Here is a 251,188-nt window from a genome sequence, read left to right as displayed (position 1 = left end):
GAGTTTAAGAGCAGCCACTGAAAACGCTCTGTCCCCCTTGGTCACAAGTCAAGTCCTTGGAACCACTAAGAGCACCTGGTCTACAGATCCCAGAGCTCTACGAGGACAATGACTTTGCAGGAGCTCAGAAAGATATATGATATGATCACGCCGTCTGTTCCCCGTTAGTAGTCGGGCAGCTGAATTCTGGACCAGCTGAAGACGGCGGAGGAGAGACTGGTCGATCCCAGTAAAGGGAGTTACAATAGTCCAGTCTGGAAAAGATGAATGCATGAACAACCCTTTACAGGGTGTCATGGGGGAGATATGGCTTCACTTTACTGATTAGTCTAAGATGATAAAAGCTGGACTGGACCACTGCACTAAGTTGTTTGTCAAATGTAAAACTACAATCTAAAGTAACCCCAAGATTCCTAATAAAAGACCGGTTAGAGTCTAATGACCCAATGGCACTGCTGCACCGTGTCAGGAGGTCCGTTTTCCCAAACAGAAGGACCTCCGATTTACTTTCATTTAAGCAGAGGAAGTTTAGGTTCATCCAGGCTTTAACCTCCTCTAAACACCTTTGTAGGTTCTCTACACACTGGACTCCCCCAGATTTTAGAGGCAGATAAATCTGTATATCATCTGCATAACAGTGATAAGACATGATGTTTTTCAAAGATTGAGCCCAGTGGAAGCAGGTATAAAGAAAATAAAATAGGGCCTAAAATTGAGCCTTGAGGTACCCCATGTTCTAAATGGGACCTTTGGGGATGAGAATGGTCCCAGTTGGACAGAAAAACTCCTATTGGATAAGTATGACTTAAACCACTGAAGCGCTGTGCCTTTCATACCAACGGAGTGCTTTAATCGTGAGAGTAAAATGTCATGATTCACTGTATCAAACGCAGCGGTAAGGTCAAGAAGGATTAAAACAGCAGGAGCTCCAGAGTCGATAGTTGAAAACAAATCATTGCATACCCTGAGTAGAGACGTTTCCGTACTGTGACGTGCTCTAAAACCAGACTGGAATTTGACCAGTTGCGCTTGGTCAGCTGATGCCCCTGGCCAAACGAGAAGGATCCAGCGCAAAAACTTGCAGTCACGTCCACGCCGTCGGATATTTCCTTTAGACGTCCTCCGGAGAGCCTTGATCTTCACCAGAAAACCACTTCCTTTTCCTCGTCTTCTTGACCATTGCCTTCGTGGAAGATTGAACGAAGTGCGACGCAGGAACACCGGTATGTCCAATAGTGGTGATTCCGACGTCTTGTCCTTGTAATTCCATTTTGAAATAGACTCATAATATTGTCCAATGTTTAAGAGTGCTGTGCGATTGTAGACCAGAAGAGTAGATACATTATGGTAACTAATTAAAAATAGTAAAAACGCAAAAAACAAACTAAACCACAGGCGAGCCGTACACACTGAAAAAGTTTTTATCCTTTGACTGAAACAGCATTAAATGATGATAAAGGCTGCTCCTATGGGCAGAAGTTTGTGTGATGGTGGCTTAGATGGTGTTTTTGTTTTTTTTTCATGTTAAAAGTTTGGATAACTGATTTTTTAGTGAGTGACTATTTAGTTTACAGCCTTTTAATATCAATTTGGCCAAACAACATTTTGGATTTTAGCTGAACATTTGGAGATGTTTAACAACAATAAAGAAATCTCTTTCTATTCTATTACACCACTAAGTGATATCCAACACAAATATAATTTAAAATTTAAGATGTTTCTATTTTTACATATAGTTTAGTCTCTGTATTCTTTGAAAATCTTTCTAACACGAAGTTTGTATCAAACAGCTGAGAGGATAGAGAGAAAGACTAGAAAAGAGAGAAAGAATCAGGACAGAAGGAGGAAAGAAACAGGCTGGTCTGATGGTGGACGTTCCGGGCAAAGCAAGTTAATACCAAGGCAGTCATTTTTTAATAGTATTCTGAAGTTTAAAAAAAAAGTGCATTAGCAAGATGTTTGATTTATTCAAGACATGAAATAATCCTTGTTTGGTCATATGATTTAGTGGGCAAAAGTTGAAGGACACAGACATGAGGTTGGTGATGCATCTGATAGAAAAGAGAGCAGAGATGACTTCAGGTAGAAACGGTCAAACAATTAAATCCACAATAAGATGCTCATTCTGGTTTAAACTTCTGCTGACCACCTGTTCACTTATGTTGGGAAAGCAAGTGCAGACATACATGACAAGTCAGTCCCAACAGAGAAGAATGAGGAGAGAGGTTTTAGATGATGATGATGATGATAGAGAGAAAGAGAGACAATCAGTTGATGATGAAGAGGGAGAAGAACAGAGAGGTACAGAGGAGAGGGCTGGGGCAAGGAATTACTCAGAAGATTCTTCTGAATGGTCTTCACCACACAAATTTGGGGAATCATTGAGGCAAAACATGATTGAAAATAGCTCACAAAATGTTCTGCTGGGTCATATCCATAATCAGATAAGAAGTAATGAGATGAATACAATTAAACAATAAAGGTGTTGGGTGGGTGTTTAGATAGCTCTAGGAGGGGTGGATGGGACGTCTGTTTTTTTATGTGCATTTATGTCTGCGTGTGTGTGTGTGTGTGTGTGTGTGGCGGGGGGGGGGGGGGGGGTACGTGGCCGCATGCCCCCATGAAATAAGGTAGTTGCGCCCCTGTGTCCATCAACTCAAGAAACTCCGCTGTGACGGCCTCTTTAACACCTCTAATAAATATGCACAGCTGTATATATCTGTGATGTCGGTGCTTTCATCAATAGCGACTGAAAATAGAATAAATGACAGGATTTCTTCATTTGGCGCCCAAGTCTCCTCAGAGATGTTTCTGCATTCGTAATCCTTGACAGACTTATGTTGGCAAAGGTTGACAGCTTTTTGGGGAACAAGACTTCTGCAGCCTTCAGCATTTTTCAATAAGTTCACCATCCAAAAATGGTTTGGATGTTTGCTCCAACCTGTTTGTAATAAGGTGTCTTGGTAAATCTTCTCTTTTCTTATCTCCAAATGGTGAAACTTTTCTTTATGGTGAGTCTCATGGTGGTGCTGAATGTTATAACCTTTGAGCACTGTGAGCTGTTGACATTCCAAGCATGCAGGTTTTGTATTCAGCTCAGTGAATAAATAAAACTGTCCATTTTTCCTGGAAAGCTCAGCACTTCACTTCAACATTTTTTTCTTTTTGACAACATTTTGGTCAAATGTTCTTATAGCAATGTAACAGTGGCGAGGCTCGTGGGGAACCAAACTGCATCTTACCCAGATGCAGAGCTGTTAGGTTTCGTTTTTGGCACATGCAGAGATATGCTGTTTCACCTGTTTTGCTTTTCCTTTGCTCCCCCTAGTGGCGGAATTGCACATTTCGGTTATTTCTTTAAAAAATCATAACCTGCCAAAGGAATGGACTAGAAATGTGCCTGTTTTTTTAAACATCCTTATAATTTTTACTCTTCATGACTGGGCCTGATTGAACCATCTGGCAGGCTGGATACGGCCCACGGACCGTATGTTTGGCACCCCTGGTCTAGATTCCAGACCGACTCTGTGTTAAATGATGCTGTAAAACAAAACAAAATAAATATCGTAATTACACCAAAACTTCTTTATTTTTTTTTTCTAACTTGTCCTGTCCAACAGCTGGGCAGACAGATGAGAACTGAAGGCCTCTTGTGTTGGACATATTTTACTTTAACAAAAGGGGTTATTAATCTTCAGACAAACCAGAGGAATGGCCCCTAAAGGGACAAAAGCAGGTTTATTTGGAAAAAATAAACTTTTCAAGATAGAATTATACAAGTTAGAGGAAGCAATGGTTATTCTTCAACAATGTTTATAGAAAATAGAACCCATCAAGAAAGTAAAATTAGTCAGTTTTAATAATCATTGATGATTTATTTGGTGAAGTAGTGGGTTAGTTAAATAGATACTGGCACACATTGGAATCACAGAGAATGAGTTAGCAGAAGAAAACACAATACTAGCAGCTATAATATACTGATACATATCAATGTTAGCAAACAAAAAGGTGAAGTTTTGTGAAAGGACGAATGTTAAATTGATGGCAAAGACAGTGGGAAGAGGGCAATAAAGTATTACAGGATACGAAGAGTTGTTGGGAAAATTGGGTACATGAGTCACAATGGATTAGAGAGCAAGACTTAGATTTGATCACACACAAATTAATTAAAATCTTTTTTTAAATCAGAAAACATTAATGGTAAATGTGATTTTTGTAATGAGGATAAAACAACTGAGCCTGTGTTGATGAAATGCCAGATGTTTTCTGTTCAGAGACAGCTGTTGATGGAACTTCTTGAAAAGAAAGAAACAAAATGGGACGTTAATGACATTTTTAAAAAGAGCAGTTATAATCTTATTGTTTCTTTCTTGAGGAAGGCAAAAATGCTCACGAAAGTTTAAAGGTAAAGGTTCAAATTCATTTTTTGATACATATTTGATAAACAATTAGATTGATAAATCCATGTACACTTCAAAATTACTGTGTTCATCTGCAAGTCCATTTTAAAAATAAGGAAACTTTAAGATGCCCTTTCCAGCGGTGTCTTTTTAAGTGAAATGTATATAATTCCACATGTGAATCACATAGAAGTAGATATCATAGTGGTTGCGTGTTTAAGGATTTAAGACCAGAGTTAATTCATGATCTACCAGCAACACCAAGTGAGACATGTGATGTTACACACCAGATGTTTTAGTAGAAGAGGAATTTGAAGAGTTTAATGGAGAGTCATATGTAGAGTCATACATTTTTTTTAATTAAACCTTTATTTTACCAGGAAGTCCCATTGAGATCAAAAACCTCTTTTCCAAGGGAGTCCTGGCCACGTGGCAGCACATTTCAATACAAAAAATACATATAAACAAACATCATTAAAACCACATACATCATCTCTCAGTCTCTGATGCTTTGAGCTTGTTCTTAAAAACATTTAAAGATTGCAATTCAGTTAATTTCCAGTCTCTCTGCAGCATATTCCAAGCAAAAGGAGCAGAGTGGACAAAGGCTTTTTTCATCAGCTCAGTGCGGGCAAATGGAACAGAAAGCAGCAACTGGTCTTTAGATCTTAAGGAGTAAGATTCCACACTTTTCCCTGTGATTAAGGGACAAATGTAGGGAGGCAGTAATCCAAGCAAGGCCTTGTGGATAAAAGTGTACCAATGTCCCTGCCTCCTGGTGGCCAGAGAAGGCCATTGTGCTCTTAAATACAGGTCATAATTAAGGATGGGTACCAAGCCCCGGTATTGAACGAGCCCCGGAGAAGCATTCTTCAAGACCGCAGTATCGTTAAGATCTGACCTCAACGGTTCTGCTATCGGTACTGGAGAGGTCGCATATTTTTTGTGTTCCACAAGATATAAACTAGAGCTGTGAAGGTGTGGGATTTTTGATCACTGCGCTGATGAAGCAGCAGGAGCCGGGGTCTTGATCTTTTAGGTTTGGGAAACGTACTGATGAGTAGAAGTTACTTAAAGTAATTTGCCAGCTGTAATAAAAAATGTAGGGCAGCCAAGTTATTATTTTTTTTAAGTTGTAATTTTTTACAGTGTAGGTAACAGACATGTGCTTATATCAGGTAGTAACAGACCAGTGTGAACACCATTTAAAAAGAAGAGAATAGAACACAGTCAACAAAACAGAATTCATAAGGCAGAATTAAAATAAAAGTAAAACATAAATTCTGAACTTCAAAATAAAAACACTTTGAAGCGGCCAATCGTGGCCGGTGTGAACATAGCATGAGGGAGCCCCTCACACTTTCCTGGCATAGCTCCAAAACTTGATCACTGGGAGGAGGTCGAATGTTTTGCTCTAGTGTGTTGTATACCTCAAAGAGGACAAAGAAGTCGTTCAGCTGATATAACAGAGAAGTGGAGCCTTCACTGGTCTGCAGAGGAGGCTTGTAATAGACTGAATCTCCCGCCACAAGTTCCTGGAGTGTCTGCTGTCCCTGAAGAGGTCTGTCTTTAGGGGGTATCCTTTAGGGGTCACCATAGTGAATCCTTGCTGTTTGTGATTTGGCTTTCGTTTACACCAAATGCCTCCCTGTAAACACCCTCTGAATTTATCCGGACTTGGGACTGGCACGTGACAGCACTGAATAGTGCAACCTTGTGCTTGTGGTTTGGAGGAAAACCCACAAGTTTACAGGGAGAATATGTAGAAATTCAGAAGAAACTAGATCCTGGCGACTTTACTTTTTCTTGATATTCTTTTTTTTAGTAGAGGTATGTGTTCAGACTGGGCCCAATCATCTGATCTTGACTGGTTTCTATGATAGTCCTTGTGTTTTGGCTGGAGCTTGTTCATGGACTGGTCCCAATCTTCTAACCGTGACCAATGTCTTTTGTTGCTCCTTTTTTGGGGCTGAATTTAGTTTCTTGACTGGAGCCAATCTCCATTTCTTTCGTGGTTCTTGTGTTTAGGCTGGAGCTGCTTTTTGGACTGGGGCCAATCTCCTAATCATGACTGGTTTCTTTGGTTGATCTTGTTTTTGTGTGGGAGCTTGAATTTTGACTGGAGAACATGTTTTGAGTAGGGCTTTCTTTGGGGTTATCACTGGTGCATTGGCCAAGGAGTGTGTTTCTTCCAGTTTGTGTTTGTGTTGGGGCCTTTGTATGGACTAGGGTGTGTGTTTTAGCAGGTCCCCCTTTTTGAGTGGTACTGCAGGACTGGCCAACATCCAGTTCTGTGGCACGGTCTGCTTCAGTGCACAATGTAGAAACACTCTTCAGAAACAGCACGTGCCACGTCATTTTTGTTTGAGCTTTCTACGGTAAATACATTTAAAGGAATTGACATTTGTGAACTGTTTCAGGTGTTTTGTTTTTTGGAAAGACGCACAAAAAATGTTCCACACAAATTCCTTCTTTAATTCAGTCTGACCTGTTTTTGGCACATTTGCAAGATTTTTTTTAATTAATTAATTAATTTTTTTAACTTGTCCTGTCCAACAGCTGGGCAGACAGATGAGAGCTGAAGGCCTCTTGTGTTGGGCATATTTTACTTTAACAACAGGGGTTATGAATCATCTGACAAACCAGAGGTATGTCTGAATAAACCCCTTTTGTAACTTTATACATTTTAATCATATTTGAAAATCTTTTGTGTTGGACCGGACGGAAAAAGAAAGGAGGGAAGAAGAGAGAGGGATGTTAGAGAGGGAGGGAGGGTAGGAAGGTGATTATAGGGGGGGTTAACCATGAAGCAGCACAAGAAAACACGTTTCTGGATGTTTATCATTACAGTGAAGTTCAGATGTAATACAAATCTAGAAGGGGCGGGGCAAGTCCACTCACACACTCAAATGAATGTTATAAACATACCTTTTGGCTGCAAAAATGTCCACGTCAACATGCACACCATACAGATAGTGTTCACACACGCATACTTATGCCTTCAAACCAACTAATGTGAGATATTTCATTCAATCACATAAACTATTTGTGCAAAAGTGAGCTAACACCTGTGCTTAAAGGCCCGTACACACCGGGACGAATATTCGCCAGAGTTTTTCGCCACGTTTTTTGTGTTCACACCCAGGCGATTTTCGCTGACGATGAGCCGAGCGAACATGCAATTTCATTCCCTGACATTAGATGGCGCTTAATGTAAACAGAAATACTCCTGTACACAAGGTGTCGCTGCGCAACTTTACGATTCTTAAAGTCGCTTTTCACTCAGAAGAAGAGAGCAAGTATTTACGCGCTTGTCAGAATAATACAAAGAAAACCTGAATATTTCAAGCATCAGTAGCTCCAACTGGTGCTTGGTTCGGGGATATTTTAGAATGTCCGTCATTATTTCTTTGCGGCAGTGTAGACGCTACTTGGCGTCTATCTTCTTCGCTGGTACGTGTGCTCAGCAAGGCAGTTTTGTATTTGAGCGCCCCCAAGTTGTGTTTTACTGTAACTTCAGAAGCTCCAGACACGTGTGCAAAAGCGCCATTCTCATTGGTCGAATAGATTTCGACGCGATGCGTCGAAAAAAAAAAAACGAACCCGAGGCGTTTTTTTTTTTTTTCGACGCTTTGGCGCGTGCCGTTTTTTCGCGTCGGTGTGCACACTCACATTGGTGCCCTTTGTTTAGTCACGAGGCGTTAAACGTCGGCGAAAATCGCCGGCGAAATTCGTCCCGGTGTGAACAGGCCTTAAGTGAGTGTTTATGTTCTTCTAAAATGGATGATGGAATGTGAAAAGAAGGCGGGAGAGTGCCCAGCCATCCCCAAACCATGACCCCCACCGCAGCAGCCGCGGCAGCCAGAACCCCCCAAGGCCACATGGCAGCAGGCAGAGAACAACCGCCCCCCGGGCGATCACATTTGCCACCCAGGCCTGGGCCAGCAGGACCGCCACGAGAGCCCCCAGAGCCAGATAGCAGGGAGGCATGAAGGGACAAAGAGTGCAGCCCCCCCGCGGCGCCGGGAGGGCCCAACGCAGGGCCCCACCCGAGAAGAGTGCCCACAGCCCCAGACGAGCACCTCATCACCACCCAGAAGTTTTGGGCATCCCCCCACACCAACCCCAGGTAGGAGCCAGGACCCCCCAAGGGAGAGCCGCTCCGCGCTCCAGGCAGCCACCCGCCCGGCCCACGGTTGGTCCAGGAAGGAGCAAGGCAGGAGCCTTGCCCTCGCCCACCCAGGGCGAGGGCACCCAGGAGAAAAGGGGGGCCCACAAGGGGTGTTGTAAACATTTGCAAGATGTTTAAAGAAATGTAAACTTTGAAGTGTACTGTTTACTTATAGGAGAAAGCAAGTTATTTACTCTGGTGACACACACACACATATGTGTATATATATATATATATACAGTAATCCCTTGTTTTTCGCGGGGGTTACGTTCCAGATTAGATTAGATTAGATTAAACGGGAGAAAATTTAAAAAACAATTATGAAAAAAACACAAAGTACAATTGGACAAATAGTGACTCAGCTGTATTTACTGCTCTACAGACTGAGCCGCTGCATCCTGACTCCGCTCTGCAGTGTTTTCTTCTTTTGAAGCCCGCGGTGCAGCTGTGTTTGTTCAGTACAAGAACATAGTGATTGACAGTTGTTGTCGCTCTTTTTTCTAGGGATTTTAGAGAAACTCCAAGTTGCAAGATGATTTGCACGTACGTAATGTACATATTAAACTGCAACGTTATTGACGCACAGGAAGAAGCGGAGTGACTTTTCAGCCAATCAAAATGCAGAACACAATGCACGATGCAAATCCGTGAAGTAGCGAAACCGTGAAAAGTAAACCGCGTTATAGCGAGGGATCACTGTATGTATATATATATATATATATATATATATATATATATATATATTTGCTTTTACACGCACATACACACACACATACAAACATATATATATATATATATTGATTTCAAGCATTGCAGTCAAAACAATAAAGAATTCATAGAGATTTATCAACTCATTACAGAAATTTGAAATTTGATTTGAAATGGTTTATTTCAAGCAATCAAACAAGAATAATACACAAAAACATTACAATCATCGGTTATCCATTCATACAATGACCTATCAAACTGAGGATAATTTTGTGAAATGATTAAATAACTAAAATATACTTTGTATTTCATCAGTCAATATGCTTTATATGTTCATTTTAGCTTATATTGTGATTTTTCTTGTAGTTTCAAACCCTGAAGAAGTCCTGCACCGTTACCAAACTCTGCTGTAGGATTTCAACTGACCAAAAGCACGACCCCACATGTCGTCAGTGTAATATAGACGAAAATACTGTAGATTTGACTGCAATCATTGCAGAAATGACTTTGGCCAGAAAAGGTGAGGATCTGGGGCCATTTCCTGTTTTCACGGTGGGTGACAACTCATGAGCTGTGCAAAGAAGTGTGAATCATTCCTGGAACAACACAAAACTATATGAAAAATAATGTGTTCTTTGGAATGCTCCTTTTTACTGTTTTGTTGAGGACTTAAAACAAATTTATGACACTTTGTATGCTGCAGAACTGTATCATATTAAAGATTGTTGTTATCACTGCTGTCTTGTTTCTCTTGTTTCTCTAAATTTGCCACATGTTACAAGATGTAAGCAGGTCAGAATATGTTTTTACAATGCAGTTACTTCACCTTTACCAACAAGTTAGCATTATCTCATTTGGTAAGGTCAGAAGACCAAGTGTGTACTTACACTGTACGGGAAGGTAATACGTGAAAATACACAGCATTTGGTACTGAAAGTACCAAGTAATATAGTGGAAATAGGGCTGACTTTCTTTTACAGTCCAGTTTCATTGTACTTAAGGGGTAGTTTCTGTGGTAAATTCATGTTAAATACCGTGAGACATTTGAGTGCAGACCTAAAGGTCAAGGTACTTTATTTGTACTTACCTTGTTCTTACATGTGGTAAGTACCACAAAAGACACCTTTGCACAACATGTAAATACCCGATAAGTATATTACCGAGACATGTAAGTACCGAGAAGACACAAAAGTACCCAGTAAGTCCCATTAAAAAGTACCATGTAAACACCCTGCAAGTACCCAATAAATTCCATAAAAAGTACCATGCAAATACCCTGTAAGTACCCAGTAGTTACACTATAAGTACCATGTACAGTATATACCACTTAAGTACACTGTAAGTACTGTACTGTAAAAGAAAGCGTTACCAACCCATCGTCCTTCATGACCTGCCAACAGCTTTTGCCTACCTGCTTGGGCTGATCTATGCTTTAAACCTTCAGTACCCAAAAGTTCTGAGGTACACGTTTGAAACTGTTCAGAAGATTTTTATGGGACTTGGAACAGATCTCTCTGCAAGGGTAAGATCTCTCAAAAACAGAGTTTTTGAGTGACCCCAACAACGCACAGCTGTTGTGTGTTCATACACACTGTGCGTTTTTTTTTCTGCTGTAGTTTAAGCATGTTTCTCAGTTTTAGACCAGTTTTCAAAAAAAATATTTACAATCTTATTACTTTCCTAAAGAAAAAAATGTTTTTTTTTAATTAAAATATGTAACCGTAAACCTTTAAAAAAAAAGTTATATTCTTGTAATCTTAAGTTTAAAAATGTTCCTATGATGATAGTATTTTGGCTGGTGCTTTTCAGCTCACTTTTCAAAATGAACCAAAATTTAGTATGAATCATATCAGCAACCACATATAATGATATGAATCAAATTGTTGTTACAATGAATTGTTACACCACTAAGTCCATCAATGCAGACACTAATATTTCTTAATGTTTGAATTCTATTGCAAAGAAATTACAGCAAAGTAGTCCAGCGAGTTTTAGATTCCACCATTTATTTAAAATAATTTTCATTACAAATGTTTTACAGACCATTAACAAAATGTATTTTAAGCAAAACAATGTGTTCCTATTAAATATACTGGAAAACATTTATATACAACTCAATCCACAGCATGAATTAATTAGAAGCAGCACACAGTGGCATTATTTTAAATCCCTATAAAATAAAGCTTCAATTAAACAGGCAAACACAAACTTGACACAAAAAGTAAAACAAAAGACTGTTTAAAGCCATAATGGGATGGCTTTTTTGATTTCGAATAAGAATTACATCATTTAAATGGTCCACACTCACTCATTTATAATGTCTCTAGGTTGTAGGTTTCACTCTAAATACATCAATGGTTCATTAAAATCACATCCTGATAAGCATAAAAAATTTAGGAGTTCAGAATCTCTCTGTGTGATCCTTTGTCACATGGCAAGGCTGGGAATGGAACCAAATGTTTCAAACTTTGAGCCATGGTCAATTAAGTCCATGCTGAGTCAAAAAAAAAAAAAAAAAAGGATTGTTTTTCAGTTCTCAGTGTAGCACCTTGTAGGTATTCTGTTGGGAACTAGTTGTAACATCAAACTTTCCCTCCAGTTTGTAAAACACTGCCGTTCACAGCGGATTTCTTCACTTCCATCCTCATAGAATGACTTTCAGGCCGAGGCTCCGGTTTCACTCCACCAGAAACCCCCGAGGATCCCAGAGTAGTTTTTCCTGTCTTTAGGTTCTTGGACATTGGGATGCGGGTCAGCCCCGCTCGAGGTGGCTGGGCATCATGCCCAATCTGTTTGACAAAGAGGGAAAGAGTAGATCTTCTCAGGGAAGACAATAGAAACAAAGGAGCAACATACAAAAAAAAGCAAGCATGCCCATATTACAGGAGAAAAAAACAACTCTCAGCAACAAAACTCAACTTGCAGCATTACTAAATGTTTTAAATTGAAATGTTATGATCTGAATCCCAAATCCAGCAAAAGTCTGTGCTCGCTGCTACTGCTGCAAAGCTGTTTTGTTTTGGCCAAACCCTGTCTGTTCCCGTCTGTGAATGTAAACAGTGCAACATCTATAGATTCCAGCATGACCGTTGACAGGATGGCACAATGCCACATCATTAGCTTGGATATTCAGAGGCCTTTTAGGGGTCTGTGTCTGTCACGCCATTCATCTTATAAAGAACATTTTATGTAAGCAGCTGAAATGCCCAAAACGTTGTTACTTTTGCAGCTTTATGATCTTATTATGAATGAATGAACATTAAATGTAAATTTTGAAGGCCAGGGTCCAGGGTTTCCACATAAATTATTTCAATCTCGATTCAAGTCAATAAAACTTTTCATTTTCATAATTTGAGTTTAGAGATTTCAAACTTACCACATTTTGAGAAGGCTTAGTGGTGGGAGACGTGACAGGAGATATTGTAATACTGCTCATTACTTTACTCTGTGTGCTCCTGGTGGAAGTCGTGGTGATTTGCCGAGGAGATCGCAAAACAGTCCCAGTTGACAGCATGAGTTCTCTGCTGTCCGATCCCATAGCCATTGATCTGACCACCATCTTTGAGGTGACGCTGCTGCCTACATGTATGTGGATCTTATTATCGTCTGTTGTGGTGTTGGTGCCCACATTGTTTGGGCTCTTCCGCACAGGCACCGGAACCATCTGCTTCTCAGGGGTGACCTTGATTATTGCCCGGCCCATTGTCATTTCTTGGGGCTCAGAGGGGGCAGGCATTTTAGTGACTGCAGCAGCGTTCACTGTCATCAGAGAAACTGGCAAAAAGGGTTTCCCTAAAGCGGTGGAAGAGGACCGCCCACTTTCAGGAGACTTGGCTCTTGAAATAGCTGTGATAGTGACTGGCGATTTGGCCCTTTCTGGGGTCACATGTCCAACTGGAGACTTCCGTCGATGAGTTGGAGCAGCATAAGTGGGAATGATTGTGATTCTGGACTTAGGTTGAGAATGGTTGGGGCTAAGGGGAGCTGGGCTAGAGATAACCTCCTCTGTAGACGTACGGTCGATTTCAAGGGTGGCTGTGTTTTTTTGGTTGTCCGGTGTCACCCGGATATGTAGAGGCTGCCCTGGTTTCTGGAGCATTGGTTCAGCCGGCAAAAGTTCTCCATTCATGTGCAGATGCTTTTCCAGATTGGTCTCATGAGAAACATGGTCCTTTTTTCTCATCCATGGAATCCAAGATTTCTTGATTCCCAAGTCGCTGTTAGATGAAGGATGGCGTTCAATGGCACAAGCTTTTTCGCTGGGCTTCTTCAGGCATTTCTGTCTAATGTTATTCATAAAGTGGTTCTCTTCTTGAACGGACTTTCTAATGAACACAGCTGGGGTCTCCTCATCTGCTAACCCTGATCCCTCCGTCTGTACTGAGGTGGATGTCACCGCTGCATCCACTATCCTCCTTCCGTTTAAGCTCGGTCGCAAAGCTCTGCTTTGACGCTTTACCATCTCAAGTTCTTTGGTGAGATGAAAGACTTCTGTTCTCATGTTCTTGGCCTTCTCTTCTTCTTCCAGGAATCTCTGCTGCAGAAGGGAATAGTCCACTTGGAGCTGAGAAAGCTGGTCTTCCTTATGCATTAATTCGTGGACTTTCTCTTTAAGAGCAACCACATCAGCTTGTAGTTCTCTTGTTTTGGTCTCCTCCCTTTTGCATCGTAGTCTGAGGTCTTCCTCTTTGCTCTCCTCTTCTCCCTTTTCAATTGCTTTCTTTCGCAGTATCTGATTCTTCATTTCCTCCACCTGCTGGGAGAGAATTTTGGCCTTGTCCTGTTCAGTTGTGAACCTTTTCTCCAACATATCGTACTGATCCTCTGTCTTAATCAAATCTCCCTCCACCACCTCCAGCTGTTTAAGGCGTTCTTTCAGGTGCTCAATTTCGAAAGTCATCTCTTTAATTCTGTTGTCATCTCTCCGAATGGATTCACACAGTTTTGCCGGATCGCATAAAACAGAATTCCTCAAGGAAAACTTCTCTGCTTGCTCCAACCCGTCTAGCTTCTTTTTCATTTCAGTGACTTTAGAATTAAGATCCTTGGTTTTATCATTTTCATCAGCGAGCTTTGTGCTGAGCTTGTCCTTCTCAGCATTTAAAGAGTCTACCGTGGCTTCCATTTCGGATTTTAATTTAAGGAACTTTTTGCTTTCCTCTATCAGCCTCTCAGTTACTTCCATAACCTTACCCTGCTCGAGTTTAACTAGCTTATTTAAATCGTCCTTTTTCTTTTCATCAGACTTCACTCTTTCCATCAGGGTTTTTCTTTCATCCATTAAAGCTACTGTCACTGATTTAAGCTTAGTCAGATCATCCTTGAGGCTCAACTCAGACTTTTCCAGCTTGAGTTCACTAGACTCTAGCTCTTTCATACGAATCTTGAGAGCTACAACTTCCTCTGAAAGCTCTTTGGTCAATCCCTTCTCCTTTTCAAGAGCATCACGCAACTGTGCACACTCAGATTTGCTAACACAGAATGCATCCTCAAGTTTCTCCATCTCAATGATTCTTTTCTGGAGTTTTTCTACTTCCAGTCTAAGGTTTATTGCTTTACAGTCCTCTTCTTCCAGCCGTTTCCTCAACTCCTTACATTGACTTTCTGTCTTTGTTATCTCCTCATCATTCCCCTCCATCTCCAGCACCCGTTTCCGCAAGTTCTCCAACTCAACTATCAAGCTGGAATTTCCACAGTCGCCTTTGATGATTTTTACTCTCAGCTCCTGCAACTCATCCTCAGACTTCTTCAAAACTCTGCAATTTTCCTGCAGTTCATCTACTTTGTGTGTAAGCTCCAGTAGTTTAGAATTCATTTGTCGGTTCTCAAGTTCCTTTGTAGAGATTATGACACTCATCTCTTCGTGTTGTTGGTTGAGCTTTAAAGATTTCTCCTTAAACTCTGCCTCCAAGCTCTGAACCCTGTGGCTGTCCTCCAGAGCGCGTTCCTTCGCTTCATTCAGTGTCTGCTCTCGCTGTTGAAGCTGCTGGCTGAGCTCCTGGATGCGCTGGTTCTGTTGGTCCATTTGTTCCAGGTGTTGCTGGCGCTCATTGACCAACATCAAGGCGAAGGACTTCAACTTGACCAGTTCTTCCCGCACTTTGGCCAGACGTTTGGAGTGCTCTTTCTCCTTCCTTATCTGGTAGGCTTTCTCATTTTCAAGCAGCTTCTTCAGCCTAAAGATGTAAAGTGAAAAAACATGTCATCTTAAATTTTCAATAACTTCTAACATCAACTACAGGGGTGCAGCGATTCTTACGATCCAGCAAGTTGTCAATCAAATCAACTTAGACCATTATAAAATCATTTGAAAATGAAATAAATCAATTATAATCGAGTTATAGAAAACACAATTTGAATTAAGGCACGGCAGCTTTGTTTTACTGTTACGTAAAAACTCCCAAGTGCATCACAGCAGACAATACACATGTGATGGCAGCAAACAATGATCCAGCCATCATTAAGTCCAATGTGTGGAAACACTTTGAATTTTGCAAAGACATGTCAGTATGGTAGAATGCTCTAATAATGCTTCAGTTGGATTAATTTAATGTGGAAAAACAAAAGTGGGCTGAACTTTATAGAACTAAAATTTGAATGGATTTGCCATTAATTATTGTTTACTTGTTTGTCTGTACACATATTTATTTACGCTTGATTGTCTTGCAAAAAATCTAAGGAATCTGGAAAACTTCACCTGCACTGTTTTGTACCCGTGCAGGTATGTTTCAGTCACACTGGTTGATTTTTTTTTGGCTAAAAATATCCCGGATCGATTGTCTGGTCTGTGAATTGGATCATCTATAATGAACCAATATTAATTATGAATTGCATCAGCAACCACAAATTATGGTATAAACCGAACCATTGTTAAAACGAATTGTTACACCCCTAAAAACACCCAAGAGTCAGAGATTATATACCTCTAAAACCAATTGTTTAACCCTTGAACTAAAGTAAAAGTATTTAGAAAAACAACCAGTACATCCATTGAATATTAGGAGGAGTGCAAAAATAGAAATTGTTAAAAAGAATAATTCGAAAAGGTATTTTACAGGCCTGTTACAGCAGCAGTTTGCTGATGGGATGCAGAACAAAACACAAACTGCAGGTGAAAGTTTTATTCAGTCCTCCTTTCCAAGCGGTGGTCTTTTCATTTAGCTTCTTTCTATGCTACTCATGCCCACTCTCATCTCAGGCTCCAACAAAGTGCACGCAAATCAGATCCCACACAGCTGCTTCAGTCTCCTTACACTCCCCATGTCATTTTAATAAAATATTTAAAATATAAAGTTTTGCATTGCAAAGTGAACCAAATTACACAAGCTTAAATAAATAAATAGATATCAACTACTAGTCAAACTAATACCAAGGAAAAGTTATTAAAACTCACCAACAAAAGTTATTTTCTTTACAATCAGAGCATCCTTATTGCACAGAGAATGGCTTTTTATATCCTGTTATGCAGAAAATGTTTTAATTTCACCAGGCTACCTCAAAAAAAGAGAAAATAAACGAATGGCTAATGTCATCTCATCCACACATGGTGAGTTACCATGCATGGTGTGTGTGTTGTTTTTTAAACAGAGGACAGGGGGGTGGATCTTTGGTGCAGAGGGGAGTGTTCTGGCAACCCTCCCATCATTTTGCATGCTTGCTTCAAAAGACGAACAAACAACAGGTCGGGTTTAAAAGGTTTCCAACTTTCATAAAGATTGAACAAAGGTGCTGCTCCCAGAAACTGTAAAACATGCTGGTGCAGAAAAGAGAGGTTGAACGCTGTGATTCCCTTGAAGGAAATTTTTAAATGAGGATTCCTGCAGTCTATGATGAGGAAAGCAGATCTGGATGTCTCCCATGAGATAAACAAGATCCAGGAGGATAAACCCATAATTTAAAGAAGTGGCGTCTCTAGATTGCAAGAAGGGACTAAAGAGTTAATCATCCAAGTCTAGCAACTGCGAATGAAAGCAGATGAAAGCTGCAAGCGTTTCATGATGTCAAAAAAGTCCTTCATTCATTTGTATCACTTTATTTTCACTTTATTTTTCAAAAAAGTTACCAATCATGGCAACTTAGAAAAAAAAGGCAACCCAGGTTTGCACTGTTCTACTTCTGAAATCCATATTTACTTGTAAGATGACAGTTACACCAAGAAACTGACACTCTATCAAGATCATCATGAAAAGGTCAAAATGATGATGTCAGTGGTATCAGGTACAGATGGTGACACTATTAACTGTTGCTGTGGAAGAAATAGTAACATGCAGTTTTCATATAACCTTATTTTAGTTAAGAATAAAAAGTTTTTTTTTAGGAATGTAAATGTTGTTGGCAACTGTGCAAAGAAAACAGTTCCCAAGAAGATCCAGAAGGGAATGTTTCTTGTTTTTTTTGTGTTTTATCTGTTGACAACATTTTATCCAGTTTTTTCTGAGGAATTTTTCAAGATGCATTGAAACTCCATCCATGTCAGAGCTGTCAAAGACATGCTGCTGAACACTTAACAACCTGTTGTTAACAGGAAAAAAGCATTATTTGTTAGGTAAGCGAGTTCGCTGTGCAGACAGGTTTGGTGGTAAAAGATGGAAGCAGGAAGCCAAGTTGGCACTAGTTGGAAGTGTCTCATACATCACAAAGAAATATAGTTGGCTAATTTTGCATTGCGCAGTTGACAGCACGTCTGTATTTTCATTCTGTTTGCGTAACTTAAACTCCCTTTAGGATTAAAAGCTTCTTCCTCCAGCAATCCACACACATTCCAGTCTGCCCCCAAAAATCCTAACTTCCTTTGTTCTCTGGGTGTTAATAGCTGATCACTACCAGTCAGAACCAGCTGTACCCATCCTCTGCATTCCTCCTGATTTTAGACGCTTTGGTTTCCTCTCTTCTCTCAGACAGATGGCTATCACCATCCTGAGTATGAGACGATGACATGTGCAAACTGTCAAAACAGATAGGAAAAGCAACTTCCACTGTTGTCAATCACATCCATGCCGTGCCTGCTCCTACTATTTCAGTGTATTTTTCTACAGCATGTTGACAGCAAAAGCCCGAGGCTGTCAATTGAAATTCACACCTGAAAAAATAAAGAGGAATTTCAGCAATAGCTCTCATCTTCAAGTCCAAGATAAGCAGCCATAACCCTTGTGCTATCTTAGATGACCCCACCCTTACATTGACGTGGTATTCCTACCATGACAAAGGTGGATAAAGGTGAAAAGACTTCATGTAATCCATGGACACCAGTGAAGATCAAAAATCATTGAAGAAAAAAGGTTCAGCGCACTGTCTAGTGGGTCTAGATGACCCAACTCCCAATGTTAAAATGCCTAGGATAGCACAAGGGTTAAGCTCTGAGCAAAGAGGACACTTACCTAATGAACTAAACTTTTACTCTCGTCCCATCTACTGTAAAGATGTTGAAAAGAAAGAGATGGATCAGACTAAGAAGAACAGAAAGTCCATCTGGTAGTGATTCATCAGTCCTACTAAATCCCTGCTGTAAAGTTTCATACCCCTCTTATCTGTGTTAAGTATCAGTCGATGCTTGCAAGTGATGAAAGGCATGAGGTCTTTTATAAAAGGAATTCAGCCGTTTTACAGCTGGAGAAAACAAAAGTTGCACATTTGTTGCAAGGCATTCATACAACAATTCAGTTTCAAGATGTGGTAGGTCTTTGATAAATAAAGCAATAAACATCTGTAAATCAACAAAATTCATTTTTTAATTGTAATCTCTTTTCAATCTCTTTTCAATTACTTAGTGTTGAGTTTAAAACAGGTGGATTTCATATTTTATAATAATGTGCTTTTCCAGACGCTCAAAGTCCTTGCAATGTGTCCATTATTCATTCACTCTTCATTCATACTTGGTAATGGTAAAGGCGTGGCTGCCAGTTCATGCCCAATAGCGTCAAAGGTCTTGCCCAAGGGCCCTCACTTGGTGGTGTTAACTGCTCACCAATTCAATTGTTTGCTTTTTCATTCTCCCCCGGGAATGAAACCCTGGTTTCCTGCATGTCAGTCCTTCACCTTACCAACCGAGCTACCCAGCCACTATTTATCAAACTGAAAGTGAACCAGAACTCTTTGGAAGACATATTACATTTATTAACCACTGGTATTTATTGATTTGAGTGGATAGTATTCTAGAAATGTGTTTTTTCTCATCCCATAAACTGATTACTTATGGGATAGCATTGGGACCGATATAAATGTTGTATTCTGATTTTTATGCTGAAACTGTTGGATCCGTTTGTTCTTCCATGAAGTAAAGTGTTTTTGTTTGGTAAGTTTTCAAGGTTGTTCCAAATGGGGGTGAGTTTGCATGTGTCACAAGAACAGGCAGACAGCTGGATCCAAATTCAGCAGGTTTAGTGGCTCAGCTAAAAGTCCACAAAGCTAAATCAGGGCCAGGCAGGCAGGGGTCGATAACAGGCATGAGATCATCAGACGAGATATGGGGTGGTCAAGATCCAGGGGAGAGTCAGGGCAAGCAGCAGGCAAAGGTCAGAAACAGGGTCAGGACACAGAAGCAGGGGCGTAAAAAGTGAGTATGCATTAGGGGTGTGCCAAAATATCAATATGGTGATATATCACGACATTTAGTCCCGTGATTGATGTATCTTCACCAAGTATTGACCTTTTATTTACGTTTGAAGACCCTGTAAAACGTTATATTAATAATCCTTTGGTAAGACGATTCTTTGGAGGGTAGATAGGGTGCACTCGTTGCGAGATTGCGGGTGGACGAAAATAATACACATTCAAAACCAAAATGGCGGAGGGGAAAGACAAGGAAAATAGCGAGAGCACCAAGTTAAAAGACGCACAGGCAGCTTTGAAGCTGCATCACCCGGAATTGTGTGAGAAAGCCGTGGCTGATGCTAGCCTGAAACCGACACAGCCTGGCGCGGATACTTTTTTCCAGGCAAAGCTACCACCGTCTTCTGTGAGAGCAGAGTCAACAACAAACGGGATTGCTGTTTAAATGTACAAGGGCTCCGTGCTTGCAGCTAGGTGGAGAACGAGGGATTTCGTTTTTTATTGAATGCACTAGAGCCATGCTTTGACATTCCCTTTCAGAAATACTGAAAAAAATTATCCCTACATTGTACGCCCAGACCAGCACTATGGTTGAGATGGAAACAGCAGAAAGAGTGGCATCCCTGCCCTTAGAGCCCCCTTTTCCTTAATCTTTAATCTGTCCGCATACCCCTGTGAAATTTGGCAGTTGCGCCCCTGCACAGAAGATCAGGTCCAAATAGAACACTCATTAACACAGGCAGAGGAGCACAAACAATACTTTGCACTGAGCTTTATCAGGGCAGACCTAAAGTATGCTGTGGTTGATGAATGACTACGAGTCAGATGTGTGGCATTCAGGAACTGTGCGCTGGGGGTTGCTGGGGGTTGTAGTATGGCTAGAACTCTCCCGCAGGTGACCAGAGGGGGAGACAGAGTTCTGACTTCTGAAAGCAAGGAAATATTGTGAAGTTAATTTTATTTTATTTATTTATTTTAATTTTTTAGAAAATCCCACCAGACTGTCAGAGATGTGTTGATGTTTAAACTTCTCAAGCACTTTTTTGGAACTGAAAAAAGGTTAATAGAAATATCTAGGTCGTCTATATATGAGATTCATCTAACAGACTAAGTTTAGGCCATTTTACGACATAAAGTAATCTGTTTGCAGAGTAGTAATCCTGGAAGTTAGGTAGAGGTTTTTGTCAGGTTTTTGTCTGTGAGTCCATCCCTTTGTTGGGTATTTTTGGTCCTCTTGGGGTCTGATGGTGCCCTCCCTCTATGACTGCCTTGAAACAGCCTGAACAGTGACTGAAAGCAGCTCGAAAAGCTAATATTTTGAATTAGTAGGGCCTCCTCTGATGTCTTCACTGTCCATGCCAACTTTAGCAGTTCAACTTGTTTGAAACCCTCAACAAACCAATAATTAAAAAAAACCATAGTCATTCTCATTCTGCTATTGTATTTTTCTCTTTTCCTTTCCATCAACTTCTTCTATCCTTTGTTTTTCAGAGTCTTTAGAGCGGGGTCAATGATCTCTCTTGTCATCTTTCGTTCTCACCTCTCTCTCTCCTGCTCCAGGAGGTTGGTGAAGTCGTCACTTTTGTTCATGTAGTCCGCGTGTTTGCGTTTCTCCGTGTCCAGCTCGTGGACTGTGCGGCGATGGCACTTCTCTGCGAGCAGCAGCTGACCCAGCATTCGCCGGTACGTCTCCTTATGCTTCTCCTGCAGACGTTCCAGCTGGGAAAGGACACAAATACTCAAAAATGAACATTGTGATGCATTTATGGGATGTCTTCCCGAACCTCCTGAGACAAAAAAATATAGTTGTCAGTTCAAATGGGACTGTAAGTCATAGTTGCTCTCTGACCTCTACTGCTGGTTTCTGGTAGACGCTGCTTTCGTGTGGTTTGCTGCCTGTGATAAAGCCATCCCTCTGAAGTGCATTCAGGGCTGAGCCAGAGACTATACAGCCATACTGGGACTCCAGTACCTCTGGTGAAGACTGTTGGGACTTCAGCATGAAGATTACATCTTCCCTGGCCTACAAACACACAGATATTCACAAAAAATGACATATGTCATGAAGAAGATCTGTGGCATGAAAATATGGGATGATTTGGTCTAAATAATACAGCAATTCAGATTTTTTTATACAAAATTTTCTTAAAACTGTACAACCTGCTTGGTGTTTACATTCTGTAGTGCATTCACACGCTTTCACTAGTGTGTTCAACTCCCAGTGTCAACCACAAGATAGAGCTATTGTGCTGAAATTGCAGTGTGAGAATTCAAAATGACTCTTTTATGCGCAGTGCTTCTTGAAAAAAATCATTTTCTCTCACAATCATTGCCAAGGCTTCACACATGACTGCTGGGAGAAGCAAACAAGGTGTAGCAGCAGCCGGGTTACCTGAACTTCTCCTTCCATGATCCCAAGCAGTTTCAGCAGGTCCTCTCTGGACAGATCCACGATGCTTCCTGTTTTTTCTCCACTCTCACAGGAATCCAAGAGCAGTTTAGCTTTCCCCTCCTTCTGCTGGCTTTTGGCTTTCAGATTCTTCACAGACAGACCAACTTCTTGTTCTTGACCAATGTCGTTGTCGTTCTGTGGAACCCCGAGCACCCCATCCTCTGGGTTCTCCACGCCGCTGCTTTTGGACCTCATGTTCCTGGATCAATCAGGGAAAAACAAACCTGTTTTTCTTGTTTTACTGGACAGAACTAATTTGTTTGTTGTTCTCCGTCAGCAAATAAATAACTAACCAGAGGTAGTTCCCATTGTGTTATTCACACTGTCAAACTTTCCAGTGAATTTTATGACTTTGGCTCGACTCTTGATTCACTGACCTTTATTTTTAACAGTGACAGTCAGTCAAACATTCTCTATGCATGAGTTAATATTATAGTCTCGTGCTAACATTCCTAATCCAGAATAAACATTCATAGCGTGTTTTTACTTAGTCTGAGGGTGTTTAGGACATTCCAGTTCACATCTGACTTTGTATCTTTGACATTATTGGTCTGAACATCCATTTGTCCTCTTTTTAGTCACTAAGAACTCAGGTCCTCAAAATACATCAGTTAATGACATAATTTCACATTCTAAATTTGGGTAGAACTGGTGCCTCATAGCTGGGAAATCCAGCCTTATCTACTTTTTTTTGCAATCCAAAACCTAAACCCGAAAAAATAAGTAATTTTTGGGTAATTTGGATTTTTTTTATAGCATGAATTATATTCAAGTATTTATTATACCTTGGAGGAAGTAACTTTTGACACAACTGCACACTTTTTATGAATAAAGTGTTATTTCCATAACATGTAGTGGCACAATTTCAACAAAAAATTGTTTTCATACTGTTACTTAAACAGTATTGTTACTATTTTAGAACACAACTTCAGAAAAGTCCAAATTGGCCTGGGTAAAAAATATAACATGTCATAATTAGTGTGTTGTTTGCCTAATGTAAGGCTAACAGAAGAGATAGATTCATCTTTCCCAGTTTGTAATACTACGTACTTATTAAATGATTTTATGCCTCACAACACATGTAAATAGAAATAGCAGTAGGATTACCTTTACTCTGACAGTTTGATACGAAGAGGAAGCCCTTTTTCTGAAAGAGGAAACAAAAAAACCCGCAGGAGGTCACACTCACACCAGACAATCCATGTAGCAAGTAAAGCTAGTTCTTTAATGGATCTATTCTGGTGGAGGATTTACTGTGATGAGGCTGACTTGAAGAGGTGAATCAGAACACACCTCAGTGGACTCTGACACATTTGGATCTAAGTTGACTGCTGAACGTGCCTGAGCGTGATCCTACAAAGCTATGATGTCTGTTAGGTAACAGATGATGTCAGGGGTTCAAGCCGGCTTTCTGTATGTCCACAACAAAAACCAAAGTGCAAACAATGCTGTGCTCAAAGACAAATTATAGCAGAATGACAGGGCTTTGAATCCAATACGGGCGGCCATAAGAAAAGGGAAATGAGCAGCAGTGTTACAAGTGTCAAACAAAAGTCAAATGCCTTGCTCCATTTCAGTTTATCCTCACAAGCTTGATGCTGGAACCCAGCATTGAAGAAATTGCAAGAAATGACAAAAGCCTGCAAAGACATTAGGCAAATGCTTCTACTACAAATGCTTAGGCATCTACTACCTCGTGAGGTAGTAGAAGCGTGTTGCCCCTGTGCATGTAACCTGCAACTTGATTTCACTCAGAAATCAGAGTTCTCTTAGAAACCAGATTGCTTGAGTAAACTTGTAAACACACTATGGTGATCAGAAGTTACCCAAATTTTAGGGACAAATGCTGGTCTTGAGCCTTAAGCATCAGCCCACCTTATCTGTTGGAAAGCAGCACTTCTGGATCAAGTGAATGTAAGTAACACAAATCTGACATTGATTATATTATAACTAATTATTAAATGTACATTTTACAGGGTGTTTTGTTCAAATCATGTTTTTAGCTATCATTATGGGTACAGCGCAGCTAAAGAAGAAAAAACATTGTTTGGTGTCAACACCAATGTGCTTCACCAAGAACATTGCAAATTTTAAGGTGTCCACATTGTATATATTTTGAATAATAATTAAGGCATAATAAAGAGAATAGAAGACAGCAATAGTAAAAAAAACTGTGTTGTTGGGTTTGCAGAGTTAATTTACCATCTGGATAGAGACAGAATTTAATTCACTTTTAGATAGGAAAAGTTCAAGTTCATTTCATGCATTTTTGATATTTTTTTTTCATCTTTGATTTTTTGTTTTGTGCTTCAATATTTTTATATCAATTTGTTTGTAGATTTAATTGTTTTTATTTCTATTTGTTCCGTCTTCATTGTATTCACATTTTTATTCCTAATAATACTTTATGTCTTATTCTTGTTTTTATTCTTAGATTTGTTTTTATTCACATTTTTATTTTATTCTTATATATGTTCTATTACTTTATTCTCTAGACTAATGAAGCTACTAGGATTACTGGAGAAACTTTTAAGGAAAAGACATTTAGCCCAGATGCCATGACTACATGATTGCGTGTTTTCGTTTGTGTTCTTGTTTAATTTTTTCATTTTTGTTCCTATTCTTGTTATTTTTCTTACCAACATTCTAATTCCTATGGTGTTCTTGGTCTATTCCTTGTTCTTGTTTTTATTGTTATTCTTGCTGCTGTTGTTCTAGTTTAGGAGAGCTGCAGGCGGCTTCTGAAACCAGATGAGAATGAAACACACACCTAGCTGTGCAAATGTTAAAAAACAACAACATTCTTGCTTCTCAACACTATGACGCCTGAGTTTATTTCTAGCTCTAAAAAAATAAACTTCGCGTATGTTTTTGCTTTTAAGTTAATGCAAAATTAAGGTAATTTAGGAGGTTTAATGCATATTTACATCAATATGTGTCATGCGGCTGCTATGAATAAAGATATATTATTTTCATTTTAACGGCTTTGAAAGAAAAAGCATTTTTTCAAACAAAAAAGTTTTGTTCTTACTACAACAAACAGAACCTCAAACTCATGTGTTACTGTGGTGATGTGAAATTTCCTGAACTCCTAGGAACTCCCTCTAAAACTTTAGTTTCTCTACAGAAGGAGCATTAAGAATCATTGCTCTTGCTCAATACTTTAAGTTAGACGAAGAGGAAGAATCTTTCAGAAACCTTTGAAGAGTTGAAAAAAATGACAACATTTTTCAAATTTCTGGTTTCCGTCAAGAAACGTTATCTTCAGTGGTAGCAGTGGTCAGGGCAGTGAAGTGAAATGATGCTTAAAACCAACCTCTTTGATCCCCTTTCTTTCCAGTAAAATATGTATGTGCAGGTCTGGAAAGACTACATCTGTCAGTTCAAACGGAAAAGAAAAACTGTTTTGCTCAACCCACACGCTTTATCTGAGGTCTTGGGGTTCAGTGGGTCCACACATGAATGAAAGGAAATGCACTTCATCGCAGGGGATAAATTGCAGCATCTTCATTCCTGCCTGTATTAGTTACGGCTGTTGGCTCATTGTCACAGCATCTAATGTTGTAGTACATCAATTTACACATATCCATGACACCATTCGATCAATGCCAAACTGAATGATGCCCTTAAGTGGAGAGCATGAAGATGAGCATTGCTGAGGGATGATGATGTTGAAACGCAAAACATCAGCCATCTCTTGCTGTGAAGGATATGGGCAGAGTCCCTACATCCGTGCAGTAGTTTTTAAGTTAAATACTTTGCAGTTTATTTTTACTTTTTGAACTGATGCCATTAAGAATTCTGAGGAGCTACTGTAACAGAGCATCTCACTTTGCAGGGTCACTTTCGTTCAACAAAGATGATGGGGAGTGAGTGAGTGCGTGGAGGTCTGATCTAATATATTTTTTTTCTACATTTTATAAAAACAGACGTGATTAGTTAACTTTGTCTAAAGCGGTAACAGCTACATTTTGCTCTATCCATTAAAGACTCACTACAATGAAAATGTGTTTCTGTTTTTTTTAATCATGTTTTTATGGCATTTTTCTCATGATGGAGAGCACATCTTCCTGCTCCGCTCCATTCTAATGCCTCCACTTGCAGACAAATAGATCAATGTGCATCTTTCTTTTCGTCATCTGAGCTGGCATCTGATTCTAAACTATTTGGGTGCATAGTTCCAATATTGTTTGCCATTTTTGTTAGCTTGGAGGTGTGAGGGGCTGTAAGCTAGTAGGAGAGAGTGTAAACAAAGGGATGATAAGAAAGGAGAGCTGGCTTAATCTGTGCCAATAGCCACAACTCTGAGGCAAATTTCTGATGAACTCCTGCCGCTCTGCAGAAACTATGTCCTAGAAAACAACACAGTTTTTTGTTGTTTTTTTCCTAAAAAAAAACTGCATAATCATGACTGAAAGACCACTGGTATTTCTTTTAAAATACTTTAAAAGATCATTGGAGTGGGACATTAATGACTACCAAAAGAGTACAATTTGCCATAATTTCATTGACTGAAAGTCAAAGTTAATCTTATTGAAGTCAATGATCAACGTAATGTGAGCCGTCTGATCTACCTTAACCTTTCACTGCAGTCTTGGTTGCTGATATTTCTTTGTCATAACTGGTATTTCAGTACGCCATGCAGCACTGCCAGCTGTCACTATGGAATACAAAGAAGTCTGATGTCGGCTCCTATTTAAGGAATCTGAAGAGCATCACAACTGGTTTTCTGGAAGCAAGTGCCGGTCTACTTTGAAATGAAGGCCTAAACACCAGCAAGATCCCACGTTAAAGAGCCGAGTCTAAATTTAAAGTGGAACCCCAAAGCCATTGCAAGGTTTCTCCCACGTCCAGTTGTCACATGTACGAGTATTTTAAACCCCTACTGTGCATGTGTCTCCATTCCTGAGTCAAAACAGTCAAAAGGTCATAATGCTATATTCACACGTATTTTATTGTTTGATCTTACATTGCATGTCTTCTAAGAATAGTAAACATTTTGTCAGTGGAGTATGATATTTGGGAACTGTCAAAGTTTTGAAAAAGTTTTTTTTCTAATGTACATAACAAAAATAACTAATTTGTGTTTCAATAAATTATATAAAATATTTTTTGTATATACATGTACAGATGTCTTTATTTTTTTTAAATATTGCAAACATACAACAGGAAAGATTTTATGACTGCTTTAAAAACAAGCTTCAATAAAATTTTACTTTTGGTTAAAAACGTTAAAATTAAAAGCCCACTGGGAACACTTTTACAATCGGTCAAATGATGATTGCTGCTTGCCTTTAAATCACTGGTTCTGATTAGTCTTGAATTAAAAGTGTGTCCATCATCAAGAAAGACATTTTAAGCGGTTTAGGGGTACTTGAACATTGTCAGTACAGTAGAAAAGATTGATAATTTCTAAGTTTGCTGGTTTAGAATTCAGCTAAATGAGAGGAGAAGCTCAAAGTAATGGGACTGAAGACAAAATATGTTTAGTTTCGAACAAATCAAAGTATTTTTTCTGTAAACACACCAGTACCAAACAAGGAGATGGAACTTCCCCCTGTATAGAGAAGTGTGTTTAATTTGTTCTCCAGGAATACTCTTGAGAATTCGAACCATCTGAAACGATATTTGAAGGATAAAATTAGCTTTCAATTAGAAAAATACTATGAGAAAAATCTTTACATTATTTTCTTTGCTTAAGTGGAATTGAACTGTCAAGGAGATTTTTGTGGACAAAACCCAAGCATTTACAGCTTGTCTTGCTGTAATGATAGCTTCTATTAATATACCGTAGTGATAATAACTCAAACTAATGCTGACACTCTTACAGGGGTAAAATGTCTGCATGGGTGGAAGGTGTCATCTTGATGTAATTTACTGACATCACACCAACTTGATCCTCTCGTGGTTATAGTTTCACAGATGACCAAAATTGCAGCTAATATTATAAACTATTGTAAACTTTCATGACACAACCTGATTACTGTGTACAAGCTGGTGCACCTTCAGCTGTCCCAATAATATTGGGGGTTTAATGAATGATGTGAAGTCATCCATCACAGAAGAGAGCTGAATGCTGTAAGTTGGACCCACTTTTCAGCCGCTCTTCCCATGGCAACAGCATTAACATGAGCATCTGTTACCTAACACCAAGTAGTGCTGGATTTTTCTACACTAGAGGAATGGATGGTATCATCTTTAACAGTATGAAGATCAAGTGCAAGATCAAGTTCTGGGTGTGCTATGAATAGAAACAGCCAAGCGACATATGGATGAAGCAAGCAAATGTGGCACGACATCACTGACTTGGGAAAAAAAGTACGCTAATGTGATCATAGAGTGCAAATATTGATGAAATAAATGGATGGAATTTTGTCTTTTGAAAGATGGTAAAAACTGAAAACAGCTGATATGTTGTTTGTTTTTTTAATATGAGATTTTTGCAGTTTGACAGTGTTTTTAATGGCTACATGACATAAAAAGTATGTTAAATCCTAAAATCTTTAAAGCAGGCTGAACCCCCCCCTCCCCTCCTGCGAGTTTTGGGCTTCTGGATTTAAAACTCTCACGTTCACGTGTAACCACGCAAGTTTTTGGGCTTATGCATTTAAAACTCTCACATTCACGTGTAACTACACAAGTTCTTGGGCTTTACATACAAAATGTGCAGCCGTTGAACGCGTGTTAAAAGTCAAACCAATTGAACTTTGACCAATCAGGGATTCGGATTTGGTAGTGATGTATGGGTTTCATCCTTTTCAAAACATGAAAGTACCAGCTGTTTGAAAATTTATCATGGAGGAAAAATTATGGTGTGTGCCCAGCCATAATTCTATGACACCAAGTCCTTCCTATCAAAATAGAGCTGTGAAAGAAAAAGCCTTGAGTACGCCTGCACAAAAAATTTATCGTTATTGCAAAAGTTGGCGGAAATTGTGATACATGGTTACCTTAAATGTGCTAAAACAATCTTATGGGAGCTTGAAGCATTTAAGCTGCCATGGGGGAGGCTGACCTCTGACCTCTGCCAATATCAAAGTGTCCTTAGGCAAGACACTGAACCCCACCTTGCTTCTGGTGAAGCCATCAGTGTATGAATGTTTGTGAATGGTAATGTAATTTTAGAGCGCTTTGGGCCTTCGGGGAAGGTTTAAAAGCGCTATACAGGTGCATGACATTTACCATTTAACAAATCAAATAAATCCATTTGTGCATTTGACCAATCGGAAGGACCTCTTCACGTTGTTGACTAATCGGATGGAGCCCTTTTATGATAGATGCTCGCCTCCTATGTAGATGAGGGTCATTTGGAGTGTAATTTAAGTTATGTTGACTCTTATTTAAGATCAACTGCTGAAGTCAAATGGAAATGATGTTTTTAGTTGTTTTGCTATTTATTCGTGTATTTTAAGTTATATTGTTATTGCAATATTGATCACTAATATTGCAAATTGCAAGTTTTTCTCATATCTCGCAGCCCTAGCCTGGAGCAAGATTCACAAGATTTGCACCACTCTAACATTTCACACCAAGCCTCTTCCAACTGTAGGTACATGCACTAGTATTGGGTAGCAATGGTCCAGTGTGAACAGCATACTGTATGCTAAAAGCGTGTACAGGATTGCCAGTTTAGTGCATTATTGAATGCACATCACATTCATTGGTGTGTATATAGCAAGAAGCTACAAGACATTCACACCTGGCATTTGTGGCAGGTTTAAGAACGCATTGTATGCGGTTTCATGAACGGGCATTAAGCTGGTGGTGTTCACACACTGGACAAGCAGGAAGTGGCAGGGAGGGTCTACTTATTATTCTGTTTTTATTACTGTTTAGTAGCCCTTGTCTGACATCTACAATTGGTATAGGCTTTGAATGAAATGTTAGCAAATACTGCAAATCTTGCGTCAGGATTTTTCTTTCACAGCTCTATTTCGAGATATATGAAATACTTGGTGTCATTATTAATTTCTCCTTCATAATCATGTTTTTCAAAAGGACGCTACGCACACATCCCGACTAAATCCTAATCCCTAAATGGTCAAAGTTTTGCGATTTCGCAACTTAGCAGTCAATAGTTCAATTGATTTAACTTCCAGCACGCGACCAATGAACGCCCCGTTTGTACATAGAGCCCACAGCCAGACTTAAAATTAGCTTAGGGACATGTGAACGCGGGAGTTGGTTTGTATAGACTTTTCCTTGGAAGTGGCCTCTTAATTGCAACTCGACGTCGACAGTACGGATGTACCTTCGGGCTTTAAAATGGAATCAGAGGTTATGACATTTCCAGTCTACCTTGCAAACGTTTTGGTAGAATATTGCGGATTTCTAGATAAATAATAGAATTTATAGTTCTGAATTGATGAATGTAGATTTATAGTGTTTACTGTCTTGAGTTGATGAACACTTCAGGAGAAGCGACAGGACTGTCAATGACAAAAAGAACTCCAAATGGTTTATTCTCTGTAACACGACTGCTATATTTACTGACTTTTCTTCATCAAGCCCTAAAGATTCTTTTTTAATTTGGGCTTTTTGTGTTTTAAAGAGTTATCCAACCTGAATTGTTGGAAATCATTGTGCCACTACAACCAGTTAAAGTTTGTTTGTTGAACATTTCTATTGTTTTCTGTTGTTCTATTGTTTATTGTTTTCACAGAGAAGGTCTGAATGAATACCTGTGAAAATACTATAGAAAGGAAAAAGAATCCATTCCCGCCAAAAGACCTGAATTTAGTCTAGAATGATAGTGGACTCAGACCCACAGAAACCAGTCATTCTTTTCTTTTTGTGAGCAATTCCATTGGCCAGATGACTGTCGTAATCACAAGCTTCACTGAGGGAGTCATGGCTGAGTCAGTTCCTCTCTACTAGTAAACACACTGGTGGAGTGAGCAGAGATGATGGAAAATGGAAGCAATTTTCTGCTTTCTCACAATTTGTTAATGTCTTCAACACCAAAGGCAACTAAATCCACAACATGTTGGGAGGGAAAGAGCTGAGGGGAAATTCCGAAATTCAAGGTCCACTAGGAACACCATCTCTGATGATCAAGCAACATGTCTGAATTTATTAACTCTACATCTAACATTAAATACCATTATAGCACATTTGCTTTGTAATTTATGACTACACATTTTACATGACTTTGTGTTTTTGTTCCACTAATGTGGCTGCAACCATTTAAAGAACGCCAACTGACCATAACTGCATAAAATAATAAATAGGCAATTATTAAAAGCCCTTCTTATCGCATTTTAAATTAAATGCCAGAAATAACATGGGTGTTTGGTTGAAAGGCCAATATCTTGCAAAATCTTTTTTTTAGCTTTTAAATGTTTTATAATGTTAAGTCCTCACGAAAAACAATCCAAAAGTGGTAATTTGATCTGTTCATGCATTTCTGAAGATTCCTCTAAAAACCTGGACTCTGAGCACCAGCCCCTCCCAACCCACTGAAACGAACGGGTTCTTATATTGTGAGGTAGATAAGTTAGGAACAGCCCCTTCCAGGAAGAGTCTGCGCTGCCAGCAGCGCCCCCGGGCTAACACCCACCTTCCCCGCAGAGCCACTGACTGGCAAAAGCGATTCCACTTTATATGGACAATCTGCACATCTATCTTTGCAAAAGTTTAGATGTTGTTTGTTTTCATAGGGTAAACGCAGACAGGTAAACTTGTAGGTTTACATCATGAAATTGGCGGCACCCACAAGTGGTGCCTCAGCGATACAGTCCTATAAATAGTCCGATAGAGAGCTACTTCCGGGTAGTCTGGACACACCTTGCCATTCATTTAAATGAGAAGGTGTGTCCAAACTTTTGGTTTGTACTGTATATGGATCTGAAAGGCTTGAGAAAAGCATGATATAGGCCCTTTAATGAAATCCCAAAAAACATCCATGTGTTGATTTCAATGAGGTAATTGATGAAAGGTATGCTTAAATCCTCTTCAGCAGCTTTATCTGATTGCTTTAATCCTTAATATTGGCTCTGATCTCTTCACGAAGACAGATACACCATAAAAACTAATTTGTGCTGCTTATATTTAATGGTGTTTATGTAAATATAGCCAAATATTTGACCAATCTTTGCCCAATTTTATGTTTTTTGTTTCTTTTTTTGGTTAGGAGAATTAGTGAAACAAATAAGTCAATGCATGTGAAAAAAATACTTTAAGGTTGATTTAAATTTAAAGGGTTATTTCCATCACTCAAACTATACATAGAAACAAAAAAAGTGCTGATGTATTAAAAATACAGCAAAACAAGTGAGGCTGAAAATTCTTCTAAAGTAAATAAAGTTTTTATTTAGTTATTTGGGTTTAGAGTCATATTTTTAGACTAGCTGTTATTTGAGTTATAGTTCTGCGAAACATCTAAATCCAACTAAACAGTATATTTGGAATTTGAGTCTTGAAGCCCTTATGTCAGTTGAGGGGTGCCTGTGTCGGTGACAGCTGCTGCTGCTGAGGCGCCCCAGAACGATGAGGAAGAACTCCACTCCTGACAGCTACAAGCTCCACCTCCTGTGCTGTGTTTCTTCTCATTTACAGTGACATGTTGTAAGGGAATTGCAACAACCAACCCCAGCACATAAGAACAAAACCAAGGACACATGAGCTACTGCAGCATGAGCTCTGCTATAAAGACATCCCTGTCTCCTCAGCCAACCTCGCAGTTAATCTGTAGCTAACAACTCGGGTGGCATCAGGCTGCTGGGATATGATGAGGTCAAACTCTGACACATTAGATCAGATCAATAGAGGCAAATGCTCAGCTCAGCCAATTTGGTTTCCCTTTGAGCAGTTGTGTGATTACTAATTTACAGTTAGATAGGCTAGCACTGACAAGCCAGTGCTTCCTGCACTCATTCAACTAGTTGAACTTCATACATGGTGTGAGGTTAAGTACGGCTGGAACAAGTACAAAAATGTTAACAAGGAATGCCTCTGCAGTGATACCACTGAGTGCTTTAGCGTATAAGCTGAAAGCTGCTGGGTGATGCACTCTTATCCCAGCTCAGCACAAGGTTTCCCAATTGTCTTTCAGTACAGTCGGACAAGGTGATGTCCGCTTTGACGAACAGCGACTCCCAGGAGCTGGGTGTCTCCTCTGAGACGCCAATGACCTCATGCGGATGAAATGGAATTCATGCTGGCGTCCCGACAGCCCCGAAAATATTCAAGATGAAAGATGTCCTCCTCCTGCAACTCATCAAGGATCAAGCTAAAGCAGTGTGTGCGTTAGACCGTTCTCAGCAGGGCAACAGGGGGCTGCAGAGGTGTTGGAGTTGGCGACTGTGGGGGAAGTTGAGGGCAAAGGTTTGCATGTTGGAATAAGTTGCTTATCATTTTCAAGCTACGGCCTCAATAAATAGGCATCTGAGTCGCATATATTTTGCGAACCACAATCCCCTATGCTGTGGTGAAGCTGGGCTTCTCCTCGCACATGTAAAGCCTGAAATTCTTCCCCTAAATGGTCTCATTCATACATTCACATGCACTCTTTGGTTCATTCCTCCCTGCATGACACAATACCAAAGAGCTTGTTTGTTAGGAGGGAATATCCTTGCAAATACTGTGCTGAAATCCATATTTTTGAATACATAACTGTATAATCCGAATAATAGTGTCTGGAAGACTTGTACCAAAGTTTTGAAGCATTTTATAGGCCAAATACTAATGTCAGCTAAGGAGCACCACCTGCACTTCAGCACCATGTGCTTCAGATTGAAGGAAAGTTTACTTAAGCACATAGCCATAGAGAAAAATAAAAGAACTTTCCTTACCTGATGTTGAAATATCCTCAGTTTTTTCAAACAATTATAACCAAAGCAAGTAATCCGTGAAGAAACACACTCGGAGGAAAAGTGTCTTTTTATGTTCTCTTGATCTGTGATCCCACTTTTAGTGTCTGCTACTGAGTGCTGCCAAGAGCCATCTCAAGCTCTGCGCTCCGTTTCTTTTTCTTGTTGCAGGTCTTCGGGTCAAGAAGGGAACGGCAGAGAGCAATAACAGAACCCTGTAACTTCCCTCCTGCCCTCCGTCCTCCTGTCACTCCCACAGCCGCCTCAGTCCCGCTTCACACACACCAGCACCCACCTCTCTTTTTCTTCCCTCCCCATTCCCTCAGCAAGTTAATGAGTGTGTGAATGTATAAAAAGGGAACGGGTGAGGAAGGCAGCTCTCAGAAACTGAAGAGTGGCCGTTATCCAGCCAGGAGGAAGGCAAAGGTGCCATGTGATGTCCTTTGTCACGGGGCCAGCTCTTTTAACTCCTTCAACATCCCTCTCTTGACTTTGTGAGCCCCAGAGTATAGATCTATATTTAACTTTCTCTTTTTGCCAGGATAGTTGCTGTTAGCAGCTGAGGTTAGCTAAATGCTGGATGTTTTGGCTGGCCAGCCTGAGAGCTTACTCCCCTCGATGACCCATGGTGACAGCTGGACCTTGAAATGACATTTTGTCGTGATGGGAAAGTCCAGCAGCAGCAGCTAGCAGAGCCCCGAACGTGGTCCAAGGAACCGCCAATTGCTAATTTGGAAGAGCAGAGTGTGGCCAAACTCTGCAGGACTTAACCAGCTGGACTGCAGACAGCTATTTAGGTTTGGGCAGCCAAGCTGAGGCGCAATTATTATGCTCTGCCAGGCCACTTTTGACTCAACAAACCAATTACTTACCTTTTTTATTATTGTCTTAACCCACTTTTTTAAACGTAACTTTATTTTATGCCTAGCACAACCAGGTAATACAAGTTATGGCGTCTCACTCCTCCAAAGAAAAGGTGAAATGATTGAAATTAGATTAGATTAGAAAAACTGTAGGCATGAGCTTCAACAACTTTTACAAAACTGTTTGATTTTAAGTTCAGGATAAATACTGGTCATTGACCTAGGAGTTGTAGTTTAAACCACAGCTTGAACTAGCTTTTTTCATAGAAATATCTTAACTTTTTAAAAGAAGTTATTATTATAAAGTTTCACAATAATTGCACTTTTTTCTATGTCAAACTGCAAATTCCAAAAAAAAATCATTTCAATTTGTCTTAGATTTGTTTAATTTATTTTAGCTAACTTTAAGTATTTCCTGTAAAGTGTTGCAGTTCCTCATATCCCCACTAGATTGTAATTAAAAAAACTGAAGCTATTTCCCATTAACTGCCAACCAAAAAGCCAGGATTAATTAAAAAGCTAACTTATCAAAATCTATTTAATCACTACGGCTTTATTCTTTTAGTCAAAACAACTGTGAGCAAGCTGGGGGTGATTTTTGCAGCATTATAGGCATGTGTTTTCTTTGTTGACAGGATTGGATTGAACAAAATGTACTATTTTCAGAACATTGTTGAGATTAAAGACCCACTCCGATCATCTTTTGATCTCTTGTGAAATAGTGAAATAGTGGTCCTTTAACTATGATTATGCCTTTTTTAGCCAGAAAACATACCGTTTTCTGCAGGAGTTCATTAGAAATTCACCTCTGATTGTGGGCGGAACTGTTGGCCAGAAGAAATCCCGGCCTTCATTTCCCGACATCCATCTGTTTACACGCTCTCCCTCAAGCTTACACCCCCCGCCATAACCCCAACCCAACATTGTCGATGCAACAACAGCCATACAGCTTTGAGCCAGATTCCAACTCAGACGAGGAACATTTAGACGTACATGGATGCGAATGGAGCTGAGCAGTGAGTTTGTGACTTGCCGTAGCAGCTTCTACGGCGCACCTACAAGCTTTCTCCCATGATATTCTCACGTCTGATCCTTATATACTACGATTTGAATAAAGACATACTCAGAAATGCAATTTTAAGCTTAATTTGATTTTCTTGTAATGAGACAAATTCCACAAGAACTTGTTCAAAACACAATTTATATCAGAGTGGTTCTTTAACGTAAACTATGATTGACGTGCCCATCCCATTTCAGGCTCCATTTTCAGGCTTCAGACTTGACACAGAATACTATAGATATGTCAGAGATCGGTCCATGGTAGAAATGTCCATGAAAAAAATCATTACCGGTACTTAAACAACCTTTTGGTTAAAAAAATCTACTGTAGGTGTCTGAAAAGAACTTTCCAAGTGAGGACAACAGGAATTTCCTTGATGGTGTGTTCACTGTCCCCCCTGCATATTTTAGATGACAGCAAAGTGTAAACTGTTTATTAGCCTACTTTTGAAAATGGATATTCAAATGTCACAAGTGTGCACATACAGATGAGAAAAACAACCTCTCACAACACGAGCTAAAATGTGTATGATGGGATGCGACGGTTACATAAACTGTAGAGACTGTCAGCGTTGCGCCACATTTTTAATGTTCTGGCAAAGACTTTTAAAAAGATAAATATTGTGCTTGAAGTTGGGAAGATTCTGCTCTGGGCTGCATCCCTCTGGGACATACTGTGGCCTCAACCATGATGAAAGTTTCAACCAGTAAAGCTTTTTTTAAATTCTACTAACTCTTATGTACGTCGGCTTTTGTGCACATGGTGGGGTAATGTCATTTTTCTGGCAACAAGATGTGATGAAATGTGCAGCGCCATGGGTTTAAACATGAAAATGTTCACCTTTTAATGACTTAATTTGAAAAAACTACAATCACAACACTGCAAGACTTTCAGAAAAAAGTGTGCAATATCTGTGGATGCATGCAAGTAATTACCGGTAGCTTTTTTCTTGATTTGTTGCAAAATTACTTAAAACTCAATTTTGTAGCCACAGCTAGCTGTCATCGAAGCTACAGTTTTGCCAGAAATGTATCCACATTTCCACACCACTTTGTTTTCGTGTTAATGGTTCGACATTTGCGGCTCACTGATGCTGGTACTTTGGAGCTCGCAGTTTTTGTTGTTGTTGAAATTGCACTATATGGAGCTGAAAAGTAAAGGGAGTGCACCACAGCCTGTTTTTTCTCTACAAAAGTAAAAAGTCAGGCATGATGACCACAGGGAAATACTTGGTTGACAGAATTACACTTTTATCTTGAAATGGAAGCCAAGGCAAACAAGAGACAGAGCGCGCTGCAGACAGACTCCCTGAATGGTTACGTCAGAAGGATGTGGACACATAAAAACACTGTTTGTCAGTATTTTGTGGCACAACTCAGACCTGAATGTACACGATCTGTTTGTGTGTTTGTGATCTTGATGTAATTTTTCTTCACCTTAAAAAAATTAAAAACCTAAAAAAAAAGAAATCTTTTTTCAACCCAAGATTTTTTTATGTATGTCAGACTAAATTAATTCCCAAAGATGCAAAAAAAACAAAGTGCGTCTAGTGTTGTAGTGAATCAGAGCTATAGCTCAAGAGAATAAAATAAAATAAAATAAAAACTTGTATTTGAAAAGCGTCTTCCTCCCCAACATGTGGTATCAACGAGGATGATCTTTCCAAGCTGAGGTCACGATAAGGATATTTTGATTGAAGGCCATGATCTCCACACCCAAATGAAGTCATGTGGTGAAATTCAATGAGAAAGACATTCGCTCTTCACATGCAATGCCCTCTGAGAGGTGGTTCTGTTTGGGTCCACTGAGTCAGCAGTTGTTATGAAACAGCCCATTTGTATGATGCAAGAAGAATAAACGGCGCTGACATCTGATTAATACAAGATGGGGAATAAAATGTTGCCGTGAGCTGTCAGCAGCTTTAGTATTGCTTTGTCTTAGGATTTATTCTGTCGGGTTTACTGGTTCTGCTCAACCATTGACCAATTTTCCACTTGTTCTTTATTTCCAAAAGAACAGCATAGAACAAAAAGCGAAATGTTTCTCTTTAAAAATCAAGCTGTATAGGGAACGGTGAGAAAGTTTTCATTTTTTAATTAACAAGGCGTTGTATAATGTTAATAGCCCATGTTATGGGGCAGTAAGCCGGAATGAAAATAATTCCGGACCACAAACAAGCTGAATGTTTTGGTGACCTTTTGTGCGTGAGCTATTTTGTCATTAACCACAGTCACTTGGCATTTCAGAAAATTTTAGAAAAGGGGGGTTTGTGCAACTACAGCAAAAAGCAAAGTAGTTTCTTTTTTCTTTTCTGATGTTGTTAAGATAGGGATATCTTTATACCTTAACATGCAACGATTAACGAGGATCAGCTGACTGTGTAATAGCACTTGGTATAAAAAAAAAGCTACCGTAGTTTTTGACCGTACATTTTCAAATAATCCACAAGAATTGGTTTGTCAAACCAAATATTTTAAATGATTTTTTAATGTTTTGTTAACATAATAATTTCAGATAGTTCTTCAGTTTTTTTTTAAGTGTCCTATCTGGTCGAGCATTATACTTAAACTTTGCAATCCCTTGCACAACACGCCATGATCTCATTTGTATTTCACAATAAATAAAATGATTTTTTTTGTTTGTTTTGTAATCTTCTTGGATGCTGAAATTGTGTCCCAAGTTTTAATTTTTTTTTTTTTTTTTTAACTTGTCCTGTCCAACAGCTAGGCAAACAGATGAGAGCTGAGGGCCTCTTGTGTTGGACATATTTTATTTTAACAAGAGGGGTTATTCATCTTCAGACAAACCAAAGGTATGTCTGAATAAACCCCTTTTGTAATTGAGGCCAAACTTTATTAATTTCAATCATGTTTGAAAATCTTTGGTGTTGGACCGGACGGAAAAGGAAAGAGGGGAAGAAGAGAGAGGGACGTTAGAGAGAGGGGGGGGTAGGAGGGTGTTAATAGGAGGGGAAGGGGGGTAAGACCATGAAGCAGCATAGAGCAGCCAGGTTTACTGGTTGTTTTAATAAGGTGCCAAAAAGTTACAAGAATGTTACTTACTGTTGGACTGCTGTTAAATACATAGAAGCACAGGCCTCCTGACACTGACGCTGGGATCAAGCACTAATCCTGCATTATTTTTTTAGTGGGAGACTTCAGGAGAGCTGCAGAAGCTAAAAGTCAAGAGGAAGATGTTTTTTTTTTTTTGTAGGTTCAAAAATGGACAAATATAAATTAAAGTTATAAGTATGCAGAAAATGTTCCACTCCTGTGGTACTTTTCTAGATTTTTACTCTTTAAGCTCATGGGAAATATGTACTATTTAAACTGATGGTAAATTTAGATACCCTTATGTATATGCCTAAAGCTTGTTTTTTTATTAGAGCTACTGATGTTTTTTTTTTCTTTGCTTGGATCAACATTTTCCTGACTAGACTTTAAAAATATTTTAGAAGAAAAACTTCCCAAAATCTGCATAACTGTCACAATAAGTAAAAAAAAAGGTTTAGAAAACTTTTGAGCTAATGTTTAGTAGTTTGTTTGATGTTCATTATTACTAATAGCTATTGTAAAAATTGGACTTTCAGTGAGATTTATGATTCCTACTTATTCAGTATCTGTAAAACATCAATGCCTTCATCAGGACACACTCAAACATTACACTTAAAGTAATTCCATCTTGTTAAGATACAAAGTGATGCTTATCTTTAAACTAGTATTCTAAAACCAATCTGAAAATAGACAAGTGGGAAATTACCTTTTCTCCTAAATACATTCAGCATACATCAACAATCTCAGCCAGACATGCCCTTCCAGAGAACGACTCAACGTCTTATGGTAAATTATCCTTAAAATGAGGGCCAACAAATTTCAGACTACCACAAAAATACCACAAAACATGTATCACCAGGTCTCAATCATTACCACAGGAATTTCCTTGCTGGAATACCAAAGCTCCTCTTATGTGGTTCTGTACCAAAGGTTTTTGTGAAAGAATGATAAACAAATGTGTCCAACTTTTCACGTCCTGACACAGACACAAATGTATAATATAAATTTAGTCAAGATAGGATTGTTTATGGGCCTTTATTAAACAGCAATCCATCAAAATTTTCTCAAAACGTGACACTATAAGGGTATTTTATGCACCATAAGTGGAGAGACTTCAATCAGTGGAAATAATGACTAAATTCTATGACATGTTCTAGATGTAATTTGAATAGAAATGTATTGTATGTGGGATTTACAGATTTGGAGAAAGTTTCATTTACTTTTTTGTGCATCCAATTAAAGGCTAACTATCCTAAAGGTATGAGCATTAAATCATTTGGCCTTTGCAGGGTTTACCACGTCTTATTAGGTATTTTTCTTCTTTCAAACACACCCCATATGAATTGCAGTAACTAACAATGTTGTTCTGTCTTCCCAGTTTATGGACGGACTTTCTTCCAAGGCCAGCCACAGTGCTACACAGAAGTGCCAGTCATCTGCTAAACACTGGAGGCTCTGGGTATTTCCAAGTCAAGCTCGTCATAACTCGCCTGTGACGCAGCGTGGGTTGTGAGAAACCAAAGGAGGTATTATATGCATCAACAATGGACGCTGGTATTCAGTTAAAACCTCAATAAGTTATTGTTTTTGAGCTTAACAAAGAAAAACATAACTAAAATTATAGTTAAGTTGTTACGGCAGTTTCTACAGTTTTATAAGATGTAAACATGAAATGATATGGTGTTAAAAACAGACATTGAGCTACAGCTAAAATTGCACACTCCTTTGTGCTATTTTATTTTCTTATGTCAAAGTTGACCCAATGTACTGTAAAAAAAAATATTGCTCTCTGCAGGCAATCACCCGGTATTACATCAACAGTAAAACAGCTGTCTACTACGCCTACCTAAAATCCTATTGGTTAAAACCATTCTCTTCGTCACCCTATTGGATAAGCGTGCGTCAACGCGATGACGAAGGAGGAAATTCATTGACTCGACTGGAATGCACTTTGGAAACGTGGGTGAATCGACTGTTTCTTTTCTCTCCTTCGTTTTTCTTCATTGTGCTCATTTTGTCAATAAGTGCCACATTAAATGATTCCTTGAAACAGCGCGAGGTTTTTCTTGCGTCAGTAGCATTGAAGCGGGGTTTTTAACATAGCATTAGCATAAAGAAGCTAGCTCTGTCAGTTGTTGCAATCAATGTCAACGTGAGCTTGAGGCTCAAGGTTGGCGTTTGTTGGTTATTACGTCTTGGCTGTTTATTTTACGTTAACATAATTTTAGGCCATTTTTAAATGTTACATTATTGCACATTTTAAACTCAAGCGCCGTTGTAATTTTTTAAATCTGTGTAAATGATGATGAAAATATGTCAACATAAACTTTTATGAACTTCACTTAGCTGAAGAAGTATACTCTCTAAGTTTATTTTACTAACTAAGCATACTTGAGTTTATAGCAAGTTTAATATCGGAAATATAATTAAAGATTTCTTCAAAATTAATTTGAACATTTCAACTTAAGTTTACAATATATAGATAGTATTTAAAAAAAGTAAATGTCAAGTATACTGCCTCACTTTCAGTACAGACTAAGTTTGTAGTACACTAAAAATACTACTTTTTGCTTGGGAATAATTTAAAACAATGCAATCAGAAGGGTTAAACATGGTTTTCTATTTAAATGCTGCTACATTACCACTGGGTGGTGCCCAACATCTTTATTTTCAATTGTACAACAGTTTAAGAAGCTTCTAATTTCATGTCACGTGGGAATATTAGAAAGGCTCATATCAAACATTAAGATCTGCAGATTGCACAAAAATCTGTGAACTTTCTTGTCAGTATTTAATTGAAAAACGGAAATTACTTTCATTTATAGTTGACACAGAAAAATTTCAGAATGCTTTTTGGTACATTCGCTAATTTGTGTTTTTTTTTTCTTCCTCAGAATTAACATGGCAGTGGCAAAGAAAGTGGCATCTTTCCGCTTGCCTCCGCTGCCCACAGTGGGTGAACTGATAAAGCTGTACAACCTTCGGGCTGAGAAGCAGCTGTCCCAGAACTTCCTGCTGGACCTGAGGCTTACCGGTTAGTCATCCGGCTGCACTTTTTGCCTTTATGTTCCCTGCGGCCACTTTTTACAGTTCTGGTTTAGACACTGCTGTAGGATCAGTACTCCTTCTTCAAAGCCTGTATCTGCTTGTTTGCAAAGATCAACACTGACAGGCTGTTTTGTATGGGTAAGCTGAAGTAGATCTGCTAATATAAATTGACCTACTCCACTGTTTGCAACCCTGGAGAGCCAAAAGTGTAATATAATTATCGGTGATGCAGTGGAGGCCTGATCTGCTCCGTTGTCCTTCAGCAAGGTGACTTTTTAATTGATGTGTCTCAGCTCATCACAAGGACCCCTACAAGTAATAAAACAATGAATGACATCAATCTCAGTTTAAACAGAAAAATCAGCACAATATAATCATAAGTATCAGATGTTCTTTTTTTATTTTTTTATTTTTTTTTCTCAGATAAGATTGTTCGGCAGGCGGGCTGTTTAAATAACGCCCACGTATGTGAGGTGGGTCCGGGTCCAGGGGGAATCACTCGCTCTATCCTCAATGCTGGAGCTGCAGATCTGCTTGTTGTGGAGAAAGATTCACGCTTCATCCCTGGGCTGAAGGTACACAGCCATACTGAGACTGCTACACGGTTGCAGCAGTCTCAGTCTTTTTGAATTCAGCCTCATTAGCTGCTTGCAGAGTGACTAATGTCTATGCTGATGTAGGCGCCTTTTTAGATTGTTTCAGTTTAATGTCATTCCCACAGCTGTTGTCTGAGGCAGCACCAGGCAAGCTGAGGATCGTCCACGGTGACATCCTCACATACAGAATGGATCGCGGATTCCCAACGGACATCTCAAAGCCATGGGATCAAGGTGAGAGGAGGGAATAAGGTTTACAAAGCAGCCTAAATGAGTGTGACTGAAATGTATGTACACACAAATGTGTGGGCCTTCACAGAGCCACCAAACCTTCACATCATCGGGAATCTGCCGTTCAGCGTCTCCACCCCCCTCATCATCAAGTGGCTGGAAAACGTTGCAAACAGGACAGGACCCTTCGCCTTCGGACGCACTCGGCTCACGCTCACTTTCCAGAAAGAGGTGGCAGAGGTCAGTAAGTGCAGGCATTGAGTGATGTCTGCCAAAATATGGAAAAACCCTGATTTCACATATAAGAAGCACAGGCTAGAAAATAAGGAAAAATGGAGTCAGATTTTAGGTTATACTGGCGTTCTTTCTCCTAGGTACATGAAGAGCTAAAATATGGTTGTCTGAAATTGAAAGTTTTAGCTTGAAATTTTAAAATTTAAGTTTATTAAAACATATCTTCAAAATTTTAAAACTTAAAGTGCAAAACATTTAAAATTTTGATGACTATTTTCATTCAGCCTTTTTATACTTGAGAAACACTATCTCAGTCTAAACTGCTAGTTATGTGATTAGCGTTTTTAGAACCAAACAAAATTGTTTTTGGAATGAAAACGTAAAAAATGAACTGACATTTAATCGAATCATACCTTAAAATGAAAATACATTCAATGTTTACGTGTCTTACATTTTGTCACGATTCAAAGAATCACAATTAAGAATGGGATTGTGTTGATCGGTCATCATAAGAGGTCACCAGTACCGCTGCTTTAAGAGAAGGCTTCAATCCCAGTCCCTGAGGTGCAGCATCCAGCTTCTTTTCCATCTCTTCCGTTGCCCTTGCTGCCTCTCTTTGTTGCATGTGTATATCTTTTTAAACGTTCATTAAACATCAGGATGTCTTTTATTATTTTATTTTGAAAAATGTATACACTGTATGCTCTTTATGCTCACGCTCTACTTTTTTAACAAAATGTAACATTCACATGCCATTTGTCAGTTTATACTGCCACCTATTGGGTGTTTTATGAACTTCTATCTGCAGTAATTGTTTGATGTGGCAGCGTTATAAGGAGTACATTCCAAAATAACACTGGCCAATTTTTTTTTTTATCAGTGTTTAATGTAATCAAACATTTATCAACATTGAACATTGGATTAATATAGGTACATAGGATTCAGTGCTTGTGTTGTGCAGATCAAAGTTTGTACTTTCACTTGACTGCCAAAAAAACCACCTTTTTTTTATACAATAAGTTTAAGGTTTTTACATTTCTGTAGATCTTCACTGGAGTAGGTTTTAAGAACAGCAGGGATAAAATGTTTGAAACTATTTCAAAAGATTCAAAATGTCAATTAATATTCCCTTTATTTTTTTTATTTTAAAAGTACACAAAATGGTACAAATCCAGATGCTCAAACCACATTCAATTAGCATATGTGGGTAACTTTGGACAATCATTAACAATTAACATAGAAATGAAAAAGGAAAGAGCAATGTTTAATATTTATTATAACTTGATTTACAATAAGAACATTTCTGCTTCGTTTTTCAGTTTTTAATCTCTTTACAATAAAACTACAGCACATAGACACAGTAAAGATAGGTTTTTGTTTTGACAATGTTTTTCATGTCATATTTCTTGCTCATTTCCTGCTTTCATATGCTTTGGTGCCCATGAGCTTGTTGGTCAGAGGAGTTGTGGTGTCCTTGCAGAGGTTGACGGCCAGCACGGGCAGCAGGCAGAGGAGCCGTCTCTCCATCATGGCTCAGTATCTCTGTACTGTGCACAACTGCTTCACCATACCTGGCCGGGCCTTTGTCCCCAAACCAGAGGTAGGACTGCGGGGCGCTTCATTTGGTCTTTAAGTAAATTCATCAAACCTTGAGCGAATTCAAATTTATTTATTTTTTGGGTTTTTTTGTGAAGTACTCGTGAAAGCTAACCGGAGAATTTAGATGAATAAAATCCTTAAGTGGGATGATTGTTGATTTCAATTTCAATGCTGGTTATGTGAGAGCACACATCTCTCCTCCTTATAACCCCACCTTCAGAGGCCTCCTGTCTGTCACTGCTCCTCTTCTCCCACTTTAAGGCTTCATTAAAACAGGATCAGATCAGTGTTCTCTCTTCCATCTCTGCAATCTTTCCTTCTCCGTAGTAATTCCTGATGAAAAGATCGTCTCTCCGACTGCTTCTTCTAATGAGACCCTTCTCTTAATTCGGCCCAGTTTCTCGTCTATCAGAGAGAAGCTCAGTCTTATGCAACACTTGGTTTGAAGGTTTCATTTTAGATCCAGGGGGACATGCTCCAAAGTTTTAAATGTCTGTGTTGGCTGATGCAGAGATCCACTAAATTCTACTTTGAATTAGATACATACAAGCTATATTGAAGGCTCACGGGCGCTCCTGCATCTTTGAACAGAATAAAATAGTTTTTTCTTTTCTGAAATAACAGATTATGTGATAAGGGGGTGTTCACTGGGCTCTTATTGTTGGTATATATTTCATTTATTGCACAGACTAAAATGCTGTTGATTGAATAGGACCGGTCCTGATTATTCATTCTCCAGTATTTTCTCTTCATCCAAGCTGCTGTTTTTCTCTGCATTTCTTTTTCTCTTTATTTTTTGTGGGGGGGATTTGGTGCCTGTTTTTGCTCAAAGTCGTCTAATTTTAGTAATTGATTTCAAAAAATGTAAAATGTTTGTAATACGTATTTGTTCATTAAGAGCAATGGGCATCGTCGTGCTCAGAGGCACTTTGACAAATGTGTATGTGGGTTCAGATCAACTACAAACTACAAAACTAAGCCCACTTCAGCTCTTTTACTTGGCTTTCCTAAATTATAGAAGCATCAGAGTCTGCAGATCTAGTTCTATAATTCAGGGATGAGGACTCTGCATCTCTTCTAACTGAAATGAAAGTCTTTCCTTTACTGTTGGTTTTTTAAGATAAGATGTTCTTTATTGATCCCGCGTTGGGGAACTTCAATTGTTACAGCAGATCAGTACAAAAAGAATGAAAGGGTATTTAAAATGTGGAAAAATAGAAAAAGTAATAACATTAAACAAAAAGAAGAATCTACACCTATATACACTATTACGACTTAACATATGTTATACGTAATAATAAAATAAAATAAGGTAAAAGCCAGTATATTCAGATGGGCTATGGATGCATGATAACCGGTTTTGTACATGCATATTTAAACTGTGGCATTGTACAATTTAACAGCTGTTGGAATGAATGACCTGCGGAACCGTTCCTTCCTACATGGAGGGTGTAACAGTCTGCAACTGAAGGAGCTGCTCAGTGCCTCCACTACCTGATGTAGTAAGTGAGAGGTGTTCACCATGATGGATGTAAGCTTGGCCAACATCCTCCTTTCACCCACTTCCTCCACAAAGTCCAGTGCACAGCCCAGGACAGAACTGGCCCTCCTGACCAGCTTGTTGAGGCTCTTTCTGTCCCGGCCTGTGCTGCCTGCTCCCCGACAGGCCACGGCGTAGTGGATAGCAGAGGCTACCACAGAGTCATAAAAAGTCCTGCACACTGCAAAGGACCTCAGTCTCCTCAGAAGGTGGAGGCGAGTTTGGCCCTTCTTATACAGGGCATCAGTATTGTGAGTCCAGTCCAGTTTCTTGTTGAGGTGAACACCCAGGTACTTAAAACTGTCCACTACCTCAATGTCCGAGCCCTGGATGCTCACCGGTGTGCATTGTTATGTTCTCCTCCAGAAGTCAATCACCATCTCCTTTGTCTTACTGGTGTTCATGCACAAGTGATTATGCTCACACCAGTCCACAAAGTCCATGATGATGACCTGTACTCCAGCTCGTCCCCCCCCAACACACAGCCAACAATGGCCGAGTCGTCAGAGAACTTCCGGAGGTGACAACTGCCGGTGTCGTATGTAAAGTCAAAAGTCTAGAGGACGAAGAGGAACGGTGAGAGCACCCTGCCCTTAGGAGTCCGGTGCTGGAAACCACCACCTACAGTTGTGTAGCCTCGCATACTGTGGCCTGTTGGTGAGGTAGCCGGTCGTCCATGCAGTCGGTCGTCCATGCAGCCAGTCGTCCGTCCACTCCAGCCCCTTCCAGCTTCTCTCTCAGCAGAGCTGGCCAAACGGTGTTGAAGGTGCTGGAGAAGTCAAAGAACATGACCCTCACAGCGTTTCCGGCGTCCTCCAGGTGAGTTGGCGCTCGGTGCAGCAGGTAGATGACAGCCTGTAGGCAAACTGCAGCGGATCCATTGCGGTGCTGACCACTGAGCGAAGGTGGCTGAGGATGAGCCTCTCCATGGTCTTCATCAAGTGGGAGGTCAGGGCTACTGGTCTGTAGTGGTTTGGCTCTTTAGCGTGCGCCATCTTAGGAACTGGAAACACACAGGAGGTCTGCCACAGGACCGGGACCGTCTCCAGTCTCAGGCCCAGATTGAAGATGTAAGTGACCACCTCACAGAGCTGGTCAGCACAGTCCCTGAGCAGTCCGGGTCCGATGCCTTCTGGCCCTGCAGCTTTCCTGGTCTTAAGTCGCCTCAGTTCTCTCCTCACCTGATCAGAAGTGAGGCAAAGGGGGGTGGAGGTGGGGGGCAGAGATGGTATGGCAGTGGATGGGGGTGGTGTGCATTGATGAGAGTGCGTGGGTGTAGCTGCTGGACAGGAGATGTGTGAAGCGGAGGGGGGGAGGGCTGGAGTCAAACCTGTTGAAGAACAGATTTAACTCGTTGGCCAAGCCCTGGTCTTCATCAGATGCCACCGTGTCTGCTCTCTGTCCGTGACCAGTGATGGTCTTTAAACTTCTCCACACACCTCGAACGTTGTTGTTCTCCAGCCGCTCCTCCAGCTTCCTGCTGTAGCTGTTCTTGGCCTGTCTGATTTTGTATTTGAGTTCATGCTGAACTCTCTTCTGCTCCTCTCTTTCCCCTGAAACATAAGCCCTCCTCCTCTCCTTCAGTAGGGCTCTCAGCTCAGGGGTCACCCAGGGCTTGCTGTTGGAGAAACACCAGACCCTCCGAGTTGGTACAGTGTTCTCTACACAGAAGCTGATGTAGTCTGTGATGCAGTGGGTCAGGCTTTTGACACTTAAAGTCACTCTCTCACCATCTTTTGATCCATTTTAAGTGTTCCCAATGACCTTTTAATTCAACGTTTGAATGTCTCAAAACAAGACTTCAGAAAAGCTGTGAGTCCTATAGATGCCTGTATGGACACATCAAATGTTTAAAAACGCAGAATAAGAGGCCTTATAGCTTATTTACAAGCTTAATCACTAAAGTCTCATTGGAGGTTTTTCAGGCAACACGTGTAATTATTTTTTACACCTCGTGTAGAATCCTTGAAGCGCTAACGGTGTGTATTTTATTTCCCCATTTCCATAAAAAATCCCACCTAGGTAATTATGTAATTGGGAACAGTCCCTGAGCTCAATGGTGCGTTCAGAACTTCCACACCAGTGAGGAAAAATGGGAACGGAATACCTACTGGGAACTGGAATGTTGTTCAAAATACCACATCGTTCAATAAAATATTGATTCATATGATATATTTCAGCTCAGAAAACAAATTTGTTGGCTTTAAAAACCCGTTTTCAAATAAATAACTGATATTAATGGAAGAGGTGGTGTTTTTATGAATACATTTATGAATTCTTGAACAAAAGACCAATGAGAAAGCAAGCAGATTTGGCCTGGGGAAAAGAAGTACATGAAATTGCTGTACAGAAAAAACCATCTTGCATGTGAGGAGCTCGTCTTTTACAAAGTAAATATTGATTTGAATATTGATTTTCAAACCTAGTTTCAGTTGGAACCGCTTGTGTTGTGTTGCAACATATCATTTTCAGACTGTTTTTTTTTTTTGTTTTTTTGTTTTAAACCTTCTAGTCTACAGCACTAGGATATTTGGGGGGGTCCAGGTCCACAAAGCCAAGATGTACAGATGTATGTAAAATGAGTGCAACTAAACAAATTATTTAACAGTGTTGTATGAGTTGAATTTTGCGCCGAACATGTAAGAAATCTAAGGCAGGAAGGGCCTTTCGCTGCAGTGAGTCTCACTCTGCACCTGCATGCACTGCAGATGAGTCAGTGCCCCTCACAGCCCAGGGCCTCTCCCCTCAGTTAATGTTTTAATGGGCACTTGGCCGGATTGATATCATTAAGACGGATGATGACTGTTTGATGAGCAGGCCTCTGTGCTGCAATATTTTTATGCCACCACCTCCCTCTCTGCAGCGGTCTGTCTGCTTTTGTGTCATGCAGCAACAAAAAAATGTTGTTTACGGATTCACACCGAAGTTTTCCTGCAGACTTGCAAAAACGTTCCAGCTGTTGTAGCATGAAAGCCTGTGAGCAAAGGGTGGATTTAGATTGTGACATTTAAGAATATAGATTTTTTTGGCAAAGATATGTTTGTCTGCAAAACTGATCTATTGAACAAATTAAAAAAAATCCAAGCTGCATGTTTTTTTAGAGCCAAAACAGGTTTGTTTTTCTTTTGGTCTGGGAAAAAGGGAAGGTTTTAAAGCAGTCAAAACAAGGCTAGCATTAGTTGTAGTCACTCTTTCTTTGTCATTTATCAAAAAAACAAATTATGATTCTGGAGCTTGCATCTTTGTTGGACATCGCCAAATGTTTGTTAACCCTGAATGTGATGCTAAATGTGTTCTCTCTGGCAGACACAGCTGCTTAATGACTGCATTTAAGTAAAACATCAACAGGAGTGCTGAGCCAGTAGAAAATAGCAAACAGGCCAGTAGAAAAAACAAATAGAAAATAGCATTGCTTCCTTCTGAATGCACTCCAGCACATTCACGTGTAGTGCAGCCTTCTGGAAATGTTAAACTCTCAGCAAGTTGATCTTCTCAAAGCGGTACAGTTTAATGTTTAAAGTCCCTCCAGTCATCTTCTGATTTATTCTAAAAGTGTTCTAAGTGGTCTATTAATTATGATTATGCTGTTTTTAGGCAACATCCAAAAAAAGTGTAGTTTTTTTTAAGACATAGTTTCTGCAGAGCAGCAGTAGTTCATTTAAAATTCACCTCTGAATTGTGGGCGGGACTGTTTGCACAGAGCAGCCCCCCCCCCCCCCCCCCCCTTCCCCTCTCCATTCCTGGGTGTAGCAGGAAGATTGTGGCCCACCCAGCATAATTTATACATCACTACTACACCCTTTTTTTTTTTTTAAATGTCTTTTTTTTCCGTCTGCTCCTGATTCGGAATTATTTGAAGAAAGATCTACTCAGAAATGCAATTTTAAGGTTAATCATCAGAAAAATGGCAAAAAATCACAACTTTCATTGGAGTGGGTGTTTAATGTAATACAATTATGTTCCCTTTTCTGCTCAGAGAAGCTTTGTGTGCTGACTAGGTCAGGTTGTTTTAACGCTGCAGCAGACTGCCGTTGCTTCCTCCTCTGATGTGTCTACTGTACACTGACCCTGTTTAGGATTTTGGGGAAAAAAAGCAACAGTAGCTTCTAAAAATAGCAGTCAAATCTCAATTTGTGATTTAAAGCCTTATGTTGTTGTTTTGTTGTGCAGTCGTTCCAGTGGCTCAGCGTTTTCAGGGACCATGCATGTGTGCACACCTATAGCCAATAAATCAGCTCAGCAGTCTAATTGGGGTATTATCTTGCTACGGCTGCAGCTCAAGGATCACCGATTGTGTTAATGAAGAGAGATTTGTTCGCTGTGAAGCACAACCAGGCCTTTGTCTTTTTTTTGTTTTTGTTTTTTTGTCATTGCAGTGACTTAATCCAAACAGCATTGTGTTTTTGTGTCCGCTTAGTCCCACACACATTAGCATTGGTGTGACACGAGGGGTAATATCTGGAATGAGAGGGACTGTCTAATCCGAATCACAAGGAGCCATTAAAATAATTTTTAAAAGGCTGTAAATTTACACACACAAAAAACCGACTAAAAGAGAACAGCGTTAGCTGGAGGAGTGTGTTGGTTGATTGGGACCTGGAGCTGACCAGTGTGGGAGGAAATGTTGAATCTATTCTAAATCAGCAGCTGGTGCCCCCGTATTGGCATGAGGTGTGCAGATAGGCTCTTATCCCTGCTGTTTAATTTATCCCTGTCCGCTGCACTTCTCTTTTGTCACAGTGACTGACTGAGATTGCCCTTGAAGCTGTCTGGGAGCTGCAATTGGCTGCTTCCACAGTGCGCCCCCCCCCACGCCGCCTCAGGCTCAAAGTGCTTGGGGTCTGCCTTGCATCACATCACACCCACCTCCTGCTCCTTATTAGACACTTTCCTTCTGTTAATTCTCACGTCAGTAGACAGTGAGCGATCCCTGAACTATTCACACCTTTGCTTTTATCTGATCTCGCCAATGGCTGCCTAAACTACGCAGAGGACTGGATTCTCTCTGGTTGCTTCAGTCATGTGTGCTTAATGCAACTTTCACACTGGGCACGTGGCGCTCACATTCAGCGCGTTCTTGAATGCACTTAGAGCATACAGTGTTCACACAGGACAGTCACTACTCCATACTAGCGCATGTGCCTACAGTTGGAAGAGGATGGGTTCGAAATGTCAAAGCGGGGCAAATCTTGTGAATGTCGCTCCAGGCTTTTTCTTTCACAGCTCTGTTCTGATATATGAAAGACTTTGTGTCCTATAATTCCGTCTGGGCACAAATTGCAATTATTAATTTCTCCTCCATGATCAATTTTCAAACTGTTGGCACTTCCGTGAATTAAAAAGGAGGCTACTATATGTCGCTACCAAATCAGAGTCCCTGATTGGTCAGATTTCAACTAAGTTTAGCTTGCAACACGTGTTCAATAGTCACGTGTTTTATTTGTAGAGAAAACCAAAAACTGACAAAGAATTTTGCGTAGCAGTGCCTAAAAAGCGAGAGTTTTAAACGCGGAAGCCAGAAGCACATTAACTGGGGTTTACACAGACTTCATTGGAAGCTTGAACAGCGTGTTGTTGAGAGCGGGGTAAACGTAGCTTTAGACTATAAGTCAGCTTTCATCATCGCTTTGTTTGTAGCTTCAACATTTAGACACGGAGTTCAGATGTTTGTCTGGATTTTCATCTTCTTTGTAACAAACCCGAAAGGACTTTTGCCAATAATTTATTACATTATTATTATTTGCTTTCCCTTTATCATCAAGACCTTCATTTCCACCCTTAACGCCATCTTTCACTGCATCCATAAACCACTGTCAGGTCACGTCTGGTATCTCCATCCAAAGCGTTTTGGTCCTAAAATACTCCACGTGCTTTCTTTGCACAAGACTAAACCATCTGTCTCGACTTTCTGTCTTTGTCGTCAAACTGTCTTACCAGTGCTGTTCCTCTAATGCGCTCATTCCTGATACTGTCCATTCTTGTCATTCTCCATGAAAATCTGAGCATCTTCAACACTGCCCTCTCCAGCTCTTTTTTTTTTTTTTGTCAGAGCAACCATCTTCTATCCATCCAAGATAATGGTTCTGTGTTGGTGTAAGCCTTCAACCACAAATCACTTCCGATCCACTTCTATTTAAAAGTCTACTTTCTTGACCTGCCGAATGCCTTTAGGATTCACAGGGTTGCTGGAGCCTGTCCCAGCTATAGTTGGGCATATCAGGGGTACACCCTGGACAGGTTGCCAGTCCATCCCAGAGCCAAATAAGCACACTTACATTCACACCTAAGGGCAATTTAGTCACCAGTTAACCTATAAAGCATGTTTTTCTACTGTGGGAGGAAGACGGAGTGCCTGGAGAAAACCCACACATGCACCGGGAGAAAATTCCACACAGAGAGGATCCAGCCAGAATTTGAACCAGGGCCTCATCACTGTGACGGGATTGTAAATAAATACTTTATAGCTTTATTTGTCTTTAAAATGTATTTTTCAAGTGTGAAGTTCAGATCTGCTTCATGACTGTAATCTGAGACTACCAGCTGCTTAAAGCCACTGTTTGACATTCAGTAAACGTTTCATACTGGAAAGGGATTAGTAGATGACAAAATTATAATTTCTAAGTGCTGCAGCTCACCCACCTCATCTTCTGCTCCATCTTTGGTCTCCTTGCTGTCGCCGGGGCACTGCAGGTCTCCAGTCCAGAGCTCTTCACGGAGCTGTCAGCACCTAGAGGTCAGTGTTGATGGCCACATAAGCCTAAACAGGAGCCAATTAACAACACACTCCCGCTCCATCTGGATGGAGGTTTAATATGTGGGGTTATTAACAGTGTTGTTGCCAATTACATACTCGGATGGTGCATCACCCCCGTGTTCTAATCAGTCAAAATGATGGATGAATGTCAGACTTTTCTGTCATCAGGATAAAAGGATAGAAACCATAGTCCTAAGAAATCCACTGAATCAGAGGAGTGGAAAAGCCAAACATTTTACTCAAGAATGGGATTACTTTAAAATAATATAAAGAAAAAAGGGATAGTGAGTCACTTTGCCTACATAGTTAAGCTGTGTTCACACAGAGGCGACCAGTTTCCATGGATAGTCAATGGTACGTCCTGGCTACTGTTGGGCAAAGGCGGCATACATAATGGAAGGTCGCCAGCCTGTCACACGGAGAGAGCCGCTACGAGAGGGGAAGGCAGCCTGCTCAGGCTTGCTAAACGTTGTGATATCTTTTCTTATTTTCATAGAGACGGTAATAAAAACGGTCCCCTAATTTTATTTTTGTTTTCATTTTCCCCTCTCGGGTTACTGCGGGACAGTGAGCCTTCAAACTGGGTCACAGAGAGACAGAAACGCCTCGGAGGCGGCTGTCTTACAGACACAGGTCTCAGAGAATCTTTGAATGATCACTTGAACCCAGACGTGGAGACGTGATTACAGATGTTTTTGTAGCGCTCCTCATAACAATTAAATCTCTCATCCGTGTCTACCATGCATTGTAAACGGCATAAACACAGACACTGTAGCGATCAGGCTATAATCATTAGCTAGAAGCTCCTCCCACACGCGGCCATGGCGTCAAGGTCAGGAACACGTTTTTGGAAAGGCGGCAAAAGAGAAGCGGATTACGCAAATAAGCTGCGCAACTCGCGTTCAGTGTGAACGCAGCTTAAGACCGCAGCTGCAAAACTCTCCTAAAGTTTTGATTTTAAATCTCATTTATTCTTCAGTTCATTTTTAGTGCTCCAGTTCACAACTGTGGGTTTTTCAAGACACAACAATGCTAAAAAAAAATTAAATCAAGGTGGAGAAAAATCACTAAAGTCATCATTAGTAAAATAAAATTAAACATGAAAAAATTGGTATGGTCCAAGTTGGTCTATATTAGTATTTCTTAACCTTTTTCAGTTTTCTTTTTTTGTCGTTTTGTGCCCAAAAGCCAAGTATTCTTTAACAAGTGCTTTTTTTTTTTTTTTTTTCAAATGCACAGCCATGGCTTACAAGATGAGACTATATTTTTCAAGTATTTATTTAAAAAAAATATTTATCAGTCTGCTTGAAAAATACCTTGAGCTTTTTTGTGAAACTTGTTTATTAGCATTCTATGAAAATTACAAAAGTTGTGTGTTTTTGAACAACAGTATCACAGAGTGCACCATCAAGTAGGGATACACAAATTCCTTACCAAACGACCACTGATCTGGATCATTCCAGTAAAAAAAAACACAAAGACAAAGTGTGAGTGTTGTGAACAAACATGTTATATATTATTATATTTAAACATTATCTATACTGCATCAAACATGTTAGTGCAAACATGTTGAAACCCTCCTGTTTATTATGTTGTTGGCCACAACATTGTTTCTCTGGTATTTAGTTACTCGCCTAAAACTAATGCATTAAAATTAGTATAAGGATTAGGTAATGTAACTGTTTAAAATTAAAATATATTACTGCACTGATTTAGACTTATATATATTCATATATTATATCCATTACATTGTAAAATGTAGAAAACTGGATCAAGACAAATATTAAAACTTTACTTTACTATTAAGGAAGATGGAATGTCAAAAAGAAAAGTTGCATGATGAGCAAAAATGCTATTAAGTGGCTGAAGAGGCTGAGAGGGAAGAACACTGACAATAAAGTAACTTGGAGTTGATGGATGCACTGAAACAGCGCCTGAAGGGGAGTGGCTTCCCCGCACCGCTACGGAGTACGTGAAGACGTATCTGTGACAGAGATGAATCTGAGGAGCGAGTGAGGCGTTCCTCCAGCAGACGCTTGTCTCCGCCCGCTCTGAGTAATGGCTGCATCAGCCACCATCCGCCATCTAACGAGAGAAGAGCCCTACAGATGTTCGTCTTGTTCTCGGTCATTTGGCAGGAGCAGAGGCCAGATGAGCGGAGCTCTCAAGCTACATTTCTTAATGCTGCACCGAGCATCCACAGACTCTGGCAGCTGTTAGAAATGCACTTTAACGTTTACATTTGCTCAAGATTGAGGTTCGATTTTTGTTCTTTCTTCAGATACGCTGTCTTGTGGGTTTAAAATATGTTTCTTTTAAACTAGAGCATATGGTTTCGTGTTTCCCACCTGGGTTCACTGAAGCACTTGATGTATGTCTTCTCTGTGACCTCAAGTGACCCAAGTCTTGCATCAACAGTAGCAGGGAGCCGACCGCAAAGGCCGCACTGTAATTTCTTTTGTCCCGCCACACATTACATTCATACACACACACAACTCATCTGGAGCTATTCATATCTTTTAAACGGGGTCAAATGCCGTATCGAGGAAAGTTATTTCAATGACTCGTGCCGGCCGGGAAACCGCCAGAAGGCACGGTCTCAATACTTCACAGAGCCAAGGTAAAGCAGGGCTAAAAATACTCTTCTTTTTAAAATGCAGAGGCGGGCAGAGTTAGCGCTAGAGCTTATCTCCACTTCTGCTTACAAGGATTTGTGCCAACTTAAACCGGACAAAGTGCTTTGTTAAATTCAAACTAAATCCAGCTTTGTTCATGTAGCAGCCACACTCCAGGAGGTTCAGGTTTTATTTCTTTTTTCTATTATCTTAAAATTTAAAGACAAAAAAAGCTGTTAATCTGCTAAACAGAAATGAAACATCACATTGATGTTAAAGTAAAAACAAAAACAAAACCCTTTGATTGAAAGAAAATCCAGAAAGGTAAAAAATTAGATTTGTGAACTTAATTTAATTTGAGTGATTTAGGGAAGCTTTACACAAAATCTCTGAACAATTTGGTTGGAAAAAAAAGAAGAATTCTGCACTAAATAATTGTTTTGCTTTTGGAATAATATTTTTCAAAATCGTGGCACTAAAAATTGATCTTTTAAAGCATAAAACCTGGTGCTTTAAATATATTTTTACCCTCACAACTTCATGACACATACGTCATGAAAACTTGACTTAATGAGTCAAAGAAGATATAAATATTTTAGTTTCATCTTTCATTTTTGTATTTATTTCATTTTTTCGGATACATTTAGGTGTTTGTATTTAGTTTTTATGAAAGTCAAAACATATGTGAGGAAAAGAAAGAAAATCATCAAAGAAGATAAATCTACAATAGATTTATTGTAAATATTTACTGTAGATTTATTTTATAGTATTTTCTATCATTAATAAGCTATCATAATTTTGCTTAATGATGTTATTTTTGGTATTTTGGAGCAAATACTGCAAATTGTATATCATTATATACCATAGTGCAGTTACTTAATCTACACAGTGAGTGCTTTTCTGACTTAATGAGCTGTTTGCGCTCTGTTCTCTCATTAATCTTTTTCACTATAACTCTGCATAATTTCCAGTGTATTTTCTCCCATCAAAGGTAATGTCAGTTACAAAACAGAGACGCACCAGCACCTTTCATGCGTTTAGCCTTCTTCACCTTCATCTTGCAGAATCTGGCAGAGCGGCGGCTGCATGCACCGTGCACAAAGCTGAAATATTAAAAGGCCTCCTTTGAACTGTCGGCCTGCATTGTTTTCCTACAAGCTCTCCTTTTGTCATCTGCGTAGCTTTTACTACCTTTGTCAGCAGTTTACTGCGCAGCCAAGGTCGTTTCTGCTATTCCCTCAGCCTCACGCGAGCAGCGGAGCCTCTCCAACAAAGAGAGGTCATTCCTCCCTCCGTGCAGATGACTGCATTAAATGTCTTGTATGAACATTCATAAAGAGGCATTACGATGGGATTCTATTTCATTCTTTGTGTCAGACACAAAGCTGGGCGCCGTTGTTGCTTCTTTAATTCTTTCCATTATTTTTGTTTTGCCATGTTTGTAACTGAATCGTAATACAAACCAAATGGTAGTCCCGCACAATAAATCAAACATTTATCATTATCGCGATATCAAGCTGTGCAATACACATATCGCAAAAGACGGCGAAAATTAGAAATGGTAAATGGCGATAAATGGTTACTTTAAATGTGCTAAAACAATCTTATGGCAGCTTGAAGTATTTAGCGAATCCTATGTAGACGAGGGTCATTTTGAGAATAATTTACCGGTAAGTATGTTAACTCTTATTTAAATTGAACCGTTGCAGTGAAATGGAAATGATGTTTTTGGTTGATTTGTTCATGTATCCCAAGTTATATCGTCGTCACAATATTGATCATTAATCCAGCAAATCGCAAGTTTTCCTCATATTGTACACCCCTACCAAATAACATTTGACTTCGTAGAGGAAAATATATTATAGAAATGTTACCGTCTCCTGGAAGTGTCAAGCTCTCACTTCACTTCATCTGCAGATTCCATACTGCAGCAGCTCTAAGGTGTAAGCCTTTCATGGGAAAAAGGAAAAAAAAAAAGGCTAAACACACAGAAGAGCGATCTTATTGGCGTCTCCCTATGTGGGGAGTAGTTATTTGATGTTCACCCGTGTTGCAGAAGCAAGAAGAGTGGGTGAACTAGCACCTTTAATAATCCATGGTATTTTCAGGAAGGCGTTTCTTCTCTCACTGGATATCGAGGAGGTTCCCACACGCTGTAATGAGAGCCCGAGTTCTAACTAATTTAATAAGCACTCCATGTGAAGCGCATACACTATAGGACATGGATATTAAATAAAATACTGCGCTGGAATCTGATTTGAAAGGAGCTCTGCTTGCGGCTAAAGACTTTCATTCTTACGCTTTAAAAACTTTGATCATTTGCGGCAGAAATTGGAGATTGTGTCTGCAGTTTTTATATCTGTCTCTACACACGGTAGCTTTTTGTAGATTTATCTCAGCAAAATGAGTTTTCATGTTAAAAACAAGTCGTTTTGTTTTGGGAAAATGTCCAATCTTCAACAATATTTAACCCCTTCATGCATAAGTTTATTTCCAGCTATATATATAAATATAAATATAATACATTTCAGTTTCATTTTTGCTTTTAATTGAGATAGTTTTGGAGCCAAAGTGGTTTGTTGAATATTTGTATTCATAGACATCAAGGGATTAATGCCAGGATAAGCTTTTTATGAAGTACTTTTGTACTTTGAATTTTCAGTTCAATTACTCAAAAGGCACAGAAGAACTACATGTAAATGGTATTTTGTAGCTAAAATAAGTTATTTAAATTCTAAATTTGTCACAGGTTGTCTGATAACGCTGCTTTTGTTCACACAATTTATTACATTTGAAAAACTTTTTTTCTTGTTAGAATACATCCATTTAAAACAGTTTCTTACTTCTTAAACATTCTGAATGATGTACCATCAATAAGTCATACATTTTGTCAGATAAATCAGCCAGCTCTGATAAAAACAATGCCTTCAAACTCCCAGGGGAGTTGTTGCTGTTGATGCTTCCAAGTGCTAGCTTTTGCAATCATCTCATCAAACACGGTGTGAAGAGCTTTTTAAAAAAAAAAAGAATTTGCACACAGAGATGTTTTATGGATGTCTGTCTCGGACTGATCCTGCTCTATCCGAATGCCTGAGCAGACCTTCGGGAACAGCCTGTACCAGTGAAAAACTGGCAGCAAAAGGAATACCATCTTCATCCCCATCAACTCCAGCCAGCATGTTGCGTTCACAAAATAGTTTTATTGGTAAAAAATAGAACTACTTGCACAAGCAAATTGAGACAACTTGATCAGAACTTGTGGAACGGTCCATCATCACAAAGATGCACTGGCAAAGTAAGAAGTGCTATAGCATTCACAAAAATAAGCTGCAGTTATCAAAATGATAAACCAACATCTCAGTACAGTATATGCTGGACAGTTACAACTTTTGGCGACTTTTAGGACCTAGTCACATTACTGTCTGGCCATTTAGAAGCAAATGAAATTGCGTGCCGATGATCAAGCTGCACAGTCACAAAAAGAAGTTCATTTAGCCCTGCTAAATCCTACCAGACAGAAATGGCACCATTATTTATTCATTTATTTATTTCGTCCTACGTGCAGTCTGTGTTACACATTTGTTCTGGTCCAAAAAAGCTTAAGGTGCTCAGCTATTCAAACCAGACTGATGGCAAACAATAACACACAATAAAAGTGCACTGAATAGTCTTCTTATAAAGAAGATATGGCATGAATATGGCGTTGTGTCTAATACGGAAATACCTGAAGGACTTCTCAACCTTGAAAAAAAAAAAAACTAGACGGTTGTGTACAGTCAGTACAGCAAATCCCAATTCCTAACACAAATTATTGAAGACCCCTTGATGCCTAGTTATTTCCAAATATGAAAAAAAAAAAGATGAATGTTTTTGCTTTCAAATTGATGCCAAATTAAGGCAAGTTTGGAGCCGATTTGCATGGATGCGTGTTTGCATCAACAGGTGTCAAGAGGTTAATAATATTATGAACATGTGTTAGGTTTTTCTTTCTTCTTAATTTTGGTTCAGGGTTGGGGGTGTCTGCTGTAACCCTCGGTCAAGATGTTACCATATTTTTCTCTTTTGCGTCTTCCTGTGCTTTTGAATTGAGACACAGAGGATTTAAAAGAAGCCTCAAAGGCCTAAAAGCTGCACTGGACTGTACACAGACATCCAGCTGACTGAAGACTTTCTGGCAGAACAAACCTTAGATCCATAAAACATTTCAGATGCAGAACCCTCATACAACCCAATAAAAAAATAAAACAAACACAACTCCAGTAATTGTTCAAACGAGTCATCATGAGACATAATTTGGCACATTCACCAAACACATAACGTGTCAGTAGTCGATGACATGGCACATTCTTTACTCTGTTTATTGCATTGCTTATGGGCGCCTGGGCAGTGAGTTATTGTCAGGGGCCAGTTCTATCTGCAAAAAAAACGCAAAGATGGCTGAATCGGGTTGGGGTACAAACTGGAGCCCCACGGAGCTGCCGGTGCCGGCGGGGGTGCCCACAGAGATGCCTGTGGTGTGCTGGCATCAGCCTGCAGGTGGCGAGCTGAGCTTAGCCATCTGCTGTCCCCCAGGAAGCTGCATGTTTGTGAGCTAGAATGTGCAGATCTGTACATCACAGCCTGTCCAGAGCACAAACAAAATATTCCTCTGAGTATAAGAGTGACACATACTAGAATATAAGCAAGAAAGCATATCCCTGCCAGTGGAATATGAGTAGGTATGGGGGGGGTCGGTTACGTGTGCGTCAGGAGGACATGCTTCCAACATGCAACAGCACTCTTCCATCAGGGATCATATCCCTGTGACACAGAAATGGCAGGAGGGAATGAGTGGTTAAAAGTGAGAGACTAGGGTTTTAAGATGCTAAAACCTTCGGGCGGCGGTTGCATAGGCTGCTGACGCACTTGAAAAACAAGTCACATATGGAGAATGACTCAAACCTTTTTTAGCATCCTGCCACACGGCTACTTGATCAGCTCAAGAAGCTTCACCTTTCCTTGGCTTTGCCCCGGCTCGGATTTTAACCCCGTGCGAAGCCCCCCTCCGTTACAGAAACAAGTTTTAAAGGGAAGAATTTTCTAAAAAAAAAAAAATGTTACCTTAATGTTAAAAAGTGCAGCACAGAGGTGGAATGATGGAGGGAAAAAAAACCTGCTCCCTCCCTTCCAAACAACTTCTTAGATTAACACGCACATAACCCCAAACTAAAAGGATTTTTAAAAAAATGAATGCCGTTTCCATGGCAGTGCAGACGTGGATGACAGAAGTGAAAAGCTCATGCAAAAAGCTTTTGAATGTTTATCGCATGCGTGAAGGCACACACAAGCATGTGTGAGCATGGAGGGGGATGGATTGTGATGGGTAGCCGCTGCTGGAAAAGGGAATCAGACGGTGCATCTCATACTGTCAAGTCCTCTCCACCCCCCACCCCCCGCCCATCTTTCCACCTGCAGAGTCGCAGACATATGCCTGTCTGCATTTTCTCCAATCCGGAGTGGGAGCCCACGTCTCGTCCTCCTGACAGTCGTCTTTGAACGTTGCAGCAGGGTCATGTTTCTACAGCATTTCAGGCACAGGCTTTGTGTGGCTCAGTCTTTTTACCAGGCATTCTGCTGTATTAATACACAGACAGGCTCCACACTTCATGCTTTAGAGGCAAAATATCCTCATTCTACAAGCTAACAAAAATATGACCATTGATTTCAATCATTCCAGGTTGCATTCTAGTGGATAAGTGTACAAAAACTACAATGGCTCGCTATGAAAGGGCTTTTACTTACTGCTCTCTGGTTATTGCCTAGTCTTTCCAGTGGTGGGAACCGATACAAACGATTGTAAATAGCAGCTAAATAATTGCTTCCTTTTTTATATATATATTTTTTTTATAAAATCTAAATTCAAACCTTTGGTGGGAGTGAGGGGTGGGGCTTCCTTATTTGCTTAATCCATTCCCCCAGGGAGCTCTTTCTGTGATTTACTGGTGAAGGACGTTGACATTTGGTTATCGGGTTCCTTCGACTCTGCAGCACCTTACACATTCCCGCTGTTTGTTCCGATGTGCCGCGCAGGGGGAGGGGAGGGGGGGATTCCTTCACTGCTTTGTGCTTGCAAAACGAAAAAACAGGAAACAAACAAGGAGGAAGGGGAAAATAGATTGAAAGTTCTTGCCCTCCTCTTTTTCTCCTCAGCTTGGAGTAAAGCCCGACGTGCAGCATCGGCTGTGACGGTTTTCCCCTCAGGTTTTGCTCCCTTTAACAGAAGTGCACACGCTGCTGCTTTATTATACATAATCCTGAAGGCTGTAGCCTGTCTTATTGTCTAATGGGGAGAGTGAGCAGTACTGGTGCTGGAGCTCCTGCTGCTGCTGGAGTAGCTGTTGCTGCTGCTGCTGGAGCAGCAGTTTGTCAGGCGGAGGGAGCAGAATCAGGTCCTGAGGGCCATGCCTCTTCCCCGAGCAAGACATGCAGAAGATGGACCCCCCCACAAAAAGGAATCCCGCTGAAACAAAGGCCACGTACACGGCACCTCCGGGCTCAAACTTATTGCTCTCGGGCACGCTGGAGTCCAGGAAGCTGGTGATGACCTCCTTGGTGAACCACGAAGCGGGCACCAGGCACAGAAAGCCTGCAGCAACAAAGCAGCCTCCACTAGCGATAGCAGCGTGCCGCTTGGAGCGCCGTCCTCCTCCCCAGCGTGTGCATTTTAGACCCAGGGATGCCAGGCAGAGGCCCATGGCGGCGAGCACGCAGCACAGCACCATGGTGGTGCGAGCAGTCTGCAGATACGCAGGGAGCGACAGCACCGAGTACTTCAGTGTGCAGCTGAACATCCCGGTGCTGTACCACGTGCAGTCCATCCACAGGCCCTGCATTTGGGAGATCGCAGTGATGATGTTGGAGCCCACATCCGCACTGACCTTCCAGTTGGGCAGCAGGGTGGCCAGAGTGGCACCCATGATGCCCAGCAGCGCCAGGACAAATCCAAAAATCTGCATTCCTGTGGATGCCATGCTCCGCTTCAGGTCAGTGTTGCTGACGCCTCTGCCGTCGTCCTCTCCAGGCTGCATTCACCCAGCGCCAGCCAGGCTCTTCAACCCCGCCGCCTAGCTGCCTCTCTCCAGCGTTTTAGTGGTGCAACCAGCTGCCAGTGAAATCCCCCGTTCCTCAGCTGTGGCTCCACTGGACTGGAAGATGGAGAAGAAAATGAGAAATTGAATTGAGACGGGTCCCCTTGAACTCCCTCCTTCATTATCATCTCAGTCAGCGCACACAGACTTTTTGCTGTCTGGAAACAAAAGGCGGCTGGAGAAACAAACAGCAAGATCTGCTTCTGGCTGACAATAGGTAAGCAAAACACAAGGGGACTGTGTGCATTTTCTATTTGCTGTCGTTGCTTGAACATCGAGCTGAGAGGGAGAAATGAGTTTGTGGTCATTCTTAAAGGTATGTCGACTTAAAGCTGCAGAGCTCATACACGACACTTTGATTTAACTTGAATATTCCAATCCTGGCTTTTAAACACCCAAACAACAGAGTTTAAAGATAAAACGCTCCTAATAATGTTTGCTCCAACACAAATAAACTTTTTCAACACACAGATTTCTAACCCTGTATCTGTCTTACTTTTTAGCAGATATTTAGGTGGGGATTCTTATTCGACTGATTCATCTTGCAGCTTCAATTAAACCGAGTTCATTTGTTTGCGATCTGATAAGGAGGAAACAGATGATAAAATAGCCTCTTACCGGGGCTGGTGCAGAGCTGGAGCTGACGCGTCACGTTGTTCGCAGCGATCCCAAAAAACTGTAAAATCGCAGGCTGGTGAGGGGGCGAGGAGGAGGACGAGTCGGCCCGATCCGCCGATCCATTCAAGCCACCCATTTCCTTAGCAACAGCGCATGAGAGACCACACATGCTCGACTGGAGCCTGCCAGGAGTAACTGTAGAGCTGCTGCCGCCGCTGCTGCGGTCTCCCTCTTTCTCTCCTCCTCCCGCTCCGCTCTTTCTCCCCCTCTTCACCAGGCTGTGTGTGTGTGTGTGGGGGGGGGGGGGGGGTATGTGTGAGCGCACTCAGCCTCACTACTTAAATAGGGGTTACACAGCAATGTTCATATCAGGAATGCTGTTGTACTTACATTCCCTCATGACAACAAAGAGCTAGTCTGTTTCTTTCTGCCTTTAGACAAGTCTCCAACTCTTCGTTCATATTTACAAAGCGGCGTTTTACCAAAACCTTTTCAAATCTCTTTTCATCATCACAGTCTCCTTAACCCGCCTCTAAAGGAAACCAACAGAATTACATTTTAGTCTGAGAAAATAAATCGGCATTTCTTAGTAAACAGAAACCTTTTATTATTAAATATTGTTTTTATTTTTAGTCAAACTTTTAACAAAAGTCCGTTACTGATGTTTTTGCACTTAATGTTTCTTTTTTTTTTTAACCTGTTCTGTCCAACAGCTGAGCAAACAGATTAGAGCTGAAGGCCTTTTGTTTTGGACAGGTTTTACTATCACAAAAGGAGGTTATATAGCTTCGAGAAACCAGAGTGTAGATTTGTATAAACCCCTTTTTGTTGTATTATTTTTTATTTATTTGTTACATTTAGTGTGTGTGGGGAGGGAGAGGGGAAGAATGGGGGGGGGGGGGGGGGAGTAAAAGGAAGAGAGGTGAGAAGGTGGGGGATACAAGTACTGATTTGAATAAGTTATTATTTTAAGTTGTAACAATTATACCAGATCTGCTGGAAAGACATATATCACATCAAAGGTGAAAATCTGACACGAAGATGAGCGGAACATATCTGTCCATCAATACACTGTGGGTTAGGAGGAGGGATGAAGCAGACAGGGAGCAGTGTGGCAGTGTGCACGTGGGGGTGGAGATACATGCACGCTGCCGAAGTGAACTGTGTGTTCTGCAATGAAAACCGTGTGTTGCACTTAATGTTTCTAATAAAAATAATTTCAAAAAAGTCCCAGGTTGACTTTTATGTTAATTATACTTATTTTTCTTGTTTCTACAGTCAATCGACAAAAACAAAGTTTCTTAGGTAAATTGTTCTGTTGTAAATCTACTTTAAATATCACAGTAAAGTTAAGATAAAAAAACATCTTCCAAAGTTGGATATAACTTTAACAGTAAAGTACGATTTTTAGCCTGAAACAAACAAAAATTGAAAGAATAATTTAAAAACCCACTTCAATCATCTTTTGATATCTTTTAAAGCATTCCAGTTGTCTTTGAATTATGATGATGCCATTTTTAGCCAAAATTTTAATAAGCTGTGTCGTTTTCTAGGTCATAGTTTCTGCAGAGCGGCTTGAGTTCAATAGAAACTCCTGCTGAAACTGTGAGCAACTCCAGTTTGCTCACAGCCCCTTTACAACCCTAACCCAACGTTACCGGTGCAAGGGTTAGGGGTGAAAACAAAGACACGCATGGATCTATTAGTCTACAATAGGATGCATCAGAATGGAGTGGAGCAGGGAGCTTGTGGGCCGCCCAGCATATTTTTTTACGTCACAAATACAAGCTTTTTCAAGTGTCATTTTTCCGTCTGCTCCTGCTCCACAATGATTTGAATAAAGAATACTCAGATATACAATTTTAAGTTTAATTTTCCTAATAAGTGAGAATTCATGAGAAAATGCCACCAGAACACGTTAAAAACACCATCTTCATCCGAATGTTAGTTGTGTACATTTTGGCCACACTTTTGTTTGTGTCAAGGTAGATTTGCTTCTGTTCAAATTTACTAGCTCCAATACTAAGAAATGTGAATAAAAAGGTACATTTCAATTTTTTTTTCAGACTGCAGCATGAATCTGCTTATGCTCATTTCTGCTGGAAGATATCTATATGCCGGTATGTCACGGCTTCTCAAGAATCATGATGCAGTACTAGTTTACTCTGAAGACGAGTAGCAGTCAAGATCCAAAGTTCTGATAATATTTCAAATCGCAGCCTTAGGATTTAACTGAGTAGAGTGATCTAAATTGAAAGAAGTGGTTACTATCATTATCATCTGATTATCTTGTCAGTCTTTGTACTCCAGGAGGCTTTCTTTGTTTATGTCATGGTCCAAAGGCCACAGAAGCGTTTGTACCTCACCGTACCAAAATTGATCCTCCCCAGAGCGGCATCTTCATCAGTCAGCAGGAGGTTAAAACTCCCAGCTGCTGCTCCATCTCTGACTGCTGCTGCTTTCCTTCCCGCAGAGGACATATAGGAAGGGAGGGAGTGGCTAAGATGGCCCTGATTCATGAATGACAAAGAGGACAAAATGATGGAGAGAGGAAAATCCACGACTACCAGTCTTGAAATCTTTGTAAATGCAAATGGGTGCTGTTAAGCATCTTGCTGCTTGGGGACATTAATGGAAAAGGCCTGATGAGGCGACCACTCTATGATTATCTCCCATTTGTTGGGGGTGATGTGTAGACGGGCTGGTAGCGACTGATTAGTTTCACTATTGATCTGTTTGTTTAATTTGACTGAGCTCTGTGTCCAGCTGCCATTGTTTCTCCTGTAAATTACCCCTGAGAGTCACTTTTCTTCAAATGAGATTCTGGCCCACATGCAAGATGGTGCACACCACATTACCTCCCCTGTAATGCCGCCGCTGACCTTCAGCAGCCTCTCGGTTTTCCAAACTCCTTGCGGGATAGCACTGATGCAGGAGAAGATGTTTCCCACTTTTCCTGCACACACTACACTATTTGCACGTGTGATCTGTCTGCTTGTGAAAAATGAGATCTGAAGTGCTGATGTTAGTGTTGCTCTGCTGGGAGTAGGGTGGATTAATAAATAAACAGATCATAGGAGGGAAACGGGCGAGACGAGGAATGAAGAAGATGGAAGGAAAGCAGAGGGAAACGCGGTTCACATACAGCGGATCAGTGCAGGCGTGTGCAAGTGTGGTGGTCTTTGTTTTATCACCTCGCTGCAGAGCTCTCCAAGCCAATCTGCAGCGCCGATGGCACAGTCGGACGAGCTGCAGCCTTTGCCCACACCAGAAGCGTTTATCGATCAATTTGCATTTTCCCTCCTTTATGTCCTCCTTTCTGTAATTGGTTTTCATGCTCAGTGTCTTGAAAGGCTGGTTTGTTCACAGTTTGGAAGCAAGGTGTTGCCTGATAGCGCAGATGCTGCTGTCAACGCATTTTGTTTGACAAGCTGCCTGGGTTCAGATCCCCCAACACAAATCTGTTTTAGTCCAAATTCTGACTGGATGTTTGTTTATATATTATCTTTACTTAGTTGTAGTACTATTCTAGATTTCTGGAGTAGAATTTAGACATTTAGAAGTTTTTGAACATCTAATTTGACATCAATTGAGAAACCTGTACTTGTCCTGTTCCATGCAATGAGTTTCTGGTGGGAAGCAGTGACTGCTCAGGAAGCCAAACCTCTTCCTTCCCCACAAGCCCCTCAAGCAATGTCATCCCGGTAGATTCTTTGCCACCGATTGTTGTCCTCTCCTTTCCGAGAGGCTGCATAACTCCACTGATGTTATGGAGGTTGTCTTCTTAAGGTATTGTCATGATTAATGCAACCCTACCTCCCACCCCCAACTCAACTCACTGGTCGCACATTCTCTGTACGCTTCCCTTTCTTGCACTCCGTGCCTGTTTATAGCTTTCTTCCACCCCCCTGCTCTTCCTCGGAGCTTGCCATTATGCAAGCCCAAGTGCTGGTGGTTCAGGTGGCGCCCCAGGGCGACTGCTATCTCATCTTGGATACGCTTAGAGGGACATGACAAATTACTGCTCATACCCCATTGAGCAGCAACCTAGTAAGGAAGACACATCTGAGGTGGAAACGGGGGGAATGGGGCTGGAGGAACCACGGGGCAAAACTGGGGAAATGGTGCTCAAGCTGAGCTTTAGGACGTTTGGCCATGAAATCCAGTAACACACAAGTTGTTCTCGACAGCAGGTCTGAGCTGTGGACAAAGGCAGCCGTGTGACTTTAAAGCTACGTACACAATGGGCATTTGGCATGTGATCAAGAATTCTCTAAATGCACGTTTAGCCCATGGTATTCACACCGGACAGACAGGGAGGGGCTTTTTCTTTTTCTACTGTTTACTAGCGCATGTCCACCCCCTACAGATGCAAAAGGCTTGGTGCGAAATGTCGAGACTGTGCAAGTCTCATGAATCATGATCCAGGGTTTTTCTGTAACAGCTCTATTCCGAAATACAAAAGACTTGGGGTCATATAATTCCAATTGGGCACAAATCGCAAATATTAATTTCTCCTCCATTTTCAAAAAATTGGCACTTCCCTAAATTAAAAAGGAGGATACAATCAAGAGTTTATGGTTTAACTTTCAAGGCGTAATCAGTGGACACACATTTTGTATGTAGAACCTACAAATAGATGTAAAAATGTGTATCTATGCGTGAACGCTTTTTGAATGCAGAAGCCGGAAACACGCATTAACGTGTGTTTTCATTGACGGCTCATTGAACATGGATGCTTGAACGCGTGTTCCCAAGGGCGGTGTCATTTTTTGATACCCTGCCAGGTCAATACCTTTCTTTTCTTTTTCACTTTTCTTTGAAAGTCAGTTTTTAGGTTATTTAGATTAAACTTGTTACAGAAGAAGAGTCCAGTGGACTCCAAAGATTGCCTGGAAATTTGCTCCTTTGTGGTCATATTTTCTAAACAACTGGTAAAAACGAATCTTTTCTAGACTTCTGATTGTGTTTGGTTTTGATCCACTCCTTTGGTTGTCTTTAGCCGCTTCTCCAAAAGCTAAACTTTGTAACGCACGGTGGGACTGCTGTGCTGATTTGTCCTGACGTTGTGTTGTGCACCGTGCTTTGATAGACCGACTGAGGCATGGACACTTAGCATTCTTAAAAAATAGTTTAAACTGCACAAGAAATGTGTTTTCTTTTGGTGGTTGGTTTTGTAAAGTTAAATATTTGATTAAAGTGATTAATGTCTAGAAAACCAACATGTATTCTGTTAATTTTGTGTTTTGATGTGCTTCAATCAGGAAGTCAGTTTTGTCATTTGTCCATGTAATGTAATACAAGATAGAGGTAGATTGTGTCACAACAGTGAAATTAGAGAGACAAGCATGACTTTTCTGTGTTTAAATTAGAAAATTACAGGAATATATTTCCAGCCTCACTTCTCCCTGCTGCTGCTGCTGCAGCTGCTATAATTATCGTCATTAAATTTGCCTTTAAAGTTCAAGATCTCCCAAAAAAAGACATTTGATGTTTGGTGGCAAGGATTAATGTGGGGTAAAAACCAGCTGAAGGCACCTCCAGCAGAGGGGCCAAGTGACAGACTGCTATTTAGGATGGAGTTTCCTTGCATGTTGAGGTTATCACAGGAAGGATTAATGACAAGCAGTGGGATATATTACAGTGGTGCTACCCGGTGGAGCCATGTAGCAAGGCCATCCATAAATCATAGCAGCAAAGTGACTTGGACAAGCTGATGGCTGAAATGCTGCTGCCTGTAAAGTCCCAATATCGACTTTTCCCCTTGATTCTCTCTCAAATCATGAACTGTGGAATATAAATGGCCTAATTATTCCAGCAGAGTGAAATTAAAGGCTTTGCTATTTTATTGCTTCTGCCTAACAGATGGCTGTCTGATCTTGCATCACCGAGCCACTGATGAAAATCCAGAATTAGACGTTCTCTGCTTGGAGATGGGGCAGGTGGAGGAAATTATTGTTCTAATCCAAATGAAAAACCAAACACAAGCTTACCTATAACCATAAAATTCAACAGCAACATACATAGCCCACATTTGAAAGCATTTGATGCGCCATTAATGTTTTTTTCGGACTATAAGTCGCTGCTGAGTGTAAGTCGCAGCAGCCAGAAAAGGCATAATAAAGAAGAAAAAAATCATATACAAGTCGCTCCAGAGTATAAGTGGCACTTTTGGGAAAGAAGTGCAGCACATCTGAACAAAACCACGAAGTTTATCCAATTCACGCTTAAAATTTGCATCCGCTGCCTCTTTGTCAAATCTCATCAAATGGGATGCTCAATGCTTGTCTGAAACTGTGTCTATAAACTAGACACTCCTGACACTTGTGGGAGAAGCTACTGTTAAAAGTTTTTAGTCTCATCGCTACATCGACTGTTTATCTCAGAGAGATCAGGTTTATTTATTTTGAAGAGCTCCACAAAAGCATTGGTGAACACGTCACCACGTTTGTGTTCATGAGATCAGTCTTATTGGTAATGTATTATTTTTTTTTTACCTACCACTGCAGGAGGAAGTCTGAATGAGGGTGCTTTCAGCGGTACTTCTGTGTCTCTGTAACCCAGTAACCAGTCTGTCCCGCCTTATGAGGACAGAAAAATAATAACAATAATAATAATCATGTCTCGATGGAGATAAAAAATATTATAAAGTTCAGGAGGAGATGTTTGTTTTGGATGGCGATCTTCTTCTGCGTTGTCAGTATCAAATATTGATACACACATCTACATCTACAGTGCCCTCTAGTGGTTCTTTGTGGGAAACAACCGCTAAAGGACAACCGGGTGTTATTGGAAAAATATATTAGGCCATTTATGTTTTAAAGAAATCACATATAACTCGCTCCTGAGTTTAAGTCACACCCCTGGCCAACTACAAAACAAGAAACATATAGTCTAAAAAACACCATATATTGTCTGAGGCGGTTGAGACAAACAGTCCCCACCACCGCTGTTCCATTAAACGCCACCGCAGCAGGAGGCATCTCGACATATCCGAACAACAAGAGGATCCATAGATCTAATTGAAGGTAACACTCAGCTTGACCTGACTGATTCAAAACAAGGGGACATCTGAGGCTCTCACTAGAAATACTTTGCGCGCCCTTGGACCACTGTTGCTTTCCTTCTCTAATTCTGGACACCAGCCTCGAGCCCCAGTAAAATGCAGCTGTGAAGGAGTGAGTCACACCACCCAGAAATACGAGCTGCAAGGATGCTCATGAAGCTCCACGGGGCTTTTGCAGCTGAAAAGGATGTTGTTCTGTTTTATGTCTGAGAAGTGGGGTCCGTGTCCTTGAGACGTCTGTTATTTGCTTATTTGTTTTCCTTTAAATTATGCTGTTGGGTGGTAGATAAGCACCTTTTTTTTTTATTCCCCTTGTATGTATTTTATTATCAAACCATTCTCTACTTTTTTTCTAGACACTGAATCCTGTTCTTATGCTACATAAAATGATTTGAAGATCTTGGGTAGAAATAAAAGCACAAAAAAAAATTGATGAAAAGAGTTATTCTGACTATCACCACAGATGTGTGTCATTGTTAGTTTGTTCAGACACCCGTTGTACAGTTCAGTTCCCCCTCACTAGGATAATGTGGCTGTTACATACTGTGAAAAGACAGACGGCCAACTGCCGGCGAGTCTGTTTGTGCCAAACCCACAGATTCAGCGGAAAATCATCCAAGAAAAGAGCTTGGTGCCATCAAACCATATATACTTATTGCTGTAAAAGCATGGATTATTAAAATGGTAGCCTTTTTCAGTCTATAAATGTATTTATTTTCCAAATATCAAAAAAGTCTCACATGAAAAAGATTTCTTTCTCTTCATTGTCCTCTGTCGTTTATTAGGATGATTCAAAGATTGGAAAAAGAAGAAAAAAATCTGCTTTTTCTACCTTCTCTTTTTTATCATTGTCCGTTGTATAAATGTGTTAGCTAACAAATGTTTAAAAATAAAAGTCTCACGTGTTTGAAAGTGTAAAAGATATTGATAAAATAAAAAAATAAATACGCATTTTAATAATAGAACATTAAATAATTTAAAGAATGCTTGTTTTGTTAAAAGTGTGATAAATAGAACTGATGGATTGGATAAATAATAAACATAATTATTTCCACATTATGTTTCCACATATTTGCATCATTTAGTTTTTTTTTTTAAATAAGGAAGTTTCTATGCAAATAAAGCTATAATGGTATATTATTATACAAAAATTACATAAAACTACAAAATTCTTCTCAAAATACCAACTCAGTTTGAATTTAGTCAACAGACAAGTTTCATTTGTGATTTAAAAAGCATGTCTTAAGTGTAACAATTGAAATTAGAATTTATCCATAAACATTTGTATTATTTTTTCCAAATTTGTCCATCAGCAGCTGTTTATATTAAAAATGAAACATCTTTAATTTGATTTGGATTAAATTAGTGTTTATATCCTTTAATGATGGAGGCAGAAGTCCTAATTAGCTGCTACTGCTACTACCGTGTATCATCTGCAAACATGATGGATTGTAGTTCACAAAAAATAGTCGCTTATATTTACCAAAAAAGTTACCAGTTTTGATAACATCGAGGCATTTATAAAAATAAATGTGTTGCTTTTTTTTGTTGCTAAATTAGCAAAAGGTCATGACAGAGTTAAGTTGGCAGAGGAGAAAATTATGAAGACATTGTTTTTACCTCAAGAGTTATTAATCAAATTATTGAGACTTTTTTTCAGATTTCCTTTTAGTGCAAAAAATTCTGCAGACTTTCTAATGCTAACAAGATCATCGGATATATGTCACAAAAAGGGCTGCTTCTTTTTTTAATTTTTCGTTTTGATGGTAGTTTTTTATTATTTTAAATCAGTGGATTTAGAACAGTTATGAGGATGTTTTGTCATTTTTCTCTCCGGAGCAGACCTAAGATTTACATCCACAGTATATATTATTCAGAGATATTCTTCACTAAGCTGAGCCCCGCCAAGACAAGGTTTTTAACAGCCGTCAGAAGCACTTCTCCACCACCGTGTCTGTATGTGGTCATTCCGCTTTGATCTGGTTCTCTCATTTTGATCCAGACACTGTGAGGGAAAAGATTTGCCATGCCGTCGCGCTTTAAGGTATTAAGAAAGCCGCTGCTGATGCAGGGGACAGAGAGAGTCTGTTTCTATGGTCCATCACACAGGTGTTACTGTGGCAACAGGAATTGGCTCGCCAGCCAGTCATGCTGCGTCATCTTATTTACAGCCTCCTCCTTTGGTTTTTTGTAAACACGTCCATCTCTTTTTGTCTTTGCGTCTCTCGTAGAGTTTCTCAGTCTTCTGTCTCCTCTTTTTTTCTTTTTCTTAGTTTGGGTAGCCTTTGCTAACCAGCCCGCTGTTTGGATTTCCTCTCTTGTTCTGTGTGTGCAGGTGGATGTGGGAGTCGTGCACTTCACCCCCCTGCTTCAGCCCCGAATACAACAGCCCTTCAAGCTGGTGGAGAAAGTCGTCAGGAACGTTTTCCAGTTCCGCAGGAAGCACTGCCATAAAGGACTACAGTAAGCACAGTGATGAGGCCTTCATCCCCCCAACTTCCCTGTTTTTTTTTTCTTTGCTTTTGAGTCGTCCTCATCTGTCATTCCCTCTGCGTTCTGCTCCCTGACAGAATCCCCGTTTCATCCCCCATTACAGTGGCTTCCAGATTTGCCTTTTTTCCTCTCACAAATCCCACAGCGATTGATGCTTCCTGCACTGTGGAGCAACTTCAGAGCTCTGTTCACAACCACCAGCGACAAAGCCCACACCGCCACATGCATGTGCTCGCTGCCCGCCGCCCCCGCGCTCGTTGGGAAGGCGCATGTAGGCTCGGATAATAAAGGAACGCTGGCTGTGTGAAAGAGAGCAGCAATTATGAGTCATTGGGGTGTCACAGGAAAGACGAGGCAGAAGATTTTTATGTAACGGCCGAACTGAGGAGGCAGCATGAGAGCTCGGAGCGCCTTCAAAAGCGTCTGTGCTGAAGAGGGCGTGGAAAAACGCCCAAGACAACAGCGTTGACAGGGAAGTGTTTGTAGAAACAGGAGCGTTTGTCTCTTGTTTGACTTCTCTGAGTGAAAGTCAGCTAAACAAATGAGAGTCGGGGATTCAAATCACAGCGGTTTCTGTGCAGGAACTTTGTGTCTGCGAGCTTCCCGACATTCCCTGACGACACAACGCGGCTGCCAAGCAAATGAACTATTCATGAGCCGTTCTTTGTGTGATTTCAATTAACTTCCCAGATTTGAGATCATTGCTGAGGGATGGTTTCTTTCCGTTTGAACTTAAAAACCCGATTAAACTTACATGATCGGTGGGATATCAAAGCAGAAACGTGATCCGTCGTGTTTTTCTCGTCCCAGGAAGTTGTTTCCCGAAGCGCGGCGTGCAGAGCTGACACAGGAGATGATGCAAGAGGCGGACGTGGACCCCCTCCTGCGTCCCACAGAACTCAGCATACCGCACATCCAGGCTTTGGCCGATGCTTACGCTGGCCTGTGCAGGCGGGAGCCCGGGCTCCTCAGCTACGAGTTCAGGGAGGAGCTGAGGCTGAGGCGCCTCGGCACAGGTAACAGCCCGGCGGCGGACGCACGGCCATGAGCCGGCCGCAGCCGTGCTGACAGTAAGGCGAGAAGGAGACTAATGGCATCTGTTAGCGCGGGGACAAACAACTGGCTGCTCTTAGCTGTGACGTGCTCCCAGGGAGCTAACGTGGAGTGTGTGGGTCGTGTAAACGCACGGGTTTCCACGTGCTCACAGCAACTCCAAGCTTCCATTTTGTGTTTTCCGGAAACCGCTCTTAATGTTCCGTTTCGTTGTTCACTTTCATTTAACACCTCCGCTGTGGGAGATGAGAGAACTTTAGAGAACCAGATCATGGCAGCAGCACATTTTCTTTTCTTTTTTTTTTTTTTTTTTTTTGCTTTTTGGCGCCTGGTCACATGAGACGCAGAGCTTAGAGGAAAAAGGAATTGCTGTGAATTTGGAACTAAAAGAGAAAAAAAAAGGTCTCTGTGGCACCAGGGAACTTGGACCGACATTAAAAGATTTAAAAGGATGTCCTTGAATGTTTCAACTCACTGTCTGCGTATAAAAAACCAACTGTTTACATATTTGCCTAAATAATGAGGCAGAAGGACAGATTTTTGTTTATTAGCTCAGAAACACCCATAACAATGTAAATTAAGGTATTATTAATGAATTCTAGAAAAGCAACACAAAATCTGAATCCTCCTCTTCAAACAGCTCAGCAGATTGTTAGCGGCAGAACACGGCTGCTCCCTGCCAGCGTGGCAGATGGCGTGTTTGGACCAACTTGCTACAGGGAGGTTTCACTCCGCTCTGATAAGAGGTGGGTGATAATCTCCAGCAACAATCAAGAACCTTCATGCCAGGGAAGCAGGAGTGATGCGCCACTGTGTCTTTTTTTAACCCAATCTGTGACCCAAAAGAAATGTAGGGTGGTATTGAGCTTTTATTTTGATAGGTGGTGGCATGTGGGTGATTTTAATGGTGAGAAATTATGTCTTGTGGAGGAGCAGCAGGGTAGTTACCAGCTAATGAGGTGTGCGTGTGCAGCAGTGGCTCTGTGAAGTTACTTCAGGCTGGAATAGAAAGTTCCTGGACCTCCTGCTTTAACTTTTACTCCATCAACTATGTGGGTTTCTTTTTTTTAATGGTTCAGATGATTCACTTCTCTGTAGGATTCTCATTAATAATCAAAGTATTGGTCCAAATAGAGGGTAGATTTTGAGTAAATGATGTTAACTCAGATCCAGATCAGTTAGTGGCTGTCCGTTTTTTTAATAAAAAAAAAAATCCAGCATTCATCCAAGACCAAAACATTTAGGAAAAAAAAGCTTTTTTTTAATCATATCTTGTTTGGAATGTTTTATAATTCTTCAATAAAAGGAGAAAAACAACCAAACCTAAAAAGTTCAGAGAACAACTCAATGTATTTATCATTTTTGCTTTGATGCTTAAGGTGTCAAAGTCTCTCATCACTCATTGGATTTCCCACTAAAGTTCTGACCTATTCCCTTTTTTTGGCTAGAAAATTGAAATCCATGACCATTTTTTGTCGATTCAGTTCACTTTCATGTATGAAGCACTAATTTCACCACCACAGGTAAATCAGATGTACACAAATGCTTGAAGATCCATTCCAATCATGTTTTGATCTGTTATTGTAAGATTGTCCTGGGGTCTTTTAGTTATCAATATGAACAAATTTGGCCAAAATCCCAAAACCTTTTTTTTTTTTCTAAAACCTAGTTTCTGCAGAGCGGCAGTAGTTCATTAGAAATTGAGAGCTCATGTGGGAGCAGGAAGCTTGGGGTCTGCAAACAAATCTTTTTAGATGCTGATTCACAAAGATTTGAATAAATATTGTAATTTTAAGCTTCATTTTTCACAGTTTTCATTGAAGTGGGTTTTCATAAACAAAATCAGATACTTTTCATTTAATTTGGTCCAAATTATTTCAGGAAATCCAGCTAATGTGTTGCTGTTAGAGTTGGACTTGTAAATAAAGGTTGGTTAGTGTTTTTATGCAAAAAAAAAAAAAACGACTTTTTTTTAAATCAAACATGGCTTCTATTCTCTGTAAATAAAGTGATGCAGTGTTCAAAAACATTCAATTTCTTCTTCTTTGTGTCACCATCATACATGCCCTGGATTTTTCTACTATTATTTGGTCGAAACCGGCTTAATTAGTCTGTTTTCCAAAATCATTTTTTAAAAGAATTCAAGATATTGTGAGTGAAGCATTATTTTTTGTTGTCAGCTTTAGGTTACGGCTTTAGGCTGGGAGTTTTTTCTCAACACTCCAGCTCCCATTCTTTGGTCTTTTAGCGATCTGTTCTTCAGCCAAAGGCAGCGTTTGCTGCTCTTGGGCATAAAATTGTTAGAAAATTGTCATGGCGCCGTATAAAGAGTTCCTCTGACAGCTCATGTCTCGCAGCATTTAAAAGGCGTGTCAAAGTCGACATGCGGCCTCAGGCTGCTTTGACACAGCAGTGAGACAGTTCGCCGTAGCAAACCCACCTCCCACTCCCTCCTGCATCCGACTCCACTGCTGCCTGCAAACTCCCTCCACGCAACATCAACAAGACTTTGTCTCTGCAAATAGAATGCAATGTTTCTCAAAGCTAAGCTTCCAGAAGATTTGGCATTTTATGTGTTGGGACTTATTTATAGGTGATTTGGGACTTCCTTCAAATGGATCTAAACGTAAAATTACATTTTTACCTTCAGTTTTGTCATAGTTTTTTGTCCTGTAAGTGACAAATTATCACCAAAAATGTCCAAACTTTCCATTTTTTTTAAGCAAAAATAACCAATTGAGCAAAAATAAAATGAATGTAGTTTATTATAGACTGACCTAATGGGAAACGGGACGTTTACCTTCTGTATATTAGTTTGGCACAAGAGAAAAGAGTTCAGATTGGTTACTTAAGTATTAAATTGACATTTGTGTTTGAATGTACTTATTTTCTTGAAAACCTTTAGATTAAGTAGAGGTTGATACTTTAACAAGGAACTCACTCAATATAATGGTCTAGATTTCAAAACAAAATGATTCCTTCCTATTTTTTTGCCTGAATCTACCTCATGAATCGTGGCTTTCATCTCCCCATCCTTCATCATTACTGTCATGGAGTGTGTCGCTGCAGTCAGTGATTTGTCACAGACTGTAAAATGAAGTTGTAAAAGAGCTTGTGTACACAGATTTAAATGTTTGGCTGTCTGCCTCGGAGCTGTTTAGAATGCGAGGAGGAAAACCTGGATGAAGGAGAAAACGGTAAATATGAGCCGAGACGAGCCTCCTAAAACAGTGGAAGGCTGTGCAAATTGACCGACTCTAAAAACACTGACATGTCAGCTGGAAACGTTTTATTCTATCATAAGTCTTACAAATAACATATTAAATGAGTCTTTGAAAATGTATTAATATTAGGGGTCATAACTGCCCCTTACATGGAAGTAAGTGAACTCAGGCATTCTAAGTAAAAAAAAGAAAAGAAGAAAATCTCATTTAGTCCATGCACTTCTGGTCATTTTCTTGGGTACACCTGTCCAACTTTAATCATCCAATCAAATGGCAGCAGATCAATGCATTTGGGCATGTAGACATGGTCAAGATGATCTGCTGCAGCATCAGAATTAGGAAGAAAGGTGATTGAAGTGACTTTGAACGTTGCACTGTTGTTGGTGCCAGACGAGTATTTCAGAAACTGCTGACCTACTGGGATTTGCACCCTCAACCATCTCTAGGGTTTACAGAGAATCATCTGAAATAGAGAAAACATCCGGGCAGCGGCAGTTCTGTGGGTGAAAAAGGCCTTGTCAGTGCCAGAGTTCAGAGGAGAATGACCAAACGAGTTCTAGCTGATGGAAAAGCAACAGGAACTCAAAAAACCACTGGTTACAACCGAGGTCTGCAGAGGAGCATCTGTGAAGTCAAAAATAAACTTCTGCACAAACTCACCCTTGTAATGACTTTTATTTTACCTGGGAGTCATAGTTTTTGCTAAACCTTTGGTGTAGCTTCATTCTGAGCAAAAAAAAAAAAATCAGGTTTGACGCGTACCAAATGTTGCAGTTCCTCAAATGACCACTGGAGGTTTTGAAAAGTGACACTATCATTGTAACCCTTGTGCTATCCTAGGCACTTTAACATTGGGAGTTGGGTCATCTAGACCCACTAGACAGTGCTCTGAACCTTTTTTCTTCAATGATTTGTGATCCTCACTGGTGTCCATGGATTACATGAAATCTTTCCATCTTTATCATGGTAGGGAGAACACGTCATTGTAAGGGGGGGGGGGGGGGGGGGGGGTCATCTAACCGTTAGATAGCACGAGGGTTAACCCTTGTGCTATCTTAGATGACCCCACCCTTGCATTGACGTGTTCTCCCTACCATGACAAAGGTGGATAAAGGTGGAAAGATTTCATGTAATCCATGGACACCAGTGAAGATCACAAATCATTGAAGAAAAAAGGTTCAGAGCACTGTCCAGTGGGTCTAGATGACCCAACTCCCAATGTTAAAGTGCCTAGGATAGCACAATGGTTATTAAATGAGAAACCCAATCACCTCTGCAGATGTCTAATATGGAATTACAGATTGCCAATGTTGAGTTCATTTTGATTATCACTTCATCAAACCCATTTTTTTGTCCAAATCTTGCAACAATTCTGTGTTTTATTTAGGATTTTACCGTTTGCTTCCAAAGCAGAGTCCTGCATCCTCGTCAATAACCTTCCCTGACCGTCTTACCGGTCAGTAAATACACAACGGAAGGTGCAGATAAGTCATTGTGATGTTGTCCACAAGTAACATTTTTATTTTATTTTGTAATCCATGAGAATAGAGCATTCACATTCATTGGTATACTAGCATTAAAGGCATTGCAAAGAGATATTTAGTGGTTTGCCTCTTGTTGACAGTACCTCAGAATCTATTAACCATCTTTAGAGAAAAAAATATCAGCTCCTTTTATTGTAAATTCTTATTTCTTAACTGTACAGGATCAAGTATGTATAAAAGGTACACAAAATTAAAAAAAAGGGGAAATGTATTTTTATATAAAAGATCCAAACATGAGAAACGGTTTGAATCTCCAGGATGCAAAAAAAAAAACAGCCAAATAGCAAATCCAGCTCTGTAAAAAAAATAAAAATCAAATAAACAGGCAACAAAGCATCGGATTTTTTTCTTTTTTAATATAAGAGAAATTCTTTAACTAAGAGTTAACCACTAAAAAGGTTCTCAGAAATAAATAAAAACAGTAGTATAGCATGATCTGTACATAGAAAAATAATTCAAATTTTCAGGCAAACAGTGTACTTTAGTGCACCAAAACCAGCAAAAAGGCTTCCAGGGTGTGAAGTCCGTCCCCCTCCTCATTTTCTCTGTCAGCTGCGTTTTATTTCGTGGAACCAAACACCCGTGTGGAAGCCGGCTGTCTGTCCAACAGAGCCAAATGGTTGCTGTGCCTGCCAGAGGAGCCCGCTTCATCTCCTGTGGCTATATATGCACTCTGGACTTGCATTGGGAAGTGACAGGCTTAGATATTCTCACCATTTCTTCACAGAAAAAAGGTCAAAAGTCGGGTAGGAAACGCCAATCAGGCTGAGCTGCAAAGGGGGGGGGAGCTCGACTGTCACTCAGACAGCCTGCAGAGTCCAGAGAAATCCCCTTCGTTGCTTCTCTGTGAAGACGCGTGTCTCACTGCTCACCTCTGAGCTGGCAGGCAGGCAGGCGTCACCCTGACCGACCGTGGAGCTTCAGAGCGGCTCTGCTGGACTCCACAACAATGCAGGGGGCTCTTTCAACAGACACCCCTGCCCCCAAACTGCATGGATGGGATAAAGTGTGTTTACTGAGGGGGACTATGGACATGGGTTCTTCCTGGAGTCAGATGTGCAGCTCTCTGCTGCGTCATAGAAACATTCTTCATTGACCACAGAGGTCAGGCTCTGGACGCTGAACTCCCTCTCCAGCAGCGAGTTCAGGTCCACTCCTGTTGAAAATGTTGGGTCCGTCTGGCTGTCCAGTGACCTGTGCTGATCCTTCATGTGCAACAGCACCTGCGGACTCCTCCTGACGCCGCTGCCTTTCCTCTTGACCGCGCTAAAGTGTCCGCGCACCAGTTTGGGCTCCACCTCCGGGGTGTCCCCGACTCTCTCTGGCTGTACGCACGGCGCCGGCGAGCGCTTGGAAGAGGCCTTCTCCGACAGTTTGAGCTCCAGGAACTGGGCCTCGATGGCGCTGGTTGGGGAGCTGCTTTCGCCGCTGCTCCTCCTCGCTCCCCCCTCGATGAAGCCGTCGTCGTCCTCGTCGCTCAAAATGTCGGACTCTTTGACGGAGGTGGAGCGGGCCTTCGAGGAGGACCTGCAGTGCTGAGAGTCGGAGGAGGCGCAGGCTGGAGGAGCCCCGGAGATGCTGTAGGTCCCACTGCTTAAGCTTCCATCATCCGAGTCCAGCCCCAGCTTCAGGGTCGCTCCTTGGCCGGGTGCTTCTTCAGTACGCTGCTTACACATCCAAGACGCTCTGGAGGATCCTGTCCAAACCAAACATTTGCCAAGTTACTCTCATTTGACCTAAAACATTAGACATTATACTGTGTTAGTTTCACTTCATTTGCTCCCAGTTGATTCTAGAATCAAGTTCAAACTCCTCCTGCTAACCTATAAGGCCTTACATGGTATGACCCCGTCCTATATTAAGGACCTCATAGTGCTTTACCAACCAAACAGAGCAAAATGAGGACTGCTTGTGCTTCCTAGAATTAGTAAGAGTAATGTTGGAGGTAGAGCGTTTAGCCACCAAGCCCCTGTCTTATGGAATAAACTCCCAGCTCATATAAGAGAGGCCGACTCAGTTTCTACATTCAAAGCTAGACTGAAAACATTCCTCTTTGGACAGGCTTATTGTCAGACTAATTAGTATTCAGAGATTATTTAACTTAATGTTAATGTGTTTAAATTAAAATTAACAATAACAATAAAGTTGTTCTTAGGCTGCTAGAAGTTGAAGCTGGGGTAGCTATGGTGCACTGGGGTTCTGTCCTCTTTTTTCCTCTATTCTTGATCATTATTCATCATTCAGTTCTCCATGCCTCTGTTTGGTGCAGTGCGATCCATGTACTGTCCCTCGTTCCCTCTCCCCTCCTGGGTTCACTTAACAATTACTGGTACGAAGCCCATCGAGACAACTGTTGTTGTGAATTTGAGCTATACAAATAAAATTGAATTGAATTGAATTAAAACATTAACACTAGAAAGACCAACTGCAAAGAAAACTGTGTTTTTGGTGTTTTTAACACGTTCTTGTGACATTTTTCTAATGATAGAGACACATATAAAGAAAATTTGGCTTAAAAAAAGTATTTCTCTTTTCAAATCATTGTGAATCAGGAGCAGAAGACAAAATGCTGTTTGAAAAAGAATGTATTTGTTATGTAGAAAATGCAATGGGCGGAGTCACGAGCTCCCTGAGGGGTCGGGGTTGGTACATGTCAAGCGGTCCCGCCCACCACCCAGAGGCAAATTTCTAATGAATTACTGCCTCTCTACAGCAACTATGTCCTAGAAAATGAAAAAGATTGTTGGATTTTGGCTAAAAACCGCATAGCTAAAAGATCACTGCGAAATTTAAAATTAGTTCCAAAGATGATCGGAGTGGAACTTTAAGCAGTTTAGACCACAAAAAGAATGACTTCCATGTTCTAAATCCATGTTTTTAAATTCTTGCGGTGAGAAAATCCTCCGTAGGAATTCCAGATCGTACCCAGCTTGGCAGAGGAGGGCAGGGTGGTGTGCAGAGGGGTCAGGCGCTCCTTGCATCGCCCCTCCAGCGGCCCCTCACTCTTCATGTTCCTCCTCACGTTCTCCCTGAGGATGGAGCGGATCACCTTCACGATCCCAGCCTTGCTCTCCGGCGAGCTGAGGAGAATAAAAGCATGAACACACGCTGTTTTTACAATTTACTTTCAGAGATGAGTTTAAAAAAAAGGCTGAGGATCCGTCCGAGCGCTCTGCTGAGTGTCGAAAGAAAATAATGGATTTGATTTATTAGACGAGATCCCAATTTCACAGCGTCTAATGAGAATGAGCAGTTTAGTCACGGACGGTTTGAATGACTGAAGGCTAGCGCCACGCTAGACCTCACTGCTAGCCTAATGGAACATAGTTGGGGTCCATGAGAGCAGATTTAAACACAAACTAAAAAACAAGGTCATATTAGTCTCTTATTTTTTTGGAAGGCCTTTTTTATTGTGAAAGGAATATGAGTTTTTTGAGAGATATGTCAAAGAAAGGAAAAGAACAGTAAACTTGTGGTGGAAGTGTCATGATCTGGGCTCCAATCAGTTTTTGCAGCCGAATTTTTTCTCAAAATTCAGAATAACTCCAATAGAAAATTATTAAATCTGTTATTTCTGTTATTTAGCATATTCATACAATTGTTAGTAACATGTCTTTCATGTCACAATAAAAAAGATGTGATTAGATTGTAAAATAACTGAAACAAAAAAAGAGAAATGTAATTCAAAAGAATAAAAAATACATGTTAATATAAAGAATTTAAATCATTTCCTGAAAGAGAAGAAAACTCCTGTTGGCTGGTAGAGGTACTATTTCCTGAAATGTCATTACATCTTCAATCATTTTATTGATACACAGTCCAGACAAGTTTCAAAACAGACTAACTCGTTTCCTTTGTTTTTTTTTTAAAGATTTCTGAAAGTGTACAGACCTTCAGGAAAGTATCGAAACCGTGCAAATATAAAGCTTAAAAAAGGGTCTAAAAAATTCTTTCAAATATAGACAATAAGAAGTGAGATCAGTCTGTTTAGACGCGACATGTGCCAGCCTGGCTCAGAAACTACAACACAAATCTCATAATTCTAACAACTTGAACAGAATTTCTTTTATTTTGAAAAAATACAACAGTAAATTTTTGCATTGTGTGACAAAATAAACGATGTACAAATCGTCTAAACGACTCTTTATTATATTAAAGATGTTTTTTGTTTAGACAAAAAGAAAAAAAACGGCTGAAACTTCAAGGCTCCAAAATGTATGTTGGTTTAAATTAATCTAAAATCATTTAAAATGTGTTTTATTTAAACAATTATTTATTAAATTATTTTTTTAATTAAGAAAAAAGAAATATAATACAGTCATTAGAATTAAACTAAGTGACAGGAATATCGGTCAAACGTTAAAAATGTTACTACGTTAATGAGAACAGATTCTCTTTTAACTGTTAAATGTTCCTGTCATGGAAATCAAAGTCAATTGTGCGTAACTAAATGATCATGAAGCCCGGACGTGCTTTCATCTCTGACCTGCTGCAGAGCTGGAAGAGCGTCTCCGGCCTGCCCTCCACCTCAGACCGGGAGTGGACCAGCTCCCAGATGCAGCTGCTCTCTGCTCCTGTTCCTGGGAGACCAAGAAAATGAAGTGGGCGCTTTTAATCGCACGGTCCAAACACGCTTTATGGTTCCAGAACGAGATATGAAGCCTGGGAGCTGAGCTGAAATGCCAGAAGGATGGCTTATGGGGAAGAAGGGGGGGGGGGGGGGGGGGTGTAGAGGGGGAGTGGGTGTGCGGTAGCCTCACCTGCAGCGTTTCCCAGTCGGACCTGCAGGGCAGAAAGCGGGATGAGCCAGCAGAACTTAAACGGGTCCGGCTCGCCGTGACAAAGTGCTGAACGGGGGTTGGTCTGGTGGGCGACAGACGTGGGAATAAAAGCGATTAAAAACCATGTTTCACACCAAACAAAGCGTCTGCAGGAGAAATATGAGGCGCGAGTCTCACCATCTTCTTCTTCAGCTTGTTGGTTTCCCTGTAGACCAATATCACCGCTTTCTTAAAAACTGGTGAGCAAGAACAAAAAAAAAAAAGAAAAACACATAAAGCGTCTTGTTTTTGACAGTGAATGCCTCTTGGGGAACACTGAGTGAAGGAGTGCGTAGCACACAAGCACTTTAGATGCCAGCGTGAAGCCTTTAAGCATATATCAACATTACAGCGATGTAAATTTAAATTCACAGGCCGGGTGCCGCTACCGTTTGGCTGCTCGAAAAAATCCCCGTGTTCGGCACAGATGAAAGACCCACTCCAAGGAAAATGGTGTTTTTGGTGTTTAAAACATGTTTTTGCTGGATCGGTAATGTTCATTTGGGGCCGTAAGCTAGCAGGAGAGCATGTAAACAGATGGGTGATGAGAAGTGGGGCCGGGCTTATTCCGCGCCAACAGTCCTGCCCCCAACTCTGAGGCAAATTTCGAAAGCAGAAATTATGTCCTAGAAAATGACAGTTTTTTATTTTTATTTTAATCCTAATCCTAATTCAAAACTGGGAATGCCTTTAAAATAGATCAGAAGGTGATCCGAGTGGGACTTCACACGGCAAACCGGCGACCCAAGACTCACCAAACACGGTGATTTCCGGCTCTTTTCTCATGCGGCCGAGTGAAGGGTGAGGGTTGAGCCAGACCACCGAGGAATGAACCAGAAACTCCCCCATAGAAATCTCTGTGATCTGAAGAGAGACAAAGCAGCAGTTTTAGAACACAAATAGGAGCTTTTTATGAGAAAAATAGGAGTAGATCCTGGCAGATATGCTCATTTAAAGAGAAAAATCTTTCCTTAGTCTTTACATATCGTTTTAAAAACAAGAAACATTTTTAACCATTACCCAGAATTCCCCTTTTTATTTTTTTCCATACATATTTCATATTTTCACTAATATATTCATTCCCTGGAGGAAAGGCAATGGGCTAAACAGCTCCACTCAGATCTATTTACAGTGGGCTGAATTCAAGCGCAATAAAAGAACTAATAAATATTTTGATTCTTTTTTTATTTATGAATCCGCCTCAAGCACGTCTAAGAGCTTTCCAGCTCATTCCAGAATCAATGTCCAATTATGGCAGATGATGGTTTAGAAACGGAATTTTTCTGATCCCACCTCTTTATCGTGGCTGGTCTGCTCTGCCACTAGCTGATCAAACACAGAGCCGTAATCCTCGTAGATCTTCTGCATCTCATTGATGTGGCTCGCCACCTTCTCCATTGCTTTCAGAGCCTCTGCAAAGAAAAAAGAAAAAAGTATTTACATGTAAACAGCAGAAATGGGGTTTTTCTCCTGCATGTGAACGTGTGATCTTGCGTGCGGCGTACCGGTGAGGTGATGGTGCTCCTCGCTGTCTGCATCAGTGAGAGATACCAGCTCTCTCAGCAGGAGGGGGTACTTGAGCACCCTCTGCACGGGTTTGATCAGATACGACTCCAGGGTGGAGGAGTGCTGCTTGGTGTGGTTCCTTGCATCCAGGAACTCTTTGAAGGCCTGGTCTGTCTTTGCTTTAAGAAAGAGGGAATGAGTGTGCATCAGATGTTAAAGTTGTTCATCAGTGGACAAATGCAAAGGAGGTCCCCCCTCCTCCAGCACCGGGTGCTGCAGGCATCTCCCCTGGCAACAAATGCCCCGTTTTCCTCAGAGGGGGATCTCAGTGCCGCACTTTGCAAGAAACTCCAGAAGAAATGTTCAGTAAATGATACAGAATTATAAATCCATCCAGAAGGAGGGGGGGTCATTAGAGTATTAATTATAACACTTCCAGCCACAGACAGGCAGCAGCTTTAGCACCTCTTAGAGTAATCGGCAGGCAATTAACAAGTTGACAAATAAACAAAGTTAATGCCGAAAAAAAGAAGAGAAATGAGGATTGGCTGAGCCGTTTTCTACCAGTCCGAGCAGATTTACCTATATCAACATGTATGTTAACTGTAAAACGTAAGGATAGAAATATGTAAAAATTAATTAAGAGCCATTTTGGCAACGGTTTCTGATTTCCCTAAAAGGGCTGACTGCAGTAGAGCCTCCTGACGGCATCATATTTCTTTAAGATCATTTCTATCATCAAAACACTTTAAGTGATTAAAGTTCTTTGTATAGCAGGTTGTTTGACGACCACGTTTCTTGTCCTTCAGGTAGCTCTGCCCCATCGGGAGACTTCTGAAGGCTAATCCTCTTAAACATCAATCTTGCTGCGAACTTCCAGAGTAAACCCGAACACTTCTGGTAATGGCGCACATTAAAGCATTTAGCCCGCCACTCTCCGAGCACATCTCTCTGCGTTGGGCAGCGTTCCCAAATGATGCCAGAGAGGCCCGGAATGAATCCATGTTGGATTCTCCTGCATCTGTCACATTCCCTCAAGAAAGAGTAGGACTTATTGGGGTTTGTGCGAGCTCTGTCCGTCCACACGCATGCGGTCATTTCAAAGCTACATGTTGTGAAGGTAGGCGAGAAACGGAAATGTGGGGCATGCTCCTCCCAGAAATTCTAATGTGGCGGAGCAGGGCTGGGGGTAAATTGGAGAGGCATCGCTCGCCCCTCTTTCATCTACATACCTCACTCTGGGACGTTTACTTTCATGCATAATTAATTTCCTTCCCGAAGGAAACGGCAAACATCTAGAAACGAGTGCATCAGTGATGCAACGTAGGCGCAAGAATGCAGCTGGGAAGCAAGATGGTGGCACCGTTTTTTTTGCCGCATTACCTTTCTTCAGAACCTGCTGGACCTTGATGTGGTTCGCACAGAAGCCGCTGTAGAGCTTGAAGTGGTCGGCGTAGTAAAGAAACGATCCGCCGAGTGAAAACAGCAGCTTCTGCAGTGTATGAACATAAAGAAGGGAGTGAGTGGAGTCGTAGCCACACAACCGAGGCCTCGGATCAATAATGAACACCATCGTCTCACTTTAAACTGCGACAGGGTCTCCAGGGTGCTGAAGTCGGGCGAGGAGGCGATCCTCTCCTCCAGCGTTTGCAGGAAGACCCTCTGGAAGTCCAGCATCTCAGGCAGGCTGCCAAACAGACTCTCCATCTGAACGAGTGGAACGGCGGATGAGGTGGAGGGTTGATTGATGGGACGGATGAGAGAAGAATGGACACAGGAGCGAGAGGAGGAGAAGAAAGAGAATAAGTGAATGGAGCCTCATATTTCATAAGAGTCAGCGAGCCCCCCTGGAGTGTGATAAAACCCCAACAGTGACAGCTCCGTCTCTGAAAGAGGCACTTAGGAGCGGGCCATGCTGGAAATGTAGCGTGTGTAAATGTAAAAACACACTCTTGGGGTCACCGAGGCTTCCATTAAAAGCCAATTGGCAGCTTGCAGGTTCTCGTCTATTTTACGTGTGGACAGGTCCTGAGATAACCTTTCGATTTAGCCCAGCCGCCCGTTTGAGGTCTCCCAGTTCATTATTGAAGGAGTTCAAAATAAGAGAAAAGAAAAAAAAAAGATCACACGTTCTTAATAAAGCGCAGCAGTCAGGAGGCGCAGGTGAGCACTTCTAGAGTGGGTTTAGTCTTAAGACAGCCTTCATTAGTGCGTCCCTGTTGGAGGCTGGAAGGTCAGTGTAGGGGGAATGCTAATTTGTCCTCCCGAGAGCTGAATGGGTAATGAAAGTCAGCCCAGTAGAGTCCATCTATGGGCAATAAACAGTCAATGAATCTGACACCTCATGTGGAATCAGCAACTCTTAGGACGGCTTCAGTGCTCTGCACATCACCCACCTCATCGTGAGTGAGGAAGGTTTCCCTCTCCAGGGGTTTCAGGTAGATCTCAAACAAACAGTCCAGGTCCTGCAACAGAAAAGCAACAGGAAAGGTCAGTCATCTCCCTGCCTGCTCCTTCTTTAACGTCCGTTTTCATCGCGTGACGTCTTCCTTTGTAACCTCCAACCATCTTCCACCTTCCCAGACTACGATCACCTCATTACCCTGAATCTATCCCCCCACCTGCTCCCCTAATGTGGCTGTAGCTTGTCTTGGTCTCAGTGGGGATATTCTCATTAGGTTGATTTATGAGCTCGCTCCTCCTCCAACCCTCCCCCCATCGCCACCCCGCCTCGGTGGCGCGCGGATACAGATGAAAAGGCCTGCATCAAGCGACTTTGGCGAGACAATTTCCTCAATTACACCTCAATGGCAGGTGAAGAAGAAGAGGAGGAGGAGGGCTAGATGAAGGAAATGAGGAATAAAGTGGGGAAAGGCCGGCTGTGACGAGTGTTGCAGGCTGGAGAATATGATGATGGCGGCATTTACAGAGCGAAGGTGGAAATGATGGGGTGGGGGTGGGGGTGGGTGTGGGGGGGGGGGGGGGGTAAATAGGCTTGGACAGTAAAAAAAGAGGAGGGCAGGCTCTACATGCTCCCAAGACTGTCTCATCTTTCCAGCACCTTTCATTAAAAGTGATTTTTCTTTTCAAACGTCAGCTCCCTAAATGAAAAGGTAGTCCCTTTGATCAAACATTTATGCCAGCTTCTCAGTTTAACTTCTAACATTAACAGATGTAAAGGCTTCCCAGTCTCACCTTAACGTAGGACTTCTCTGTGTCCACCAGCTCCTGGATGACTTTGCGCAGCCTTTCGGTGGCGCTCATGTGCTTGGGGTAAGGTCTGAGCAGAGCGGCCTCTCTGGTTTGACCAGAGCCTACATCCAGTCCCTGCCTCGCAGACGGATCTTTTCTTTCATCCATTGCAGCCCCGTCGCGAGAATTTGAGCCCTCTTGGAAGGACTGATAGAGAGTGCAGACAGTATCCACGCTCTGTAGGGGGCGACAGAGAGGAGGGGTTTAGGGAGATTAGCTCAATTCAGTTACAGATCATGCTGCTCTATAGGCACACATTTGACTTCCAACAGGCTGTTTATTCCTGATGCCAATAAAAAAACACCCTTAAAAATCAAGTATCACTTCCTCTAAAAGGCTTCATGCAGTAACTTTTTATTTCTGGTCCATTCTTCCATGCAGATCTTCTCAAGAGCAGTGATGTTTTGGGGCTGCTGCTAGGAGACATGGACCTTTAACAGCCTCTTTAGATTTTCTGGTGGACTGAAGTTCATGGATCGGCTTGAACACTCCAGGACCTTGACATGCTTGGAGCAGAGCCACTCCTTTGTTGCCCGGGCGATGGAAATCATTGTCCTGCTGGAAAATCCAGCCCTATTTCATCATCAATGTGCTCACTGATGGATGGTTTTTGTCCAAAATCCCCTCATACATGGCCCCGTTCATCCTGTCCTCAGTCGTCCTGTCCTCTTATCAGAAAAGCCGCCCCTAAAACATGACGTTTCCACCCCCATGCTTCACAGTGGGTATGGTGGTCTTGGGATGCAACTCGTCATTCTTCCCCCTCCAAACACAGTAAGTGGCGTGTATACCAAAGATTTCCGTTTTGGTCTTATCTGAACACACGATGTTCTCCCAATCCTCCTCTCGATCATCCAGATGGTTTTTGAGAAACGTTATACAGCCTGGACATGTGCTGGTTTAAGCAGGATGACTTTTGGAGCTCTGCAGGATATGAATCCACAATGACATAGTTTGTTACTGACTAGGTCCACAGACTAGTTCTGAGGTGTTCCCTCACTGTTCTCAAGAGCGCTTGTATACCCCCAGGTGAGGTCCTGCATGGAGCTCCAGGTGGGGGGGAATAGTCAGTGATCTTGTATTTCTTCCCATTTCTAATATTTGCTCCAACAATGCATTACTTCTCACCAAGCTGTTTATTTATTGTAGATTGGTTCATCCCATTCTGGTTCAGGGGAACAATCTTGTCCCTGGTGTCTTTAGACAGCTCTTTGGTCCTTGTCTTGGTGCAGAGGTTGCAGACCAACCGTTTAAGGATTTGGACATGTGTCTTGCAGAATATGAATAAAATAAGTTTTGCCCCACTCTGTTCTTTGTACAATAACTCATGTGGCTTTTTGAATGCCATCAGAGTTAGATATGCTCTCTAATTGGCTTTGTATCAAAGACACTGAAACCCAAATAATGGCGTCAACTCAATACCATGAGCATTCCTATCCCATACTGGTCTGAATTTTCATAAAAAAAGAAAGAAAAGGGTTTTTGATTGAGTTTTTTTTTTTAAATAAAAATCTTTTTGAACAGGTAAAAGCTCATGCAGAGTTATGAACTCATTTGGCTTGGACTTTACCTAAGTAGAAATGTTATCCTGTATGATCTTGCTTGCGACAGGTAACTTTAAAATGTTTGCATTTCATCAGAAAAAAGGGATTACAAACCTCTGAGTTTGTTTTTTGCAAAGCGAAGCCAAGAGAACAACAGCAACAACATAGCTACCAGGTTTGCTTTTAATGCTGTTTAAAGCAGCTAAAAATGCGCGTCCACTTCACCGAAACTCAACATAATTTCTGCTCTCCCAGGTGAGGCAAAAAAAACACTTCAACAGCAGCAAGCCTGGATATACTAGTGTGCAAGCCAGCCCTTTGTGATTTAAGTGCTAAAAATACCTTTCTAATAGCCAGGCCTTTTTTATGCCGAGTGAATGACATGATGGAGCATCATACGTTACGTCCAGTTCCTTATATCAGCAGAGGCCCTGCCAGTAATAGCAGGTTCCACTCTGCTGCACAGCAACACAGCGTGGTGGGACAGCCACAGCGTCAAGCAAAACAGCTGCTCAGCACTCTGCTTCCCCGTGTGTTGCTATTCAAAATACTGCATGAACAAGCACTTAAGTGCAGCTCCCCGCCGGACAGTGTACAGAGGCAGACTCGGATCGATACGCCTGCCTTTCAGACACTGCAGGCACCGACACGGATGCATGCGCAGAACCCAAGAAGAGTGGGAAAGCTTGTTGGAGTCGTTTTGGTCTGGTACTAGTGTGGCCTTCCACCCGTAACAGACTGCGTAGTGAAGGGAAAGTACATTTAAACCAACACGGCAGTAAAGCGGCTCATTTCAGCAAAGATAAAATCCCCCGTGTGTGAGGGGAGAATAATCTTCCATATTAACAGGCTAAGATTGTTGATTTTGCTACACATAAATGCATTAAAAAGGTATTTTCCAATTAGCGCTACTGCTAGCATACTTGCTACAGGAAGAGTGCTGCAAGAGGCAGAAAGCATAAAACTTTGTGACAAAATGGAAACTTTGAGAGGCCAAAAAATGAAATTCAACACTTAAAGGTACAGGGTAATTTTAGAGCAAACATAAACTAATGATTAACACATTTAAGTCCTAGGCTTCTTTGCAATAGCACGAAAAAATATTGATGTACTAAGAATAGTGACCTCTAGTGTCCAAACAAAGTTACTACAACGTCGAGTACTGAATGTTAGCAACTAAAATTCAAGGAGGGCCGTTTGGACACAATCTGCTCAAGTGTCATTTTTATGCTAATATAATCACATTATTGTTATTTATCTTTTAGAAACTTTGTACTTCTTGTTAAAAAAGAAAAATAAATACAATTGTTTGGAAAAAAAAACTCAAGCCAACTTTAAAAAACTGTTGAAGGTGAAACAAAAATATGAATGTACAGCGTCCCGTCGTTTATCACAGGAGTTACAGTCTAAAAATAACCTGCAATAGGTAAAAACTACAAAGTAAGATAACAGATGTTTGAAGGCAATAACAGTGAGGCTGTAAATGTTAAAACGGAATATAATGAGGGATCACTGTACATTCCAATGCAAAAGGGGCAACATTTTCATACAAGTTTATTTAGAAGGATGAACAAATAGTCTACACTAAAAGTATTCTGTGATGTAGCCTTACCAGTGATGCTGTGCAAATACGTGTAAGAAAAATAAAAACCCAACCTAAAGAGAAGTATACTGCCCTAATTTCACTGAAATTAGGTCGGACATCTAAGGTTGTTTATAGTTGTAATCTAAAAGTCAGCCATTGATGATGATGGTGCTGCATGGAGCGGCAGTCAGTCTTCATTCACCGATACACGCTGTGGGAAAACTCCCATCAGGCCCACAGACAGACAGACAGAGGGAGTGATTGCCTGGAGGAAAACACTGCAGCTGAAAGGCGGAGGAGTGACAAATTCATCAAATAGTCCGGTGGCAGTTTCAGACAGAAGAGAGCAAGCTTGTGGAGACTGATAACAGCCATAGCTGGCCCCCCCATTTCTGCTTGTTGGGGTCTGGTTGAAGATGCATTCCACCACTCAAATACCGACTTAACTCCTGTCGCACGCAGGAGCGATATGTTCACATAGGAGTGAGACCGCAGCTTGGAGGGAAAACGTCATTTTGCTGGTTTTGATGCTGGGAGACATCGAGTCCACGTTCAATATTTTATTTATTTTTTATCAGCTCTAAGTGGCAGATATCTGCATTGAAGCATGACAAGAGGTGTGCATGCAGAAAAGACAAGATGGTGGGTGGGAGGGGTCTGGACAGCCGTGACTCAGGAGTTGTAACTGCCTCACGACAATTCAGCCACCGCAGCCTGACAGCGAGCCCAAATAACCAATTAAGGGATGAGGACGTGAGCCAGCAGAGGCGGGGAGTAAAGCCTGGGAGCGCCGTGATAAACAAGTGGATCCGACAGCATGGCTGTGAACTCCAACCGGGGCTGTCCTGCTGACAGCCGTCAAGCTCCTCGTCACGTTCCTGTCTGCTCCAGTCATTTCGTCATTTTTCTCTCAGCCCATGCTGATCACACAAAAAAAAGGCAATAACCAATGGCTATTCTGTGTCCTGTTTATATTCTGGCGGCGTTTGGCAGCAGTTTTTCTCCCCTCATTTCCACACAGTGGTGGCACATTCACGTCACGTAAATTGACCGGATATTCTTCAGGAAAAGAGTTTCACCACAAATCTTGCACATTCAAACATGGAGTACAAACAGCTCTTGGTAAATGTGCTCGAAAATAAAAGATCTTTTTCAGCGGCACATCAAAAAGCTATTACTGCATCCACTTCATTTCTAGAGAACTGAAACTCTGCTCATTTAAACTAGAGACCCAAGAGGGGGGGGGCTACCTTTGCCAATCTCCTGGTGACGGTGAGGAGCAGTCTGTAGAGCAGCCTCCATGCGGCGGTGGCCTGCCGCTGGGTCCTCCGAGCCAGAGAGCAGCCCTTTCTACGCAGCCTGGAATCTCCAGATGTTGGCATTGCAGCTCCACACAATTACCACACAACGTTGGGGGGGAAAAACAACAATACTGATGGACCTTCAGCAGTACTTTCATTGGATGATCAGTATATCTCCTCTTCAGCCTCTGCCTCCGTCCTCTCCGGCTCTAGGTTTCTGCTTGCGTCTCCATCAGGCCTGGGTCAGGAGCATCCGTCTTGAACAGCTTTCTTTGACGGGCACTGAGCCATTGATTCTTGTATCCTTGGATTTTGTGAACGTAGGCAGAGGAAAAGCGCTTGCTATCACCTTGTTTAGCATATCAATCAAGACGGTAAAGTCTTCCTCTTCCAGCTTTTACCATCCGACCGAGTGCATCAGCACTGCCCTGCCCGTGTCTCTACCGCCGCCCCCGTCCAGGGATCTCACATCCTGCCTTCCAGCTCCGGGTGCCCAGCGTGGGGTCGGTCGGTGCGACTGACAGCTGAATGGAGAGGTCAGGAGCTACATCAGTGCGTTCTCTCTGAACAGCTGCAGTACAATGTAGAGGATTCTGGCTTGTTACCCACACACACAGAAGAATGGCTGACTCAAAAACAGGCGGCCCTGAGCTGGAGGAGGCGACAGGGCAGGAATGCCAACTATGGCCTCGCACAAAATAATCATGACACCTTTTTAATGAGGTTTAAATGAAAAGATGAAGGATGTTTCCATTTAAAAGCAGAAATGATCAGAAATTGTGTGATAATGACAGACCTCATCATGACGGACCCCATCAAGGTCATTGAATTGTCTTTTTAGCACACGCTCCAGCTTTTAAGGGTAATTTAGAGTTTCTGACTCTGTTCTGGTTATATTTTCGTGGCTGATTCGTGTACACAATAGTATGGAGTTCATTAAGTCAGTAAAACATGCCAGCCACTTGGTTCATATTTCAATACTTTTTTTTTTTGCAAAGCTGCGGGCAAAAACACTCGCAGAAAAGAAAACAGCTCAGTGGTGTCAGACGAGGAGGAGTCAAGATAAACACTAAACTCCATCTCCCTTTCAGTTGCTACGACTAATTATGTGTCAAGCTCCGTCTGCTTTGCAGATGAAACGCCGAGCAAATCAAAGCGGCGGCGGCTTTGCCGCTTTAACCGAGGAGGATTCCTAACCAAACAATAAACAAACAAGAGAAGGGACAGGGTTAGAGGGGACGAGATGAAATATGGCCGTGCTTTTACCGATACCTCACAGGGAACAGCCTTGTCGCGGCGCTGCAAGGCCGAGGGAGAATGTACGGCGGCCCCGTGGCCAATAGGCGGGCCGGTGATTCATTGGCTATGTTGGTGTGCCGTGGTGCCACAATGCCATCTTCTTTTCAAAGCCCAATAAAAGAAGACATCGACTCATAAATCAAGCAAAGCAGAGGGGAGGAGAGAGGCAGAGGAGAGGAAGGCTGGTCCCGACGCGCTTCGCTCAAGCCCATTTACGCCATTTATTATTCATCTTCAACAAATATTATTCCGCTAAGTCTCAAAGGACTTTGGGAGGAGAGTGTGTTTTAATAATGAATCCAGCTTCAGATTAAAGCGCCCTATTCTACGGAGTCCCGCAGGCTATTCAGATCCGCTCGGCTGCGTGTCTGCTGGTACAGAGGCAAAAGAATGCAGGACTTTCATGCTATTCTTACCCCAAGTCGCCAAGAAATAATGGATATTTAAATGGAAACGGGATGATAAACAAGTGTGCGACCGTCACCACTGTCTGGATGCCAAGCAGAGTTGTAGAATCACAAGGACTGGATGAAAACTCATCGCTTCTTCTCTACGAGTGCCAACATTTCTAGACACAGCTGACGAGTAACTGCTGGTTAGAATGGTACCAAAAGAAATGGACGGAATCATTTTGTTTTAGTAAAAAACTTTTTGACTTCTGAAATGAAGCTCATTAGAAAGCTGGAACCGCTTGCTGATGATTACCTGAGCCAGGTGTGTTTAGTCAATGAGTATGTGGAAAGCATGGACAGTACATGAGAAATTGGACTGAGGTACCCCTCCCCCTCTTGCATTCCAAACTGGAAGTACCCGCTGGCTCCAAGAAGCCAAAATCCCATTGACTTCTATTGAGAAATAAACAGCTGTTACTCAGTCATTATATTCGTCAGAATAACGATTCCTGTTCAGCTACCTTTTTATTTTTATTTTAAACATGTTGTTGCTAATCCTAATTTTTTGACACTCACTCTGTCCAGTTTTCATATACAGTTATGAATACACAGTATACAGTTAAATACAATATACAGTTATGACCTGACTCAGGCGAAAACACCTGAGTCAGTTAATCAGCAGCAAGCAGGGCAGGGAGAGCTGGAAACGAGCAGAGTGGTGGACCTCAAGGCCTAGATTTGGCAACCCTGAGGTTTTTTTTTTTTTAAAACCCTTGTGCTATCCTAGGCACTTTGACATTGGGAGTTGGGTCATCTAGACCCCACTAGACAGTGCTCTGAACCTTTTTTCTTCATTGATTTGTGATCTTCACTGGTGTCCATGGATTACATGAAATCTTTCCACCTTTATCCACCTTTGTCATGGTAGGGAGAACACGTCTATGGTCTTCTTGACCTCATAGGACAGCACAAGGGTTACGTCAGCTCAACAGAATTATAAAGTCTAAATTTAAAAATCTTTTGTTCCCTTTGTGGCCAATTTGAATATCCACGACACCTATATGTGGGGTCAAATTTGGAGTAGAGCATCATTTTTAGGGCGGCAGTGACTCAGGACGTTGACCATGTTGTCCAATGATGGTCTGCGGTTCGATCCCCGCTTCCCCCAGTCAACTGTCGTTGTGTCCCGGGGCAAGACACTTTACCCTCCCTGCCTCCAGTGTGGCTCCACTGGTGTGTGAAGGTGTGTGAATGTGCCGGTGATGGTCAGAGGGTCCGGACCGTAGGCGCGAACTGGCCTCACCGAGTATGAATGAGGAGTGAATGAATAATGGACACATTGTAAGGAGCGCTTTAAGCGTCTGGAAAATTGCAGATAAATCTAATCCATTATTATGATTATTAGTATGCTTTTATCCGACCTCAACAATTCATAAAAACAGTCAAGGTCTTTTGATTTTGATTATTATCTGATCCTCAGCCTCAAAACAAAATTTCTGTGCAAGTTTCAAGAACTATCAGACCTATTTGCCCGTTTTTGGTGACCAAGGATGGTGACCTTCAAGCTTAAACAAAAACTGGGGCCACTAAAAACCAGTGGGTCACATGACTACATCTGAGGTCTTCTGATTTCAAAGCAGAGAGCCAAACAGCCTTTAAACTAACTCCACTTCGACAGAATAAGACTTCTGCATCAAGCACACAGCTCCAAAAGTAACCCAAGGAAGAAAAAAAACAAAAGACCTTTGATTTCTAAGAAACTGAAACAAATCCACGTGTGTTTACTTCATTTGCACTCCCATTTCTGTGAAGGCTTCTGCTTAAATATGAACCTGAATAGTATCAACACTTCTCGCAGCTAAAGCCACCCACAGACACGTAGCATTACCAGCCGTTTGTCCTCTTTGGCGTCTTGGTGGCACGACAGACAGTCCACCATGTCCTCTGCCAGGCAGGCCAGCTTGTGCCTGAGGAGCCGCCCCAAGCTCAGCAGAGCAGATCCCAGAAACAGATCCTTCTCCTCGCCTTGGCTTCCCGGTGGCCAGTACCAACACATGGCTAAGAGGGAGAGCAAGGCGCGGGCCGGTGACTGGTCCTGAGTGAAGAGCCCAATCAGGGTTGTGACGTAGAGACACGGCTGGGGATCTTCATAACCTCTAGATGGGGCTTGAGTTGGGACTGCAATGGCAGCCCCCGGTGTGTTCATTCCAGCCAGAATGGCGTCATGGCGAGTTTGGGTCACCGTTGGACCCAATGGTTCTCCAGGAAGATTTATCTCCGTGTAAGAGCTCGCAGTAACTGGGCTGCCAGCTATAAGCCCAGATTATTAGCCTGCTCAAGGCCAGATGGAGACTGATGGGCTTAGTCATAACACACAGACACACACACGCACACATCCTCCAAATTAAACCCACACTGCTCCCACCCAACAGACGAACGCACACAAGCTCGGCTCCAGCGTTTAGGGAGGGGATGCGAGTAGCTGGAAGGAATCAAGATCATGTTTGAAGACGATTCATGCTAATATCTGTAGGCATATCTTTTTGAAGTCTAGGTTGCCTCGATAAGAGAACAGACTCAGGAAGAACCCGACTTTAAATGCACACATTTTGAAACACCTCAGATCCCTGTCATCCTGTGAGAAGTTAAAAAAAAAAAACTGAGACGGAGCAGGAAAATAGAAGATGAGAGGAGGCAAACAGCATAAATATATCAGAATGCACGCAGGCCTTCTTTGCACTTCTTTTCACACTCGGTGCTTATTAGCATCAGAGCTCAGATCGAGTAAATCGAGGCAAATCTCTCCCCACTGACAGCCAGACAGCACAGCTCCACTCATCATGAGGCCATTCAAAGGCTCTTACTCCAATGTCTGGACAAATGCAAAGAGGCTTAATAAGTCTGTCTGCGCTTTTCTTTGAAACAGCATCATGTCTAGTCTTCACCGGGTTTTTGCACAACTCTAGTAGCTACATTAGGCACATTTATATATAGCTGATTACTGAGTTTATTAAAGAAAAATCCTGTTTTATGTATTTCTCTAAGCTAAATAGTTATCAAACTAATTTTTTTAAAGTAATTATACACATTGGAAACTTTTAATGACACAAATATTGTTGGGGTTTAAAAGCATATTGCTTCTGGTGGTTAGAGGTTGGTCCCGGTGTTGAGCAGCAGTGTGTGAATGGGTGAATAGAGCCTGTTGCTCAATGATCTGGTCTGTCATCAAGTCTACCTATTTAAACCCTGACCAAGTTTCTGCCCTTCCTTCTCTTTGGTTTCTTGGATTCATAGACTGGAATTTGCCTTAGATGGATCCTTGTTATAACCTCTGCCATGGTTATTGGACCTGGATTTGGGCATTGATTCTGCCCTCCTGCTCGGGCCGAAGGTCCACCTCTGCATGACATTAGTGTCTTGCTCGAACATGAACCTCATGCTCCCTGGGTTCTCCCCTGTCCAGTATCCCTTCAATTGTTCCCACTAGTGAGACCCATTCCCAGCTGGCCCTAAGAAGTTTCCCCTAGTCCTAAATATAATCATTGTTTTTCCACTTGGCATGTCTTTTCTTGACATTCCAGCACCAGGACCAAACACTTCAGGCAGATCAGGAGCTACATTTCTTCAGGACTTTATTTAACTCCTGTAATGCAAGCACTTGAAATGGTTTCTTTTTTTTTTTAAGGTCTGTTTTTCAGCCTCCAAGCACTAATCTATAAATGATTTAGAAATACATTTTCAGCGTCCTCAAGGGAAAAACAAGAGATGTATCCACGCATGAATGAAAAAAAAACTCTGAAGATGGTGAGAGACAGCCTTGAAAATGAAAATAAAATAAGAGTCCATATGCAAAGGAACATTTTTTTAAAAAGTGGGACAGCTTTATGAAGACTACAAACGAGTCCGCCACTTTGGAACCAAATGAAACAGGAAAATGAGAAACCACAGGTAGCACTTTTTTGTATTTTCCGACAATTATAATTGGAGAAACTAAAAAATTGTTTTTATTATCAAAAAAATATTTTTATCAATGTTCATTTGGGCAATCTTAGAACTGGAAGAGGCCACTGAGAGCACACAGTTCTATTCATTTCTCCGGAGCCATCCTTCCATCCTGCATTCATATTAAATTGATTTGGCTGGAGGTGCCTCGTGGGAGCTCTCCGGGACCACTCCAGCTGACATCTGCAATCGATTTGTTAAGCTCATAATAGAGGCACAACATCGTGTTAAACCACTTTCTACGGCATTTTACAGCCAAATGTTTCATTAAGTATGAGGCGCAGGGATCGAGTGTCATGACAAAAAAACAATTTGAACAATCACAACTTAACACTCCGAGATGTGCAGAAAGGAAGTATCTACGGTAAAACGATGCAGCTGAAAACCAAGCTCCAGTTTGACCTTTACTTTTATCCATCTCCTCTGAGTTTTAGAGAACGGTGTGCACGAGCGTGTGCACCTATATGCTGATGCAGTGACGATTTTCTCCTCCGTGACTCGTTTCTCTCTGTGCGCCCCGAAGATCAAGCTGATGGCTATGTGCTGTGATTAAATCCAGCTCCGCATGGCAGCAGAATGTGATTTACCAGAACTGGTATCTCACCCATCTTATCTTTTTTTTAAATTCCCTTCACAGTGGTTGACTCTTTCTGGTGGAGGAGACGAGTTTCTGTCTTTTTTTCTGTATGTGTGTGTGTGTGTGTGTGTGACACGTGCGCACAGAAAAGACACAAGCGATGCAGACACGTATCCGCAGACCTCCTCGTCTCTAAATTCTCTTCATTCCCCTGTAAAAACACAAACGGCGGGGAGCTGAGCAGCAGCAGCACTAGCAGCAGTGCTGCAGTGCAGATCCCAGCGCAGTGGGACTGACTCATGTCACCGGGCAAACAAAAAGGAACCACCAAGGTGCTACCAAGATCCGATGAGTTGTTTCTCCTCCTCAAACTCCTGTCTGCCCTCATGTTCAGCATTTCCTGACAACAAACGCCCTAAGAAAAACTGAGATTTGTGAACATTGTTCCTAGATTGATCCCTCAAACTCTCCCCAATCAAAATGAGCAGCACCTCTTTTGCATCCTCTTCTCATCCATCAGGGTTACACAGAACGCAAATTAGCCAAACATGTCCTCACAACTCCAATAACGACAACATTACACTGCTTTGGAGGACATGAAATATGAGCAGAGCAGGTAAATATGCGTGAACACACTCTCACACGCTTTCAGGCTTGCTGCCATGTCGACATCATTTACACGTGGCGTTTTGCGGTGACCACACACGCTCATTAGTGCTCTCAATAAACACACACGTTTGCCGCGAAACATCAGCGCTCGCACTATTCCCAAAGGAACAGGCTGAGCCATAATGACTTCAATGAATTCGGCTTACTTTTCAAAAACAGCTGACAGCGCGTTTGACATCTAACGGGACAAAAATAGACTTTTATTCTGAGTAAAATCATTACAATGGCCTTTAAAGGGGATTTATTCCTGGTAAATAAAAAGATTTGTACTTTTCTGTCAATCTGATGGCAGGAAAACCCACCATTCTTTTAGCTGCTGCTTCCTGTATGTATATTAGTTTGGGACGGAGAATGCCACAAAGCCCCATTGTGGCAGTGATGGAGTATCCTAATGATGGTGATTTTCCAGCCTGATGGCAGCCTGGTTTCCGATGGGCGCACAGCTGCTGTGCGAGTGGGCACAAACTCGCCACTCACTCCACATCACGCAAACCTGGAAGAAAAGAGAGCGGCTGCACGCCCTTCCTACCTTGCTGTGCTGAACAGGCCTGAGTGCGCAGTGGGAGTGACCATTCTCCAGTCCTACGTACTGAAGCTCTCCACACTCAGCGGCAGCACAAACATCTGTGGAGGGAGCCAAAGAAAAAGGTGTCACAGCCCATTAGAGAGCTGAGGATCACTGCAGAGCTCAGGACTCCATTTACTGTCGAGTATCAGGTCATTCTTTACATTTAAAGAAAAAAACAGCTTTGTTTTGTGGACAGCTGGTACTTTCAACAAAAGAAAAGAATCCTTTTTAAAGATAAAATTGAGATTTCTGCCATCAATAAGCAACTAAAGAGCTTTAAAAAAAAAAAAAACACACAAAAACCCCCTAAGAAATTATTTTAAATAACATGTAATGTGTGGGTTTATAAACTAATTTTGTATTTTTTAGATCAGGGGTTTGCAACTTGTGGGTCCGGAGCCACTTGCAGCTCTTTTGTTTCCTCCATTGTGGCTCTTTGACTTTAAAGAAAAATGCTGAGGTTAGTTGTTTAACACAGGATGCATTTTATTTTTGAAAGGAACTTGTTTATAGGGCTGTCTAAAGTAAAAGAAATAAAAAACGGTTATATAGAACATAGAATATTATAATACAATAATACAATATGCCAAATATTAAAAAAGCCTTATTGTATAACAAAAACATTATAAAAAAATTGTATTTTTTCAAAGAATGAAGACTTTGCAGCTCTTGTTGGGTTTGGTCAGTAAGAAACTGGCCCAAATGGCGTTTTTAGCATTAAAGTCCCACTGTGGTCATCTTTTGATCTATTTTCAAAGTGTTCCCAGTGGTCTTTTGATTATTATTATGTCGTTTTTAGCCAAAATCCAAAAAACGCTGTTGTTTTTTAGGACATAGTTTCTGCAGAGCGGCACTAGGTCGTTAGAACGGCACAGAGTAACCCCGTTTCCACCAATCACCCATTTGTCTACACGCTTACAGCCCTTCAAAACCCCAACATTACAATTACCAGTGCAACAAAAATGGCGGGCAATATGTCGCTATCCAGCCGTAGAGTTTTGAAGCAGATACCAGCTCAAACGAGGAAAATAAAGATGTTCGTGGATCTATTTGTCTGAAGTGGATGCGTCAGGATGGATTGTTTTATCTGTTCCTGATTCACAACAATTTGAAAAAGATATACCCAGAGCTGAATTTTCTTTATATGTGTCCTCCAGAATAATAAAAAAAAGGCCACAAGAATATGTAAAAAAAAACACCCAAAACACAATTCTCTCCAGGGTCGGTCTTTAAAGGATGCAGGCCCATGTTTTAGGTGAAATTTGACTTTTTTTCCTTCCCTTTTCTTTCTCTTTTCTTAAAACTCATCTCATCCAACCACACAACACAAACAAGCCCGACTAGTCACAGTCTAAAACCAGCACAGATGCCTGCACAGAAACTAAATATAACTCCAGGCTGGAAACAGCAGCCAGAGTCAGTCATCCTGTGAAAAGAAGAAAAAAAAAAGGCATATTTTGGCAGTCCTAATTAAAGATGGTGATCTCTTTATTATTCTATGTGGGGAAGACAAACAACATAATCATTTCTTTTCTTTTATTTTTATGTTTCAAGGACAAACTTTATAGGGGCTGACTTAAAAAGATGCCACTCCTGATTGTAGCAGCAAGACTGCGAGAAAACAACAGACAAACCTCCCGCGCAGAAGATCCTCTTCCAACAGATCTGCAGTCTGATTTGTCATCCATAACGACGAATGAAAGAAAGCCTTTTAATATGGCTCATCTTTTTAGGAAAAATGTCTCCTGCAGTTAAACGAGTGGAAATTCCTCCCCCTGCCTGAGATCATGCGCCCTCTAGGGACCGAGAATAAAACTACAACCACTTTGATCAACTGCAATAATGAGGCCTTCAAGTCATTAATCCCTTTGTGTTCAATTACGTCTATACTGGAGCAAAGACTAATGAATTGCTATAATTGAGATGACACTTGGACGTCTCACTGAAACCAATTCTTTTGTTTCTGTGCACGAACACGGGGAAAGAATGTCACGCAGGTTTTTTGGAGGAGAGCATCAGCAACAGAAACATCAAGGATGAGAAGAGTTTGGAAAAGTTTCTATAATGAATCATATCGTGACGTAATCAAAGCAACAACTCTTAAAAATGTTTTTTATCTGTCATTATTTAAAGAAACCTGATGCTTTTGCAGGTTATAAATCTTGATCTTTCTTACCTTCATTGCTCAGCTTTAAAAAAACAAAAACAAGCAGCTCCTCAACCAGCTGGTCTCTGATCTGTGTGTGTTCCCTTTTGACACATCACATCCACACTGATATTAAACTAAGCTGACACGACACTATGCATTAATAGAGATAATGAGCCCTCCGCAGTCCTCCCAGCCTTCTCCTCAGCAACAGGATATTAAACGTCCTCAAATTTCTTTTGTGCTGCTGCTTCTTTAAGGCATTTCTGCAGACTGAACATCCTCTGAGGAAGTGATGGTGCCAAACCCAACAGATGTGTGCTGGCTGTTTTGAGGTTGAGGTGCAGTGCGGTCTGTGGAGTTCCTGTTTGTGTGAGTCACTTTTACTCTAATGGAGGTGAAGCTGTCTGACCATGCATGACTTGAGGACTCACATGAGCCTGATTGCATCACAAAAAGACATGAGAAATACCAAACGTGACCAAGCAGAATAGGAAAAGGGGGTTGTGGCTTCTGCATTGTTGCAACGCATGCTGGCTGTTGCTCCCAGGGGAAAAACAAACCAACTTGACTTCACTTCCGTTTGGTAAAAATCGTTGGCCTCTAATGACTGTTTTGTACTGGTGTGCGCCTCAAAGGATTGTGACTTCACACACCTGATGAGGACTTGGCTCTGTGGTGTTTGCTCTGAACCTCCTGGTCGTGACCGCCGGAAGCGGCGGCGTTTTTAGTGGCCGCGCCTGGCTGCGTGGATCCATCTCGCCTCACCCTGAGGTGCAGGGTTTGCTCTGCAAACAGAGTCTGGATCAAGGAGAGTTCCAGACTTGACACGCAGCGGCCGTTCAGCACCAAGATCTCATCGCCGGGAAGCAGACCTGAGAGCACATGGAGTACTTTAGGGGGAAAAAAGAACACACGTGTGGATCTTGTGCTTTTTTGGGGTTTTGCATGTCAGGGTTCACCTCCGCTGAAGGCTAGTCCATTGGGCAACACTTCACTGACCAAAATCCTGCTGTTTTTGTTGCCGTCTATGTGCCCCGTCACAGCAAAACCTGCAAAAAGCGGTCAGACAACAGCAACGTCACAAAAGGCAGCGAAAAACCAAAGACGTGTGAGATTGACTCACCGAAGTCGGCCGTGGTGTCCTGCCTTCTCAAGTTCAGAGTAAACACATTAGTTGGGACCACTTCCAGCTGATCACCGACCTGCAGACCCCCACAAATCAATGCACAATAAAGAGAAAACAACAACGACTTCTGCTCATCCAGGTGTAAGTTTGGCGTCCTCACCAAATCTCCCAGAAGCTCTGCAGGATCCAAGCATCCAGGATGTGTGTCCTGTCCTGACCGTCTGCGCAGCTGGGGGCCGTAGGAGCCTTCATCCAGCTGTCTCACCTGTTTACCAAAATAAAAGCTTCTTAATGGTCACGCTCAGAGGAATAAAATAGATTTTATGCAGCAGCTTTTATTCTGTTGTGCGGCTTAGATGTGAATTATTCACAAGCTTTGCACTGCACTCTTACATTCTTCTAAACAGTGGTCCCTCGTTTATTGTGGGGGTTATTCTAAAAATAACCCACGGTAGGTCAAATCCACATGATTACAGATGTTTAATGCAGTAAAGCCCGTCACTACACACTTTACATGCTTTCCTCAGAATGACAACATTTTTACTCTTTTCTACCTTGTTTAAATTCTCAAAGTTCGAACCTTCATTGAAAAATAAATCCAGTATTATAGAATGTAAACAGTTCCGCCTGCGATTAAAGATTTATGTAAATGTGGCTTATTGAACTCATTCTGTACAGGAGACACAGCAGGGAGGAGATAGATTGACAAAGTCAATCGGGACGCACAACACAGCAAACACAACACTGCAGAAGGTGAGTCAGTATTCAGCGATAGAACGCTGTACAGCATTTCATTGTGTTCTGCAACTGCGCTCGCTTTCCTTAAAATAAAAGTCTTCTCTGCGCTGAAATGTTGTCAGTTGTTCTCGTTACACGACTCAATCTGAGCTGCTTCACTGCGTCCGTTTTGCTTTGTGGTAATTCTGCCTCAAAGGCAGTGGAGACGTGTCTTTTCCTCCAGAGCCAAACCTTGCAGGCTGCGTGAAGAAGGTCGGTCACCGTCTGCGGCGCCTTGACAGGAACTTGGAGTGTCAGGCCAGCTGGCATATGGACGCGCGTCACCGTGTCTGCTGCGCCGCTCGCGCCGTTCCAAACACCTCCCTCGGGGGGCGACATAGAGTAGATCCTGCTCAGCACATCCAGCCTCTGCAAGTGGAGAACACAGGAGGGACGATGGAGGGAGGCAGAGACAGCAGACCAATCAATACAGTTTCATTAGTCTAAATGCTTGGCAGTGGATCAAGCAGCAGAGCAACGATGTCATACAATACGCCTTTCAGAAATTCATTTGACAACACAGACGGGGGCCACTCCACATTATAGACATCATAATGACGGTGTACACCGCAGGACTGGCAGGGGCCAATGGCAGGTCTGGACATCTAAATGACATCTACGGCAGTCATATATTTGCTTTACCCCGACCCAAAGAGAAGATAAGTGACATACAGGAACCTTCTATTTTAAAATAATGCCATCATTCCAGGGGTAATTATGTGTTGCCTTATTTGTGGCAGTACCAGCAAGGTTTTAGCAGGGTATTAAGTTGCCATTGCCAAGCTGCCATTTGGGGCTTTTGGTTGCGACTCTGTGTCTCTGGAGGGTAATCAGTGTGCTGCACTATGGAGCCCCGGGAGGCGAAAACCACAATTATCAATTACCGGGGAATTCTCCATCACCCTGAATGTACTGACCACATGGACTTCAAAGAGAATAAGTTTCTAATGCATTAAAAGATCATAAAACGGAGAGCTGTGTGAGAGAAAATGTGTGTCTGAGGTTACAGAGACTGGACTTTGTTGATGGATCGCTTGAAGACCGACAGCAACATTTTAGAAACCACATAAATCATGTGAAGGAACCCAAGTAGAGGGGTGATTCTGAGCATCTGACATCTCTAGAAACAGAAATATGCTTCTTTTTGCCTCCGGCTTCTTCAATATTCCATAAACTTGGCTTCTGGAGGAGTCTGGGCAAAAATCAAACCCGTCTTTCTCAAATGTTCCCTTCACCTGCCAGAAAGCGGGAACACAAGGTGCCGCTTCAACACCCACTCTCGCATGCACCTTGAGGGATGTGAGGTCATGCTTATGAGACCAAACAGGGCGCTGTGGCAACCAGAGAAAAAGTAGGAAGTTTCCTAGACTGAGTGACTAACACTACACTCATTCACGGGCTCAAAAGCAAACCAACGGTTCCTTGTCTCCGAGTTCTATGACCTTACAGCTCGTGAATATTTCCATTTACACCATGGTCCAGGTGAATACTTGATTCCGAGTGGCTGCGGGGCGTGGATTAAAAAGTTAAAATCCACAGCCAGAGTGCACACCTTAAAAAACGTTCCTGGTCACAAAGCCCCAATGCTTTATATTGTTGTGTTGGCTTAAACGTCAGTTGGAAATCAGAAATACAAAAAAATCAGAACATAAATGGACATACCATGTTCGACTGTTCATTACAACAGCAAGAAAATCTTTTTGTCGTTTTACTTAACCTTTATGGTGAATGTAATCATTGTAACCCTTGTGCTATCCTAGGCACTTTAACGTTGGGAGTTGGTTCATTTAGACCCACTAGACAGTGCGCTGAACCTTTTTTCTTCAATGATTTGTGATCTTCACTGGTGTCCATGGATTACATGAAATCTTTCCACCTTTATCCACCTTTCTCATGGTAGGGATAACACGTCAATGTAAGGGTGGGGTCATCTAAGATAGCACAAGGGTTAAAGAATAAAATGCAGCAGAAGGGAACATAAGGAGGCGATGAGATACAAGGAGGTGGTAGCGGAGGAATTGAACAATCTAAACTTTGGACTTTGTCTCTTTGAAAGAAACTTTTGCTTCATCATCGGGGCAAAAACGAGCATTAAGAGATGAACTTTCCCTCTGAAATGATGTTTCACTTAGGACATATGCCACTTTCCTCCGCTGCTGCAGCAGAGCGAGGTCAGCACGGGTTCTGTAGCCATTACCATGACAACGCTTCACTCCATGTATCAAATGGTCCACTTTCTGTGAAAAACGATATAATTTTAAAAATAACAAGAATAAAGTACAGATATTTGAATTAACATTTATTTCTTTCATAATATAAGCAGGATGATGCCCTTCTATGTGCGCGTCATCAGAAAAGAACGGACTTCGCCGCTTTGCGTCGAACCGTCCAGGTCTCCGCATCGACCATCATTTCTGTTATCCCTTTATTTAGAATTTTAAGACAAAGCATAAAGAGAGACGATGCCACAAAAAAATACCCATGTTATTTCTCTGAAAGGGGAATGACATTTATCCTCCCAACGCCAGTCAAGTTTGTTTCCAACCCCATCACCTTTCCATGCTGTCACACACACTCACACACACTCACACACACGACAGCGGACAAAAAAAACCCTCTAGGTTTGCTTGTGAGTTGCAGCTAAAAAAAAAAAAGTAGGTGGAAACACTGAAAAAAAAGGTGCGTCACGAATGCTGCTGGTCCAATACAAAGCAGCATTTTATAACCCAAAATTATAAATAAAAAAATTACAAAAAATGTAAGTATCAATTGCTGTCTTGCAGTTCAAACTCATGGTCATATTTATTACAGTAGGAGGAATGTGTGGACTCAGGATTTGAGTAGAAAAACTTACTTTGATGTAGTTTTAAACATATGTATGACCAGTTAATACAAACTGGTCAATTTTGACGTACCAACAGAATTCTGAACATCCGCATAAAGCCTAGAGTGGGAGGGGCACCATGACCGGAGTTAGCTCCGCCCAATCCAACAACACGCCAAAAAAAGGTTGATTTTGCGGCACAAAATATTGAATTTTGTGAATTCCACTTATAGTCACACCAGACTGTCAATTCCAAGTTTAGGCTCCAATAAATTTTTATAAACTGAAAACACAAAAAAAAAGATTCAACCCAATACGTTTTTAAATCAGGTAAACAGGAATCAGCAGAAAACTGTCATCCATGAAAGAAAAGATGACTTCCTCTCTGGAACATTGATGCGCCACAGAGCCACGTAGCATAACAGGAACAAAGTCCCGGGGACGGTGTTAAAAAAAGGAAAAGCAGTGCGTGCAGAGAAAAATCAATGCTGTTTTCTTCCACTGACAGATCTTAATCATCTCTAAATCGTGATGGATCCCCTCGATGAGCTCTCTCCCATTTTCACATTCATGGTGACACGTTGAGGATTAAGATTTCTTGGCGTAAGAAGCAAAAAGGAGGCCAGATGTGAATAAGAACAGGCCAGATGAAAAGCATTATTGCTTCTTCAAACCACTTCCTGCTCCAGATCCTAAAACAGACCGGTTTGACCACAGACTCCCATCATGAATCACAGCATCTGGATAAATTATGATCCTTAAATCACTAATCCATTCTTTTAACGGCACATTTTACTCAACTATCAGAGTTCTAATTCATTCAGAATTGACCCCGTCTCCCTTTCTGAGGTCAACTGAATCCCATCAAAAATTAACATTTTTTATTTTAAAAGCAACTGCAAGTACATCAGCATACACTGCTACCAAATCACTTTGGGTTCCAGACATTCCACGTTCATTTGGTAATATTGATCCTCTATGTGCTCCAATAAATTAAAAGCTGTTTAGTGAAAATTCATTTTACTCCACAAAAGCTTCTAAAAGCAGCTCAATTGATGCATCTTTTGAAGACAAATCACAACATTTTGAATTAAAATGCTAAAAAAACGACGACAACCATGTCAAATGTTCTTCATATAGACAATGTTAAAGACAAACCTCCACTATGACGTAGCGCCACTACATCTGAGATTCTGAGAAATGCTAGTTTAGAATTATCTACACATTAAGTAGAGGTGGTTGTGCTGCATAAAAAACAGAAACTAAACTACTAAAAGCCATGCAAACTGGCAAAAAGTACATTTTAACATCATTTCTTTGCATAATAGGACCTTTGTTTTGTTTTTTTCTTTTAGATGATTCCTGGTGTTTTTCCATATTGTTTGTGTCCACACAACATTTTACTGTCCTTAAAGATGAGATGTTTCTAATTACAGGCAAAAAAATAACAAGCTAAGAAAAACAGCTTTTCCATAGTACTAGAATCTGGAAAATACATTTATAAATCAAGGATTGCTTTAGATCAATAAACGAACAAAGGTGTCTAATTTTCTTATCAAGAGGGTCAGAGCTTTCAGCTGGGGTTTTCTCTTCCATAACTGTGTTTTAAAGATTTAAGGGGAAAATAGAAATGTTTTTTGAAAAAGAAAAATCTCAGATAATCTACATATGAAAGCACCCTTGAAATGTCTCATCGGTAGCCTTGGCTTCCTTCTTAATTATCATCACCAGCATGAATAATCTTTGCATAATGCCCATCTAATGGCTCATTTGCAGGGCCTCGTACTGAGGACAAGCAGCAACAGTGGTAATTTGGTGACCAATCAGGTAAAAGCTGGACTTTTAGGTAAAGAAACGGGGGGGGGGGGGGGGGGGGGATGCTTAAATGTCAGGGTAGGACAGGTTTGCCATCCTAAACTTTCCTAAATAAAATCCCAAACCTTAAAATTAAATAATCTGATTTACTGAATGATTTGAGGCGTAAACTTTTATTTTCCTTGTTCATCTTGCAGATGTTTAACCAATCAATGCTGTAGATGTTTGGCTGCTGAAAGGATTCTGGTAAATCATTAAGTAGGTCTGCAATAGACTTTAAATATCCTCCATAAAATGGTTTGTGGCACGTCTGGATTCCTGTTTGCCAGGATGGAGAAATGCTGCTTATCTTTTAGGCACCTGCAGATCAACATGAAGAGAAGCCTTGCTTTGATCCTGAACAAGAACTCCGGCAGACGCACAAATGCTCCTTAATCCCCCCCACAGACGCACACTGTACCATGTGTAAAAATATCCTTACGCAGCACATTGCCAAAGCCCTGAGAGTCGGCAGAGGTCAGAGGAACGGGAGCCCGTTTCCGCCGTTTCATGCTTTCACTGCGCTGCTGAACGGCTGAAGAGACATCAAAGATCCACAAACCATGACCAGTTCTCTGACTCACCTCGGAGCTTCGGGGGGGCAGGCCGTACGTCTGACCGCCGGCGTCGCTCTCAAAGATCTGAAATCGAACGGCAGACAGTGAGGAGCGGAGACGTGGTGGGGGAGCGGACAACAGTGACTGACTCACAACGTTGCTGCAGCAACACAACATTAAACAGCACAGAGAGGGCTACTAGCGGCGAGGTAGTTAATTAAAAACTACTTGTGGCGCGAGCAGCTTCCAAACGTGAGCCTTTGAAGATGGAAATGTGCCGCCTGTGTGTTGCAGAGGGGGAGCAAAAAGTGTTACAGAGATGAAAGAGGGAGACGGTCCCCACTGTAGACCACTGGAGAGGATGAATCCGTCCCTCTCCTCCACGCTTAAAACTACACTTTGGTGCTGAAGTATTTCACCGTTTGGTCATTTTACAGGACACTCAGCCTGATGGGAACGGTATTTTTACAGAGCACCATCACAGGCTATTCCTACTCCGCCATTAGCAAGCTGGTTTCCATTATTTACATTTGGTATAATGACGAAACCGCTCATAAAAACAATCCCCAAAAGCAACCAAAAAGGCTCTCTATCTCCTGTTATGGTAGTAAGACGGCTGGTGTGACCTCCTCAGCTAGAGGCCATTTATAAAGTGGCTGTAAACAGTGCTGCGTTGCTGTAAATTGTCTAATTTTAGAAAGCTTTACCGACTCCCCCGCAAATCTCCAGACTCTGGCCTACTTCCCACAGCCGACTGACAGCTCCCTACTGTAGCTCTGTTGAGATGGAAGAGAGGAGAAGTGTGTAGGGGGGGGCATGACTCTGGGGTAAGGCTCTGGAGCATGGCTCCGCAGTGGTAAACGGGATTTAGGCTTAGTCAACATAGATGAGTCAGGATGGAAACTGTGGGAGAAGGACCGCCGGGTAACGCTCTGATGTTTCATGCTCCGACACACTGGGACTGAGGGAGAAAACCCCTGAATGGAGTTGGGGGGGGGGGGGGGGGGGGGGTTTAAAAGGGAATGAGAGGAGCAGTGCGAGCGGGATGAAATGCGAGGCTTAGGAGATTACGCGGGGGGGGGGGGGGGGGGGGGGGGGAGCTAAAACGTGGAGTGTTTGAGTTGGGGCAGTTGGGGGTTAAAGCTGAAGCGAGGAAGCAGTTTGGAATAAGTTGAAAACATGGCAGTTTAAGTGCACCGGAGTTCTAGGATGTGACTCTTGTCAATACTGCACGAAGACAGAAGATCATTTAGAAAACCTCCAAGCACTTAGAAGCCCTAAACAGCCTTATTAGCCCCAAAGTAAAGTCAAAGACACAGAAAACAGCAAAAGAAAAGCTACTAAGAGAAGAGAATTCTATAAAAAAAACTAAAACTAAAGGGAGGCTGTTTATTATTTAGCATCTTTACACCAACCATCTGCTGGTGGCTGTGGAGAGAGTGGAGAATGCCATCTACCACACACGACTTTTAATAATTCATGCGTGTGCTGCAGGGCCACCTTGGCCTTCTGCGCAGCAAATTGTTATGGCGCCTCATTAGGCTGACGTTCCTGAGAAATAACAGCACACGTTCTTCTCATATCTAAATTGAGATGAGCATGATCCCAAAAAAAATAAATATATGGATGACGGCTGGAAAGGGTGGGACAGGCAGCACTTTGGAATCAGCTCTGTTTTTGGGTGGCTATTTTGGATTTGTGCAGATCAAAACTGCGAAAAGCTCTCTTTAAGGTGCCTGAGTTGATAATCAATGGTCCAAGAAATGAGTGTTTGCCTTGTTTTCTCTAAAGACCATGAAGCTGGGATTCAGAGCAGCGTGCCCAGCCATCTTCTCGCCTACAACCCGTGTCTGCACCTGCATGGAGAGAGGCTCCTGTGAATTTATGCTGATGACAGGTTGGAGCTCCGACTTACAGGAAAACAGATGGAATGCGAGCTTCCCATGCCGGTTAAAAAATAAGTGCCAAAAGCGCTGCACTGCTTTAACAATTCAATGTTATCTTTCAGGTCAACACCGTGAAAGAAACCTAAAAACAATCAAGAGAGGAACCACGGTCTAAGGTGACGTCATTTACAAATATCTTGCAGAACGGGCACTGTGGGTGTGAGCATCAGAGCAATCTGTACAATGCCCCCCCCCTCCAGGAGCCTTTGATCTTTTTCTGCTTCAAAACTGGTGGTCTGTCCAGTGATGCATTTGAAAATTGATCATGGAGGAGAAATGAATAGTTGCGTTTCTGGAGTTACTATGGCCACATTTCACAAAGTCTGACTGATGGACCTCTCTTTTTTGTCTCGATTAATGTGGCTTAAAGTTTGGTGCACCTTATATAAGATCATTTTAAAAATAGACCATTCATTAAATGTACACTTAATTTGTTGTACCTAATAGTGTGGGAAATACGGTATAAAAAAATATTCATGTTCTGAATCCATATTTCAATTTTTCCTCATCTTTAGTTATTTAAGCTCAGCGTTTGTCCTTGTAATAAAATAGAATTGAAGAAAAGGAAAAGGAATGTGCATTAGCTTCTACCAGAGAATGTGGGAGGTATCAGGAGATGGAACATGCTGCTATGTCTGTCTTTGTGTGATCAATGGTACCTGCGATACAGAAGGTCTCTTGTCACGGCCTCTCTTTGTTAGGTTGTCAAGGCCTTTCAGGGAGGAGAAGAGGCCTTTCTTTCGCTGTCTGCAAGTCAGAGACAAAGAGCGCCTCCTGACTGCAGCCTCATCTCTGGAACAGATCTGAACAGACAATTTCAGGTTTGTGAGTAAAAGAAGATTCAAGGATTCCAGAGAACCTGAACTTCTATGAAATTCTTTGAAGAGACAGTTCATGAGATTGAAAATGACAGTGTTTTTTTTTTATTCTGTTCAAGAACTAGGTGTGACCTAAAAAGTGCATCAAAAAAGGCGTTTGACCTTTATATTTCTGGCTGTTTGTCAATCATTTGGGAAGCTTCCCTTACCAGTGCATGGAAGGAAGAAACAGAGAAAATCCCCAGACGTCCCAGGGTGCTTTTGGTGGGGCGGCTGGCAATAGCCAGCAGGCTCTTGGGGTTGGGCAGCTCCCCACCCTGTAAGCTGGCGAGGTAGCAACGCATCCTGAAGAGGTCCATGTTGAACCTCTCCAGGTTCTGCTCCCACTGCTGGATCTAAAAGAGCAAAGGAAACACAAATATTAACTGTATTTTTTTTATTTTAAGGAGGACATCCAAGGGAAGGAGCTCCAGGATCACACATGTGCTATCAATCAGGCTGAAATTGCTTGCAGATGTTGGAGGACGGTGAGGCCAGATCGGTTTGATGCTGACGGATGGATGTAGTTCTGAAAAAAGGAGTGTAGAGAAAATCCGAACCGTGATTTCATTGCAGCTCTGGAGATATCCATGAGGTTCCACAGACCACCTGTCAAATTTCCAACCCCCCTCCACTTTACAGTTGAACCCCCCCCCCCATCATACTTGCAGGCTGAGGTCTGCTTTTAACGACAACACTCAGGTTAAACAACCCTCCTTAACAAGTGACTTTAACAGGTCTGCACCAAGAGTTCATTTACGATGTCGCGCCCTGTGGTGCTTCGTCGGGGTTCGTTCATGTCGGCCACATTCTTTGGGATGAGGAAAAACTAAGACGGAGCCCGGGGTGGGGTTTTATGAACATCCTAAACAAACATCCTAAAACACACATGCAGAGAAAAAAAAAAAAAAAAAAAAAAAAGCCTGTCTGGCAGCAACACGGTCTGTGGAAAAACGGCATGTAACCATACAGGTGGCCTCAACTAACAAGGCATTCCAGATCATTAGGAGACACGCTTGCATTCTTTGTCAGGGAAATGCTTTCACCAGACGAAGGCCTTCTCTGTAAAAAAAAAAAAAAAAAATGCGAGGCCGCTCGTGTGGGTGCATTCCGGCAAAATTCTCAATCTTCCAGAGATCACGGTCCTCCCAAGAGTTCTTCCTTTGTCCGTGATTTGCATCTTTGTCCAATTTTATCTAAGACCTTTATCTAAAAATCTGAAGTGGTACCAATTCGTACAATTTTCCGATGAACAAGCCTTAAGTTTCTCCAAAATTCCTTTAAAAAAAAGAGGCATATCCTTTATGTTTATGTTTATTAGTCACCTTAAAACTAAATGAATGTTGCAAACGTTGGGATCATTCAGTTGCTGCACTTGATTTTCTTTTGGTTAAAAGTAGCCGATGAGTCTTAAGCTACGGACACACCTGGCATTTGATGTGCGCTCAAGAACAAGACAAACCCACATTTTCATCAATAATTTTGGAGTTCTCGTTGGACAGTCAGACAGTGACTTCCTCTTCCTTTTCTAGCGTTTACTAGCCCAAATCCAAGTGCTTGATTGGTCAAAGTTCTACCTCGTTTAACTTTCAACACAACTTCAATGGTCACGTTTTGTACGTAGAGCCCGGAAATGGTCCTAAAAACTTCAAAACTTGACAAAACTCGACCGCGGAAGCCTGAAACACACCTTTCCATGTGTTTACATAGCCTTTTATTCAAGGTGGTCACTTGAACACGTGTTGCAAAGAGCGCTGTGGACGTAGCTTTACAAGTTGCAGACTTGGGGGGAAAAAACAACTACCCAGCCCAAATAAAGTATTTATTTGGAATGTGCTGTTTTCTCAAATAAATGCTTTGTGCCTGAATTTGTTTTAGTGAGCCATGCTGAGGATGAAAAACTGACCATGAGATTTTTTATTTCCCCTTTCTTGTTCTGTCTTAAAGATTACACTTCCTCTTCCTCATGCTCCAAACAGGCTTAAATAATCTGAATAAAAAGCTAAACATGGTTGGACTCATTTGCCCCCAGGTGCTCAGCTTCCTAACTATTCGGGTCAACACGATCCTTCCTTCAGCCGATATCTAAACTTCTCTCATCTTCAACAGTAGATCTTCATTCATCACCATACGTCTTTTTAGACGCCATGAGTTTCTTGTGTGTGACGGAGGCCATTAAAAAAAGGTCTGCCAGTACATGGACATGGGTGGAGGGGACATCAAAGTAATGCCCTGCTGGTGCTAGCCAACCTCACCAAAACCCTAAATCTACCATCAGCCTCAAGGCGCCTTTATCAGTGCTGTCCCATACCTCTTCTGACCCTATCATTCACTCCAGGTCTGACTGTGTCTCTGCGGCGGCACGCTGGTTAATTGGAAACAGACAAAAGCAGGAAGTAAGTCCGTCTGGCTGACAGGGAGTGACGTCTGCATTGGTCAGCTTTTTTTCATACCATGTTTGTCCTTTATAAGAAATTATAATTAGATAGCTTTGACAATAATTCTCCAGATTGTGCTGCAGCTCCTTTAGGAAGATGCACACGTTTGCTTTAAAGTGCTCTTTAAAATGTCTGACCACCTTAGTGGTAGATATAAAACTAGCTAGATTTCACCACTTTCTATGAAATAGGTTTAATTTCCTCTAAAAGTTCTGCCGCTTTTAATGAGCTATAGGTCTTTGCACAACGCGGGGTGCAGTGAATCTCGGAGAGCTTTGGATTCTCCCCTCAGGCCTCAACGAGGAGGAGGAGGAGGAAGAGGAAGAGGATAATGCATGGTTAGAGAGCCCGTTACTAAGATACATCTGGAATCCCAATCTGATGCTCAGGGAACGAGCTGCTCCCCCGAGCCTCCAGCCATGCGTTTGGGGACCGATGAATTTAGGCCACTTCACCCACCCACAAACAAAAATAAAGAACCGGCGTGCCACCACGGCAACCAAATAAGGAACGTTAAGTAGGCCACATGATGTGGTTGTTCAAACCAAGAAGAGCTAGCACACGACGGAGCATCAATCCACCGGACTGAGAAAAAAAACAAGGCCTCACCTGGTTCTCTATAGCTTTGCGGTTTTTGGGGTCGCCCACTACAGTCAGCTGCAGCTCCGCCATCTTCTTCATCTTGCCGTCCATGTCGATCTTCTGCAGCAGGCTGCGGACCTGGCTGCGCAGCAGACGCACCGTGTCTTCTTTGCCCTGCCGCTTTGCTAGCAGCGAAGCGCTGGCAGAGTGGATGGCTGTCACCCAGTTTTCCAAGTCAGTCTGGTTGGTGGCCTGAGAACGCAAAGACAAAAGAACTTTAGTTTTTAAACTTGGTTTGCAGAAGAATGGCCGTTACATGATCATGAGGGGCGTACAGGATCAGATAACATGAAGAAGCCATACGCAATTTCCTTAGTACATCCACTTTATGCTCCTTAGAACAGTCACTATAGCAACATATTGGTTGGGAAATCGGCCAAAACTCCAAATGATGTTTTTGGTGTTAACTTCTGAATCAGGAGCAGACCAAATAAAAAAGCAGTTTGAAAAAGACTATAGTTATTTTGTAGAAACTACAGTCTTCAGGCCACAGGCTCCCTGCTTCGCTCCATTCAGATGCCTCCACCTGCAGACGACAAGATCCATGTACGTCTTTGTTTTCCTCGCTCGAGCAGAAATCTGGATACAAATTGTAAAGCTGGATAGCTTCAACATTTATCACCATTTTTTTTGCACCAGTACTGTTATGCTGAGATTGTGACAGGCCGAAAGCTAGCAGGACAGAGAACAAAGAGACGGATGTTGGGAAGTGGGGGAAAGCTAACTCCGCGCCAACATATTCGTCCACAATTCAACAGGTGAGTTTCTCATGACCTACTGCCGCTCTGCAGAAACTTTGTCCTAAAAAACAAGAGTTTTGGTCATTTTAGCTAAAAACGGGATCATCATAATTAAAAGACCACTGGGAAGGCTTCGAAAATAGATCAAAAGATGATGGGAATGGGACTCTAAGATTGAGAAACAGATCCCAGAATAATATAAAGGTAAGAGCGTGTCAGCCAATGGGCCTCACCTGGAACAGGTAGACGTCGCCGTAAGAGTTGCTTAGGCAGAAGACGTTCTCCCTCTTGGGGTGTTCAGGAACAGCCTGGACGATGCTGTCTTCAGCCAGGAGGGCGTAGCGAGGAGACAGCTCCTGCTCCGGAGAGCCTTTACTGTACGTCTCATAGAACAGCAACGTGCAACCTGGAAAAGGAAGGACGCACAAAAAGAGGAAAAAAGAGAAAAGGTGAGCCAATAGGAATCTTTGCAGGAATCGTTTCATGCACAAAAATGTGAGACAAAGTAGGAATGACATGACTGAAATTCAGAACAAAATTAAGCGCCATCAGCCTTTTCTGACTAATTTAATCACTTTTTTATTATTTTAAGGCAAAAGCACTCATAACAAGAACAAACCTATTCTGAAACTCCTCGTTAGGTGGCATCTGTCAGTTTCAGAAAGAAAATTACCTTTCAGGGTCACCCAGTACTGTTTCCACCTGCGGCGGGTCACCAGCTCCAGCTTTCTGTCCTTGTGCAGGGTGACCAACGGCTTGAAAGAGAGCCAGCCGGCACGCCTGACCACGCCCTGCTCCTTCTCGAACAGCAGATCCAGCTGCTCCAAGGAGCCCTCGGCAGACTCACTACTGCTCTCCCCATCCTCGGTGGACGGGTCTCTCCTTTCTCCTCCTCCGTGTCCGGCGCCTGTCTCCAGCTCCCTCATAAAGTTCTCATAGATGTTCTGGCGGACGGCGTCGCTGGTTGTTTGGTGTAAGGCTCCTGAGGACTGGGTCCTGCAGGCTCCAGGAAACCACAGCAGGCTAGAAACCTGGGAGGGGGAGCTGGTGTCGGCAGTCAGGCCATCAACCCCGCTGTCAAAGGCGTCGTTTGTGTCCTTGTACCTGGTGTCCTGAGGAGGAACAAGGTGTTTGAGACATGTTAGCAAGAGTTTGGCAACACACCTTTAAACCTTTAATCAGAAGTAAAAGAAAATATTTTCATGATTATGTTTCAGAGGGCTGGTTTACAGAATTCACCTTCAACCATAACTCCAAGATATCGACTCCTAGAAATGCATGAGAAGGAAGCTTGGACAGGGACAGAATTCAAACATGCTCCTTAGAATTAGCCCTGAGGCACAGCAGAACCCTTTTTTTTAAATCACTCAAACCTACTTCAAAGCCACCAAATCTTTCACAGAGCAAATAAAGTGGGACGAATCTCCTGCGATAGCACCTGGGAGGTTGGAACCCTCTCGACTCAGATAATTTCACGTCATTTAAAGGTCTGATGTGGCGTCCTCGCTCCCCAAATGAACGCTTGATGGAATCCCATCCTTTCAAAGCTAACGACGGCCAACCTTCACTAGATTAGATTGCAGCATTGATTCTAGGAGTGGAGGACTTTCAGACACTCGGCCTGTGCCAGAGTACCTTCTTTAGTCCGCCATTCGTTTGTTTTTTTTGACCTAATCCAAGTTCCATAATCTCTGTTTGTATGAATCCCACACCCTTTAACAAAACAACATAGAACTCCCATTGGGAATTGTGATCTGTGTCAATTACTTGTTTGGATGTGTCTAACACTCAAAATGGAACATGTTGTTGGTATGCATGTAAGGGAATGCATGCAGTGTAACAGCTCCACAGAGGTTCCTTGATGATACAGACAATGTTTATCCCACAAGTCCGGCTGCAGCTGTTTTCTATTAACAGCCGGTTGTTGGTCGTAGCATTAGAGTCCCAGTTTGACCTTTAAACCCACAAGTTCAGGTGGAGGGGAACCAAAGCTGCTGGAACAACTGCTTTGGCTTCATGTGCTGAAAGGAGACTTTCACTGAGAGATCTAGAGGGCATGGAGGTTGGATTGATCCTTTTCAAAATGCAAAATGAAGATCAAAAGACAGACTAAATATTATTCTTAAGCACTTTCAGTGACAATTCATGACTGAACTTAAACCCGTCAATATGGAGAAATTTTTTTTATCTAATGTTTCTAAATCAGAATTCTTGCTGGTAAAAGTGAAAGTCACTGCCAAAATACTAAATTTCCACCATTTCAATTTACAAGTTCCTAATTTCATTCACCGTAATCTATCTTTAAAGTTTCCTTTAAACATATTTTGTTTGGTCATTAAAAGATTTTCGCAAGGTTTTTTCCTGAACAAAGTTGGAATTTATCACTCTAAAATAAGAAATGATTACACTAACATTTATCTGAAAGCAGCTTTTCTTGCCTGAATAATTAGAATAATTACAATAATAAATCAATGAAAGGATTTTTTAAATCCAACTCTACTCGTCAGAATTTTTTTTTTAAATCAATGATTTGTAAAAAACAAACAATAAAATCTGACAAATTTTAGCTTTACACCAAAGTTCATTTACAAGTCTGAGCTCTATTAAGCAGATAAAAACCAGCACATGGATGAAAGGGTAGTGCCAGTCCAGAGGGAATATATCGGCACTGCAGGGGCAGGTGCAGTGCAGAGTACCCCATTTATTTTGCTGGGGACTTTGTGCTGATTTAGCACAAATCTCACACATTCCTAACACCAGCGTGACGGAAAAATGCCCACCGAACACTGTAACTGTTCTATTCCGTCTTTTGTTTTTCTCTAAGACTCAAGTGACTGAGCACAAATCCCTATTAGCAGATTTAATCCCGGAGGAGCGTGATGGGAGCCCTGAAAATCTCCACCCAACAAGGCGAAGTCATTCATTGACATTACAGGAGGGGTGGAGTTAAATCTCCAGCTGGGGTTTAGTTTCCGTCATCAGAGAGTCCCAGAGGCTTACAGCGATCCTTTTTGCAGTTCCCAAACTGCGCTTAGAAAACTCTAATCACTTTCAAGCCAAAATAACAGGGACAATCATTCGGGATTACCAGGAATATTTTCCCTCCGTCAAGCTAATTCACTAAGAAAGCTGATTATTCCTGTCGATTATATGCTGTAGGGCTGGTTCCTGACACGTGACAGCACACTTGAAATCAGATTTTCCTTAAAAAAAATGTTCGCGCCTTTCTCTGACATCACAGTTGTATCATTAATCTGTAAATCCTGATCCTTGCAAATCTAAGAAATATTTTTGATCAGATCAACATATTGGCTGCTGTCAACTACAGCTGACTGAAAGACAGGAGTATTGCAGCTCTTTGGGATGCAAAAGAAGCTAAAAACTAACCATCACAAAGAGGCCCCCCTAATAAGTCATTGTCACAGATGAAGATCAGATCCCAACTCTTCGTCCTCAGAGGATGCTCCATTGTGGTATAATCACTCCTGTGTCTTCCTGAAAGTCAGACTGGCTGCCTAACCACCTGTATTTTGTCTCAACCTATGGTGACTGGTCCTGGACAACTGGTGTTGTGGACCAGACATTACGGATTGTGGCTAGATGTGCCAGGACAAGCACTGTGGCTAAAAATCAAATCTAGAAGAAATCAGGCAAGTACTGCATTTTTAGTACTATACGTTGCATGGTTTGCCCAGGGCCTAACCTAAATGTGATTGTTTTAAAACTAAATAGTAGCAACAGCTAGAGGGCACTTTAGGTGTGTGCATCAGTATTTGCTACAGACTGCAATGCAGAAGAAAAAGTACCGCTGAGACTTACCCTGAGCTTGGCAAAATTGTTCCAAATAGATATACAGGATGAAGAACTAAACAGATTTAGTGATTTGAAGTGATAGGAGTTTCGTTGATATGTTCGCATATTCTTTATGGTTATTCGAATAATTTTACACGTGTTGCGCTAATGTCCTAGAATCCGACGATGTTTTAAGAGGCGAAATAAGCATCAATGTGTTAGTGTGGTGAAGCCTTCATTTATTCAGTCTATTATGGTTATCTCTTCTGTTATTATGAATTGCCTTTCAAAATGAAATGCTTGTTCTTGTTGCTGTATTTTGTGAAATACATTTCTCCCAAAAATGCAACTTATAGTCCAAAAAACATGGTAGTGTTTGCCGTGGTGTTGGGCAAAGAGCGGTCGACCTCTGATCGGAAGATTGCAGTTACGATTCCTGCCTTGTCTGACGGTCAAGGTCATTGGGCAAAACACTGAACCCCACATTGCCTCTGGGTTTGGGTACTAGTGGGTATAGATCGGTGCCAGTGTTTGGCAGCGGAGCTGTGGAATGTGTGTGTAAATGGAACTGTGACTGTACAGCACTTTACAAGTACAGTATACGCCATTTATCATTTACTTTGCATACAGATTTCCTTTTTTATACATTTTCTAATGTTATAATCTTAGAAACGTGTAAACAGTCCCAGCCCAGACTCACCTGAAGCTTCTTCTTTTTGCGGCTCAAGCTTCCCGTCCAGTCACTGAAGCGTCTAATCCGGTTTCTGAGGGAGTCTTTCTTGTTGAAACCAAACTCAATTCCAGCCTGCCCCTGGTGCTGTACGTGGCTCTCGTACTGGTTTAAGTCTTCACTAATGGTGTGAGCTTTGGGCCTGCGGCAGGGCAGAGTGTAAGACAAGTACCTGGGGGATTCTGCGCATTCCTCCTCAAAGGGAACGTCTAGAACTGAGGCAAGGGAGGCTCGGTGAGGCCTCCGGCCTGGGGGAGACTCCTGTATTTGGGAGGACAAGTCCCTGGCAGTGGGGAAAGTAGCAGCCATGGCGGAGTCCTTATAAAGGTCTGTGATGGATACAAGGGTTGGCTGTTCTGCAAAGGAGCCATGTTGGATAGGGGAGTGGGCTAATGTTCTGCTGGTTGAACAAGGTTTTTCCTGCTCACAAAGCTCTGTGCTGGGCCCCCACGGAGAGTCGTACCAAGACCCTTCAGAGCTGAGCGAGCTCCCCTTGCTGGTTCTGGCTGTGGAGGAGGTAGAAGCTGGTGGGGGACCACCGCAGTGGTCATCCTGCCTGCTACCCCTTGAACCAGGCAAACTGGGAGTGGAGGTGGTCTCCAGGTTAGGAGAGAACTTCAGCAGCTGAACAGGGCCAGAGGTCGCATCCAGGAGAAGGGGGTTTCCAGAACTGTTGGTAAACTCCACCCTTAAAGTACCGTCCTTTCTTATCACCACTCTAGGACTGCTCTGCTCCTCTAAAACCTCATCACTGTGTCCATTCAGCGCATGACCATTGAGCTCAGCTCCGTATGGATTTCCGTCGTAGTCATCTGACATGTGTCGTCTTCGAATCACACAACCAGGGGATCGGTGTGACCGCTGCTCACTTTGACTGCCCCTGGTTCCTTTAGCTGCATGGTAGCTTTTAGGAGGGGACAGACAGCCACGCCCCCCACATGAGGACCTGTACCTGGAGCCTATAGGGGTGTTTTTCCACCACATATGTGGTGACAGAACATCCTCTTTGGCCGAGCGGAGTTTCAGTGAATATGGCTTCTGTTTCCTGGGAAAGGTAAAGCTTGTGGCTTTGGGAACCTCAATGCTGTACTGGCTTTCTGAATTTCCCATCTTTACCTGGAAAAGCAAAGAAAACAAGACTAGAAAATTCAGAATAAGACAGAAGAGGAAAAGACAAGCTTAATAATCAAGCAATATTTGGTACACATAATACTGTGTGGAGTCAAACAGCACCAAGTCTAAATTATTCCACAGACTTTGTGAGCAAACCTGTTACAGTCAAACTTTATTTTTCATTTCAATGCACTATTTGGAAAAAAGTTGAGTGATCTGATCAAGGTTTACGCCGTGTGACAATCCTGTGAGGAGATTGAAACATGACATCAGACAGGGTGTTGCGTTGGAGCCGCAGAGCCGTGATGCGGTAGACGTTTCATTACAGCGCGGCAGAAGGTAAATTGCAGGGATATAGGCACTGGTAAGAGGCTGCGTCTGCCAGCTTTTGTGACACAATTGCATAACAGGTTTGGCCTTGAAGTCTCTTACTTAGCTCACAAAGCAGATTACAAACCTACAGGAAACATTTGGAATAAGTGGATCCACAGTAATAGAAGACTACAGCAAACGGGATAACCTGCATTGTTCTACTCACCTGGCGGAAAGTCCCAAATAGAGCTTCTACACATGCCTCATTTCTGAAAATAAACTCATTCCTCTGTTCTCTGGCTCACCTGAAACACACAAGAAAAGGGTGAATTAGTTTCCTTCCTGCACGCTGTAATTTGCTTTATGTAATGAGCTTCTCACTTGATCACAGGTGTTCAAGTTCAAAAATAGAACTCAAGAGCTTTTGGAAGTGAACCATTTTACCAAAGTTTTGAATGTTCCAATTCTGCGCCTTGCAATAAATGATCCTGACAGCGCGACAAAGGTAAAACCATTTCTCACAAAATGCAAAGAGCGGTTACCATGGCTGAGCTTTGTACTGCAGACAAGTAAAGTAGCAGATCTACAGAGCAGGACTTGTTTGAAAAGTCTCTCCTCCCAAAGCGAAACTTTCCCCAAATCAGCTGTCCAAACCAAACACCCCTAGCATTTTTTCCACAAGAAAATGACGTCGTCCTTCAGCTTCTTTGGGAGGCTTTTTTAAAGTTTACTCAACTGTTTATTTTTAAACCCTGAAGTCCTCACGTTCCCTGTGTGCCCCGGAGAGCACAAAGATTCCAGGATCGTGGCGAATAAGTGCTATAGGGCTGCTATTTGTCGAGGCTTCTAGTTGCATCATTTGACTGTGTGACCATCATCTGTGCAATATAATCCATTTCTGTATGAGAAGTTTGCACTGTTAGACAATTTCAAATGGACAGTCAGTCAAAACCCCAAACTGTCTACTTTTTACAATCCCTTTCCTTGATTGCACCCCGATACACAGCATTGTTTTCCTTTTGAACAAAATGTGTGGCTTTAAAAAATACATTAAGTCCTAGTTTGAGGAACAGGGCTTAAGAACAGAGAACCCAAAATATGCCACAATTTTTAAGCAAATGTGTAGAAGAATTATTTAATAGGCCAGTGGAAACTTGGCGAAAGGCATTCCAACAGACACTTGGGAGTTGATCGAGGGGTTAGCTTAACATTTGCTCCACCACTTTCGAGTCAAAGGGAAAAGAGATAACAATGTCACAGATTAAACCTATGACCCTAAAGCCATCTATAAAAGCATCGTGATTGCAGCAACAAACCAATAGCTTTTATCTTTAACTGACAAGTTATGTTAAAGTCTAGGTCCACAGGACTCCTAAAAAGACGTAAAAAACAGTATTTTAGTTCAACTGCTCGCTGATTTCCTTCTTCAGGAAACTTGGAAGGGCTTTGCCATGACGTTATGCGGAAACACGTTTCACTGCAGCTGGGTTTCAATGCCAAAATACTGAACTGGTTTAGAATATTACATGATTCAAATAACAGTTTAATGTAAATATGTTCACTGATTACATTACTTAATTTTTATTTAAACAGAAAGTTTAGTTTTAGCCTGATAATTGCCTAAAACTACCACTCCAATCATCTTTTGATCTATTGTAAAAGGTGTTCCCAATGATCTTTTATTTAAGCTTAATTTTCTTTATATATGTCTTCTATCATCAGAAAATGCCACAAAACCATGTTAAAAAAGACCAAGAACACAATACTCATTGGAGTCTTTATAGGGAATAAGATTGATTGATTAGTTAAATTCTTTTGCATTTTCTAAGTGAAGATTAATCGATGTATTCCCTATAGCTCTACTTTTTTTTTATTTTAGAGGCAAGTAATTAAGGACAACATGGCAACTGGATGGAGAAATTTACAGAAATCTTCTATGATGAAGACAAGAAAGCAGCTGTCGACTGGACCAACAGTCAACATAAAGCCGGTTGTCCAGCTTGTCACACTGACTACTTTCTTTTCACACCACTCCTGATGCGTTTATTCAGCCGGAGCAGAGCCGGGCGCATGAAAGGCCCGAAGGCGTGCCAACACACAAGTCTGAAGATGCACACGTCTGCCTTCTGCCGAAAGCTGAACTGTTGTATTGTGCGCATTTTTTTTGAGAACAAGACAGGCCTTTCCTTTTAGCTGCTAACCACTGCACCCAGTCCTGAACCCGCCCGCCCTCTTCCCCTTCAGGCCCCTGTTCTCGTCAAAAAGGCTTCCTGCAGGCCATCTGCTTCGGGGCCAAGAGACCACTGCCACCCCAGCGCTCCTCCACACACCCTATGACCTGGCATTCTTCTTCCTCTGCCCCTTGAGCAAAACTCCTGCGTTTAAGCTTCATGTTTAGACTGACACTGTGTGTGTCCTTAGTCTTGGAGACTGGCAAGAAAAGAAGGGCCACACCTCATTATGTTATAAACACAGTCTATGCATGAAGTCTGTAGGACGAAACTGAAAGAAGACCAATCCTCTGAGTCTGACCATCACATCTACATCAAAGCTGATGAAGAAATAAGGTTGAAGAAACTAAAATCTATGTTGTTTTGTATTTTTTAGCGCTGACCCTTTCAAACGCATTGATTGGGGTTTGTGTTGCTGCAATTTTAGAATGTCTGAGGTCATTTGTTGTTGTTAGGAAAAGTTAACACACAGCTATCCCCCCTTGTGTCAAATCAGAACCCATGAGACTCGTCTCTTATCACTTTCCTCTGGCGCTGCGACAGCTGAGCTCTTAAAGGAACAGAGTGCCAACAGCTCCGCTCACAAGCTTATGCAAATCAAACCACAGGTCCTTTCGGCATTCTAACAACAATACAAAGGGAAGAAAAAACAGAAAACTGCAGCTGGAGCCAAACGCCAGGGCATCTCCTGCTGGGATTTTTGTCACATGTTAAAGATTTAAAGTATCTTGGGGTTGTTTGCTTATGAGGAGAAATGTCTATGAATCACTGGCTGGGAGCTCATATTACTTGTGGGGTGGATTCAGCCAAAGCTACCAAACATCCATCAAAGTGCTTGTTAAGTGACTTTCAAACTTTTTCATTATACGTTTAAAAACTCAGCTTCTGGCGGCCAACCAAGACTGACATGGCAGTGCAGGGAAAAGATTTATACGTGTACACCGTTCCGATGGAGGCCAAGACAAACGATTGACTGCGCTTTAATGCCACTGTGTAAGCGTGCAGTCTCTCCAGTATGGAATACAACCTTTCAAACAGAAGTGTGTCAAACTCGGTTACCCTTTAAAAAGGAATGCAAGATAGTTGCTGAAAATCTTGTAGCGTATTAGGAGACGTGATTAAGACCTAAGAAGTCATTGAGGCCCTACACTGACAGCTTACACAGTAAGACATGTAAAGCAACATTTTACCAACAAAAACAGTGAACCCCTACACCCCCAGTCTCATTTTATTTCAGTAAGCAGGAGAAACAAAGGTAGGAGAGAGATAAAACAGAGTCCATAACATGTCTTACCTTGGTGGCCCAGGCTTTAATCTAAAAGTCCTTTGAAGAGCTTGCAAAGGAGTAATGTAGCTGGAGTTCTTTGAATCTCCAAGTAGATTCTCCCTGCCAATGCTCATTCAGTCTTAAAGCAACATACGCTCACCATGTCTGACTACCACACACACACCCTGACACACTGGAGGACACGTGGAAACTCCCTCCCGGCTTTAGCGGAGCAGCGAATCACAGTCTGCACTGAGGGCCAAGAGGAAGAGCCAAAGAGCAGGGTGGAAAAAGTGAAAAGTTCTTAACGGAACAGATCTCTCAGGCAGAAAGATGTTTTATAGCACTCATGTTTACTCCAATACGAGAATGTTCCCTCCCCACCAACATCCAGCTTTTCCGTTAGCTGCAAGGAGGGCTAGTCGCAGCCACTGTGGTTTTTCCAGAGCACTTTGAGGCGATTGGGCGAGACAAACTGGCGTGCAACGTCTGCAGACCAGCCGAAGAGGGTCTGCCTGGGACGACGCAATGACTGGGGGTCTTGTCTGACCCCAAAAACCACAACGACCCCAAAAAGAGGGCCGGAGAGGCAGCCACTAAGAGTGTGTATGCAAGGGTGTATGAATAAAAAGGAAAAGTCCAGTGAGGGAGGTGGAAAAAGTTGTAGATTTGGGGCCAAATAAAGATGGAAATAAATGTTCCATAAGTTTGAAATCAAGACTTCGCAAAGTGTCCTAACTAAAGGCTTTTTTTAAAGACACTGTAAGATCCTTTAGTCTGGATTTTTTGTTAGTTTCATCCATCATTCAGTTACCATATCTTCAGAGGGCACTGTCAATAAAAGGTCTGGATTCAAACTTATGTTATTTAAGAGGCACACCGAACTATAAGGCACATTAACCGAGACAAAAAAGTTCACAGCAAGTTCACCGCCTGTTTGTAACATGCTACATGTTAGCCTCATTAGCACAACTCCCACGCTGAGTCCGTATTCCTTCCCTACTCTCTACAAACTCACTTTGTAGTGCGTTCGCCATTTTGTAGCACTGCCCGAATCTATAATTCCAAAATCGAGTGCCTTAGAAAATTTCCTAGAAGTCTCTGGGGAAAAAAAACAGTCTTTATCGATGCTCCCTAGATTAGTGAATACAGACCACAATGCATTGCGTCTGAACAATTTTTGCCAAAAAAAAAAGTGTTTAAATATTTTTTGTGTAACTTCAGAAGACAGTGGATTCATAAATGATCGTCGCAAAACCCTAATATCAATTAGATTTTAACTTTGTGAAATCAATGACGTCATATTCGCCGTTAAAGAAAAAAAATGGTGTCCGAATTGCTTTTAAAAATCCGGGGCAGTCCATAGTCCTGCACTACATAGTTTTTAGTAGTTAGCGATTAGGGTGAGAATTCGGACACAGCCCCAATCTTTTCGGAAACTTGTAAAAAAAAAAAAAAAGAAAAACAGAATAAAACGCTAAAACAAACATTAGTGAGACTATGCTAGAAAGAGGTAAAAATAAACACAGTCTGACACAGCTACATGTTAGACGTGTTAGCGTTTTTACAAAAACACCCAACCTTGCTTGCTATATGTAAAAATAATACAAATGACATTTAAAAAGATCACCAGGTACTTTTAAAAATTGCTTCGACACCAGTATGCAAAAACAGAATAAATGTCTGAGGCGCCTTAGATTATAAGGCATACTGACATATTTTTGAAAAAAATGTAAAAAATTTATGTGCATCCTACAGTGCAGAAAATACGGTAGATCTTTGAAGCAAGCAGATGTGACACAATAACACAAGAACAGAGGTTTGACCAAAAAAACTAACTTTATAGCAGAAAAAATGATGGTACTTATTTACATTCAAAAAGAATGTCACTTTACTTGGTGACTGGGATATATACAAATGATGAATAACAACGATGCATAAGAGCTAGAAAGAGGGACAAAGGAACAAAGGAAACAAAGTTTTTGTACCCTCTAGTGGATAATTAACAGAATGCATCAAAGACAAATGCAAAGAAAGAGGGCAGAGATGGGAAAAACTTTTAACAGCAAATAAATGTATCCCTTTAAATGAAAGAAAGGGCCAACAGACGAGACTTCTTCTAAAGTTGAGGGTTTTTTGCAATTGTGGTCACACAGTCAACACCTTAAGGTGACAAAATAAGAGTACACTTCAGCTTAAAAAAGGAGTCAAGAAGTCTTCCTTCCAAATGAAATGTGATGTAGCGCACAAGCTTCATTGGGTTCTACTCTAGAAACATGTCTTGGTCTAAATAGCTTTTCAAGGTCGTGTTCGTGCCACGCTCCATGAGCAGCTGTGGAAAAGCCTTCCATCAGCCAGCTGATTGACACAGACTTGTCGGCTATGGGACACAATATCAGCTACGCTCAACGGGGCTGAAGAACTTGGTTAACACCACAATAGTTCTTATGGTCTAGTCTGGGATCGCCTCAAAGCTTTTCTGTCTGCCTATAGATGCAGGCAGTCAAAAGGTTGGTCGACCCACCCCTGAAGGAACATGAAAAAACTGAAGCACAGAGGCAGAGAGAAGGCAGAGGGGGGCCTACGGTGATGAATATTTATACAGAGCAGGTGCTGGCTTCCATTCCACCCAGCCAAATTGCCTGACCCCTAATTATGTTCAATTAGGGATCCATTAAGTTCCACCCTGCAGAGCAGTTTTAAATCCCCACATATATTTCAATTCTGGGCCACTGACTCATCAAAACAGTCATTTTCTTTCACATCGTCAGGCAATAAATAAAGGAGGAAGTCACCCATGGATCATGAAGGTCACACTGCTCTATGGTATTATTCAGGGAAAACACAACTGGAATTAAATACCAGACACACGTTTTCTGCAGACGTTTGAAAGTGTGTTGGCACAGACTTTATCCAAATCAGTTTGCTTTAAAACATTTCTTCTGACACAGAGGACTTGACAACTTCTAGTTGCCCATTTGTCACTTGGCCTAAAAGTAACAGTAACCTTACAAAACATCTGCCCAGATTTAAGACCACAAATAGAAAAATAACACTCAAATGGGCTGGATACACAACAGAAGCTGCACAGCATTTCTTTATGATTCACTTTTAATTTGAACTACTTTTTTTGCAATAAGTGAAACTAAATCCCAAATGCCATTTCTTGGGAGTATGAGAAATTCCTAAAAATGGTAAAGATCTAGGGTTTTTTTTTTGGACCTTTTGAATGATATATACATTTAATGGATAAAAAAGGCCTGATTGGTGGCTGAATCCAACAGAAACATGTGTAATTTCTGTTCAGGCCAAATGGATGGCAACTGTGCACGCTCCCAGCTGCACAGCACCTCATATGTTTTTAATAACTACAGTTTAGTGGGGCATCAATCCTGTTAATGCAGTGTGGTAGAGACCTTAACCTTCCATGTAAATGACTGGTTTTATGCCAAACGCATTCATCATGTTATATTTAATCTCAAGACTCTGATTTGTGATAATTCGTCTCTGATGAAAAACTCAAACTACAGGGAGGGTGGGGGTTGGAGGGGGTTCCTGTGAGAGCTTTCTGACGGATGTGGAGCTGGAACTGCGTCGGGCAGGGTTGGAAGAAGAAATATGAGTTTTTAGTGAGCCTGCTAATATTTCATATCTCTCTCATAAACAGGATGATGGAGCTATTCTTGTGGCTGGAGGCCGTTTATGGTTTGACGCCATTGATTATCACGCTCACTGGGGACTGTGGTCCGCAGCAGTTTTAGAACCGCAATTTCCAAAGGGAAGAGACAACTAGATTTTAATTGCCTGATATTAGCACCAATTAGGAGGCAGGCTCATAAAGAAGCAAAGACTTTTAAATACGAAGCATCTGGAATTGCATTTGAAATTAGTCGGGTGGAGGAGGAGGAGGACGTGGAGGAGGAGGTGGTGGGTGTGTGCGACAGATGGAATTTACTTAAGCCGGGATGCTTTAAATCAGGGTGAGAGGTCAAGCCTTTTGTTCAGCTTTGGGTTCCTCCCTCAGATCCCCTCCCTATCTCCTCAAAATGCAACCAGTGGTTATAGACTCTTAGCTATAAAGGAATCAAATCATTTTCTTAAGTCATAATTTTACATAAATTATTATACTAAACCTTTTTTTTTTTAAATAATGAGTTTTTCACCGTGCAGTTCTGTTATGACTTTGACTTTTTTTCTGCACATTCATGCTTCAAAAACCATCATGTCTAGATTTCCAGCTCTCATTTATCATGATTGGTAATCAGAAAGAGTAAGTCCAAAGGGGGCGCTCAGAGGAGGTTTTTTTTACATGATTTGATTTTTGTATTTAGGAGACAATGACTCTAGACATCCTCAAGGGGGTGTCAGTGTCTGTCTGCAAGGAGTCAGAGTGTTTATTTTCACTTTTAAATGTGTCTTTCTTCATTTGAAAAGGGAAGAATATCCAAAAAGCAGAGAAAATAAGCAATTTAATGAGAAAAATAAAGCGGTTTTGAGGCCAAAAAAAATGGGACACGAAAATGAAATATACTGGAAGACTTGCTTCTGAGTATTCCAGCACATAGACTAAAGTCATTTGAGACTTACAAGCATCTCAGTTTAACCTTGTTTAAATTTTTTTTCCTCTCTTTTTTACAGCAAATCTACAGCACGACCTTATTCCAGAGAAACACAGTAATGTAGAAAATGGAGCTTATAGGACGAGTGATGGAATGAAAGGCAGGTAGTATGAGGACAATCTGCAGTAGATAAAGGCAAACGTGTCTGATTTCATGAAAATGGAGCAAAAAAGAAAGTTTCCTTTTGCAAGAAAGTAGAAATGCAATTATGCCTCCCTGATAAGGGGAAATGGTTTTTAAGACAAAAGTGAAAAAAACAACAATGTTTTGCCTCCTCAGGTAAAGCAGTCTGGTCTCCTAAACAAAGCATGTTTCTTTGAGGAGTGAATTCTGCACACTTCACCTGCATTAATCCCATTCACATGGTGTGTTATCTCCACTGGAATTGACTGTTACTGTCCTTTGTGGTGCAGCAGGATAATCTGTCACACTATGTGGTGATTAATGCATCTGACTCGCTCATTACCATAGCAAAAGCCACCAAACTGTACTGTGGCAGTCATGTGAGACATACCAGCAACTCCCTCCGGTGATCCATCAAAGATCATTGACCAGAGCAGAGCAAAAAATAAAATAAAAAAAAATCAGAGCCGCAGCTTGTGCTGCCAGAGGTCACACGGATGCGCCGGAGTTATCGAGGAAATAAGTGACGCACAGGGATTTGGAAGCAGGTAGATGTGTGCATTTTTCAGGAATGGATGAGAAACAGAGCGGGCACATATCTTGAAACTCACACACTCGCAGCATCAATCGCTGTCCGGATTAGGAAAGAGTAGCCCATTGAAGGAGAAAAAATCGATTGGTTCACAGTTTGAAAGAGACAAAGCTGATCGCTCACTGTCCCGTAGAGGAGCTAGAGTGGTAGAAGCTGAGCTTTCAAGAAAAGAAAAAAAAATTACATGTGACCGGTGAGGGCGTTTCTATCTGGGGTAGTAGGGCAAACAACCAGGCTTTGCTCAAAACACACACCTTGTAAAGCTGGCAAATAATGCTGCACGGGAGGGGCCAAACAATGAAGATCCAGATGCTCTGTGGGTAAACGTCTGAGAGTACAGCGGACACAAAGTCCCTTCCATCACTGCCACAGGCATGCACTAATCCCTCTCTGCATTCTTGAGGAGTCCTGACGCCAGAAGCCCTTTGCTCCGGTGGCTTCTCCCACCCCGGGTGGTGTTAGCTGCATTTTCTTTTTTTTTTACATCTGCTGGCACCGTGAGAGCTTGACTGCAACCTGAGCGCGATTCAGCTTCAGATCGAAAAAGAAAACGGTCATTCAGACAGCGTTCCAATGCCAAGGGGAGTCATGTGTTGAGGGTAAACTGGCCTTCCAGCTGGCAGCACTTCAACATTTATGACCTATTAAAGGGCCGGAGCACAGATCACAGTCAAGGCAAAATGAATCACTCCACTCTGATCGACTGAGCGGACAAGACCATCGGCCTGCCAACTCATTTAAGCGACCTCACCTGTGATGAATGGGTGCAAAAACAAAAACTAGGCACCAAACAAGTCATATTATTAACTGCTGGCACTGTCTCAGCTCTATCCGTATAAAAACATGATAATACTTTCTGCTTAAGTGTCTAACTCGTTCGAACCGATGTGATGAATCCACAATGATGCTTCAACTCCATTGGTGGACTTGTCTAAGCCTGTCTGGTTGGTTTTTCAGTTGTACAGTTGTGGTCAGAGTTAACAAAGACAACAAAGGAGCGGGTATGTCTTCAGCTATCAAAACCCACTGCAATTCTGTCTGTTTAGCCCTTTTCTTTCCACACATGGAGAAAGTGCTCCCGTTAAGTACTCATAAAATTTCCTGGACAGAAAAGTGAAAGTAAAAAACTGAACCCTAATGCACAAAAATTGGTCTAAAATGTGACTGCAAACATGATATGTTTGAATACATTTCTTTCTTTTGGGGTTGAGGTTGACTTGGTAGGTCCTGAGATATAACATAGGCCCTTGAAAGCCTTAAATCTTGATTTTCCTTTAGGATGCATTGGGCTTTTACCTCATAGTGGAACTTTTCTATACATGTGAGTCAAAACTAATTACCTGTACTTAAAAACATTTGTTATTCAATCAATTCCTGCAGCCAAAACTGAAATAATAATGTACAGCCAAAGTATAAAAGTTCAATCAAGCACCCCAACAGCATTGGAAAATCTTTATCTACCTTTTTATGATATGAGGCTCCTTTCAGATAATGTATCTCCTAAGAAAATAAAGTAAATTCCTAGCTGGACTGGCTGCAGGTCAAAGGTAAACGCAGCCAGCAATAAATAGTTACATTAGACCAATTTCTCTTTGATGGGAAAGCAGACAAGGCTTTGCCCCTGTTATTGCTAACTGAATTCAATTGTTTTACTGCGGCTCCAGGCCCAGTCGACCAGAACCTACTGTATCTGTTGGTGTCCGTAAAGGAGATAAGAGGGGAGGAATCTGAGTACGTCCAACTGTTCAGAAGCTTGAAAGCAACGCTGACAGCTGAGACAGCTGGTGGAGATCCAGACACACAAGTTCCCACAGCTTAAAGCCTGGAGCCGTGCATGTGGAGGTTTATTAGCTTTCATAATTATTTTATGTCTGGCAAGATTTTTCTAAGATTATCAGTCCCTTCAGAGCTGCGTGGATGACTTTATATCCATACCATCATTGATTCATCAATGAACTATTAATGGCCTGTCTAGTTATATGTTTACAAGTATCAATTTTGTAAAAATTAACAAAATGATTTAATCCTTTAGGTAGATATTGGTACAAACCTATCAAGGTCGTTATAATTGTGAGATAAAGAAAAATATCATTTTACCCAGTCCTTAGTCTATTTAACTCTGTATTATGACGAGAAATTAGCTGGGAGCCGTTTTTGACCTTTAATCCAGTACAGGTGCTACACAAAAGCCCTCAAGAAGGCCATTGTGTTCAACCATGGAGGTTTAACACAACAACAACAACAAAGGCTGACCTGAGAAGCCAGTTTCAGAAGCACGCGAGCTCATGTCATTGAAAATCTTGAAAATCTCTTCAAAACAGACTCTTTTGTGCTGCTCTGCAAAGCGTTTTGACACAGGAATGTGGTTTATTAATGTGCAAGAAAACAGAAACAAGCCACCGCTGGCACTGAACGGCCCCCTCATCCCAGGGCACGGCGAGACTCGGCGAAGAGCTAGCAGCTGCGCTACACGTGTACCTCTTTTCCCGACATGATTAAATTAAGGTGCCTGCCAAGCTCATTACTATCCCATTCATACAGGGAGGATCAAGAATGTCAATGAGGATCAAGCTCATAATGCAGTCATCATGCACAACAAACAGGAAAAAAAACTTTCACACGACTACGGACGATATATCATCGACAACTTCAAAGTCGTGATTTTTTTTTGTCTTTTTTGACGACTTAATTATCGTAGGCTTTCATTTGGGTAAAATGAATGCAAGGATTATTGAGTTAGAGCTCACAGGCAGATGTGACAGGACAGAAATGTCCCACAGGAGTGGCAGGGGGGAAAAAAAAATCGACGGGCAGATGCTCAGACCAGCAGAGGTCTGAAGAGGTCAGGCTCTTCCATTACGAAAAGGACAAGGGTGGTATTTATTCACAGGCTTTTACCCACAAGCTGGATGGGCTTAAGAGGGAGGAGAGGAAGATTCTTAACCCCTGAGGCAACTTGCTGACCACACACCATCCACTGTTTCTCTCATTACTTGTGGAGATACAGTAACAGATCCGGCGAGTCCCACATCACAGAGAGGGGGCATGAGGAAGGGAAAGAACCACGACTTAGCGGCTGGAGAGAGCTGGCAGAGACAATCTGCCTCCTGAAGCAGAGAGAACATGGGGTTCTGATCAAACTCAACTGCCAAGACTTGGAAGAAAAAAAAAACAATAATGGCTGAGCCATATTATAGTTTAAACAATCTGACTTGATCCGACTTGTCTGCAGGGCTGTTTTGTCTCAGACTACATTGAATTGGCGCTGCTGCAAAGCCGCCCACAGCTACAACTTTTTTTCCCTGGTATTTTTCATGCCACGGTTAAGTAAGGGTTAATGGCCGACGAAGTGTGCAGTTACTACTTTTTAACGCACGCCGTGGAAGCCTGAACCGTCCGACGCCAAGAGGAGGACGGTTGCTTCCGCGAAGTGCGTTAAAAAGTAGTAACTGCACACTTCGAAGGCCATTAACCCGCTTATACAATGGTCACTTACAAAAGCAATACATATTAACCAGGTTTTAGTCCTTAATTCTTGTTTTTCTTTCGATTTGGATAACTTTTCTCATAAACAGCGTACTATATGTTACGTGATGCGGCGCGTCGCGCAACACCACCGCTGCAGTCAAGATTCGGCGATATATATATGCTGATCGTCCCGATGGGTTGAATAAAGCATCAAGTCAGAGGGAAAGTTAATCGCTTACCGCTTGTTTTTGCTCAGATGATGAAGCAAAAGGCTGTTTTACAGAAGCCGGCGCAGTGATACAAATCATTTAAGCTAGCCGACCGGAACTTCTTTTTTCACCGTGCGGTTATCAGGTTTTAACGCATACCCAGCAGCCAATCAGAATCGAGTATTCACCCGGACCATGGTATAATTTTATTTTAACCGTAGAGTTGTGCGGCTGAAAGAAAAACATAAAAACTTATTGCATGTGGTAAAAAGGAAAAAAGGGTTAATGCTATGGGATCTTGGTCAACAACATAGAAAAGAATAAACTCAGTCTTTTTCATTGTTAGGGTGAAACAATATGAAAGAAAACAGCAAATAAAAAAAACTGGGATAAAACAGCAACATGAAAATAAATAATCGTTAGTCACACACCCAAAAGAAAATATCATCTCTGCTCAAAGGACTGCACTATGTGGAAAACTTGCGATGTGCAATAGTACTGATCAATATTGCGATAGCGATATGACATGCGATCCAAGAATAAGCAAAACAAAAAACAACTAACATGTCATTTCCATTACTTGCAGAAGTTTTATCCAAATGACAAATAACATCACCTAAATTTGACTCCAAATGACCCTCGTCTACATAGGAGGTGGGCATTAAAGATAAAAAGGGTCCATCTAATTGGTCAAATGCGCGAAGGGCTCAATTTAATTTGTTAAATACTTCAAGCTATGTGTGTTAACATTTATGGTAGTCATTCTTTTCAGTTTACAGCGTTTTGGCACCAGCCCCGATTCTCTCATGCTGCTTATGTCGAAGGACATGGAGTAAAGTCTGGTTTTAGGGTCTTTCAGTAGCCGCAGTTGATGCCTCTCCTTGAAAAGCAACTTATTGTTAAAGCTACATTTCCCGGCATTTCGTAGCATTTCACGGAAGGAGGCTAAAAGCGCCAAACTGACAACTGCTTTACGGCAACATAACTTCCCATCATCGATAGCGTGAGGTTAAACTTCTGCCACGATTTAGAATACAATCTCATGTTAAACTATTTCAACTTTTTTGTTTTTACATCAAAAATGCTAAACTTTCATCACTTTTCCTAACCCTTACAGAGGATTTCCTTTATTACAAACTTTTCAAGGGCATTAAAATTGCATTTTCAACGCCCAAAACTTCTCCAGGTTTTTAATGACCATACAAATCCTGTCTACGAGTAGGACAGAAAGGTTTCCCCATTTCCTTTTACATCAAATTCTGATTTATAAACACATGAATCATAGAAAGCAAGGAAAAGAGCTCAAGAAATTATACATGAGACCGATAATATAACATGACAGGGTGAATTTAGCTTCGAGCCAGCTCCTTGAACTCAGACAAACACTTTAACAGTCAGGGGAAAACCCAATTCCAAGTCAGTCGCCACATTATTATTATTAGCTTAGACCTGCACAAGCAAGCCAGCTGGACCCATACAGAGAAAAAATATTGAGATCCGTATTCGTATAATAAAAAATGAGAAAAGAAAGAAGCCATAACCACAAAATTGCAGAGAGGATGACTTTGTCTTGCGAGCAGACCGCAGGGCCTGCCGCTGGAGACAAAAACTGCTCACGTGCATACGCTCAAAATTACTACCAAGGAGCAGGACAAATGCCTAAAGAGACAGGAACGGTTCTCAAAATGACTTGAAGATCGCACCACAGGTTATTAAAGTCATTTTTTACGCAATCTCTGTGAGGCAAAAACAGACATTTGAGCAGAGGATATTGGCAAGCGAGCAAACATGTCACGTCAAAGAACCAGCACAAAGACACTCGAGGCTAGGGAAGTGAAAACAAGCTTTCTAGTAGTTTATATTGAGGCTAAAGATGAATTGCTGTAACCTAGATACCAAAGCCTACCTGCTACATCGTAGCGAGTTGAGTGACACAACAAGCGGCACCTTTTAGTCAGCAGCCGGGGTGTGCTTCCTCGGATCACTAACCTCAAGAGGCTGAATAAATGATTTCACCCCGTGAAAGAGAAATGATTTACACGGAATGACTTCACTGCTGTACATCGGAACCTGTCAAATGCTCGGAGAATATCAAGGACTGTACAAAAAAAGGAAGCCTTTCTCGTATGAGTGCCTTTGATAAGCTGCAGGGTTCACTGCTACGAAAACAGAGAGGCAGCGATCCAAATTTAAGAAGGCAGCACACACACGGCAAATTTAAATTTTACAATGTGGCCTTTGACTCATTCAAACATAAGGTGTTCAAAATGAATCTGTATTTTGAAGAAACTTTTAAAGCCAACTACATATTTCTAAACCTCTAAGAATCTAGAAATATTTTGGAGGCCTAACCTTCACTCTTGTTTAAATTACATTGACTTGGCTCCAGTGAAGAGCTGGACAATGTTCCAAATTTGCACCATTATTGATCTGGTACTTGTAAACTGGCTCTACTGTATTTTTTGGCTCATAAGGCACATTTATTATCCTTTTAAATTTTCCTTTTGTATAAATCTTGTTGGAGCATCACAACTGCCATAGTCAGGAGTAGAGTGATACGTACTCTGCTTCAACATGAAGAACTGGAAAAGTGTATTGTTATGTGTTTTATGTGTTCCAACTGAACAATGTAGAGAGTTGTTAATGAGTTGAATAAAGTTTGACTTCTCTGTCACGTTGCACTCTCTGCAAAGGCTGCTTATTGCTAATAAAAGAGGTTTACAATAACACAGTTTGGTAGAAAAACGTTCCATCAACCCCTAGAAGGAGTCTATGTATACTCTATGTATAGTAGTCATACCACATTTTCAGACTGTTTTGTTTACGCCTAGTACAGCCCACAATCCGGTGTGCCTCATGTGTGTAACAAATCAAATCAAATCAAAGTTCATTTGTATAGCACTTTTACAACACAAGGTAGTCAAAGTGCTTTACATGATGAAATTTAAAAACCGGCACAATGCCAACCCCCCCCCCCCCACACACACACACACACACACACACCCACACAAACACACACACACAGATACTCACTCGCTGGGATAAAAGACAAAAGGAAGCAATGTAGAAACAAGACCATTCTTTCTTAGTTTGCTGATATAGCGACTAATGTGACACAACGTATGTTCTGAAATACATGGTAATTAAGTTAATGTTTTCTTTATGTGAATAGAGAAAATAAAAAAGGTATCTGACAAACAACATTGGAAAACAGATGGACAATCAGTCATTCCAAATTTTTGACCATGTTCTAATAGGTTGACACAGGCTATGTTGACCGTTCTATCAAAGATATACACACACGGGCCTTAAATGTAGCCGAATCCTGGCGAAGATTCCCTGCCTGTGAGTGAGGTATTCAATGGCTACTTTTTGATGTTGGACAAAAGTTTGATTTAGTACTTCACAGCAATTAATCTGTGTATACAGAGTCCGAAAATCAACACTCGCGAGCATTTTCTTCTGTTTGAAGAGTAAGGCTGAATCTGAATTCTTCCCCTACGTCTTCTCCCTATTCCTATATGTAGCCCTCCAAACAGAGAGTTATAGAAAAAATAGTTTTGTCTAATTTGAACGTCACTCCCACTCGATGGCATCATCAATAGTTACCAGTCATCCACGTTAGCGCGTAGCTGCCAGCGCTTGGAAAATGCATAACATTATTTTTATAACTTCAAAAAATCATGTAAAAACAAAAAATCTTTACTTAAATTTAAACGTAAACTTTTGTGTTTTGGTGCACACCAATGTGAAGACGAGAGTTTCTTTTCCGCGGCATAGCATGACGCAAATTACCCTAGCAACATAGGGATACGGAGCCCTCCTCCAAAATACTATTTCAAACACACCTACCCCTCCAAATGCACCAACACTGGGAGGGATAGGGAGAAGCCGGAGGTTTAGGGGAGGAATTCAAATTCTGCCTACAATTTAGAATAGATTGATGCTTGCTCTAAATTAGCCATGTTCATTAGCCCTCATTTTGGTTATTTTCTTGAATGCTTTTGCTCTACTGTGCGCATGCAAGGTACACAAGCACACACAAAACAAGAGTGCAACCTCCACCCTCCCAGAATAGAATAGAAGTTATGTACTAAATTCCCCTTCTCCACTGCTTTCAAATTGGCTGGAATAATGCCCCAAATACCCAGAAAATGCATAAAGTGCACTAATTTACAAAATATTCAGCGCTCGAGTGGTAGCCTCCTACTTCCTCCTCGGTAACCTCTTACTCTGTACACCATATTTTTAGCTGTGACTCTGTCATTTCCTTTATATCACATAGAACTAGTCCAAACTATAGACTAGAAATACACACCACAAAGGAAGAGCCATCTGGAAAATCCAACAATTTCTTCTGTTGATCACACCAAGCCACCAGAAGATTTCCATGGTTTGGTTATATGACCTATTCAAGATGTGGTTTTAGCTTTGGACATCTACTAATTATTTAATAATCCTCAACTTTAGAGACATAAACACAACCCTCAAGTAAAGTTTCAGTTTCAAAATGAATGGAAGCTGTTTTGCAACACGTGACAATTGGTTGTTTTTTATTTGACCTATCCTAAAAAGTCTGGGACTACTTTTTTTAGAACACTCAAAAATGCAAGAAAGGACATCTGCAAAAGAAATACTAATTTTCCAGTGTGTTGCTTTTTTTTTTTTTTTTTTTTAAATCTTTTTGTTATAATCAACTTTAATAACATTAGGATTGCACGAGGGCATACCTACTCCAATGACACTTAATGTCACAGATCCTTAACAGGCTCTCCTGCAGAGTCAGCTCACTTATGTCTGCACTGTGTTTACCCCTGCTCTGTGAGCTGGTTGCCCTACATCTCCCACCATCATGTTAAGGGATTCAGCTTTTATTGCACCAGGTTTCTGTGCGTGGCAAGATTTAATAATCCCCTGACATGACAGTGAACTCCCATGGGCTAGACCGCTGAGAGGCAGCACTTACCATACAAGAGAGCCCGCTGGCATCTGCTGTCCTCTTGAGGGACAGATCTGTATTAATATTGCACAACTGTTTCAAGCTGCAACAAGACGAGCAGCAAACCTGCACTCTGTGTAATCCACTCACCTTGGCATCGACCTCTGGATGAACTAGTCACAAATGATGCTGGTCAACAGACTGAGCTGAAGGTGTTTCTGATGAAATTGTCTTCATTAGATTTTGCATGATTTGTTTTCTTCATTGATTGAACAAACACTGAGAACAGAATAAATACTCAGTCCTCCCCATGTCTATCCTTTAAGGTCCACCAAAGGCAACCAACTAAGCTATGGATTACAAAGCTGTAATGAAGGCAGCCAGTAGTTATTGAATCTTTGCTCAAGCTGAAAACAGCTGCATTTCTAGACAATGAGGGAAACCAGTGTCAACTACGAGAGGAAGTTAAGAAAGGTTAATAAATATTTGTGCTTTAAAAACAAGCCAGCCCACACACCGACTGTTCTTCTGCAACCTGGCTGATTCATGATTTCCCTACACAACAGATTTCATGCAATTTACCAAAATTATTTGCACGTTTCCAGTCCTACATTACAGAAATTATGAAATGTCCGACAACTTTTTCTTATCTAGACGTGGGCTACAATAAGGTCCTTCACTCACATGCACTCACCCTTTTCCTTTTAAAGAGCTCAGCCCTGTCGGCCAAATAAGCCCTGACGGTGATATCATCTCAGGAAACGTGTTATCTGGATACATCCACCTCTGTAGAGAAAGGGGTTTTCAAGGAAGCTTCAATTGAGCGTGGCCACTGAGTGGGTGCCAGGGTTGGTGGTAACCTAAAGTAATCAGAATCCTGTCTCTGTTTAGACTGGCCAGACACCAAATGACTTAGCCGGCATGTTGAAAAGAGAGTCAAGAGGAAAATACAGGAAAAAGAGCTTGTCTTTTCCTGAAGTCAAGCCACCGTTGAGCAGTTTGGGGCTGAATAAGAAAAAGAGAGATAATGAGTCTGAAAAGGTTTTTGCACCAAAGACAAATTAAACCAAAGACATTCCTAAGCAATTCCTGCCTTTTGCAAAGTCGAGGAAAAGTGCAGATAAGGACATGCCATGTTCAACACAGTTCACTGGAGCGAGCTTTTGGCAAGCTAAAACAACAGAACCTTGTAGGACAGCAGAGTTTTAGAAAGTATGCATTGTGATGAGTCCTTTGTCATACTACAGTACAAATATTTAACAGCCTAAGATTACAGTAAGAAGAAAATTGGTGCAACAGTCTAAATTAGTAAAAAAAATTCACTTCATAGAACACAAAGATTTAAAAAAAACCAGTAAACTTTCTTAATTTTGTGTTTTGTGCTTTTTTTTTTGCTTTCATCAACAAAATGTGAGTTTTCTACCCGCGGGTGAGCAGGTGGAATGTGTTTCAGTAAATGTGTACCCAGAAGGTACTCCCATCCATCACCAAGAACAATACGAGACACACGGCACCAACTAAACATCTCAATACTGAGCACTCCGGGCAGCAGCAGCAGCTGTGTTTGCCTTTCCAATAGGGCATTGGATGGTAAGAAGAGCCTTATGGCTACTGGACCAAGGTAGAGCTGATCAATCACAATTTCCATTGTTGTATGGACTGACCCGTGAGTCGGCTTAGGACCTCTAGTTGAAGACCGGGTCATTTCCATACAAACAGCACTTGAGGTCTTTTTTAAGCAGGTATCCAAAAAGCAAATACTCTGCTTTTTTAAGTACACAGCACTCCATGAAGCATCGTGACAATGCCTGGCATGAATTTATAATCAAAGGCTCAAGAGTTCTTACACAAAAAAAACTGTATGGGAGGAAAAAACTGCTTTGAGCATAAAAGATTATACAAGAGGTTTTCAGAAGATGTGAAGTATGAAACTGAATATTTGGATTTGTTTAGCTGCAAACACCTTCCACATGCAATTGCCTATCTCATTGTTTAAAGTAGTATTTTATAATAGTTTGCACAGATCTAATGAATGTGCATCCCCTGGATTGCTAGTGTAAGCAGACCGTTAATGCTATTTATGAACCACATGTACCCTTTTACCTCATGCACTCCAGTTTTTTAATGATTTATACTCCCATCAATAAAAAAAAGAGATAACCAGATGACTTTCCATTATTTCTTTGAGGTAATGACATTCCATTATCCCTTAAAGTTAATGAAATTCACAAGTGAAGTCATCTGGTTGCTACCTAACCTTCTTGTTACCTCCACGATTCATAGATATACCACATTTCATACGCTGTTCAAGTCATTCTTCAGCAGGTCAACCAGAATGAGCCTAGTTTAGTTTAGATATCATTTATTTAGATATTACTGGATCCATGGCAACTTGGTCCAGTAGCCATTAGGCTTTTCTTACCATCCAATGCCCATTTAGATAATATTAGTAGATATCTCCCTTAATATAATCAAAAGTAGGGAATTTTTAGCTGTCGCTAGGAGTAGCACGAAGGTACCCATGGCTTTAGCTGCATGGGAAAGTTGAAAGCTCAGATCTGTGGGCATGAAGGGACATGATTGCGTGAGCTTTCCAGTAAAGCAGAAATAAAGTTTGAATTCTAACAGAGTAAGGCTGAATACAAGATAGAAATGCTTCCTAAAATGGATGTTTTTGACACATTCGAAGTTGGATGCTGCTTTTTAACTTGTATCTGTGAGCCGCCAGAAGGGGTCAAAGTGAGCAATGTATCTTAAGGCCGACATGTCAGCTGCGTAGTAGATGAAAAGTCTTAGCTAAGATGCTGTCAACGCTACCTGCTTTTTATAGTGCGCACTCCAGACACTGCTGACCGCATACAACACTTACAAAACACAATTTGAAAGTCAAATATAACTTCACCCGCAGCAGGCACAAACCAAACCAGACAGCCCACCAATATCTTGAGTTGTAAGGAATTTCTGTATGCAGACAAAGGACTTGAAAGTGCATTTCACTGTTGAGGCAGCGTGACTTTATTCTTATGCTTTTACAAAACAGCATGTGGTGTCAAATTTAGCCAGTCAGTCTTAAAAAAATAAAGCCTGTTGCTGAATTCTGAACTAAAAGTGGCGAGGGACGGTTTTTGCTCAGTTTGCATGTAAACAAACCAAACAAAAATGAAAACTCAGCGGTTTTAAAGATAATTTTATCAAACGACCATTCCTTTGTAAAGTCAGCTGCTGAACTTGTCGTCCCAACCGGTGTTCTTTCAGTTGCTATTTTTGGCTTACTGTGTTGTAACACCTCGGAAAAAATAACTTCAATATCAAAGGCCAATTGCAACACAAGAATAATACCATGCTCACACTGGAGGTTGAATGAAGGAAATTTAAAGACAGGTGTAAAAGAATTTAAAGTCGTATTAGTGTTTTTGAATTAAAGAATCAAGAGGGAGTTGTGATTGAAAAACTTAATGATATTATTATCTGCAAATTATATATTTGAACGTTTGTCATGTGAACTTGAAGAGGAATAGCCAAAGTTTTTACTACGATCCATTTTGATAATTGCATGTTCTGTCACCCTGCAGAACCCACCGTGCCTAAAAAGACAATGAAAGGCTTTCATCCCCATGTGACAAGAAGCAAAGATGTTACCCATGCCTGATAAGTCACATGTACAACACCCTATATGGAGAAAAATGTGCCAAGAAGAATACACGAAACACCAGTGTTCCTCAGACTGCTGGCACTTTGGAATTAACATTGAGTTTAGAACAGACCTCTAGAGGGGATCATGTCAGTTTCACTGTGTCCTGATTCTTTCGGTGTCAAAACAATGTGTGTGTAACTCTGTTCAAGCCTCAAAAAGAGAGAGGGGAGCGGTCCATCTCCTGCCGTCAAAAGTACACATACGAAAGCCAGCTCGTGCCACAGAAGGAAACAAACAACAATAATCAAGTTTTCCTCTGAAAGGAAATTACAAGTTTAACTCAATCAACATCTTCTTTGGTTCGGGACCATTTCCCAATCGGAGAAAAACAAAAATATAATGTTCCTCCGGGTTGAGAATTTCACTGCCACAAAAATGCAAACCACAGAGACCAAAATATGCAGATGGTGCTTTTGACCCAGGATTTTTAATACTCGCCTGCAATTAGAAACAACTGGAAAAGACGAACTGAATTATGAGAAGCGCAATTATGTAAGTGGATAATGACTTCTGTAGACTAAATTACAGAGACAGGGGGCAGAAAAACAATCCAATGACACAGCAGGACTCCCCCCTGCTAAAAGATACGCTAAGTAATCTGCTCTCAGTCATTAAGACCAGATCCTAAAGACTAACGGTCAAAGCAAAGCATTTACTCTTGCAGCACCAGTTACCTACTAATAAACACTGCAGAAACATTAATGACCACTTCTGTAGACATGGTAGCAAGAATACTGGGGAGAACCCTAAGAGCAGATTTTTCTTCAGAAGGGTGTTTTTAAGATCATAAGTGGGAGGGGTAACATGTGTGAGGAAATTTATACAGGTGTGTAAAATGAATGAGATCATATAAATTATAAATATAGGTATGCTGGAAAATTTTGCAGGACAAGTCCATTTGTTGTTCAATCGTTGACTGTATACGAGAATCAGACCAAGTGAGTGTGACAGCACAGAGAATGTCTAACTTCCATCTCCAATGAAATGAAGACAGTTGAGTTTTTTCGCGTTACGGATACTGGTATGTTGGAGACAGACGACGTCCGTAAGCACTGCTCGGTCCGTCTGGGTCAACCTTATACCAGTCAAGAGGGAGTTTGTTGGAAGTCCACATCCCTTTCACTTGAAAACAGACTCCGGAGAATCTGTCATATTAATCGTTTGTGGTGGGGGGCCAGCGGGCCCTCTGAGGCATCTGATTGGTCAGTTAATAACTCGCAATACAGAAAAAAATATAATGAAAAAAAAATAGAATTAGAATTAACAATTTAAAAAACAAGTAGTAAAACAAGAATAGCAATTCTGACAAATATAGTGACTGAGTAACAGCTGTTTGTTTCTCAAGAGAGGTCTATGGGATTTTGGCCTCTTGGGGTCAGCTGGTACTTCCTAATGGAGCGCGAGGAGGGCGGGGTCTAGTTCTCGTACACAGTCATTGGCTTCAACAGATGAACTATATTTGCCTATTTTAAAATAAAATATAGGCCTGCTCATTTCTTTTACCCCAGATCACGCCTTTTATTGAAAGGGCGCCAACACACAAGTACCAATAAATGATAAATCTAGGTGATGATTAGAGAAAAATACTATAGATGATTTGTTTTGGTACATAAACTAAGTTTAAACTGGAATTAAAAGGTGTCACACTTAAAAAAAAAAAGGTGGGACCCTTAAAAAGAGGGCATGGCTGCTAGGTGACTCCACCCACAAAGTACCAGCAATTAAATGAGACATTTAAAGCAAGTTTAAAACCTGTAGTGTTACATTCCTGACTGTTGTTAACCCCCTTTTTCCCCCATTATTTTCTAACAGTTTTAGTGAAGGGGCAAATGTGGCAGAAGAGTTCCCAAGAAAGGTTTCCATGACAGAGGACTCAACAAGCCAAAAGGCACATCAAACCCTCTTAGTGATTCATGGCCGTGTTTGCTCTGGGCTGACCCTAGACTGCAGGGGTCCTGGACCTCTTTGTTGCCTTTGAATGTGCCTGGAGAGCCCTTCCACCCAGCACGCGGCCGAACAGCACTACAAATGAAGCGCAAATCGCACCTGGACACTAAAGTTCAGACTCGCATTTATTGGAATGAGCAGAACCCCCAAATATCTCAATCCTAATCCACGTCCAGACCAGCAAAACCAGGCAGACTGCTGGAATGACAACACACAACTTGAATTTACTGAGTCTCCTGAGAAAGGCTGGAGAACTACATTCTCGTCCATAAATTGTTGTGTTTCAGAGTTAAATTGTCAATTGGAAAAAAATGGAGGAAAAAACAACAACTTGTGTTTGGTACAATGCTTATTTTCCAAGTAAACTCCGTGACGAGACGTTAACGTGGGAAAAAAAACATCAGTAGTAAAAACGCGCTTTTGAGAAAGACTTCTCACTACAGCCAATTAAATCCTTCCGCGGCTTAATTTGTCCCAAAAAAACACAAATAAACAAACAGATCAACTTCTCCTCTACTTGAAAAAATGCGCTAACGTCCTAATTAGAAAAATTAGCAACAGACGGCGCGACAAGCAGGGTGACTCTTCTCGAATAGTTCGTTTCCAACTTACCGGATCACGTTTCCTCCGCGTCCTGCTACTCTCACATGTTTCCCTCTTTAGACATTTTTAGAAACGCAGAGCGGTGGCGTTTACGGCTCAAATAAAGTGTAGTTTTGCTTTGAGTCCAGTTCGGTGCCTCAGCTTCATCACCAGGCGATCCTGGGACTGAGCGGACTCCTCCCAGACAATGTGGGGTTAAACTCCTCCTTCAGGCGGACACTGAGAGGGGGGATGGCCGCACAACATGGAGTAGAAACCAAGACCTGAATGAGGGCAAATTGAAGGAAATCTGGGGCTTTTGTGGACTCCTCAGGGTTCCTGTTGACATCAAATAACTTATATTTCTATAAAAAATGTTTATTGTTTATTTTCTTATAAAGGTTTGTTTTTGGTGGGATGAGGAAGAGCATCCCACCAAATGTATTCACTTGTTTTCCTGTCAAACTTTCAGCCTTTAGTCAGTTTAAACCAAACTCTTTCTGGAAAATATGAAGGAAAACTCTTGTTAATAGAAAGTCAATTAAAGGTCAACTGTGAGTTTTAATAATGCCTCTAAATCTGACATTTTTTGAGATATCCTCAACAATTCAGAGTGCCCCTATTTTCTAATTTCCATTGACTGACAAACACAAAATTCCCTTTTTGGAATTAAAATTTTTCAAATGAGCTGAACATTCCTGAACTAAAGGAAGAAAAAGGTATACAAAGCTGTAAAGTGGATCTGTTTTTACTTATTTAAACTTAAAAAAAAGGCCAGGAACCTGTTTTGTGTCACTTGAGGGAATCAAACTACCCCACAGCTGACATTCACCCCCACATTTATCCAGGTGCAGAAAAAAAAATAAAAGGATAAGTGGATGGTCCATCATCAGTGTGATCTTGCTCACACTTCTGCTAAGAGTAAACATCAATGTGAACCTTGCACACATCATTTTATGTATGTAATAAATAGGGATCTAACGATACACTTTCTTCGAGATTCGGTTCAAACCTCAAACTTTGGGTCACAGTTTTGTTTGGGTTTGATTTATGAATGGTGTATTACAAAACAACAAACAATAATCTAGAAAAATCCTTTTTTTTTCATTTGCTAATACACAAGTAACAACAAAAAAAAACCTTCAGTTGAATCATAATAAGCCTGGTGTGATGTTATAAAACAACAAATCCTACTTAAATTCAACACATTTAATACTTCAAATGTAGACCTAACAGCATGCAGTAGAGGTGCAATGATTCGGTTCAGTGTTGTAACAGCTGAATATAGACTCCCTATGTGGTCTGCATAATGACGATGGTCCAAGTCTGGCTACAGAAACCGCCTTAGAAATTAGATTTCATTCAATTTTTCTCAGCTTGTACCTATGCTTTTGGATTTATTTTTTATGCTGACTGTGCGTATGTGGCATGCATTGTGAATTTGCTTTATTGTGACAATCCATTTACTTGAAGAGCTTCCTGCCTTTCAGTCCTCAGGTAGAAGTTTTGGGTGTTGCTCTGATCAGGATGTTCATACTCAACATAACACTGCAACTGCTTTTGTCACAAATGGCCAGAGATAACAAACAGGTTTGGGGGGTTTACGGGTCAGAGTTTGTTTTTGCTCGAAACCATTCCCATACATTTTTTCCTTTTTCTAAAGTTTCCTAATCCAAATACCTGCACTTCACTTCCTGATAGGACGCCTCCCTCTTGATATCATTCTCCCATTCAGTGCCTGCGCATGTAGCACTTTATGTTCTCGACCCTGCTAGCGTGTTTCTCCATATCAGCCTCCAGCTACCACCGCAGCAGGGGTCAGAGTGACGATGCCTATCTCCATTGAAGCTACAGATCCTGTGATTCTCTGCTCCTTTCATCACAGTCGGATCCTAATCTGTCCACACAACAAAAACGCCTTTCATCCTCCTTGCTTGGATGCATCCATGGAGATTTTAGCTCCAGATAGCAGTTTTAAAATTTAAATATTTTAATTTAGCATCTGCAGAAGGTAATTCAAATAAACAGACTGTGAGTGAAGGTGAGCCACAAAAAATGGAAACAGAATGAGGCTGAAATTACTGACAACTGATATGTTGTTGGTTGTAAAATAATATTACAGCTATGATCTCTAACATATTTCTGTACAAAAGTCTGTATAAATTCCGCCTTTCTTATTGGATTTTTGGATCTCTGCTCACTCCGCATCTTATTAACTGTAATCTGTTCTGACGGACATCCTGCCAACAAACCCTCCCTACGTCTGGCACAAGCAGCAACCATAACTAGGTTGCCGCCATTAACTGGTAGGAAATAATGGAGAGCAATGAACAGAAATATCTGTCATGTCAGTTTATTGCTTTAAATGGACACCAGAGAGAAGGGGGGGAAAAACAGCCAGCTCAGCCAGAATTTTCTTTTGCTTTTATGCTGACACACCACGATGCCCAACACACCTCAGCCTCCCCCTTTTTTTGTCATCCCTCCAAATTCAGGCTTCTTAACACTTCCTGTACACCCATCCTGGCTGTCAACGCTTCCTTCTCCTCTAACAGGGTTGTCATAGTGAGGCAAGTGATGTCTTAAGATCTTGCTAATCCTCTGATATGGGATAGTGACCAGCAGCTTTTTGTCCAAAAGGTCACTATAAAACGGCAGCCATGCACGTTGTAGTCCAATAGCAGGACAGAAGTCCTCATTAGCTGCACAAAGGGAGGACTATAATCAGCCCACACACGCCACGCCCTGCCTGAAACAACACCTTTCTTGGCGCTGAACATGCCAACCAAGACGGGCTGGAAAATGGACAAGAAAGACAAAAGGAATCCTTACCCAGAATGCATTTCAGGATTGCAAATGTCGAGATAAGACAAGAAAAAAATCTGCGCCATGTTAGAGAGGCTTTTAATTGAACATGGCAGATCAGATCCGAGGGATGTCTTGCAGCTTCCTGCAGACTTTCCAAATGACAAATCAATGAGGGTAACAAGTGAACTGCAGAAGCAGCTGACCTCCCACGGCAAGGGGGTTTTGATTCCCCTAATGAACCAATAATGGATTTGATTTTATGAAAAAATAAAATAAAAACATGTCTGTTTATTATACTTTGGTTTTACCAAGCAAAATAGTTGACAAATGTAAGTTGAGCTGCAGATTTGTAGCCTTTACCAGCCCACAGAAGAAGAAGAAGAAGAAGAAAAAAAAAAGCAAAAATAAACTTAGACTGAGCAGTTAGGTACTTGATAGAGTATTCTACACCAGTTATCAGAGGATGGATAAACCTGGACGGATGCAGTGGTGTGGGAAACTACCTGTGTGATGGATTTGTCCCCCACACGCCGCATCATCTGTCTGCCTGTCTGCCACACAGATAAGTCATTACAGGAGAGAGGGAGCAGCAGACAGCAGGGAGGGGGGGGGGGGGGGGGGCTTAGCTCCTGATTACTGAAGGTGAGGAAACTATTACAGGGTGATGATTTCAATTAGCTTTTTCTGTTGGAGAAAAAAAAAAAGGATTTGAATGGCTGTTTGTTGAATAGGGACAATGCAACCAAAGACAGAAAGAGTCGGATCATTGTGGCCAAAGAAAGCAGTGCAACGTTTGCGGTTATGTTGCGTTCATGTGAAGCAAGAAAAACCTAAAAACTTGCTCATTTGTTTGCATATTATTCGGTTAAATCGCTCGTTTTTACAAAATGTATGATTATGAGATTATAAAACGATTTCTACACCACTGACATGGTAAAAGAGGATTACAACAGAACCAGTATTTACATAATGCTGAGCATGTACAAAGCATGGGAAAACTTGTGACGTAAAATGTTTTGAGGCAAAATGACCTAAACTACCAACAAAGGGGCTGAACCACCAAAATTCAATTAGGATGCGATTGTTTCTATATGTGAACTTGATTTTTAACTTATTTCAATGCATTACTTTTATAAAATACTATTAAAACACCTTTAAAAGTTAATAGAACGATGCTCGCTATATAATTCGTGCAACAAGAATCAGCTGACTGTGAGCGATGCAGTCTGACAGTAAGTGAGCACAGTGTTAAGGTGTGTCTGCCCTCCTAACCCTGTTTCACATGATTGTTCTTTGTATTCATCTAAATCAAGTTTAGCCACAACTGCACAGAACCTAAAGTCCCAGTAACCATAGTTACTGTTAAAGGTGATTAGATATGAAGATTTCCTTAAAGACCCACACCAATGAAAATTGTGTTTTTGGTGTTCTGGTGGCATTTTTCTGATGACAGAGGAAATATAGTACAAAAAAAAGCTTAAAGTTGCAGTTCTGAGTATTTCTTTATACAAATCGTTGTGATTCAGGAGCAGACAAGTGCCATCGTATTTGTGATGTAAAAATACAATGGGCGGGCCATAAGCTCCCTGCTCTGCTCCATTCTGATGCTATTCATCTATTAGTAGACGATTTGACACATGTCTTTGTTTTCCTCGCTGGTATCCAGCTGGCATCTGGCTCAAAACTGTAACTGCTCAAAAAAGCTCCTAGCTTTTTTTTGCACTGGTAATGTTAGGTTTGGGGTGTGAGGGGCTGTAAGCTAGAGGAAAAGACTGTAAACTGAAGGATGATGGGAAATGGGGGTAAGCTTACTCTGGTGAATTTGAACTGCTAGAAACTATGTCCTAGAAAACCACACAATTTTTTGAATTTGGCTAAAATGTCATAATCATAATTGGCAGACCACTGGGAGTGCTTTTAGAATACATCAAAAGACGATCAGAGTGGGAATTTAATTTAAGGTGATGGGTTTATTTTTTACCTAATGGCTTAAGTCTTCAAAATTGGAGTTTGTAGATTTAAAAAAATGTTATTTCTGGATTTATTATCTCTAAAAACACTTAGAAAAGGCAGTTTCTTCGAATGTTTAAACTGATTTTTTTAGGACAAATATTTATTCTATTTTTCTTCTCCAGGCCATTGTTTTTCTTTGCATGGTTTTGGACTTTCAAATTTGATCCACTGCAAAATTCTATTTTATGCTGCAGAGATTATTACATGGCTGTGCGTGAACAGCCAGTTCCCTGTGCAGCAGGAAACAGATCTGAAAGTGTGATTTTTGGTAAAAGCCTGTTTTTAACTTTCACAGATAAGCTTTTGAATCATAAAACACAATCTGCTGTGTGAAAATCTGTTTTCTCGTGTTACAAAAAATCCTTTAATGCTCCAGGACTAAAAAAAAAACTCAGCAGAAACCCCTTTTTTCCCATGAGGCTCCGTGTTCTGTCAATCTTGAGCTTTTACCTTGTTACAGATTTCTCTTAGGCGCGGTTGCCCACCTATTTGGCTCACAGGCGGCGAGCCTGGATTTTCTCTCTGACTCTAACGAGCAGAGAGCTTGCAAAAAATGATCACATCCCAACAAATCATGTTTGTTTCATAAGAGAGTGGGTCAAATTGGAAAACCTGAAACTCATACCACGTCCAAACATAAAAAACTTAGATACATAACCAAAGGAAAACTCGTGGTGGACATCTCAAGATGGAGTCAGTATATTTTCTTTTCAGCAGAAACTGAATGTAGGGCAGACTTGACAATTATAAAGCTGAGTGTGTGTGTGAGGCAAAATACATCCTCTGAGAATATAAATTATGAATAAAGTCTGAGAATTGTAAGATCAGTGCTGGACAAGGCACTTTTTCGATGACTACTCCAAAAAATAAAATAAAAACAGGAAAAGAAGCCGTCTTTAGTTGACCCTGATAGTTTTAGATCCCTGATCTCAGCCTTAAAAGGCCCGTACACACCGGGACGAATATTCGCCAGGCGTTATTCGCCAGCGTTTTTCGCCACGTTTTTTGTGTTCACACCCAGGCGATTTTCGCTGACGATGAGTGGAGTGAACATGCAATTTCATTTCCTGACATTAGATGGCGCTTAATGTAAAACAGAAATACTCCTGTACACAAGGTGGCGCTGCGCAACTTTACGCTTCTTAAAGTCGCTTTTCACTCAGAAGAAGAGAGCAAGTACTTACACGCTTGTCAGAATCAAACAAAGAAAACATGAATATTTCAAGCACCAGTAGCTCCAACTGGTGCTTGGTTCGGGGATGTTTTAGAATGTCCGTCATTATTGCTTCGCGGCTGTGTAGACGCTACTTGGCGTCTATCTTCTTCGCTGGTATGTGTGCTCAGCAAGGCAGTTTTGTGTTTGAGCGCCCCCAAGTTGTGTTTTACTGTAACTTCAGAAGCTCCAGACACGTGAGCAAAAGCGCCATTCTCATTGGTCGAGTAGATTTCGACGCGACGCGTCGAAAAAAAAAAACGAACCCGAGGCGTTTTTTTTTTTTTGACGCTTTAACGCCTGGCGTTTTTTCGCGTCGGTGTGCACACTCTCGTTGGTGCCCTTTGTTTAGTCACGAGGCGTTAAACGTCGGCGAAAATCGCCGGCGAAATTCGTCCCGGTGTGAACAGGCCTTGAACGGGCCTTTGGTCCTACAACAAGCAGAGAAGTTCACATTTAACATGAAGTTATCAAATCCAAATGAGAAACACAAGTTCAAAAGGAAATATCAGATATAAAAAGCTCTCATTTATAAGGAACGGGAAGGGCTGATTCCAATGAGCCGAATGCACTCATCGGCTTTGAAATGTAATTTGATTTGCATTAAGCTAAATTCAGCTCCTTCAAATTCAATAAGAGAAATAGAAAAACTGAAAACGAACCAGGCAATTCAGGCAGAAAAAGAGTCTGGGAATTATTTTTTTATTGATACATTCAAATAACAGAATTTAATTAAATGCTAATGAAGTCCTGTCGGCAATGTGCTTGGCCTGTGTGAGGGGGTATTAGAAACTAATCTTAGTTGCTTCATTCGGACTACTATCCCTCCATCAAGTTGGCAAATATGGCTATGGTAACATTCCCACATTTGCTACCTCCTCACTGGGAAAGACTCCCACACTTCCTGTGAGGGGAGCAGGGTACAGGGCTTTTAAAAATGCCCTGTTAGAATCTGCTTCTGTGGCTTTCTTAACTGGAAGCACACACACTGTGCTGGGTCTCTCCCACAAAATCAACACCCACAAGTACAATGCACAATGACGGCACCACCAAACCCAGCCTGTCGTTATCTGTTCAGGTCTAAAACGAATGATCCGATGCCTCCCCTTTAAACCGTCAGGGCCTGTTTGTTTGCAGAGCCATGCAAAGCAACAACGGATTAGCCTTTTGTGCGCAGCGGCTTACAGTCAAGTTTGGAATTTGGGACTCTTAAGTATTATTTTTTTTTTGTGTCTGGTTTTGTAAGTCTGAGTGAAGAAAAAAAAATCTGTCTTTGAACTGCACAAAAAGAGACACTCATTTACTGAACGCTCATTGCTAAACCCCCACGCCACACGATGTTAATCCAATTAGAAAGACAGAAGTGCACCACATGAAGCAGAGCAGCAATCACAACATTTGTGAGACAAATAGAGCTCACTTTGTTGTAACTAAAGCTGTAGCTGTTAGCGTGACCAGCTAACCTGTTTTTTAAGAGTATACAAAGGTCAAAAACAAAGTCATTATCTCATTACATTTATATTTGGGGCTGCAGGCTCATGACTTGGATACGATCTGTGTTGACAGGGCTCTTGTCTCAGATTAGATCATGGAATCATAGATAATGTCATTATTGCCAGCAGCCCTGATCTGATCTGACAAACTGGAAGGTTAGCACTTCATTCAATTTCAATTTGAAAGGTTGCCTGTGTTCATGAGCAGAAATGAGTGGAAAAAACCTAGATACATATGTTTTTAATTCTGAATGTCAAACTTTGTTTTGATTTCGATAAGTAGCCCGACTTTTATGTCTGAATTTCTGTGTTCTCCTTTGCTAATCTTTACTGATTTCTCGCTGACAGCTGCAAAACCGTTCAAGTTTGCATGGAGTGAGTTCAAATCTGAAAGTTACTGGTCTTACTTACAACTACTTCTAAAAAGTAATTGATTACTTGACTTAGTTACTGGATCAAAATTGTAATTAAATTAATATACTCATTACCTATTTGACAAAGTTACTCACTATTCGTTGCTTTACTTTACTATTTTTTCCTCTCAGATACAAATTCTTACGATGAAAAAAATCCTCTTGTCTTTCATTTAACTTTATTTTTTAAAGCAATGACCTTGTAAAAAGTCTGACCCTGGTTCAAGACATAACCTGGTTTAATTAGAATTCAGAAATTTAAACCCTGGATTGAATACCCGTTATGCTTATATTCATATCAAATCTGAACTTCAGCAACTCTTTTGAAAACACAGAACTTGAATGCCTCCACGTTCATTTTCACTGACATTAAGTATTTCATAACAATGAGTTACAAAGTTTTTCACTACTGCAAATGTTCTGGACTACTCCCACCCCCTTCTGCGGAGCGCATTAAGCGCCAACTCATATTCACCAGAGACGCAGTCACGTGCAGCTTAGAGAGTAAAATTAAGTAAGAAAGGGTGAAATATTATAGAAAAAACACGACTCTCAGGAAGGAGCTAGCTCGTGTCTTTCACACCAAATAGCCGACTTTAGAGTTGTTTCCTTCACAAGCGACCATAGACTGTAAAAACAATGTACGAATCGAGGTGTGACATCACCCATGAAAAAGGCCTTACCTCAAGCTCTCGCGAAATGAAGCTAAATCCCTCACCATTGCTTCCTGATACAGGCGCCACCATGTTGAAACCAGTCCACAGTGATTGGTCTGAGTCGCTCTGAGTCATCGTATCTATGGCAGCGGCTGTTGCCATAGACATGTATGGCTGTGGCCATAGTCATTATAAATATGGCAACAGCGACAGTTGTTGCCATATTTACGATGTGGCAACAGCGACAGTTGGACCAGTCACTGTCGACTGGTTTCAACATGGTGCTTCCTATCAGGAAGCAATGGTACTTCCTATTCTGGAACACGAGAAGAGAGGAGTTGAGTTTTCCATTGTTTTTACAGTCGATGCAACCGATACATCAGTTCACGGGGCAGGTCTCTGCTCTGCTACTCACCTCCTGCTCCTCGGGGATGAGAAGACTTATAGTAGCATCACTTTTCTTCTCATCTTTGAGCCAGTTTGGAAAGCAATTTGACTGCAGCAATGAGGGCATACATGTACTCAATATGTACATGCGCTTTTTTAAATTATTATTATTATTTTATTATTATTATTATTTATTTCATTTAATGTTTCATTTAACCAAGAGAAAACGTCAGAGCCTACAAAACCAAAGTAATGAAGTAACAAGGGTTTCTATCCTCAAGTAATTGTAATTAATCACCAAAATTTGAACTGTAATTCATTACGTTCCTCTGTTACTGACAAAAGTAATTAAATTACAGTAATTCGTTACTTTGTAATCTGTTACCCCCAATACTGTTGATGTGACTGCAAATTGTTAAAAGACAGCAGCTATAGTTTGGGTGGACAGGGGTTGTTAAACTATACAAAGTATAGCATATAAACTATAAAAAAACTATACAAACTTACAGTGGTGGACAAAATTGTTGGTACCCCTCAGTTAAAGAAAGAAAGTCCACAATGCTCACTGAAATGACTTGAAACGTTCAAAAGTAACAATAAATTAACATTTATTGAAAATTAAATAATCTAAATCAGCCATTACTTTTGAGTTGTTGATTAACAGAAGTATTTAAAAAAAAAGACTAAAGAAATAGGGCTGGATAAAAATGATGCTACCTCCATAAAAGAACTAATTGCCCAGGGGGTCATGATGAACTCAGGTATGTCCTTTAATTGACATCACAGCTGTTTTCAAACCCATAATCAGTCAGTCTGCCTATCTAAAGGGAGACAAATAGTCACGTTGCTGTTTGGAACATGGACAACAGAAAGCGAAGGAGAGAATTGTCCCAGGACATTAGAAACAAAATTATAGACAAACACAGTAAAGGTAAAGGCTATAAAACCACCTCGAAGCAGCTTGAAGTTCCTGTGACAACAGTGGCACATATTAGTCAGAGGTTTATGACCCACGGGACAGTAGCAAACCTCCCTGGACGTGGCCGGAAGAGGAAAATTGATGACAAATTGAGGAGACGGATAGTTTGAACTGTATCCAAAGAGCCCAGAACAACCTCCAAAGACATTACAGATGAACTTCTAGATCAAAGTACATCGGTGTCAGATCACACCATTCGTCGTTGCTTGAGCCAGAGTGGACTTCATGGGAGACGACCAAGGAGGACACCACTGTTGAAAGGAAATCATAAAAAAGCCAGACTGGAATTTGCAAAAATGCATGTTGACAAGCCACAAAGCTTCTGGGGAAATGTCCTTTGGACAGATGAGACCAAACTGGAGCTTTTTGGTAAGGCACATCAGCTCTATGTTCGTAGTCTCAAAAATGAAGCAAACAACGAAAAGAACACTGTCCCTACTGTGAAACATGGAGGAGGCTCAGTTCTGTTTTGGGGCTGCTTTGCAGCATCTGGCACAGGGTGTCTTGAAGTTGTGCAAGGTAAAAGGAAATCTCCAGATTATCAAGGTATTCTGGATAGAAATGTGCTGCCTAGTGTCAGAGAGCTTGGTCTCAGTCGCAGGTCATGGGTCTTCCAACAGGACAACGATCCAAACACACAGCCAAAAACACCCAAGAATGGCTCAGAGAAAAGTGTTGGACTATTCTGAAGTGGCCTTCTATGAGCCCAGATCTGAATCCCATTGAACATCTGTGGAAGGAGCTGAAACATGCCATTTGGAAAAAACACCCATCAAACCTGAGACAACTGGAGCAGTTTGCTCATGAGGAGTGGGCCAAAATACCTGTCGACAGGTGCAGAAGGCTCATTGACAACTACAGAAACTGTTTAATTGCAGTGATTGCCTCAAAAGGTTGTGCAACAAAATATTAAGTTATGGGTACCATCGATTTTGTCCACCTGTAGTTTTTCCAATATAAATTGTCAGACTTGTCAGTGCGATCCAGATGTTTGTAGATGCAGTAAACAATCAGGGTAATCAAATCCGTTTTTCTTTTATTTCCTGGAACACAAAGACGTTGAAGAAATAACATGTAAATTAATCAACCTAGAAATAAACAAAAAAGGTGCCTATTCAAAAAGGTTGAGTTTAGTGGATTGGGACTGCTGTAGATGTTCAGAATGAATAGAACGTTTTTGCTAATAGACAGCCGGTGAGCCTGATATGCAGTAGGATCTTATATGTTCACAAATAGATGAGTTGTAATTTTAACTAAATTATCCAATGGGTAGTTTATGTAAAAAAAACGATAAGAAACAACCAACTTTTTCACCAAAAATTATATTGGAGACATTATTTGATTATTTGGAGACAATATTTGAGTATTATTTGAGGCAGAAGCTGAATCAACGCAGCATAAATGAAGTAAGAAAATGTCAATACTCTTAAATAAAACCTCTACATGCAAAAGAAAAAGCTCCACAGCAAACAGCTGCTTTAAATATTTCCCAAAGAATAATATTGTTCTACAGCTGTCTTTATGTGTATGCAAAGTTCATAATAATTAACTCTAATGCAAGTAAAATCATCCCATGTGGACAAATTTCACCCCACCCATCTGTGTTTCTGTGCAGTGTAAAGCAGACAAACACTACGCTTCAGAGAGAAGCGGACAGTTTACTTTAAGGTTTATTAAATTAACACAGATATTTTAAAACTGAACATGTTTTTAAGGGAAATTTTAAGATACTTTTTTCATTTTTTAAGAGAAAATTGCTGTATGGAACTTCTGTTTTGTTAAAGCAAAAGTAAGCATAGTCTGATTGTTGCACTAAACATGTCACTTCGGGCTCATTAAACATGTTACAGACACATATTTATCTTTGGTAACTTAGCTAATGGGGCAGAAAAAGACAAAGACTTGAAATGTCGACCTTTTTAAAAACTGCTAACATTTACGTTTCAAGAAATTTACATTATATATATACAAAACCATACCAATTTGCTTTAAAAAAATATACAGTACAGATATGACGTTTGGACACACCTTCCCATTCATTTCAATGAGAGGGTGTATCCAAACTTTTGGTCTGTACTGTACATATATATATATATATATATATATATATATATATATATATATATATATATATATATGTTTTTTTTTATTTAAATGTATTTCCTTTTCATGGTTGTTGAGAAGATTTTGAAGAAACTCTGAAAGTTCTGGTGCTAACAATAAAAACACAGAAATGTTGACCAAGTTACCTTCTCAAGTGACATTTCATCGCATTAAAGTCCCAAAAAGTGTTTGTTATGTAACATAAAGGCTCTAATTCAATCTGTTTTTTTGTGTCTGCTCCTGATTCACCATGATTTGAATAAACAAATACCAGTACTCAGAAATGCAGTTTAAAGCTTAATTTCTTTAATATCTGTCCTCCATCATAAAAAAAATGCCCAAGAACATATTAAAACTACCAATAACACAATTTTCATTGGAGTGAGTCTTTAAAGAAGCGGCCATTCCAAACCAACATACGTTGCTGTCAGGGTGATATGCTCCTAAGACGCTCCAAATTGGCCCGTGGGAAAACTAGCCTGCATAACAAAGCTGCATTAACAATAGGTGCCTCATTTGTCATGAGTCTTGTCTTATGAGCATATTATATTACCCCAAATGAACACAAGAACTTCAGACATATTTATTCAGTATAGCTGCAGGTATGACCCGGTGTGTTTATTCTTAATAACAGCTTCTTTGTGTAGCTTTTGTGTGACTAACAGCTTATTTAAGCTAATCACATTGAATGAATGTGTTCATGCATGTGCACCTGTCTGTTCTATGCTGTTAAATAAAGCCAGCTTTCACAATGTTATTGTGAGATCATGGGAAATAATTTACAGCAGTCTGTCAGTCCTAGATGATCTTGTGATTCATAGGTAAACAAAATGATGACTGAATTACATAATAGTTTGGTATATTCATCATTATTTTTGGTCACTGTCGTTTTGCCAGTTAAGACTTCACCAAAGTGTTTCTGAAAATAATAATATTATCAATAATAATGCAAGTGCTGTACAGTGACAGAGCTATAAAACTGGATTAAATAGATTAAAAGTGTACAAAGAAATTCTTACAAAAATAACATTATTAAAACTAAACATATCAAAAGCAACAAATGACTTTTATTATTATCTCTTATTCATTCTCACATTAGACTGTAAATGATCAATTATAAGGAACCTGAACCTTTTCCACCATTTTAGATTTAAATGATCAGTGTCTAAGTGGCTTGTAAAATGATAACAAGGTATTACTTGGTAAACTAACTTTTCTTTCTGTTATTTTCATATTTGGATGTGCTTCAATGTAGATTCTTTGATTTTATCATAAATTACAGCTCATGACAAGACAGGAAGGAAGTCGTTTTGAAAACTCATTGTTCACAGAAAGAGTAGGTTTCATGCAAATGCTATTTCTGCTGTCTTTAAAGCTGCTTTTATCCATCCTAGAATGGAAAACCCGATGTGAAATCTGTGAACGGAAACATTTCTAAATAATAACGCACAATGTTAAATAGCAAATATATAGTTTGTAAAGGTGAAAGAATCTTAATTTTTTTTTAATTATAAACCACAGATGCACTCTTCCAGTTGAAACACACCCCTTCTCAGTACTATGAATAATTCTGCCGATACAGACCTTATTATCACTGTTTGGACCATCAGGTTAAACGAATGCTTTGCTAATATGCTGATTTGTTTTTTTTACTCACACTGATCACAACAACACAAATGATTGATTGAAAAGTAAAGCCATTTAACCAATCATCCTCTTTCATGCTGTATCCTGAAGTCACCAGCTTCATCATCTGCAGTGACTTGCAGCACCAGATTTTTTTTTTTATGTCCCATGAGACAACATGTGCGTGTGTGTGCGTGCGTGTGTGTGTGGTCAAGGAAATCCAAGACGGATAGACAGAAGGACAGAAAGGACATCAAATACCGTAGTAACCAATAGGTCAAATGCTCAAGCTAAAAAACATCACCTTTTGAAGTTTCATGACTGTTCTCTTTGTTTAGTGGGTATCTTGCAAAGGCGTTTTTCAGACTAAAGAAAACATTAAGATGATTATGCGTATATATGTCTGGGATGATGATCTGGTGACCTGCGAAAGGTTGCATTCTTGTGTTTGGTTTTTGACAGACAGCTGACCTTTTCCTCACATCCTTCCCCTTTTTTAAACCGTCTCTGGTAGAATAGTTTCATCTGACTATCTTTCTCCTGCTAGCTCGTTCCTCAGCTCAATCTGCATTTGTAAACTCTGTGTTTTTGTGGGGGGCTGTGGCAGGCAAAGGCATAACAATTCAAACCACATAGCTCCCATAATGTTTCACACGAGAAGTCCGTCTTCTGGGAGATTTTATTTTCTTCCTTCAGACAAAACACATCGCTGATGAAGAAACATTCTCATTTGTGCTGTTGGTGTTTTCGGAGCAGCTCTTTGGATTACCCGTGTGATTTTTGGATGATGTTTACTGAGACTTTCAGTGACTGCTGGGTGTTTTTTTTTCAGTCCTGGTGCTCACACTGTTGCTGTTCGACGGGATCCTGTGAGAGGAACCAATAAAATGATGCAAGCTGACATGAAAAAAGCATCATCTCATTGGGAATCTTTGTATTTGACCACTTTTCTGTGGTCTAGATAACTTGTTGATTAGAAACAGAACCTCCTTCAATCTACTTGTTCATATTTAGGTAATCTGCTAATTCCATGGCCAATAAAATATGTGATGTTTGTACTATTTCATTTTTTGGATGTTTTGAGACATGTTTATCCCTTGTGCTATCCTAGGCACTTTAACATTTGGAGTTGGGTCATCTAGACCCACTAGACAGTGCGGTGAACCTTTTTTCTTCAATGATCAGCGATCTTCACTGGAGTCCATGGATTACATGAAATCCTCTTCACCTTTAACCACCTTTGTCATGGTATGGATAACATGTCAATGTAAGGGTGGGGTCATCTAAGATAGCACAAGGGTTAAGCCAAAATATGTTTGGAAGTTTATCACATTTAATCCACCACAGGCCTGTAGTAATTACCCTGTTTTGTGTTAAACATAAAAAAATATGCATCTTAAGTAAGTTTCATATAGAATTTTGAGTTGTATGCACACAACTGCAGTAGCATTTTGTTTTCAACATATATGAAGTAGTAAAACATACAAATATACTTAAAGAATTGTGTGTAATAGTAGCTATTTTTTGTGATGTAATAGCAATTAGATCTAGAATGCTTGTAGAATGACCCATTTTCTGCCACGGTTTGGCTGGTAGACACAGTTCTGCTGAATTACTTTGTACTTTAAAGGCTTTTACTCCAAGACTGCAAGCTGGCACACATCCCAGAGCTGCACAACCAACACGAATCACGGCACCGCGGTGACAGAGAAAAGGGAATGTCCTCTCCAAAATGTTGCCTTTGGTTTTAAGTCAGAACTCCTGTGATTTTTTTTTTCTAAAGGAGATCAGTGAAACTCCATTAATTATCTATTTTGTTCATGGACAGAGGAGACTTTCCCTTGGCGACTCTCCCAGACAAATGATGCTCATTCAGTCACCCTCTGGTGTTTGCTGTCATATACTTATACATCAAATGCAGTCATTGAGGCCTGCAGTGTCTGGGATGCGATCTGGGCGGACACTTCTCACTGCAGGACGACGAACTCTACACTGCTTGAAAATCATTACATTCTTACTTAATTTGATTACTTCTATTAACAATGATAATAATCCTTTTTTAATTCTATTTTTGTTACACGTACCTGAATAAAGGTGTAAGGGCCAAAATCTTGGTTGTAATTCATAGAGTTCCCAATTCAATTCAACCTAGAGTTTAACATAATTTGAGTCAATATAAAATTATTATTAAAATTGCCACCAGAAAACACATTTTCTTGGTTAAAAAAAACCTTTATTTACATTATTAGTTCTTAAAACTAAACAAAAGTGGTATTTCAGTCAGACAACTCATGCAGTAAAGTTTTCCAGTAAAGAAATTTACTTTCACATTCTTTTAGTTTGGCATAAGGCTCCGTTCAATTACATAAGACCTCCATGAAACTTTTGGGTAATAAACTACCCCTAACAGAGCTCACAGGTGGAATCCGGGGAGGAGGGTGGGGCGACGAACGCAGCACTTGCAGAAAAGGAAGAGAGGAAAAACTTGCACACCTGGACTTAAATAGGATGCTGAACAGGTGAGTTGATTAACTGAACCGCCCTAGGGAGGAGTAATCGAAGTAAACGCACTGCTTGAATAGTCTGCCTGAAATGCTCCCAAGGTCACTCACTTCATTTATCAAAATTAGCCATGTTTGTTTTAAAACCAGCTGACAGCTGTTTTATTTGCCTAAAAACAAAAAATATGACTGGGAAAATGTTTTTATTGATTAGGTCAACTAATATTCCCGGTCAAAGTCAAAATTAATTTGATTATGATAAATAAACATTTTAAGAGGCAGCCCTTCTCCAGAACAGGAGCAAACATCTGTGCTTCAGAGGTCGCACATCCATAGAAAGCAGGACATCAAAGAAAGATGAGTGTTTGCACCTGAGTGCAACAGCACTTTTTCATTCAGTCATCTTCTAAACCCATTTAGTCCCTTTTGGAGTCATGGGGGTGCTGGAGCCTATCTCGGCCACTGGTGGGCTAAGGCGTGGCCCATCCTGGACAGGTCGCCAGTCTGTCGCAGGGCGCAACAGCAGTCTTGATTGTTCAAACTTCATTGAAACCAAGTGATTATGACACACACACAGGACTGTGGTTCATGCACGTTTCTGCATTTCAAAAAGGTAAGTCACACACTTGGAAAATCATTGAAACTTTTTTAAAACTGCAAAATTTAAAAACTATTTTTTTGGTTGTTTGCAACGATCTGGGCTGCAGCTCTCTAAGTAGTTTTAGTACCTGGAAATGTAAGTTGAGTCACTTTAATAGGGCAAAAAGACAGAAGAATTATTGTAACAAAGAGAGGAGAAGTTATACAAAAGGAAGGAAGCAAAAAGACATGAGAAGGAAGAGGGGATTAGGGATAGTTGGAGATGAGGTCACCATGCAAGCATGCATCGTTTATCTCATTTACAAACATATATCTTTTGTCTACTATGTTTTATCAGAAGATGTAAAATAGTTTCTGTTTTGGAGGAAAATGTCAATAAAATAATATGAACATCTATGATTTTAAATGATGATCTCTGTAGGTGTTTCCCCTTGTTTTATTGGGAGCTCACCTCCTGATTTAGCTCAACAAGTTCAGCAGCAATACACGAATTACGGGAAGGGGGGATTGGAAGCACTTCCTCTACATCTCCTCGAGGTCATGGACCTCTCAGCCCCAAGCGAACACTCTCACACACACACTGGTGTGACATCTGCTGAGGATAGGAACTGTCACACTGCAGTCTCGGCTGGGGCCTGCCATCACAGATGTTCTCAGCGAGGTCCTCAGTCCATCCCTCCACCCCTGGGAGAGTTCAAGCCGGCGATCCAAAGAGACTGAGAGAAAATCTGTTCTTTTCCAATTTAACAGGCCAGTGGATCCGTCAATACACACACATACACACACACACGTTAGACCATACTAAGCTTAAACAGACGGGAGTCACTATCCTGAGATTTTTGTGAGTGTGTGTGCATCTGTTAGTGTGAAATATTGAGGTGGGAGAAAAGGGGAGGGTAAGTATGAGTGCAAATTATGGTGGAAGTGATAGTATTTTTTCTGTGTGTGTGTGTGTGTGTGTGACAGCATGGAGACCCCCGACGCCTGCTGGACATTAATAAACATTATCATGAATATTTAATCAGCGTCATGGAAACCCTCCCGACGTTGACAGAATCTCCCACACACAGCCGTGACAGATTGGACAAGTGACAGCAGGAAAGTTTAAAGCGCACAACATGGGGTTAACTGCTGCTGAGCAAAAAGCCTGGATCTATTTCTTCCAGTTTTACCCTACACATAAACAGTTTCTTATTGACACAAAACCTTTTATCTATTGACAACATTTATGACAGATGTTCATGATAAATCCTATTTAATGCAATGTTACTCCATTGAGTAACATCGTCTCAACAAGGTAAATATATTAAATTGTTGTTTTGGGCACAAATGTTCTATTATTATTGTTACAATCAACATTTAAGGCCTTTTAAGCAAAACTTTTTTTTAGTTAATAGCTTCATTGCTATAGAAAATGTCCAGTTATGTTACTTTTCAGCATAAAAAATTAAATGAGAGCCAAACCACAGGAGGATATACTGCAGAGTATTACGATAAGAGATCAGATTATTGTGGACAGTTGAAGTAAAACAGACTACTCAGCAATTAAAAAGCTCCACGTGTTTCTTGTATCTTGGAAAGCTTTAGTCTCTATCAGACTCATAGAGACTAATATTGCCTAAAATTGACAATAGGTCCATGATAATAACAATACCCCAGGTTAAATGTAGGGAGATAAGTCCTAGTGCAGAGGTCTGCTGTCTGAGCAGAGGTTCACCACTCCTCATGACATGATTGACATGAACATACTTGATGCATTGAATTAATTAAAGTGACGGGAGCACATTAGACAAGTCCAGATGTGCGCCAAAACCCCACCCCAAAACATTAGACACTCGTAAAACATGAAGCTTTAAAGTCCCACTCCGATCATCTATTGATATATTTTAAAAGTGTTCCAGTGGTCTTATATTTGTGATAATGCTGTTTTTTAGCCATAGAACTGATTAATTCGAAATTTACTTCGAGACTCTAGGTGTCTGCCCTGACTTCTCATCATCCGTTTGTTTACACTCTCTCCCACTAGCATACAGCCACTCACACCCCCAACCTAACATTTGAAGTGCAACAAAAACAGCGAGCAATATTGGAGCTATCCAGCTGTACAGTTTGGAGTCCGGTGCCAATGTGGGCAAGGAAAACAAAGACGTCCATGGATCTAGTGGTCTACAAGTAGACGTGTTAGACTGGAGCAGAGCAGGGAGCTTGTGATGCAGGCTTACCTACATCACACCTACAAGCTTTTTCCAGCTGCCTTTTTTTAATTTGCTTCTGAGTCACAACAATTTGAGCAATACTCAGAAAATCAGATTTTAAGCTTAAATTTGTAATAAATTATGCTCTCCGTCGTGAGAAAAATGCCACAGAAACACATAAAAAAAGAATTTTTTTAATTAAAGTGGGTCTTGAAAATACATTACAATGGTAAGTGTCTTTATTGAGTGAGTTTATTGAGTGTTAAATACCTACCTAAGAAAATGTTTGTGTCTGTGTGAGTTAAATGATGTTTGGCTGCTGATGTGCAGCAGCAGCTGCTCACATGCTTAGCCAGGCCAGCGTCTCAGGTTACAGCATAGTGTGCAGCTGACGTCCCACAGATACGACTGAGTGTGGTGTGAATCTGCAGGACGTGGCTCAAAAACAGCATATGTGTGAATTTGTGTGTGTGTGTGTGTTACAAGGCTACACTGAGAACGTTTATCAGATGCCACAAACATCTTGCAAAACAACAGCTTCTGCTTTTCCTTCCCACCTCTCTTCTGTTTATTTTTCTTTTCCTTTGTTTAGGAGACAACTTGGATTCAGACAGTTGAACCCGGTGAAAATGATGACATCACAGCAGGTGAAACCGTCAAGAAATCTCTTAAGGGGGCCCAAAAAAACAAAAAAAAATCCACAAATGAAACCATAACCCACCTGTTGGGGATATCTAAAGACAGTTTTAAAATCCTTATGGGATGGCATGTTGTGGCAAAGTGTGAGCTTTGGCGATTTTCACATTTTCTTACAAAATGAGGAAAAAAAATACTATCTAAAGGAACTTAACAAAATTTCCCACGCAAGTCTGCAATCACAACTAAAATGTTATTGACCTTTGATCCTAAGAAGGGGACACATCTTGAATTTCCAAAAAAAACACCTTGACTACTTTATACAAATTTAAACTCCTCCCAGGGATTTCAATCTATCCCGATCTGACTCCTCGAGGTACATGGGAAAAAATGTTGGATCTAAAGTTTGTTGATTTTAAATGGCGCTAGCATGGCGAGGTCACAAAAGTGCCATTTCTCTGTTGCCTATACATTTCTAACCGGAATGTCGCGAACATTTAATTCATAAATCGTTGGCTCCAGCTGAACAAAACAATAAAACATTCAATATGAACATATTAGGAATGTGGGCGGGGTTACCAAAAACCTCTGCTGCCGTGGAAATTGAAAAATGTACTTTAAAAAATGACATAAATCTTTTTGTTGCTCCTAGGTGACCTAAAGATAAAACGGTTGCTATGGAGATAAAACCAACAGAAAAGCAGCCTTTTTTTTTAGGAATTTGTCACATGCAGCTCTGACCAGGGTGGCAGGGGGCAGAAGCAGCCGCTCAGCCTGGTCAATAGGGGGCGACAAGGCCAAGGGGTGGTAGCACCTGCAGGTCCTATAACGCTGCTCGTGGCTTTGAGGTTTTATCATTTCTGCTCTTGGTTGTACTAATAAGGTCTATAATGCTGGATGGAGTCCCTGCTTTCAGTTCCTTTTAGTCTTTGGGCTTTTTAAGTGAACACAAATATTTTTTGGACAGTTTAACATAAAAGTCTTGCTTCCTTTCAATAAAATCTTAAAGCTGAACTAGTGATTTTTCTTAAATAGTTTATACATGGACTTAGGTGTCCATATTACACATCTTTTTTTAACTTTAGTCACAAAATAGAGAAAAGAATCACAATTTTCTAGGTCAAATAAGTCATGTTGTGCAGTTGATTGAAGATTTTTGCATCCAACAGTGCCATAATAGGAGTTTTGGGGCTTTTATTCACCTGATTGTTTATGAAAGCACAAATATTTTGTTGTAGTAGTCGCCATGCAGGGAGTCTCTTTATCTTCTTTTTATTTTATTCCATTGCTAATTTTTAAAGGTTTGTTCATAAAATGATGACCCAAAAACAATAAAAAGGAAGATCGTTCTACAAATACTATGTTTGAATTCAACGTTTGCTCAAGTTTTAATAGACTCCCGGCTTTGGCAGCTTTTATCTCAGCCGAGAATACGAGCGAGTTTGATCCGTACAAATCTGTTAACCTCCTCTAAACCCCCCCATTCCTGCACCGTCCCTGTGAGTCAGGAATTTCCTACCATCTTAATGTGGCACCTTCTGCTCCGTCTCTTGTGCACACTTCACAGTGACGCCTGTGACTCCGAGGAGGGGGGGGGGGGGGGGGGGAATCTGCTTCTTACTATTGTAAACAAACAGGCAGACAACCAGCAGCCCCCCAGGGCTAATTATTAGCTACTAGCAAACAGTGGAAGCGTGGAAAAAAGGGAGCTTGTTCGTGTGTGGGCAGGTAGACACACGTTGTGCACCTCTGTGGAAACAATGAGGCTGGCTCTGGAGGTTGATGAAGCAGGTGTCACATCTGCAGCACGGAGCTGAGTCAGCCTTTAATGACCGGGTTTCTCAAACGATGACAGACATGAAAGAGGGCGACACGGCTTCTCCAGCCGTACTGGAAAACGCCTGCGGTGAAGGTTTGTTGCTACAGAAGGGTGAAGCTCCTCCAGAACCCAGAGGCTCCATGAGCTCCCCCTAGTGAGAGCAGCACCAATGGAGAGCTTGCAGCTTTGCTCCCCTCATTCATTCCCACATTTGTGAGGCGCCGTTGTCCTGAACAAGCAGAGATGCTTGCTCAGCATCTCTCCACCCCCACCCCACCCCTCCTCCTCATCACAGGCATGCATAGTTCGTGCAGCTTAAATAAACTCCCCTGTCAGCTTAATGATGCTCCGCCTCAATCCAAGTCTCCTTCAGACCCTCACCCTGACAGCCCCCCCCCACATGAGCCGACCCGGAACCTCTTCACAACCTCACCCTCAGCCCATCTGAGGAGGACTGGGAGTCCAAGACCAGCCGTAAACAGATCCAGCATGTTTACTGGTATTTGGAAACGGGAGAGACGGGATGCTGACAACCAGGCGTCCAGCTTCAGGCGTCTCAGCTCCAAAGAGTTATAAAAATATGAAAATTCATTCACATTTGGATCCTTGGCTATCATAAAAAACCCAAAAAGAAACGTCTGCGCGATGTGTAAAAATCCTCTACTTAAGAGTCTCTAAAACTGTGGGAAACGAAAGAAGGAAAAATAAACAATCGCCGGTTCTTAGGAATAACTTCTAGATAACTTAAATGCCACAGCCAAATATGAGCATGTTTAGTCAAAGAAATAACAGCTAAATCCTTAAATCCCTGCTCCCATCATCTTTTGTAAAAGTGTTCCCAGTGGTTTTGCAGTTTTAAAAAAACCTGTGTTGTTTTCTAGGACGTAGTTTCTGCAGGAGTTCATTACAGATTGGCCTCTGAGTTGTGGGCGGGACTGTTGCTGCAGAGAAACCCCCCCTCCCTTCCCCTCCCCTATGCGAAGCAGGGATCTTGTGACCTGCCCACCCTATTTTTGACATCACAAAAAAGCCGAATTTCTAACATCATTTTTTCGTCTGAAAACGGTTTGAATAAAGAAAAAACTCAGAAATGCAATTTGTTTTAGCTTAATTTTCTTTCTATATGTTCTCCATCATGAGAAAAATGTCACAAGAGCAAGTTAAAAAACAAGATTTACGTTTTTGGAGATGGTCAATCCCTGACCTGCTCCTAATCAAACAACTGACCTTCCTCCCTTGTAGAGATAGGGGAAAAAAAGAGGCCTCACTCCCCTCCAGACCAATTTTTGAGGCGCCTGCTGAGCTAGGAGAAGTTTGTGGAAGAGGAGGATTTCTGGGAGCGTCTGATAACAGTGGCCTCTAGAAAGCAGACATAGAAAAATAGTATGGCTGTCTAGTGTGAGCAGAGATAGGGGATCCCCCTTCTGCATCACTGAGCGGTTGGGTGACGGATGCTGCTGTCTTTCTCTGGCACTCCTGGAATTTGCTGCATCTCTCTGTGAGGCTCTGACTCAAGCTCCTTCAGCCCCAATCAATATATTGAATCTATTAGAGGATGGGAATCTGCAGCCAGATCTCACGCTAAGAGGGATCGTGCTTCATTTATCACACGACCCAAATGATTAAATACAAAACTGAGGGAATAGGCTCTCTATAGAATATTTAGGTTCTAAAAGTGTGTAAGTTTTAATACTCAGTGCGCAGATGTTTTCTGCTGCTGCACCAAAGAGAGCCAAAACAAAGGTAAGAGAGGTGAGCACTGCAGATTTTAAGAGACTGTACAGCAGTGTTGAGCTCTGTGGTCCCACACTGACCTCTAATGGCCAAATGTGGTACTGAGTCTTCAGCTCCAAGGCAGAGCACTTTTATTTTATTTTAGTCAGCAATAACAGTAAATGATGACAGGAATAAATCAGGCCTTTCCAGTTCATCCAATAGGAGGGTTTTATGATTCCCCCATGTCACAGTAAAAGCCTTTTTACAAGCTCAAATTCACCAATCTGTCTAATTGACTTCCTCACATCAGGGAGCCCATCTGCATCTGACCTGCTGTTAAAACCACACATTACGCCGTCCTCTGTGGCATAAGCCAGCAGCACATTATTTCCGCCTGTCGTTAAGGCATGCTGGGGTAATCCTCAGCTAAAGGTCAAGCTCGCTCTGCTCTCGTCCCCCAGGTCCAGCTCACATTTATAATGCAGTATAAACAGACCATGATGTCTGCTGGACGACCTTTTTTTTAGTGACCGTAATGGAACGTTTAGTAGAAAAAAAAACAACCAAACTCAATCCAAGACACGCCTTTTTTTCACCGACTCTTCCGGGGATAAATAACTTGTCGGATGCTAGAGGATGTGTGGAGTGAGGGTTTCTTTTTATTGTGAGGGCGGCAGCCAATCGCCGCACGCAGGAGTGTCTGTTTGGGACAAGATAGCGGTTGCAGTCACAAGCCTGTCAAGCCTTTCAATGGGGGGGAAGGTCAGTGGGACGCCGGACCTGGCTGGCTGGACGCTGAGGCCGCACTGAGCCAGGCGGGAGAGGGGCATTTTATGGACCAAGTCAGAACACAAACGCAAAAAAAGAAAAAGTGTTTGTTTTTCAGTGTCCTGGTTGGATTAACAGGGTCGTCTCAACCGGTGGAGGAGACTATTAGCACGCTGCCTCATTCGTGTTTTCCTCAAAAATCAAAGCCACGGAATGGAACGAGCCGGCGGCAAAATAAACTTGACGTGTTTTGCTGAGTACGCACTTCCAGCATCTGTGGCAGCTGGGCTCCTGGCAGCACAAGGTGGAGGGAGGTAACTAACATCTACATCCGGCCCCCCCTCTGCTTCTCCTTCACCATCATTCCTCTTATTTTATTTGCAACCTAAGCACCAGCTGTTAAGATTATTATGTTTTTAATAAGGGGGGCAGGAGTTCTGGCTGTCATTTATGTGGATTCAGCAAATAGGCTTTTTTTGTCGACGATTAAAACTTTTTAGGATTCAGCTAAAGTCCCACTCCGATCATCTTTCCATCTATTGTAAAAGCTTTTCCTGAGGTCTTTTCATTATAATTATACTGTTTAAAAAAAAACCCCAGCATCAAATCTTTTTTTTTTGGGACATAGTTTCAGAAGTGCAGGAGGGGGCGGGACTTTTGGAACAAAGCAACCCCTCCCCCCTTCCCCACCCCATTGGTAACAGCTGGGAGGTTATAGCCCGCCCATCATCTTTTTCTACGTAACAAAAATGCTTTTTTCAAAGGATATTTCTTCGTCTGCTCCTGATTCACAATTCTTTTTTTATTAATACTCAGATTTTTCTTAACATGTGTCCTCCGACTTAAAAAAAAAAGGCCAACAGAGCATGTTCAAAATCCATCGGAGTGGGTGTTTAAGGCTGCAAAGTTTAACATTTTTACATCCATGGATAAATCTAAAATATTTATGTTTAAAAAATCATTAGTTTGTGTGAAGAAAAGAAAATATCCTCCAATCAGCCTGCATTTGATTGATGACAATAACAGGCTAAGAAATCTTGATACACCTTCAACTTTTATTTAACATCACAGCTCCTGTGTTAGGACAAGCAGGCGGTGAATCTTCTAACAGTGAGTCTGAACAGAAAAACCACTACAAGTGAGGAGAAGGAAGGTCCGAACGCAGCCACAGGCCTGCATGCACTGACAGATGGGAGTACAAGAGTGCTTTTTCAACACATTACAGGCTATTTAGCCAGTGGGCTCGGTCTAAGCAGGTGGAGAACCACCTGAAACTGAGCCAATGTGCGTCACACACGGGGAGTTTGAAAGACAAATCAAATGTGAAAAACAACTACAACAAAAAAGGCACCAGTCACCCAGCAGAAAGCGAACGGGGTTTGAAGTCATCAGAAGCTAAAACCAACACGATTGCATCCAACAGAGAGCTCTGCGGATGGATGGAATAGCAGCATTGCAGCGAGTGTCGTGACAACACAAGTCTGTAAAGCAGTCTTATTTCTCCCCTGGTCCTGGGTCAGAAAACAGTCCTAAAGCATGTGTTTCAACAGACAGAGAATGTTTATTTCAAGCTAAAACAATAAGCAGCCAACATCAGAACACCCCCTGTTCAGTTACTCGATACTCCCTCTGGCATAGGATTTGCTGTTTGAGTTCAGTGTATAATTAGAAACAAATTACAGACATTTAATTAGGGTGTACAACATTTCAGGTTTTAATTAAATTCTAAAATCTTTTTTTTTTTTTTAGACTACAAGCAGCTGTTCTGGTCTGTATTGTAGGCCACTTGTTCTGCTTAGAAACAGAAAGCATTACTGGACATCATAAAAGCATCAGTTTAAAAGACAGAAATAGGGTGAGTATGCAGTCAAATCATCCTCGAACAGCCAGGAATTCAGATTCTCTTCCATAGGAAGGGCAAAGCTAATTTTCCCCAAATACACTTGTAACATTTTGGCAGGCAACTCAATAAAATGAACCAAGCTTTGTATTTTTTTTTAAATGGGTGGAGTAGTTTTACAGCTTAAAAAAGGAAAAAAGGAAAATAAAATACAAACAGAAAAGCCCTACCCATAAACCAGCTACGAAGCTCTGGGTTTAAAAACAGGGATATTTGTGAGATAAAATCATTTGTTTTTTGTTATGGAACAACAGGCGGTGTGAGTCATTATTCGTCATGTCCCGTGTTGTGGTGGTAGTTTTGCTGACATGAGTACAGAGAAGAAGAGACAACTTTACAAAATGATCTTTTACCTACTGAGTGATGATTATGTCCCCTCAGTGTCTGTGACAGAGTCTACCACAGGCTGACTCGGAGCTTCCTCCAAAGGCTCACTCTGTTCATTGTTTGGGTCCTTAGGAGGTGAAGCCTGCACTTGCTGTGGCTTCCTTTCACTCTCAGGGAGCAAACAATCACTGGCGTGAGGGGCGTTCGACGTGGGCTCAGCAACATTGGCGCTGCACCTTTCGGGTCCATTGACCCGCTGGGTGTGGGACGAATCCTCGTCATTCTGAGGGGATTCCTGCTTTTTCAGAAAGCGGGTGGGACTTTCACGAGGGCTCTCAGCTGCTGGGAGGGTCCCAGGTGAGTCTTGGGATGAAAGCGGCAGCAGGGGGGAGGCGTGGCTTATGGTCTCGTTGTCTGGAGAAGCAGAGGTCTTTGACGGGAGATGGGGTGGTGACTCTGAGGGTGGAAGGGTCTCTGGTTGAGGGGAGGACTCAGACTGGGGGGGGCGCTCAGGCAAAGGGCTTTGATCCTTCTCATCAGAGGACGGTTTGGGTGAATGGGTTACGGGGGCAGACTGTCCCACAGGTGTCTCAACCAAAGCGGGAGTTTCGGACTGCGGCATGGACACAGCTGCTTGGTTCTGTGCTGGAGGAGGAAGAGACTTTATTTGAACTTGAGGTGGGGGCTGATTCAGACTCAGAAGAGGGGGCTTGGCTTGAGCTTGGGACACCAATGGGGACTGGAACCGCTGCATATTTGGAGGGTTGATTTTGAGGGGGGTAAGCGGTTTGCCTTGGTTGAGTGTCAGGTTGGGGTTGATGGGAGGAGTGGGGAGCAGTGGAGTGGGCAGAGGAAGAAGAGGCGTCCAGCCTCCTCGCTCGCGTTCCCTGTCCCCCTCACGCTCTTTGTCGCGCTCGTGTTCCCTGGTGCGCTCTCTGCCACGGTCCCGGTCTCTGTCACGCTCTCGGTCCCTCTCGCGGCTCAAGCGGTTACCGTTCATCTCCCTCCTGAAGTCAAAGTCTCGCTCATCTCTATCTCTTTGCCTCTCCCACGGCCGTCTGCGGTCATCTAGGTCTTGATGCTCGCTGTCAAATGGGGCTGTGGGGCCACCACTACGGTTCCAGGGTGGTGGTGCCCCCACAGCTCCTCCTGTTCCCCCTGCTGTACCGGAACGGCCGTCGAAGCGATTGGGGAAGTTCTGTCCTGGTGTGGAGCGCTCATCCTGAAAGCCTTTTGGACCCCCTGGTGTTTGTGGGCCGCCTTGTATCCCATCTCGTTCATCAAAGTCCCCTCTGGTTTGGTTCCACCGACTGTCAGGAGTGAAGCCTGCAAGAGCCTGCAAACGGCCAGCTAAGCTGGATCTGGCCAGCTGACTTCCTGGGGTCTGTAGCAAGGGAGGCCTGCCTCCACCTCCTTGTCCTCCACCACCAAGGGGTTCCCTATGGTCTGGCGGCGGGGTGCGCAGTAAGCCAGTGCTCTGCTTTTCCACAGGAGGAAAGCGGTAGTCTTGGTCTTTGCCTTCATCTGCTCCAGAGGAGGATTCTGTTTCTGCTTTGGGTAAACTCTCATTGGTGAGGTTGGGGATTCTGTTGAATGGGTCCATGGGAGTGAAAGGGACCCTGGGGCGAGCCGGAGCCCGCAGAGAACCGTCTGAGATGCCGGGAGCTTGTTGGACTGGACCTGGCTGCATGAGGAGCGGGAAACGAGCAGCGTTCCCCGGCTGAAGGAGGTTAGGTCGCACATCCAGGGGCAACAGGCCGGGCATTCGCGGCCCACTCAGACCAGGCTGATGCAGAGGATGAGGAAGAGAAGCTGAAGGGTGCATGCCGAGCAGACCCATCCCACTGCGGACTGCATTCTGCATGCCTGGACACAGAAAACACAAAGTCATTTTCAAATTTGGCGTAGCATCAAGGATGAGGACAAACGTTCTTTTTCTCTCGTTTGACAGCATGCTAGATTTAGTTTGTTTTACCTTGAAGTGTTAGTTCTACTGCAGAGTCCATGCCCTCTGCAGGTGGTGCAGCTTTCTCAACTGCGGCTTGCTGACTCTGAACTCCTACTGGGTTGAAGACCCGAGCTCCAGGAATGGCCGAGGGCATGAAAGTACCAGGTAAAGTGGTGGTTGGAGGCATCATGGTGCTGAAAGATGCTTCTTTTACAGCTTCTTGTGTGGAAACTACTGTTGGCTGCACTAGAGCTAAGACATAAATAGGAGAAGCAAATAAATAAAACATTTAAGAAATGTACACAAATGTTTAAATCTATTAATAAAGCTTGGTTAGGGATAGTGTGACGATAACCGCATCACAGCACTTTTTTTTTGAAAGTTTTTTTTCTGCTTATGATGCGTACATGGAACTATAATAAACACATTAACCACATTCATCTTTGCTGATAATTTACTTTTTCTGCTAGTCCTGTGTTCAGACTTCAAGGGTTTCTGGGGGAAACCTTTTATTAGTGTTCTCCTTCACTCCCTGCGCATGGCTCTCACTCCCTCTACGCTGCACGCTCCCTCTACTTACACACACACACGCGCACAGTTTCAGAAGCACACACACATCCCCGTTCTACTACAGAAGTTTCCGTCTCTGGTAGAAATACGACAAATTTACTGGGTTCTAATTCTTCATTTCCATTACAAGCTGCGTGCGTTCTTGAGTGCGCGACACAGCCGCCCGCCAGATGATTTTGTGTGTGTGTGTGCGTGTGTGTGGGGGGGTATTACTGTTCTCCTTCACTCTGTAACACCAAACAGGAACGCGCACTGGTTTCGATGAATATCACTACATGTTTTGTTTGGGAACTATGTTGTTACGTGTCTGTATAAGCAAAGGCGGAGCCTCCTGCCCCGCGTTCTTCATGGGTGTCAGGCTTCATGGCTACCAGAAAGGTGACAAAGTGTCTGCAGTCTCGTTTATTACTGGGCAATAAATAATATTCTGAGAAGATGTCTGTACCAAAGAGCACAGGTGAAACTCGCGTGCAGCTCCAGAGCGGTCCGGTGCAAAAGAATCAGCACCCCCAACACGCGTGTGCGCGCTCCTTCCTTTTACACACGCAGGGCGCTGACACACACACATAGTCATTCTACAACACCTATATAGTTAGTTCATTAGTTAGAAAATATTTAGTTGTTACTGTAATTTGTTAATAAAGAATACAGCGTTGTAATTGTATTCATTTGCGCAGCGGCCGCCGAGGGATTTTGTGTTAACCGCGACACCGCGCCTCCTACTGGTTCATCACCGCGGTGATCAAAAATCCCACTCCGTCACAGCTCTAGTTAGGGGCAACCAAATGATTAGAACTTACATTGAGAAGCTGCAACCAGTCCCGCTGTCTGAGCGGCCTGCATGAAACCTACACACACGTAAACAAAAACAAACAAATAATTTAGTGTAAATAGACAAACTGTTTCATTTTTAAAGAATCTTAACACAACAGCTAAAGAAATCAATTAAAAAAAGAGCATAAAAAAAACTTTTTAAAAAGCTATAAACACAATAAAAACACCAGCAGGGCAGAGTTTGAACCTACATCAAATGTCTGTCTGTAGCATTAAGTTTTAAAATGAGTTTTAAAAAATAGACAATGAGGAAGCTTTTAGAAAGTCCGATAGTGAAAAAGCCTGGTTTTCCTCTGAGCTTCCTTTACATCGTGGGGCAATGCGGCTTCTCTTATGCAGACCAATCAGAATGTGAGCAGCAGCATCCTGGACCACTTAGAAATGCCAAAGGGATGACTGGCTGACTCCAAAATAAAAACAAGATACAGTAAAGCCGATTCCTGATGAAGGAGTAAATTCATGTCTCAAAACGCTGCTATAGGGCTGCACGATATGAGGAAAACTCGCGATATGCGATATTGGTGATTAATATTGCGATAACGATAATTTGCGGTATATAAACAAATATCAAACCAACCAAAAAAATAATTTCCATTTCAATGCAACAGTATAAAAATTATACTCCAAATGACCCTTGTCGACATAGGAGGCAAACATAAAAGGGCTCATCTGATTGATCAACAGCGTAAACGGGTCCTTCTGATTGGTTAAATGCATGAAGGGATTTATTTCATTTATTCAACATTTCAAGCTGCCATGAGTTTGTTTTAGCACATTTAACCCTTGTGCTATCTTAGATGACCCCCCCCCCCCCCCCTCCATTGACGTGTTCTCCCTACCATGATAAAGGTGGAAAGATTTCATGTAATCCATGGACACCAGTGAAGATCACAAATCATTGAAGAAAAAAGGTTCAGAGTACTGTCTAGTGGGTCTAGATGACCCCACTCCCAACGTTAAAGTGCCTAGGATAGCACAAGGGTCAAGGTAAACATTTATTGCGATTTTCGCCGTCTCTTGCGGTATGCATATTGCACAGCTTGATGTCGCGATAACGATAAATTTGCGGTATATTGTGCAGGCCTACGCTGCTATGATAAGAAAGGCTTCACCGTCACCTGGACTTTTGCCACGTAGCTAATTTAACGCTTCCGTTTAAAATCAATGTCTGTTTTCATCCTGAGCTTTGACAGTTTGTTTCTCATCTAGAGCCAAAAGACCACATGGCTGCTTACCTGGTGGGGGCTGTGAGGCGTTAAAGGCAGGCCTCATGAATGGTGGTGGCGGCCCATATCCGGGCGGTGGTATGCCCATGTTGACAGGGAAAGAGGGAGGTACCAAACCCACAGCACTGGGAACTGCCTGGGGAACTGGTAACTGCATGAGAGAAGGCACATTAATGATACTCATATAAATATAGAAATATCACAATATACTAGCGTGGGAAATAACACGGAGTTGCAATTGGTCCTTTTTTTTCAAAACTTTAAACATTATATAATAAGGTTTTTGCAGATGTTGCTCTGTACCTGGACAGGCATCATGGTGACCTGATGGCTGTAGGTCTCAGTCTGGGTGTTGGATGTCGCTGGGCTCTCAGCACTTACTGGCTGATTTGCAGCTTCCTTGGCTGGTTCAGAGGTCTTGGCTGCTTCCCATTCTGCAACCCCAAAAAATATTTTTTTAATAAGATTAAATGTAAGTTTTAGAATAGCAGCAATACGTTCTTTCATCAAACAAGCACTTTTTGTTCTGCAAAATTGTAGATCTGAAAGAAATGTGTATTTTTACCTTCATTGACAGTCTCTTGGTCAATTATTCCTCCCTCTGCAAACCCATCCAAGTCATCCACTTTAACTTTTTCCCATGGTATGTAGGTGACTCCTAAATCAACGTCCCAGAACTGCTTGTATTCCTGCTTTACGCCTTTGTTCAGAGCCCATGCAATCTGAAACAAATTTGCAAACACAACATTTTTAAATCCTTTTAGTTCAGGTTCTACTAAATAAAGACCATGGTTAAACTGAATTTGATAAAAAAAACAATTGAAAAAAAACAAAACATAAAGACCTTGATGATTTTGGAGCTTATTTTGAAAGAGCCTGTGCTGAGTTTCTGACGAGCCCGGTATGCATCCTGTCTGTGGACCATGCAGATGTAGGCACAGCCCCTGGGGGGGATCATCTGCAAAAAGACCGTTAGTATCAGACGTTGTAAAACGCAAAAGATCAACACAGCAGGGAATACTAAATGTCCTGCATGAACACGGACAGCTTCCATTGAATGTGATGTAGTGGGATACCTTAAGCGCGGCTTTACTCACATTGATGGACTCAATCTGGCCAAACTCTTCAAACAGGTTTGTCAGATCTTGCTGAGTGGCCTTTTTGTCCACCTGTCCAACCCACAAGGTTGTGCTGCACACTAGATAAGGAAAACAAACATAGAATTGGTCCATATGCTTGAAAGTACAGAATACTAAAAGATTTGAGTTACATTGACTCATAAAAATGTCACTTCACCACTTAAAGTCTTGGATCGTATGGGAGGCAACCCCTTCTTCTGACGCTCCTTCTCTCGTTCTCGAGCCCGTCGTTCACTTGAATAAGATCTCGACGACTTCCTCTTGCGATCTCTGGAGCGTGAGCGGGACCGCTTACGGTGTTTGCGTTTACGTGAGCCTGAACGAGACCGGGACCTTCTTCTTTTAGGTGACCTGTAAGAAGCCTTCTGTTATACTAAATTCAAAGGCACACACTGGCTTGCAGAGACGATCAAAATCAGAATAAACTAAAAACATCCTAACAGCTAAAGCAGGGCTGCTCATTCCTGGTCCTCGAAATCTACCACCCTGCCCGTTTTCCAGCTCTCCCTGCACTGCTTGCTGCTGAGTACCTGGACCAGGTGTGTTCATTCAATCAGCATTTGGAGACATGTGATTGAGCTAATCAGCAGCTAGCAGGGCTTGGAGATCTGAAAAGCATGTAGGATGGTAGACAGCGTTAGAAATAAAGAAAAAAAAATGGTTGTCTGGCAAGTAATATTTGGTTGTCCTCCCCAATTTTTGGTTTTCCTTCTATACCAATATTCAACAGCAACGAAAGCTTCTCAGATGTCCGTACTTGCATCTTTATTTCTTCTATACCTCTAATATCAACTGCCTCTTATGATGGACATTTAAAAAACTCTTTAAATATTAACAACAAACATTTTACTAAATATTGAAGCATCTGGTTACACAAAGTATTGCCAAAAACCTGAAACTAATATCTTTATAACTAGTATCTTTACACAGATTTAAATATATTGGTTCTTTTTTTTCTTTGGTCTTGATAATTGTTGCTTAAAGAATCTAAAATACAAAGACTGTTGTAAAAATTTAGAATATCATATCAATCCCATGGAAAAACCTTTTTTTTCAGCTCATGTCAGTCTGTTCTGTTATAAGTGAAAGTTAGTCTTTTATGAATGTGCTTTAAATCTTCTGTTAATGGGCTGATTATTTTGAATGTGTTTTTGGAGACCTCTAACAGTTGCGCCAGGTACTGTTGTTCAACACATTTATTTGAATAATCTTTATTGAAAAGTGCACATGTAGAAACAGAAAGGATTCGCTAGCATGCACGCACTTCGTTTGTCAGTGGAAAGGATGTGCTGCATATGACTCAATTCAGAGGTTGCCAAAAATTATAGTCGAAAAATACCAAAATGTTGAATAAAAGACCAGGTTGTCACATGGACAACCATCAGGTTCATTTTGGTTGTCTTCCGTGAAATCTGGTTGTCTCGGACAACAGGATAACCACTTATTTCGAACGCTGGTAGATCTTGAGGACCAGGAATGAGCAGCTCTGATCTAAAGGCTCCTACACTAACAAGAAATACAGCATTAAAAATATTAACAACTTATTTTTTTGAATTCAATTAATCCCAGTCAAGATTTTGGATAAATGGATAAATTTCCTTTTATATTTATGTTGCCAAGAAACTTTCTCAAAAGGAAGTATAAAATCAAAAAGTATTTTAGGACTTCTTAAGAAAACACTTTTCCAACAACAAGTCTTGCAGAAAAGAGAGCAAGTTAATTTACAATAAGAAGGAATCTAAGACAAACTGACCTGGAGCGTGACCTAGAACGCGTTCTGGACCGTGTGCTTAAAGCTTTCTTATCATCTGCTTCAAACATGTCCTCCTCCATTCCGTCAGGACCCTCGTCCAGATCCATGTCCTATAAAGACACAAGTCCCTCAGTGAAAAGCAGCAACTACAACCATTCTTCAGCTCAGTAAAAAACAAGTATTAAAACTTGTTTAAGGGAAATTGGCATAAATACCTGCTGCTGGTTGTCTATGGAATCATCAATCTTGTTTTCTTGGTCAGGCGGCTGAGGCTGGCTGCTGTTCTGTGACGCTGTAACAGAGTTCTCTTGGCAAAAGATTGAGTCCTGTGCCTCTATGCTCATGGCCTGCTTGGACAAAAAAAACAACATCTTAGCTCATCATTCATCATTTCATTGTTGGTTTATACATAAAGCACCTTCCACCAGCAGCCAAGGAGGCCCAAAGTGCTGGACACATGGAGAACAAAACATAGCATAATCATAAAACATAAAAGAATAAAAAGCACAAAACCAAATTACAACATTGTAGAGACATCAATAGAATAGAATAAAAAACATGAAGCCAAAGCTCAAGCTAAGCTTGTGTTCTTAAAAACAGCTTCATGACATAGTTGACCAAAATAAGTGTTAATGCTGTGTTAAAAACCATTAAATAATCATTTAATGATTTAAAAGAGAAAATAAGGCTGTAAACATTAAAATTATTTTTCTCTTCCTTTTATTTTCTAAATTACTTAAAAGCTTTCAAATATGATTAAAATATAAACTGTCCACTTTGAATGTTATGGGGACCTGATGCTTGAAGATCTGACACACCCTAAATGTTCCACTTAGGTGAAGAAGAAAGCACTTCAGGAATTCTTCTTTTTATCTGAACCCAAATGTTTCAAAATGATCCAAAGATTCACCTTCTGCTGGTGCTCTAGCAGCTGCTTCTGAAACTGCTCCAGGTTTTGCTGCTGCAGCTGCTCGGCCAGTTGATGGAACAGTGAACTGTTAATGGGTTCTGACACCATGGGCCTAGGAAAGGTCAACAGCCTGATTATACAAAATCTGAATATTCACACAGTTAGCAGAAACAAAGAATTTGGATCACAAATTAAAAAAACATAAATACAAAAAGGAAAGGTTATTATAAACTAAAAGAAACATACATCTGAGACGACGATGTCTCCTTTTTTGATTCTTCACTGCGTTCGGAATCATTTCCAAAATCAAAAGGGCCCAAGAGTTTCTGCAACAAATAAAAAAATAAAATATTATCCTCATGATAACAATGAAAGAACACAAAAGTATAGGGTTGTAGTGAATGTAGCCTTACCTTATTAAAAGAGGAGACCCTCTGCTCCAGGGGATTGAGGCTGTTAGCAGTAGCAGCAGCAGTGAGCTGAGCTGTCAGAGCTTGCAGCTGCACTACAAGGCCAGCATCCAGAGCTTGCAGCAGGGACGGCTGGGGCTTCTGATGCTGCATCTGCAAACTCTGCACCAGCTGCTGAAGCTGCAACATGTAACAGCATTCAAACATTTACGTCACTAAATCCAAATGTTTCAACGAAATAAAAGCTGGCTAATAAAACACAGAGAAGGTGTACTAAAAACATTATTAGTCACACAATTCTGTTTTAGACTCATCAAAACACATCAAAATGATCATAATATATATATTTTCCTTTTATTGTTTGGCATTGTATATAACGGTTTAGTTCATTAAAAGGAGACATTCCCAATAATCAACACAACAAAATAAAGCCCTGATATGTGACAATAGAAAAAACAGCAGTAGCTGAGATACTGGGTAGTGTCTGGCTCACTGACCTGCTGTCCCTGAGGACTTTGTAAGATTTGAGCAACAGCAGCCACAGTATCAGTGTTTGTAATCTGTGATGCCCAGTCAGGCAGGCCCTGGACAATGTTTGCAGGAGTGGCGGGTGTGGCTGGGGTGCCTGAGTGGAAGAGCACAGAAACAACAGAAACAAAGTGGTTAACCACACTCAGCAAAGGCACAGAATATACTCAGAGGGGGTTGTACTGACCAGGTGTAGTGTTATTGACAGGCGCTGCGCTGCTGGGCAGGACAGGTGTGGTGCTGGGAGGAGGAATCCCTGCGGCCATGTCCAAAAGAGGCTGGATTATGTCACTCTTGAAGACTGCATTCTTTTGCCACAGGTTAAGGACTCGCACAATCTTACTCTGCAAAGGCCAGAAGGATGCAAAAATAAATGCAAAGCAGCAGTAAAATTAAGCTTTGGATACTTTTAGGTTTGAATGGAAAGTCCGGAGCTTGTTTATAGGGGTCAAGTTCTTGTAATTAATACTTTTTTGCTTAGTTTATGTTAGACAGTGGGCGTTTGCTGAAACCAGAATACCATCCTGTAATTGATTTCTTTTGTAATAGATACAGGCCCATAACATGTCCACAAAGTGACAAATAATCACCCCCACTTGCACCCACTAGAGCAGGGGTGTCAAACTCATTTTCACCGAGGGCCACATCACCATTGTGGTTGTACTCAAAGGGCCAGATATAACTTATACATGTAACTAATGTAATGAAAAATAAATGTAACCCCTCTTTAATTTTAAATATCTCATCATTTATTTATTATAACTTTTTAAAGTGACAATTACAGTTGCATAGAAAACACGTTTACTTGTTATTCTAGTATAAATCCTTTAAATTTGATTCTGTCAGGATAGATTATATGACAGTGTTTAAGTGCTAATGTATAGTTGCCCAATCCGATATTTCAAGTCCAGTTCCACTTAGATATGAATAAATTAAATGATTTTCTATTTTAAGAAACTAAAAACGTTTATGTTCTCGTGGGCCACATAAAATGATATTTGCGGGCCACATTTGGCCCGCGGGCCTTGAGTTTGACACATGTGCACTAGAGGTACATATGCAAAACCATCAGACTAACAAAATATTAAGGGATTCTGGGAAAATGCATGATCAAAGCAGCCCATCACTTGGATGAATTTGTATCAAACAACAACAGGAAAAAACAAAGAGAAATTGAAAACAGCAACTAAAACCTGTCTCACCTTGTCATCTGAAGGGCAGCGGTACAAGTGCTGGAACGTCAGAATAATATTCTTGCTGAAGCGAGGTGCAAAAACATCCTTCTCTGTGCCAAACTGGTGACGAGACTGCCTGACGATGGAGTCGATCACATACAGGCCTGGGACTTTGTATTCGGGCTTGCACTGGCAAAGAAAAAGGTGTGAGCTGTAAATACCCTCAAAGCTGCCTATAAACTACTTTTTTTACTTAAAATATTCCAAGGTGTTGTGGAGAAAATATGGCCACAATTATAGATTTCAAGTAGCTAAAATAAATGTATACAAAGTAAGAATTAGAAAGTGAAGTCACAAGGAATTTTCCAGATTCATACACATGGGACTTAAACTTAATGAGAAAAAAGTGATGTGGAATTTTTCAATTTCATACAAGTTGCAAAAGCTCTCAAACCATCTTGTATGATAATATGAAATACCTTTTGAATGAACTTCTCCACACTCTGGACAACATGCTTGTAGAACTGAAAAAAAGAAAAAACAAACAACTTGTTTGACAAAATGGATTTCAGAGCAAACAGCAGAAAAAAGTTGTACAGCAGGAGATCTGTGCAGCAAAAACAAAATGAGGGAAATATAAAAAGAAAAATGTGGATACCAAATTTATTAAACAGAAGTGGAAAACATCAATGTGCAGGACAGGTGCACACATTTCAAAAAGATTTAAGCAACATTAGTGATATACTTTACCGATAAATGGATGGGTAAAAATAATGTTTTTGACAATTTTAACAAAAATGTTGGTAGCACCTTATATTTTGGAAAACTTTGAAATGTTGTTGTTTATTGGTTTCTTGTGCTGTTTAGATTTTTTTTCTTTTAAGACAAGCATCATTTCTGCCAGTAGATGGAGTCAAACTACAGGAGTTAAGCTGCCTTCACATTATTGAGATTTTTTTAGTATATTAGATTAGGTAACATAGTATGAAGCCCAGAGGCACTGAAGCCTAAACCAAACTTCAGTTTAAGAAAAATAGAGAACATCGAAGTTTTTGCTAGATGAATCTTAACAGACGTTAAAGTGGAGTTCTTAGTGATCAAAGTACAACTGCGTGGTAACAAGGCTGGAGATATAACACGAAAAAGGTCTTTGTAACTTTTAACACATGTCTGGTCTCTGTAACAATCTGGGAAACCAAGGTTAAAGACATAAAGAATAATGGAAACTCTGAATATCTGCATGATGGTATCAAAAAGAAACTTGGGAATCCTAAGTGGGCAAATCACCAAAAGAATTTTCCTTTAGTTGTAAAAAAAAAGACCCATCAATTTTCAGTTAAACTGTTGTGTTTATAATAGGAGTGTTAATGACAACTTCCTTTCAAATCTTTCAGGCTGTCAGAATGAGCAGGATAGTACATTTTTTGAGAATGTATTCCAGGCTATGAACATGGAACCACAAGTCTTTTAAGAAGATAAACAAAACAACACAGGAAACGCAGCTTTAACTTTAACATGTAGGCTTTGAAAAACAGTTGTTCAGCTAGTGAAAACCCAAATTTCTCGTTCTTCTGCAAAACTGTTTTTTTTTAATTTAGTGTAAACAGATAAGATCTGATTTGTGCTTTTTAATATAAAATCTTCAAAATATTGCTCATTGTCATTAGCAACTGTGGAAACTAGAAAGATCTTTTCTGGCTTTTCAGTCATTGTAACAGGATTTTCTTTTTAAATAAACAAATGTCTTCTTTTTACAGACTAATGTTTTATAACTCATGCTGTCAACCACAATCCAAGAGCTTTGGTTCCAACCTCCTACTAAGGAGAAGAGGATTTATACGACGGAGTATTAGGGCCACCAAAAAAAAAAAAGAGTAAAATTACGAGTTTTTATCTCCTAAATTTATGAGATAAAAACTTGTAAATTTATGAGAAAAAACTCGTAATTTTACAAGATTTTAAGTCGTAAATTTATGAGAAAAAAACTCGTAAATTTACGATATTAAGTGGAAGTGAGCATGCAGAGCAGCACGCCGCGCAGCAACAGAGCATACCGACTAAACTTTGTTGAACAGGTGAGCTGAATGAGCTTGAACGTTCCAAATATCTGGAAGCTCATTTGTTTGATTTACAATTTATTAAAGTTTTATTTATTGATGGTTGGTTTGCAGGATCCCTGCAGCCCGATGAAGCCATCCGTGTCCCTGCAGCTTTCCACTTCAATCCTTTCTTCCTCCACCAAAAACAAGATCTCTACGTTTGTGTGACGCTTCCGTCTGAGAAGGCGGATCACTTTTTTTGGCATTTTCAACGTTCTAATGCTAATATAATAGACTATTTTCATTCATCTTTGTTGTTTGATGATATAACGGGACGTTTACCTTCCGCATTGGTGTTCGGATCTGATGACAGGTTCATGACGTAAGGTGACAGATGAACTTCAGGGTTTGTGAATGAAAAGGAGAATAAAGGCTGCAGCGATCCTCTGCACCCAAACGTGTCTCTTAGCTCCTTGTTTTACATATGAAACTCCGCTTTACTGACACTGAACCCCGGAAAACCGCCTCTACTGACAATAATCTGATTTTGAGTCGCCAAAGGTTCAGAATCTCTTTGTTTTAAACCTATAATAAACCTGGAAATAAAGCTTCACAAAAGGCTCCAAATCTTTCATCTTCAAGCGATGCTCCGATGAACGGACAACTTCGGTTCGGTAACCACTCGACTCCTTGTTAATCTATGACTTTTTTCTCGTAAATTTACGAAATAAAATGTCGTAATTTTACTTTTTTTTTTTTTTTTTGGTGGCCCTAATACTCCGTCGTAGATTTAGCTTAAACACAACATTTTTATTTATTTTAGCAAAGTTACCATCCATAGAAACAGAGGTAAATGAGCAGACACAGCAAAGCAGAGTGCTCTCAGAGGCAGTGCTTCCTTTACTGAAAGTTTTAGTGCTGCTCCTTATTGGCCACTTCTACATATGTGAGCTACAAATCCACAACATCAGCGACATCAGCTTAATGAAGACTTTTGCCTCTCTGTTCATCAGATATTTGCCTCTGAGTTGTGGGCGGGGCTGTTGGTGCAAAGCCAGCCGTTCTATCATCCATTTGTTTACACTTTCTTCCTGCTATAAAAATCAGCAAAAGACAGTCTTTGTCAGTCTCATTTTTGTTGGCTAATTATCTGCTTTTTAGGGAGGAGGCTCCAAAGAATGTTTTGGACTGAGTCACCCTGAAGATCCTGGGAGTTGACACGAAAGAGTTTTTACTCAAGCAACAAGAAAAAGGAAAGACCCCAGTGGTCTTTTAATTATGATTATGCTGTTTTTACCCTAAATTAAGAAAAAAAATGGCGAGCAATATCTGAGCTAGGCCAGCCGTACAGTTTTGAGCCAGACGCCAGCCCAGGCGAGGAAAATGAAGCCGTACAAGGATTTAGTCGTCTGTGTGGATACATCGGAACAGAGCAGAGTAGGGAGCTTGTGGCCTTCCGATTGCAGCTTCTATGTCATAGCTACAAGTAGAGCCTTGACGGTGTGGGATTTTTGATCACCACGGTGATGAACCAGGAGGGGGGCGCGGCGTCGCGGTTAACCCCCCCGAAAAACACAAAATCCCCCAGCGGCTGGGTCTCAAATGAATACAATTACAACGCATTATTCTGTCGCGCTTGTAATGGAAATAAATACAATGGAAATGAATAATTAGAACGCAGTAAATTTGTCGTATTTCCTCGCAGACGGAAACTTCTGTTGTAGAATGGGGATGTGTGCTTCAGAAACTGTGCGTGTGTGTGTGTGTAAGTAGAGGGAGCGGGCAGTGTAGAGGGCATGAGAGCCGCGCGCAGGGAGTGAAGGAGAACAGTAATAAAAGTTTCCCCCCCAGAAACCCTTGAAGTCTGAACCCAGGAGTAGCAGAAAAAGTAAATTATCAGCAAAGATGAATGTGTTTAATGTGTTTCTTATAGTTCCAATCATGTAAAACTTTCAACAACAAAAAAAACCTTTAAAGAAAAAAATGTAATCACCGCGTTTATGACAGCACCGCGGGGATGGGGTTGTCATCACACCCCTAGCTACAAGCATTTGGTCATGATTCACAACTAAATAAAGAAAAACTCAGAAATGCAAACTTGAGCTTCTTTTTCTTTATCCTCCATCATCAGAAAAATGCCACAAGAACATGTTAAAAGCACCATAAACACAATTTTCCATTGGAGTTGTTCTCCAAGTGGTCTGTTCAATGTGTCACACAATGTTTAAAGCCAAATAAAGTAAAAGCAAGTTTCTTTTTTTTTTTTTTAAGTATATTTTTGTTTCTTTAAAGCAGACTACATTTTAAGCATTAAAATATTTTAAAACATTAGCTTGTATTTCTAAAGTGAAAACAACTACATAATAGTATAATAGTATTATAGTGTACAACTCATCTACATACTAAAAATATTTTTTAAATAGCTTATGCCAGTAAGTTAGTTTTTAGGAACAGTAAATATAGTCATTTTAGTGTTTTTTCCCATCAACAATTAAAGATGTATCTCAACATGTCTAGACACATTTGCTTACATATTTTACATTTTTAGGTTAGATTTGTACGTCAACAACTACTGAAATTTTCATAAAATTGATCAAAGGACAGTGATAATTAAATGCCTGACAACATTTTGTCTCTTGTTAGAATGAGCAACAAAGCGGATATTTTCCAAATGTGAATTGATGTCTTTGTAAATATGTTGACCTGGTACACTGAAATATGAAATATGTGCATTTTTTATATCAAGTCAGACATTTAAAACTTACTTGCAGGATTACCTTACACTTCAACTACAGAACAATACAAATTATGGGATTAATTGGAAAACTAATAAAGTGCCATGCATGTAAACATTTTAGTACATTGGTTTTCTACAAATATGAAATGATAGGCTACATCACTAACCTATCAACTGAAAAAAAAGAAAAAAGTTTAAACATATAAAATGCACTGAAAGGACATTTGATTTAGATTGTAGCTGATCAGATACCTTAGTGTAAAATCTAATGTTCAACCCTGCTATGATAGGGATGCATCAAGTTCAAACTAACATGTCACAGAAAGGGCATGTGAGACTGGAGACTGAAAGTTACAATGAAAACCCATCTATGAAAAAGAGCCCCTTCAAAACAGTCCTTAACAGAACTGCTCCCTTAGGAGTCCCTTCTCTGTAATAAAAGCATAACATGTTCATCAAACTCTCCAAAGTGTGGCAACATGACATCATGGTCGACAACAGTAGCATTTGATTGGAAGATTTTTGTAAGTAAATAATGTTGTCCAAGAAGGGGGTGTAATGTTACACTATAAAAATAAAAATATATTTTTAAAGTTGTAAATGCCAAGCTAGAATCATGTTTAAGATAGTTCAATGTTAGCTGTAATTTAAGCCCTTTTCCTTGGCTGCATTCATAGTTGAATACTTTATTTATTTGTCATGGAAGAGGCCAAAATTCTGTCTTTAAAAAGTTGTTGTGGAGGACATAGCATTTCAATCAAGACTATAGACACAGTTAGCAGCACTACAAACTCCATCTACTCTATCCTCAGAAAGTTCAGCAACCTGGTGATGGGACATGAAGGCCCCTCTGCCTTTGCTTTCTGATTTGACATGAAGGTGTCTTTCTTTGATAGAATCATCCACACATTTTTTACTGTTGGGATATTATAAGCCAGAAAAGGGCTTATCTATCTCTCGAAAAAGCAGACATACTGAACTTTATGCAGAACTGCTGAAATAATCCAAACTGCTTCCTTTTATAATTGCTTTATGGTATATTGGTTTATGTCTGTGAAAAGAATAGGAACATCTAGAAAAAAAAATCAATATTAATCTAGAAAACATACCCCCCCCCCCAATAAATGTATTTCTAAATGCATTTCTTGAAATCTGTACATTTAACAATAATTACTCAGAAGCCAGTCTCAAAAAATGTCAAAGTTATGTCAAATTTTGAATAGGTTATCTAAACATGGTATTTAATATCCATCCTTTTTTATGTTCAATTTATGAATATATTTCTACAAACAATAGCTTGATGTACATTGTTCCCTTACTAAACTGATGCGGTCTCGCTGTATTGTGGATTTTTTTCAGTGGGATTTTGCAAGCTGTGTATGTTGTACAGTGTACAGTATTCTGTGTATTGATAGGCTGAACATTTTGTCAGTCAATCTCTTTGTTGTGTTTCCTGAACAGAGTACGTTCATCTTACATAAATCTTCAGCTGCCAGCAGACCTTTGTTTTCATTCCACAATACTGGACTTATTTGAGAGTTTAAACAAGAGAGCAAATGTAAAAATGTTAACGTTTGTTAGTAAAAAGTGTATGAAGTGTGTATTGAGGGCTTTTACGGTCTTAAAACATCTTTCATCCTAATTCGTAGATTACCCCTATCACGGGTTATCTATGGAACGTATCCTCTGCAGTGAATGAGGGTAGACAGTGTTTAAAGCTGGTTTCTTTTATTAAGATCTCGAGCTAAACATTTACGTGTTTGTTAATTGCTATCTTCTCTTTCTTTGTTTTTGAGGGGTCGCCACAGCAAATCATCTGTCTCCATCTGACTCTACTGTATCCTCTTCCTACCCCCGTTTGCCACCTGCCTCTAAAGAACAAAACAAGCTTGCCTTTGTTTCCACTGAGCGGTACGGAACAGTGCGGTTTAGAATGGTCCAGGTAATTCAGGTGAGCGTTTCCACTCAAAGTTGGACCATCAAGGCGTATGCAGAGTTAAGTTAACAACAACATTGGAGGTCATCCAGCAGCTCAAGTTTTTGCTGTTTGGATTTTGGTATTTCATTAAAGGTTGTTTGAGAGAAGATTCCGGCAGCTAAGAGAAATTCAGCCGCTTTCTTGGAGCTTTCTTTTATAGTAATGACCTTCAGTCAATCAACAGGGTTCAATAGTAGCTCCGCCCTTACCGGTCCGTTCCATTTTTCTATGGACCTACAACTAACAGGGACCCAAAATGGTAGGATTTGGTCTGGTTTAGTGGATTCATTTTAAAATGGAAATGCTCAAAATACCGGACTGGTCTGGACCGTACCATACCGCTCAGTGGAAACAAGGCATAATAACCAATTTAAAAATGATATCCAACTTCAGGACTTTGATGAACTAGAAGGGACCTGGTTTTGTCTTAAAGTATACCAAGGTCCAACGTTGTACAAGCTATAGAAAACAGGATGTCTGTCCCTTTCATAAATAGAGATATCACAATGCAAAATGACCTTCTTCTGAAGGCTATTTATTACTGCGTGTGCTCCTCACTTTTGTGGAGGTGCCCATGTTGGTTTTTCACGTTGATGATCCTTGTTTGTGTGAAAGATTGTTTTTCCATCCCTGACCAGTTTTATTAACATTTTGAAAAACTACATATTTAATTTATGAAAATAAAGACAGAAAGGGGAATTACCTCAATAAAATCATGCTACTGAACTACTAAAAAAGAGGGACATTTTACCAATGTGGAAGATAATCCCATCAACATTTTACTGCATGTAGGGCAGTGTTTTTCAACCAGTGTGCCGCGGCACACTAGTGTGCCGTGGGAGATGGTCAAGTGTGCCGTGGAGAAATTGCCCTCATTAATCATTCACTGATCTAAAAACATTTCCCATCTCCAGGATATCAGCTCTTTGTTCATCCAAACAGGCCCTAATAAAACACTGAGTAGTTAGGAATATAAAAGATCTTAAAATGACTTTTTCTTTGTTTTTATTTAATTCTATTAAAGAAATTTTGATAAGAATGACGGTACTGCGAGTTAGCTGCAGCTATGACAGTTTGCGGAAAAGTCCCGTCCCTTTAACTGTCTCCACCAATCATTCTTGAAGGCTTAATCACATGTCATCAGTCTGACCAATCAGAAGTGCTTAAAGTCTTCACTTTCTTGTTCTTAATTCTGCTGATAAAGTCGCTCAGTTCTAACAAAAATACCAGCTAAAGCTCTTCTTTAGCGGTGTAGCTTTCCACAGAGTCCGGTGTCAGACCGTGAAACAAGTGGACAATACAATGAAGCTCATTGATGCGAGTCTTTCTGCAAGTTTTCGGCAGTTTTCACACTACATCTCCCATGATGCATTGGCTTAAAGGGCCAGTGCACAATGAGTTGTCCTTGCGAAACGCCTTGAAACCCGAACAAACAAACAGTTTCTAAATTTTCTAATTTAACTTTCATTTCATCTCTTAGAAAAAAACAGCCGCAACTTCCTGCTTTTCCGGCCACAATTATCACAAAAATGCACGTGAGATTGCGGGCGGGGCTGTCGATCAATACAGACCATGAATTTCTGTTTTTTTTTTTTTTTTGGATGCTGGTGTGCCGCGGGATTTTTGTCAAGGTTAAAGTGTGCCGTGGCTCAAAAAAGGTTGAAAAACACTGATGTAGGGCATGGGCTAAAAACAACACCCTATTTTCTGTTAGAAAAGACATATTTGATTTGCTTCTTTTCAAGTGCATTTAGATAGATAGATGATGACTTTATTATTTCTAACTATTTTAAGGAGATAATTGAAACGTGTATTTTTCATGTATTATATATGATTGCAATTTAACTTCCCTGTGAAAAACTGTGCTCCATATATGAGCAGGAGTTGGGCAGCCCTCGAGCAAATACTGACAAGCAAACTGAGTGCAAGTATGCCACACATCCTGCCATGTAGGAACAACTAGCACCCCAGGTGGTAGCAGTGCCAGACTGCCAGCATAGATTAACATGATCAATATTTCCCTGAACTGAGTAACAATCCTGTGTGGGTAATGGGTAAAAGTCAATCACAGATCAAAGTCTGCAGCCACCTCATGTACAACTCTGGAGACATGGAAAGTAAGGATGTCTTTGGGACACATCTGAGCACTAAGCTTTTTAAATTAAGCTCTGGAGACACTTCACTATACAGATTTCAGCTATGCTCCCAATTCTGAGCCACGATAAAAAGAATGCTCTTCCTAAAAGAAACTTATAATGCATTTTTAAGAAAAACAGCTGTGCTCTTCACTAAACAGAGTAGTCAGTATAACACTTCTAAAGTCATTACAATACAGTTGAGAATCGGAATTGGCCATTAAAATACTTCTAAGTGCTTTTTAGTTTAAAAAAGGTTAACCTTAGTGTCAGGAAATCAAATTACAAGAACAAAAAAATGTAATGTTTGTGCTACTGTTTAAATCTGTATCAGTTTCAAAGAATAACTAAATAAAAATGCAGTTATTCACTCTCAGACCAACAGAATTGACCATAATATATATTAAGTTAAAACAACATGTACAAGCAAAAACTGCATTAAACTGTATAGCAAAGTAACATTCATCTAGAATCTGATAATCATTTAGTCTGACAAAATGTTTGACTTTCTCTGTAGAGGACATTTAAGTATCAAAAATTGTTGTATTTTATTTAAAAAATGTACCATTAAGGATTATCTTGTTAAAAGAAATTGGATAGTTCTCTACAATATATTTGCATGAGATTTTTTAAATTTAACATGAGATTGCTGAATTTGATGACATCCTTAGTTAAAGAATAAATAAGTGCGTACACATTTTGGACGGCTGAGAATCCAGTTTAATTGAGGAGTGAAATTTATCATCTCTCATCATTCTTCAGCTGGAGGAACGACTAAAACCTATAAGAGCTTGATAGAGCAGGGATAAGCAGAGTCACTATGCAGCCTTTGCTTCACTTTGGAGTCTTTCTAGGCACTACCAGCAGCATCTTTAACATCAGCTGTATTTTTAACACCCATCCCTTGGCACCACAGCAAGCAATCATTTACTACTCTGAACATGAGAAAACCTACTCTTGAAAAAAAAAGAAAGAAAGAAATGATTAATCCTTTTTAATTCAATCAGTAAAGTTAATCTAAAAAAAGTTCAAAAGCACTGACACAGTTCCTATTTTCTATGACTGTATTTATTGCTTCTCATTTATGAGAAGGTACGGTCAAAATGACACTAGCTACTAAATACATCCTAAGCAGACAATACTCTATGCAGGTAGTTAGGCAGGTAGGACTATCTTCAAATTAAAATGTAACAAAATACCCAAAGTTTACAACAGTATATTGCCCACAAAAAGACGCATCATTGATTCATCTTCTAAACCCGTTTGCCCCTTGCCGGAGCCTCGTAGGCAAAGGCAGGGGACATCCTGGACAGGTCGCCAGGGGTCTGCAACCTGCGGCTCCAGAGCCGCATGCAGCTCTTTCATTCCTGTGCTGCTATCTGTGGTTTTGTAAAACAGGTATTTTCTTCTACGATTGTCGTGGTGCCTTTAACACAGTGGGAATGTGCGAGAGGGCAGAAGGAAGAGAACAGCGTGAACGCGCAGAGGGGGCGTCTCTGCGGCTGTGAAGGTGGACCACAGTCTGTAATGGGATAAAAGTTCTTCTAAAAAGACAGTACATGTTGAATGAAAAGTGAATAAAAGCCTCATCATGCAGAACCTCTCCAGGTCGTCTGTCGACCAGCTGTTGTATTTTTGTGAGTAAGTCTGAACCAGGAGCGGGTTGGAACCAGTTAAGCTGCTCATCCCTGGAGCGAGCCTCCCCTGTGCTGCGGCTACGGTCGGCAAGCATTAAACAGGAAAAGTTCATAAAAATAATTTTAAAAAAACAAAACAAAAAACTGACGAGCTGAGTATTAGGTTCAAATAATCTAAATGTAAACATTTTCTAAGTAAAGTTATATGTGACTATCACCCTGCGTCACCACTACGACTCCCGCCAGTGTGTAATCCCAACAATATTCTGACCCAGGCAGGACAACGATGGAGAATTTTGAGAAAACTGAAGTTCCTGAGGAAAACCAGATGTTTAATAGCACCTGGGCAGATTTGTTTGCTTTCACGGACTTTACCCGTATGAATACTATGTAAGGAGGAATTAGCAAACAACAAAGTCTCAAATGTGGTGAGACATCCCAGAATAAACACAAAGCTTTAGCCCAAAAACATCCTGATCGGATGTTTGTTGACAAAAATCTTTCTGAGAAGTGGATAAACTGCTAGTTAATTATGACATATTTGCTAGTTTTGTAGCCTCTGGAAATAGTTCTCATTGGAACCCGTTAAATGGCAGAGGATACAAAAAAAATTAACGTCTCTTTAGGAACTTTAAAAATGAGTGAAATGATGTCATTCACCGGAAACACTGGGTTTTCCAAAAGGTGCTGCGGTTCCCTGTGTTTGAATTTCTGTGGGAAACTGATCCAACTGGCTCTTTGAGTCGTAAAGGTTGCACCCCTGATTTAGGTTTTTGAACGGCGGGAGGAGGCCGGAGTACCAAGAGAAAACCCACACAGAAAGGTCTGCATAGGTGTTCTGCCCCACAGCCAGGAACGCTAACCACTGGACGATGGACGATGATATCTCTCTCCCCTCTCTAGGGGAACGGGCTACCGAACTCAGAACCGGGTCTAAAAGTGTGTGTCTGAGCAGAGGATCTTGAGCACACACACAGCGCTTTGGGGCGGTGTGAGCTTCAAAGCAGAAAGGCCGCTCAGTCCTTAGAAATCGTTCAAACAATCACGTGGATTTGTGTTTCGAGTCGTGTCCCGACTAAATAAAGGCTGATGTTATTCCCACATGTGTAAATGCAGCCAAGATGCAGATTGCAGCACCACCCAAAGCTAATGTTGTTAGCCCGTGTTAGCATACTGCGAATTCTGGCTTCTTTCCGGCTCAGTTTTTCAACAGAAAAAGCAATGACCACACGGATTAAAATTAAAACGATGAACGAACAGGCGTTTCATAATAATCGTAACATTATTAAAAGCACGTTTAGAAGATCGTCTTGTTACAGAGCTGACATATCAATGTATAAAGCCGCTCGGCAACATTGTTTTGTATTGAATTGTTACATTCAATAAAGTTTGAGAAAAAAATAGCCGCTCGGCGGAACTGATATCCGCTTCCGGTTTTTCAAACCCTACTGCGCATGTGCGAATGATTTATTCCGACCAAAAGTGTGAGCCATGTGAACATTTTTTATATTCTGAAAACATTTTTCTGGAACCATGTACACGTTTGGATTCTAATCCGACCATTGATCCGGTCAAGATATTATTCACATGTAACCGCGGCTTATGGTGTCGACTCGCAGCGTGGCGGGGGCGTGGCATCACGATGGTGTCTCTCCATCGGGATGTCAGTCACCCATCACGATGGACGATGGTATCGTCCATCGGCACAACCCTAGAAACAGCCTCAGCAGATATAAAAATATAACATTTTTACTTTACATTTAGGGTTGAAAGCGACACAAGGAAAGTCTTCATATTATATCTGGTGTGCGTACGCACACACTGGGCATAAAAAGACAAAGTAGTCAATCAAGTCTAACAAGCTGCTTGATTATTTATAATCAACTTCTTACTGAGGAGTTCAAAGTAAACTGGCATTAAAAGATATACAAATGACTGTATTATTGACCAGTATAAAGAAGGTGCAGTTTTCATGATCAATTAATGAACATTTAACCACAAAGAGATATTCTTTGTGTTTTGAAAGTGGATTGTTGTGGTGAGCCCACTGGACAATATATTTTAAGAGTCAGTGGGGAGGAAAAACATATTTTATTAGGTTTTAAAATGTTTAAACTTCTTTTTGACTAATATTTTTAACTTTCAATTCAAATAATAATTAATGTCTCTAAGAAACAAAAGAAGAAATGTTCTACAGTGTAAGAACTAAATTCACGTTTATTTTTCCATTATGGTCTGATGTCTGCTGGTTGCTTTATGCTGTATATTTACCCCCCAGACCCTTTTTGGAAAACATTGGAAGTTATGGGACTTATTTTACAGAATTCAAAAACTTTATCCTAAGCGCATGGATTGATCACACATCCCATCTGTGCTGCATCAGATTCAGCTGATAGATGGTCTGTCAGACATCACAGTTCACTAATAATGGAGGGATCAAAACATGCAAAGAAGCCATATTAGGAGATCAAATGTACTTGAGCCCAGTATGGATCTCCTGGTGTGTGTGCAGGTCCTAAAAGAGAATGTTCTGCTAAAGCTGGACACTAAACACACCTGTAAACATAGCAACTAACGTTTTACTTGAAGAGACAGAGCAACAATCTGTCTGGCTGTTACTGGATACTTCAGTTACTATGCTGTGAAATTCAAAGGCAATTCTTAAAAACAAACTGCTTCAGCAACATTGTTTTGAAGCAAATATCTAGTTGAAAACATTAGTAAGTGCAGCTGATTTTTCCACAAAACTATGATCTGACTTTTAAAATCCTTAGTAAACACCAAGTATGTCATCATGCATGACAGTGACTTTGAGAAGACATACCGTTTGGTTTTTGCCAACTGTGCTGCTGTGCGTGACAATCAAACACGATTACATCCATTTCTTTTCCAAGCTTTCCATCAGACTTGCAGTGATTATTTCTCACAAATTCAAAAACCTAAAATACAGTCTGTTGTTTCTGCAAATAAACCTTCTAGGAGACAAATTTTCAGTTTTTTAATAAGTGATCCACAAAATGTATTTATCCCTCCTTTATAATGCCAACATTTTTTGGAAACCCTCATCTTTGCCATAGCAAAAAAACAAAAAAACTATGTGCAGATAATGACATATAAAATTTAAGAAGATTGAAAAGAGATTCAAAGCGACTTTGCACAAAAAAAGATGTCACATCCAAACCAAGTCAAGTTTCCCACCAAATGTAGTCTCGCACAATCATCTCACCAGCTATATTTGTCACAAGTTCCGTTTCAGGCTCACACTTAACGCAATATCGAAAACACTGAAATGTTACTGACCAGTACTGCAAAATAAAATCTCAAAACAAACAACACGTTTGCTTCCAAACCGCCACATCCGGGTGTAATGAATGGTGGGAAGTGTATTACAAAAAGCCTAACAGTGTGCCTGTTCAACTTTAAACCAGATTAAAGGGGTTTAAAGACTAAAGATGTAGGGTCAGATCAGAAAGTTAAATAGAATAAAATATGTACATGTGAAATTAAAATAATTTCAATGACTTTTCTTTGGAATAATGGGTATACAATGTTACAACTAATTTGTTTACAGGACCATTACATCTTGCCAATCATTAGAAAACATGGAAGTAAAATAAACAGGATGACTATTGTGTTGCAGATAAGAAACCTGTTTAAAAATGTAAAATTATATGTATAAATATTGCATGTATGTAAAGCAAAACCTCGACATTCCTAAATGAATAACGACAATTTGTCTGACTGTTGGCCAACAATTTCTGAATCCAAGATCTAGTGACAAAAAAAAAGACAGTTTCCCCTCCAATCCTAAAAGAGCCATCAAAGAAATCTATCTAAAAGTTAGCAAATTATCCACACCAAAGCACATCTCATCTACCACTTTAAAACGATCCAAGCTATCCATTAATAGGAAAATAATCAATCATTTACTAATGCTAAGTCAACCAACGCATGGAAACCAGAATAGCAAAAGCCCTGCTTCTCCTGGTGCGTGGGAGTAAACGGATACTCTCCCATCTTCCTTTTGAAACAGCCCATACTCCTACCTAAGCTGGTTAGGGATTCTCTTATCTCTTTGTAACTCTCTCCACCCCATCCTCCTGCTTCACTTTCAGTGCTTTGGGGGAGCTGGGAGAGCTGCTGAGGGAAGGGGAAACAGGTGTTATTCAAAAGCAACACACTCGTCAGACACACCAAAATCAACTGTTACAAAACAACATTTAGTGTCAACCTTTAGAAGGAAATGCTTTCTTTTTTTTAAAACTATAAATGTAAAGAGGACAAATGACAGTTTCAACATGTTGCAAAAATGCAACAGTTGTAAGTGCAGACCAGCAGCATCTCTCAAGTGAACCCTGCAAAAGGGATGAAGTAACATCTAACAGAAAATGACTCCGGAGCTGTTCCTATAGCCTCCAAACTCTTCAGATTACTACTAGATACATGATGTGTCAATGACAAACCAAATCTCCACATTAGTCTCCTCATGCACCAAGTATTCTTTATCTACACGGTAAATTATATGACATATCTAGAGGAAAAAGGTAGAGATATAGTCAACAATTTGATTTTCTAGTCAACAGACACATTTCAACTTAGATTTTCTACAGCTGCTCTCCAGGAAAGAAAAACACAAGATCGCCTGAACATAAATTCCAGTATAATCTTTTATTTTCTTAAAAAGCAATTAGCAAGTTGATTTCCCCTTGTCTGTCATATCATGTTTGTTTATCATGTAGTGCTATGACTGAAAGGTTTCATTCAAACGATGCAAAATTATAGCGTAGCTAAGTAACAGGTCACTCCTTATTGTGCTTACATTAAATAATCCCATTAGGAAATTTATACTCAATTATATTATACTTATCAAGCATAGTTCATACAGCATTTTTCTGGGACTGTTTTTTGCTAATTTACTATAAAACTTTTTAACATTCATTATATTTGGCAAGTTTGGCATTCTTTATTGTTCAACACGGGCAAATTAAGTTATGGCTCACACGTACAAAATAGGAAAGTATGGATTTATTACTGTGTGAATGAGACTGTGACTATAAAGTGCTTTGGGCCTTCAAGGAAGATATTAAAGCGCTATATAGGTATACGTCATTTATCATATAATTAGGGTAGCTTTAGCTGGTGTTTTAAGGACGGTCACTTTAATTGGACATGTTAATTTTTTATAACACAAGCATGCGCACTATGTAAATAATGCAATAAATAATTTATGGTTTGGCATAAAATCAAGTGCTGACTAGTTAAACACATTTGTACCGGGCAATATGACAAAATGTTTAGAACAACAACAAAAAGTTTCTACATTTCTTTAATGTTGATACAGAAAAATATCTCAGATCTTTACTTTTCTTCTAAAAAAATTTGACTTATTTTCAACGAAGGGTTTAAACTTTGAGAGTTTAAACGAGATAAGTGTTAAAATGTTCATAACGGTCAAAGAAAAGTGTTAAAAGTGTGTTTTACTGCCTTAAAAACATCTATAATAATTGTGAAAAAATAACACGTTGCAGATTTTGCTCATTGCAGGTTAAACATTATTATTCTCTGTACACAAACATATGCAGACAATAAAAAACATAGAAATGTTTTAGGAGAAAAAAAACCCACTACATTTCCTACATAAAATACTAAAAAATTCTTGCCTAAGGATTTGCTCCTACATCTACAAAAATTGTCATTTCTTAGTCAGCAGCACATTCTGCGGCCAGCACGTATAAACTGATCTTTAGCGTCACACTAAGGTTTTAAATACATGTTCTTTGATTTTTCACCTATAAAGACTTACCATTTTGTATAGTTGTTTGGATTTCAACAACTACATTTGGCCAATATTCTGAGAAATGCTATTAATCAGACATTTAAGAGTTTTTATTGGATGTACCAATCTGTTGGAATTTGCTTATTTGAACCCAGGTGCGACCACAACATAAGAAAATGTTTCTACATTTTACCCATCATTACTTATTCCAAGATAACCCTTTGAAAACATTGTTCCACTGAAAACGGTCCTAAGTTAATTTTCGGCCTATTACACTTTTGGGGTTGTTTTTCAAACATTTTATAATACAATTGCACTACAAATGTTAGCAACACATTAATATTTTTATTTATTTATTTATTTGGTGATTAGTAATCTCTTTCCTGATCAATTACCTGCCTCATCCCTGAACATACTCACTTTTATAGCCTTTATTCCAGACTTGGTGATCTGGGTCATCTTGGCCTTGGAGATGGGTGGTCTGTACTCATTCAACGAGTAAAGCTGAAAGAGAAAAAGACATTATACAATACAAATCATCTTTAGTACACCCAACTACATGATGATGATAATAAAAGGTGTTGGTGTTCCTATTTAATTGTTGTGCAAATATTAAATGGAATAGTACGTTTATACGAATAGAACTAATCATTCTGAATTTACTTTCCGTCGCAGAATGTTGAACAATACCGTGTTAATTGTGAATGATCAGTGAGGTTATCATTAGCACTGATCGTTCGGAAGAAAACACTGGCAGGAGTTAGCTTTGCGCTCGGAGTAAACATTGGAGTTTCGGTGTCCTCCGATTTCTTGGTGGATATAAATGTGTAATACCACACATTTGCACATTTTCTTATAGATAATTTAATCAAAATTCTAGTCTGAGAAGCCAGGACAGCTCCAATCAGCTTTAAATGTACTAGAAAGCCCAACAAGTTCCCACGTACTACTAGGGCGGCATTGCTAACTTATTGCTAGCGTGTTACTTACAGAAAGAATAAATAACTACCACGTTATTGTATTACTAAATGTCTTCCAACGCGTTGAATGAACACAATTGACGTCGGTGTAGAGTTAAGTCTCAACAAAACGGTTATTACAGAATTAATACTGATTTTTTGCGTTACTGTAGCCAGCGGCCTTGCAAGCATCCCTCAGCTATTTGATGCTAATGCTAGCCAAACAGCGACTAGCGAACGTTAGTTAACGATTATGCCTAAAGAGTTCAATTCTGTAATGGTTTAAACAAACCTCGTTGTTAAAGGCTTTAACTGCCTCCATTGTGTCTTGTTTCAGGAGGCAGGTCACGGGAAATGTTTACGTAAATCTTCTCAATAACCGGTGAAAGACATGCTGCTCGACGTTCTGCTGAGATGGAGGAGACTGCCAATATGGCGCATAACTTCCACTGGTAAAATGCCACGCGCCTCCTAGCGTTGGTTTCTGTGTACTACAGTTTGGGCAGCAGATGAATTGACCACACACTTGTTTTTTTCTCCCCAAAACATGAAAAAAGTGCTTTACACAACAATTCAGAAGAAATATATTTATTACATTGCAATTAATAGATTTATCACATGTACATCTATTTACAAACAGCATTTATTTAACACAAGACACAAAAATACGGAAAAACTAATAAAGCCCACTGAGGAACCAAACAACTATTAATTTGACCCAGGATTTAACCCATTCCGATGGAGTCACCATATTGTTAGGACTACAGCATATCGGAACGGTAACAGTGGTTTGCTCTTGTTCCATAATTAACATGCCAAGCTTTTTGCAAAAAAATGCTGACTAACACTGCTACAAATCCACCTTGACTTAATTTTTTACAAAACTAGAGATAAGGCTTGTAACACTTGGAATAAAAACAGTGGGACAAAGGCTTGCAGTTAAAATGGCTCAAAAAATGTAAAGTTTAGTGTAGTCTTATAAATGAAATTGGCACGTTTTGTTTCATTTAACGTTTCCATGAAAACAATGACACCTTGACATCCCAAAATGCAAAAATGAAAATAAATATCTTGATTTATCACCCACATTCAATCAGTTAAGGCAGGTTCTCCCGTTCAGTCTAAAAGTCCTGCTGATCAGCATGAGTTTGTCACTGCCAAATCTCACAAAAACAGTGAAACGTGTAACAGGCATCAGTGATGCACGGCACCAAATATAATGAACTGTTAAAAACATTTTTCTGCCAAAAAAGAAAAGCTAAAAAAAAATCTATCAACAACTATTTCCTTGTAACAGATTTAAATATTTATTATTGTAAATTTGAATGTAAAGCCATCATTCGTGGAATAAGCACACCTAGCTGTGAATGATTAGGACAATACTAGGAAAACTCACATTTTATTAATCTAGGATAACGCTGGACAAGCATCACAATAGAAAAACATAACTGTCTTTTTAGATCCAGACTTTTGGGGGAGGGGGGGTCTAAATAACAGCAATGAGTTTATTCCAACCATCTTAGTCCATCCAGTCTCACAAGTAAAAACAGTGATAATAGCAGGAGTTTAAATACTAGTCTCTACCACCTGTGCAGCAATGGTTGATGCTGCAGGATTTACAGCCTCTGATGCCCCCTGCTGGTCCAATTTGATGCGGATTTCCTGCACCAAGGGCGCATTGGCTTCCTTCCACTCTTTGAACTTCTCAGAGTTAAGATCTGCGTCTGACAAAATTTGCTCTATTGCTTGTAAGTCAGCCTCCTTTGACTGCGGGGGAAGAAAAAAAAAAAGGATAGAAAAGCTTTGAAATGTCTTGTAAATGTGTAAGATAGGATGTTTTTGAATGTGGAGGACAAAGTTTACCTTTAATGTGCTGTTGAGCACCCTCATCACATGCAGCTTTTCGTTGATGTTCTTGTTTTTACAGCGTTTTACGAAGGATGCCCGGAATTCTCTTTTGGTGGACGGCTTACGGTCTCCTATGGGTGAAAGGCTTGCCTCTTTCAGATGAATGTACAGCTTCTCCATCTCATCGGAGTTGTTTCCATCATCTCCTGCAAGTAGCAAAAGTTAGACAGAAAACACCCTACAGGAGCTGCTTATGAACAAAATCTAAAGTTTGATCTGTCTATGAGACAAACGGAAGGCTTACTGTTGTCTGGGGCCGCTACAACATCCCCCTGTTGATCTGCTGTGGAGCTTTCCTCCTTGGGTCCAGAAGATTTTGAGAAATTCTGGAGGACCGAGTTCTCTAAAGGCCTGTCTTCTTCTTCTTCTTCTCTGTCGTCTTCTGCTGCCTCTTGTGGGGCTTGATGTAAGTGCACCTGGACCTGACACACCACTGCAGTTTCCCCAGCCGGAGGCGGGGACTGCGAATTGACGTCTGACCAGGACTGCCGCTGCTTACTGACTGAAGAGGCAGAGCTCTCTGATGTCATTGTGCTAATAGGGGAGGAGGGGGACCCGTTGGTTTTGCTGGAGGCCGTTGAAGAGTAAGGTGGAGGAAGTGAGCCCTGAGAAGAAAAATGTATACCAACATGTGTTTTCTTCACGTTGCAGGCTATGAAGATATCTGCAGTTCCAAGATGGTTGACTGAAGAGCGTACTGACCTGATGCGTGGTTCCAGGTTGACTGGGGGCATCAACAGAGTCCTGCAGCGTCTGCTCAGAATACGGTGGCGGCGGGATCTCTGTGCTTTCAGCTTCTTCGTGGTCACTTGCTTCACTGTAACACTCTGAAGGTCCGAGATAACATGAGGAGATACAAAAAAAGACTAAATTCATGGCTTGTGTGGAAGAAAACACTGTCAGAGGTTATGTTTATTGTCAGCTTTGAGGCTTCAACTGCAGGTTTACAAAAGAAATCTGGAAAAATAATAACAAAGCCACAAGCAGCATTGTATGACCTGTAGGTGCTACCCACCGTCACTCTACCCAGCTTGGTCGGAGCTGCATGTGTCAAATTTATTACATTTTTTCTAAATTGTGGCTTTTCCGTTGGTTTTAGTTCCCTAGCAACCATTTTATTTTTTGGTCCCCTGGTTGTGACAAACAGGTGTATGTAATTTTTAGAAGAATTCCCAAAGTAAAATCTTTTGATTTTCTTAGCAACAGACATCTTTTGTTAACCACGCCCACATTTCTAATATGTTCACATTGTATGTTATATTGTTATGTTTAGCTTCAGCTAATGATTCATGAATTAAATTTTGACAATATTTTGGTAAAAAAAATATGGCGAGCAACAAGTAAATGCTGCTTCCGTCAGTGCGGCACGCAAACTGTTCAAAATCTAGAAAATTTAGATCCAAACCCCCCCCAAGTAACTTCCCGGCAATGCTCGAGGAGTAAGGATGCGATAGATCCAAAACGCTAGGAGGGGTTTACAATTGTAGTTGGTACTAACGTTTTTCTTTTTCTTCTTCTTGAAAATTCAAGATGGCAACCTCTTCCCGAGGTCAAAGGTCAACAAACCTTTCTGGTTGTAGACTGGCGGCATGTGAGTGAAATTTTACGAAGATCCGTCGAACAAAAGTGTTGGATATCACTGACACCTGCCTTTTGCTTTTGTTAATGGGTTTTCAAATACTTTTATAAGGATTTGGCTCCATTCATTTTTTGACTGTTTCTCCCACTGTGATGTCATCTTTTTTTTAAATTTAAAAAAAGTTAAGAGTTTTTAAATATGTGGTAGGGGGATATTTTTGCTCAAAGGGGAAGAAAGAAGAATTGCATAAGTGATCTGGTCCTTGTAGTCCAGGCCTGCTGGAGGACGTAATTAAACAACGGAGATAGATCCGGTGGATGACTACCTGTTGCTGCATTCTGTCTTGGTGCTTCGTATTGAATGGAGGCAAGCCCAAGTTTATTCAGCCACCTGAAAAGGAAAAAGGTTTTAGCACAAAAAAAAGACCAAAGGAAAAAATCAAATATATTCTTAAATGAATGAACTGCTTTTTGTGACTCACAGGCTCATGTCCTCCTGACTCTCAGCGGCAAAATAAAACATCAGGACCTGAGGATGGCAAGCTTTGAAGGCACTGCAGAAGGAAAAGCAGACAGAACATCAGTACTTGCGCTAGAATTGGTCCAAAAGTGGTGGACTTTATAAAAAATAAAATAAAAAAGCAATCAAAGTGTATACATGCTCATATTTTTAATCATAATGATTGACATATTCCGCATTGTTAGGAGGCAGGGAGGAGCATTCAAAGCTCTGACGGTTTAATTAGAATGAGTAGTTTTTAATCACTCAGACGATGATCAGATATGAAAGCATGGCCAAGACTATTTATAGACGAGAGCTGAACACAGCAAACAGCTTTTCCGCTTTGATTCTTTTTTTTTTTTAATCTAAGCAGTGATGATAATTATTATCTTTTAGAATCCACAGACTGTCTGGTTTATTAGATTAGCTGAATTTGATCCCTTTCTTACATAAGAAATATAACATTTTACCAAAACAGCTGCACTAAACTGAATTTCTACTAAATTCTAAACTGAATTTCAAACATGTTTCCTTACAAAAAAAACCATTCCTGCTTGGTATAATAAAAATGTAACCACTATACGAATTTTTACACAAGTCTCAACAAACACTGTTGTTTGTCAACGAATCGTTTTTCAAAGCAGAAAATACAGAAAAAAGAGATGTTGGTGCTGTGAAAGAGTTGCAGCATGATCAGAAATGAAGCAACGTAAAACCAAAGAATTGAAACCCAACGAGTCTTTGCCAGTTTTGATTTGGCTGCAAGTGTGAAACCTTTGGCTATAAATAAAGTTTCAGATCTTAAAAAAGTTCCTGTAGAGTTTCACAATAATCCTTATGAAAATGGGGTTTTTCACGTTTTGCTGGCATTTTTCTGATAATGGACGACAATTTTAAAAGAAAATTAAACCCAAAGTTGCATTTCTGAGTATTTCGTTCTCTAAAATGTTGGAAATCAGGAGCGGACGAAAAAAATGTAGTTTGAAAAAGTATTTGTGACGCCGGAAGGGCCACCAGCTCCCTGCTCTGCTTTATTTATCCGCTTGTAGACGACATGATCCACGTACGTCTTTATGTTCCTCGTCCAAGCCGGTATCTGGCTCAAACTTCACGGCTGGACAGCTCCAAAGTTGTTCGCCATTTTTGTTGCAACGCTAATGTTAGGTTAAGGACCTGTAAGCTAACAGGAAAGCATGTAAACATAGAGCTTTCAGCAATGGGTGACGGGAAGGGGAAGCGGAGTTGCTGTGTGCCAGCAATCCTGCCCAAAACGCAGCTGTGAATTTCTAATAATCTAGTGCCACTCTGCAGAAACTATGTCCTAGAAAATGAAAAATCTTTTGGATTTTGGCCTAAAAATCTTTTCAGTTGTTCCAAACACAAAAAACACACTTCTTGAATACACTAGAAGCCTCAACTTGACAAAGAAATGTCAGTGTCTTACTGTTATTGAACATAGTAAAAGAAAAAACACTGGGACTTTTTAACACATAATTGTCCAAAAGAGCTATTATTTTTCGTATACAGTGATCCCTTGCTATAACGCGGTTTACTTTTCACGGTTTCGCTACTTCACGGATTTGCATTTCGCATTGTGTTCTGCATTCTGATTGGCTAAAAAGTCACTCCGCTTCTTCTCTACCTGTGCGTCAATAACGTTCCAGTTTAATATGTACACATACGTAAAACAGTTTGCCAAATTTAAATTACATACGTGTAAACTCTCTTGCAATTTCGAGTTTCTCTAAAACCCATAGAAAAAAGAGTGACAACAACTGCCTATCACTATGTTCTTCTCCCGAACAAACACAGCTGCACCGCGGCCTTCAAAATAAGAAAACACTGCAGAGCGGAGTCAGGATGCAGCGGCTCAGTCTGAAGAGCAGTGAAAAACACCTGAGTCACTATTTGTCCGACTGTACTTTGTATTTTATTCATAATCATTTTAAATTTTCTCCCGTTTAATCCAATTATTCGGGTCGTGATGGGCGGGGCTAATCTCCGCAATTTGAAGCCTTCTGTTCACATCGATGATTAAAATTATTATTTGACAGTAAAGTACAGAAGTTATTTGTTGGAAAAAACGTTTTCTAAAGTACCTTTATTTGTGAAACAAATGCTTGAGCCTGTAAAATGGTTTGTTCTTTCTTTTCAATGTATAATAGAGTATTTAATTGTATAATAATAGTTAAAAAAATAGAGGTTTCTACTTCACGGATTTTGCTTATCACGGGTTCTTTTTGGTACGTAACCCCCGCGATAAACAAGGGTTTACTGTACTAAAATATTCTTTAGCTGCTGCAAGAACCTGACATTCAAAGCTGTAAACTAAACCCAACATGGTTTTAGCTAGATTTAGGGGTATAGCAAGTCAGCCAAAAATACTTTTTATATGCTGTCAAATAAAACTGGCTTTATTGACTGTAATCCAGTCAATAATTGTACTTTTTAAGTGTACTTTGTCTTCCCTTCTGCAGTTTTTCTTATTATTTTTAGAAACGGAGGCAACAAACAGATTTTATTTTGTTGCTTTTCTTCACGATCACAGAAGCTGGTCCTTACTGTCATAAACCCCTTTATTTCGCCCCGCAGAAAAACTTAGTTTTAAACCTTATGAAAGTGTGGCTTTAAATGAAACTTTAAATTTAGCAGAAATACAGTAGAACGCCTGGAAAAGTTGACTCATTTACCTGAGCTGCTCTAAATGAGGAAACAGTAAATTAGAAGGTCAAACTGAGCTACAGGTGCTCCATTAAGCCAGCAAGGTCTTGTAGCATGAGATGGTCGCCTAAAAACACATTAAAAACTGACTCGTCATTTCTTTTGATGTAGTCTAAATGTGTTCCCAGTGGTCTTTTAATTATGATTGTGCCGCTTTTAGAGAAAATTTTAAAACGGGTCTTTTTCTAGGACATAGTTTCTGTAGAGCGGCAGGAGTTCATTACAAATTCACCGCTGAGTTGTGAGCAGGAGTTGAGCAACCCCCATGCCCCATCTGTTTCCATCTTCTCCCACTAGCTTACAGCCCCTCACAACTTCAAAGAGCAATAGTGTAGCTATCGTACAGTTTTCTGCCAGATTCCAAGGAAAGACGTACATGGACTTATCCATTAGAATGGAGCGGGGAAAGGGGGCTTGTGGCCCGCTCACTGTATTTCCTATGTCACAAACAAGTTCTTTTTCAAAGTATATTCTTTTGTCTGCTTCCGATTCACAACAATTTAAATACATAAATACTCATAAATGCAATTTAAAGCTTAATTTTCTTTATACAAGTCCTCCATCATGAGAAAAATGCCACAAGGACACTCTAAAAACATGATTTATATGGAATGGGTCTTCAACCACCCACATATATGTTTTTCTTTCATAAAATAATTTCAAATAATTAAAAAAAGGTGACAGGAGAATAGACATGTTTATTATTTTTGTGGCTATACGCTTCCTAAACCCAATGAGTAATGAGATCATGAAAATGTCCAATATGTAAGAGAAACATGTAAACATTTGAACATCAATTTTCATGAAAGGAACAAATAAATAAAAATGAAAAAGAAAATGAAAGATCAAACAAAAAGAAAGTAAAGACTGAAACTGCAAGCTCACTATTTCTTCCTGCACTCTATGGCCACGTCTACCACGAAGTTGGTGAGATCAATGTATCCCTCAGCCTTCTCCGCCTGCAACACAAACAGATGGAGCCACGGTGAGCATCAACACACACGATGTCGCACCGCGTCGTGGCGGCGACACCTGCCGCCGGCTTGCATCAGACGAGTTGGTCTGTTTTCCGCTCCTTCGTGAAAGTGACTCACACAACTTTCAGTCACGACTGACTGAAAGTGCCTGGAACTCAAACCCGCCACTCGTGTTTGCCTGAGCGACACATTCAGAAAACATGGGGCGATGCAACACAGGGCATCAGACTGCGTGGGGGGTGGGGGGTCTGACTCACGTGGCGCTTTCAGCCCGACATGATGTGACTCATCCAGTAACAAATGTGTTAACAAACATTAATGCAGCTTTTGCTTTGAATTTTTCGGTACTTAAAAAAAACACACACACAGGTACGGATGAAAATAAGACAAAACACAAAAAAAAACTCTCCCAACAAGAAAACTACTCTATACCACAGAAATGTTTTATCTTACAGGTAAAATTGAAATATTCATACTGTATTAAGTTCTGATTTACTGTCAATATCATATAAGTTTACAGCAGAACTATTGTGAAAATGTCACCACAATCTTCTGGTTAATTGAGACTATTTATTTACTTATTCTGGATCTTTTATGATGCCAGTAAATAAAGTAAAGCAGGACAGTTCATCACTGGCTGTATGCATTTAGAAAATTACGTGCAAATAGTCACTTACTTTAAAAATAAACAGTGTCAACTCATTAAAAAAAACCCGTCTGTCCCAGTGTTTTACCAAAAAATTTGCATATCAGCGGCATTAGTTTGCACTTTTTTATGTGTTTTAAATAAAGCGTCTCGCTTTTTTTTAGTTACTTTTGTTTTTTTTCACTCTTTAGACTGATTATTTTTAATTATCTTTTACATCAGAAAATAGCAGAACATTCTTAACAATCATACCAGAGCATGTTGGCAGGCCACAAAATATATTATTTATACAGAGAACCTACACAAATGAACAAGTCAGAGCACCGCAAACATATATTTAGCCCAAGCAACTTGCGGTTTTGTGCAACTACAGAGGCTAAGTGCACTCACCAGCTGGTTGGTGTACCAGTAGAGAGCCGTCTTCTTCAACACAAACCAGTACTTTTTCCATTTCATGCCCAGGAAGCCTTTGCTTTCTTTCTTCCTGTACAGCCAGCCCTGGTGATCTGGCTGACCCAGCTGTTTGACTGAGATCCGTCTCCTGCTCATGGTAACATTGCCTGCAAGCACAACAGTTCACAAATATGTATGAATGTAGAACCACAGACGGCCTGATCAGCCTGTTTGTAGAGGGGGGAAAAAATGCCACAGGTTGGAGCAAGGGAAGCCTTTTAACATCCCCAACAACAAAAACGTTTCCGTTTGACTTTAATTAGGCCACTAAGTTTCCATCCATACGCAAACGGGTTCTAAAAATAACCCTGGGGAAGCGGCACAAATCCAGTAAAGGTTCGACTTAAAACGTTGTGTTGAACCCTACCTGTGATGGATGCAAATATGGGAGCAATAACAAAAAATGAACGTTAAAAAAGGAACGAAGATTAGTCTTTCAAGAAGAGAAGTTCTGTTGTGAACAGGGCTGCAGACGGGAAATAGTGAGGTGAAAGTAGCCAAAGGTTATCTAATGTCCCTGCGCACACTCTAATTGGCCCTGGCACTTTTCACAGTCTAACTCGGAAACAAGATCACAGCTGACAGCTGAAAAAGCCGCCACAAAAACAAACATAATGTGAGCGGGCTTACCTCTTTGGCTCTTCTTCTTGGACTTGTGGCGGAGAGAGACCTTTAGGAGAGCAGAGGAGGAAGAACACAACAGGAGATGAGAGGAGGAAGACCCGAGGAGTAAACCCACAGTCTCAGATGGCAGCGCTGAGAGGAGAAGAAGCCGTCTGGAACATCCTGTTTCTCACAAGAATCATCTTTGAGCTGCTCACGCTACTTTTCTGATAAGTGAGACCTGACTCTCCGGTCTGATCTCGCAAAGTCTGTTTGCCTCCGTTTTACTTTGAACTGAGGCTGCTGTTAAAAAAAAAAAAAGAAACACCCACAGAAATGAAACCGACGCGTTCACTTCATCCAGACTGTGGTGACCCAGACAGACAGCACAATCCAGCAGATCAAAGATGGCAGAGGGAAATTGGAAAAGCAGAAGTATATGATTTGTTTGCCCTGCTAAATGTCACTTTACACAAAAAAACTCACCGGGTTGTAGTCATCAGCAGCCATTCGATTCGACACCGATAGTGGGAAGGCAGCCTTTTGAAAGAAACCAAAGTAAAAAATCATCAACAAAATGGATTGTGTCGACAATCCCAGATGAAGGCACATCAAATACAAAATAAAGATAAAAAAAGTTTTTCTCCAAAGAGGAAGTGATGTCACGGGTACTAAGAATCTAGTTAGCGATTGTTCTGGTTTTTTTTTAAGAAAATGAAACAGCTCCACTGATGTCCAGTGGAAATAGGTGAAAGGGACTAAGTTTCTCCATTTGTGAAAAAGGAAGTAAAAAAAAAAGGTTAAAGCTTTAAAGCTTTAGTCAGGTGCAGCAACTTTAAAGAGTCAGCGGTTTCATCTCCACCCATCAAGTACCTGGAGGCACCCTATGGGGACTCGTCTGCCCCAAAAACTGCCTTAAAACTTTTATTTTGCCTCACAACTCAACATCCTTAAAAACATTGTGAAATTTCTGCTGCAGTTGTTGATCAACTTCCTCTGCATTGCAAAGTTCCTTATTCCTAATGTTTAGAGCTGCCTTTGCATAATCAACTTCTAATAACCTTTTCACAAGCCTACCAAGAACTCATTGTAAATTCACAGAAAAAAAACAACCTACAAACCCTTTTTAATTCAGGAAGGATATCTAAAACACTTCTTTCACCACAAACGCCCGAAAAACCTTCAATAAGTTCTTCCTCTTCTTTTCCTTTTGCCTTTGCCCTTCGCTAAGATCAACAGGAGGGAAAAAAACTCCTACCTGAGTCTTTAGAAACTCCAATGCTCTCCTTTAAAAACACAGTCTGGGACAGAAAGGTTTTGCAACAACAAGCTCTGAGAGACACTAGCTAGTGTTGCACAACAACCTCATCTGGCTTTCCGGATGCGAAAACTCATCACCGCATTAACCACAGCACATGAAGATGTGAGCAAAAACTTTCTTACTTTTTTTCTCCCTCTTCAAAACAACAAAAAATGTCACAAAAATGTATTTAACACTCTGGAATGGTTAATAAGTGGGGAGAAGAAAGCTAAATGTTCTGATTGACAGCTTTTAATTCAATGTTTTCTAGCTTTTTTGAAAGTGAAGCTTAAAAAAAATACTATAATGCTCTCCTAAGCGCAATATGTCCTAAAAAACAAAACAAATATCAATATAGCTATTAAGCTAATATATAGTTTAGCTAGTTTAAAAAATACATTTTTATAGCTAGCAGTTTGTTAGCATCGCTAGTGTTAATAAAAAAAATAGTTTGAACTCATTGAGCGGATAAATTTAACGCTCAAATAGTTCACCTCACGTTTACCTGCCACCACTGTTTGAATGAAAGTAGTTTGACTCGAACTGTCCGCTCAAAGTCTGACCAAACCTTGGCGAACATGTTGTGCTAAGTAACTACTAACTATGTGGGTGAGTTCAAACCAGTCCACCCTGGTTTCATGTAAATTTGGGTCATTTCGGGGTGTGACCCACTTTACAACATGCAAATTTATTTTCTAGGTCTTGTAATGCAGCTTTTGTTTTAGAGTTACGAAAACTTAAATTGTGTATTTATTTATTTATTTGTTTGTTTGAATTTTTTGTTTTTAACTATTGGAGATTTGCTCAAATACACCTGCAGCTCTAAGTGTTTGCCACTAGATGCCGCCAAATCCCCTCTGTGAGAAACTTGTGGTCAACATTGACTACCTCTCACAGTTCCCCCTTACAACAAAATAATGTTTCTTTAAAGTTAAAAGCTTGAAGAAGAAAAAAAGTATTAATTTAGTTAAAAATTCTCCCACTATCATTCATTAGAAAATTAGGAGATACAATTTTAAAAAAATGTTTGTGTTATTTAATGAGTTTTAGACATAACCTAAACTAACAAATGAGTTATCATCAATGTATGATAAAAATTGACAGCCATTTGTTGCTGGGATTATAGGTTAGTCAACTAAAATTATGTTTTTAAAAGTATTCTAACACGAACACCAAGGATTGTATTGTGTTTCTTTTTCCATTTAATATTATTTTGTATTAAAAATTATTTTTCTCTAATTACAAAATGTTCTAGTAACAAAACCAAAGCCGTTATTTTTTTTTTACATTCAAGTTACGTATAGTAAAAACAATAGGCTAGAATTATAAGACAAAGTGAAGTTTATAAAATTATGCGCTAATTATTTTTAAATTAAATTGATGAAATTAGGGGATAACCATTTAAACTCAAAATTCACTAAATCTTGAGAAAATTGCAGCTACTATACACATTTCTTTGCGATAAGGTCAGAACTGCACCAGATTGATTTGTTTTATTGCTCTACCAGAGGCGGAGAAATTGCACCAACAGATGACTTTGAAGAAAGAATAGAATAGGGGTTTCAGGTAACAGAGTGCTCTCTGTTCTGTGGGAAACTGCAGCCTGCCTGTCAACACTCCTCTCTGCTCAGTGAAAAGCTGAGTTTCTGCTGTGTGGCATCAACATTTGAGTTGCATTCATGCACCAATCTTGGACATTTTGCACTAAAGTGCCAGGACAGTGGCAGATCAGCAGACACATTTTTAAATTCTGTGTTATTATAGTTTCCATTTCATTTCAACTTAAATAGACAAAAGACTGTTTTGTTCTCCTCTTCACACTTGTTGCACTACAGCAGCCTCATTATTTAGGAAACTTTCCATCCAGAAATCCTTTGATATTTCAGTTAAATTCGTTTTATCTTTTAACATTCTCTTTATTTTATTTCAGTTTTCTCATACTCTACCTTCCCCTGGTACAGAGGCATTTCCTGAAGCCATGTTTTGACAAAAGTGAGGTAATCCTATCCTGCCTGTGACTCATATCAAAGACCTCAAAGATTGGCATGACCGTCCATTGGTCACACCACTGTAGTGCTCAATCTCCCATCATGATTCCTGCTGAGGATTGTCATGGCACTTAGTAAATACCCCCTTGTTCGTGTGTGTGTGTGTGTGTGTGTGTGTGTGTGTGTGTGTGTGTGTGTGTGTTAGGGAGAGCAATGAGCAAAGGGCTAAACAGAGTAGCTTTTATTCAGCCTGTCTGAACTCACAGTGTTAAAGAGGCTACAAGACTCAGCTTTTGAGGCAGCAAACCACTCAGCTGAAGCTGTACTCATATTGCTCAGGTAAAATACTATGTGACACTATAGAACAAGTTACAGCTTTGTACTGTTTAGAGAAAAACAAACCTCAATATTCTAAGTTATGCAGAAAAAAAGAAAAAAAAACATGTGAGTGACAGATTTGAGGTGATTTGAGGTGTATAAGTGATACACACCACTTGTCAGCGGCTCATCAAACTGGGGAGTTTGGCTTCTTTGTGTGCTGGCTGCAAGTGCAACAACCCTTCATTTCTGCATGTGAGCCACACAACACCCATTTCTGTAGGTGTCCACCTGCAGATCATGCAGCAAAGGCCACAGACATGGCCATGACAACACAACCATAGCAAAGGGGGCAGTTTTGTGATAAAGTGCAACAAAAATGTAGATTTGGATGCGTGTTGTCTTATCCTGTGTGACGTTTCTATGGGAGGGGGCTGGAAACTCTCCGTATCTCTCCTCAAACTCTGAGCATTCCTCAGATTTGCACTGGGACTGTACCAAATTGAAACTGACACGTGCAGGTGCTGGAGGAGACAAGCGCAGACGGGTGGATAATCGGTTACTTACTGCTTGAGAGAAGGACCAGGATCGAAGATTTTGCTGATTGTATCTGCAGAAACACGACAAAGATGGCTCATGTTGGGTGGTTTGAATCCAGCACAAAAGCATGATCCAATCCCCAGTCATCCCCAAAGAAAGACAGCTTTATTTACCAATCTAGTTACAGTATTTCTCCTGGGGATTTCTTTTTGAACTGATTGATCTGACAAAATCTATTTGACACCTCATTAAAGCCACTGTCAGTCAAACTGCATCAGTCAAGATTGATGAGTCAGCTGCTTTCTTGTGACGTTCACTATAGTATGATCTAAATCTGAATAATGTGTTTGGATCAAGCATGCAGCACACCGGATACAGCGCTGGGGGGGGAGGCTGCTCCTGGAATAGAATTGGCTTGAAGACAGTGACTGGAGACTGGAGGGGGCGATGGGAAAGCATTTACTCAGCTCTACATCCAAGAAATCCAGAAGCTACGGGTGAGGAGTCAAAATCTGCAATACTTTTACACTGACATGCCTCCCAGCGAGATGAAGATATATAAAGCTGAAAAGAACTACGCTTTTCATAACAGGGATATTTCTGAGGATTCTCTGGCAAGCAAATGATTTTCATAAGTGTAAATGGAAGATGACAGATAATGGTGCTGATGTTTTTCATCTTTATGTGCTTTCCCCTAATCAAAAATGTTGCGCCCCCTTTCATTCCCTGACTTGTTTGAAACAAAGTTTCCTGCCACTCCCTCCTGGAAAATGAACCCCCGCCCTGATCTTTTATCTCTTAGTCGACAAAAAGGTTTTGGAGCAGTATCAGTGTTGTGTCAGAGACGCGCATGAACTCACCTGTTTAGAAAGTCACTGCTAGAGAACCAAGCGGAGTCCTGTGATACATAAAGATGAACATGTTATCGTCTCCTGATCAACTCTGGGACATTATTTTCAAGCTGATGCTGGTATCCATGAAATCTGACTGCAAAGCTGCTGACTCTTCTTATGCTTGGAGCAAAGATATTCATAAACTAATGACGTCTCTGCAACCTTTGCATTTCTGCACAACAAGAATATGAACATGTCTTCAATGTGTAATGGTTTTTTTTTAACATAACAGTCACGCAATAAAAAAACAAAACGTTTTTACTACATTTTCTTCATGTTTTTCGTCTAACTTTACGAATAGCTACATGGTGAGCTTGAGAGAAATAAAAATATGGAATCATTGTAAAGGGCAACATTTTGGAAAATTGCATAAAACTGTTTTTTCTGCATCTAAAACTAAAAATGGAACCCCAGCAGTTAAACAAATGTTGGATAAAATCAAATTTTGTGGACCTCTAGGCTATAAGGAGGAGGGAACATCTCATTTGGCATTTATAAAAAGTTCTTAAATGTGGTATAAAAGATGATGAAGAAAAACCACAGTTCAGAGATGCTGGAAAGATATGACATATTTTAGTAATATGATTGCATAACCTACATCAGTGGATATGCTTTTATTGTGAAATTCAGACGTTTTAAAGAAGCTATTAAATGGGACTTTCTGCAGTTGGATATATATACATACATCCAGAATGATGGAAAAATAAAAAAATACCCTATTTAATTTCCATGTTTGTTTTTTTATTTCCAATGTTTTGTTTTTACTTATTTCCAAAGTTTGAGTAAACTGTTCCCTGGGAACACAAAAAAGCAGTGATTTATCCAAAACTCATGCACAAACTAGCAGAAATTCAGTATATTACTCCCGTGTAACCATTTCTGACGTGCAAGCAGAAAAAGTTAGTGGTTAAAGTCAAACGCAGAGGGTTTAAGAGAATGCAGGTAGTACTTAAGCAGACCACAGGTTTCCACAAAGTGAAAATTAGGGAGGACCGCAGGCGACTACAGCTCAGCAAGCTTGGGCAAAGCGAGACATGGAAGGAGGGAGTGAAGGAGATGCAGAAGGATTTTTGGATTAAACGCATGCGTTTGGAAAAGATCAGGCAAGGAGGCCAGTGGTGGATCTTTGGGTTTACACGATGAAAGGTGGTGATGCTTCGCAGGGATGCGCTTTTCATAGAAACAGAATGCAAGGTAATGCTAACCTGCCATGTAAACGTTTAAAAGACATCAAATGTTCAGCAAAAAAAAAAAAAAAAAGATCTCCTGATAGTGAACCTCTTTGGTCTTTACATGACCATTAGCAAGTAAAAAAGGCAACTTGATGCTAGCTATCCTATTTCTACCAAAGCTTAAATGACACAAATAGGGTTTAGCACAACAGTCTACTCTAAAAGGCTTGGTTTTTTTGTCTGGAAACCATGAAAGAAAAGTTTTCTTTATCATAAAGGCAATGTTGCAGTTGTTTAGCATGCACTGAAATAAAGACAAAACAAGAGTTCACTGAAATGAACTGCAATTTTTTAATAAAAATTCTTTTTCAAATCTTACAAAAAAAAGGCAGATAAAGCAACAAAAGACACATTGTCCCTGTAGATTCTCAAATAATACTGTCTTTAGCATTCGTTTTTTTTTTTTTTTTTTATTGTAGCAGGAGCAAACCAGTAGGCCCTTTGACCTGCATGTCCTGAAAGATGAGTGGCTTCAAAAAGGCCTGCTAAACTGTCAACCAGCTGTTTGTATACCCAAGGCCCTTCAGGTGGTCGTTAAAGTAAACCCCAACATATAGAAGGTCACTGCATAGCTTGAAAACATGCACAGATTTATGCGAGTCAGCAGTTGTCAACACCCTTGAATCAACTAAAGCAGCACTGTCAACTAAAGTGACCATCAAATATTTTATGCATAGCTTACGAGAGGCATCATTGGCTGAAAGTAATGCAAGTATTTAAAACAATAAGTTCAAGAAGAAAAAGAAAAAAATACCAAGAGAAAGCAACTTTACTTACAAAGAATGACTTTTTCTACAATATATATTGATGCAGGTAAAACCAAATAAGCATTAAACTTTAGAAATGTCAGTGTTTGTTAAATAAAAGTACTAGAGAACATGGTGACAGAAACATGGCATAAGTTAATATGTACAGAGAAGTATTTGAACAACACACAAGAGTCCTAAACCTGTATCGTCTTGAGGCCAAAGCCTGCGGTAAGAGATGATTATGGGCATTGTTAAAGGGGTAATGACTCAACATAGTACTACACAAGCAAGTCTGGCTGAAGAGTAGTAGTTGGTAGTAGGGAGGAACACCAGGGAGATTTGGGAGAGAAGTGTGAGAAAGCCCAAAGCTGCCCAAAACCAGCCGGATGTTAAAGGCACTGAGGAAGAACGCAGGACAGGAGCGGGGAGCCCCGGCACAGGAAGCACGTCATCAGTGAGTCAATAGCTTAAGCCGCGTGATCCAACTGACCAGTAGGGAGCGCTCTGCTGACTTGCGCCTGGAGAAGGGGGCCACGGGGGCCTTTTTTATGTCTTCTTGGTAGGGAATGGTGGAGCTGTTGTGGAGGTCCGTGTTGGAGTAGAAGCGGTTTCCTCGGATGTGATCCACGCGGACCAGGTGACGCCCCCCCGCAGGCCTGAAGGAGGGAGATCCTGAAAGGACCTCCTCAGCAATGGTGGGGATTCGCTCGTTACTCATGTATCGGTACAGGGGGTCTTCACCTAAAGCACAAAAAGACACATCAACCCTCGTGATAAAACCAACAACTTCATCTCTTATCTCCCAGGAGTCTCTGCACTCATTGGTTGGTTTGCCAATCCCATCGGCTGTTTATAATGATGTAGGAAGGACACTGACCCCGCAATCTTTATAGTTCCATAAAACAAACATAAGAATTATGACACATAGTTGTGATACCCTTTTGAATAAATCCATGGAATATTATACATGGTATAGCAAAGCTTTCAACTGTTTTTTTAGACATTTTTACAGTTTTTTTTACCTTGTCTTATCTTGCTTTCTTTTTTATTTATTTATGCATTAGCATTTTGCCTCTAAATGTGTTATAAAATTTACAAACTTTTTGATCTAAATTTTGTGGATTTCTACAGTAAATAAATGAATAATTGAGTCTTTTGGACGGTTTCAGGTTCATTTTAGATTTAGCTGGGTTTGTACTAAAAAGATGGATGTCAAGCATTGCCATAAGCAAGAGTTTTAAAGATAAATTATTAGAGCAAACTATAAAGTAGTAAAAACTTGTCTAAAAGGTCCCAGACTACTAAGAGTTAAAAATGCAAAGGAAAAAAGGAAATTTTTAAATCAACTGTTTATAGTAATAACTTCAACCAAGTGCAATAAAAAATATAAAATAAAATAAAAAGTCAAAGTCTAAATTGTGCAATAAATCTACACAAATAAAACAAAAACACAAACAGATTTCCACCCCAGATGAACATGTGTCCATACCTTTCCTTGCCTGTGCCCAGGGCTTGACGTAGGAATCAGCCACGGTGACACATGCATCCACAGGCATCGACAGCGGCCGAGGTTTACCTGAAGATTTGAAGCAAAAATGGGGTTTAAGCAGCCATTGCTGGATTTTAATGAGATTCCCGTAGTGTGGCACTGACCACGTGAAGGCTTGTGCTCCCTCATCCTGGGCTGCATCATGCCGGCATCAGTGGGACGGCCCGGATTTAACTTGTCGTAATCTGTGATGGAGCCGTGTCTTCTGCCCTCCTGGTCCAGGAAGGAGTTGGGCGACTCTGAGCCCTTTGGTCTTTTATTTATGCTGGAGACAGTGTCTGCTCTCATTTCCCTGCATGAGGGGGCACAAAATGATAAATTATGATTTACCTCTTTTGTTGGTAAAGATTCTCATTCATCCAGGTGATGTTGTTTTGAAGTTAATAGATTTGAAGTCCAGCTGCCACGACTCAACTTCAACTATTTCTTGCCAAGTAAATTTCAAGTTTATAAAATAAAAGCATAAAATGAAATATTTCAAAAAAGGGATGTCTCACCGTGGAGTGTACGGCACTTGAGGAGGAGGAGGAATGTAAAAATCCAGGATTGCTGGCTTCTCCCTTTTGGTCGACCCATTAGCTGAGCTACAGGGAGACTGGGCTCTGATCAGTGAGGAATTATTCTGGAAAAACAAAAAAAATCATCATTAGGCATTAGACTCTAGGTTATCCTTTTAAAGTTGAATTTCCATTGCTAGCTGAAAATAAATAAAGTTTCTGCTTATAATTTATGGTTAGTTTTCTTTCAGCTCTCAAAACAACAACTAAATATGTCTTTCTGGCAAGGGGAGGAGCGCAGTATATGTGGTGAGACATTTAGTGCTGGTGTGGCTTTCCAAGTACACATTTTGTTGTTTGAGGTACGGAAAGATTGGGAGTGAAGTCCAAAATAGACGGAGACATTCAACATCACCACAGTTATGTTCTCAGCACTAAACATGATGACTGTCAAGAGTTAATGGCGTACGTTCTCCCACTGCGCAGCTGAAGATGCGTTCAAGATAAATGGAAGAATCCAGTACGTTTTTGACGCCTTTGCTTTTGGCAAAGGCCCAACTGTCCCCGGTTTGGCTTTTAAGTCTCCCTATCACAGACAAACTGAGATGGTTAACGCAGATATTCCTGGCTACTTGTTAAAACAAGACTGCGGCGTCCATGTTAACAGTGGCCACCATTGTCTTCAAAGCCCCTTTGTTGCTTCCAGAGACAAACTCTGGTCTCATCTCATCTTGCTTTCTCAGGTTATTGAACAGGCTGCACTTGATAAGACAGTTTCACTTCTAGAAAACTGCATATCTCAGCTTACAATGGGCTTATTCATTGCAGGAGTTCAGTCAAACAGTAAATGTTAAGGATGCTTTGTCAGAACAACACAAAGAAATTAACTTAAATATTTTGATCAATGATCTGCAATGTTTTCATAAATACAAATGTATTCAACATTTGTTTTAAAAAGACCATTAGATGAAAATTGCGTGTTTTTAACACGCTCTCCTGCCATTTTTCTTTCTACGGAGGACACATATTAGGAAAATTAAGCTTAAATTTGCATATCTGAGTATTTTTTTATTCAAATTGTGTGAATCAGGAGCAGACAAAAAATTGCCATTAGCAAAAGCTTGTAGGTGTGACATAGAAGCTACACTCAGCAGGCAACAAGCTCCCTGCTGCGCTCCATTCCGATGTTTCCACTTGCAGACAAATAGGTTCCGTGTGCATGTTTCTGGCTCAAAACTGTACGGCTGGATAGCTGATTGTGAGGGGCTGTAAGCTAGCAGGAGAGCACATAAACAGATGGATGATGGGAAGGGAGTGGACTTACTATACAAAACAGTTCCGTCCACAACTTAGAGGCAAATTTCTAATGAACCACTGTCGCTCTGCAGAAGCTATGTCCTAGAATTTGACACCATTTTTTTTAAATTTTTGGCTAAAAGCAGCATTAATTAAAAGACCACTGGGGGCACCTTAAAATAGATCAAAAGATAATCAGAGTGGGACTTTAAATGAAACAAGACAAAAAGGTGGCTTTCCTTTTCTCAAACTCTTTTGTGTTAACTTTCAGAATCCTCAGGGTGACTCCTCTCCAAAAAGCTCATAATTAGTCAACAAAAATGACACTGACAAAGACCTGTCCTGATTGTTGAAGCAGAAAGGAGGAAGTGTGAAAGGGGCATCTGAAGATGTATTTGCACCTGAGGTACAGGAGGCTTCCAGCGCATGTTTTTGAGCGGGGCGGGGGTGAAACCAGGTGTTCCTGAGGGCCTCTTCTTAAGCACTAGCACCACACCTTTGGGGTCCTCTCTCAGTTTCAACACCAGGTTTTTAAGCTGCCAGCCCACCTAAGGAAAACAGGATAATAAAAGGGTCATTTATTTTATTTTATTTGTATCTTGTGAGTTTAAAATTATGTTGATCGAAACAAAAGGAATGTATTTGTACCACTGTCTGCTGGTTGACTTGGATAACTTCATCCCCAGCATGGATCCTTCTAGATAAATCTGCAGGAGACTAAGGAACACATGACGACCATGAGGCGCAAAGTCTAAAAATTACTTTTGTGTTCACAAAATGTTGCTTTTAAATCTTAATCTGTTCCCTTTGAACCGTCCACATTTGAGATTCTTTAAATTTAATGAAAAAGAAGACCTATTTTTCAGAAGGAATATCAGAAATCGTTTCTATGCAAATGCCAAACTGGATTAACTCGTCATAGCCTATGATTCAGGTCCTGATTCACACCTCGGGACTTGGGGGTGTGAGAATCCCACTGATGCATTAGTCACCTACTGGTTGTTTTGATGGAGGGAAAAGGTAGGACTTCTTTTAAGGAGGTTGTTTATCAGCTTTTCTGCTTCGTGATATGATGAAACAAAATTATCCCCTTTAAGGATGAGTAACGCTTGACACCGTTGCATTTTGGACCTCAGGGTGTTTCACAGTCAGAGAAGATGATAAAGCCCAATGTTCTACCAATAATACAAGCTTGTTTTATGCAGGATTAGTTTTATTCCTTAATAGAAAAGGTCTATTCATGGATATTGTTGCACTTACGTGTTCAGTGGTCCCAGTGATGACGTGTAATCCATCATAGGTGGACTTTATGTACATGCCCTGGATAAAAAAAAAAAGAAATATATATTTTGGATGTGTAGTAATGTGAGATGTATGCATTTTTAATACAAAGGAAAAAAGGGATGGAACTCCTCACCAGCCCCTCGTCTGGCTTGATGTTGGATAGCTGGACCTCCTCCAAGCAGGTTGACTGGCTCATCAGGGGGTCGGATGTGGTTCTCACGGTCTGATCACAAATACTGTTCAAAGTTTTAGACTGCAGGGAAAAGAGAACAATCAAAGGGGCTCTGTGATTAAAGAAAGAAGCACACGACCTGACTGACTTCTTACTGTGATCATAAGTGGCATGCCAAATCCTCTAACGATGCGTCTATGAAAGCTGGTCTTTACTGTGTCTTACAGGTTGGGTCTAGTCGAGTTACTCTGCTTCCCATGGCTGTCATGCCACAGGGGTATTATCATTCATTATTGTTATTCCCTAGGCACATGCCTCTTTATAGGCTGGCATTTATCCTAATCCTGAATGGACTAAAGTGGACAATCGTATTTGTCATAAACTTGTTGACATACATTTCTAAAATCAGCTATTTGTAGACACCCCTCCTAAAAAGTCTTCTGGGTGAGAAGTAAAGACAAATGAGATGTATGCAGGAGCAGCATTTGGGGAAGAAAGCTTCATTGCTCAACGGGGCAAACACAAAGCGTACGTGGACTACATTCGTTTCATCCGAGAGCATTAGACAAAGCTGCGTCTGAGCCCACAGAGTCTGGAAAACGTCGGCAATACTGATTGATGGCCGGGGTGTGTTAGCACCGCCACATCTGCTTACGATCCTATCGGACAATCTGTGGACTTCCCTCAGAAACTAACCTTGTACCTTAAAGCATATTGAAGCGTCTTGGGTATGAAGACACTGAGATTTGATCTCACTCCATGGAAAGCACTCGATTTTATTTAGACTCGATTATGTACAAAGATGAGAGGGAATACTCACAACTTCCAGGATCTTTTCTTCCATCATATAAACACTGCAGTCCTGTTGCAGGGAGACAGTGATGATAGGTTAGACACGTGATAGCTAAACAACAGTCAACTGTTTCTTTGTGACAGAAACAAAGAGTTGGCTAGATAGATATGTTTTCAACATATGGAAGTACAAGCAAATACATAAAAACAAAAAAATAGGCTGTGTTGGTGTAAAACAAACCTTTTCCTCCTTATTGCTAAGTGTGAACTTGGCCTTTGTGGCTCAGTATTACAGCTGCGCACCTTAAATACTTTGAAAGTCATTTAGTGTGTGGATTACAAAACAGGTTAAACGTGTAATCAAGATCAGATTAATGTTCCTCCAAATAGCGTTTTGGTTTGGCACAAATATTTAGATGCAAAGCTGTTTTCTGGGTGCTGGTGGGTGGCCGGCTGGAGTCAGGTCTCTTCAAATGTGGGAAAAACAGCTTTTTTACTCACTTGGGTAAAAAAAAAAAGAAAAATAAAAAATAAAATATTTTTTGCTAAGCTAGCGGGAGAATTGTCCGTCAAAGTGTCCCTGCAAAGCTGGACTTCACACAGCTGAGGCAACAGCTGCGTTGACAACTGTGTTGTTGGAGCTGAAAAGACCTATGGTCAAAGAGGGGGCAGGGGCAGTGTTTCTGTGTGTGAGGGGGGAGTGTGGAGTTGACTTCCCTTGCGGAAGTCCTCCATTAAAAAACACAGGTGAACTGCTGCCACAACCTCTCTGCACATAAACACCCTTAAGCCTCTCTTCGATTCCTTGAGGGCCCTTACGGGCTACAAGCTATTGTCAAATCCAAAATAGAAATGTTGCTGTGACATGTGCGGACATGTGACGAGAACAAAGGTAGATCACTGTGCAGACAGCGTATGGAGGTCAAGTAAACTTTTCCTATTCCACTACAGGCTGCTTGTGTCATTTTCAAGTTAAGGACAACATGTTTTATTTTATTCTTTTTAAGAATTTGGTGGTTAAAAAACAAAAAAAAATAGAGCAATGCTTTAGTGAACAAGCAAATGCATGTTTATTTGGGTCATGTTTAGATGACAAGACAGTCATGGGGGAAGAACCAAAATAAAACCCATATTTTGAAATCCAAGAGTCAAGGAACAAAACTATGTAATTATATCCTGCAGAGAGAAAGCTGCATTTCTTAGGATTTACTCAACTTTCCTACACAGAATGCAGTCGTATTAAACGCAATAGTAGAGGTGATTGCTCTGAATCTGTTTGGCAGATCAATAGTTATGCTACATTCACTTCCATTGAAAAGTCCATGCTAGCCTGTGCAAATGCGTGTTTTGGGCTTCTGCGTTCAAAACTCACCTGTCGCTACGCAAGTTTTTATGTATGTTTTTGGGCTCTACAAACAAAATGCACAGCCATTAAACCCTTGTCCAAAGTTAAACTAGTTCAACTTTGACCTATCAGGGACACACAATTGCCAACTGCTTGAAAACTGATCATGCAGGAGGAATTTATATATGCAGTTTGTGCCCGGATGGAATTATATGACACCAACTCTTTCATATATTGGAATAGAGCTGTGAAAGAAAAAGCCTGGAGCAAGATTTACTTGACATTTTACACCAACCCCCACAACTGTGAGTACATGGGATAGTATTGGGTAGTGACAATCCAGTGTGAACACTATATGCTAAAAGTGCTTCCAAGAATGGCAGTTTAGTGCATTCTTGAACTCATGTCACATATATATCACATATATGTCACATATAGCTGTATGTAACAGCTTTAAAACGAAATTCCATGCGAGTGGGCAGTTCCCTGGGAGAAATTATTCCTCACATTATGGACAAGATCCCACGACCAGTGTGGATCAGATGACTTTATGGGCAGATCTCTGGGCCTTTGATCTGCTGTCAGAGTGGATCTGCATGGCCGAGCAGTGAAATGGCTAAGCATGAGGGCGAATACAGGCCATGTACGGAAATATCCTAACTCAGACCCCAACCTGTGACTTCCTGATCATCTGTCTGTCATCAAAACATGTTTGCTGATGGGTTCATCAGACATAACTTAGTTATGTGCCGGATTTTTAATGGATAATAAAGAACTAAAGTTGACATCTTGTTTCATCAACAGTGGGGGAAGGGTTAGGTCTTTAAAACTCTAACCTCTGGTCTAGTGGGTCAGCCAAGACGGGGGACATTTTCACAGTTTGATGGCTGTAGTCCATTGTAAGTGTAAACACAGGCTGCATTCAGCCAAAACACATAAATCGGACGATCTGAAAAAAAAAAGCCTCAATTCTTGGGTGAGGCTAATGAAGGTTTTAGCAGACCTCAGGCTGTCCTCCCTATCATAAAACTAATCGCAGAGGCAGTCTCCTGTGCAGCCTCCTTTATTAAACAAAGGCCCACATGCTGGTCCACACAAACGAGATTCAAATGTAGCCTGGATTACAGATTTTGAAAAAAAGTTGCAATTGTTCTGCCACTTTGAGAGGATTTGGAAAACTGATGGATGAAACAGTCCCTGTTCCAGTAAACTTTTCACTCAATACTTTTGGGACTCATTCCTCAGTAATCAGAGGAGTATTCTGTCTTATAACTTCTGTACTTTTGACAGAGGAAGGGGAAATATAAACCTTCTTAATGACCATGACTAAGGAGGCTACAGTAAATCACTAGAAGTGGTGAAAGCCCAGACTGTAGCGAGGAAATGGGCATTCTGGGAAAAGAGTTCATCTTGATGCCCTTTTACCCTGACAAAAAAAAGGACACCTGCACCCCTCAGAAGTCACATTCAGTGACAGCAAAGAGTAGTTTAATCCAGTCTTCTCGAAGATTGCACCGGCATACTTAGGAACGTGGCATGGAGTTGTTAAAAACCTGAGTTCAAAGCTGCAGATCTGCTTTATCGGTTTGTTCTGCTGCAGCCGCATTGGACAGCCAGAAACAGGAACCACATGGCTAAAGGAGAGCAGCGACTTGGGGAATGTTGGCAGCAGCCTTTCAAAGCTGTGCAGTTTTATGAAAATGGAAACGCGAAAGCAAGGTTTGACAATAAAAGTCCTCACGCTGAGGGGGTCGCCTCATTAACCAGCATGAAGAAGGGGAGAGAAAGTTCCCAAAAAAACATACGCTTTTGCAATTATGTGCTCAGACTGGAAGCTTCGGGTTTGTGCAGAGTCTGCCAGATTAAATCTCCCACAACACTTTACTCGCAAAATCTGAACTGCACGTCTGTGCCCCCTGGGCCGGAATGTGCTCAGTGGAAAAAAACATTATTAGATCGTGCTACATGCTAACTGTGGCGCAACAAAGGCAGACCTGCTGAACTGTGGTGGTGAGCTCCAGGCACAGCTGGATGATGGTGTTTTTAGTGGCTGTGAAGTCACTAATCCCTGTAAGGGGAGTCCTGGTGAGAGACAAAAATGACAAAAATGAGAGGATAATTTACAGATGCAAAAGTAGGCATTAAAATGAACAACTGAACCAACGGAAAATTCAGATATGAGATATTGAAACTGCATAAGTGTGCTTAGAATGTCATGTACAGCCCCTTCTGATTCTTAAACCACTAAGCGGTGTCCAGCGTCATTACCTGTCGAGCCATGCCAGGAGGCTTTTTGCTACGCCGATCAGCTCCACCACCATGGTAAGGAAGTCATTGGGTGGCTTTCGAGAAATGGTTCCATCATACTCTGGACTTTTCCTGCGATCTGCTGTAGCCGTGTACAGACTGTTGGTCGCAGCCCTCATCCTTGCAACCAGACTCCTCAAGTTGTCGGTTTCCAACCCATAGTTCTGAAAAATAAAGTTTTTTTTAAGACATGAAAATAATTATAGATCAGAAAAATTTAGGAACCCTTGGTAGTCCTGGGCCTTTTTGAGTATTTTTCCTACTTTCCTGTTCGCTCAAATAATTTATCTTTAAAACTGTTTTCTGTGGCTATGCTTGATGTCCGTCTTTTTTGCTGATGTCTTTTCATTATATTGCACAATTAATCCCCAATAAACCTGAAACTGTACAATAAACTCAATACCTAATAGTAAATTTAGGCATTTTTTTACTGCAAAAATTGAGATAAAACATGTACAGACAAATTAAAATAAGCAAATTTAAAACAAAGTAAAGTCAAAGCAAAGTAATAAATGTGTAAAAACAAAAAAACAAACTAAAAACACAGAAACATATACAGAGTTCCAAGAATTTCTTCCAAGGTGGGTCACAAGTATATTAACTCTTGTTAAGTTTGTCTTAAACCAAAAATTCCAAAGCAAATAACATTTTTGAAACCTTCAGGTTAAATTTTGAATAAAACTATTTTAATGGTAGGTCGGCATCATTCCGGCATCACTGGAAACAGCCAATGTGATTTGGCAAACTCACAGGTGAGAGTTAAAGAGGGGTACTTCATGAGAGTATTGTATCCCTTGCAACGCCTTTCAGGAGACTAGAAGTAATGACTAGAGTTTTTTTCTTGAACTGATAAGATTTAAGGCCATTCGTCTGGAAGGATATCAAAGGCGTAAAATTCCCACCACCAGTTTCCAGATTGAATCGGTTGTTTCCATGAGGCATCACCTGATGGTTATCATGCGGAGCAAAGTTAGCATTCTTGAGCCTGGGTGGTTTCCTGCCCGTGCATACCTCAGATTTATAGTCACTTTGAACAGCTCCAGTCAGCAGGTTACTGCACCGCACTACTATGCTCTTTTCCCTTGAGAGAAACTTGCTCTTCTATCAGCACAAATGGGAGGATTAATATATTTTTAAAATAATATAACAGCATGCGCTTGGCAGACAAAACAAAAAGTTTCTTTTTCTTCTGTATTTAAAATAAAATTCTCTTTTTAGTCTTATTAAACTTAATTAACATGCCACAGATTACCAAAACTTTTCACATAAATTGTTTTTAAAATGACGAGCAAAGCCATTTAAGCATTTTGCTAATGAATATTTTGACATTTCTATTGATCGGCGTCATACCAGCAGTGATTCATTTGACTTTTTCCTCTGAGATCCCTTTTACGTGATGCCAGTTAATAAGTAGGAAAAAAAACACTTTTTTCTGTCTTAGACAGGTTTTTTGAGTCACACCTAAATGTCACGACTGGTTTGAAGTTTGTTTTTTTGTACTGTCTAAAGAGCTAATGCTGTAAAAAAATTGAGACAAGTTTGAAACAGTTGCCATCAGTCTTCCTACCAACGATAGTATTGCTCAAAACGCAAATATTGAGGTTAATTCAAGGAAAATAAGGCCGCCACACATGTGAGAGTTTTCGTAGACTTCCTCAGAGGTGTCTATTTTTTTTGAGTCACTGAGACATTAGCTTTGAATCCATCTAGTGTTACAGTTAAACCACAATAGGAAATGATAAAAAAAAGTGTTGTAAGCATGAAAACTTTATGTGATGGACTTTGTTGCTATATGACTATATATGAAGATTTATTGTTTTCAAAGAAACAGCCACGGAGCAGCTAAGTTTGAGAATTACTGTAGCTCTTAGCATTAAATCTATAGAGTTCATTAAGGCTGAGATGTATCCATTAAGAATGACAGAATTTTTATTAGTTTTTACTTAAAGAAAAAAAGTTGATCTAGACTTCTATACATTTTTTGGTAAGGACAGGGGGATAGTTTTCTATCTACTGCAACATTCAACAAGTTTCTTCAAGTTTGCAACTATTTACACCTTCAGAGAATAGAAGAAGTTGACAGAACAGGTGTCACAAACACAAAGAGGGTTAGCAACAGAAAAAAGAAACCAAGAGAAAAATTATGCATTTAGGGTTCTGGTGCTGGCGGCCTGTGTGCTTCTGTCAGCTCCAATGACCTTGCCTTAGTTAACTCTAATAGAGGCTGAGGCCTCACTTCCCCTCTGGGGAAATGTAGGAAATGGGGCCCCCGTCTTAAAAGGGAACCCTAGAATACAAGAAAAGCAACGAGTGTTATGCTTCAATCAAACGGAAATGGCAACTTTAAGTCCCCAAATGCTGCATTATTTCATTAAAAATTGAGGAGGGGTGTTGAATATTTCCTCAGTAGCCGTACAGAAATATCTACGGCAATGATGAGAACATACATTTTTAGACTGGAATTTAAGACGCAAAGAAAGATGTGATGCACCATGAACAGAATTCAAAGAGATGGCAGTGTGTTAGTTGATAAAATTAAAATTTTGGCCCCCTTCCCTCTTGTTTTTAATCTAGCTTTAGAGTGACTTAGCCTCATTTTAGGCTCCTTAGAACTTAGAGCCGCCATGCGCAAGTGTTTAACGTCAAGAGTTTTAGGAGGAGATAAAGACGAAAATGCTGACACTGATCAAAATGCTGAGACCACAATCTGGAGCGTTTATGGTACAGGAAGTAATAAAAGTCCAAATGGATTCCATCTGTTGGAAAACCTGAAGCTCCTTCAGACAGTTTTCATCTTTCCTCTTTAAGAGGCGAGGCAGCCTGTTAGTTGTCTTCACATTGAGGAGAACAAAGGACAAAGATGTTTGTTTTTTTAAATAAGCCAATGGTTTATTCAGACCTCTATGACCTGACCTTGTTTTTCAGTTATGCTATTTATCCTTTACATCCTGAAGCTGCTATGTGTTGTAACAAAGCTCTGCTCCAAAGACAAAAGGCTGATGTCAAACCCAATTTGTCAGCTGGAAAAAGGTTGACATTACCGTAAGTCCTCTGAAAATACAGGTAGAAATTAAAGACTTAGTCACAAATGCCCTTATAGGTAGATACAGGCTGTCTGCTGGCGAAAAATGGGCTAACTTATCTGGGGCAAACAAGTGGCTACCATAAAGTTTTAGGATTTTAGACCGCTTGTTGAGCCTGTAGAGCAAAAATGTTCATACATATTTTTCTACGGGCATGTTGTAAGTGACAGGTTGTAGTGAACGTTTAAACATGTACTCATCACACACACACCACCTGCAAATGTGTGTGCGGCATTCGCAGGTGGTCATTACAGAGCCAGTACGCACACCTCCCTAAGCACTACAGTGCGGCATAAGTGCATTGTAAGACAGCAGCACCCATATGTCACAAGTGTGTGCGGCTTATATTAGAGAAGCATGCTACGTTCACACCGGACATGCTAAACCCACATTCAAGAAGCATGTCGTGTTAACACTGGACTGGTCCTACCCAATACTAGTGCAATACTTGTGCATGTCCGTCACCTACAGTTACACCTACTTGATGCGAAATGTTGAAGCGGTGCAAATCTTGCTCCAGGCTTTATCTTTCACAGCTCTATTCCCATATATGACAGACTTGGTGTCATAGAACTCTAGCCCGCACAAACTGCAATTGTTACACTCTCCTCCATGATCAATTTTCAAGCGGTTGGCGCTTACGTAAAGAAAGGAGACGTTACCTATATTTCGCAACCAAATCAGAGTCTTTGATTGGTCAAAGTTCGACCTAGTTTAATTTTCAATAAATGTGCGTTCAATGATGTGAACACTAGAGTTTAAAATGCAGAAGCCCGAAACACATATTTACATACTTTTCATTGGAAGTGGTCGCTTGACAATGCGTTCCCAAGAGCGCTGTGAACATAGCTACACAGACACTTTAAAATATATTACCACACGCACAACAATCATACAATCCATTTTCAGGATTTCCCTTGAGGTGGCTGTACGAGCCTCAGGGGAACTGCAAGACACACTCGTGCTCCCCTCAGGATGTGGCCGCCCTCTCTACGACCCGCCATGGGCCACCAAAAACCTGCAGCACCTGTATGAGTCAACCACTGTTTGGTTGCATGTGAATAAGGCTTAAGCAAATATAAAACAACTAACCAAAGCACAAAGCAAATCAACTGCTTCCAGGACAAGCTCTTGGTGTCCAATCCTCGCCACACCAAGCTCCTCCAGGTCTTGATGTGATATCTTCAGCAGCTGCTCCCCACTGATCTTCTCCCTCTTGAAGTTACCAACATACTGCTGCAGGTTGTCATCCAAACCTGGACGGGTACAAGGAAAAAAAGGAAAACAGAAGTCATGACACAATCATTTGAAAAATACAACAGGCTTTATGGTCATTCAACATCTATGTGAAAAATAAGAATAAAAAAAAAAGAATGCTGCCAGTTTTAATGTCCAGGTGAAGTGTGTGCTCACAGCACAGATAAGGATCAAACGGGATGCTTCCCTTTGCTGAGCAAACACATCATAAACAGTGACGGTTGAGACTAACAAGTCCGTCCAGCAGGTAAGAAGGTGGCTGCTGTAACTGTGTGTGGAAAAGACGTCTGTGCAGGTGCGGGTGCTTTGCAGTAAACATGCTGGTATCAAGGGCGTCCCCTTGGCGCAATCGAAAGCGCCAGTAACAAAAGCAACTGCTGAAGTTCCAGAATAAGCCACTGCAGGATGCAAGTCATATATTGTGCATTAGAATAAACAAACTGACAAAACATCCCCTCCCTTTGCATGCAACAGAGAGGGGGAAAAAAATAGGCCTTTGTGTGTGTGTGTTTAGCTGGGTGTAGGCATGGAAGTAAACGCCACGGCGTTCTCTATCAAAGAGCGTACAGATAGAAGGCAGCTGCAGCTCTTTGGCCTGGTGCCCTCCATCTCCGAAAGACCAGTCAGCTGCAGTTCACCCCCCCAGCTCTTTTAAACTGTTGGTTAATGTTAAGACCTTTTTTTTTAGTCACTTTGAAGATGTGAAGAGTTCTTTAAAGAAGCTGTGTAAAATGTGCAGATTTAGGTTATGAGGGAGAGCTTATGGGCGTGTTTAGCGGTCAGCCGAGGACCTTTGTGCTGTGACAATCTGTGCACCTGTTGCTGACGGTTTGCATACAGGAAAAACAAAGGAACTTGTTTGTGTGCATTCAACATTAGATTACGTGTCTATGAGTATGAGAGGCATTAGCTCAGCATGTTTGGTGGTTTAGTAGACATGTATGGATGCAGAACCATAAAACACACATATAAAGATCATATTCTACAAATAAACAGTCATTTTTCAATGTGTTGGAAATTCTATTTGTATCTCCTTAAAAACGGCTTGAAAACCCGATTTACCAATTCATAAATTCTACAAGTTACTCTTGTCCAAAAACTTTTTTTTTATTCCAGCTGTAAAACCTTTTCTGGACTCCTTCAGGTGGTGTTATGTTTTTTTTTTTTTTTTTTTTTTTATGAACAAGCTCTCAAAGCTGTTAATACTCCTTTATAGCATCAAAGTTCACTTGAAACTCCCTTTTGAAATGTTCAGAAAGGGAGTTTCACGGAGTAGCTCAATTCATATTCCCCTGCATCACAGGGAAATTCTCCAAGACTTGTTAACCATTAGCCGTCAGGAAAGTCAAGAACGGTTAGGCTCATTGCATTCTTGGCATTCCCCGGCATTCTAATTCTCAGGCAAGGCTTCGGAACAAGTTTTTTTAGATTCAACTCCGGCAGTCTGGCAAAAAAGTAAACACACATGGGGAAAAAAAAAGACTTATCCAGAAAAGGCAACGTTTGTCTTTCCTGCTTTGTTAAAAGGCATTTCCTGTGGAATGGTGCCAAGGTCTTTGAAAAGGTAAAGAATTCAACAATGGAAAGTTATTGTTTAAAATGCAACAGTGGCTATTTTGGCTTTAAATGCACAACTGAAAACAGTCTGGGAATAAATGTTGAGGTATTACTTTCTCAGTAATAATTAATGAACGAATAGCTCATCCTCTCTTGTATTTAGTTTCACTTATTGGCAAGATGTTTTCCCCTAGTTTCGCGCTTAAGCTTAAAACAAAACCAAAAAGGTCAAAAAAATTAATTATGTACAATAAATAGAGCAAGAGGACTTTTTTTGCACCACTGAGTTGTGCCTCATAATACTAAGCAATGAGGAAAAAGCACTGTTTTTGTTAGATCAATGCAGCCTCCCCCTGGATTTAATTCCTGACACCTTCAGAGTAAAAGAAAAAAAAAAGGGATGTCCTTACAGTCCTTCTAAAACATTTATTGTGTGGCGATCAATTGCGGCTGGCTGGCTGGCTGGCTGGCGTGTGAAACTATCAATTTTCATTAAGGGCTGAGAAACCAGTAAACGAGATAGTGTGTCACTTTATTGTGAATCGACTTGAGGAGGTGACAGGGGGGTTGGTGCTGTGGGAAGGCTTTTTTTTTTTTTTTCTTGCTTTAAAGCCTGCAGTGGGTGAAGCGCTCAGGCAGTGGCTTTATGACCTGCAGAACACTTGCAGAACGCTACAAATGTGCACAAACCAGACTAAGCGAGTGTGGAACAACCAAATGGCTCTAATGTCACCTCTAATGTCCTCTAATGTCGCCATGAAGGTCAATGACCTTCATGGCCCTCATAAAATTCATCCAATCATTTGAAAGGATTCAGAGTGTTAGAAAACAAAACAGTTATGGCCTAATTTGATCATTTTATTGTGTATTTTGAGTCATCAGTTCCTTAAAACAATTAAATGCCAGCTTGTTTGTAAAAAAAAACATGGAAAAATTAAACAGTATTGATAAAAAAAGTGCGCTGTAAAAACAGTAACGTTCTTATCATTAGATCATGAAGCATAAAAACGAAATCATTCTAAAGTTTAGTTGTGTTGTTTAGTACAAAATAAAAGCACGAATTGCCTTTTCAGGCAATGTTCACACCTTCTCAAACCAATAAATGCTTATTGACGTTGTCTGGCTCAAACATGGTGGCGTTTTGGTACCTACAGTTGTGGGTACCAAACACTTATTGCAGGGCGAACAGTTTTGGTACCTACACAGTCTGTATCTCGAAAAAACGGCCACAGAATTGACTTAATTTTGCTGTAGCCCTAAGGACTACACTTTTTCTTTGGGTGATGTCACACTCACTCAGCCTGGTTCTCTTACACATCTAAAGGACAAAACATTACAGAAATGAAATATTCAAAGGAAATGACCGAATGACAGCTTGCTTAAGATGTTTTACTGTGATCCATTGGATGAGAGGACAGTTGTCTCACATGGGGCATATCTCAGCTTTGCACTTGCTGTTTACTGTGAGGTCCTTCTTACCACCCACTCTCTGGGTTTCAGTAAACAGTCATTATTGGCACAACAGGTTAGCAACACAAGTGCCTTAGCTCAGCTTTGGATAAATATAGCTGAACGGGCATATTTCTGGACAGCTGGACAAGCTAGAATTGAGCTATCTGGGCAGCATCTACACAACTGAACCCAGTTGGAGGCTTTCATGCCTCGACAGCCTACTTAGAGGCTGTCAAGGCACACGATTTTGAGCAATACAGACAATAAAGCCTTTCTCCTCGTAAAAGTTGGATTTATTTCTGTCTCAAACTCAGCTATTCTGGGATATTTGGTAACAAACAAGTAACTGAGTTCATTGCTGTGGTATATACAGAATAGTACGTCTAGCTAAATTAATGGTTAGTATTAAAAACCTGAAACAAAATTAAAAATAAAAAGAAAGCAATGGCTTCCGTCCAGATTTTGGTAGCCAACTTTTTGTTCACAGAGCTTTGATTATACAACCAAAACAAGCTCCCTCCCCCATCTTTGAACCCCTCCCTGTGCTCCCATAGGGAGTTGTATCCACCCTGAAACACACAAGCGCGCACACACAGGTCATTATTCCCTCTGAGGTAGCCAGTGGGAAAGCTCCTGAGTGTAGAAAAGCAAAGCCACTGTAACTCCGCCGTCTTTAAATGTCAGCCTGGCCTCTGAACCTGTGGGGAATGGTCAGGAATTTGACTCATTGTTCTGCGTTGAGCAGCTCCATTGTGGGAACCCTGCGGCATGCTGGCACAATGGTTCCTGACTGAATCAAGCGCGCTGTAATTAGAAGCAAAGAACAAGCTCCTCTCGGCTGCTGCTAAGCTTTCCCCCCCAATGCATGACTTCACAGAACAACAAAGCTTGTTCACACATTGGGAACTGAAGTTGCACAGTGATGGTGCACAACTCTTCTCGCTATCCATTCATTTATCCACTGAGAACAGGAGAGAATGTTACTTTCTTTGTCTCAAACAAGCCATCCGCTCAAGGACAAGTTGAAAGATACTAGCATTTGTTTCCTCAACAACTCTATCTGCTCTGGAGATAAATTTGGTTACCAAGTATAAATATGTGATGAACTCTTTCAAAAGTGCTTTCAGTCCCCAAAATATGTAGGCCAGTGTGTACTTTTCTAAATATACGAGTACAAGCAAGCGCTAATCCTTTTTTTTGGCCCCATTATTCTAACCTTTAGTTAACAAAGAGTGTTTCACGTGATCTCTAAGACAGGCCGCTGTAAAGTGGCCGTTACTTGTGCGGAGTGGGTTTCATAAGTGAGAGAAAGCAGCTGATGCCGGTTCTTTCATGGGAAGACAAAAGCAGCTCTGTCTCTTTCTGGGTGATGGATGATGACTGATGAGAAAAGAGGGGTTAAAGTTCACTGGGTTGTTGCTGTTTAAGCACATCAGCTCAAATAACCCTCATTTGTATGACATGTATGATGTGCTTTAAAAATGTAATATTTACTTTGTTCCTTTTATTATTACTACAAAATAGGATAGGCTGATTGAAGATCACTTGTCTTCAGTGGTGAATGACACTACTTGGTTGACCTATTTATGTGATTTACTGGCAACCTGACTCGTCCGTTGAGACCTACAGTCACCTTAGTTTGGGTATGGAAAGCAGATGATTTGATATGAAGCAAAGCTCCAATCTTGGTGAGCAAGCCAACCAATAGAAGCCCTATTGGAATGCCAGTTTAAAGGTCATGCAGGTCAGATCTGATGACCATGGGGAGATTGTGAGGCTATGATGGCTCTAGGCCACAAACTGAACATAAGGAGGAGGAAAAACAAGTGGGACACAGAAACAAGCACCAAGTGTCTCTGGAACTATGAAACTGCCTTGTCTGAGCCTAAGGCCATCGACAAACCAGACTACGGCTGCCTGGGTCACTGAGGCCACATTCACACTCACACGTTTTTGTTTTCAGATCGTACATACTCATATTCCAACAAAGTTTTCTGACAAAATAAAAAATCCACATATCAATGCAAAACTGGAAGCAGTAGTCACAATTAAACTGTGATGTTTTCATAATATCAAGCTGTGCTATAAGCATGTTGCAAAGGACCGCGACAATTGTGACAAATGGTTACCTTATATGTGCTTCAAGTTCTTCATGTATCGCTAAATATATTTTCATTGCAATTTTGATCGTTAATATTGCAAATCGTGGAGCCCTACTGGATACTTAGTCCTGCTATGACACTTACCATTATTTAATTATCCAGTTACGTCCAAATGAACTTCAGAGAGTTAAGGAAGCACAAATATTTGCCCAATAAGATCATTGGTGATGACAGGAAGGAGTGTCACCACTCCTCCCCGGTCCACTTCCAGATCCCGGTTGTCCAACTGGATGTAATTTCCTTGCTTATGGAGGATTTGCATCTATTCGCAATAGTTTATTTAGGTAGGTGTTAAAGCTTTAAACTTTATCTTAGAAAAACATAAACACTTCTCACATTTCAGCCATCTCTGCAGGCTGAAGATCATTACCACCACCATAAACACACACTAAAAAAAGCAGCTAAGACCTCAAAAATGTCTCAGACATGCCCTCCCTTTCTATACTTTGTCTTGTTCTTGCCCTCCAGACAGCATAATATTGTGCGATTCCCGGCCTCTACAGCACTGGTATTGTTGTGGTTTCACGGTCGATGAGGGAACAGGGGAAGTGACTCTTTTGTGTCTTAAACACAGTTGTTTTAATAGAGAGTTTCACTTCTGTAATTTAAGGATGAACTGTTTAGAAGGTTTAATAGCTTCAGCGTTGATGCTAAAGATAATAACAACAACACTTATCATCACGTGTGGCCTCACAAAGACTGGGATGGATGGGATCCTCCATAAAAGACGTGATTTAAAAATATATATTAAAAATACTTGTGCGTCCTTACCTTGAGGAACTGACTGAGAAAAGACAAGTATTTAACCTCAATAAGTTCAAGAGAGAGAAAAAATGTTGTTATGCACTTTATTTAAAGACATCTCTAAGTGTTCCTGTACTCTCAGTGTGGTAGTTTCCCATCACATGTACAGTGTTTGATCATGGTGGCCCTGCGTGCTGATTACAGACCCATTAACCAACACCATAATAGCGGCCTGTGGAACCAAGAATAAAGATGTACAAGGTTTGAGAGGGAAAATGAGAACCACTCATTTAGCTTTCCATGGGAAAATTGTTTTGTTCGCTGCCCCCCATGTGGATTACTTGTTTTGAAGCTCAGACAAATTTATATCTGTACCCAGTGCAGTGTTTTGATGCGTTTGTTGTAGACCGGCACGCCAGACAATTGGAAAGATTCGGTTGAGCTTTGAATCATAAGAGATCAGATTCACTATTTTGCTTCTTTAATTTTGAATACAGCTTCTTCTAAGCACCATGGGGTAAAGAAAGAAAAAAAGAGGGGAGTTGGTTGTGATAGAAAACAAAATACACTTTGATTTTATTGATTTATTTCAAGCATTGTAGTCAAAGCAATAAAGAATTTACACATATTTAAGGCTCAACTACTCCAAGCACAAAAAAAAGATGCCTTTAAAAAAAAGAAAACATATTTAAAAGGATCCGTTATGTAATGGTCTTTAATTTGCAATAAAACTGTTAGGTTGAGGGCAAACATTTGACTTACAGATTAAAACATATTAAAAGAAAATGTAAATGGGCCCAAAGTCAGTTTCTACAGCCTTAGTGACGTGCACCTCTACAGGTGCTGGGGGTTCTTGGGTTGTCTGGGCCTGTGGAGAGTCGTAAAGAGGACCGCCATTATCTTAAGGGGACCGCAGATGTGTCTCTCACTTTATTTGTGGCTCGTGCGGCCGCCTTAAGGGACGTAATGAAAATGAAAAGTACAATAGTTATGCCTGTGGTGACTGCATCATGAAGTATCCGTAAGGCTAAAGTTTTTGGCCCAGATCAACCGGTATCTAACCATAAGGGCAGTTATGACTAAGGCTTTAGTCAGTCACTATGAACTCTTTGGCACTTGGGTAGAATGACAGCACTAACAATTTTCATAGCTTGGCTTAGTTTGGTTTGCTTTTACACACAGTTCCCTTCAAAACGAAACTAAATAACGAAAGCGGAGTAAGCTGACTGAAACAATCATACCGTTCCATACTATTCCATACGGCTCACTTGGGGTCAGTATTTTCTGACCAAGACAGAAAAAAAGAACGTGAAGAAAATCGTTCAGTCCTGCTGATCTTCACATCATCACATAAAATATATCCTCACAGTAAGAAGTTTACCTTGTTAGACGTACAGTTTGCCGGTTTCCAACGTTTTCACCAGTTCTGCTTTTTTTGTTTTGCACTGTGGGCCACTTTTTTCACGCACGTCGGTGACATTATTTACGCACATTACTCCAATTTTGAAGTCTTTGCACTGGCTCCCAGTCAGCTTTAGGATCGATTTTAAGGTTCTTTTATAAGTTTATAAAAGTTTAAATGGAACTGGACCCTCATTTTTTAATCAGATTTACTTTTGTTTATGACCCTCCCAAAGCCCTCAGGTCCACAGGTGCAGGTCTGCTGGTGGTCCCAAAGGTCAGATCTAAAACCCACGGCGAGGCCTCCTTTCAGCACTGTGGGCCTCGCCTGTGGAACAGCCTGCCTGAGGATGTGAGGGCTTCAACCACTGTGGAGGTTTTTAAGAAAAAATTGAAAACACATATTTTTAGTAAAGCTTTTACATGATTTTTTACTTGTCCACATGTTTTCATTTGATTTTATACAATTTTAACAACTAATTTGATTTGTTTTGGTTTTAATGGTGGGGTGTGTATGTGTTTTTATTAATTCATTTATTTTGATTATTATTGGTATTATTTTTCCTATGTTTATTATTTTTACTACTATATTTTTTATCCTATTTCCTATTTTTATTCGATCTCTGGGAAGTACTTTGAGATGCTCTGTAGCATGAAAAGCGCTATATAAATAAAGTTGAATTTGAATTCACTCCCTTTAATTCCACACTTGGTCAGATGAGACCTTCACTCTTAAAAGGATCAGGGTTTGTTTGCTTGTTTGCTTCACACCAGAATTCAGTTGAGCTGTCACACTTGCTAAAAAGCAGAAACAACAAATCATGGTGCAAATGAAACCAAACATCCAAAGAACCCAATTTTACATCAGAAAAACACTAACATGTTTTTGAAAATATTCTTTTTATCACGTCATCATTCATGACAATTCCAGGAACAAATGTGTTTTTTCTCCCTCTTTTGTTAGATGTTGTCATGTGTGCACGAATTGGCGACAACCGTGGAGCTTCAAATCAACCTAAACAAACCACTTGTCACATGATCACACACTTGGTCAACCTTTTTCCCCTCCATCCCTGGAATAGAATGATTGGATTCAATGGCAGTTGAAATTACAAGACTGATGTTTAGGTCAGGAAATGAAAAAACAAAATGTCAAAATGTTTCAGAGTGTCAGTAGTTTTGCTAAGACAACATGTAACTGAAATAGAAACACTCACAGATGTACAAACCCCCTTTAGGAGCAAATAGTGGCCCGTGTGTTCAGAAATGTTCCTGAGAAACATCTTTGAATCCATCCGTGAGAAACTGAACTTTCTAAATTACCAGCACTCTGGCTTCCCTAAAATAAAATATGTTTCTTTTATCTGTTGAATTGCATATTAACAGGCTAAAATGCTTCCATCTACTGTTATTTGTTTAGATAAACTCTCATTCTTCCCTTTTTAATATGATTTTCTCTAGCTAAAATAAAACACATTCATTTTAAGTCTGAAAACACAAGAAAGTGTTTTGACGTGCAAGTAAATACTGAATGGTTCAGGTATCAGTTAAAACATATCAGTTGCAATTTTGTCAAATCTTTGTAAAACTTCTCATCATTAAGAAGAAAGACAGAATGATTAAAGAAGTCACAAACCAACCTCGTCATGACTACACAGTGTGTTGTACAATGACGAAAGCATACATTCCCCACATGTCAAACAAAGGGAGCTAATTCATAAAAAACAGAAGGAGCAGTTAAATGAATTATGTAATGAAATACATCACTCGTCAGCCTACACGCTGTGGGCAGCTTATTCTGCTCTGCTTATTGTGAGGGATAAGGGACGCTGACTCATATTCCTGCGGAGATAACAGCGACTGACTTGACAGTGTGTCACATTCAGAGCACGGCGAAGGGAGCCTATGACGAACACAAACAATGCACGCTGTGCTGGAGCGTCTCTCTGGACAGGCTGTCTTTGATTTTGGCGACATTCTGTTCACCTCCTCAAAACCAGCATTGGATATCTGACAAACACTGGTAAATCTGTTCTCAGCGGCAGGAGAGCTTTACTGGTGAAGCAACACGAACCTTTGTTGAACTAGTTATGACATATTCATTCCTTTTACCATAAATGTTTTGTATGCTGTTGGACAACGTGCCACAATAGAGCTGATGAGCAGGCGACACTGGTTTCCCAGGTGTTTGTATGAAAGGAGACAAAAAGAGAATCAAAGAAAGCCCCAGTGGGAGCTTCTTTAGGTCCAGCAGCCCCTTAAACAGCCAATCCCAAGTCTCGTTTAAACCCATATTTACAGCACAGTTTGAGCAATATAATGGCTTAATATAAGAGGAACCAATGTTGTTGGTAAAAAAACGTCAGTTGACTTGCTGGGGGGGTGACTGAATTGACAAACAAAAAAGTGTCTGTCAGGTATTCCATCGCAATACCTGCATGCTGCTGGTAGACAACAAGGAAGTAAACGAATAAAGCACAAGTACAGTACAGGTACAACTGGACAGCTCTTCCCAGAGGGTACACAGTTTGAATGACTTTGCAATAGTTGGCACTGCCTGAGAAGTCTGTACTGGTTTTTCAGTCGTAAACAAACGCCTGGCACAACCCAGCTATATTACGAGCTTTATGACTTTCCAACAGACAAAGTAACTTGCATGTAAAATCCCCATTCAATAATCAGAGCAACAGTCCTACTTATGGTGTTCCAGGTGATTTCCAACTTTGTTTTGACGTTTTTATTAGCTGTAACTAGTCTTCAACGCACGATCCGGAGAGGAAACAGACGAGCCTTTTAGGACATTTTTGTATCCACTGAACTGTAGATTTCCCAAACGGAAAAAATGAGCTTCAGAGAATTCAAAGAGCTTGGCACAAAAGCTATCCTAACAGTGTATTATTGTAACAATAATAATAAAAAGTGGATGATAAAAGGGTCAGAAGTATCTTTTTCGATTTGAAGATTACATTTCCTGAAAGGCCTGAAATTTTAAACTGTGAGAACTCGTCTGGACATGTTCTGAACCGACCAAATTATGTCCAAATGCCCAGATAAACCTTAAAAAAAGGGGTGGCGGTTCATAAAATTACAGACCACTCTATAATCATGCTGACATTTAACTCCATTACGGAGGGAGCAGGTGGTGGGGTTAGGGAGCTCGGACCGCCGGTAAACCCCCTCACTGATTAAATACAAACTGGATTTTAAAGCCATTAAAAGCAACAGAAGATACGCGTGACCTGTTGAGGCAGCTCACTCTGACAGCCATAGGTTTAGTCTGAAACTATAAAAGCAGCTGCATTCCTCTCATGTTCTGAGGTTATCTAAGCAGAAATACATTAGCATCACTTTGATAGCTATATAAACTTCCCTCTTGGGTTTCAATTTTTAAAACTAGCAGGGATTTGAGCTCAAATCTGGATCACTTAAAATGCCTGACTCAGCAGGAATGGGGGAGCAAAACATTTCACATAAGGACGTCAGTTATCATGTGATCACTATTTACATAGAAGGGAAAATGTCCCGCTGGTCGTTGTAAGCTTAGATCATGTCAGAGATTTGCAATGCACATGTTTTTAGTTTGAATGAGAGGCAAACAGGTCTGGCTCAGGGTTACCAGGATGCTGGGAAACCCTGTCTCCTGGGCTCGCCCTGCAAGAAAGCCTGCTGGGTATGCATACAAATGGAGACTGATACTGTGCTGCAGATAAAAAAAAATCAACAAAGTGACAAAAACCTGACAGATCTCTTCAGGTTTTGCAGTCAGAATAAGGGAATAAAGAATTTCTCGCAAAAATGTGAATTGATCCCAGTCCACACAGCTCTATTTTAGTCTCCCGAGCACTTTAACAGGCACATTCATCAGAAATGCTTTTTTCCTAAAAAAAAAATAAAATCTAATGTTAGAGAATTAAGAGCTGTAGATCTGTGAGACATCGGGGATTCCTGTTACTTTTTTGAATGTTCCTAAAGGGAAACACATTTCCACAGCTTTTAAAGAAAAGGATTGGATCATTTCGTTACTCGTTCTCCTTGGAGCATGTGCAAACACCCTGTACAGCATACGGGTTGCTAAAAATAAGATTGATGATGACTGCGATGCCTATCCAAATACAGACCTCCACTGCTTCATTCAGCTGATGCAAAGTAGGATGCCTTAATAGGGGTTCTGCGTCTGCGATGCGTCTGCTCACACTACTGCTCAGGAAGTGTGTCCAAATCTGATACAGATCACCGGCCATCATTTGCTCACACCTTCCAACAGTCTCCAGAGATAAGGCCGCTCAAGGAACCCACCGGTGAGGTCACTTTAGCATTCAAAGAGTTAAGCACGGCTGTGCTATTTGGCAGATGTGCCTGGGCAAATACAAAAGAACATTCAGAGCATGTTTGTCACCCCGCTGACAAGCTAACTACCTTCATTGGCACCTCTGTGTTACTTGACAGACGTGACATGGGAAAAATCCTTGTTGCTATCCACAACACATGTCAAACAAACCACTAACACGGGTTTGGGAGATTTCTTGAAGATCTAACCAATGGGAGCAATACCACATCCGACTTTTTTTATTTTTTATTAAAGCGATCAGTTATTGAACATATTTGAAGTTATATTCTATAGAAAAGATGGGCATTAAGTCTTTAACAAGTCTTTAAAACATCAGAATACTTTTGAATAACTCAACATGGGACAAAAATATTGGATAAGGCTTTATAATAAAACTCCTGAATAATCTAGTCATAATATATTAACAAGCATTGGTAATGGGTTTAAGAGCCTTTTAAAGACATTTATAAAGTTACATTTTCATACTGTATACTATTTTCATTTTTTGTACCAGCAAATAGCCCACACTTTAGATTAAGAGGCTGGAAAACACTCAAACTATTGACAAAGACAGTTGATATGTTTGTTATTCACTTAAAAATAAGCCATGTGAAGATTAACACATTGGTTTCAGATTGGGGGCTGCAAAACAATCAAACTATTAAGAAAGAAACAGTTATCACTTATTAATAAATTATTAACACGTATGAAGCATTTATAGGAGATCAACACATGCTATAAAATTAACACGTAACACTTACACATTTGCGAAACAACAATCCATCCAAATAAATGTCTTGATAAATTTCTCATAAAGCCTTTACAAATGCTAATAAATTTCTTTATCAGAATCAGATTCAGAAATACTTTATTGATCCCACACGTAGGAAATTTGTCTGTTACCACAGCAGCTTTGTAATCATAAAAGAAAAGAAAATAATATAACAAACAAAGTAAATGCAAACAAATTTCGTGGTATTATAATAATAATAATAATAATAAACAGCATATAAATAACATATTAACGCTAATATGGTATTAGTAATACATCTACAAATTCTAATGAACGTTTTTAAAATGTCCTGATAAAAGGCATATTAAAACATTACTAATGCTCGTTACTGTCTTATAACTGGATTATGGGGGCCCAAGTCTGGTCCCCCTGTGCCGGACCCCAGCCTGGATGAAATACAGAGTTGTGTCAGGAAGGGCATCTTTGCAAAAACCACCTGTGCAGTGATGCTGAATCTCTGTGGTGACCCCTGAAGGGATATGCCGAAAGGTGAATGAATGATTACCAAATATGGGACATTGATGTGCTTGCTTTGACAGAAAAAGCTCTTAAAGTCATTGACTGTATATGAGAACTGGACTGACGCAAGACTAAAAATACTAGGGGGCATTACGAGGCTTATTTAGTGGAAGGCTTGAACACAAGCCGTTTATCCACACAGTAGTTGGTGCCTACATTCCTTGTTTGATCTGGCAGTTTTAAACCTGGCAACGACATAAATGGGGAAAATTCTAAGAAGCGCCTCTCAGTGAAAGAGAAATTATCCAGCTGACTATGGCTAAAAAATGTTCCTGAATGTTGCTCGTCTGCCCTAACTAAATTACAGCGCGTGAGGAATATGGGCTATATTTGGAAAATAGTGGTAAGCATAAGACGGAATTATTTAAGTGGCTCTTCGTAGAGAATTCAGTGAGTCCATAGGTAATGTCCTTAAAATCTAATCTAGAATTCATCTCAAAGACACCCCTGCTCACTTAAAATGCATTTGGACACATCAGAGCCTGTTTCCCCTAAGGTGGGTTGTCCGACACATGACATATGGCACACCAATTACACGACACCATGGGACCAGCTGCAAGATCAGAAAGCATGTGGTGAAGGACAAGAGCTTTAGGGCATATTCAGTCCCCAAACAAGAACCAAGTGTTTGAATTCAAAGAATCAAACTCCCTTTCGGTGGCAAAAAGCACCCGCCAAGCCATCATTTGATCTCTTGACAATGCAAGTGATTAACAACTGCATCAATATTTACAGTAAAAAGCAGGTAATGCAACCAGATACGATTCTGCAAATGGTAGTGTTTGGGATTGGTGTGTATGGTCAACAAGAGGTCGTGACCCCGGGCCACACATGTGCCTTACTTTACGCTCTGGTAGGATTATACTGTTTATTCTATGATTAAGGAACATAAGTGTTTACATGTCGTATTGACGACTTTTGGATTTTCTATACACCAAGGCGCTCAAGGCGATGTAAGACTGAGGCACAAAAAATGAACTCCTGGTAAGTTTTGTGAAAATTTGCATTCCTACGCTAAAAGCTGCCCCAAGTTTTTGCAAACAAGCAGCAATAGGGATTCTACATGTTTAAATGTTTTTTTTTTTTGGAGTTTTGACTGCTTAAAAGCAGATCCATTTGGTTGCAGATTGATTGGCACCTATTTGCAAGCAAATGGTTGTTAAGCCTGATAATATGCCAAAGTAACGTTATTTTAGGGATAAAGGTATTTATAAGCAAGGCAGTACTAAATGTCAATAGACAAAGATACTAAAATGGAAAAAGAGGAAGAAATGCTCCCATGCAGATCATTCTCCACATTTATTGTGTTAGCATGGGTCTGCAAATCCAGCGGTGAGGACCTGCACAGACATCTGCTGAGTCAGATTTTCAGGAGACAGAGAGCCATGGTGCTTTTATAGTCAACTAATCCTTCATGCATGCCCCAACTGGGATCCATTCACGGGATAACCCATCCATGCCCCCCCTCCCATCCCAAACCGTGGATGAACACAGACAAACACGCTTCATTCAGAAGCACAGCTTGAGCGAGTTACATACAATGAGGTCAAAATGAAAATCACAAGAGTCCATTTAGGAAGCTTTTGAATGCAGTTTATAAAAAAACTACAGAGGAGGACTTCTTGAACTGCTCATGGTTTAGTTAGATGTAGTATTAGAAGTAATGTTGATGTTTTAAACTATTTTAAAGTGTTCCCAGTGGTCTTTTAATTATGATAATGCCATTTTTAGGCAAAATACAAAAACCTTTTTCTAGGAGATCTAGGAGATCCCTCTGAGTTATGGGCGGGACTGTTGGCACAGAGTAAACCTGCCCTCATTTCCCATAATCCCTTTATTTACATTCTCTCCCGCTATCTTACAGCCCCTCACACCCCCAACCTAACATTACCGGTGCAACAAATATGGAATGCATTATTAGAGCTATCCAACTGTACAGTTTTCAGCCAGATGGCGGCTCAGACGAAAAAAACAAAGATGTGCATGGATCTAGTCGCCTTTACGTGGACGCATCGGAAAGGAGCAGAGCAGGGAGCGTGTACCCCACCGACAGTAGCACATCCGACATTGCTACAGCATTTTTCCTCTGATTCACAACGATTTGAATAAAGACTCTATTCAGAAATGCAATTTTAGGCTTAATGTTCAGGTCTTAGGGGGGGGGGGGGGGGGGGGGTAAAGTTACTGTCGCTTTTAAAGGAAGGCTTTACATTCCATTTAGCCTCTCCTATGTGATCATACATACCAAGGCTGTGAGTAAAGTTAGGTCCAAAGACAAATGAAGTCCCTGTCATAGCAAGGATTCTTCAGGGCGCCTGAATCAAGCACAGGAACAAGATAGGTAAAACTTGACTTGAATGTCCCATTTCAGGTGATTCTCCTTCATACCATGAGACAGTGTGTGTGACAGTGTACACTTTCATGTCAATATAAAAGCTTTGGGATGAAAAGGCTAAAGGGAAATGGGATTCACTTCCTCTGAGGGTGTTTCAGCACAACACAAGTGGCAGTTTCAACCTAATTATCACAGCACTCATCAGCCTGATGACTAATGCGATGATTCACTAATAATCAAATAATTGAGTTAGATAAGGGAGTGTAGGTCGTGTAAGAGAAAAAAAACTAAAATAAAATCAGGAAGAATAAAGTGTTTAAAGGGATTTATCCTAGAAATCAAACTTTGGCCACTTAATTAAACATTTGTTTACTTTGCTGTAGCGTTCACGGACCCGATTTGACGTTATGTTAAAACTAAAACAGCGCAGTAAGAAGCGATAAGTTGTGTTGTCATTTTAAGTTTCCTAAGGTTTTCAGAGGAAATGAAATGCATTGCTATTGTTGGCGCCTCGGTAAAGGTAAAGGTATGCTGTCACGCGGGAGCAGTTTCTATGAAACCAGTTCAGAAGTGACTCAGGGAAACGTTAAGTACGAGACATGTTACCACATAAACTTAAACACAGACCCCCAACCCGCTGAGACCCACCTCTCATCCAGTCAACAACTTGCTTCGGCGTCCACTTCGTTATCGGCTCCATTTCTTCTTGTTCAAGTACAACATTAAAGATTAAAAACGGGTGACTTTAAAAACAGAACTCGTAAAAAAAAAGATAACCTGAATATTGTTAACGTTCTGTCATATACTCTACGACAGCTTCGCGCTGTTGGTCTGCTCCATTTCAGTCTCTAAACAACTCTGAACAATCATGCTGGAGGTTGGACTGACATCCCCCCATGGCTCCTCAACGCACCGTATGGGATTCATGCTGCATTCACGTACTTCCGGAAACAATGGGAAAAAACACGCTCGTGACCAAAACTCTGGGGCAAATAGTCAAAAAAGTATTTAACATAAATACAAATACAACTTTAAAAATACATTTTATGATATCATTAGTTAATACACATACAATTTTAACCATCATAATAGTTTTTCACATTTTAAATTCACAGAAAACTTTGATTCATTTTGCCTGCGAGCTCCGGTTTGTTTAATTATGTTTTATATATTTTCATTTATTTTAAAATGCAAAGGTTTTATTTTCCATTTCTATTAGAAAACGCCCCTCGTAAAGCACATAAACAGAAATTTGCAAAGCGCATTGAAATGTATATTAGGAATTCAGGTGATTCCTCTGCTCACAGCCCTCATTTGAAAATTCAGGCGTGTTCTGCAAACGGAGCTGCTCGTCGTTGTCATTGTTGCGAGAGCAGCAACGGCTTTTGAAAAAACAAGTATTACGAGAAAAAGTATAAGTATAAAACATTTTCCAAGTCAATATAAAAGGGAGTGCAAATACTAAGCTTTTTCTACCATTTTACGGCAAAATGCCACTTAAAACGTAGCTTTATTTTTCTGTCCCATCAAATTCAAATCACTATGGAGAAATATTTAACTCAGCGCCGCCCCCTGTTGGTGAGTTGAAAGTATTGTCATATCATGCATTATAAAATTATATATTTTCTTAGCTTGATTTATTGAATTTGGTTTATACTTCCTATTTTGTTTTTATTAATTTTCTAAAATTTTTATATTTTTGCTAGTATTGTAAATCTTTTAAAATGGGCTTTTGATATGTTAACGTTAGTTGAAACAATGTAAATGTATTTTACTTTATCTTACTTTTGAAAAAATAATCTAGCCACAGGGGTTGCAAGCCAGTAACTTCTGTGCCGGTCCCAAGCCCGGATAAATAGAGAGGGTTGCGTCAGGAAGGGCATCCGGCGTAAAAAATTGCCAAAATAACCATGCGAATCATCCACAACACTTTAGACATACCGGATCGGTCGAGGCCCGGGTTAACAACGACCGCCACCGATGCTGTTAACCTACAGGGTGTCGGTGGAAATTTGACTACTGTTGGTGGAAGAAAGAGGGGAGGCAGAAGGGTCCGTGGCCAGAGAGAGAAGGGAAAAGGCAGGAACATAGGTTTGAGAATAGGGACTCTTAACGTTGGCACAATGACAGGGAAAGGCAGAGAGCTGGCAGACATGATGGAGAGAAGGAAGGTAGATGTACTGTGTGTGCAGGAGACAAGGTGGAAGGGCAGCAAGGCACGTAGTATTGGAGGAGGATACAAACTGTTCTATCATGGTGTTGATAGGAAGAGAAACGGGGTAGGAGTGATTCTGAAGGGGGAGTTTGTAAACAGTGTTCTAGAGGTGAAAAGAGTCTCAGACAGGATGATGAGCCTAAAGTTAGAAATTGAAGGGGTGATGGTGAATGTAGTCAGTGGGTATGCGCCACAGGTTGGCTGTGAGTTAGAAGTGAAGGAGAGATTCTGGAGTGAGTTGGATGAGGTCATAGAGAGTTTTCCCAGAGGAGAGAGAGTTGTTATTGGAGCAGACTTTAATGGGCATGTTGGTGAGGGCAACAGAGGTGATGAGGAGGTGATGGGCAGGTTTGGTGTGAAGGAAAGGAATCTGGAGGGACAGATGGTGGTGGACTTTGCGAAGAGGATGGAAATGGCTATAGTCAACACTTACTTCCAGAAGAGAGAGGAACATAGAGTGACATACAGAAGTGGAGGTAGGAGTACTCAGGTGGACTACATCCTATGTAGACGAGGTCATTTGAGAGAGGTTAATGACTGCAAAGTGGTGGTAGGAGAGAGTGTAGCCAAACAGCACCGCATGGTGGTGTGTAAGATGACTCTGGAGGTCAGGAAGAAGAAGAGAGGGAAAACAGAAAAGAAGACCAAGTGGTGGAAGCTACAGAATGAAGAAACTTGTGAGGAATTTAGGCAGAAGTTGAGGCAGGTCCTGGGTGGTCAGGATGAGCTTCCAGATGACTGGGAAACTACAGCAGAGATTATCAGGGAAACAGGTAGGACGGTGCTAGGTGTGTCATCTGGAAAGAGGAAAGACGGTAAAGAGACTTGGTGGTGGAATGAGGAAGTACAGGAATGCATCCAGAGGAAGAGGTTGGCTAAAAGGAAGTGGGATGTAGAAAGGACTGAGGAAGGTAGACAGGAGTACAAGGAAGCGCAGCGTAAAGTGAAGAGAGAGGTGGCAAAGGCCAAACAGAAAGCTTACGATGAGCTATATGACAGGTTAGACACAAAGGAAGGAGAGAAGGACTTGTACAGGCTAGCCAGACAGAGAGACAGAGATGGGAAGGACGTGCAACAGATAAGGGTGATTAAGGACAGAGATGGAAAGGTGCTAACAACCCAAGAGAGTGTACAGAAAAGATGGAAGGAGTATTTTGAGGAGCTGATGAACGAGGAAAATGACAGGGAAAGAAGGGAGGAAGATGTGGTTGTTGTGGAGCAGGAAGTAGAAGAGATTGGAAAGGATGAGGTTAGGAAGGCTCTGAAAAGGATGAAGAGCGGAAAGGCCGTTGGTCCTGATGACGTACCTGTGGAGGTATGGAAGTGCTTAGGAGAGACAGCAGTGGAATTTCTAACAAGGTTGTTCAATAGGATTTTAGAGAGTGAGAAGATGCCTGAGGAATGGAGGAGAAGCGTTCTGGTCCCGATCTTTAAGAACAAGGGTGACACGCAGAACTGCAGCAACTATAGAGGAATAAAGTTGATGAGCCACACAATGAAGCTGTGGGAAAGAGTAGTGGAAGCCAGGCTTAGGAAGAAGGTGGAGATTTGTGAGCAGCAGTATGGTTTCATGCCCCGTAAGAGCACCACTGATGCCATTTTTGCTTTGAGAATGTTGATGGAAAAGTACAGAGAAGGTCAGAAGGAGCTGCATTGTGTGTTCGTAGATTTAGAGAAGGCGTATGACAGGGTGCCGAGGGAGGAGCTGTGGTACTGTATGAGGTCGTCTGGAGTGGCAGAAAAGTATGTCAGAGTAGTTCAGGACATGTATGAGAGAAGTATGACGGTGGTGAGATGTGCTGTAGGTCAGACAGAGGAGTTCAAGGTGGAGGTGGGACTACACCAAGGATCAGCTTTGAGTCCCTTTTTGTTTGCTATGCTGATGGACAGGCTGACAGACGAGGTAAGACAGGAATCTCCCTGGACAATGATGTTTGCGGATGACATTGTAATTTGCAGTGAGAGTAGAGAGCAGGTGGAGGAACAGCTAGAGAGGTGGAGGTTTGCTCTGGAAAGAAGAGGTATGAAGGTCAGTCGTAGTAAGACAGAATACATGTGTCTGAACGAGAGGGATCAAGGTAGAAGCGTTAGGTTACAGGGGACTGAGGTGAAGAAGGTGCAGGAGTTTAAGTACTTGGGGTCAACAGTTCAGTGTGATGGGGATTGTGGAAAAGAGGTGAAGAGGCGAGTGCAGGCAGGTTGGAGCGGTTGGAGGAAAGTGTCAGGAGTGTTGTGTGACAGAAGAGTGCCAGCAAGACTCAAAGGAAAGGTGTACAAGACAGTGGTGAGACCAGCTCTGCTCTATGGGTTAGAGACGGTAGCAGTGAGACAGAGACAAGAGGCTGAGATGGAGGTAGCGGAGATGAAGATGTTGAGGTTCTCCTTAGGAGTGACCAGGTTAGACAGGATAAGGAACGAGTACATCAGAGGGACGGCTCATGTTGCCTGTGTCAGCGACAAAGTCAGAGAAGCCAGACTGAGATGGTTTGGACATGTTCAGAGGAGGGATAGTGGATATATTGGTAGAAGGATGTTGGAGATGGAGCTGCCTGGCAGGAGGGCAAGAGGACGGCCAAAGAGGAGATACATGGATGTCTTAACAGAGGACATGAAGTTGGCTAATGTTAGGGTAGAAGATGTCCATGATAGAGTGAGGTGGAAAAGGATGATTCGCTGTGGCGACCCCTGATGGGAAAAGCCGAAAGAGAAAGAAGACTTTTGAAAAAAAATGCTCCTTCTTTATTAAGGTTTTATAAATTTGAAAGGTTTTTAATGAATCTCTTCGAATGTGCTAACTCTTTGAAAGTTCATTTTTTCACCCTAATGCACTTTACATTGGAGAGAGTTCAAGCCCGACCCATTATCTTCTATCACACAGCTGGAATCTGCTGTTTGCTTTGCACTATAATAAGCTTCTGATGAAAGCAGCACTGTTATTATACCCCACCATGCATCATTTTGCACTGCCAAACACCCCAGAGGCAGTTTTTGTTTAGCCTTTTCTTGTTTCTTCACATACAAACTCAGCTTTATATGCTTGGCTAACTATACTAAAAGAGCAAGCAAACGATCTTTTCAGGGATTCCATGTCAACAACAAGATACAAACTGCATTTGTATAAAACCTTACATGATCAGAGACGTGATCACACACACACTCATGCAGCATTTTTCAAAGTTGTGCCTAAATTATAAAGCAGAGCGCTTTAAATGATAATGCTTTTATAAGGATTGACGACATTTCTTTCAGAAGCAAACATTGTCGTGGGAGCGGTGTTGCTTGAGGAGGGTTAAGGTGGTGTGGAGTTCAAAGGAGGGCCTCCTGGTGGGATTAAGGGAATCATGGGATTGCTGCCGAAGGGGAGGCAGATGGATGAAGACAGGGGAAAAGGCTGAATGAAGAAGAACATCTGGAGAAACAACTATTCTTAGTTTACTGTTAAAACATTTGACAACATTTTGTTGGGTATCCCCCAGTTCCCAAAGTGCTATCCACAAAGAAGACATAAAAAAAACTGCAGTACACTCTTAGTTTTCTCAATCAACATTTATTCATTCTCAGGGATACAGGAAATCCTGTTATTTTTAAGTATATTATTCTGGAATTTATACCAAAATATTTCTAACACGGTCAAATAAACCAAATGCAGGTATTGTAAAGCGTTAGCACAGGAAGTTATTCGCTTCTCTAGGATGACAGGATGTAAAGCAGACAGGTTTTCTCTCTAAACACAGAACAGATTTGCAATAGGAAATGTCACATAAACTGCAGTCTACCATCATGTCACGTGTGTATCATTACCTTCAGTATCATCTATGTGTGTGGCCTTGTTTCCCTTCCCTGGCAGCACTGAAAATCAGGGATTCTGAACTCAGAATTGGATGGCGTTCTAATACTTTCTATCAAATTCCCTTTGTTTTACCAAAGGGGATATTA

At 40.8% G+C, this 251,188-nt stretch overlaps 8 protein-coding genes and 1 long non-coding RNA gene across 17 annotated transcripts in view; 2 read left to right on the top strand and 7 right to left on the bottom strand.

Moving 5' to 3' along the window:
* Window positions 1-11,268: 11,268 nt before the first annotated feature.
* On the bottom strand, window positions 11,269-34,552 carry LOC101159148 (filamin-A-interacting protein 1). Of its 2 annotated transcripts, XM_023951853.2 has the most exons (7): window positions 34,072-34,382; window positions 23,387-23,426; window positions 22,220-22,478; window positions 21,677-21,850; window positions 21,368-21,546; window positions 12,656-15,455; window positions 11,269-12,068 (listed from the first exon to the last, which is right to left on the bottom strand). In XM_023951853.2, exons 3-7 carry the CDS (start codon window positions 22,472-22,474, stop codon window positions 11,862-11,864), a joined length of 3,615 nt encoding a protein of 1,204 aa, XP_023807621.1. In that variant the 5' UTR covers window positions 22,475-22,478; window positions 23,387-23,426; window positions 34,072-34,382; the 3' UTR covers window positions 11,269-11,861. The 2 variants fall into 2 exon arrangements, with proteins under 2 accessions (XP_023807621.1, XP_023807620.1); XM_023951852.2 differs by lacking the exon at window positions 23,387-23,426 and having other exon boundaries at window positions 34,072-34,552.
* A 6,260-nt stretch (window positions 34,553-40,812) lies between these two features.
* tfb1m (transcription factor B1, mitochondrial) lies at window positions 40,813-76,068 on the top strand. 4 transcript variants are annotated; one of them, XM_004082631.5, is made up of 8 exons: window positions 40,813-41,024; window positions 41,960-42,099; window positions 42,537-42,688; window positions 42,835-42,943; window positions 43,029-43,180; window positions 44,655-44,774; window positions 72,829-72,956; window positions 73,797-76,068. In XM_004082631.5, the coding sequence occupies exons 1-8, from the start codon at window positions 40,828-40,830 to the stop codon at window positions 74,032-74,034; spliced, it is 1,236 nt and encodes a 411-aa protein (XP_004082679.2). In that variant the 5' UTR covers window positions 40,813-40,827; the 3' UTR covers window positions 74,035-76,068. The 4 variants fall into 4 exon arrangements, with proteins under 4 accessions (XP_004082679.2, XP_020569052.1, XP_020569053.1 ...); XM_020713393.2 differs by lacking the exon at window positions 73,797-76,068 and adding an exon at window positions 73,064-73,404; XM_020713394.2 differs by lacking the exon at window positions 73,797-76,068 and adding an exon at window positions 73,090-73,276.
* On the bottom strand, window positions 45,556-70,006 carry LOC144989091 (uncharacterized). Its single transcript, XM_078941038.1, has 3 exons — window positions 69,929-70,006; window positions 52,953-53,040; window positions 45,556-47,931 (listed from the first exon to the last, which is right to left on the bottom strand). Exons 2-3 carry the CDS (start codon window positions 52,967-52,969, stop codon window positions 47,499-47,501), a joined length of 450 nt encoding a protein of 149 aa, XP_078797164.1. The 5' UTR covers window positions 52,970-53,040; window positions 69,929-70,006; the 3' UTR covers window positions 45,556-47,498.
* Window positions 58,863-64,248, bottom strand: LOC105356944 (claudin-20). Its single transcript, XM_011490507.4, has 2 exons — window positions 63,428-64,248; window positions 58,863-62,866 (listed from the first exon to the last, which is right to left on the bottom strand). The coding sequence occupies exon 2, from the start codon at window positions 62,747-62,749 to the stop codon at window positions 61,964-61,966; it is 786 nt and encodes a 261-aa protein (XP_011488809.1). The 5' UTR covers window positions 62,750-62,866; window positions 63,428-64,248; the 3' UTR covers window positions 58,863-61,963.
* Window positions 76,069-78,755: 2,687 nt separating the features above from the next.
* On the bottom strand, window positions 78,756-172,167 carry tiam2a (TIAM Rac1 associated GEF 2a). Of its 3 annotated transcripts, none has more exons than XM_078941033.1 (27): window positions 172,030-172,167; window positions 122,406-122,484; window positions 120,725-121,870; window positions 116,906-117,344; window positions 116,466-116,638; window positions 115,460-115,684; window positions 112,583-112,768; window positions 112,215-112,358; window positions 109,637-109,693; window positions 104,567-104,743; window positions 103,758-103,862; window positions 103,595-103,673; window positions 103,431-103,520; window positions 103,125-103,343; window positions 100,284-100,378; window positions 88,329-88,562; window positions 87,530-87,598; window positions 86,715-86,840; window positions 86,517-86,625; window positions 85,133-85,312; window positions 84,921-85,039; window positions 84,383-84,491; window positions 83,766-83,824; window positions 83,568-83,670; window positions 83,294-83,387; window positions 81,733-81,887; window positions 78,756-80,503 (listed from the first exon to the last, which is right to left on the bottom strand). In XM_078941033.1, exons 3-27 carry the CDS (start codon window positions 121,862-121,864, stop codon window positions 79,833-79,835), a joined length of 5,157 nt encoding a protein of 1,718 aa, XP_078797159.1. In that variant the 5' UTR covers window positions 121,865-121,870; window positions 122,406-122,484; window positions 172,030-172,167; the 3' UTR covers window positions 78,756-79,832. The 3 variants fall into 3 exon arrangements, with proteins under 3 accessions (XP_078797159.1, XP_023807834.1, XP_023807835.1); XM_023952066.2 differs by lacking the exon at window positions 172,030-172,167 and adding an exon at window positions 145,881-146,139; XM_023952067.2 differs by lacking the exon at window positions 172,030-172,167 and adding an exon at window positions 125,705-125,844.
* scaf8 (SR-related CTD-associated factor 8) lies at window positions 171,318-200,253 on the bottom strand. Of its 3 annotated transcripts, none has more exons than XM_078941034.1 (21): window positions 200,050-200,253; window positions 199,219-199,302; window positions 197,069-197,162; window positions 182,976-183,020; window positions 182,524-182,685; window positions 181,509-181,665; window positions 181,291-181,418; window positions 180,797-180,973; window positions 180,630-180,709; window positions 180,384-180,495; window positions 179,689-179,820; window positions 179,474-179,583; window positions 177,878-178,071; window positions 177,679-177,779; window positions 177,426-177,539; window positions 177,147-177,303; window positions 176,885-177,015; window positions 176,591-176,732; window positions 175,322-175,369; window positions 173,979-174,203; window positions 171,318-173,869 (listed from the first exon to the last, which is right to left on the bottom strand). In XM_078941034.1, the coding sequence occupies exons 6-21, from the start codon at window positions 181,585-181,587 to the stop codon at window positions 172,044-172,046; spliced, it is 3,756 nt and encodes a 1,251-aa protein (XP_078797160.1). In that variant the 5' UTR covers window positions 181,588-181,665; window positions 182,524-182,685; window positions 182,976-183,020; window positions 197,069-197,162; window positions 199,219-199,302; window positions 200,050-200,253; the 3' UTR covers window positions 171,318-172,043. The 3 variants fall into 3 exon arrangements, with proteins under 3 accessions (XP_078797160.1, XP_078797161.1, XP_011488811.1); XM_078941035.1 differs by having other exon boundaries at window positions 197,069-197,159; window positions 200,050-200,211; XM_011490509.4 differs by lacking the exon at window positions 197,069-197,162 and having other exon boundaries at window positions 200,050-200,247.
* Window positions 200,254-200,329: 76 nt separating this feature from the next.
* LOC101157335 (connector enhancer of kinase suppressor of ras 3) lies at window positions 200,330-245,957 on the bottom strand. Its single transcript, XM_004082376.5, has 25 exons — window positions 245,686-245,957; window positions 229,583-229,746; window positions 225,369-225,571; window positions 225,095-225,182; window positions 221,784-221,825; window positions 220,925-221,044; window positions 220,768-220,827; window positions 220,156-220,224; window positions 219,909-220,055; window positions 218,212-218,336; window positions 217,819-218,006; window positions 217,655-217,741; window positions 216,656-216,906; window positions 214,152-214,189; window positions 213,319-213,361; window positions 209,632-209,685; window positions 209,173-209,212; window positions 208,480-208,649; window positions 207,352-207,425; window positions 203,726-203,797; window positions 203,570-203,634; window positions 202,368-202,492; window positions 201,910-202,270; window positions 201,621-201,811; window positions 200,330-201,524 (listed from the first exon to the last, which is right to left on the bottom strand). The coding sequence occupies exons 1-25, from the start codon at window positions 245,735-245,737 to the stop codon at window positions 201,324-201,326; spliced, it is 3,030 nt and encodes a 1,009-aa protein (XP_004082424.2). The 5' UTR covers window positions 245,738-245,957; the 3' UTR covers window positions 200,330-201,323.
* Window positions 210,449-213,753, top strand: LOC144989092 (uncharacterized). Its single transcript, XR_013653239.1, has 3 exons — window positions 210,449-210,568; window positions 212,376-212,442; window positions 213,649-213,753. It is a non-coding gene; the product is annotated as an uncharacterized LOC144989092 (long non-coding RNA).
* Window positions 245,958-250,779: 4,822 nt separating the features above from the next.
* The window catches only part of qpct (glutaminyl-peptide cyclotransferase), a 10,837-nt gene continuing 10,428 nt past the window's right edge, over window positions 250,780-251,188 (bottom strand). Inside the window, exon 7 of the mRNA XM_023951807.2 lies at window positions 250,780-251,188. This exon is cut by the window's right edge and continues 327 nt beyond it. The gene's annotated coding sequence lies outside the window, so the exon portion shown is untranslated.

This window comes from Oryzias latipes, chromosome 22 (genome assembly GCF_053564925.1).
Source record: "Oryzias latipes strain Hd-rR chromosome 22, Olatipes_Hd-rR_3.1".
Lineage (NCBI taxonomy): Eukaryota > Metazoa > Chordata > Actinopteri > Beloniformes > Adrianichthyidae > Oryzias > Oryzias latipes.
This window is presented reverse-complemented; position numbering and strand designations above follow the sequence as displayed.

Coding starts and splice junctions, on each gene's coding strand:
- LOC101159148 (XM_023951852.2), bottom strand. CDS start 22,474: ATGAGGTCCAAAAGCAGCGGCGTGGAGAACCCAGAGGATGGGGTGCTC. Junction 21,547..21,676: donor ACCAGAAACCAGCAGTAGAG/GTCAGAGAGCAA, acceptor GTCCTTTCCCAG/CTGGAACGTCTGCAGGAGAA. Junction 15,456..21,367: donor CTGGAGCAGGAGAGAGAGAG/GTGAGAACGAAA, acceptor TTACATCTTTAG/GCTGAAGAAGCTGCTTGAAA.
- tfb1m (XM_004082631.5), top strand. CDS start 40,828: ATGTACTGTAAAAAAAAATATTGCTCTCTGCAGGCAATCACCCGGTAT. Junction 42,689..42,834: donor GCTTCATCCCTGGGCTGAAG/GTACACAGCCAT, acceptor TCATTCCCACAG/CTGTTGTCTGAGGCAGCACC. Junction 43,181..44,654: donor TCCAGAAAGAGGTGGCAGAG/GTCAGTAAGTGC, acceptor GTGTCCTTGCAG/AGGTTGACGGCCAGCACGGG.
- LOC105356944 (XM_011490507.4), bottom strand. CDS start 62,749: ATGCAGCCTGGAGAGGACGACGGCAGAGGCGTCAGCAACACTGACCTG.
- tiam2a (XM_078941033.1), bottom strand. CDS start 121,864: ATGGGAAATTCAGAAAGCCAGTACAGCATTGAGGTTCCCAAAGCCACA. Junction 104,744..109,636: donor TGCCCCCCCGAAGCTCCGAG/GTGAGTCAGAGA, acceptor CTCCACTTGCAG/AGGCTGGATGTGCTGAGCAG. Junction 86,841..87,529: donor CCTTCCTCACTCACGATGAG/GTGGGTGATGTG, acceptor CCACTCGTTCAG/ATGGAGAGTCTGTTTGGCAG.
- scaf8 (XM_011490509.4), bottom strand. CDS start 200,079: ATGGAGGCAGTTAAAGCCTTTAACAACGAG. Junction 199,303..200,049: donor TTAAAGCCTTTAACAACGAG/GTTTGTTTAAAC, acceptor TTTCTCTTTCAG/CTTTACTCGTTGAATGAGTA. Junction 179,584..179,688: donor CCATAGACAACCAGCAGCAG/GTATTTATGCCA, acceptor GTGTCTTTATAG/GACATGGATCTGGACGAGGG.
- LOC101157335 (XM_004082376.5), bottom strand. CDS start 245,737: ATGGAGCCGATAACGAAGTGGACGCCGAAGCAAGTTGTTGACTGGATG. Junction 218,007..218,211: donor CAAGTGCCGTACACTCCACG/GTGAGACATCCC, acceptor CCCCTCATGCAG/GGAAATGAGAGCAGACACTG. Junction 217,742..217,818: donor GGAGCACAAGCCTTCACGTG/GTCAGTGCCACA, acceptor TCAAATCTTCAG/GTAAACCTCGGCCGCTGTCG.